This window comes from Plecotus auritus, assembly GCF_963455305.1.
Source record: "Plecotus auritus genome assembly, chromosome: 4".
In the NCBI taxonomy this organism is placed as follows: Eukaryota; Metazoa; Chordata; class Mammalia; order Chiroptera; family Vespertilionidae; genus Plecotus; species Plecotus auritus.
This window is the reverse complement of record NC_137775.1, coordinates 30,315,059-30,587,548: the sequence shown is the minus strand read 5'-3', so window position 1 is coordinate 30,587,548 and position 272,490 is coordinate 30,315,059. Positions and strand designations below refer to the sequence as shown.

General features: G+C 39.7%; 1 protein-coding gene across 2 annotated transcripts; it reads left to right on the top strand.

The window, feature by feature from the left end:
• The first annotated feature begins 32,529 nt into the window (after window positions 1–32,529).
• HIVEP2 (HIVEP zinc finger 2) lies at window positions 32,530–218,537 on the top strand. 2 transcript variants are annotated; one of them, XM_080666811.1, is made up of 11 exons: window positions 32,530–32,774; window positions 136,655–136,765; window positions 175,043–175,121; window positions 189,414–189,505; window positions 193,210–193,254; window positions 193,926–199,462; window positions 200,644–200,798; window positions 204,432–204,607; window positions 208,904–209,005; window positions 209,798–210,693; window positions 216,047–218,537. In XM_080666811.1, exons 6-11 carry the CDS (start codon window positions 194,312–194,314, stop codon window positions 216,869–216,871), a joined length of 7,305 nt encoding a protein of 2,434 aa, XP_080522937.1. In that variant the 5' UTR covers window positions 32,530–32,774; window positions 136,655–136,765; window positions 175,043–175,121; window positions 189,414–189,505; window positions 193,210–193,254; window positions 193,926–194,311; the 3' UTR covers window positions 216,872–218,537. The 2 variants fall into 2 exon arrangements, with proteins under 2 accessions (XP_080522937.1, XP_080522938.1); XM_080666812.1 differs by lacking the exons at window positions 32,530–32,774; window positions 136,655–136,765 and adding an exon at window positions 153,321–153,387.
• The last annotated feature ends 53,953 nt before the right edge of the window (window positions 218,538–272,490 follow it).

Sequence of the window (272,490 nt, the reverse complement as noted above, 5' to 3'; positions counted from 1 at the left end):
ACAAGATATGTCATATTTCCTTAATTACTTAAACTTAAATTAGACTCTGGTCTATCCTGATGTCATGGGAGAAGGGATTCAATTACAGCCCTAATTGAGGATCTCCCCCAAACCTATCCTTCCCTCCAACTCCCAAGGTCATATAAAGTCCCTGGGGATTCTTAAACAGTTCCAGTGCAGCTGAGAGCTCCCTCTAGCCTTCATCCACAGGGGTACCACAAAGATACTTGTTCTTCAAAGCCTTCAGTCCCTTGGTTGATGATTCTGCAGTTTCCGCATCATACTTGGGGACCTTTAAAAAGTTGTAAACCTGGCTCTGGTGTCCAGACTCCTCAGGGTGCTACCCCTAGTAGGGCTCATGTCCTGCTGCCCTGAGGATGCTTTGACCCTCTGCCTTCTTCCTTTTCTCTGTAAATCAGTCTCCTCCTCTGTCTCTGTTTCTATCTCTCTTTCCACCTTCTTCCCACCTCTCTATGAAGCAAGACACAGTCGCATCCGTAAGTTCAGTTGTAGACAAGTGACAGGAGAGCCAGGATTTTGCCTGCCAATTCTGGAAAAATCCATGAGATGAAAAATCAGAAAGGCTTGAGTGTGGATATAGCTTGCTTACAGGGAGAATAAATGCATATTAGTTGCTCTAATTATTCTGCTTCATTATATATATGTTCATCATTTTTATCTCTGTTAATCTGACACACAAAATTTATTTCTTCTTTACTCATTTTTCTATCAATGTCTTTTACATTGATAAGAAGTCTTTTTAATTTTTTTGAATCTAATTGGTATTAGATTATAAGTCATCTTGTTTTATTTCCTATGTATCTTATTTAGTGATATTGGTCAATTTTACCAATGTTTCTGCTCATTTATAATTTCCTTCTGCAAATTGCCTCTGTTTTCTTTGTCCATTTCCTAATGAGTGTTTGACTTTTTCTTATTGATGTGTATGCACTTTTTATAACAAAGATGTTCAACTCTTCAAATATATTACAAGTGTTTTCTCTTAGTCTGTCATTTGCTGGTCAAATTTCCTGTGGTTTTTAAGTTTCTAGTTTTATGTAATCAATTGTCAATATTTCCCTATGTAGATTTTGGACTTTTTACTGAGGGTCACAATGGACTTTTTCCAGACCAAGAAATAATGTCTTATATTTTGTTTTAGTGCTACCATATTTTACTGTTGATATTCTTCATTTGCATGTTTAACCACTTGGATTGTATGTGCATAGTACGAAGAAAGAATATAATTCTTTTTTTCATTTTGGCCATAAAAATTTCACAAAACTCTTTATTGATTAATCTGTCAGTTAGTCACTGATTTGAATTGATTTCTTTTCCCCCATTACATTTTCTAATTAGTTTTGCTATGCACATAATTAATTCTATGTATTTCCATTATTTCTAGCCATCTTACTGAACTTTAATATTAATAGCTCCATGAAAGAGAGATAGGTTTAGCCCTCATATAAACTTCAATGAAGTTGTACAGTTTTCTTCATATGGGTTTTATATATTTCTTGTTAAATTTAGTTCTTATTATTGTTGAGAATAGATTTGATATGTGAGTGTGGGTTTCTTTTTCTTATTGCGTAAGTAGGACATCTTGAACAATATTAAATAATAAAACATGGGTTTCTAGTGTTTCTGCTGAGCCCCTTCCCCCCTTTAAAAAATATTTGGCTTCTATGAAATGACCATTTAAAATACTTAAGGGACTTTTCAAGTTGTCCGCCTAAATTTTTTCCCAATTTATACTCCCATGAGAATATCTAAGACTGTCTATATCTTATGCCAATGTGGAAAAGGGACATAATGTGTCATACTTCATCTGAGTATGAACATGGTCTTTGAGAGAGTAAATCAGATAGCCCTCACAATAGTTTGTCATATTTCTCTTGAGGTCTTGCTTTCCCAGTGCCCCAACTGTGGGCTCAAATTCTTTGCTCTGCTGCTGGCACTTACTCCACTCAGCTCCCAGTCTCCTATCTCACCTTGATCTTGGCTCTAACCTACCCATTTCTCCCCCTTGTTTGATTTGTTAACTCACCCCTACTTGCACAAGATGGAGCCTGCCTGCTCAGTTAGATACTGATCAAGTGGAGCAAAATACATCAAAGAGTGGGTTACCCAGGGATTGGAGCTGGAACTGAGTCAAAGTCCATAGGTTGAAATGCAGAAGATACCCCGTACAAACAGCAGAGACTATATGCAAACACTGGATTTAAGCTTTAAAACTCAAACACAGCCAGCTCACTTTTGAGATTATCACCCCTTCTCCGACTTAGACCCAGAAACAAATCTTTATGCATCATAGCTGATTTCAAAGCTTAAATTTTAAAAAGTGCCAAGGAAAGACATTAACATAACTATTCATATATTGGTTAGGATTACATTTGGTTGTGAGTAATAGTAGTCTTGAGCCTGAATTTCTTCTTCTTCAGGAAAACCTCAGTTTTGCTCTTAAGCTTTACAATTGATTTGATGAGGCCCACACAGATTATCAAAGATAATCTTCTTTACTTAAAGTCAACTGATTCTAGATATTAACCAGATGTACAAATTATCTTCTCAGCAAAACCTAGATTAGTGTTTATTTAAATAGCTGAGTGCTATATTCTCAGGTAAGTTGACACATAAAACTAACCATAGCAGATGGTGACACTATCAACTGTGTAGGGCCTACAAAAGAAACAAATGTGGGGAGTAATGAGAAAAAAGAATATGTTTGGTTTGGGACATGTTGAGAGTGAGGAACCTATGGTACATCTATGGGGAACTGAAATACTGTTCAGTGTTGAAGAATGTATTCTGAATTAGAACTTTAGAGTGAGGTAGTTCAAACACAAGTAGGGATTATATTATACAGAGTGAGTATTTGCAAATGCTCATTCATGTAAATGAATTAAAGAGTTAGGTCAGGGATTTAAGGAAATAGGGAGTGGTAAGGACTTTAGCAACTGGAGAGCAGGTGTCCAGTCTCTATAAAGCAACATTAATTTAATCCCAACTAATTATTGGAATTATAAATATTGGTCTAGTGTTGTCAGATCTTTCCATAAGTGAAAAGTTCAAGTTTTAAATACTGTTTCTTAAATTAACCTGAAATACTGTTTAGCCAAAATTGTACATATCTGGGGACTGAATCTGCTCTGTACCCACCCACTTTAAGAACTTTGAAGAAAAGAGAGAATAAAAGACAATGGATGGAACTCTGGGAACCCTGGCATATAAGGGTCAATAAGAGACTATGTCAACTGAGTAAAATAAGAACTAAAATGAGGCCTTGAAATATGACCATTAGAAGTTGATTGATGAATCAGTCTATACTTTGCTTTAGTAGTATGGTAGAGGCAAAAGGTGGATTATGCATATTGAAGAAAATTGAGACTATTCTTTCAAGACTTGGTCTCATAAATATATCTTTTTTAATATAAGTAGTTTATTAACTTAGTTTTAACTCTTGAGGACACACTGTACATTTCTCGCTCACTTCATGGCTCTGTGCTTGAGTTGGGGGAATATGTTCTATGTTCCCAGAACACTTTGATCTTCCTGGTACCTGGGTCTTAAAGAGTGCAAACAAAATATAGCAAGTAAGCCACGAGTGCAGCTTATTTCTATACATAAGTTATGTGTGAATTTATAGAAAGCAATTACCAAAAATAAAACCTTGCAAAAATTTGTGAACACTGCCCTAAAAAGAGTCACTACAACTTCACATATTCAGCAAAAATAATAAGATTTATACAAAGAACTGGGTCTTCCCAAGAATCTCTGAGACTTCCAGAGAGTAAGTTAATCAAAGGTCAAGGCTCTTGAAGTCTATAGCATCTACACTTATCAATTGATAATTCAGGATTTAATCAGGCCCCAATCAAACCTGTATCTTTTTCTATGTTCTGAGACCTGAAAGATAAAAAAGTGTCCAATGTAATTGAATTGTGTTTACTCATAAATGAGGAAGAAGTGCTGCTTCATGTGTGGTGTGTGTGTGTGTGTGTGTGTTTGTGTGTGTGTTTGTGTGTGTGTGTGTGTGTGTGTGTGTGTACATGAATGAAACACTTTATTTCCTCATGGGTTTATGCTGGTCAGCAGGACCCTGCAAGCTGCTTTCAGGATCCAGGAACAGAGCTGCGTTATTGGTGTGAAGCGTGAGATAGCATCCAGAAGTGACTGCTAATCCCTAAGCAGTAACTCCTCTCAGGAAATACATGTGGAATCTTTAAAGACTGGCCCTAACCAACAGTGAAGGAAGCTTCATATGTGAATTGAAAGTTAGAGGAATGAAGGGAAGTCTGTTCCCATAGATAGCCCCATCCTATAACTTCAATCCTCTTTAAGTTTTAATTACAGATGAATATGGTCAACAGGCTTAAGATGCAAAATTTTACAAAGGAAAAGCAGTCATTCACATTTAAGGCTTGATTAGTTGGGTTTTCTGTTTACACATCTTCAAGATCAGCAGGTTTGAGACAATGTGAATTTGATGGAGAAAGAAACTGGAAAAAAAACAAGGTGGTGATCATTTTGGAACTGGAGAGCCTTCAGGGAGGAGTGGTCAATTGACCTGCCAGCATGAAGACATCAGACTCTTGGGGAGCAGGGTAGGAGGGTCTCTGAATAATGAGAGGGTTAAGAAGAAGAGGATAATGAGAACCAAGAAATTGAGGTAAAATGGTGGGTATCAAAGACAAATTTTATTTACATTCTATTGCCACTGTTGAGTCTCCCTGTTGTTAGCTGATGAAGTGCTTTTCCTGGTGGCAGTTTAGCTGTCAGCTTCTGAGGCTGGGGCTGGAGAGGGACGCTGAGAGTGGGAAAGGGGGAGGGTTGATTTTACCCAAAGATGCTGAGATGCTTGGCTGAAATAAAAATGAGGAAGAATCTAATTAAAATAGCTCTAATTAATTAAGAAACCATGGTAGTTGAGAGATGAATCATCAGAGCACCACCATAGAAATCACTTTGAACATCTTCATCTACTGGACAGAGATTCTTTTCAAATCTAATTTCTTCATTTGGCTAAACTTAAATTAAAACTGTGCATGGGTATGTGTGTGTATATATATATATATATATATATATATATATATATATATATATATTAGTAATAGTTAATACAATTTAATTGTATAATTACTCTTACTTGTCAGTCACTTGACTTTGTCACAGGTTATTTTTGTGTGTGTGACTGTAGTTGTGTTAGTTCTTGGGTTTTGAATATATTTTCCATAATTCAGATGTCAGGGGAGGAGTTAAAAAAAACTAGTGCTCAAGTATCTTCAATATCATATTTCACATAGAGATGTACAGTGCTTAAAAAAAACTAAACAATAAAGTTTAAAAGAACATTTTACCTTTCAGTCCTCATACATCCTCTAAGGAAGGCATTAGTATTTCTATTTAACAGCTAAGGAAACTGAGGCTCAGAGAGGTTAAGTAATTTGGTTGCCTAACCCCAACTACAGTGCTAACCTCTGAGCCAAAGATCTGGGCACTGCTGTCAGGACATTCTTCTGCTGTGCTTCTGGATCGTTCTCAACACGGCATGAAAGGGAGAACTACTTCCTTCTGTCCCCTGTTTGTGACTCTGTTTCAGCTATTTATTCACATGAAGTTTTGTTCAGAGGGCATCAGGAGTTGGCATACAGTTAGTAGATAATCTCATTAAGGTGAACACCATATAGAATGCTATAGAGTTTGATTAACATTATGACTATTGACTTTTAAAAGAGTAAAGTAGAACCTTAGATTCCTAACAACTTGGTTGTTCAAATGTTTTTTGTCATACCTAGGACTTAGTCCTACCTATCAAATCTTGTCTTCTGTTTGCTGTGAAAGGAGAAATCTTTATCAGTACCTTATTGGTCTCTGTTTTGTTCTCAAGATGAAGTAAAATTAAATGAAATAAATTGTGTCTAAATATAATAGATAAAAGTGGAAAATTATGTGTCAGACTGAAAACTCAAAAAGAACTAGAGTGGCTCAGTGATTGAGCATCAACCTATGTCTCAGGAAGTTGAAGTTCAATTCCCAGTCAGGTCACGGCCTGGATTTCAGGCTCAATCCCCAGTAGGAGCATGCAGGAGGCAGCCAATCAATGACTCTCTCTCATCATTGATGTTTCTGTCTCTCTCTCCCTCTCCCTTCTTCTCTGAAATCAATAAAAATATATTTAAAGAAAAGAACCTATAATATTCCTACATTGTTATTTCTCTAAAGTTTCCCGGTGTATGCTAAATTTTTGCAAAAAGTCAGGAGGTTTAGAAACCACACAAAAAAGCATTCCTTGGAAAGAGGAACTCTTCAATGGTCTAAGATTACAGATCCTTGTATTGGAATGGTATGCAGTTGAGTTTTCCACTCACGGTTCCAGGAAAAAATGGGATTTTTCCCCCATTAAGATACTGTTATTTAGTTATTTTGAAGTATACAGTACATACACGCTTTTTTCTAAAACCACTAGATTTCACAAGAGGTACACATTTGAGTATTTCAAACCTCTGTTGATTTTAGATCAGACCTGGAGGTCAATTGCAGAAAAAAAATTCATTTGAAGCACAGAACAGAACAGAAACAGAGGCATCCATCATATGGCTCATGAAAATGTTTAAATTTTCTATTTACTTCTTGAGAATGACTCAAAATTTATATTTATAATATTAACATGCTGAACTTTCTAGATAAAGTGCAATAATTACTCAATCCTGACAAAGTTTTCTTAAGTCTTGATAAAAATGAAAGAGAAAAGTGCTTTAAAACTTAAAAAGAATTTTAATTAAAGAAAACATAATTAAAACCTTGCCTTTTAAGTAAGTTTTCTTTTCTGTTTTGCCTATTAAGTGTGGACCAAGCTATAGCAAGTTGCTTAACCTCTCTAAACCTCAGTTTATTTTTCTATAAAGTTGGGAAAATGTTAACAGCCCAACCAAATCAGAGATACTCAACTCAAAATGGGGAAAGGAAAGAAAAATAATGTATTGACTCCTAGGTGAGAAGTCCAAAGGTAACTCTACATTAGTGCTGCTGGATCCTCATTCAAACACTGTCACAAGAACTCAGTCACAGCAATAGATTGAATGTTTGCTTCCCCCCAAATTCATATACTAAAACATAATCTCCAATGTGATGATATTTGGAGGTTGGGCCTTTAAGAGATGATTTGGTCATGAAGATGGAGCCTTCATTAATGGGATTAGTATTCAGGCTGGGTTTTTCTTTCTTTTTTTTTTTTTTGACCCAACTCTCAGACAGGTTCTCCTCATAGGGCAAGATGACCTCCAATAACTCCAGCTCATATCCAACTAGCTTTAGAGAGAAGGTCTACTTGTCAACTGTTACAACAGCTGTCCAATTATTAACTGGCAATGACTCCAATTAGCATGACTTAGATGTTGTGTTTATCTCTGAATCACTCTTTGTGATCAGGCAGATGTGAAGTTTACTCGGCTTGGTCTAGGCCATATGCCCACCCCATAACTGGAAATAGATTTAGTTCCACCCAAACAGTAGGAATTTGAGAGTATATGAGTAGTAGTAGTTTCCCATAGAAAATTTGGGTGCTGTTATGACAAATAAAGAGAATACTCTAAGGTAGTCATAATAATCAAGTAACATAATACATGAACATAAGACATTAAGCAAACGTAAGAGATTTTTTTATTTATTATGCCAAATGTTATTTAATTAGAGTATTTCTTAAAGACTATTTTTTCATTAATGACATTAGACTTTTTTTTTAACTTGAAGCTTCTGAGTTATATATCTCTTGGAGGTCTCTTTCAGTTTACCAAATTCTTCTTTGTAGTTATGGTGGCAAATTCTCACAGAGCTGACTGCAGGAGAAAAGAACCACTAAGTATTATCTTCAACATAAGGTTTTTAATTCCTCTAAAAGAACTAAGCAAACCTTTGGCATCCGAATAAAGAATTAAGTGTTTAAAATGAGTAGAAGAGAATAGTATGGTCCTATTTTGGAATTTCAAAATAAGTGATCATTCTTTGACCAGTACGTGTCATCTGCATGGGAGCACACATTTTGACTACTGGTATTGTATATTTGCTATTTGAGCATTTAACTGAAAACTAGCTCTTTGATTTTCAGCTATTGTACAGACAGGGCATCAATTTTAGTTCCTATTCCTGGGCACATGTGGGGTGTGTATGTACCAGTTTCACTGCATTGGGTTGAGACCATGTGACTCTGCCTGGTCAATGGAATGTGGGCAGAGGTGATTTAAGCTATTTCTAGGCCTAGCCCTTAAAATATTTTAGGTAATTCTTTAGTCCTATAATATGACACCCTCAGAAATCACATTTCTAAGATTTAGAAGGATGTATAATATTATAGGAACCTGAATCCCTGAGCTAGCTGAAAATTTTCCAAAGGGAAATTTGAAATGTTACAAAACCCACTTTGAAATGTTATAAAAATGAGTAAGTTTTTAGTATGCTAAGTCTCTGGTTTTGAATTGTTCATTATGACTTGCTGCATACAAAAAGCAAGTATAGAACAAAATAAAATTTTACTAATAATAGCATTCCTTCATTTCTAGACAAATCTACATAGAAGTCTATAAATTAATGAGAGCAGCAATTAATTCAGGCTTCCCTAGACCTTAGAGGAAGTTGTTTCTATCTTTTTCATTTCAGGATAAAAACAGTTGAAGAAATAACTAAGTAGTTTGAATATTTATTTGTGTATTTATTATACAATTGCTATATTCCAAGGTTGTGTAAAAAAGCTTACTATTTGCCTACAGGCTCTCAAGCACAACATATCCAAATTGCATCCATTATCTCTCCCTAGGTGGCTCCCAAACCTCCACCTCAGTTCCCTACCCCATTGAATGACATTGTCATCTACCCAAATGCCCAGGCCAAAAACTTGAACATTTTCCTTAATTCCTATTTCTCTTTAACTAGGCCCTATATTGCTCTTACATAATTCTTTATATATTTCTCTTCATCCTCATCACCACTGTTCTAGTAATTACTAAAATTACTTGTTCTTATCCTGATTTTTCCTTTATCCTAAATTTACTTTGAAGCTAGATTAATCGTTTTAAAAGGCCATTCTGATTGTATCAGCCTCATTATTAAAATCCTTCAGTATCTCCATATTACTCTAAGGAGAGTCCAAACCTCATAATATGGCTTACATGACTATTTATGATTGAGCCCTTGTTTCTCTTTGCAGTTTACCTCTTGATATTTTCGCCAACACTTGTAATACAAGTATTAATTACTATGAATTCTTACTGATTCTTCCAATATGGTATTTTTGTTAAGTTAAAGACATTAAAACATTAAAAGTAAGTTATACCTGTCTATCTGGTGCTTTTAATTCCACCTTCCTGCCTAGCTTATATTTGTAGGCCCCCATAAAAGGCTTATATACTTTACATCTAAATATCAAAAAGTTGTCAAACTCACAGGCTGTTAAATAAAAATATATTCTATCCTTCTATCTTATCAAATGTACTCATAATAACATGTATGGTCAGGTTTCAATTTTGAATTCTCAGGTTCTTCAGTGATACGGAAGTGTGACAGTAATGTGAGGAGAGATGGCTACAATCAATGGACCAGTATAGAGTCCAGAAATAAAACACAATCAAGAGAAATAAAAGCATATATCTCTTCAGAAACCTGTACATGAATGTTCATACATGTTTTATTTGTAATGATCAAAAACATGAATTTAAATGTTTATCAACAGATTGATAGATAAAAAATAGAATACAATCAGCATGACAAATGAACTATTTGATGCATGCAACAACACAAAACAATTCTTTACCTCTATGGAAGTGTTTTACAGCTGGCCAATATTCAACATTTCCTAAACTATGGTGTTATAGGACGAATGTTTGTATATCCCACAAAAGTAATATGTTGAAACCCTACTTCCCAAATGTGATGGTATTTGGAAGTGGGAGAACTTTGGGGGTAATTAAATCATGCAGCTGGAACCCTTATTGATGGAATTAGTGCCCTTATAAGAAGAGACACATTAGATATATGATCTTCCTTTCGGCTGTGTGATGATACAATAAGAAAGCAAACCAGTAAGAGGGTGAGCCAGAAACCAAATCAGGCAACACTTTGATCTTAGACTTCCCAGCATCCCAAACTGTGAGAATAGATTTCCTAGTATGTGGTGTTTTTGTTATAGCAGCCTGAACTGACTAAGATATATGGATAGAATCATCTCACCATATCATGACTGCCATTTTATAATACATATTTATAAAGTCTAGATAAGGTGTTGGCAAATTTTTTATGTAAAGAACTAGAGAGTAAATATTTTAAGTTCAGCAGGCCAGATGTCCTCTGTTACAACCAATCCTGACCTTGTAGCACAAAAGGAGCCATAGACAACACAGAAACAGGTGTGTGTGACAGTGTTCCAACAAAACTTTATTTACACAAGCAAACAGTAGGTGGATTTGATCCACAAGATGTAGTTTGTCGACCTCTGGTTTAGACTATTAGATCTGGTATGTGTCTTTCAACTCTCCTCCTATCTGATATGTTGGACCTGGATCCTATTGGTCATGTACTAACCCACTGATCCTGATTATCAGGGATCTCAGCCTGGACCCTTAGATTTATCTGGGGACCTTTTCAGGGTCAGTGAGCAGATTCTTTATCTCAGAAGATGCCAAAAGCCTATGAGAAGTGTGGTGGAGTAAATATGGCTGCAAATTTTTTGTCACTGCCACAGAGAAGTGGAGGTTACTTCTGTTCCCCTTGAATCTGGGCTGGCCCTGTCAGTCTAATAAATATGATCAAAGTGATGGTATACGTGTTCTGCACTTAAACCTTAAAAAGGCCTTAGAAGCTTCTGATTTTGTACTTTGGGAGCTCTGAGCTACTATGTAGGTTGCCTAACTAACCTATGAAGATACCACAAGGGGATATAACATAGTTAACTCATGTGAGGAGCTAGATGGAGAGAGAAGCCTAGCCATGCCAGCATCCAAAGCTAAGTTCAGCCTCTTAGCCATCTTTATCATCCTTAGCATCACAATGAGCTACCTTGGATGTTCCAGCCAAGTCAATGCCTCAGATAGCTGCAGACTCAGCTAACACCATGTGGGACAGAAGAATTGCCCAAGTTACTCCAGTCAACCAAAATAATAAGATTGTTTTAGGCTACTAAGTTTAGATAGCTGAACCAAGGAGATAACAACATTGAATGAGACCTCTGTATGAATTAAAGGATTAGAGTAGATTAGTAAATCTTAAAGTAGGTTCTATGAGATGCATATAGCTGTCCACAAAATAAGAGCTTAAGAGTTTCATATTCAAATAAGATTGGAAACTATTTTTTGAATTAAAAGTAAATAAGTTTATTTACTGCAGAACTTTTCAGAGGTTTTAACATGTTTTAATAATAAACATTATGAAACTTCAAGAGGGAAAGATAAAGTTTGCCTGTGACTTTTTTTAAGGTATACATATCCATATCCTAAGGAAGGATTCCCAGAAAATATGATGTCTAAGCTCTATCCTGACTGAGAAATAAAGTTCAGGAGATTCTGGACAAGATTGTCTCCAAGCTTATTTCCAGTTCCAAAATGTAATTATATAGAATCCATTATGGAATGGCCTCTCTTAGGTACCTAATACATGAAGTAGAGCAGGTACATGGAGTTCCTGGGGGATATCCAAACCTCTCATACAGCCTTCCCTCAGTTCTACTCATTATGGATAAAGACTTCTGCTTTGAGACATCTAAATACTTTTCATCTCTAATACTAATGGATGATTTAAATGAAAGTAATGTCATTGAGAATGGGGAGGGGCATATCTGATTTAATGGGGTGAGAACTCAGCAAAATCTTTATACAAACAAAACTTGTCTCATTTGTTATATTTCAAAATAATACCATCTCTTCATTGACTCTGGTCCCTCAATTTAAATATACGTATATAGACTTTTCTTTCTTAAACTAATAAAAATAAAACTGAAAACAACATATTGCCACCCAATCTCATTTACTTAAGATATTATCTTAATTGCCCTACTTGACATTCAGTACCAAACATCTTGAATTACTTGCCCATACAGTTGGCATTTCTCCTCTCTCTTCCCATTTTCTCCACAATCTACTGCAATTTGGCCCCTCCTCTCACTCGCAGTTACTTTAAAAAAAATGGCATCTTTTCTCAATAGTTCTTATCCAATCCCAAACTTTCAATGCTTACCTATGTACAATATGACTGAGAGTAAGGAGTGTTTTTATATTTATACTCCAGCCTGCCTCGTGCACATCCCAAGAGCCCAATACTCACATTCCAGACTTATACTGCCAACTGCTTGTTTCTACCTGAATATGTCCAACAACAATATCAAAACTGATCAAGTATTTACTCATTGATTGAGCACCTACACTGGGTCAAGAAGTTTGCTAAGCAGTATATTCTAACAATGATCAAGACTCCACCCTTGACAGTTTATGATTCAGTGGTAGAGACAGATAAATAACCAAACACTTATAGGGGAAAGCATGAGTTCCTATAAGAGCACCAAGGGGAAAACCTTCATTTATCCTTGATAGTGGTTATGGTAGAGTTGGAGGAGGGTGGTCTAAAGGACCCCAGAGATAAAAATAACTAAGTCAAGTCTTTAAGAACACATAGGGAAGATTAAGGGGAAGAGAAAAGCAGCCAGCCAGAGGAAGTGCCTTATAGGGAGACTCATAGGGAAGAGTCTGAATCACATACTCACGTGTTGGAAGCTGCCCATTGTCTTCACTAGCAGAGAGGTGTGGACAAGGAACCCAGAAGGCTGGTCAACCTTGAAGCTCTGAAAGGTCAGAGCCAACCACCCACTGTTTAGTTGAGACAATGGTAGCTAAAGCAACTTCCATCTTTTAGTTTTATGTAAATCCTTGCTGATTGGCTATTATTGGAATTGCCTGCCTAAAGGCTATGGGTGTATCCCATCTTCTTACCTAATAATAGAGAAACATGTAAATTGACCGTACCTCTGCTATGCCCACAGCCAATCAGAGTGAGTATGCAAATTAACCTGACAAAGATGGAGGTTGATTTGCATACATACCTGGGTCCTGGGAACCTCCTTGGCACCCAAGTTACTCTCAGCTGGCCATCAGAGGGGCCGAGCCTGCGATTGGAGGGGCAGGGTGGGGGGGTTGCTTCCCAAGCCTAAAGCCTGGGGCTTGGGAAGGGGCTGAGCCTGCAACCAAATGCAGACCATCCAGAAGTCAGCACTGAGTTGCCCAGCTGCAGCCTGGTGACCCAATACTGACTGCTCAGGTGGCTGAGACCCAGAAAGTGTGTCAGGGTCTGATCTGCAGCCTCAGTGGAAGCTGTTGATCAGTGTACTTACCTCTCTCTTTCTCTCCCTCTTTCTTTCTGATCTTCACCAGCAGCCAGGCTTTTCTTTCTCTCCTGCCTCTTGGTGGGGGGGGGGGGGGGGCTCCTGTTAAGCCCCACCTCTTTGATCAGGCCCAGAGATAGACCTGGAGATGCTGACTGGCATAGGAACCAACCAATGAGAATCAAAGGTGGGTGCTGTGGGGAGCCAATAGCTGCCTAGGAGGCAGAGCTTTTGACGCTTACTGGCATAGGAACCAACCAATGAGAACCAAAAGTGGGTGCTGTGGGGAACCAATGGCTGCCTAGGAAGCAGAGCTTCTGAGGCTGACTGGCATAGGAACCGACCAATCAGAACCAAATCTGGGTGCTGTGGGGAGCCAATGGCTGCCTAGGAGGTGGAGCTTTTGACACTGACTGGCATTGAAACTGATCAATGAGAACCAAATCTGGGTGCTGTGGGGAGCCAATGGCTGTCTAGGAGGCAGAGCTTTTGACACTGACTGGCATAAGAACCGAACAATGAGAACCAAATTGGCCAGCAGAGGAGGGCAGTAGGGGGCGACATCAGGCCTGCAGGAGAGGGCAGTTAGGGGTGATCAGGCTGGCAGGCAGAAGCAGTTAGGGGCAATTAGGCAGGCAGGCAGGTGAGCAGTTAGGAGCCAGTGGTCCCAGATTATGAGAGGGATGTCTGACTGCCGGTTTAAGCCCAATCCCTGGGATCAGGCCTAAATGGCAGTCTGACATCCCGCAAGGGGTCCCCAGTTGGAGAGGGAGCAGGCTGAGTTGAGGGAATCCCCCCTCCATGCACGAATTTCATGCACCGGGCCTATAGTAGTCTTTTTTTTTTTTTTTAATATATTTTATTGATATTTTACAGAGAGGAAGGGAGAGGGATAGAGAGCTAGAAACATCGATGAGAGAGAAACATCGATCAGCTGCCTCCTGCACACCTCCCACTGGGGATGTGCCCGCAACCAAGGTACATGCCCTTGACCGGAATCGAACCTGGGACCCTTCAGTCCGCAGGCCGACGCTGTATCCACTGAGCCAAACCGGTTTTGGCTATAGTAGTCTTAATAAAAGGGATTGCTAGGCCGGAGCAAAGTGGAGCCCTTCCCCTTGAGTTGGGCTCCCGCCTGGCCCCCAATATTTCCAAATTAGTATTTTCTAGTCTCTTTCATTTGCGTGCAGCCTACTCCAGAGCCCGAAACCTGAACCTGAACCCTGAACCCCACGTGGGTCATGGGGGGAACACTCGCACTCACAGAACAGCAAGTCATTCTGCATGGCTTGATCAGTGAATGATGGTGGACAAGAAGCCACAGGTGAGCAGAGCAGGTAGAGCAAGAGCTGCCTTTATAGAGCCTAAATTCAACAACCACTTTGAGATTGTGCGACACTTATGTTTTGTTTTTATGTTTTCCTTGTAGATGGAATATTTCAAATACATATGCCATGTTTCTAATAAAGTTAAACATGATTCTACCTTGTAATCCAGCAGTTTTATTCTCAGATATTTACCCAAGATAAAGGAAAACATATTATGTCCACACAAAGACTTGTTCAAGAATGTTCAAACTAACCTTATTCATAATAGCCCTAAACTGGAAAGAACCCAAATGTCCATCAATGGGAGGATGAATAAACAAATTACAGTATATTGTACAATGGAATGACACTCAGTAATAAAACAAAGCATGCCACCAAGACACCTCAAAATCATTCTGCTGAGCAAAATAAGACAAACACAGATCACACATACTGTTTTAATCCATTCATATGAAGTCCAAGAACAGGAAAAATTTATTGTGGTGACAGAAATCAGAAAATGGTTGCTCTGGGTGTCAGGATGGATGGGGAAGGGAGTATTGACAGAAAAGGAACACTTCCTGGGTGATGGAAATATTCTCTCTGTTGTTTTCAATGGTGGTTACATGGGTTTATTCAAAACACATTGAGTCAAACACTATATCTATTTGAAGGGTAATTATACTTCAATTTTTATTTTATTATTATTTTTTAAATATATATTTTATTGATTTTTTACAGAGAGGAAGGAAGAGGGATAGATAGCTAGAAACATCAATGAGAGAGAAACATTGATCAGCTGCCTCCTGCACACCCCCTACTGGGGATGTGCCTGCAACCAAGGTACATGCCCTTGACTGGAATCAAACCCGGGACCCTTCAGTCTGCAGGCTGACGCTCTATCCGCTGAGCCAATCCAGTCAGGGCTATACTTCAATTTTTAAAAATGCCAACAAGGTTATTTCTTTCAAGAATCTAAGGGTAGCAACATGATTTGCCCATACTAAAGCTGCTCAAGTCCTGTAACTGAATATATTTGTAATATAATGACTCTAAAGTACATTTTCAAAGGTGTGGATGAGAAACACAAACATAAATAAGATATGAAAGGTTATTTTAAAAAATGATAAAGCATGAATACTTTGTGCCAACTGCAATTTGGATAGAAGCTTTGGAACTTTGCAACTAAAAAAACCTGATAAATTAATAATGTCTGATTTGGACATGTATAAAGGGCATTTATTTTGTCAACCTATAAATTAATTTATTAATTTCTTCTCAGTAGTAGAAATTCAGATAAAATTAATGGAATATGAAAAAATTGAGTGATAAAGTCAATAGAAATTATTTAAATTATTTTGACATCAAGGAGTAAATTGACCACAACATTTCCTGATAATGCAAAGAGCAATAATTCAATAAGAGGAAGAGAAGTTTTAAGTTGAAGTATGGAATAGGTTCTTTATTCTTTGGTAATCTTTGATAAATTAATGAAGAGGAGTGAATTACATTGAAAACATATTTAAATTTCTTTCAAATGGATATAAAATACTGACATTAAAAAAGACAAAATAAAATTCACAATATACCATTACAACAAGAACACTACTGGCAAGCTGATTCGTGAGTACTGGCCACTGAAAGAGTACTTAAAATTATTCACATACAAGAAAATTGGAGATTCCCTGACATGTGACAGCTCTTACAGCTCATATGTGAAAGAAACTTAATTAAGGTTTTTCTGTACTTGACAACAATCCTGAAAATTTAGTTATAATTATGAATAAGTTATGAACCATAAGAATACAAATTTTGATCAAACATACCAGAGGAATGACTACATTATCATTCTATTCTTTTTATAAGAATTAATAAAACAAAATTCTTATCATGTGGCCAGCAATATGCAACCAAAATGTAGAGCAAATAGAATTATAATTGTGAAAAAGTAGTTAATTAATAACAAAATATAGTTTTTTCTTCTAGATTTTGTGATGCTTCTGGAATCTGTCAGACTTTTACAACTTGTAATTTGTTGTGATTTATTTTCTCTCTGCAATAAATATTTACTTCAATTCTCCATTTTGTATTTGTAACTTTGAATTCTTCTTAAAATGAAGCTTCAAAATTACATTAGTGTAAAGCCCCACTACATTAGATTCTCCTGCTTTGTTTTAGATTGTGTCTTCCTCAAGGTCCTTTTTTCTTTGTATTCCTGGATGGTACCTAATGAAAAATAGGAGCCTAGCAAATATATGTACAAAGAAATGGAGTGGGGCAAAGTCTGACAGTTTAGGATAAAGCAAAATGTCAGTGATGGAGGGAGCAATGCAGATACACCAAATCACAGCCTCAGTTTTCTCCAGGGCACAAATACCCTTTTACCTCTTGGGATATTGGTCTGGCAGACCCAAATAAAGTTTATCCAATCTAGCCCTCTTGTAACCTCAACCCCCCAGGATACAAGTATTATGTAGTTAAAAGTAAACATTGAATGTAGGATTCTGTCTATTGCCTCATTTATAACTTTCTTGTAAGGACATAAACTCAGTACCTTTCTGGTTTCATAATATTTGGATGAAATATTACAAATGGGTAAGTTAGGTTTGAACCTTTGCTGTAAATTCAACTAGATCCTGAATAATTTAGTTACCTATCACTGCATTGCAAAAACCAATGAAAATAGTTTTATGACAATTAAAATGATGTGCATTGTGCCCAGCCAGTATTGCTCAGTGGCTGAGCATTGACCCATGAACCAGGAGGTCACAGTTTCATTATCAGTCAGGGCACATGCTGGGTTTCAGGCTCAATCCCCAGTAAGGAGGGGGCAGGTGGTGCAGAAGGGAGCCAATCAATGATTCTCTCTCACCATCGATGTTTCTATCTCACTCTCCCTTCCCCCTCCTCTCTCTGAAATCAATAAAAATATATTTAAAAAACAATAAAATGATGGACATTGTAAGTCCCAGGTGAACTGAAGTTATTTGTCACTTTGCACAATCAGAAATAGCAATGGTAGGATTACCAGACTATAGGTTTGCTTTAGAAGCTGTCTACTCAGACAGTACGACTATTAACCCATCCCAACAGATGTGATCCTATTTTTAAAGACTTCTGGGAAAGGGAGATTCCCTAACCTCCCTTAGCAACCCGTTCCAGTGTTTAACAACACTTGCTGCCAGGGATGCTGGTCCTCTGAGCCTAGCTAGAGAATATTTATAGGTTTCTATGTGCTGGCGTTTTGTCTTGTTCCCATTTCCTCATTTAGCATTTATTTTATCCCCTCACTCATTGACTCCCCCCACCATTAATTTTGCTAATATACATCATTTTTCCCAGTAAAAATAACATTTTAAATTAAAAAAAATACAAGCACAATGGTAGAATATCAGTTTATCTGTTATGCATAGTGGGATGGAAATGCATTATAGCTTAAATTTTATACCAATGGTACACGGGCATTTGATATTCTGTCCCTATCTGCATCTAGCAGACATTTGTACCCTTGGGTGAGTTGAGGCTATATATCATTTTATTGAGACACATTACATTTTGGTAGGTTTAACCATTTAAAAATATTTATATATTTGTTTTACTTTCGTCTCTACTAAATGATCTCCAAATTTTCCTATTTTTTCCTTCAGTTGATGAGTTCTGAACTGTATATGAAAATCTAATAGTGGTCTGAGTAGTGCAGTGGTCTGAGTAGGCAGGACATCTTTCATTAACTTATAATGTTTGCCTATGAATCTATCAATTCACCTCCATAGCTGAGCAATAGACTTAAATGCCCAGGTGGCCAAGTCTCATAGGAGAGGTCTGATTTGAAGGTGCCAGGAAAATGGTGGTGTTTTGAAATAGTTCTTATCAGGTATCTCACTACTCGAAATTCCACTGTTAGTAACTCATTTCATTTCAAAATGGAAGAACTTTCTAAAATTATAAGACTTTAGTCAATTTTCGCCAAGAAATCAGCAAGTGGTTGGAAGCACTGGGTATCTGGTAGATAGAGGGCTGGGCATAGAGGGAGGGTGACCATACATTCCAATTGGCCCTGGACTATCTTGGTTCATACCAATTGCCCAGGCTTATTTGTTACTAGAGGCCTGATGCACGAAATTCGTACAAGAGTAGGCCTTCCTTCCCTCCGGCTGCCAGTAGGCACCCAGGACCCGGGTTTCCCTTGCAGCCCCAGCTTCATCCAGAAGGTCGTCAGGAAGGACATCCAATCTAATTAGCATATTATGCTTTTATTATTATAGATAGCTTCTCCTTTCACTCCAAAATGTACAGTCACCTTAGTAGAATCAACCAAAGAGGAAATGGTTACTAAGTGCAGTTGGAGGAGTCTGGGGCTTAACTTTAGGGCCCATAAATCTGGACTTGAATCTCTCTGCTCTTTCACTTGCTGGCTGGTGATAATGGGTGGATTATTTAATTTCTTGAACTCTCAGCTTCCTCATGGATAAACATGGACTTGATATCACCTATCTTTTGGCTTTATCTAATAATGATGCAATCATTATTATTAAAAACTAGAGGCCCAGTGCACAAAATTCATGCATGGGGGGGCAGGTCCCTCAGCCCGGGCTGCATGCTCTTGCAACCCAGAACCCCTCGGGGAATTTCTGACTGCCGGTTTAGGCCTGATCCCACAAGGTTGGACATCCCTCTTGCAATCCAGGACTGCTGGCTCCTAACTGCTAGCCTGTCTACCTGCCTGATTGCCCCTAACCACTCTGCCTGCCTGCCTGATCACACCTAACCATTTGCCTGCCTACTCATCACCCCTAACCACTCTGCCTGCCTGCCTGATCGCCCCTAACTGCTCACCTGCCTGCCTGATCACCCCTAGCCGCCTCTGCTTTGGCCCCTGCTGCTGTGGCTTCATCTGGAAGGTCATCCAGAAGGACGTCCGGAATGATGTCTGGAAGGTCGTTTGGCAGTCTGGTCTAATTAGCATATTACACTTTTATTATTATAGATTCCTGTTTTTCCCAGGCTTCTAAACTATTGAAATTTACTAACATACAGATACTTTTCTACTCTCGAGTCACTGTCTTGTTACTTGCATTTCATTTCTAATTATTTTCCTAAATTTTATCCTTTAACATTTTCTTTTATACACCAAAAAAATTGATTATACTGCCCAGCTGGCATGACTCAATGATTGAGTGTCAACCTATGAACCAGGCGGTCATGATTTGATTTCCAGTCAGGTCAGAACACATGCCCAGATTGCAGGCTCAATCCCCAAGGTGGGGCATGCAGGAGGCAGCCAATCAATGATTCTCTCTCTCCCTCTCCCTTCCTCTCTGAAATCAATAATATATATATATATATATATATATATATATATATATATATATATGTTATTATCTATGCTTCTGTTTGTGTTAACTTTGACCTTTCTATTATATTACAAGTTTCTTGAAAGGAATGATATCTTTTTTGTATACCAAAGGAACATGAATTTTATTTTTTTACTTTGCAATTACAGTTCACATTCAATATTATTTTATATTGGTTTCAAGTAGACATTCACGTAATTTATGAAGGGATTGCCCTGATAATTCCAGTATCCACCTAGCACCATACACAATTATTATAATACTATTACTATATTGCCTATGCTGTGCTTTACATCCCTTGGACTTTATAACTACTAATTTATACTTCTTAATCCCCTCTCCTTTTTACCCAGCCCTCCAGCCCCCACAATAAGACTCATTTTGACTTTCTCAGAACCTAGAATACCATGAAGAACAATAAAGAACTGTCAGATCGATGTGTTTCTCTGAGTTAAAATTCCAGGCAATAGAGCATTCTCAGCTTTATTCTCAAATTATTTTACCTGAGAATAAAAGGTGCTAAAATGTTCGTCTTTCTCTGAAGTGTGATAAATACCTTAAAAGACATCCAAACTTTCTTAAAAGTATAGGAATTGCATCCTTCGGGATTGATATCCAAAATAAAAACAACTTTGATTTTGTCACAATTTCTTGAAGCACAAACTAAGAAAATGAATCAGCCTTGAACTAGAAAAAAACTTCTACAGAGCTCAAGCTGTATCTTCATGGTTCAGTAGGTTCTTAGCCTTCTCACTGGGCCTGCCAATCAAGACACTTAGGAGAGTTCTTTTTTGGCAGACCAGCCCTGACTACTTGAAATGAGGCAGACATCACCAGAGCATTTCAGAGGCCAGACACCAGATGGTAATAATACATTTCGACTATTAGAAGTTTGGATCAGAAAGCTAAAGGTGAAGGTCTTATCTCATTTGTCAAAAGATGTAATTCATTATTAAATCAGGACAAACTAGTTAACATCTGAAGTATAGTTTTGGATGCTATTTATAACACACTCGCCAGTTCAATTGGCTTTACTGGCTGACTTAATTGTGTGTAGTGTTTCACAAAAAGCTTAGTGAGAGCTAGGAAATGACCTATGCAAATCACAGTTCTGGGTAAATCAAAACTTTCCTTCATGTGCCAATTAAACATTAGCATGCTTGAGTTACTTAAAGAAATTATGTATTATTTAAAATAATGTGAAGCCAGAAATTCACCAGTTTTGACACCATGTATGTGTTATCTATAATAATAAAAGTGTAATATGCTAATTAGACCGGACATCCTTCCAGACGAAGTCAGGCTGCGAGGGAAGCCCGGGTTCTGGGTGCCAGAGGGAAGTCAGTGCTGCCAGCCGGGGGAAGAAAGGCCTACTCTTACACAAATTTCGTGCATCCGGCCTCTAGCAAAATTTGTGCATTTGTGGGGGGGTGGGGTCCCTCAGCCTGACCTGTGCCCTCACAGTCCAGGAGCCCCGTGATCAATCACCCCAAAGAGGTAGGCCCTGCTCACCTGGCTGGGCTCCTCAATGGATCACCCCAAAGAGGTAGGCCCTGACCACCTGGCCAGGGCTCCATGATGGATCACCCCCGCAGAGGGAGGCCCCCACCCACCCACCCCAGTGCTGCCGCCAGTAGCCTGGGCCTCCTCTTTGGGGTGATCTGGAGCCCCCCAATAGATCGATCACCCCGCCGGCTGGTGGCCTGGGACTCCCTCTGCAGGGCGGTCATGGGGTGATGGCCGGGCCCACGACCAATCACCTTGGCTGGCCTGGCACCAGTGGGTGTCATAGCATGGTCATCTGGAAGGTTGTCCAGAAGGATGTCCAGAAGGACATCTGGAAGGTCGTTCGGCTGTCTGGTCTAATTAGCATATTATGCTTTTATTATTATGGATATGATATTTTTACATAATCACAAATTATTTCTAGTTACATGGTCATAAAACTATTGGTGCTCTGAGCTGCCTAAATATCACATTTTCTTTGTAAAAGGGAAAAATTGAAAACTTAGGTTTTCAAGAGCAAAATTTAGGAGTTGCTTCCTTAACATGGAGACATGACTGAACTTAAGTATCTGCTAATAAGAGAAAGGTACCCTTTATAGCTATCCAGAGGCTATTATTTTTACTCATCTATTCTGATAATACAAAGCGTGTTCCAAGACAAGCTGGGGGTGGTAACCAAGCCTTCATTTATCTGAAATTAGAAGTGCCCATAATGGGTAGGTAGGGCTGTGGGCAGCATTGTGTGTTTCCCAGTTCTAATTAGCCATAGAAAAATGTGAAGAATAGCACCCGCATATCCAAGTTCTCTTTAAGATTTGCTACCTTAAAAACTATTTTCCTTTTGTTATGTTTAATATGCATAATTATGCTTTCAGAAAGCTTTGAAATTCTTTCTTTGCTGACCCGCCACCCCGTTGTCAGGCGTATGTAGAAGCCACTACTAATTTACGGAAGGTTCTCTCTGGGAAGAGTTTTAGAAATTAATTAATAGAGTATGCCAAACATTTTTTTTTTTTTTTATCTCCAATGTCTACCCCCTTTTGGCAAATCCATTCCCCATAAAGAAATTTCCCTCTGGCTCCTGGTGGCTTCTCTTCCATTGTCTCTTATGACTTTCTTGCCCACGCTCCACCTTCCATGTCCAATCACACTGGCTTTTTAGTTCCTCATGGCTCTGAGCTTCTTGTCTCAGAGATTTTACACTTTCAGTTCAATCTTCCTGGGGCCACTCTTTCCCCTGGTCTTTATAAGCCAGTTCTCAGACCAAAGGTCAACTCTGCAGATACCCCCAACCCCTCTAATATTGCTCTACTTTACCTATTTACTGTGTATCAATGATCTTGTTTTATTTTTCATGATTTGAAATTGTCTTACTTGTTAATTTGATTACTATCAGTTCCTCAACAGAGCTTCACAGAGCCCAGAGGCTTCATCTGCTTTGTTTACCTCTGTATCTCTAGCTACCAAACAGTGCCAAGGATGTGGGCACTCCGTATATTATTATTTTGTTTTTTTTTGGAATAGATAGATAGATAGATAGATGGACAGGTAGACAGATAATAGATAGATGAGTAGATAGTTAAGTAGCTAGATAGCTTCACCCAATAACTAATCTATGAAGAGAGAAGTTAGAATACTGACTATCTCAGGGGTATATTCACTGGGTAGGGACACAAGGGATTATTCCAAGCTGTTAAAAATATTCTCCATCTGGATCAGAGTAATGGTTATACAAACACATGTAGATTTGTAAAAATTAATCTAGCTGTATACTTACGATTTGTTTATTTTGTGTTCCTAAATTTAAAAAAACACACAACATGTCAGTCCATCAAGGGCTGGTCTATATGCATGACATTTGGTAAGCTTGGTACCACTGGTGCTTAGGTCAGGCATCCCTAAATGCCCAGACAAAATCTTTGATTGTTGGAAAATAATATTTGTCTTAAAGGACAGATCTAAGTTCAACAATGGAACAGGTTGCCTCCTCAAAGCCACTTATTGTTCCTTTAACATGGATCTGTTTTAACTATGACCCTACCAATGTCATTGTGTAAGACTTGATTGAGCTAAGGGAGTCTCCTACTTTTTAGTGGCTGTGTCATGGTCTGTACACAGAGCCTAGGAAAAGATAAGAAGGCACGAGTAAAATACTAACTTTGAAACTCAGAGTATTTATTCACCACAATACATAGTTGACACAGTCTGTGCACATTGAGGATTCCACAGTCAAGAGAAATGATCATCCTATCTAATAAAAGAGTAATATGCAGATTGACCATCACTCCAACACACAAGATGGCTGCCCCCATGTGGTCAAAGATCCTGCCCCCATGTGGACACAAGATGGCCACCACAAGATGGCCGCAGGGGAGGGCAGTTGGAAGAGACCAGGCCTGCAAGGGAGGGCAGTTGGGGGCGATCAGGCCAGCAGAGGAGGGCAGTTGGGGGTGACCAGGCCTTCAGGGAAGGGCAGTTGGGGGGGACCCAGGCCTGCAGGGGAGAGCAGTTGGGGGGCACCAGGCCTGCAGGGGAGGGCAGTTAGGGGCAATCAGGCTGGCAGGGTAGTAGTTAGGGGGTGATCAGGCTGGCAGGCAGAAGCGGTTAGGGGCAATCAGGAAGGCAGGCAGGGGAGCAGTTGGGAGCCAGCAGTCCTGGATTGTGAGAGGGATGTCTGACTGCCCGTTTAGGCCCAGGTGGGATTGGGCCTAAACGGGCAGTCGGACATCCCTCAAGGGGTCCCAGATTGGAGAGGGTGCAGGCTGGGCTGAGGGACACCCTCCTGTGTACGAATTTCATGCACCGGCCTCTAGTAAAATAATAATAGATAAAATTGAGAGCATGAGGTATATCAGTTTGCCAGAACAGAAGTTTTGTGCATATCCATCTATATATACAAGAATGTCATGGGGAAATTATATACTGAAGACTTGGTTTCTTTATGAAAATCTTTTTCAAAAAGATATAAAACAAATAGTTAATTTTACTCTATATAACAAATATGACTGAAAAATCAATAAGAATAGTTTCATCTATATAAGGGGACATTTCAAGTAACCGAATCCTTAACCCTTCTGAGTACAAAATATTTTTTAAATGATGTTAATTTTCTCTTTGAAAATCTTTCTAAACAACTGTAGATTTCTTTTTCTCTTATACAAAATATATGGCTGTGACACACTCCTCTCTTCATGGTTTGGGTTCATCATGTATGTTGATGGTTGCATAAAACCACCTCAGCAGTTACTGTGTTGTGATCACAGTAACAGTGAGTGAACCTACTCGGCTGCACATCTATGCAATTTTAGTATCTCTTTCCCTGCTGGGCATTCTCCTTTGGGTCTGAGATAATATCCTCTATCAGCACATCTTCTCTTTGATGTAATGCTTTTAACTGGCTACCTTATTTTACATAAAATTTCTACCTAAGGGCTTGAATCACTGTACAAGCTTTGTGACAACTATTTGACTTTGTTTTGTTTTTATTTCTCCTCTTAACTCAAGGTTTAAAGCTATATAAAAGAGTCAAATCTACCGAGAGCTGACCAACAGATAGATTGTGAGTGGGTCAAGTCACTGTTCTCAGAAATCCTAAAAGTTCACAGTAGCGATAAAAGAATTCATTGGCTAAATTAAAGAAAACTACATTTTCCCCAAGAATGTTTTAAGGCTGATAATGATCTCTCCTTGTTTCTGATCATATAGCATGTCAAATTTATAAGGCACTCTATCACCTCATTCTTATCCATTATTTATCTACCCTCCCACATACATCAATTTCTTTAAAACTGGAAATTGATGCTTTGCCCTAAGAAACCACAAGAGCTTGGGAAGAAAGTGAGGGCCCTGATAAACTTTCTACCCCATTTTCCTCCCTTCTGCTCATCTCTTTTCTGACCTTACTTTTTTTCTGACTCTGCTAGATTGTAAGGAGTTTAGTTTTCAGAGTCTTTGGCTATCAGGAAACCCCACTGTAGTTTGGATGAGGGAGTCGAGGCCCAAAATGAAGAGGTAAGTCTTTTATTAGTTCAAGGTCAGAGCTGGGACCTGTATTGTGGGCTCACAGAGCCACCCATCTCGTATAATGATCTAAGAAGCCTAGATCATCATACACCTTCTCTACAGGCCCCAAGCAGAGGCATCCTCAGACCTTGCTTCTGCTTTGTCTGTCTCTCACTCCCTCCAAAGCTGCCTATCATCCTCATCCTGTACTGTCAAGATAAATCAGTTTGAGTCCTAAGCTAGTTGTCACTCTGAAAAGAAATCTAATAAATTAATCTCTCATAAGAAGCTAATGACTTATTAAGAGTTTAGGATATTAAGAGCTCACTGCTTGTATTTGGATTGCAATGGAAGATCTATTGAAATATAAATCAAAGGCTTAACCGCAAGCAGCGACTGTTACTAGTAAGTGGACGAATTTCTGCTAGTACCCATTTTGGAGTTAGGGGATGATGTTGGAAGAGAATAGGACGGTGGAGGGCTAATGTGATGCACTTATGTTGTAATGATGCTATTGTAAGCCCATGTTCCCCGATACCTAAAGGCAGTTCAGGCTTCAGTAATCTTGAACAGTCCTATTCGTACTACTGACTGTTTCCTAACCTGATTTTTGTTCTTTAAGAAGTTTTTCCATGAGACACCAGTGAATTAGTCTTCCTTAGGATAAAGACCTGCAGTGGGCATTTCTTGAGTGCTGTCTAGAATGTAAGAAGCTAGTTTCACTAGCAGCTTGGATTGCTGAAATGTACAGTTTCTTTCCATAAACTGTGGACATGGCTATTCCAGGAAATCTAAAAAGCTAAATCAGAAAATCATCAAAGTTTGTTTGCATCCTGTTCATCCCCACTCCCTCACCCTTCTGTCCCCTGTACATTCCTAATTGTGTGTGCCAGGATGCCTTTGTCCCCACTCCTGGTTCATAGGTTGATGCTCATCTACTGAATACCACCAGCTGGGCTGATTTTTAAATAAGCATTTCAAGAGACATTGCTATAGGCGAATGTTAGAATATACCTATAGAAGCTCTGGAGTAAGGGGTAGTATGTGGTTGGTTGGATGTCTTTGAGCTCCACCCACCTTATGGAAGCCAGGAGGATGAGTGCTTCATTCTTCAATTCTAACAGATGTCACCTTGATTGGCTGATTGGTCCTTACCACTCCTCCCGTGACTTCTCAATCAAAGGAGGTTACAATGGGATAAAGAACCTGGTCTACATTATAATGTTTGGCTTGTATCCTACTAATAATTTAATAGACAGGCAGATTTTCCTTCAAATTCTTTTCCTCAACTACTTTTTGGAGACCTAAGTATTCTTCACAAAATCATGACACTGCTTAATTTTCCTCTATATACCAATTAAAGCAGATGAATAGGAAGTGGGAGCTCCATCAGAAGGGCAGTTCTAAATTATCCCTCTTTATTAAGACCCAAGGCTATGTATTCCATTTATTCATCAGAACCCCTCAGCAGGTAACCCTTTTAATATTTTATATATAGTACTTTAAATTTATTTGTGGGTATGGCATGCCAGTTAATTTATTTAGCTCAGTTTTGTGAAGGGATTTATTACAGAGATTTATAAAGAGTTTACAGCCATAATGAATCAGGCACATCATTTTGACCAACTCCTTAATTTTAAAAATTGAGAAACCAAGGCCAAAACTTAAGGGATAGAGTGTACACCCCCTTCTACCTTCTGACAGCTCCTCTTCTTTTTTGGGGGGAACCCATGAGGCCCATCCTTCACTCCAGATCTATGTCTGACCAATCAGATCACCCCATCACCCAAGCCCCATGATTGGTTCATGTGCAAGGACAACACAAAGGCTGCTTGAGATACCTGGGAAAAAGACCACTTCCCATTGGAGTTGCTAAAAAAAAAAAAAAAAAAAAAAAAAAAAAAAAAAAAAAAAAAAAAGATAATCTAGGACTTCTGCCACCACCCTGAAGAAGAAAGGTTGTCTAAAGAACAAATGAAACAGAAAGATAAGAAGAGCTTAGAGAGGGAGGAAGACTGAATCAGGGTTACATCACTTGAGCCCAGGACCCAGCTGAGTTGATATTTAGCCCTTGACTTCTAGTTGTGTGAGTCAATGAAGTCCCTTTACAGTTAGTTTGAGATGAGGATTTAAATTTGCAACTGAAAGGGTGCTATTGGGAACACAGATGTGCCTGGTTCTAGCAGCTTTTGTACCATGTCTCCTGACACCCAGTTCTCCTGCCAGGAGTATCATGCATGCTCAGTGGCAGTAGATTTTGAGCTTTAGATTGCTTAAGAATCAACTGCAATATCTGTTAAAATGCAGATTCCTGGGCCCGCGAAGATTCAGATTCAGTGGAACTGGGTGGCAAAGGTCATAAACCTGCCCTTTATCAAGCTTTTTCCTGAGTGAGAGAAGTCCTCAGGGTGGCCTGGGTGGTTCTGCTCACTGGCTGTCACATTCTGTTCTAGCTGTACTGTGCCCCTGGAGGTCCACAAACATGCCAGGCCTGCTCTGGTCTTAGAGCTTTTCCTTGGCTGTTCCCTCTACCTGCAAAGCTCTTTACTCAGATTATCTCCACTGCTAAAGCATTCCCTTCAAGCCTTGGCAGAAATGTCACTTCCCAACAAGTCCTATTCTGACCTCTGTATTTGATACAGCAACACAACACCCCACCCCACAGACATCCTTTACCCTATTTTATGTCCCCCTCCCATAACTCTTTTTACTTTCCAAAGTTCTATACTGTTTATGTCTTATGTTTATTTCTTATCCTGTTCCTACTCTACCACCACACTCCCTCCCCCCACCCCCTCCAATGCAAGCCCCAGGAATCAAGGATTTGTTCACTGATGTAACCTTTAGCACATAGCAGGCACTCAATACATACTTTGTGAATGAAAGTGCTTTCAGTTTGAAGTGCTTTCTGACGGTGAAAATGCCATGTGGAAATTAATTATGTTACTCTCTTAATACCGCATAATCAAGATTATTAGATGTTTCTTTCCTCTGGAATGAGAAGTGGTAAGAAAGATGAGTAATATAAAGAAGTTGCTACATTGTTGTTGATGTACCCTACAGTTGCCCAGCTCCCTCCACCCCGCCTTGCTTTCCTTCCTTGGGCTCAGTGCAGGGTTTACCGCTGTTTTTGTCTTCTGAGGATTTCTGGGGAGAGGAGTTCTCTTGTTAATCTATTACACTTACAAGTAAGCGGTTGGACAGACATGTTGCAACATTAGGGGCAGGTGAGAGGAATGCATTTCCCTAAAGATAGTAATTCTTCCCAGCAGGGGAAATGTCACCTAGTTTATACATACTTACAAATATTTTTACTTCTGCTTCAAGTCACTTCAGTTATCTTCTTTAGAGCTTGATGATATTGGAACACGGTAAGGAGAATCCAACTTTCATTAAAGAACGTCTTTGGGGGGATGGTCCTCTTTGGGAGTAGGATCAGGTAATCAAAATTGATGTATATTTGCTTTTTGAAAAAAAATTTAGCTGTCCAATTAAATGATTATTCTAATATTCACACTGTGCCACTTTACCTAGTATTTTAAAGAGGCATTTAAGATTCCAGCTAACATTCATTTTAGTGTGGCAAAATGCTGCTTGCTATTTTCTTTGCTTAGTTTCTGGGAGCTTGGGCAGCTGCTGTTGCATGTGCTGAAGGGATATTGGGTTCTTAAAGAACCTGCTTAATCTTCTCTATTAACCAATTAAATAAAATGGACTCTGGGCGTACATAGCAGGTGGGTTTGGAAGTGAAAAAAACATGTTGAAAATTACGTTTTGCATTTAAATGGATGTTTAAAAATGCAAAGGCATACATTTAAGAGAATATGATGATTGGGGGGAGTTTTTATTAAGTGCATCAAGTTAAGAAGGGCTGAATAGTAAAGAACTTAATGAAAGAAAAGGCTGGTTAAGTGGAAATAGGCTCTGAATTTAAATGAGATCAACCTGAAAGGACACAGTGAAACTTACTTCAAATCATTCAGATGTTTCTCCTTTGGGAAAAAAAATCCATACAAATGGACCAACTGCTTTATTTTGCAGAGTCATCTTTCAGGGCAATGTCGCCTTTGGATAGGGTCCTCAGAAATACACCGATTATAGATCTAAATGAAAAACAAAAACTAAACTAGCAGTGCTAGTCTCGCAGTCATTAAAGAGGCTGCCTTCCCTTTTTAATGTATTCGTTTTTAATGAAAAAGGAAGGGACTATTTGATATGACTTGACATTTGGTTCCTTTCCGCGAAATCTGAAACTTGAGACGCGAAAAATTCCGGGGTTGGTGAAATACCTGCCCTAAGAGCAGAACCACAGTCAATGTCTTTGGCCCGGAATTCCAGAGACAACTTTCCACCCCTCCCACAGAGTCACCTGCTCAGGGGGAACCCCGGCCAGAAATCCGGGTCGCGCCAGGTCAAATCTTGCGTCTCTTGTTTACTCCGCCCCTGGCAGGGCGGCGGCGAGGCCTGGGGTGGGGAGGGCCGCCTGGGCCGCGGCGCCCGGGGGCACTGGGTTCCGCTCGCCTTGGCAAGCCGCTCGGACTCCCGGGAAGGGTGGTGGGCGGTTCCCGCCCGGCGGGAAGACCACCCGGAGGAGGCGCTCCTGGCGCCAGCCCTGCCTGGCTGCCACTCGCAGCTCTTTGGCCGCTGCGGCCTCCTGGGAACCTCCCCCGAGGGTTCACACGAGTCCACACAAGTCGGGTTAAACGGCTCGAGGGAGCCCCGGTGTCCCCCGGGTGTCGCCCGGCCGGGGAGGAAGCCCAGAGCTCCGGCCTCCACTCGCCTGGGATTCCCCCGCTCCTCGGCCCTGTTCTCCGGGCGCTGGGTGTGATCTCACTCGCTTCCCTCCCGAGGAGTGGAGCGCGCTGGCTGGAGGCGGCGGCTCGCCCGGGTCCGGCACGGCCCACCGGGAAACCCGCACCGGCTCCGGTCGCCACAGCCCCAAATGATTTGAATATCCCAGCGAGGTCGAGCGGCGGTTCCCGAGCTGGGTGCGCCCAGGGCGCCCTGGTGAGTGACCCCAGGGAAGGCAATTGGGGCATTTTGAGCGCGTGAAAAGTTCATGCTTCCGCAGGGGCACGGAAAGTGCCAAGCACTTTGCAAAGCTCCAGAAACGCAGCCAGGAGCTACATACAGTCTGATTTTGTTTATCTTGACTGATAACTGCATCGTGAGTAGAGGCGGGGGCGAGGGAGAGGCAAAGGATCAGAGGTACACGGACAAAATAATGACAATACTAATTATTATGTAATTCCGTTTGTTATCAAGACAGGGAATGATTATATGGGAAATGGGGAAGATGGGGGGTGGGGGGGGGGAGAGGAGGAGGTTTCCATAACCCTAAAGGAAATTCTCAGGCTCCTAGAGACACCCAAGTGTTTTTGCATGACAAGTAGAGACCCGCTCTCCAGGGAGTTCCCGGATCCCGGCAAGCGGGAGCGCAGCCGCGATCTTCCCGCCCCAGCGGCCGCGGCGGGGCCCGGCCCAGTGCTCCCGGCCGCCTCCCTCCCCCGTCTCCCGGCGCACAGCACATCCCTCTCTCTCCTGCTCGCTCCAGACTGGTTTTTCTGGTTCAGCCTCCCTCCCTGGGACGCGCAGGGGGATCCGATGACGTCGCTGGCTGAGTCTCTCCCTCTTCCTCCCTCCCTGCGTCCGCTTCTCCCCCCGCCCGCCCGCGCCGCGCACTCCTCCTAGTAACTTCTGTTCGGGGAGGCGCTGCCAGGAATAACCCGGTGCGTCCACAGACCGGGAGGGGAGGCGGCCACTGCGGCTCCCACGAGCAGACTGCTGCGGCCCGTCGTCGCGGCTCCCTCCGGAGCACGGCGGCCCCTGCCCCGGGCCCATCTCCGTACAGTGTCAGAAAAATAAATAAAGGAAAGAGGAGCCCGGGCAGGCGGTCGGGATCTCTTCCCCCCCTCCGCGCCCGCCCTCCCTCTGTCCTTAAGGAAATGCTACCAGACACCCCCTACCAGACACGCTCAGCCTCGGCGAGGAGCGGCCGCCGCGGCAGCGAGAACAAGGGCACCAGGGGGGTTTCCTCCCCCTCCTCCTCTCCCTCCTCTTCCTCCTTCTCTCCGACCTCCTCCTCCTTCTCCTACTCAGCGGTGACTTTCCAGGTGAGCGGCCGCCGCCGCCGCCGCTGCTGCTGCGAGGATCCCCCTCGACCGCTCGGGCTCGGGCCGCCGCGTCGCGCCCTCCTCCCGCCCCTGTCACCCGGCGGCAGCCGAGGTTTGACAGCCGTCCGAGGGGCTCGCGGCCCGGAGGCGGGCGGCCGGCGGGGGGCGGGCTGGAGGTGAGGGGGTGGAGAGCAGGCGAGCAGGAGCCGCGGAGCGCCGTCTCTCCCACTGGAGGAGGGTCTCCACCAAAACATCTCCGCTGACTGTGGCACAAGTCTTGGCCAAGTTGCGTCTTGGACGCTGAGGCTCCCAGGACCCCTGAGCAACTTGAAGGGTCTCCTGGCTCGTTGACAATATCCCTACGCATCTGGACTCTGGGGTGCTGGGTGCAGCTGGGGGCGCGTGGAGGGCAGCCTGAACCTTTGGGAGAACAGAGCGGCAGAAATGTAGGTTCCTCGGCTCGGTAAGTGGCCTGGGCGCTGTGTTTTTCCTGCCTCCGGTAGCGCTGGGGAGCTTGTTTCACTTTATACAGAAATAGCCTCCGCCGGACTCCATCGCCCCTCCCGGCGCGCCCGCGGTGCTTCCCGGTTTCCCGAGGGTGAGGGTCGGAAGGGGCAGGGATGGGGGAGACCTCGAGAGGGGGGTCCGGCGCGTTGGGAAATGCGGGGAATACCCTGGCCGCGGACCTATGCAGATGAGGGGAGGCTGCTTTGCGTAATGTCCTGGGGGGGAGGGGACCGCGCGCGAGCGCTGGAGGCAGGAATGTGCCTGGTTACTAATGAGGGACGTGCACCGGCGCGCACCGCCGGGCCACCGCTGCGGCTGCCGCGCCTCTGGCCCCGTCACCAGGTAGCGGGGGAGGGGGCCGCGACCGAGCCGCGCGGGGAGGGGGCGGGCGGCGCGAGGGCCGGCCGCCGGCCTGCGGCCGAGGGAGCGCAGCGAAGGCGCCGGCTATTGGCATTTCAGTGACTCCTTTCTCCAGCCCAGCGAGGAAGGAAGGAAGGAGCGAAGGAAGGAAGCGAGGAAGGAGGGGACTGTCTCGATGGAAGGTTCAGGCGGAGGCGCCCTCGCCTTGCGGGTGCACCGGCCGCGGAGCGGCTCCCGGCGGCGCGGGCTGACAGGGGACGCGTGGAGACCGGTGGGGGCGGTTTGCATGCGTGTTGGTCTGTGCGCCTGCTCGGGGACCGGGAAGGGACATGTGTGTTTGGGCTGTGCACTGTGGGGAGCTGGGTCTGCGCCTTTATGTCTGTTCCCTGAAGTGGGTGGAACGTTGGCCCGTTCCGGGAATGTTCCATGACGTGGTGCAGCCACAGGAAGGGGGTTAACGAGGGGCTCTGCCGCGGCGGCTCTGCCGGCTGCTATCAAAGCAGATGTGCTGCTGCTGCCTCTCCTCTTTCACCTCCCTTCACCCCTCCTCCCGCCTTTCCATTCTGTGCGTCTGGTACTGGAAGGGGTGAGACAGGAAAACATTGCCGTGGGGGTGGGGGTGTGTGTGGGAAGGGGTGATGGGTGTGTATGGTGCCTGTGGTATTTGGTGGGGGAGACTCCAGATCTGCCACTCCAGCTGTTATCACAGATCGGTGCGCTTTATACGCATGTGCCTCCGCGTCCTGTCCCTCTTACATAACACATCCAGTGCTGCAGAGGACAGTAGAAAATAAGACCCCAACCCTCCAAGCCCAAATTGGATGAGGGGATAGAAGGTCAGGAAGTGCCCCTTGGTGTTGTCCTTCGGGGATGTGGCTCCCAGTGGGGAAAGGCAGGGAAGGAGGGTTTTCTTCAAGTGGCTTCTCTCTCTGACTTGAAAGCATCCAACTAAAAAGGACTGCAGGAACTAGTCCTCTCTAATGAGAAAGCTTTTACCTGCTATGCCGAGGCCAGCTGGGTACTTTAACCCAGACGGTGCAGAGAAGTGAGCGGGTCCTTAATAAAGACAGTTGGAGGAGATGAGCAATAATATGTGCCGGGTGGAGGGCAGTAAGGGTAGCTTTCGGGGGACCAGAGGAATCCCCTGATAATAGGTTTCACCGGAGGCCTTTAGGACACCTGTAATGGCTTAGAATTCGCACAGGAAGCAGTGTGTGCAACTGACATTGTGAAAGCCTTATTCTCTGCCCAGTTACTTAGGCCTAAAATGAACATAAAAAGGCTTGTTTCCGGTACTTTCATTTAGAATGGAAAATCTGAACTGATTTTTCTCCTTCCTTTTTTTTTTTTTGCCATTTTAAAAATAACTCAGTTTACCTCCAAATAAATATCGGTTCTCTTCCCTACCGCCAAAGGCTAGACCTTGGTAATTCGCAAGAGAACTGTGTGTTTTTTTGTTTGTTTGTTTGTTTTTTAGCATACTCTGAGCTCTAGTCAAAGGCTATTGACTTTCCTCTTCAGTATAATTTTTCTTTGTAGTGCATAATCAAGCCCAGAAATTACTTGAAATATTAATAAGATCAATTTTAATTAAATTTACAATGATCTAGCCTCATAGAAAAGGACCATTTAACTTTATTAGAAACATTTCCTCCAGTGATATAGTAATGTTTGGTGATGTTTGTCCTTGAGCAAAGCAAATTATTTGAAATATTTGCATATATATTATATACATAGATAACAATAATTATACTTTACATATAATACATACATATTATAATTTAAATGTCTTGCACTTTTTCACTTTATAAGACTGCCAAAGCAAAATTTTAAGTAGATTGTGTAATGAGTAGATTTGGTTTGACTTTTAGGATATAGGCCAAATAATTTATCAAGACAGAAATGCTTTCCACATAAGAAATCGTTTTCATAATTAAGACAGAATTTCTGTGGGACACTAAGGAGTCATGATGAGAATGGTCCATTTTTATTTTGAGGTGAAAAGGATTTGCTAGCATCCACTTAATACTGGCAGTGTGCTTCAAGTGTCATAATCCTTTTTCACCACTAGGTTTGAAATAGTCAGTATATTTCTTATGTATAGAAAAATGTTATATTGCAATGGTGAACCTTTTGAAAATGGTCCGTGTTTCTTACTTTGAAAATAGGTCAGGTATAAAACAAAAATTGCTTATTGGCATAAATATTCCTGTTATGGTGATTTTATTTTATGTGATTGGCTTTATTAAAGACTACATATATTCATGTATTTATGATTAAGTTGATGTGAAATTGACTTGGGGACAATTTTAGGAATGTAAGTCTATTAATGATATTACAAATTTAAAATGTAACTGATTCTTAAATGGCTAGATCCTTATGGAGGCCTTTGGAAAAATACCATTAAAATAGATAAAATATTTCTATATTTCTATTAAACATGGAACTTACAGGGATTTACTATGTGTATATTATTACATAATAAAATCATGCTGTTTAACTACATTGAAAGATTAGCCAGTAGAATGTTTTGATTGATCAGGTTCCTTTTACCTGGGATGTGTTTACAAATGTTCTTGTTACTATGACAACAACACAGAGACAACATGTATGCAGGTGTTCCTTGTGGAATAATAGTACATGTGTCTGCTTGAGCCTTTGGCACTTTATCATGATTCAGAAAACCAGGTTGAAAATTTTATGCTTCTTCAATTTAAAATGAAAAATCTTTATTTAAGAAGTTGCCTATTTTTTTTAAAGTAGGGCTTATATTAATAGCAGCATTAACAAATAACAAGCACTCTATTTGTGTTGGTTTTAGATTTTTGAGTTATCAATTATTAGTTGAAGTTAACCGGAAAGCTTCAACATAGGAAAAGTAGTTTTAAAGACCTATTGAAAATGTTATTTGGCATCCGTGAAAGTGTTATCCATTAAGATGTGGAATAATTTAATACCTGATGTGGTAACTATTATAATAAGGGAAAAGTGGCTGAAATCTACTGGATGGATGATTGTCAATCAGACAGGCCATTAATCACCTAAGTCTGTTAAAAATAAACATTGTTTTCACATTTTGATTCATAGTCAGCATCAGCAGAACTCTCTGTTGGTGTGTGCAGTAGTCCTGTAGGTGGAGAAATAGTTCACAATTTAAATGATGTGTTTCCAGTTAATGGGTTTACATTCTTTAATGAATTCTTTGTGAATCCATCTTTTGGCTAATACTGGTATGTAAGTATTGCAACTTTTTAAGTGATATTTAAAAAGGACCAGAGGAAGTTTGCTAACTCAACTCAGTGGACTTCAGGTTTCAATAAATGTCCAACCATCCAGCATGTATGGATTTGCTGTAACCACGCAGGCAGAGCCTTAATTAATCTTGAGTAAAACTTTAGTGAATGTTCCAATGAGGCTCCTCAGTGTTTGAAGCTATGGATAAATACAGAGGATTGAGAGAAAATGGGAAAACTTTATGGAAATAAGGATGTATTTAAAGGAAATTGCATAAGTGATATAATTTTCTATTGGTTTCTGATACTTGATCACAATAAAAAATATTGCTTACTATGTGCTATTTAAGGTAATGCTAACAAAAAGGAAGTTATAAATCAGATTTTGTAGGTTGAGATGGCTCTAAGCAATTTGGGAAAATGTTTCAGCATTTTATCTATTATTATGACACAACTCCCAAGTCCTCCCGTGCAAGGGGATAACATAGCTTACTTGGCCGGTGGAGTCTTTGGTTTCTCTGAGATGGACCATGGAACTAACATAAAGATAGACATAGGACTATCCTGTCTTCATGACTGCATTTGGAATAGAATCTGAACTGCTTGATAAATGGTGTCACATATCATTTGAGTTACTATTATGTGATCTATTCTACAAGTGTTCATAACTTTAGATTTCCTATCAGTTTAAAACTTGAAGATTAACTAGTCAGTCATACTTAGGCCTATTTAGGCCTATTTGAAGAAAGTGCTTTGGAGAGATGAAAATGATGTTTGTGTGCCTAAAGAGGAATCTAGGTAGGAAGCAGGTGGGGTTTGTCCTACCACTTCTGAGTCACCAGGTGGTTGGATGTAAGGTCAAGAAGTACTCAGGGCCAGCCAGCATTTTTGACTTTTAACTCATGTATAATCTTAATCCAGTCTTCAGAGAACTATGACAGTGCCTTAGTCAGCATTGGTCAATACAGTTTTTTATTTATTCATTCCACTATGGCTCAGGCTTTGTGCTAGACACCAAGGATATAATGATCTAGACTAGAAAAGTAACTTCTAATCTAGTCGGGTTGACAAACATTAATATGGTGGACCAATATATGTAATGCCCATTTATTATGAGTGCTATGGAAGAAATATAAAGGAGTGTATAACAAGGGTTATATCCCCCCTGTCTTACGGCTGAACAAGCCACCTCTCTGAGGAGGTGATGTTTGAGATGAGACTGAAAGATAAGAGTCAGGTAGAAAAAGGTAGGTGTGAAGAGGGGAAGAGTATTGTATGGAGGGAATAATACAAATGCCCTCAGGTAGGGGGATGTACAGTGTTTTGAGGAGTTGATAGCAAGCCAGTGATGCTGGAGCACAGATAAGAGGAGAGGTGATGCAAGGTGAGGCCAGACCATGTGGACAGGTTGATCACTAAAATGATAACCTAACCTGGCATAAATGGGAGTGGGGGCTGTCCTTGGCATATCAGGATGTATGATGACTACTATTTGGCCATGTTAGGGGTTAGAAACTGATCATTGGGAGAGCGAATTTGGGAGGCAGGGACTAGAAGTTTGAGTAGGCTGATGTATGTAACATGTGTCTCATCTTTCTCATCAATGGTCCCCGGCCTGGTGGAAATTTGTTACGATTCAATTGCTGACTTCAGTTGGAGGGGTTGGCTAGCTATTATTATTTGCAGATAAGTTTTTAAAGAATAAATCATTTACATTAAAAAACTTATTTGGGGCTCCAGTTAATTGGCCAGCACCATTGATTTAATTACTGAATAATTAACAATTGAGAAGTCCTTACAAGTCATTGTGGGAAGTAATCGATTAATCTTTGGAGCCCTGCATGAGCTGGATCTATATGTTTCTAAACAGCTAGTAAAACATTCAATTCCTCAGATAATTTCTCTACAGGATTGCAAATATCAGGACCTTTGGAAAAGTTTAGATCTTATTTTTAACTCTCCATATGATTAGAGGAATGACAAAAGAATACGAAGAAAAAGAATAGAAAAAGAAGTTAGTGAAAATAACATTCCTTTATGTATTTTTGGATTCACGTTCCATTTTTTCAACTGTGTCATTTAATTAATTTGTTCCCTGTTTTAAAATTTATATAATGTATAAAACTCACTTTAGATGGCAAAAGGAATCAGCTTAGGTAGGAGTTCCAACCTTGGGCTCTGGAGTCAAACTCGGGCCTCAGAATGAGTAACTGAGAGGTAAAAGGATGGTGATCTCTGATTCTAACAATTTCACAATCTAGAGAAGACATGTGGCTACATTAAAACTTTACAAGTGAGAGTAGAGTATAAATGAGAGCATGTTTTCTTCCAACCAGAAAGACTAGAGGGTCTTTGTGGGAAGAAGTGATTTTTGACTGGGCGCCTTGAAGGTTGAGTAGAATTCCAACGAATTCTACTAAGAGGGAAGGGTAAGGCATAAAGTACCAGGAGAGAGAAGGAGTACCTGCAAAGGTACATTGGTTCCCGATCATGTGAGAAAGTTGGCGCCACTTAAAGTTTTTGAGCAGAGGAGTGGTGCAGTCGTGTGTGTATGTAGGAAGATTATAAGCATGTATGGGATGGGTATACTGGCAGCAAGGAGACAGTTACATTGCTATAATGCCCTAAAGAGAAATAATAAAGGTTGACATTATTGCATGACAATTTGAGTTCTTCTATCCTATGAACAGACATCTTAAAAATAAAAAACAAAAGTGATAAAAATGTTTTGCTAAACCTGGTCAAGTAAGTATGACAGATTGTCAATTTGCACTACATTTTAAGTACAGTTCTGAATCATTATTTTAACCTACTCTAAAACTTCTTACTCCAGACAATATTTATAAATATTAATAGTAAATTGACCATCCAACACCAGCTTATAAAGATGGTTATTTTTAAGGTTATAAGCTATTTGTATTTTTAGGTGTAAATATTTTAAGGAATCCATAGATGATTCATTTCATGCTTCATTAGAATACCACTTTTTAGCTGATGTCCATCTTTACCTAAATCACGACAATACTGGACAGATAGTGTAGTGCAATGTAATGAAAAGGAATGCTTTTTTTTTTTTTTAACTAAGATTTATTCGATTGTTTGATTTTCTCTGAAAAAGAAAGCAGTATATCAGGGAAGCTCTTATTATTTGCACTGTGGCAGATTCATATGATTTCAGAAGCCCGATGAAAAGGTGGGACTTTTGAAACCAGGCAGTAGGTAAATATAGACAGACCCTCATTTGTATTTTGTTAGTGATCTGTAGCATGCATATGTAGGTAGGCATGCACAACCGCATACTCACATATACTAAACTTAGAAAATCATATGTGTTCTGTGAGAAAGAACATTTTGATACTTAAAATATAGCCTGAATTCGCATCCTGATAGTGCAGAAAGTATTTATTTTAAAATTAGGTCTAACTCCATATAAAGAAGATTATAGGAAAGGTAATTTAAATTGTAAGTAGCTTTGCTCACTGAAATGCTAGATTCATTTGAAACAGTGTTTTATTTCTTTTGGAAGCCAGACAACTCATTTAATAGTGTACATATGAAACACTAATTTGGCTTGTTAATTGGATGCAATTAAACTGAGGTTATTTTATACTGCTTAATTGTCTGAAAATTACATGCATTGCCATGCCTGTGTAATGTGAGGCAAAAACTGGGTATAGAGTGGGAGTTGGGGTGGAGGGACATAAGGTCTAGTAGTGTATCTTTGCATTGAGCTTTCTGTAAAAACTTGGAAGCATGTCTTTTAAACACTCTGGACTTCATTTGGAAATGGAAAAGGTTGGAACAGATGTCCTCTAAAGCCTCTTCCAACTCATATTCTATCAGTTTATAAATTCTACTTTGTAGTTCTAGAGAATGCAGTGTCATTATATTCAGTAATTATGGTATTACAAGGATGAACTAAACACTTAAAAAAAATCAGCACAGTGCCAATTTAGCAAATCCGTTAGAGGGAAGGGAATTTAGGCTTAAGGAACACTTACTCTGTGCCAGGTTTCATAGCAGGAACTCTCAATAACAACCCCCAAGAATATTTGCTATTATTATTTTCATGTTTACACATAAGGGAATCAAGTCATAAAGGTTAAATGGTTTTTGCAGGGATACTCTGATAGTCTATAGTGAAGCAGAACTAGAACTCAGAACTATTTGGCTCCCAAACCATTTGGTCTTTCCACCATGCCATGCAGCTTAAGCAAATGTTAAACATCAAGATTATATTGTTAACCATTTTCACCACTTTGCACAATATTTTCCCCCAGTAGTTGATGCACATCTACTGGTGAAATATACAGGTAACCTAGGGGCTAAGAGCCTAGATTTGAAGTCAGACAGAACAGGGTGAATTCCAATTCTACCATCAGCTGGGGGAATTTAGGAAAGTCACTTCACCACTGGAGATTACAAAATGAGGATGATAATATCTGTTTAAGCATCACTGCATCATTTTTATGCAAATGTGTATACAAATCTTAATGAGCACATAGTATATGTATCATACCTGATAGCTGTGATTATTATTAAGAAGGGATTAGACCAAAAGAAAAACCCAAAAGAATTCAAATTGTTGTACACATTTTCAAATGGCCTATTAATCTATTGATTGAAATGATGTCAGAATGCACATTGTTTCAACAGTTAACAAATGGAAATATCTGTTAAAATTTGGGGTATTACTTATTGAGCTCAACCAGTGCTATAGTAGTTAAGTGAACTATATTCTCTGATTCTCTGGGAGTCATCCTTCTGGAGTTTTTGGTCTAAAAAATAGTCTTTGGGGCCTGAATTACCCAACTTGAACTACGTCAATTGGAAGAGCAGGATAACCAATGTCTCCTTGTGGGACCTTGGGTGTGCTTAGCAGACACAACTGGGGCATTCATGGGACTGCTGATTAAAAAAAAAATAAATTACTAACTGAACCAAGATTTATTAAGCACCTGCTATGGAAAGGTGCTATTCTAGACACTAAAGGCTTATCAGTGAACAAAATAGAAATACAAACACACACAAAAAAACTGGGCCCTCATGGCATTTACATTCTGTTGGACTAACTTTTTAGGCCAAATTCGGTCCTCGTACTACTTTCCAGTGTTTTTAGGAATCTGCTTTTATATTGGGTCTCTCAAGCCAAATAGCAGTTGAAGAAGCACTGCAAGACTTAATCACTGACGAAAATTTTTCGCTTATTATATCTATATATTTTCCTGGTAAGGTAGTTTTTAAAGAAGTACTGTCTTTATAGATCTCAATATCGTAGCATAGTTGTTTTTTTAAAAGTTTCCTTATGGTTCGGGATTATGGATTTTCATAACCTGTAGAATCAGGCCCTGATTATTGTTTTATAGGGGAGAAAAAATGCTTTACAAATGATGCAGTCTATTGCAAAACGAATTTATAAGCTTGTTAAGCCACCACTTATATTGGAGTATATATTTTTAATCTTATTGAAATGAATTTTTCATTTTTTTACTGATAATTTTTGTTCTAAAATTTCTAGTGGATTCACAAACATGTAGACAATGTGCATGGTATGCAGTAGGCATGCAATAGACATTTGGTGAATGTTTAAAGTCATAATTCTCTGGCAAGAAAAATTTGACTCACTGTAAGATGGGAGGGGTAGTCATCAGAACCTGGTGAGGGAAGAAGTCTTGGCTAGTCTTCACTCCTATAGCTATAGTCTACCAATCTGCTCACTCTTACGAGTTTCTTCCGCTTTTTAAGAAGTTGTCCAAGAAACAGCTACCCTACCTATCCACCCAGCAATCACAAACATCTGATAGTCATAGTCAAGGTCACCCTGGGCTCTGCACTTCCCCTTGAATTTTCTAACATGTGAACAGATGGGGCCATCTTGAGGTAATTTTTTCCTTTAGTTGGGTAGGGAAGTCTGTAGTTGAACTGGGATTCTTCCTTGTGGGTCAGTCTTCTCTGGCCATATTTTGTTCAGGGTGCTCTGAGAAGGAAAGGTATGTGAAGGGGGTCACTGTGGGGTTGAGGAAGAGTTGTTTCTTGGTGGGCCTGCTTGGATAAATTCGGCGGAAAAAGGGAATGTATTCCTTTCTTCCATTACTTATCCTTGTTTGTGAAAGCAAAGAAAAAAGGAGTGAAAGCTTGGGTGTGAATCTTTTTCTCTCAGTGAGGAAATCTGTCTTTGCAACTCAGCAGTGCCCTGTGGGACAATGCTGATGGCTGACCCAATACTTTGTGGACAGGTCATGGAAAGTTCAGCTTCTAATTATCCATTTCTTCTTCTCCTGGTGCTTACATTTTGAATTATCTTTATTTCTCTAGCAAGGGAAAAATCCAGGGTTATAAACATTCAATGTACTTTCTTGTCATTCAGTTTGTTTGGTATGTGTCAAAGTTTATGTTGGGAGAAATACAGACTTTTGGGAGAAAATGAGGATTTCAAATGTCTTTTCTGTCATTGGTGTGAGGATGTGCTCATTAGGGCCCACAGCAGGGCTGCAGAGGACACCAGACAGCTGACAGTAAACCTTGACCCCAGTAGTTATTGCTTGCCTCATTATTGATTTTCAGAAGGATTCAGGCAAAGTGGCTGTACGTCTGTTATATTTCATTATTTCTTCATCTGTAAAAATGCAGCATTGTTTATAGCACTGTCCTACCTCCTGGGAACAGAGCAGGGTAACACACAGGGGAATTGGAGTGGCTATTTTTAGGATATGAAGCAACACTAAGTTTTGAGAATAATTCAGGTGAAAATAAATGTGATACACAGCAATACATTTGTGACAAGGGTTAGTAGAGTGTTCTTGCGATAATTGACTGCTATTGATGCAACTTATTACAGGCATATGTAATTGTTTTCAGAAAGATAATGGTCAGCAGCTCCATGGCTTGTAATATCCTCTGATGCATTTACATTTTGTGTAGGTCACTAATGCACATGTGTAACAGTATTTCGAGATAGTTATACCTGTATTCAAGCAAAAGAAAAGGAATCCAAAAACATTTGTTTTTGAATTTGTCATGTTGACTTGTACAATGACCTCAGAATATTTGTGAAGGACTTGGTGCACAGATTTAATCAAATGTAGCTTTTTAAAATGGCTAAGTGGCTGAGAATATTCAAAATGACCTTTTAAAATAAATCACCTGGCAGTATGGAATATAGCAGATAATTGGATGCTAAGTGTGGAGATTAGATTTTCTAATGGACAAACTCCAAATTTGTTCAGTCATTGGTTGATTGTTGGCCATGTTTGGTACGAGTTTGCTAATGTTACATCTAATTATGTCTGAAAATAGTTATCATGGATAATACTAGCTGATCTGAAAAATTTAACATTTTAGCTAATAATCCCAACGATTTATATTGGAAGAAAAATGTCCTGATAATTAGTCTTTCTTTTTTTTATATTCTTATGGGTTATATAGGATGGGAGCAATGAGAATCAAACAGAAGACATTTTGAAATTAATAACAAATTTGCCCCGGTTTTGATGTCTGCTATGATTATATTAACCCTTCTGATGGCTGTAAAAGCAAACAATGCCTAATAGTATGCCCAACATTTGTGATCTACTTGAAGGCAATTGGTTTTGGTTTAAATTTCATAAGAAATTTTTACAATACACAGTTGTGTAAATCAAACTACTGTTCTTATGTCTGATGTGTAAGTATTTCTAAAAAAAGGAAGTAGGGAGAAGGGAAGGGTATAGAAGTGGGATTCTGAGGTCTATGTTGGGAGAAAATGAGGAATATGCAAATGGCCTGCTTCCTTAGTCAATGTAACCTTTCCCAAGTGCTTTTTTCCAGGTGGATCAGATCTTGGTTTTGAGCAGGCTGCATCTGCGCTATCAGTTTAGCATTTGGGAGAAGTTTTACTTGTTCCTGTCACTGTGATATAACTTGTAGTCGGCAGTGGTGACTTATTTAGGGCATCTCTTAAAGGGTCTAATTTAAATTATGCTGATTAACTTGCTTAGGTATAGAATCTGATGTGTTGATATGTCAAATGGTGACAGTACACTTTCACTGTGATGTCTTCCATAGAATTTCAGGGTTAGATAAAACCATTGGAGGCATCATTTAATCCCTAACTGAGCAAGGAGAAATAAATCACTCAGAACAAATCACCAAGGATTGCTGGCATTCAATCTCCATTAAAATACCTCTTCCTTTCTTAGGGAGGCCTGTTGCTCTCTTATACGCTTCATTTTATCAGCAGTTGACCCTCTGCAGCTATCCAGAACAAGTTTACTCATTGACTTGCATGACAATTCTACAGTTATTTAAAGCTCGCGATTGTGTTCACCCGAAGTACTCTTTTATCCAGACTAAATATTACTGGTTCCTTCAAAAAGACCTTTTATAATGTAGTTTTCATTTTTATTTTATTAATTTCTTCAGGGATCAGGCTGTTCATGTCTGAAAATGTACTCCAGGCTATGTTTGTTATGAGTCCCGAAAAATAAATTGCTTGTCTCCAGTTACTCTTCAGAATGTAGCCTCTTGCCAACTGGTTTAGAAACATTTTATGGAAAAGGCCTACTAGACATGCTTGCTAAGACTTTTACAGCTGGAACAGAGTTGGAATGTATACTCATGTAATGCAAATCTATTTTCATAAATGTAATTATTGAGGTTCTGGCATGTGTAAGGTACATGGGAATATAAAATACAGTAGAGATAGAAATAGAATGTAAGATACAAAGAAGAGTGTTTCACTGTTTTCATCATCAAAACTTTATAATCTATTATGTTATGGGAAATAACTTTGCTAAGGGAGCTATAATTAAAAGAAGCAGTTTAACTACTACACGAGAGGCATATATGAAGTGTTAAGGTATAAAATCACCCCTGGCCCATGAGATCCCCAGAGGTTTCATGGGAGAAAGGGATGCTTTAGATAGGCCTTGATTTTGATGGACACCAACGTGGGAAAGTATCAAGAGTGTTTTTAGAGGAGCATCTGACTTAAGGGCAGCATAAAATGCATATCAAGTGAATACTGGTAAAAAGTTAGAATGTTTGGAATATGTTGGGTAAAGGCTTGTATTCCAGCTTAAAGAGTTTGTACCTAAAATAAGAACCAACGGTGGGCACATGTACTGTAACACATTGAAAATTTGGTTCCCGATTTTGGCAGTTCCATAACTTTACAAACATAGTTAAATGAAATAAAATATATGTGAAAATTTCTATGCAGAAATTCTATTTTATTTATAAAGAGTATGAATTATGTGTGTTTTGCATTTAAGACATATTGGCTTTGAATTAGCTATTATTATTACTCTCTTTGTCCCAGAAGCCCAACAATTTCAAGGACACTTACTAATCATAAAGGTAAAGTAAATACATTGCTGATGGACATGTTGTTATATTCACACCTGTGTAAGTTATTAGTACCTTTTCTATTTTCTACTCTTTGGCCATATAAATGACATGCCATACTGACACCAAGGTTAGCTCAAATGGTTGCCATTTTAATATAAAATAAATTAACCTTTTCTTCAATTTATAGTAATTAAAAAGGGAGATACAGCCCTGGCTTGTGTGGCTTAGCTGGTTGAGCATCGTTCTGTGCACTGAAAGATAGCAGATTCGATTCCTGGTCAGGGCACATACATACCTGGTTGTGGGTTTGATCCTGGTTGGGGTATGTGTGGAAGGTAACCAATTGATGTTTCTCTCTCACATCAATATTTCTCTCTCTCTTTAAAATCAATAAAAACATATTTTTAAAAAATGGAGATATAAAATGTTGGGAAATACTTCTAAGTAGGTGTGTTACTTATAATATTGTCACCTATAAAGTACCTTACATATATAATGAGATTTATTGCATCTTAATAATAATTTTGAAAAATATTCTTACTTTGGGTTGACTATCTTTAGTAACTATGAAAAAACTCTCTTCTAATTTATCTACATAGATTGCTTATTAATCCACATAATGAATAGTAGAGATGGTGAATACCTAAATGGACAAATATTTCATAGTACAAGTGGATCTATATGCAGAAGCAGTCAATACATTAGACAATAGCAATATTAATTACTGTATGTTGCCAAAACAAAAGTGAGTACTTTGATTTTGGAACCTTTAACCACTGTGGAAAGTAACTTATTTTAGATTTAGTCATTCTTTTAGTCTCTGGAGAAGTACACAGAACTTTGTGAGGGACTAGGAGAGAATAGAAAATAGTTTATTGTAATAAAATAACATACAGTTCATTAATTTTTAATTATACTTTAATGCATGTGGGAACACTGATGTTTCATAACAGTTGATTATAGGCAATCTGAGCATTTACTATTATTTAGACTTTATTGAGGGTCTATTCTGAAATATTAAATATAGATGGAGGAAGTGTGTTCTGAAACACTTGAGTACTACATATATATTTCCATTTGAAGAACATACTGGCTTTTACCAAGAGCCTGAAAGGTATGAGGTAATGATACCTCTTCTTGTTATCATCTAGAGGAGGGAATGGACAGTGTTTGAACCTCCTGTAGGTCTGCGGACTGTCTTAGGGACAGGTGCTGTACTTTGTATAGTTACCCAGCTTTGAAGGGATCAAGACACTAGTAATTTGTGCTAAGGGCCCTTTAATAAAGAGAAGGTTGTCATTTTGGGGGCATTGTGTAAGAAAAAAAATTCATGGGGCTGAAGGGTCTTACTGAAACCCGAGATTGTGAAGCATGTAGGTAGGTGGGTTTTTCATAAAAGGTTTCTTCATTCATGTGTGTGCTTGTGTGTGTCTGTATAATGCACTTCTGTCTTCATTCCTGCATGTTCCTGTTCACTCAGAGAGCCATAATCTTCATCTGACTCTGCTGCATTCAGTTAACTTCGAGCTGGGCTCTGATTTCGGAGAGAACTGGCTTCACAGAAACACTGCGGTCCTACAATGTGTAATGGAAATAGACCTAGGCAAGAAGAGCATCCCATCCCGATGGTTTTGTCATTGCATTTCTTGGGAGCCAGTTTTCTGGAAAAACAACCGATGATTGGTGAATGCTCATTTGAGAAGAATACTCAATATTAGATATTATGAGAGAAGAATAAGAACTTAGTATGTCCTTCTGAATATTTTTAGCGATGTCAGCTTGTCAGAGCAGTTGGCCTCTCACAGACAAGTTATATCAAAGACTATTCAGCATCCAAGAACATGTGGAGGCTCTGTGGTAGAGAACCGGGATCTCAGAAACATGGAGACCAAAATCATTACTGCCGCAATCCACTACTCTCATGTCATAACTACACATGTAAAGGAAACCAATCCTGAATTAAATAATGAGTTTTTAAAGAATTAACTTGGGAAATGTCAAGTCTCAATCCTTTTCCATTGGATGAAATGAGTATATTTTCCTGGGTTGGAATTGTGCACTCTCATAATGTTCTTGAAAGCATAAAATTGGAACATTTTTTAAAAAAGGGTTTTTTGGGTTTTTTTTGGCAGTTTCTAAAGAGAAAGTGTAAAAAATATGTTACCTTGCAAAGCATCCTTTTATCCTCACAGTTTATTTGTTCTCTTTCATGATATAAAAGAGATGCATTTGAAAATAGCACCAGGAACATGAAGAGTTCATAGTTTATTATTATGGCTTATATTTTCAATTATGTATTTATTCACAAGTTGATTTATTTCATTGCTATTGTACTGGTGTTTATATCTCAGTCTGTACTAAATTTATGGTAATACTGATTTCATTTAGTTTGAAATTAGGATTATAAAATAGGATAATATTTAGTCATCCCTCTTTTGTCCTTTCCAAGTGCCATCACTAGCAATTAAGTATAAACCAGAGAACATGAACTTTGAATAAAACCTTCAGTGAGCTTAGACAGTATTTGGGCAGTCACTTGCAGTGTGTGGAGTGTTTGTTACATACCATTGACAGATGATGTAAAGGAGTAGGTGTAAGTATGTTCTAATAAAAAACTCAGTAATCACTGCAAAGATTTAATGGATAAATTGGTGATTGATATGAGGGGGAAAAAGACACTGAAAAATGTTGGTATGAGATTGCGCTGAAGACACAACCTCTGCAGTGTTTCCCAGGATTTGGACACATAGGTATCACTTTTACAATCAAGAATCCTTTGATAGCAGTTTGAGAAGCTCACGGAAGTTGTTTAACAATTGCTGTATTAAAACTAGGTAGGTAAAGCAGTTGGATGTGATTTTTTTTAGGCCCCTCCCAGCACTCACAGGCAGAGACTGACTACCAAGCCAGCCTAGAACATCCTAGGAAGTATAGAGGGCGTGGTTTTAGTTTGGAGTTTGTGGAGTATGGAAAGGGAAGGGTGTGGCATTCCTTTTTAACAAGATTTAAAGGAACCCTTCTAAGATCCATACATCTATGCTAGCCCTGTTTTCTGAGCCAATTTCTTGATAAAATGGGGACAGGAAAATATGTAAAACAAATGGTAAACAATAATAAGGTATGCAGGTTTAAGATATTGTGTGATAAAATACTCAACTATTTTATTCAGATGTTTAGAAAATAAGACAACAAAAAAAGTACTCGGGCTTTGGATCACTTTAAGTGGAAGTCAAGGTTACCTTTATATTGTCCTTAGGTAGTAAATGACTAGATAGGACAACTAACATATATTAAATTGTAACATCTTTTATGTACATTTAAAATATAATTTTTTCAATAATTTTTTTAAAAAGTAACTTCTTTATCAAGGAGGGATAGACCCAGATAATGAACATCATGAAAGCATCAAGATGATTCTTTTTTTAAAAAATATATTTTATTGATTTTTTTATAGAGAGGAAGGGAGAGGGATAGAGAGTTAGAAACATCAATGAGAGAGAAACATCGATCAGCTGCCTCCTGCACACCCCCTACTGGGAATGTGCCCGCAACCAAGGTACATGCCCTTGACTGGAATCGAACCCGGGACCCTTCAGTCCGCAGGCCGATGCTCTATCCACTGAGCCAAACCTGTTTTGGCAAGATGATTATTTCTTTATCAATTCTTAGGATTCATCATTTACTTGTAAATCTGTAGGTTATCATGCAGTACATATTGTAAATACCATGATACTTACAACACCCTAAACACTTATTTTTAAAATGGAATTTATTTTTTAGAGCAGTTTTAGGTTCACAGCAAAACTAAGTGAAACAGAGATTTTCCATGTCCTGCCCCCTCATTATCACCCAATTTCAAAATTTTGTACCAAAGTGATACATCTGTTACAACTGATGAACCTACATTGACCTATCATTACCACCCGAAGTCTGTGGTTTACATTTTGTGAAACTCTAAATATTTTAATTCCATGTAATGATGTGAAACATTGTTTAGTACAAATGTTAGAGATGTTGGCACAATATAACATCTGTAACATTGATTCACCTTGAGAAAAACAGAATCTATAATTTGTTTTTTAATTGACAGAATCATTTTCACATTATGTCTTTCAGTTTTTAATCTAGAAATGGTTATACAATACCGTATGGTCTTATTTTTAACCCTTCTGAACCTTAAACCACCACTTCTCTAGAGTTACATATGGTTATAATCTGGTTTATGGTTTGAAACTAAAGGGAAGGCTGGGAATTTAGGATAAAGGAAATTTTAACAATCACCATTATTTTTATAAGAGGGGGTAATTTCCATTTTAAAACATCCTGGCCAAAAGTTTTGTGTGCTATTAAAATGAGTAAGTACAAGATTGAAAGATTTTTAAGAGACTTTTTTTTTAATATTAGACATTTGAGATATGATAAATTAAGGACTTCATAAGTAAAAGGACATTCCTTATTGTGTAATGGGTGTTTGAATAATGCAAACGTGCTTTAGAGATGTGTAAGGGTGTCTTGCCTTTGACCTCAGGGAAGCTATGCAGTACAGATACCTTCTTTTTCCTCTTCATCTGACAGTTAAGAGGAATCCACAAGAGGAGACAGAAATCAAAGAGACATAATTGCAACAACACTGAAAAGATTTTCACTTTTGATTATTTAAAAACAATCCTGGTGGGAAAAGTCACCTACGTTAAAAATTAAGCGAAGAAACTTGCACAAGGAAAGTGCTTCCTCCAAACACCTTGAAACACACGCCTTCCCCCTGGGAAAAACACGGGAGGAGAGGCCAGCCCACAGCAGTGGCCCGGATCGGCTCATTCTGGGAGGAAAAGCGGCTCCCCCCGCGGCTGGCGCGGGGCTGCTCTGGTGGCTCAGCCGCATCGCGGCCCCGGGCTGTGCGGGCACCAGGCGCTGGGACTCGTTCCAGGAACCGGGAGCCCCGACCGCCCTGCCCTCACCCGCTGCGCTCGGCCCGCCCTGGAAGGGCCTGAACTTTGGCCCTTGGCCGCTGACACCCTAGGGAGTTTGAATGCAATGACGTCTCCGCTCGGTTCGGCTGCACAACAGGAAATGCTCTCCGCCTCCCCCTCCTGCTCGGAGAAAGTGGGGCTTGCAGCTCCTGGCGGCCGCCGTGGCGCTGGCCTAGACCTAGTTTCGGGGCCGCCGCTCGGGCTGCTCCCTCTGGGTCGGCGGGCCCGGCGCCCTGGGCGGGGACGCCGAGGAGGATGCGCTGCCTTTGCAATGGCTCACTTTCCCCAGCGTGCCAGGGGACGCCTCTGTGCTGAACAGACAGGAATGCCCGGCGATCACTGGCCTTGGGGAGACCACATCTCTTGCATAATAGAGAGAACACCCGGTCAGGTGGGCCAAAAGCATTGGCAGGCTCCCGAAATCGAGCGAATAGTGCTGAATAATGCTGACTACAGTGGGCCTGAGTAGACTTTTAGTCACCTTGATAGAATGTACAGTCTCTCTTTTCACAAAGCCCTGACGGGAAACCTCTTGTTTAACTCTCCTTCCAACTGTCACCTTTTACTTTGCTGTGGAAACACAGATGTGCATGTTCAGCGCCAAGCACAGGCATCGCGCTGTGATACACTTTGAGACAGTCATGACATGAACATTATCGCAGTATTTATGATTTAATCGTTATGATGTAGGTAGTGAATCTAGTTTTTGAAAATGCTCATGGTTTTGCAAATTTGAGAACAGTACCGTGGTCCTTGCCTTTGGATGTACTATCCTCCAATTATAGATGGATTTTTACTGTTTTTTTTTTTTTTTTGACATTTTAAGTTTTTAGCTAGAGAGAGGCTTAGGATATTGAAGCCAAACAAGTAAATCCAGCCTTTTGAATAGATAGGTGTTTTAATTTGCATTCGTGATCTTCCAAGTTACATTTTAGAATGTTTAGAACTAGTGACCTATAACTTAGTAACGTGGATCTTGTGTGTTTTATATACTCGCGAGGATGATCCGGGAGAGTAGCATCAGCTGGGCCGTCATCCCTGTGATAAAGTGTCCGGTTGACTCATGAATAGGCTTTGTAATGGTCGATTGTTCCTTTGGCCACACAGCCGAAATGCCAAAGTTCACTGGGAGGTCTGCTAAGGTTTCTTATATCAAAGACTTGACAGAGAGAGGATTTCATAGATGAAAATATTGTTCAGCCGTTCATAATAAACCTAGAAATTATTCTAAGTTGGAAATACACTGTTTACATGTTTAAATTCAACGGAGTCCTCAAGCTGATCACTGACCCATGCTTTTATAATTGTGGCCTAAATGTTTTCCTTTAAAATAAGTCCCCCCAGGATCATTAGATGTGTATATAGTACAATGCCATTTCCCTCGGGACACTTTCAGCTGATTTAGGCAATAAAGAAATTGAAGATTATTTGAGTACATTTAGAAGAAGAGCTATATATTTAAACATTATGTCTCTTTTAGATTTGCTTTTTCCTTTGACAGAATATAAAACAAAGATCCTTTCTTTTCACCATCTGGGCCTCACTCAGGTTGCTTTGGTACCTTCTTACTTGGTTATGAAGGGCACAGAAGTATTTGTATCTGTATTCTCAGTGGACCACTAAAGGAAATAAAGTTAGAAGTTAAGAACAGAGAGGAAGCTGTAGCTCTTTGGTGCTATGCCAAAGAGAGCAGACTCCATTAGAGTAGCCTCTGCAGTTTCATGGATTCAAGGGGCAAATGGGATGGTGCAAGTGAAAATGTTTTGTAAAACTGGAAAGCACTATGTTAATGCAGAGAAGTTTTCTATATGATTCTCTTGTTCCTTCTCTCCTCCTACAGTAAAATTAGATAGAATGTGCCGAGAATCAATTCTAGCATGTAATAATTACAAGAGTTCCATCAAAAGGTTGATGGGACTTGGTGGGCTCAACAAGAGTGAGCCACATATGTAGTTTACCTGTTGGAAATGGCTAAACGGCACTTCCCCCAAACCTGAATAGGATTATTGTTAACTGCCAGACAGCTCAGGGCATTTTATTGCCTCCTGTTGGCCAAACACCTGAACAGCTATAGGCTATTCCCCAAACTGATAATGCTTCTGTATTCTACCCTTTGATACCTTACCCTTTGAAGTGTATATTTCCACCTTGCCTTGGGACAAATTGTGTTAGAATAAAAGCAGGGTCCTGAGTGAAGGAGGAGAGTCTTCAGTTCCCTTTAGCTGAAGCTCCTCTGACCCCCAATGCCTTTCAAAACTATCTTTCGTCCATGGACTCCTTTTTAATCGTCTACACGCAGCCCCTTTCTCCAGAATGCTGAACCCTTTGTAAGGCTGGGAAAAGAACCCTGGCATTATGATGCTCTAACGAGGGACACCAATATTTATGGTGCCCTAATGAGGGACACCAACAATTATGGCGCCCAAACAGGAGACACCAACAAGAATGTATATCTGTAGCAACAAGGAAAACTCCCAAAGTGGATGTTAGTTTCATTCTTTGTGTCCACATTATAGCTGGGTCCCCTGCACCATGTTTATTTGCTCTATAATAAGACATGACCACTTTTAAACCCAGCTTGGCCATTTATAACCCTGGTATTATGAGAGTATTTATTTAGCAGCATTAATATAAGGATCAATTACTCTAGATCTGTATTAGCAGTAATCCTTAGTTTTTGTGCAGCATCTTGTTGGAGGTGGCTAAGTAGGATCTTTAGAAACATTAATTAAATCTCATAACAACCAGGAGATTAGCATGCTGTTCTATGAAAACCACTGTGTGGAGAGTTTTTATGGACTGTACTTAGAATTTAAAACTTTATAACATCAACCAAGACCCAACACCTCATTTGCAATTATGGTCCAAACATGTAATTTGATTAATATGTGAGTTACAGATCTATCTACTTTTGGGGATATATTCTATTTTGTGTGTGTGTATGTGTGTGTGTTGCAGAAGCATTTCATGCCTTTATAGTGACCAAAACTTCAGTTCTGATTAGGATGAATAGAAAAATATCTTTTACTTCTCAGCTAAGAAGTTTGTGCTTCTTGAAGGAAAATCCTAGAATAAATGCAATTCTCCATTGTATCTTGCAATCATAATTGGAAATACTTAAGAAAGTATTTTAAAGGAATTGGTTGTGTACTGTCTGTCTTTTCCAATGAATCTCACGAGCTGGGGCAGAATATATCTTGTCCTCACTGAATCCCCAGTGCCTAGAACAGTGCTCCACTTGGAGCAGAGGCGCAGGGCGCTGGTGCTGAATGGAGAAATTAAAAGGTGATGCCACTGTCTCTTATATTTCAGATGATATTTCTTATGCCTGGACTATTGCTTCAGAATCCTCTGAATGGTTTGAATTCAGCAAATATAAGACATTATTTGATTTTTTAAAATGAGATGTAGACATATAGTAGGTGCATAATAGGCACTTATTACATTGAAAAATATTCAAAGAAGCATGATATTAGTAATATTGCCATCCTGGGTGCTTTATTTACTATTATAATAATTTGCAACCTTTTTTTTTCATCTAAGGAGAGTCATTTTTTTTTTTTTTTTAAAAAAAGCTTATTGACCTATTGATTTATAAAAGAAGACATTTAGGGAAGCTAAAGAACAATGCAGTTGAATTTGAATCTTTTCTTTTCTAGCACTTAACCTTAAGATTCTGCATAGCAGTTTGAATCCAAAGGTTCTTTGAGCTCTTAAACACAATTTATATATATATATATATTTTTTTTAAAATATATTTTATTGATTTTTTACAGAGAGGAAGGGAGAGGGATAGAGAGTTAGAAACATCGATGAGAGAGAAACATCGATCAGCTGCCTCCTGCACACCCCCTACTGGGGATGTGCCTGCAACCAAGGTACATGCCCTTGACTGGAATCGAACCTGGGACCCTTCAGTCCACAGGCCGACGCTCTATCCACCGAGCCAAACCAGCCAGGGCACAATTTATATTTTATCATTGATTGCATTACAGAATCTTTGATGCTACATTTGTGCCTTTCTGGATATTGGGATTGTGGATTAAAAGACACCTCTGTATTTTCAGTGCCTAAGATGGTGTCCCAAGGAATTTAGAGGCTCAATAGGGTCAGCTTCCTGGGTGGGCAGTCATGTGATCTGTTCAGAAGCACCTCCAGCTTTGTTTAATGTCCTGCTGTCTTGAAATTCTTAATTTTTGACAAGGGGATTCTGTATTTTTGTTTTGCACTGGGCTCTGCAAATTTTGTAGCTGATCTTGCTGCTCAATAAATATTTGTGGCAAAATTAGTGACAACTATAGAACTTAGAAACTTAGATTTTATTTCTGAAAATATTGGTTTGATCATGGGCCTTAGTTTCTCTGTTTCTCTTAGGTATGACAAAATGAAATATAGACTGTTTGGGTTCAATCCAAGAAAACATCTCAACTAGAATATTATTTGGAACTGAGGATGAATGACCTTAAAAAAAAAAAAAAAGACTTATCCAAATCTCCAAAGTGCTCAGTATATTTTCTTAGTTGGGTTGGGCTTAATGGAGGTGCTATTAGAATGTGGAAGACTGATGCTAATATAATGGGAAATGTAGAGTTTAGGGCATGACAAGGAATTGGGTTTCAGAGCTGGGCGGCCTGAGTTCTGAGTTTGAATGTTGTCTCCCCCCAATCTCCGCCCCCCCCCGCCCCCGCCACTCACTTACTAGGTGTGTTAATAATTACGTTATCCCCATTCGTAAATCTGATTTTTTAAAAATTTTCTCCCTCTGGGTGGTAGGTTCCTTTTATTTTTCTAAGGGAAGTTTATTGTCTTATTATTTTAAGCAACAATCCAGCTTCTAAATTCTTGAAGCTTTAAGGTCTATTAGGGGATTTGTTTTTTGGTAGTTAAATGGGCTCACCTTGTGGTGTGGGTCCTGGGGTCTTAGCTTGTGGGGGAGTCTGTATGGTGCAGGAGTGGACTGCCACTGGGATGTCACTGGGAAAGCCTGACCAGTGGACCAAGGCCAGCTCTGAGTGCCCTGACCTTTGGGAGCCAGCACTTAGGAGATACCAAGATAACTAAGTGACAAATAAGTAGCAGAATATGTCAATAGGGACATTATTCTTATGTTTGTGACTTTCTTTTTAGCTGTAACTCTTTGACCTTCTGTAGCAGTTATGCAAAATGGGATTATCATCTTATCTTGGGAGAGGAAATGAATATGAAAGAAAATCTTTGCTGGGCTTATAGAAAGATTGAACTACTGTGTCTTTACAATGAACAGAATTACTTTTTATAATGAAACTCATGTTCTACCATAGAAATACTTTTAAAAACTTTATTTATGTCTAAGGACATAAAATGTATTTAAGCTCTGTGTTTTTACCTACAGTAAAGACTATGCAGAGTGTCTAACTTCTATAGTTACATCTGGTGAACAGATATTTCTTTGAGACATTCCTGCATCTGTTGAGGACCAAGATTCTTTGCTATTTAACATTAGTGACTAGTGGAGATGGCATATATTTATTTACAGTTTACTAATATTACCTGAGAATAGTCACACATCACACTAATGTGAAAGGAACAGAGTGAGAGCCAGGTCAGGGTATCCTTTTTATAAAAAACTAAATGTACTTATAATTATCAGTATTTAAAAATGCCATTTTATCATTCTTGCATAGATAATGTATACTGCATTTTATTTCCTAAAGCTTAATAGGTTTGAACATGGAATTTACTTGTAGAAGGCAAATAAGAAAATATTCATACAAGGAGGTCTTTGAGTGAATAATGATAAACTTCTCTACTCTGTGCTATGACATGTGTTTCCTTAAAAGCAATGCGATTCTGGACAGAAGGCCTCTATGTGAGAATAAGATTGCTGTGGACCTAGATATCTGTAGACAGTTCCTGATTTGAGCTGCAGCTGGTCAAGCACAGTCCTGACCTGAACAATGAGAATCTAGTAGAATTCATTTTTTTTTATTTTCAATGCATAATTATGAATCAATATAAAAATATAAAGCTCTGACACGCTAAAAAGCAAACAAACCATTGTTATCAGAAAGAGGGCAAAGGGTGTTTTACACAAAAGGCATTAAGTATTGTTTTCTAATTTCCCTTTTACTTACTTCATTAAGATCTTGTCTCATGAAAAAAAAAAAGAGAATTACTTCAAAGATCTTTGTAATTTTTGAGGGTTATTTTTGCTTGTGTTTTTATAGACCTAAAGTAAAAACACATTGACAACATCCTGGGATTAAAAAAGCCAGTGAGAGCGAATGAAAATGTCATTAAACTAGGTAGAGTTATGGGACAGATGGGTGACTAGGAACTAACAAAGACATTTAAATCAAGCAAAAGAATATGTTTTAAAAATAAAACAATCTAAATTGTGTTACTTAGAAGTAAAATAATATGTAGGGAATTATGTGCTATGAAGAAACACATGACTGTGTTAACTACAGATAATATATATTTTTAAAAATCATGGTGGGAATGATTTAATTTGAGACACTGAGCTCTCTCAGTTAGATTGTTTCTATGCCAGCATCATTTCCTAAATTATTGGAACCTGGTGTCAGAGCTTATTTTTACACTGCTTGGTCATGGGAAAATACATTTATATAAGTTAAGGCTCTTTCACTCATTTATTTCACCTTGTATTTATATAATTATATGACGGTTAGTTCTCTAAAATTCAAAGGACAGTATGTTCATTGGTAAACAAGAAGTCAGTATAGAGTGCTCTATTTTTACAGCTGTGCTTCAGGGTATCATGTTCCAAAGAGGTCAGCTGGGCATGACCTCATGGGCATGAATCTTGGGGAGACAATTCTGAAACTGCCACCGGCCTGCGGAGTTGAAAGCCAAGGCAGAACCTCCAAATGCTGTGTACAGGAGGGATCTAGTCTGTTAATGCTTTAGGACATCTTTCTTAGTAGCATCTAAACAGAACTGAATCCAAAGATAAGAGGACTGGGTGGGGTATAAGGCCCTGGAGGATGTAGTTAGTAGGAAGCAGCATTTGCATTCATGAACACTCTCTGGGTACTGTCACATTTTTAACACTGAGTTTGTTTAATAGAAAATATAAATAGGAAGTAAAGAGGAGGGTGTTGAAGGAAGAAGATATTGAAAAGGGTAGTAGAGAGACTATTACGGTACTTTCTTTCATTATGACACTATTCTTGGTAAAACTATAGAAAAATAGTATGGTTTTGAGCATGTGTGGGAAGCTAATAGAGAAATAGGACTTGTTTATCTGATGTACAGATATGATTATTTATGGGATACTGGTTAACATTACTGTCCTTCGTACAATCATGCCCAAGGTTTGTGGCAGCTGTTGGGTTCACATATCATTGGAAGTTGTTTATAAGATTCTTATTTAGTAAAATAAATTCAGAAATACCAACATTTCCCCATCATTTAGAAAAGATGTTACACTGTCTTTTATCATCACTGTTAATGAGAATGAGTTGTTAATCTGAAGATCACATGCACTCACCGTTGCTGCCATTTGCAGTGTGCGCAGTTGTACATGCAAGTCACATGTGAGGCTTCTGCTGGCTATTGCTGTTCCCTTCTCAACATCACACCATGATATACACTAGTAAAATTTTATAATAGGGCCAGGATAAGTGAATTTCTCATTTTGGTGATGTAGCATCAGTACTCTGTGCCTTTTTCTATTATTAGTGTGTGTTTTTTTCGTATCAAGTAGATTGGTAATCCTGAAAAAGAATGAATTGGTGCTAAAACCAACAGTACATCACATGTGAAACTGTTACTTGATTTTCACTTACTCATATGTGGACAATTATAATAAGAGTAGGAAAGAAATTAGCAGCTAATTGAGATTTGAAATTTTCAGTGACATAAGTTAATAATTATTTATGGCAGCATAACTCTTAAAAATACCATATCAGAAGAAATGTATTTAAAATCTAGTTAACTTAAACTAAATTATAATCTATAACATTTATTGTATGTCTGTTATGCTAGAGTAGAAATTAAAAATACTGTACATATCTATCCGAAAAAAAGAATTTGCATTGCAGTATAATAGACAAAACAAAACAGCTTCTTTCAACACATGTATGAAGCTTTCCTACTCTTCATTAAATTATTTAACAAATATTTATTGAGTGTTATGTGCCAGGCACTGTTCTAAGAGCTGAGGATAGAACAGGAACAAGATAGGCATGGTTTCAGTCCATGTGGGAGACACTCATCCACATTAATCCAATAATCATACAGATGTATATTACAAATTATGCTTAAGTGCTAGAGAGGAGAATAAGGCAGCTTTGTTTGGAAAACCAAAAATGTTAAAAAGTCTTTTCAAAGTCAGGGAAAGATTTTCTGAGGAAGGGGTTATGTGGAGCCCAGAGTGACTGATAAGAAAACATTAATTACATGAAGGGAGTTGGTGGGTTCTGCAGCTTGAGGGAGCAGCTTGCTCTAGGCCCTGTGATGTACGGGATCATGGTCCCATCAAAAGCATAAAGGAGCACTACTGTGGCTGAGCTCTAAGTGCAAGGGAGGGAACCTCACGGAGTTGGCAGGGCCATTGCATGCAGTCTTGTAAATCTGGTTTAGGATTTGGGTCTTTATCTTAAAATGAGTGCAATGGCCAAAACCGGTTTGGCTCAGTGGATAGAGCGTCGGCCTGCGGACTGAAGGGTCCTGGGTTCGATTCCGGTCAAGGGCATGTACCTTGGTTGCGGGCACATCCCCAGTGGGAGGTGTGCAAGAGGCAGCTGATCGATGTTTCTCTCTCATCGATGTTTCTAGCTCTCTATCCCTCTCCCTTCCTCTCTGTAAAATATCAATAAAATATATTTAAAAAAAAATGAGTGCAATGGAAGCCATATAAATTGTTTAAACATGGGGGTTCAGATTTGCATTTTGAATATCCCTCAGTCTGCTGGGAAACAAACTGGAGAGTGCCAAGAGTGGAACTAGAACTTGCCAAGAGATTATTGTGTCCATCCAGGGAGTAGATTACTGCACTGGATTAATCCACTACTGTGGGGTGGTGCAAGTGGGGAATGGAGAAAAGTGAGGAGATTTGAGAAATTTGAGAGATTTCTTGGAGGAGAAATATATAGGATTTTATGGGGATTTGGTATGGAGAGTGAAGAAGAGGAAATAGCCCAGAATGAATCCTGTGTGTGGCCTGTGCACCTGAATGGGCAGAAGTGTCATTCATTGGAATGTGATTCACTATAGAAGAGCTTGGTTTAAGGGAGTGGTGACTTTTGTTTTTTGACTTGTTGAGATTAAAGTGGTTTTGAACCTGAGTGGAGATGTCAAATAGTTGAACATGTGGTTCTAGAGGAGAGGACAGTCTGGAGACAGAAATTTTGGAGCCATCAGCATATAGGGTAGTAACTGAATTGGGGTAAATGAGAGGGTGAAAGGAGAATACATAGTGTGAAAAAAAAGAGATGGCTTGGGGCTGACCCTGGAGAAACTGACTATTAAAAGCCTGAAACAAGTGAGTGTGCCCACCAAGAAGATTAGGAAAGGCTAACTGGAGAAGGACAGTTATTGTCTCTATGACAATAAAGAGAGTCATAGCACCTAAGTGAGGGGAGATGTTCATTTCCTAGGGCTTCTGTGACTAAGTACCAGAAATTAGGTGGCTGTAAACAGTAGAGATTTGTTTTCTTACGATTCTGGATGTCAGAAGTCTGAAATCAAAGTATCAGCAGGGTTGGTTCTTTCTGCGGGTGTTGAGGAAGAATCCGCTCCATGCTTCTCTCCTAGCTTCTGGTGATGGTCTACCATCCTTGGCATTCTGTGGCTTGTAGATGCATCATTCCAATATTGGCCTCCATCTTCACATGGTGTTCTGTCTGTGTCTCTGTGCCTTCATGTGACAGTCTTCTCATAACAATACTGGTCATGTTGCACTCATCATAAGTATAACCTCATCTTAACTAATTATATATGTGAGGATGACTCTTATTTCCAAATAAGGTTACATTTTGAGGTACTGGGGTTAGGACTGCAACATATCTTTTGGACGGGGGCGGGGGGGGGAGGTGGTGACAGACACAATTCAATGTATAACAAAAGGATACAGGCTGATTGCCTCTTGTAAGGCCTTCCTAGGAGTCAGTGACAATCAAGACTGTTCCCATTCTTATATTTTAACACAAGGTAGTAATATTCTGTCCAATGAGGTGAAAATAAATTGTGTATGGTAGCTGAGATGAATATGAGGGTGGGGATAGAAAAAAGCCCAAAAGGGGCAGGATAAGATAGGAACAAAACTTAGAGGAAATGAAATTTGAATTGAGCCTTGACAGATGGGGTTCATGATTTAAATTTGTGGGCAGTTGAGGTTGTGAGCAGTTGAGGTAGAGGGAGCATAAAAGGAGAGAATCTGCATAAAGTCTCGATCTGGACAAATGTTCCTAGCCTTTAATAAGTTGGAATCTGTTGCCTGGCCAGAGTTGGCTCAGTAGTTGGACATCGACCTATGAACCAGGATGTCACAGTTTGATTCCCTGTCAGGGCCCATGCCCAGGTTTCGGGCTCAGTCCCCAGTGGGGAGTGTGCAGGAAGCGGCTGATCAGTGATTCTCTCTCCTTTTCCCTTTCTGTCTGAAATAAATAAAAATATATTTTAAAAAAGTAGGAATCTGTTATATGTAATTGAGGTTTAAAGAGCCATGTATTTACTGGTTTCTCTTTATATAAAAGAATAGTAAATGCTTTGTGTATTATGGGGAGCCATTTGGCATGAATTGGGCTGGGTCTCACATTCAATTGCTTTGGTCAACAGTTATTTATTAGAACTTATTATGTGTTGGGCACAGTGCCAAGGACTGGAGATAAATCAAATTTCGGTTACATATTTAACCATTCTCCCAACACTTCTGCATTAACCATCATTTTAACAAGAGTTCATGGGTAATAATAGGAGGATTTTATCTTATGACTGTGTGCATTTTCAGAGTCATGAATTTAATAATAGTAACTAATAATAATTAATCATCTTACTCAGGGCCAAGCACTGTTCTAAACACTTAAACTACATTAATGAGTTTAATCTTTATTAAAACCCTATGGAGTAGGTTCTACTATATTTCATGGATGGTAAATTGTCATCAAGTAGTGTTTGACTGCATTTGATGTATCTTTAAGAAAGAGCAATAAACCTTCCAAATAATTGAAAGAAGCTATTGATAGTAAGACATAGTCTGCTTTCAGAAATGTTGAAAAATGGAAAGTATGCATATCTTAATATTGGTGAACAACTTAAATTTGATGTGTACTATACCTGTATTGACAGATGAGGCAATGGAGGCAATGAGAAGGTAAATAGCTTGGCTGGGATTACAGACAGATGTGCAGTGAAGCCAAGATTCTAATCCAGGGGGTTGGTGCCAGAGCCTGAGCACTTAGTCATCCTGCGCCAGTGCCTGTACCAGGACTGAAGAATCTGTAAGCACATCCCCATTGCCCCAAGTTTGGAAAGGATTTGGTGGGGGAAAGGTGTGTGCAGGGGTGCAAATTACTGGTCGGCATCTGACTGATCCTGAACTTTTCAGTGTAGGTCTTTTGCTTGGCCACTTCTCAATCTAAAATGTAACAAAGTGAAGAAAGGCCATCATGGTGAAGGGCATGGGGGTGAAGGTGAGGATGGGGCAAGAGTGGGTGACTTTTCTTGTGGAAAATGATGTGTCTTCAGCTCTGTTTTAGGTTTCACTTCCTCTGCAGGCCACCCCAGCACCCCCTCCAATCCTTATCATGATCTCTCTGATTGTCATCAGTTGTGCTCTCACTGTTCTGCTTGGTTTCATTTCCTGTGAAGTTACCTTTCCTCTGATCTAAGGTGGCCCCATAGGTATCTCCAGCTTCCACAGCTTGTGGGAAAGTGTCCGGAAGCTGAGTGAAGGATAGAAAACTGCATTAAAGTTGGCTAAATAAAACACTAAGCAGTGAAGTACAAATGTGATAACTTCTTTACATTTTACCCCCATTTTCTTAGGCACATTCAGTGTGTCCTGATATATGGGTTCCCCCCCCCCCCCCACAATGTTTCTTTTTAAAAAAATCAGATTTTATTTATCTTTTAGATGATTTGAAACTATCCAAATGATAATACAAAGGAAATTTATCTTCTTTTTAGTGGCCTAGAAGAAGCTCTGAGATTGAAAGTAGAAGTTCCCATTTGGAACCCAAGGCTTGAGTTTTGGAAGATGTTGTAATTGCATGAGTAAGAATTGAGTTAATACACATTTTTTGAAAAGCTCCTTCTAAGCTGTGCAGTCCAGTTCCCTTAGGTCTCCGTGAGCACTGGGTTGCCACCCTGCACAGTGGTAGGGGCCCATCTCTCTGTGCTGACTGGTGACAGTGTCATTGGATACATAGCCAGAGCTCCTATGATTTATGCAGCTAAGTATTCTTTGGACCCACTTTTAAAATAATTCCATTTTTCTCCTTCTAAATATGCAGTACAGGCAATATTTCCATCGAAGCAGTTGCCTCTTAGGAATGACTTATGAAACCTTACCATGTTTCAGACTCTTCTTCTTTCTTTCTCTCTTTCATATCTACATTTTTATCCTTTGGATGGTCCCATTAGAAATATGTTCTACCTAGTAACCTTTTAATTAAGAGTATATTCTATATTAGTGGAACTCTTACTGTATTACCTTGTTAGAGTGTTGCACAAATGAATATGACTCCACTGGTCTTGAGGAGCTAACTGTGGGGGAGATGGGTGCACACATACTTCTCAACCCAGGATGTAGGCAGCCATGGAAAGAGAGTGGTGAACAGAAGGAGCCAAGGGATTTCTGAAGTGGAAGATAGGAATTTCTACTGGAGGGGCTTGGGAAGGCTTGGTGGAAGGGGCAACAGTTTGATCACTGTTGTTAGCTTATGTTTAAAACCAGTTGTAGCCCTAGCTGGTTTGGCTCAGTGGATAGAGCATCAGCTTGCAGACTGAAGGGTCCCAGGTTCAATTCCAGCCAAGGGCACGTGCCTGGGTTGCAGGCTTTATTCCCAGTAGGGGATGTGCAGGAGGCTGCCAATCAATGATTCTCTCTCATCATTGATGTTTCTATCTATTTCCCTCTCCCTTCCTCTGTGAAATCAATAAAAATGTGTTAAAAAACACCAGTTGTAAATGACAGTTGTGCATCCTGGGATCTGTAGTTGTATTTTCAGAGAGAATGATGCTCCAAGCAGTGCTGTCCAGTTGAACTTGGCAGCGATGGGAGTGCCCTCTATCTGCCCCTGTAGCCACTAACCACATGTGGTTTTAGAACACTTGCAATGTGGCTGGTGCACCTGAGTTGCTACATTTTAAATTTTATTTAATGCTGATTTTAAATTTAAATTTAAGCAGCCAGATGTGGCTATCATATTGGACAGTAGAGTCAGAGAAATCATATATCACTAACCCTGTATGGTGATTTCAGAGGATTATTTTGAACACACATGCAAGAGGCTTTAATTGATTTTTACTTTTCAACATAATTTGCCATAAATGCTAGCACTGGAACCTCCACAAGCATACAGAGATGCAATAACTCTTTATAAAGAAAAAATGAGTGGCTAGTTAAATTAGTCATTGACACTGCCTCCATACACACTCTTGTTAATACATATACACTCATGTGGACGTGTACTCGCATGCACACACATCCACACACAGTTTTTTTCCTGTCTTCTGTAAATGAAATAGGGAGAAATATGTTTTTGAATGGCCAGCTGTTTTGAAGGACGGGTAATGGATTAATGGTCCTTCTATGGGAAGTAGTGTCAGGTTGGGCAAAAAAGAGTCCCTGATGGATAAAAGGGACCAGCTTGGCCCTACAATAAGAACTCTGGCAAAGGGACCCAGATGATTCTTACTTTCCTCATCTATAAACTGGGCATAACAATGCCTCCTCTGCCTAGTAAGATTATATATATTTGTAAAATATTTTTTTTCAGGGCTATTTGTCCACACCAATATCTCAGTGTTTTTATTATCCTGCATTAGGACATTTCTCTTTCTCTCTGTGTTGACTGTGGTACCAAGAGGTATGATTACACATATTTTCCCCCTTTATCTGAAATATCCTCTGGGCAATCTCTGACCTCTTCAGAGATCCACACTTGAAAATCTCTTCTTTGAAAATTTGCCCCACACTTGTTTTGGAAGTTCTTTCTTTATGAGTTCCAACAAGACTCTGCTCAGTCCCTGCCTCTGTCCCGCTCAGAATTTATTTGTCCCCCCAGACCCTCCTACACAGGACTGCCACTGATCACCCATCTGCGCCCTTTAAGTGATTTGTGTATGTTTTAAAGACATATTTCATATGTCTGTGTTTTATCTTCCTGATTAGAAAGGAAGCTTCCTGCATTCAGAAGGGACCTTTAAACTTTATTTTTTAAACAATTTTATCCAGTGCTTTGTAGATGGTGGCACTTAGTAAATGTTGCAGACTGATAGTAAAACAGAGGACTTGGATCTTTAGGTTTCAGACTGGCATCTTTAATCAGCATTCTGGTTATTTAGGTCAGTGGTTTCAAGCTATATCATGCTCAACAGGCTCCCAAGGTGCTTCAATAAAATTCAAGTTTTTAAGTTATATAAATATTACTCACTAGGTCTGAGGTGGGCCATAGGAAAGCTGAGTTGTCACATCTGGTCATTCTGATGCAGGTGATTAGAGGACAACTCTGAGAACTGTGGGCTATATATGATGACACCACGTCTCAGCACTCTGCTTAAAGAAACTTTTCTGGCAGCAAGGATATTTCTTCTGAGCAGAAGTGTTGCATTTTTATGAATTTTTTAAAGGAGAGGATGGGAGAAGGGGTGGGACATTTTGTGGGTAAAACATTTGTTCAAATTGTCTTCTCAAATGTATGCTTCAGTCAGTGAAATAATTGAAATATCACATCAGAAAGAACTGGATAACTTCATCAAACTACCATGATATAAAGTGCTTATGAAGCCTTTACTCAGAGCTTGTTTGTCCCTATTTTAGGCTCAGTTTTAATAGGCTTGATGACCCAATCTTCTAAAGAAGGTTAGGAGCTGTATAGTAGATGGAAAGAGAGTAGTGTCATTGGTAAAGGGTGGCACATTGATTGCAAAAGTGATAGCTGACAGTCTGAAGGGGAAGAAGAAAATAGACAAACCATAAAAGTCAGAAATAAGACCTTTAAATGGTGGAACAAAATGTGAGCCAATGGGGAAGCTGAAGATTGAAGGGGTAAGTAAATGCATTCATTTCAGTAGCTATAGAAGGCATCACTGAATTACTCAGTTGACAGTATTTCCAGGGCTTAATGGACTGCTTGTCTTATAGGAGAGGCTCCATAAGTGTGTGTGTGTGTGTGTGTGTGTGTGTGTATTTATATATTTGGTATGGTAATCTATGTTCATGATAATGACCCTAGCATTTTGTAGCAAATCAATATAAATAAATCCTGTATAATAAAAGCCTAATATGCTAAGTATCTGGTCATCCAGTCAGTCATTCAACCAATCAAAGCATAATATGCTAATGATATGCTAAGGCTGCTCAACCCCTCACTGTGACATGCACTGACCACCAGGGGGCAGACATTTGACCGGTCGACCAGTCGCTATGACGTAAACTGACCACCAGGGGATAGATGCTCTGACTGGTAGGTTAGCTTGCTGGGGTCCAGCTGATGGGAACTGAGCGAGACGGGCCGGACACGCCCTGGAGCCCTCCCGTGATCCCTCTCTGGCTAGCCAACCTCCTGTGTCCCTCCCTGGCCCCAATTGTGCATTGGTGCAGTCCCTCGCCCTGGCCTGTGCCCTCTCACAATCTGGGCTGAGGGACACCCCCCCCCCCGAGTGCATGAATTTTGTGCACTAGGCCTCTAGTAAGTAAATAAATAAATTGGTTTACTGCAGTAATCTATGTTCATGATAATCACCCTGAAAATTTTCTGGCTAAGAAGAGAACCAAGTAATATTAAACTTTTACATAGGTATATAAAAAATTCACAAACTTTTGTTATATGAAAACTTATTCTACATGCTTAGTATGTAATTCATCCCCCATCTCTCTACTCTTTAGTATTGTTGCCCTTTCCCTTGCCTTGTTTATATTTAAATTCTTAAAGTGCACGTGATTTATTTTTCAGATTATAGATGCCCATATATGTAGATATAAAATAAAATATTTTGAATCATCAACCAATTTACACTATACCAATGCCACATGAAAACAGCACATTTTAATGTTTTTAAAAATATTCAAATATATTTATGTATATAGATAGAGACCTGTCTACATCAATTTGAAGAGGTCTCTTTTTATATAGCTAAGCTGAATCATATTTCATATGGTTAATTATTTTTTATAGATCATAATGGTTTCCTTAGAGCATGCTCCATCTATTAAAATAAGTATTTTAGCATGCATATTAATTATAAAATGCATATTAAGAAATGCCAAGAAGACACGTGGGCTCCATCTAGTAGAGAAAACCATATTTAGAATAGTGTACCTTCTCTCCAAGTGTCTCACATTTGTGTCCTTTAAACTTGCCCTTTAAGACATTTATTAACTGAAAAAGGAAAAACTATTTTTTGACGTTATATAAAAAAGGTTAAATAGTGTGTGGTTACTTTGTACTTTGTTTCAAAACTGTGTTTTTAATAGGCTGTGTAGACGTTGGAATTCATTTTCTCAGAGGGTTGAGTCCTTTTCCTGGAGGGAGGATGGGTTGAGGAGGAAGTTTTCTTTTTTCATGAGTACATGTTTGGTCTTAGGCAAATTGTGAAATAAGGACAAGTGTGTCTTTGACAGTGAAATAAGGACAAGCGTGTCTTTGACTGTGATATCACTCTCTCAAATTCAGTGGGCCAGTCATCAAAATTTACTAGTCCTACGTCTCCTATCACTATATTTCATTCTAGTCTAAAAACTATTCCCTCAAAGTTTTCTAGTTCCCCAATCCATCAAAAGTCCCAGCCAACAATACCTACTCTGATTTTCACAATGGACATGGAACTATGTATAAAGAAAAGTGATACCTATTCCATTCACATTCTTGTGGAGTATATGTACAATCTGGTGTTGGTAGAAAGACATGCATAACTAACTCATTATACTAGAAAAGAGAATATGCATTAAAAGAGGCATAAACCAAATGAGATGAAAGTTCAGAAAAAAGGAGTACAACCAATTATAGGAACCAGGGAAGGTTTTATTTGAAGACATGGTCCTTGAAGAATGGTTAGTATCTTTAGAAGCAGAGATGGGGTTGGGAGTTGGCATTCCACTGGAGAGAATGTTACAGATGAACGTAGGAGCATCCCATATGGCTGCCTTAGCGTTGAATATTACTAAACTTTTGAGGCACCGTCCACATAGACTCTGACATAAATGATGCCCCCTGTAGTTGTGCAGCATAGTGACCATGAGTGAAAGCCAGGAGGCAAGAAACCTGCAGGGATATGATCAGAGAATCTTAAGGAGTATAGCCTGGACCATACTGTGATGGATCTTGAATGAGAGAGTGAGGTTGTTTTACCCCTTTCATTGGGTTGTTGAAGTAAAAGGCTTTTAAACCCTCTCAAATGCCGAGATTGTGTTTTCTCTGATTCAGTTGGTAAGAGAAAAGGAGGAAGATCTTTGAGCATTGGAGTGGCTCAAAATTTCAGAAGACGATCATACATAGGGTGAAATGAATTGGGAAGTTAATAGACTTCTGATGTGTATAGCATGATTCTGCTTCTTAAAGGCCATCCAAATGGAGTTGAGTAATATCTTGAACGGGTGCTTTGAGGGGTCACAGGCTTGGCCCCAAACCAGGCCCAGCCCACTCTCACCTTCACATCTCCTACATCACACTAAGACTTCATTTCTTTGATCTCTCATGGAACATCTTTACTAATAAGCTTTGCTAGACTTTCAACTCTGACTTCTTTCACCATTCGAGTCTTGTCTTGTCTCTCTCTATATCACATACTGTCTGCCTGCACTTTGGGAAATGGACCTTTTTGGATGGGCCATGGGCTTGGACTTGTCCTGTGAATTGCCTGTTGATCACAGCTGTTTGTTTTGGGGTTTTGACTCCCTTCTTAGGTCCAGCTCTAGGAATCAGGAGCCCAAGAAGGAGGCCTGTTATCAGTCTGTTGGAACAGGATAGGGGCAGAGTAATCAGGCTCAAACTACAGGAGTGAACATTCATTCATTCATTAAATGTTTATTGAGTGCGCTCCAGGTTAAGCACCAACTTTGTGTGGTTTCCCTGCCTGGTCCTGCTTTCATTGTTTTGAGCCTTTCTCCTTTCAAATTCTCTAAAATTTTAAGATTTGTTCACAACAGCTGAGTCTCTCTGGGAGTATCAGCAAGACTTCTGGTAGTGTTAGAAGGCGACAACCCGGGGACAGCGGCAGCTGGTTTTATTTTTGGTTTCCGACAGTCAGGTGTTTGTAAGTTGAGAAGTGACTGTATTCAAACAACATGACTTGTAGTATGTCATGAACTCCCGCAGAAATAATGGATGTGGCACAGTTAAAAGGATTTCGATATTCTAATTTTAGTGGCCATATAAGTTGGATCTAAATGGTCACAGTTTTCCTAAAATTTCATTATGTCTACATATTCAGTTTTTCTCCCATTGGATTGTTTGTCAAAAGGATATGAAATTTTTTTTTATTATGCATGGTCTCTATTTTCAGATCAGTTTCCATTTTCATTACAATTGTGCCAAAGTAAAAAAAAAATGTGCCAAATTAAAAATCTTCACTGCATTGTTTTTTATTTTTATTTTTTATTGATTTCAGAGAGGAAAGGAAAGAGAGAGAGATAGAAACATCAATGATGAGAGAATCATTGATGGGTTGCCCCCTGCACACTGGGGATTGAGCCTGCAACCCAGGCATGTGCCCTGACCAGGAATCGAACTGTGACCTCCTGGTTTACAGGTGGATGCTCAACCACTGAGCCATGCTGGACAGGCCTGCATTGTTGTTTTGGTTTGCATTTCTTTAACAATTAGTGGGGTTTCTTTATTAATTATGTTTCCTTTTCTGAATTGACTTGTCATATTTTTTCTATTTCCTAGTATTTTTTAAAGTTTCTGTGAGCTCTTTATATATTAATAAATATTGTTATTTATACTTACTAGTAGTTCTAATATTTCTCAACGTGACTTTCATTTTTGTTTTGTTATTTCATGTTTAACCATTTTAGCTTAATCTCATCTGGTTTATCAATTTCTGATCAGTTTTTGAAGGTATCATTAATGTTGCTGCTTCTTGGTCTACTATTGAGTGGTCTGTGTGTGTATAAACATGTATATTCTAGAATCATGGAATGATCAAATTAGAGGGGAATTATCAGTTTTACTTTTAATATTTAGAGGATCTAGTAAATAATATTTACAGGTAAATGTACATTTATAGGTAAAGAGTTTAGAATGCAGATGGAAACTATATTCAAGACCTGAATACAGTGAATCTGGTTGGTAAATGTATTTAACTTTCAGTTTTAATATAAAAATTGTTATATCTTATAAAGCACTTTAAAAACACTCTACGTTTGGAAATAAAAATTTTCATGTGTTTTTGTACCCTTATGACACTGCCTTCCAGTGTCTAAATTTTAAAATTTAAATATAATTTCAGAACTGTGTTTTCAAATTATTATCCATTTGAAAAAATCATTTTAGCAGCCTCGTAATGATTCTCTAAATTTTGCCTTGTTGATTTTCTTCTTCTGATGCTCAGATTCTGTTATGTAACTGGGTATATACTTTTGGAATTTATAAAGCATTTCAACATTCTCTTTTTAGTGGTTTAATTGATCTTATAATCATTAAAAATAATCTAAGTTAGCTGATAAATATTTAGTTTATTGGTAGATAGTTGAGCACTGCTCAAACTATATTTCTCAAATCTATTTAGATACAGGAATTCAGTATATCTTCTAATATTTCATACAGGGGAGGAAAAAATTTAAAAGCTAATGAAAGATTGTTTTCGTTAAGTAATTTTAGAAGATAAATTGTTATATCAAAATATTATAAAATAAATGGGCAAGCAAAATAATCAAAACAGTTATTAAGAAAAGAGAATTAAGTTGGTTTTAATAAATCATAGAGGAGGAGGAGTCAAGCCAGTGTGTGCTTATGACATATCAGCCTGCTCTTATGCTAAGTGAAATAAGCCAGTCGGAGAAAGATAAATATCACATGATCTCACTCATATGTGGGATATAATGATCAACATAATTCGATGAACAAGAATAGATCGATCTAGAGACAAACGGTATAGGAGGGGGGAATAGAGAGCAACCAAAGGACTTGTATGCATGCATATTAGCATAACCAATGGACAGACACTGGGGCGGTGGAGGCTTGCTCAGGGTGGGAATGGCTGGGGAGGGGGTTGTCAATTGGGGAAAAAGGAAACGTATGTAAAACTTTAGACAATAAAAAAGTAAAAATTTTTTAAAAAAGATATGAAAACCACAGTTTGCTTATGGTTACCTAACGGATAAATAATGGTATGGGAGGCAAAATTGCACTGCTCCAATTCGAAAGGCTGAGAATGAAGTTTGGGGCAAGTTAGAATTGACAGATGAGAACAAATGAATAACAAACTATTTTTACAGAATGTTATGAATTTGACTTTACACTGAAAATGTCTCCGGTATTGCTAGAGAGTTCTTGTATGTATCTTTTTCTTTTGAGAGATAAGAAAGGGTATTTTCTCTACTTTGATCACATGATCAATTTCATTGAGTTGCCTTTTATAAAAAGAAGGTAGGTAACTAATATCTATAGTGAGTTACTATTTAAAACTAAATACACTATTAGGAAATGTATCTGTTTTGATGGGGTTTGGAATGAAATACGTCATTCATCTCTGATTATGCACCTACTGTATTTTCTCATAGTTTTTATTTTGTATTTCAAGTTTGGTGTCAGCTGAATAATAGATTTACAGAAACATACCAAATACAGTATTTAAGGAAAGTATATGGGACACTGTGATCTTTTTACTTTAGCATTTGCTTTCAAAATGTTAATTACCAAGTTTTCCAGGAAATTATTTTTAAACAGAAGTTCATAAAGGGGATTGACAAATCGTATTTGGGAATAATTAGTACATAACAGATGGAAAACAAAAGTAGAACATGTGCCTTCAAATTCATGTATATAATTTTCTGTTTCTTCATTTGGAGATACTTGTCAAATATACTAGTTGAAACTCAGGGCCAATCAAGCTTGTAAGTTTAAAAACTAGTAGAAGTCCAAGCTTTTTATTGATCTGAGCTTTTACATTTATATTTATTCTCAAGTGAAGGAGCTTGAACAGTGTTTTGCTCAGCTCTCGTCTCTGTCCTCATTCCCCAACACCGTGCTGTCACTCTGTCTCCTTGTAATATAGCAAAATGACTGATCAGTGTCAGGACATTTCAGTGGAACAGATAGTTAGAGATTCATTTAAAGTAGCAAAGTGTCACTGAGACATGCTTCGGTGTTAGCTCTTTTTCACTTTGTTTTGGTGGAATAATCAGTAATAAAGCAACAAAGAAGTGAAATAGATGAGAGAAATGGGTATTGTGGACTCAAAGAAGGTGTTACTGATAACACTTTCTTTAAAAACGAGTACCACCATAGCATCAATTTTACCTTTTGTTTTGTTCCCTTAATTAATTTCAGATATCAGAATCAGTATGTGAATGAGTGGGAATCACTGGAGTCAGTTGCCTTGAGCTGAGTATTGAGACTCCAGATAAGAGACGTTTCAGAGTCTTGGTACTCTGTATGCGAAGGACAATGTTTAATTTCAGAATTTCTTGAATTTACTTTTGACAAGAAAGCTCCCGAACCTGTGAATTATTGTGATTGTTGTTACTAATTGGCACAGATGAGAGGTTTAACCTCATAAGTAATTGTTTAAATTACATCGTCAGTCAAGAGCAAGGGCAGATCTGTTGAAAGTATCTTCTCTGGACTAAAAAAAAGGTGTATTTTCACATCATTGCTTGAACTGTCTCCAATGGATGATTACAGCATCCGTTGGGGGTATGGTGCTTATGGTTCGATAGCCCAATGTCTTAAATTCTGTGCCTGGGTGATGTTGTGCTGTGCAGTAGTAAAATTCTGCAAATTATTACAATCAAGAGGGAAACACTGGAGAAAAGAGCTGTTTCCTGCTCCCAGTTTTACAACAAGAGAATACTGTTAAAAGTTCCGAAGTAGCTTCAGTGGTTCAGTAGTTTAGATACTCCACTCCTTCTCCCTCCTCTCTAACATCCTGTTTCATCACAAATATTTATCATTTTACTCATCATTCTCTACCTGCCTGTGGGCTGTTGTGGTTGCTGTCACCCAGCCAAGAGGCTGGGGAATGCCTATTCACAAGCGGCATGGGGCAACTGCCCAGGGTGTTCACGAGGTACTGTAACCAGCTAACACTGAGCTGTCGACATTGTTGTGCCATGAAATAGATATAGAATAAGTCTATTTAAATAATTGCCAGAATCATCAATAACAGGAAAGTTGTGGCTAGTCATAGTGAAAATCTACATACTATTTGTGGTAAGAAAAAAAAGAGAAGTCTACAGCATTTGGAGATGTCATTCTGATGGGTTTGGAAGCTTCAAAATCAAAAGAAAAGAAACATGACTGTATAAACAAAATTGTTACCTACAAAGTCTGGTCTGTTTGAGTGCTTAATTAATGGTTTTAAAGGATCGTCTAGTTTTACTGAGATGTTCAGTTAATATTAATTGGCTGCTCACTTGAAAAATATTTAATGTAATATAACACAAAATACAGCATGATATATAATAATATAGCGTGCTGTGACATACTCCACTTACTTTCAGAAGGGATGGGCATTTTTGAAGAGTATTGGCCAGGAATTTTATAGACTGGAGTATGGGCTTTAGGAAAGAAGACCACAAAGATGAGATGCCCTTCTTATTGCCTTGTATTGTGGAATATGTTCTGTCAATATAATTGATCACTGGAGATATTAACTTGGGACACTTGGTTATTAAGGTAGAGTCTGCTTTTCTTACTGTGAAGTTACTACTTTTCTCTTCCCATATTCTGTACTTTGGAAGTCAGCTCACATTTAAAGGGAGAATAATAAAGCTTTACCTCTTGAGGGAGAGAGTATTTACCAAATTAATTATTTTTTTATATGGACACATGGGTATATATTTTATTCTTTGGGTTATCCTCCAGTGCCATCACTATTTATTTTGTCACTCAAACTAATTTTTTTGAGTTTTTTTTTTAATAAATCTTTATTGTTCAGATTATTACAGGTGTTCCTCTTCGCCCCCCGCCCCCCCCCCCCATAGCTCCCATCCACCTGATTCCTCACCCCACCCCATGCCCTTACCATCTGCCACTGTCTTCATCCATAGGTGTAAGATTTTTGTCCACTCTCTTCCTGTGCCCCTCACACCCCCTTCCCCCTGAGAATTGTCAGTCCACTCCCTTTCTATGTCCCTGATTCTATTATATTCATCAGTCCATTCTGTTCATCAGATTTTTTATTCACTTAATTTTTAGATTCACTTGTTGGTAGGTATGTATTTGCTGTCATCTTGTTGTTCGTAATTTTTATCTTTGCCTTTTTCTTCTTCTTCCTCTTCTTAAAGAATACCCTTCAGCATTTCATATAACCATGGTTTGGTGGTGATGAACTCCTTTAGCTTTTTCTTGTCTGTGAAACTCTTTATCTGACCTTCAATTCTGAATGATAGCTTTGCTGGGTAGAGTAATCTTGGTTGTAGGTTCTTGCTGTTCATCACTTTGAATATTTCTTGCCACTCCCTTCTGGCCTGCATAGTTTCTGTTGAGAAATCAGCTGACAGTCGTATGGGTACTCCCTTGTAGGTAACTGTTTTTCTTTTGTTGCTTTCAAGATTCTCTCTTTGTCTTTTGCCCTTGGCATTTTAATTATGATGTGTCTTGGTGTGGTCCTCTTTGGATTCCTCTTGTTTGGGGTTCTCTGTGCATCCTGGACTTGTAAGTCTATTTCTTTCACCAGGTAGGGAAAGTTTTCTGTCATTATTTCTTCTAATAGGTTTTCAATATTTTGCTCTCTCTCTTCTTCTGGCACCCCAATAATTCGGATGTTGGTATGCTTAAAGTTGTCCCAGAGGCTCCTTACACTATCTTCATATTTTTGGATTATTTTTTGTTTTTGTTTTTCTGGTTTGGTGTTTTTTGTTTCCTCATATTTCAGATCTTTGGTTTGATTCTTGGGGTTCTTTGATCTACTATTGAATTTCTGTATATTCTTTATTTCAGACAGTGTATGCTTAATTTCTGACTGGTCCTTTTCCATTTTTTTGGCATTCTCATTAAGATCCTTAAAGGTCTCACTAAGTTCCTCAGAGGTTTTTAGAAGATTCTTGAGTAACCTTATAAATGTAGTTTTGAACTGTATGTCCAGTAGTTTGTTTTCCTCCATTTCTTTTATTCGTGACATGTGTCTTTGTCTACGCATTTTGCTGCTTCCCTGTGTTGATGGAGTGGTTTTCTTTGGTAGGTGACCAGTGGTTCAGCCTATCACCTGAGGTGGACACTCTTGGTGCACCCCTTTGTGGGCTGAGTGCAAAGTCTTGGTGTAGTTAAGCCTTGATTGCTGTTGGTACACTGGGAGGAATTGACCTCCAGGCCAGTTGGCTGTGAGGACCCACTGTGTCTATAATGGAAGAACTGTTGTGCTGGAAACACGCTTATGGGGCAGGACTTGCTTCAGTGGGGCTTTGGTGCTCACTGAGTCTGCCTCTTGAATGTGCCACTTATGAATGTGAGGAGTTGAAATCTGGTGTCGTCTCACACTGACCACTAGATACACTAGCTTCTGGATCCCCAATGGGGTGCAGGTCAGCTACTGTCTGAGGCCACCCAGCAGGAGCTACAGCGAGACCTAGAGTTTTCTTCTCTTTGCTTGGGTTTTGGAGGTTTTGGAGCTGTCTGACCAGAGATGCAGTTTGTTAGGTTAAGCTGTGATAGGGCAGACCATTTATATGCAAAAGCTGCGTGGAGCTTGGGTGGGTTTGTAGATTGTGCGGGGCGGGGTCTCAGGGAGTCACTAGGCTAGGGCGTGGCAAACAGCGATGGCTGCCAGTCAGCCATCTCTGTCTCCGTGTTTCCAAGTCCCTGCATCCCACACCCCAGCACAGTAAACAATTATTCCTGCGCGCACCCCTGCAAGAAAGCCACCCTCAGTTTCTGACCGGATGGCAGACAGTCCAGCTTCTCCCCATAGGAGTTTGGGTCCCCAGCGTCTCCCCAGAGACTGGAGTTCAGAGTAATCAGGAGCTTGTCTCCCTTTGAGTTGAAAAAAGCAGCGCACCCAGTCGCCTGCCGCCAGCCCGATTCGCGGGCCTCCATACCTCAGCTTTTCAGCGCTTGTGCACATCTCAATGCTCTTTTCTCTTTCCTTCTAGTTGTAGAACTTCCACTCAACCAGCTTTCCCGTGGTTCTGGGTGATAGACATTTTGTCTTTTAGTTGTAGTTTGAAATTTTTGTGTGAGGCAGTAGTTTAGGTGTTTACCTATGCCACCATCTTGGTTCCTCCCCCACTCAAACTAATTTTTAATTTTTTAAATTATATCTTGCTTTTCTTTCTCATATTACATGGAGTTTGGTGCAGTGTGCATTACTCATCTTTTTGGCCTCTTCCTCCTCCATGTGTTTGCATTCTCATTCTTCAAATTATTAGATTCACTTTTGCTGTTCCGATGAGCACTTAAGGTCATTTTTAATGTGTGCACTGTGCAAGGAGAAGTCATAATACAAAACTTCTTGTTAGCAGATTGGTGAATTGGCCTGAAAAACTGAGACTCAAGATTATGAGAATGTGTGACTAGGAACAAAAACAGATTTCCAGGTAGGAAATCAAAATCTTTTTCTTTAACTCCTTTGCACTTGATTTTGTAGAAATACAATCACTATTTTCTTAGGAGTGGAAAATTCAAAAAGGAGGGTTGGCAACAAGATTGAGGTTGCCTTAGGAAATCACTTTGTGTTCCTTTTTAGATTCTTTACTTGATTTTAAACAATAAGATAATAGCTGAGCTTTGAAATAAAACCTCAGAGGAACTTGCAGAAGTATATCTATATTTCCAAAAGTATTGTAGATATGATTTTGATTGTTGAGGCCTCTTTGAAAAAGTATTCATCAGAGTATAAATACCATTAAGATTTATCATGCCAGAGAAAACAGCTACTGGTCATAGGATGTTTTATTTGTTTCACAAAATATTTACTAAGTATGGATTGATTTATATTTTGCATTTCTTATGAATTCCTCTAAGATGTGATAAGGTCACAAATTCTCTGTAAGCAGGGAGGGGCCCGGAGAGGAAGCTCACAGAGCACACATGTCATCAAGTTTCTGCATTCTGATTTTACAAAAACAAGAATCAGTTTTCCAGCAGCTTCCACTGTGGTAATCTTACAAAGAGTAAGTCTCAAAAAAAAAAAAAAGAGTTTATGTAAACACAGAGATAAGCAACTGAAAATCTGAAATATAGTGGAGTTAATATTATGCAGTGATTCTTACCTCTGCTGTTGGAAGTATAGAAGCAGTGTGATCCCTCCATCTAACCAACAGAGGTTTCAGCTCCATGGCAACATGAAGAACCTATTCTGTCAGAGGATGTGTATACACAAATGCATTCAAAGCACGGGGTTGGAAGTGAGTTGGATCGGGTGGGGTGGAGGGGCGTGGACCAACTCTCCAAGTCTTGCCCACACATTTTTATTTGTGGATTATAATAAGGCCTTTGTGCATGGAAGCCAGATAGAAGTTCATGTCAGCTGCCCTCTGGTCTTTTACATGATCTAGCTGCATCACCCACCTCCCTTCTCTCTCCAGAAAGGAAGTAAGAAAAGGCAATTAAAGAATGCTGGTATTAGGAAAATGCTGTTGCCCCTTTCTCTTTTTTGAAATGTCAACACAGTTATGGCTCTTCTGTGTGTCTCTAGGGGGATTTCATTGCTTCTTTACACAGTCTTTTTCTAGGGAAGGTCTTTTAATTGTAGCCTTCATGTAGTGTGGGGGCTCCTGAAAGCTGTAATCAGCTTCCTCCTCTGGGGGAAGGAGTGCCTTCTGTTGGTCATCTGGTATCCTGCCTTCTACTAAGGACCCAGGGTGGTTGGAGTGATTGGTGAATTAAATATTCCTGCCCGCAATGACTTGGCCTCTGACTCAACTCTGACAGTTAAGGTTCCTTGTCTCCCTTATGCTTCACAGCCATGCCCATCTCCATCAGTCCTACCTGTCCTTTGCTTAGTTTTACGACTTTGAAGAGATAACCTCATGGCTTGACTATTTATTATATGTCTGTATTCCTGTCCTGCATTTTAGGAATGATAGAACAATCGGAAAAAAAATGTTTATTTTTGCTGTGCTCCAATTAGGTTGATTCAGTGGATAAATCAAATGTTTTGTTTTATTCTGGTTACTTCTCAGAAGAATCTTTAATAAGTCTGAGACCATTTTTGTACCATCTAAAATTTGAGGTTGAATAAGAATGGTTAGCTACTACGGTACACTAGGTTCAGAGATTAGGGATCTAAGAAATGTCCTCTTTGATACAGTCTTTTTTACCCTTTGCTTTTACCCCTGAACATAATCCCTGCCCAGCAATCATAGATGGCTCCAGTGGGGGTAGGAGAAAATTATTGATGAGAGGCCCAAGGATTTTATGTTTCTGAGAACACCATTTACACAACAGCTAAGGGTTGTTTTCTGCTTATACTTTGGACTACATTCATCATTTCTTCACACAAAGAAATGATATATTTCTCCCTTTTTTTTTCTGCTTGAACACTCTTTGGATTTACCCTTAGAATTAAATGATCTGTGACTAAGATGATATATACCCACATACCATCAGTTTCATTGATTAATTAACTTGTTCAACTGTTTTTGACTTACTTTTGTGTGCTGGTCTGAACATGGGGGAAAAAAACGGGTGTGTGTCTACCTACCTCTGAAGAGCTACTGTTCTGGAAATTAAGTGCAGACAGCAAAACATGGCCATAGATTGTGAGGTGGGCTTGAGAGAAGGGCCCATAAAGCCTGGCTGTGACACAAAAGGGATGTAGTTAGCTCTGCTGAGGGGCTTTGAGTAGGCGTTTGCCTGGTACACAGCCCTAGGAATGGCTTTCTATGGCATAGAGCCCTGATATACAAAGGCCCAAAGGAAAACAGCAACGTGCTTTTGTGAGCAGTACATCTTTGTGTGGCTGGATTACAGGGTATACGGAGAGCAGGAGTGAAGGCTACAAGGGAAGGATCTGGAATACTTGGCAGGAACCAGGTCAAGGAGGGCATGCCAGTTTGGTATGTTGGAAATTTTTTTTGTAGGCAATGAGGAGAGACATGTTGAGGTTTGTATTTTACAAGGGATTCTCAGGCAGCATAATGAGAATGAATTAGAAGGACCCAAACCTGCCGTGGGAGACATGGTTTGCAGACAGTTATAGCAATCTTCAAAAGAAAAACATAGAGGCCTGAACTAATGCTGTGATATTCAGAATAGTGAGCACAGGATGGATGGTTAAGCTTAGGAAACAGAACTATGACTGAGTCCATAGAAGGCTGAAGGAAAAAAGGCAGTTCTCAGGACTTCAGTTAGATGACCAGGTGAATAGGGAAGACACTGTCCAAGATGAGAAACACAGGAAGATGAGCAGGCTTTAGAGAAAAGGAATGACTTATGTTTTAGATTTGTTGTATCTGCGGTCATATGTGGTCTGTGGAAAGGTCACTGGTTTTGGGTAAGAAAAACAGAGTTTCAATATTACTTCTTCACCTTACAACCTGTGTATTTTCAGGTACATTACTTAACCTCTGGGATCCTTAGTTTCCTGGTCTGTAAAATGGGGGTAATAATTATTAGCTTGCAGGCCACTGATGAGGGGTAAACGAAATAATCTGTGCAAAGCTCCAGACTCATAGCCTGTTATCAAATAAAGGGCAGATTGCTATCATTGCAATGTCCTGTGGGCAGATGTCCAGGCCTGGAACCCAGCAGAGAGGCTGAAAATGCAGACTCTAGAGTCAAAAGCATAGAAGAGTACAGAATGCATCAGTGGGGCTGAGGTGGCATGCACACTCACTTGCACTCATTTGTCCAGAATCATTGGTTGAAAGCCAGTGTGTGCAAAATTCTGTGCAAGAAATAGGGAAGAAGAATAAACTGACCATAGCCTTGGGAGGTAATAATGATAACCTTCAGATGGCTCAGCAGAAGTAGCTCTATCTTTGTAGCTGATCTTCCTCAGACACTTTGAGTAGGTGATAGAGGAACAGATAGGGCAGTGGTTTTTAGGATGGATAAACTGAAGGACAGCTGACAAATGATTTGGGATGCTGGCAAGGGGAAGGGTGAAGTGATTCATAGTGAGATCTAGACAAGATCGTGAAAGAAACCAGGAGGAGAAGGACGAGGGTGAACTATTGGAAGGGAGGGGTTGAGGAAATGTTGTCTCTTTGAGGCTGATAACAATAGAGTGTGAATGTGACAGGTTAGGTGATGTGACAAGATTGATTAAAGTAGCTGACTGGCCATATTGACCAAATTGATCTGATTTCCCTATAAGTTTTAATGGAAAATAATCAAATAATTTAGAAAATAACCTTTTAAAAGAGATTGCATTTTGAGTTTTAGCTTATCTCCTGCATTATTAGTCAATAACTATTTTTTTTATTAAATGAAGACTTCTGAATAAGTTTCATTTGAGCATTTTTATCTAATATCAGCCATTGGTTCTTAGTTGATCCAATAAGATTGATTTCAGATAATGAGGGTAAATATAGAGACCCAAAGGGTCAAGCTTGAAACAAAACTAAAATGATGAAGATAACAATCTGTTGCATCAGCCCCCTTAGCTGAAGCAGGTTGGACATGTCTCTTTATGGGCAATTACATTTGATGTCTTCATTTGATCTATTTGGAGTCCTCATTTGATCCAAAGCACATTTGTTGTGTTTTCTCATTTCTACACACTGAAATAAATAATAGAGTGTGTTAAAATTTCCTATTTAAACTTGGTTTAAATAGGAATTCTAAAGAGTGAAGTTTATGTTTTCATAAGATTGGCATATACATATTGCTAAGTAAAGAAGGCTTCATAGAACAAGTGTTTATAGGAATTGGCAGATTGAAAATGCTATGATTTATTCCAGTATGTATAGAATTCACCTGGGCAGCTTACTGAATACGTAGATTTTGGGATCCATCCCTGGAGGTGATGATGTAGGTTGACTATAGACTCAACTTTGAGAAACTTACAGTAGAGCTTCTAGCTACAGTACTGGGCACCAACCTAAGTCATTGTGACAAAGAAACAAGGAAGGGAAAATAGAAAAGAAAAAGCTAGAAGAAAATAAGATGGATGAAGGCAAGAAAAGAGACAAAAATTTAAGTCCTGAAGAAATCCCTACAAATTCCTATGTTTTAAAAGGCAAAACTTAAGGATGCTAGATAGAATCACAATAATTTTAGCATTACAAATGAAAAACAATGTGAAGTGTACAAGATAGCATAGGAAAAACATGAAGAATACATGAAGAGTTCTATTAAGACCTCTGGCTATGAATTCAAACTCTTATGCATTAACATTAAAATGTAGCTATAGGTTTTTTTCAACAACCTTTTAAATTGTAATGTGATGGGTGTACTACTTGTGATAAGTTTTGGTCATGGAACAGAACTATTATTATAAACAATTTAATTGGATTATTTTATTTTTCTTCTGAATATCAGGTCATGCCAGTGAATTATCAAGGCAACATTCAGTCTCCAACATGGTTTACTACTGCTGCCTACGGTTGTTGTGGAGATTAAATGAGGTCAGGATTCTGGATGCCAGAGCCCCTGGGTTCAAATTATTGCTCTTCTGCTAACTCTATACCCATGGGCAAAGTAATGTGACTCACATTCCTCAGCTGTGAAATAGGAAAAATAGTAGTGCTGACCCACAGAATTGTTTCCAGGAATAAGTAAATTAGAAAATGTGAAGCACTTGCAACAGTGCAAGGCACATTGTAAACATTCAATACATGTTATCCTGAAACATAACTTCTATTGTCAAGTTCTCTGTTAAAAGTAGAAGTATGTAAATTAAAAATATGATTATTCAAAGTAGGGACATACAAATATGTTTATAAAGTTACAGTGTATGGCTATTCAGTGGAATCATTGAACATCTACAAAGTGCAATAAGAACACCTGGTGATCTACAATCACATGTAAGATGCTCAACTTTGGACAGTTATCCTATTGACTTAGTTTTTTTGGGTAGATATTATGCTGTGTTGGGAAATAGCATGGAAGTTACTCAAAACTATACTTTCAGCACAAGTAAAAGTCAGTTCATGAAGGACAGAAGGGGATGCTAATACTAGATTATATCTTGCTATATTTTTAAGTATAGCAGGTCACTCAAGAAAAGATGGATGGAATGAAGATATGATATTAGAAAAGCTGTATATTCAAGAGCTGACTCTACTGTTTTCAAATTATGTGGCTATAGGCAATTGACTTAACCGATGTTTCAGTTTCTTTCTTGCTGAATAGGTTGATTAAATGAGCTAATGTTTATGAAGACGCTTTAAGAACTTAGACATTTGTATGTTTTTTTTATGATTTATATTATACTAACAGGCCCAGTGCATGTTTTTCATGTTGGGGGGGGGGGAGGGTAGTGGGGGAGGGGGGAGGGTCCCTCAGCCCAGCCTGCACTCTCTCCAATCCAGGATCCCTCTCATACTCCGGAACCACTGGCTCCTAACCGCTTACCTGCCTGCCTGCCTGATGACCCTAGCTGCTCCCCTGCCGGCCTGATGGCCCTAACTGCTCTCCCCAACTGGCCTGATCCCCCTAACTGCTCTCCCCTCCTGGCCTGATCCCCCTAACTGCCTATCTGCTCTCCCTTCCTCTCCACGCCCTTTGGACCCCCGGCACAGGTGTGCTGAGAGCTCTCCGCCACAGCCCTACCCCCATCCTGATTGGTCTTACATGATGGTGTCCTGGCCAATCTGCATATTCCTCTATTATTAGTATAGATAGGGCTTTTGGATTTCTGAAGATCTATGACTCCAAAACAAACACTTAGAATAATATAGTTTTAATAAGGTTACAGAAAACTATATTATTCTCTGTTGAATTACCTGTAGATCAATAATAGATGGGTAACTTGCTGCAGAGGCAGGACCAAAAAGAAAAGAATCATAGCTGGAAGGTCACAGAGGTCAGAGAGGTTACATGACTGATCTAGGGAAACAATTAATAGCTGTGGAATAGGAACTGGACCTCAGGGTTCTTCCCACTGCTTTCCATGCCACTCCCTATTTCTCAATTGAGTGGACGGAGTATAGGCTTTGAAGTCAGACCTGAGTTAAAATCCCAGCTCTATCACTTACTACTTGTAACTCAGACCAATTACTAAACCTCTGTGAGCCTCCCCCTCATCTGAGAAGGGAGTAGAATGACTTGCCTGGCGAACTTGTGAACACAGGAGATCATGTCTGTAAAGTACCTGCCCAGCAACTAGCTGGTACATTCTTTTTCTTGTGACTATACATTGCCCAATTGCAAGACTTGGATTACACGCTTGCTGAATAGGAATAGTAATACAACTAATAATGGCCATTGTTGAACTGAAGGGTTCTGTGTGCCAGGCCCTGTTCTTGATACAGTACATGTATGATTACCTTGTTTAATTTCCAAAACATCCTGATGAGGTAGGTATTACTGTAGTTGCCACCAAAGCTCTGGGAGTGTTACCAACTTGCCTAAGGTCACCCAGAGAGTGTGGTGGAGCAGGTTTATGAACCTGGGCACTTGTGACTCCAGATCCCACTTCCCTAGTTACTGGATTATTCCTGTTCCTCCCTGGCCAGTTTAGGGATGTGGGGCAAAGAATGAAAGGACTAGTTGTTTCAGGAGAGTTGTTTTGTGAATGGGGTGAGTGTTTGTTTTCAGAACCTTCCCCATTTGGGTAGACAATATTGGAAGGGGCCTGCAGTCACCCATCATGTAACCTCTGAGTGTGTCTCAAAGCCTCACAGAGCTCCACTTCCCTTTTGGAGTGCAATTGTTATACTTGTAAGGCTTGTAGCAAGTATTTAAGTGGGATAATAGCCATAGAGCACAGCCCTGGTAGCCATTGTCTTCTCAAATCTCTCCTCCTGCTCCCTTCTTAAGTAGCAGACTAGCACTGAGGACAGGGCCTTGGGGACGCCTGCTTTCCTTTTACATTTAAACCAACGGGGTTCTGTGTTATGCAGCAATCACATTTTTAAAAGCAGTGATGTTATTTCGTAGGATATGACCATTGATTGCATTCAAGTATTGCTCACATATCTGTTCATTGATCAAGTTTATACGTTGGATAGACTGCATTCAATGAAGATAGGTCCATCACATCAGTCTTGTCATCGATTTGCCTTCTGTGTCTGCCTATGTGCACTTAGCTCACAGTCCCTTTAAGAACCACTAGCCCTCAGCAAAAATAACCTAGAGCAGCTCAGGTTACTGCCAGGCTCCAAAGACTCTTCAGGGGGTCAGGTTGCTTATTTCTTTGGCAGCTACCTCAGCAGCGATGGAGGAAGAGCTTTACCTCTGCCAGCAGAGGGGGTCCCTGTGGATGTGTGCACCAGAGGCCACCCTTAGCAAGGCACCCGCAGCTCTGACTTCTTCTGGACTTGCCCACTTCTTCAGGGTGGAAAGGCTTTAGGTTGGGGCCACTTAAAATACTTTAAAGTAATTGTGACCCCGTCCCTGGGCCTGGATGATGGAGTCTGTCTTTCCTATCATCCTTGGGTTTTGTACTGTTTCTCTGAAAAATAAAAATGAAAAGGATATCAAAAGCCATCAAAACAAACATGTACCTCTCATCCCAAAAGTGAAAGTGTGGTGCGTGAGGGAAGGTCATGGGAGGACACACCCTTTTCTCCAGACCCCTTGTGCCTGCACATGTCTGTCTTGCTAGCCTTTCTTGGAGAGGAATGTTTTTACTGACTGTACCTGAGCCAAGGGAACAAACCAAAAACAGGGCCCAATGCTCTATAAAGATAAACAAACTATATACAAACGGCATGAATTGGGTCCAGTTTGTTCGGAAAACCACTGAGATAGCTTAAGAAGCAGTACAATGTGTGAGAGGGGACAAAGAACCAGCAAAACAGACCACCTGGGCCTTCTCCCAGCGATATTACTGAATTAGCCGAGTTGCAGAATAACAGAATTTTAACAGTGCAGTGGTATCTGTGAGTGACTCACATTCACTCAATTTCTATGGGAGGAAGGTGGGACCCAGAGAGATTGAGTGACTTACCTAAAGTTACTCAGCTGGTTGGTAGTAGATCTGCACCCACAGCCCAAGTATACACATCATTGCAGTCCACCATATTGCAAAGACAGGGTCCAGAGTCAGGGTCTTTCCAAGCCCCTATTTCCTTACCTATAAATGGGGGTTGTACTACCTGGCATACCTTCTTGGTAAGGAATTATAAGAATCTGCTAAGTGACTGTGAATAAAAACACTTAAAAGCTGTTAAATTATATATTAATATTAATTAACAATAAATTATATATACGTATGTATAAGATGAGATATATGTACAGTGTGACACCTGATATTTTGTTAGAATTGTCCTTGTGGGAACTCATTAGGAAAAATTTGGATTCTCTTTTGGAAATGTGAAACACCATGAAATTCCCAGGAGTGTAATGGCAAGAACTCTAGACTTAGCGTTATTAACCTGATCATTATATCTACTAACTCTTATTACATTACCTTTCTGAAAACTAGAAAAAAATAAAATTCTTGGCCTGCCTTGATTGTCCTGATGATTACCTTAAGAATATATGGGGAAGTACTTTTTGAAATGTGAAGCACGGAAGTGAACTATTATTGCCAAATATTGCTGAGGGCCACAGACACTGTCCATACAGCACATATGGTATAATTAAGGTAATACATTCAAAAGCAAATTCAACATTATCTGACCTTGGTGTCAGATAAAGACTGTATACTGCAGATGGTGATTTGAATGAATTAATGAATCCTTTTATTATAGTTTACAAATGGAAATGTAATTATCCTTATAATTATTAATCTTTCCCCATAATTATTAATCTTTCCCTTTACCCAAATTGTCAAGACATGTGCATAGGGTATCTCATATTTATAGGACTTAATTTACTATAATAATATAGAAGGTAGAGATTGAAATGTTATTTTTACAACTTTTCAGTGATGTCATTTGCACTAATATTTAATCTAGCTTATTTGATTATTACAAAATATAACAAAAGTTATAATGAATATTACCATTATTTGAAAGATGAGAGTTCAAAAGATTTTCCCAAGACCTCACAGAATGTGAATGGCAGGGCTCTTCTGGCCCCAAATCCTGTGCACTGGCTACTGTAATGTGCCTCTCTATGTTGTGTTGGGGGTTCCATCCTATAGACTGTATTCTTTATTAGTTTCTTTCATTGTTATAGTCATTCATTAAATCTGAATAGTGTATGTGGAACTCTGTCATATGATATGCTCAGATTCCCAGGACTAAATCTCTTTGGATAGAATGGGTTGTTGTATGTCTGATTTCTTTAAGAGACGAAGTATTGACACTCATACTTGAACCTTGCAAATTGGAGGGTAGGGAAGGAGTCAGGTGCTTAAAGGGGGAACCACTGATGTCAGAGTTGAAATAAATCTTCACTGTCCAGTAAGATAGCCTCCCTCACCCCATCTCACAGGGCTATTTACATTTAAATTAATTAAAATTTAAAAATCAGATCCTCACTCATACTAGCCACATTCCAAGTGTCAATGGCCATATATGGCTCCAGTGGCTACTGTATTGGGCAATACAGATATACCGGGTGGGGCAAAAGCAGGTTTACAGTTGTTTGTATGAAAATACTATAATAATTAATAAATAATAATATAAGAATAAACTATGTTTTATGTACTCAGGACTATAAACCTACTTTTGCCCCACCCTGTATAGATATGTATCTAGTTCCAACAGGGCTGAAATAGATAATTTTGCTGTCGTATATATGTACTAGAAGCCCAGTGCACGAAATTCATGCATGAGTAGGGTCCCTAGGCCTGGCCGGTGATCAGGGCCAATCTGTGGGGCAACTGGCGGGGCAATTGGGGGCCCCCATTGGCACCCACCTTGGCTGGCCTGGGGCCTTCAGGCTGGGGGAAGCTCCTGCGTTGAGATTCTGCCCCCTAGGTGGTCAGTGCGTGTCATAGCGACTGGCCGTTCCACTGGTTGTTCCACTGTTGGGTCGATTTGCATATTAGGCTTTTATTATATAGGATATATAATTGCATGTTGGAAATGAAATTAATTCTGTTATACATTTCCACCTAAGACATAATAATAAGTACCATTTATAGAGCACCTTCTCACTAAGTGCCAGCTATTGAGTAGGCACATAATGCATGTTACTCCATTTTATCCTAATACCATTTTGTAGATTGGGAACCTGAGGTTCAGAGAAGTTGTGTAACTGCATAAGGCATGATAGGGCTATGCATTGAACGATTTTCTTTGATTTAAAAGAGAATGCTCTTTTGCTCTACCATGCTGTCTTTCTAGTCTGGTTGGACAATATTGGGAGTTAAAATCGTCAGTGCATTGTTGTATCATTCAGTCCACTTTTGTTCAACAGATGAGCCAGGAAGTGACTCTGCTGAGAGCTGGAAATGCAGCAGTCAACACAGCACAGTCTCTGACCTCAAGGAGCTCTAAATCAAAGAGGGAGTTCAGACATATAATAAATAATTGTGGTAGTGTAGCCTTATCTCTGACCCAAGACTTTGTATGATGCATTCAGGATCCATGGAACGGTTGTATCTAGTGAATTCATAGTCAGATTTATGTTTTATAAAACTCCCTTTGGGTAATGAAGAGCATTGTTGGGAGGAGAAAGGGAATGTAGGATAACTTTTAGCTAGTTAAATGAGGAAATGTTGAAGGCTGAAACTGAGGTCATGGTTATGGAATTAGAGAGAAGATGGACAAGAGAGTTAACTTGGTAAGATTGTCAAGCTTTGAGGATTAGATCTCAGAGGAAGGAGCAGTTAAAGATGACTCCCATGTAATTACCTTGAGTTATTTGGTGAATGTTTGGCCTCATGATTGGGTATGAGGAAAAGGTTGTGCACGTGTGTGTGTGTGTGCTTGCACGCACGTGCACGTGTGTGTGCTCATGTAAGTGAATTGCATGGTGTAAAAGTGTGACGATAATGACCTCATTGATCACAAGCCATAAAATGTCCAGAAAGCAATCTTATTTGCTAGTGGAAAAGGCCATATTAAACAATGAGACATTTTAAGGAAGTAATTGGTGAAGGTCTGGGGGATAAGGGGATGGGTGCAGGGTGGAGGGGGTCATTGGGAAAAAAGGGGGACATCTGCAATACTTTCAATAATAAAGGTGAATTTTTAAAAAGAGGCAAAAAATTAAAAATAAAACAGAATCCTGACATAATACTGAGACTAAAGGGGAGAACTAAACTTAAAGTCTAAATATGAGGGATCTGCCCTAGGCTGGACATAGGATAGTGAACTGGGGAGGTATTTTTCCCCTTTTTACATAGTCACAACTAGTAAGAAGGTTTATTATCATGGTATTCTATTAATGGCATAGAGGATGAATTTAAAGATACCGTCTAGAAAGCCTAATGTGGATAAAGCAGATTTTTTGTTACATTTTCTTTGGTATGTGCTTCCCTCCCTCCCTCCCTCCCCCATTCTGTTCAGATAATTAAATAATTTGGTCTTAATTTAGTGACCAGATAATTTGTTTGAAATTTTAAAAAAAGTTAAAAAGTGTTTTCTAACATTTTTTTGGCATTTTTTAATTTTAAGCAGTGGTTTGTTTAATTGCATTAGAGCAGAAAATTGTCTCACAAATTTAAATAATTATAATGATATCGAAGGTTCTAATCTAGGGTAAGGAAGTTTTATTTTATTTTTTTTAAAAAAATCAGTTGATTTGCTGATAGTAAAGTTAACAGGCATGGAATGACTAAAACCAGGAGCACTCATGGAAATAATTTCTTATGGAAATCAATCTGTAATCTCTGCATTGAGAGTCAGATCTGTGCATTTTGAAATAGTGCCTGCTTTGGAGACTGACACTGTTTTACAATTACCTGAGGATTCTCAATTCAGACTTGACCTGCACAGACCACCATGGCAGAAGGCTGTCAGGTGTCTGATGCAGGGTGAAGCGTGATTATTTCTCGGTGCCTTGCCTAGTTTTGAGCTATTTAAAAACATGAGCTTCTGTAAAATTTGTGAAACATTTTTGGTTTCTGAACCAGTTAACTTTAAGTACATTCTTTCTTCAATAGCAAATATAAATGTCTCATTATCTTATATTTTTTCCTTTTTCTTGTTTCTTAAATTTTTCCCTTATTCATTTTCAAAAAGGAATAATGCAACCTTATGAAATAAGACAGACTGTAGATTGAATTTGCTTTATTATCTCACATTTGATGGCAGGAATTAATTGCTAAACTGTTGATGATTGGAAGCTTTGCAATATTGATGAGTGAAGTGATGTCAGTACACTAGTGTTTCTTCAAAGTTACGTGGCAGTGGCCAACTAGAGGGCACCAGCGAACATTTCCATTTTGATTCTTTAAAGTAGGCCACATACTGTTGACACATGCATAGGAGAGAAACGTGAGTGCTTTGCAAATCTTAGTACTAAAAATAAATTCCACCTATATTTATAGCAGTGTTCTCATACTTGAGGAAAGTGAGGTAGAGCTTATAAGTATAGGAAGAAAAATGTCTTTTTCCTGCTGCTGGAGAATTACCCTCTAGAATAAAGCTCTTCAGTTTGTTTAAAGTTTTGGCAAGGTTGCTAATAGGTCTTTGCTAATTGTGTGGGCAGCATAGTTAATATCATTAAGCACTGAGATAAATTCCATCACAGAGAAATGTCCTGTGGCTAATAATTAACCAGGTAACAATGAAAATCTATCCACTATTAAGATTGGTAATTAAGACTAACATATAGGGAATGCAAATAGGAAGCGTTCAAGTTCTTCTGCAGAATTTTGGGCTCTATCAGAGCCAGTTGCCTTTCTTTGTTTACAGTTGCTTAAAGGAAACTGGGAAGGGAACATTTTTTAGATATTCAAATATTAAAATGTGCAAAAACCCAGCATTTTCTAACATGAAAGCTGTGTGAAAAACCTTCCTCTGTAGGGTAGATGTTGCATATGTTTGAGTGGGAGGAAAAAGAGAGCAGATGACTTGAAAACTAATAAAATTGTTACACATGTAAAAAGTTACTTTCCTTCTCATAAAATAAATTAACCAGGAGTTCAGTCTTTATATCATCTTGGCACTTAATTAAATATTTGCACATAATATTTCATTGATTAATTGATTGACACATTAATTTTTGGGCATAAAATAATAAAGCTTCCTATGTGTGAGTACCATAGTAGGTATATCTAATTCATGTGATAATTCTTTGTATAAATGATCAAACGAATTCAGGAAAAATATAATTGCAAATACAGTAAGCAAAATGTCCCATTTCTTTGGTAAAACTTATAATTAAGCCTAACGCTACTTAATACAGAACTGCAATTTTTGCTCTTTTCCTAACATTTCTTTTGAAAGCAACTAATGCCATTTTTTTTTTTTCAGACTGATTAATAATGTTTGGGGAGCATGCTTTAAAAACAGAAGAATTATTCTATGGGAGAACATGAATAAAAGAAAAGATTATGTGGCATTTTATAAGATAGTTGGTGGTACTGTTTAATGCTTATAAAATTGTGTTAAAATTTACTAAACAGCTCATTATTGCAGGAGCTTATTTGAACCAGTTATTTGTGGTTATGTCTGTTGAGGAAGCTTAAACGTCAACTCTCTCCAGCCATTGAACTGCAGCACGTTGTCTTCAGGTCTCTTGTAAGAAAGTCTAAATGTAGGCTGTTGAATAATCCCTTTGAGGGCCCTGTAACTATTTTTATGCCTGGATATGCGTCATCAGTGGGTATTTTCTCTGGTGACTTGCTTACATCAGGTCTCCTACCATACGTTCTATCAGTGAGTGACATGATTGATGGGGACCACGGCTGTTGTTTAGCTTTATCTGTGACCTCAGCGAACCGACAACAGGAATTTCCAGGCTGTTAAATTCTCTGAATGCTTGAAGACCGGGACTCCCGGTGTTGACCCAGGCAGGTAGCTGAGTGATATTATTCACCAGCGGATGATGGGAGGAGGGACAAGAGAAGAAAGGGGAGGGGGAAGGAGGGGAAGGGAGGGGAAGGGAGGGGGAATTCCTTTTGTGAGCAGGGCAGTTCTGGCTCCACTGGTTCCTTAGCCCTGGGAGGCTGTGTGTGGGAAAGGGTGCATTTCCTGGACTTCAGAACTCCGGCAGTCAGAACCTTGCCCTGGAGGCACCCAGGCACTCTGTGGGGTCGCCGGGAAGGCACCGAGTTCTCTTTAATTAGCTAAGGTTTTGTTTCTGAAATCAGCTGGATTTATCCACGAGAGATAGGACTATTACGATCCTTTATAGAAATAAAGGCTTTGAATGGAAAGGTGTGCGGGCATTCCTAGAGATTTATAGGAATCTACTATTGTCTTTAATCTGGATGTGTTTGGAGGTGATTCTGAAAGTTACCTTGCACCTCACTTGGACATGCGTTGGGGACTAAAGCCGTGCATGGATGTATGCATGTGGAAATGAATGATAACTCACATGAATTGTGAATACGGTTCCTGAACTGTAGGGAGATTTGGTCACCAGTATTTTAGCAGATTACAGCTGTTTTCATAGAAGCGTGTCCATCTACTAAACTTTTTTCCTGTCTTTCTAACTTCTCACATTCCTCATCTCTTTTTTTAACCTCCTTTTTCTGTCTTTCCCTGATGTTACTTTGCAAAGGTAGTTCTTGACTTTTTGCTGTGCTGAAGAAGACCAGGTTGTATACAGATTCTGGTTTGCCCATGTTTGCTGGCTATCTTTTCAGAGATTATTTTTTTTTTTAAAATGACAATTAAATAAGATTAAAACACTCCTTTTAGTGTAATGCAATTCCATCTTTTAAGCATTTAGGCAAAATTGGTTTTCTAATCTTTTAAGACTATTTTCATTATGGAAACATAACATTTGTTGATTTTTTTTTAAGTATTACGAAGATATATCCCCTTAATGTAACAGATTCGTAAGTGTACTTGTCACTGTAACTGATTTTTAATGGCTTCTCTCCTAGAAACCAAATTCTGAGGTAAATATCAGAGCCTAGTCCCTTCAAACAGGTGCTATGTGGGGTAGAAAAGCCCTAGTAGAGAAATATTTTTATCTGTATTTACCTCTTATAATTCCAAGTGGGCAACAATATTCCCAATTATTTTTATAGCCTCGTTTCCAGTTAGCTATCCATATGCTAAAAATCTATCCAACTGTCCAGTCATATTGTTTTAATTTTAGACATTTAAAACCAGATGATTAAAGGAGAAAGAAAAATGAGTTCCACTATAAAGCTTAAAACTTTTCTGTAAAATAATTGCTTCTTGAATAAGCAATATGACTCATGACAAGGATTTTATAATTTGAAATTTGTGAAAGATTAAAATTCAGAGCTCCATGAGTTTTGAGTGATAAGTAGTTGAATGAATTAAGCCTTTGGAATGCATCTAATTAGGAAAAAAACCATTAAAATATTGTTGAGATCTATTGTTTATGTTTATTTCATTGTACTGCCCCCCCCCCCCCCCAGCCATTGTTAGCTATACTTACTTTCATAAGAGTAACATTAGGTGGAAAAGATACATTTGGGGGTTAGTTCAGATGCTAGCATTCTTTTTTCCCCCCTACATCGCACAGGAAGTTATTAGAAGCTATAAAATTCTCCCTCTCTTTAAAATGAATGTATGCTTTCATGTGGAGGAGTGTGAGAGCAGAACCAAACCATGTAGGAGGGTTATGTATTCTTCATTAAAAATATATTTCACAAAAGATTATAGTTTGTGTGGGAGGGAAATAGCTGCTTGTCTGTTGATTGCATTGTACTTATTCCGTATAAGCACTATTTGAGTTTAAGCAGGATAACCTCATTTTGATAATCTGATGACTGCTTCTGCTTGGAGAAGAGAATATAATTTCGAGGCTGCCTGCTGATGGGCAACAGTAATTATTCTCTTTCTGGCAGAGCTTTGCATGGAATCTGCTTTGGTATTTTTATAACTGCATATGCACATCTTTTTTTCTAAACCTATTTCCCCCCTTCTCTTCCTGTGCAGAGCTTTTTGTAATCTTTAAGACTGAAATTCCAAAGGTGTAATATCTAATGATCTCAGTGTAGGGTGATGTGTAATCCTAGTTAAAGCAAAATCTTGGCTTGAAGTGAGATCTTTTTGTTAAAGCAGATCCTTCACTGTGAGCAGATTCCACTGTATATTTGGTTTCTATGGAGACACTTTTATTACTTCTGGGTGATCAGGTTGCTCAAATGTAGTAGGAGTGATTGGGGTGTTGGCTTTGGTCAATGCAGCTGATGGGGTTTCCTGGCTAGTATGTGATTCTTTAACTAAGGTTCCTATTATGTTGCATGGGTTAGGAGGGTGATGCAAATGCCAAAACCATCTAAAACATTGAGGTGATGTGATTCTTAATTTTACCTTCTTGTATGTACATTGCTCCAGTATTACATAAGAAAAAAAATATTACCTACAATTAAGATGATACCTAAATGACAGTATCAGAACAATAGAATGACACACTTACAAAGCTCATTCTGGGAGGGGGTAAAAATATATCACTTGGTAAATGATTCTTCCACTTCTTACTATGTAATTAGTATTTTAACTGTGTTGAAGGAATTCCTTAGTTTTATAAATTCTTCTCAGTGATTATTCAAGTTTTAAGAAGCTTTATATTTCATGGTCCTCATTTTGCAGACGAGGAATATGAGGCCTCAGAAACTGATGGGCTTTAGACTCCGACTTACACCTTGCATTGATAGCAGCTAAGAGATAAGCCCCTTTGGAGCGTGTTTGCTTGGGACTTAGGAGATGGAAGCCTTGGACCTCATGTATGCAATGTCAGGAGAGAGCATGGTGACTCTGACCCAGTCCTCCTGCAGCACCCATGATAGTAACAAACCTCTCATTAGTTAGGGCAATGCTTGCAGCTTTCAATGTGTTGTCTTAATCTTCTTGTGACAGAGGTTGGCAGGCGTCCCTGAGTGACTGATGCGTGGATCCACTGTGAGGTACTCAGATTTCTGCAACATGATGTCATCATTTGAGTCAGCAGGGGAGAGTTCCTGTTGCATGGTGGCAAAGGGAAGGGCTTTCATGGAGGAGGAGCCTGGGAGCTCAGAGATAGACACAAATCACTGTATAGACGGCAGTGGACTGGAGATAAATGGATTTCTAGTGAAAATATTTTGCCCTACTCTTTTCACTTAGTGTGGAAGAAGATCTATTCTCTATAAAAGAAAGAACCTCAGATTCCATATTTTTTATACAAATGATGGCACTCAGGTCGAAGAATTTTCATCCAAGGCATTCTTTCATTGGCTGAAGTTGGATGATGCTACCTGATTACCTAAACTAAAGGATAGATGATATCCTCTAAGCCTAAGAACATGTGTAGGGGAATTCTTGCTATGTTTCAAACTGGTTGCTATAATTATCTGCGCTCATCTTCTCAATATACACTTGTTGTAGAATTTCATTTAAAAAATATCCCCCTTTTCAAACCTTTGGATATTTTACTGGACATTTAAAATTCTCGACATGGAGATTTACAGATGCTTAAATAACTAATTGCCCACAAGTGCCTCATTTTCTATAAAATCGCAGCCGGACTTCTGTGCGAACTAGTTAAGGCCATATTGAAAGTGGTTTCCTTCTGTTATTTGGGTTAGTTTTATATGAGTGGAGAGCTATTTATAACACCACATAGCATAGCCCAATAAAGAATTTATCTTCCTACTGAGGGAATACGTTTATGAAGGACCAGGAAAATATATATTACCAATCCTGAAAAGGGACCTATGCCTTTTAAGCTATAAAGCATTAGACAAAAACCTCTGCCCTCAAGAAACTTGAGGATAGTGTGGGGAGAAAAATGGTGTGTGCCCCATGCTTGATCCCAGCTGAGCACTAGAGGCACAAAGGATACCTGAGGTTTGAGCCCCAGTCGTCCAAGGAATGGCTGTCCCAAGAGCAGACAAAGGAAAGGCAAAACCACTGGGGAGAATACAAATGTGATTTTATATAACTGTTTTGTCCAGATAGGGGTTTGAGGACCCTGTGGTTATCATTGTGGCTCTGATTTGTGCTTGGGCATTGATGGGTAGCAGAAATCAAGACAGAGGCCAGGTGTAGGCCGAAGGGGCACTTTTGAGAAAGGGTCTCAGTGAAGTGGGTCAGTTTTCCCCATTTGTAAGGAAGCGCTGAAGCCAACCTTTCTCTTTTATGTGGAAGATTGTCTTAAAGGAAGGCCACCAAATACCTCTAAAGGTATAAAGCACTCAGGTCTCAGGGAACCTGGACTTTAAAGGCAAGTAATGGTCCCTGAGAAAAGAGGCTTCTTTGTCATTAATGTAGGACACCGTTGGTGACTGTGTCTAGTGGCAAAGGCTTGCCTGTCAGTCCCACTTGAGGCTCAGTTGTCCCCACTGGGAGGGTTTAATTCCTCTCTGACCTTCGTTCCTTCTCATTGAGGTGTTTTTTTTTCTCTCTCTCTTTTTTTTTTTTTTTTTTGGTGAGGCTTTACTTCCTGGAGCAGCGTTCAAGTTGTGGGAATCTTGGCAGAAGTATTAAATTTGTGATCTAGTGAGAATAACTGTCTGAAATATATCAACATTCTACTGTGCTTGTGGGTGGGAACCGATCTCTGTTGGAGAGAGAATAAAAGGGGACTATAAAAGAGCTCAGTTTAGAACAATGGGAAATATTCTTATTTTGTGGACAGAATGAAAAATAGAATCTAATAAAGAGGAGCAGTGAGGGAGTAGGTGGAAGCCAAGAAAAGTGCAGCAATAGGAGAGATGGATTATAGAACTTCCAAATACTACTAATTTTACTCATTCAATATATATTGAGGGTGTTCTATAAGCCAGGCCCTGTGTTAGCTTCTGTGGATTCAGTAGTGAATCAGGCATTGTCCTTATTCTCAAAAAATTCATTGGAAGGCAGAGATCAGGCCCAAGTGACACTATTGATTGGTTTTTGCTGGTGTTGTAGTGTAACCCAGGGAAACAACAGCCTGTTTGGAGAGGGGTATGGGAGGGACATATGGAAGGCTTTGAGGAGAGACAGTAGAAAGCTGGTGAGGGTGATACTGAAATGTCTGTGTGATCCATGGTTGCTAAAACAGAAGTCCGATGGCCTGGGAAGGGAGGAATTAAGGGACCAGAAGTCAACATGAGGATAAAGAGCCGCCTCAGCAGCTATGAGGAAGTGAAAACATATGGAGAAAGGAGTCTGATGTTAGCAAGTGGAGATCTGAGTTTGAGATGGAAGAGAAAGGAAAGGTCCAAGAGAGTATTAGGATTAAATTTGGGATGTTAGTGGAGGGCTTGAAAATATGGAGTGATTGAGTTGATTTTAATTCTTCCAAAAGGAAAACACTCTTATTTCAATTACCAATACCCTAGAAAGATTTTGCTATGTACACCTGGTCTACAATAGCTTTTGAGATAGTGTTTCTGACTCAAGTTACTCTACCTGTGATCAATTCCTCAGCAGACTGCAAGGTGCATCTTCTTAAAATACCATTTTTAACAGGTTACTGTGATCTAAAACCTTCACTGGCTACCTATTGCCTACAGTTTAAAGGATGTGCTTCACCCTAAAATGAGAAATCTTCATTTTCATAAGATTTCATGTTTACCAAGGGCTTCTATGTACATAGTATCAATGAGTTCTTGCAAAACCTGTATGGTGGACAGGACAGATGTTGCTCTCTTCACGAGTATATAAGTGACACCGAGGACCAGACAAGTTAAATGACATGCCCAGGGCCACACAATATATAAATAGCTGAGCCAGGAATAAAAATAAGGTCTTCTGAGTTTAAGATCAAGGTGCTTTGTACTACACCATGGCCTCACCTTACCTGTGGAACCCCATCTCCATTCTAACCCTATGATTTCTGTAATTAGGACTTTGAGGGGATGTGCCTTCAGTTCCAGCAGGATTGCAGAGGGGCCTTTCAGCATCCCTGCAAGTCACTATATTATCACCACTCAAAAGTTGTGATCTAGAGCTGTCAACCAAGACACATTTCCTGGCAGATTTTTCCTTAGATTGGGAAAGTCTGTCTCCTGCCAAGACATCTGGGGAGGCACAGAAAACATTCTGTACTTCCCTGATGTCATCCTCAGTGCCTGCTTGTCTCATATGGAACTTAGGGTTGTCCCTGACTTTGCATTGATTTATGGGATGGCTTTTGACAGCTGACAGGACCATCTCTTCCTCCTCCAAATGCTCTCTCTAATAAAGTGTACCTCTGAAACATGCTTTGAATATTCACCTAGAGCAGGGGTGGGGAACATTTTTCCTGCCAAGGGTGATTTAGATATTTATAACATCATTCACAGGCCATACAAAATTATTAACTTAAAAATTAGCCTACTATATTTAGTCAAACATTTAATTAACTCACCCCTAATGCATTGGCAGGGCCAGACCAAATGATTTCGAGGGCCTTATATGGCCTGTGGGCCGGACATTCCCCACCCCTGACCTAGAGGAATTAATGGTCTGAAAAGTTGTTTAAATGTGTATTCTCATTTGTTATCTTAATGAATGTATAGATTTACTACCATTTAGACATGAAGAGTTCGAGAAAATATTTTATACAGAAGGCTATAGAGCTGTGCTTTGAACTACATGTTAAAATCAGGAACATTTGTTAGCAATGCAATGATTAATGAGTTTGTGTTGACATGATTTTAGAGTACACTCTGTTTCCATCATTTTCTCATTGTACTGAAGCCAGTATGATTTCAATTTTGACAGAGTTTTTGGCTACAATTTACTGTATCAGAAGTTTAAGTGATATAAAAAGCATGCCTGACAATTGTCTAAATATCAAGAACTGCCTCTACTCCTATAAAAATTGATGAAGGAAATGTGTGCATGAAGGTTAGTTCAATAATGTATTGCAAGAGTGCTGCATTGCCTTGGGGTCTTCCACTTTAAGCCACACACACACACACACACACACACACACACACACACACACACAATCCCAGCATCTGTTTGGAAGTTGTGAACCCTGCATCCTTAAAGATGGGTTCCCATGATTAACAGGTGCATCTTTCTAAGGAGCAAAACCAAGAAAGTATAGTTGCAATACGTTTTTGTAAAACAAACAAAACAAAACAAAACAGTGTTTTATAAACCTGATTTTTTCCCATGCCTTTGCATTCCTTCTGGGGACAATAGTATAGTTTCTCAGGAAGCTGGGATACATAACTTGTAATTTTTCTAGTGCTTTTCATGTGTTGGAATTAAAAGGCCAGTAAATGTTTGGGATAGGAGTATGAAGGACTCAAGTACCGAACTCTGATTTTCTCCTTTAATTTCTCTAATTTTATCAAAAGTGTAATAATATATAATATATTGGAATGTAATGATATACAATATATTGGAATGAGATATGATTTGGACTTTGATAGTAATGCATTTTAGGGAGACATGATATGTAATTTCTAAATAACATTAAATGGAAATGTTTCTGAAATGGGATTGCACTTCCAAACTGTCAATATTATATTATTTATCTCCTAGGTAATTAAAAATATTTATTGGGGTACTCATTAGAAATATTGAATTTTATTGTGATCTTGTAGTCTTCATTGGGTCTTAGTAACAATTAGCTGGCCAGCTAATAAAAATTGAATAATTAAAGAGGACATTATTGAAAATAATTAGACATATATATAGTTCATGAGCTTGTTAGTACAATAAGTGGTTATATTTTATTCAAAGTATTAACAATAATGAACAAAGCCTGCATGTAGTATATGACAATAAAGAGAACAAAAATATGGAAAGTTGATATTTTTGTAGCCATCTTTATGCCACCTTAAAAAAATACAGATGTCATGTGACATAGTCTGTAGTAGAAATTCTCTAAAGTGCTTAGCCTTTTTGTATTTCGCAACATTGTTTTCTCCAACCTTGTTGAATGACTTTTAGTGTCAGTGGCACTCCGTTTAAAGTCATTCTAACTTGTTCTGGTGCTCTGTGTTCCCTAGCGCTTCCCCCATAGCCCAGTCACCTCCATTTCTGCCCCCACAAATGCAGGCTCCCATCACCCAGCCACTGTAGACCAGGGCCAGGGCATCTTCCACCTCGAATTGCTCTTGTACACTATGACCAGATTAACTTTACACTAACTCTCTTTCAGCACTCCTCTTTCCTGCTCAAAATTCATCATGGGGTCTTTATTGTCCATAGGATGTGAGGCAAATTAAAGCAAAAAACAAAACAAACAAACAAAAAAAAACGCACACCATAAGTGGATCCAGAGATCTTCTTGTAAATTGTTTGGCCTGGAAACTTCACTGTTTATCAAGACTCCTCAAATTTACATATCCCTACTAAGGGTCTCAAGTTCCTCACCTCCAGTAAATTATGCCAAAGCCAATGTTTGCTCTTTGCCTTTGTATTTTCAACTCTTAACAGAATTGAGAACACTGACCATCAGGACTTGCTTAGTGAAAGGCTTGATTTTTCCAGCTTCCTTAACACTACACTTGTAAGGCTTTTCTGCCACATTGCTTTCTCAGTCTTCTTTGTTGGCTAAATCCCTTTACCTTCTTTATCTAAAATACCTTTCTAGCAGTTAGGAATAATCTCATGGTTTCAAATATCATCTATATGCTGATAATTTTCAGTTTTATATGCATGGATGGATCTTCTCCTAAGTTCCCAACCTAAATACTTCCTCAATATATGCCCTTGGCTGTTGAGGGATATTACCAAAGTTAAGACTGTCAAAGGGGAATAAAGTATTGATGTTCTCCCGCTACAACTGTACGCCCCCCCCCCCCCCACCCGCCCCCGGCCCCACCATTTCAGTAAATAGAACCACCATGCTCCTTATTGCTCAGGCCAAAATTCCAGACTTCATCTCCTTCCCTCTGGCCTCACATTCAGTCCAGCAAGTCCTTTGGAGCGCTCTCCAAAACAAATGGGGAATGTGAGGTCTTCTTGCTGTCTCCTCTGCCATAGCCCCAGTACACGCCACCAGCATCTGGCCTAGTCTGTTGCAAAAGCTCTTAACTAGCCTTCCTGACTGCACAGTCCCTAGAGTAGCATTTTACGTATAAATCATACACTACTTTCCCTTGCTAGCATTTCTTTAATAGACTTCGTTACTCTTAGCATAAAATCTAAGCCATTCACCATGGCTTGCAGGGGTCTGCCTCTCTGAGCACATCTCCCTCCACACTCCCCACTCCCTGTCAGGCTCAACCCTACTGGCCTTCATTCTATTCCTTAAACTTGCTAAGCTATTCCTCTCTCGGTCTTTGCATTTATGCTTTTCCTGTTTGAAATGCTCTTAACCCATATCTGAGGTATGGCTTCTTTTCCTTATTCAAGTCTTAAAACAAATGTCACCTTATTGTCTTCATAGAACTTATCAGAACCTGAAATGAACAATGTAATTGTTTATGTGGTTTTTTTTGTTGTTGTTGTTTTGTTTTTGTCTCTTCTACTATGCACTTTCTGAGGTCAGTGGCATTTTGCATCTCACTTCTGCATCTCAGTGTTTAGAACTAGAGTAAATAGTATATAGTGGACACGTGGAAGTATTTGTTGCCTCATTCACCACCTTGAGCCTGGTTTCCTTATCTATAAAACAAAGTTTGTAGGACAGGTGACCTCTGAAGCTGCCCTACCTACATAGCTTTAATTCTTATCATGTCTCCAGCCTTCTGATGGAGTCCAATTGACCTCCTTAATGTCCCATAAGTGGGCCATGTTTGTTCAGGTCTTCAGGCCTCTGCTCACTCTCTTTCTGAGTGTCCTTCCTCTCTTCTGTTTCAGGATTTTTATTTTTCTCTTTTTGTCTATACCCTCAGAAATGTAATTTTTTTATGTAAATATGTCTTGCCTGTCCTACTATATGGTTAGCTCCTAAACATGGGGCTAACACTTTTGAATCCCCCTGGCAACTATTATGGTGCTAGCATATAGGGCACACCCAGCACATACCTTGTAATGCAAAATAAGGACATTGTGTCTTCTAAAAACACTGATTTCAGAGCAATAAGAATATTTGGACTGTTATACTAATTTACGTAGGACAAAATAGATTTGTAAAAAGCAACCAACTAAGTGTACCTTCATTAAGGGTGAAATAGAGGGGGGAAATATGAAAAAATGGAAATTTAGACTTAGGATGACATGGTATTTTGCAAACAGTTGTAAGCAATCTGACCAAAAAGTTTTCTACAAAAATATACTCATAGATAGTTGAAAAGATAAATAAATGGGCATTGTTTTTTATTATTAATTTAGGTTAAAGCTTGAGTTGGGTTTTTAATTTGGATCAGTTTGTTCGGGTATTTGGAATTCAGAGAGCTTGATGAAAATATCCCACCTACACATTTTCAATATCCTCTTCCTGCTTATCTCCAGAACAGCTTGGTTCTTTTAATAGCAAATGGTTGAGTGGAGGGGAACCATTTGTAGTGGGTAAATTTAAGTACAGTATGTCCTTCCCATTCCAAGCAGAAGTCATGCTAACTGCTCAGGGATTGGTGCAAATTTGTTTTCTTCCTCTTCCTTTTTTTTTTTTGCTGTTGGTCAGATCCTTGATAATTCAGGAGGATGTTACTCATTTCCTATACAAGTAGAGGAATTACTGGTCAACTTTAAAAAAAAATTAGAAGCTAAGGAACACCTCACCTATTTGTTTAATAATCATGTTATAAAGAATCATGGGTTTATTTTTTTTACTTAATTTGTGAATCAGTGCTATGTATGATCATGCTTAATTCAGTATACATGAATGCTAAATTCCTCTTAATCCAGAGTGGCGGGAAATGTGTGCTCAAAATGAAGAGTAAGCATATATTTCATTTATGGATTAACTGTTTTCAAAGGGTTCAGTCAAATACACTTGTAGTATTTTTTTAAATATTTAATAATAGTAAGGCACTCAGTGACTTGTGGTAGTCATTGTGTACACCAATTACTTGCAAATAGTATCGTCATTCTAAATAATGCCAGTGATTGGATTAATTCTCTGTCTATCTCAGAATTTGCTGTTTTGCTTAAACAGCTTATTTTCAAGGCATCTATTTTTTTTGGAAAAGTAGAGATGAGAAAAAAGTCTGCTCCTATAAATATGTGGTTAAGGGTAAATAGCCATTTATTTTCTCTAGTGAATAGATTCAAAGGCTTTTCCAAAAAGTTACTATAGTTTTGCATGGGAGAGCTCAGAGAGCACTTGTTGGCTGTACTGCTGGGTGTTGAAGGCAGATGAATCTTGTTCTGTGTTCCTGTGCAGAAGCCTCTCACCTCGGTCTAAGCTGTGTGATGCCTGTGAAAAAGGTTTGCTATGTAATGCATTAGGATTGACACTGCAAATTCTTTCTGTTAGGGGAACACTGCCGATATGGGTAGTCGAGAAGTTGTATCCTGTGGCTGTTGGTGACCTTGTTAGATCCCTTGGAGAATTAATACCTATAGAGGTTGAGGGGACTGAGAATGTAGAGAAGCAGTGGATTCAGGGTGTTTCAATTAAAAAGGGTAGGGACCATTGGAATAATACAATATCCATGTTAAATTGGAAATTTATGAACTCTTAGAAACCCAATACTGCATGAAACCTTACTTTAGCCCTCAAAAATGGCCATACAAGCACTACCTTCAATTGTAGGAGAAGAATAAATATTTAATTCAAATTTTTGTATTTCCTTAGATTTGGTTTGGTAGGATGACAGAGTTTTTCCTTTTGTTTTCAGGTAAGGATGTGAATGCTGTTTAAATGAGGACTGTCTCTGTGATATTCTATGGTTTTTCTTCCTGGTGAGCTCACTGGCTTGTCAGCCCCAGACTCATAGGCAGCTGGTATTTCACTGAGTAGTGTTGTGGTTGTCACCAGCCATTAGAAAAAGATGGCATTGGTTTATATTTTAAAATAAAATGAGTCTGAAAAGTTTTATGAAATCACTGTTCATTTTGATGAGTTTTTGCTGGCAACTGCCTGCACTTTGGCTTTGTTCTCGCTTGGTCATAACTGTTTAGGAAAGATTGCTGCCTTTCGGAAGTGGTTCCAAAGACTCATTGTTCCCGACATCGGACATCCTTATGCTATTCAAGTCCTACAGTACTTGGTCTAAAACAGATTAATTACTAAACTCTCAGTGAATAATTAACCATTTGACTTGTTCCCAAGTTATATACTCACTGGATTAGAAATGATTTCCCAAACTTCTGAAGATAAGGGAAGGCTACTCCTGGTTTCACAGCGTTCCCATTGTTACAGACTTGTGTGTATGTGTGAGAGGCATCAGCTGACACCTGCGCACTGGTCCAACTACTCAAACCACTTCCTGGGGTTTTCTCGGGTAATGGCAGCGATTCAGAAGATACCACTGGGGCTGGAGGAACACACCCTGTGTGTTGTTACTCTGGGCCTGAAGGACTGGGAGCTGTCAAACTAAAAAGGAGTTGTTCTGTTGCAGTGCCTTGAAACCTGCAATTCACTTTTGCTTATAGTTGCATTTCAGCTGAGTTTAGGGTTACTTGTCTGTGCTTTTAACAATATATATATATATATATATATATATATATATATACACACACACACACACACACACACACACACACACACACACACACGCACAAGAGGCCTGGTGCATGAAATTTGTGCACGGGGCAGGGGGGTTTCCCTCAGCCCAGCCTGCACCCTCTCCAATCTGGGAACCCTTCAGGGATGTCCAACCTCCCGTTTAGGCCCAATCCAGGATGGCTAGCTCTCAACCAGCTCTCAACCGCTCACCTGCCTCTGCCTGATTGCCCCTAACCGCTCTGCCTGCCAGACTGATCACCCCCTAACCACTCCCCTGCCAGGCTGATCGACGCCTAACTGCTCCCTGGCTGGCCCGATTGCCCCTAACTGCCCTCCCCTGCCAACCTGGTACCTCTAACTGCCCTCCCCTGCCAGTCTGGTCACCCCCAACTGTCCTCCCCTGCAGGCCTGGTCGCCCCCAACTGCCCTCCCCTGCTGGACTGGTCACCATTAACTGCCTCCCCTGCTGGCCTGGTCACCCCTAACAGCCTTCCCCTGCAGGCCTGGTCTCCCCCAACTGCCCTCCTCTGCTGGCCCGGTCACCGCTAACTGCCCTCACTGATGGCCTGGTTCCCCCCAACTGCCCTCCCCTGCAGGCCTGGGTCCCCTGCAACTGTCCCCTGCAGGCCTGGTGCCCCCCAACTGACCTCCCCTGCAGGCCTGATCCTCCCCAACTGCCCTCCTCTGCTGGCCTGGTCACCCCTAACTGCACTCCCAGCTGGCCTGATTGCCCACAACTGCCCTCCCCTATAGGCCTGGGTTCCCCCCCCCCCCCCCCCCGCCAACTGCCCTCTTCTGCAGGCCTGGTCCCCCCCCCCCCAAGTGCCTTCCCTTGCAGGCCTGGTCCCCCCAACTGCCCTCCCCTATTGCCCTGGTCTCCCCGAACTGCCCTCCTCTGCTGGCCCGGTCACCCCTAACTGCCCTCCCTGCTGGCCTGATCGCCAATATCTGCCCTGCTCTGCAAGACTGGTTCCCTGCAACTGCCATACCCTGCAGGCCTGGTCCCCCTCAACTGCCCTCCCCTCCAGGCCTGGTGCCCCCCAACTTCTCTCCCCTACTGCCCTGGTCTCCCCCAACTGCCCTCCTCTGTGGGCCGGTCACCCCTAACTGCCCTCCCTGCTGGCCTGTTTGCCAACAACTGCCCTCCCCTGCAGGCCTGGGTTTCCCCAACTGTCCACCACTGCAGGCCTGGTCCCCCCCCAAACTTTCCTCCCCTGCAGGCCTGGTCCCCCCCAACTGCCCTCCCCTGCAGGCCTGCCCCCCCAACTGTCCTCCCCTGAAGGCCTGGTCTCCCCCAACTGCCCTCCCCTGCAGGCCTGGTCCTCCCCAACTGCCCTCCCCTGCAGGCCTGGTCCCCCCCAACTGTCCTCCCCTCTGGCCTGGTCACCCCTAACTGCCCTCCCTGCTGGCCTGGTCCTCCCCAACTGCCCTCCTTTGACGGCCTGGTCACCCCTAACTGCCCACAATGGCCCCCCCCTGCAGGCCATCTTGTGGTGGCCATCTTGTGTCCACATGGGGGCAGCCATCTTTGACCACATGGGGGTGGCCATCTTGTGTCTTAGAGTGATGGTCAATTTTCATATTACTCTTTTATTAGATAGGATATATTTAAGACCATTGATTTTATAGTGGTGGACTAACAACCTAATTTCCAACAATTAACCAACCCATGCCCCACAATGTACAAAGTCCTATGGCAGGCTGGGGGGAGTGGGGGTGGGAAGACAGGCAAAGGTAAATCACTTGTAGATGCCTTTGAGGGGTAGTAGTAAGTGCGGAGCTGAGAGATAAAAATGGATGGGCGGCAAATAGGGTGCTAATGCAAAAATATTCTATTGTCCTTTTATAAATACAGATGTCTGTGATTTTAGTTTTTGAATCTATTTGCATAGTGTGTTCAAAAGGTAAATTTTGCATTTTTAGGATTTCATTTATAATATAAAAATGCAGATGGGATTATGTTTATAGTTTTTGATTTGTTTTATTATCTTCCTTAAGAAGAAAATAAGAATTTTCAAAATTATTTTGGAATCACAAGATGTATATTCTTTTCCAGCCCTTTAGGAACTCCAAAATTGCATTTTTGGCCATAAACAAGAACCTTGGGAATTTAGGACACTAGTTTTTTGTTTTGTTTTGTTTTTATTTTTTTTATTTATTTATTTATTTTTTTTTGTGGTTATTCTGACACTTGGCTTGCCTTTTCCTTCCGATACTGCTTGCAAGTCTCCTCTCTTCATGGCTAGATGATCCAAACCTAATGCAATATGTATATGGAAACATTCTATAAGCAGGAGGGTCTTGAAGAGCATGTATTATTATTATCATTGTTATTGTTTTCATGTATTCACTGCTTTGCATTATTCCATCAAAGATACTGGTAAGTACTTCTGAGGTATCAGAGATGACTGTGGCTATTTCAATGGAGAAGCTACTTTCCTTTTAGGAGTATGAAAATTTGGCTCACTGATGACACCCTGTCTTAAGCAAAATGTTGATTTCACCAGTCCTGCTATCAATGTCCCCATAGAGATTTAAGAGGATGAGGAGGAGATTTATAAATGAGAAACATTTAATATATTTATATATTGGGTGTAATTGTGCATTGTTTGTCTATCTGCATGGTATAAGGCTCACTTTACAAAAACTGATATTTGGTTTTACAAATACCATTACTTTTAAAATGAGAGGCTGTTCTTGGTAGTGGTTAAGAATGTAGACTCTGGACTTAAATCATCATACTTCTTGTCCTAATTCCTTCACTTCTGACTGGGTGGAAATTGGACAAATGTTTAATCTCATTGTACCTCAGTTTTCTACTGTAAAATTGGGGCAATTTCATTATGTGATAGGGTTGTCGTGAAGCTCAAAGGGAATAATGTATCTAAAGCAGTTCATACTCAATGTAGATTAAAAGAAGAAATAAACTTTCATGCAGACGTGACAGAATGCACCACTTCCTATGCTGTTGTAGGCTCTGTTTGATGGAATTTGGTGGAGTTTGATGATATGTCCCTTGAGAGGAAGAGAAAAGGGAGGGGTTCTAGAGAGAGCAGAAGGATGCGTGGGAAAGAGAGAGAAGGTGCAGTGCTGTGGTGGCCCATCATGGAAACACTCACCTGCTTCACGGTGCTTGGCAGGTTACAGAGTTCTTTTACATATAGTTTAGATTTGGGAATTGTACCTCCGAGGCACTCAATGCCTATCTCACGGACAGTAGCCCATGAGTGGCACAGTGAGGTCAGAGAAGAAGGTATCTGAACTTGAGTGGTTATTTCCTTTCTGGTTCTTCTCTGCTCTATAATCATGTTTACCTATATATTAACCCTGGCGCTGAATTCTAAAGGAGCAGAGAGGGTCATGAGGTGTCACAAACCCGGAGGGGTGGTGTTAGTGGGGATCCCGGGGACCTCCTTCTGGGACGCTGAGTGTGTGTGCTAACCCGCAGCTGTTCAGGGCTGCCCTTGACGCTGCTGTGCAGAGGTTTCCCCGTCCCTCTCTCCTGACCTCTGAGTGAAGATTGTCTTTCCTCTCTCCGAAGGGCCATTTGGGATCAGGGTTCCGGGGGAGAAATTTTCAGTCTTTCCTTCGTGCCAGGAAGGACGGTAATGAACACCCATCCAGTGGTTGCATACATACCATACAAATTAGTAGCATGAATACACTTTTAACCCAAGCCATTTTTGGGTCACTGTGTTGAAATTATTAAGCAAAATTACTAAGGAATATAATCTAAACCTTAGTTTAATTAAGTCTTCTGATTGTGGTTCAATTGCACATTTTAAAATGCTGGTTGTTATGTAAGATGGTTTTGTTTGTTTGTTTTGTTCTAAGGTTAAACACAGCTTGAAAGTTTGACTTTCTCCTTATCATGGTGGTCCTGTTTGGCATATTAAAGATCAAATCATCAAATAAAATTCAGTGTCCTGCTTCAGAATTTTAAAAATACTGAGAACAAATTTTAAAATTGGAAGAATTATTTCATACCTGTTAATGATTAAAGAATTGCTTTTTATATTACATTGGAGTGCATGATTTTTATGAAAGCATTTTTTACTCTGAATGAAACATTTGTATATAGTTGGTACAATATATTTTTGTCAAATAAATAAATTTATTTATTTTATTAAATTTTTGATTGGCCATAATACAAAAAAATTTTGTTGTTGTGTATATGAACTTTGTTTTTCAGAGAAAATGTAGGTAACGGTGACTTATTTTAGGTCAGGCTTTCTTAGTCTTGGTACTGTTGACATTTGGGTCTGGACAATTATTTGCTGTCTTGTGCATTGTAGTATGTTTAGCAGCATCCCTGGCTTCTATCCAGTCGATATCAGTAGAATTCCCTGTTCTCACTCTTGACAATAAAAATGTCACCAGACATCGCCAGTGTGTCTCTGAGGGAGCAAAATATCCTGGGTTTTGAACCATTGATCTAGGATTTTCAATTATGGTATAGTCAAATCTTCTACCCTGCCTAAATCTATGTTTCTCTGTAATTTTGAGTAGATGTTCAGAATCGCAACAAGAAGGAGAAAATATTCTAGAGGCAATAAATCGTACACATGAATAATGAAGAAATAAGATTTTGCAACAATATGGTTTGAAATGTTTTCTGATTAACAGTTACAATTACAAAGCCAGTTAACCAGAATTTCCAACATTTGGATGAATATTGTATCTCATTTTCTTTCAAACTGGATATGTCCCTTTGATTCTGAATTAATTTATCACATTGAGTTGATAGTGTTTTTTTTAAACTTCAAATAAGTGGAAATAATTATATGATTTGCCACATATTAAATGCTCTCTGATTAGTACATTCGTGTTCCTCATGTATATACTGAAAGGTTTTAATTCCTTCACAGATGGGTGTGTGCCTCCTGAAACAGTTGTGTAAAAGATGCTGAAGTTGGTTTTCAGAAGTCCTTTTATGGGCTTTTTAGTGGATGTTTTAACATGAAGAGGCAGAGAGCTATACCTGGTTATTAACAACCATAGGCTGCAGACATTTCACTTGGCCCAGAAATTATTCTTGTGAATCATGGCTGAAGCTTTAGCCAATCAGAGGAAGGAATTCACTGTACAGTAAAAGGAAGTATTTGTTCCGTTATTATAGTACATGGCTTCTTGCCATTGTCGATCAAGGATTGAAGTGTCATACACCAAAGTCTGCTATCCTCTTGACCCTTCATCAGTCATCAGCCGGACTGTGAGGTTACATGAACTGTAGCTTGGTAGGGGAACTATTGTTTGAGCATTGTGTTACTCTTGAAAACGGAAATAACTGACACAGCAGTCTTGCAATGTGATGTCTTTCTATTTTTAAGATTATAGACATATGTTTCCTTTCTGTTCCTAATCTGTGCGAGATTAGAGGTATGAAATGATAATATGTGAGACTTGAAGTTCGGTTATTCAGATGAGTGACCCTGAGACTGTTGGAAATTTCTTTTTATTTTTAAAAGGAAGAACATATACAAAAATAAACTTATACTAGCACACAATTTCAAGAATTTCACATGGGGATCCTGTTGGAATTCTTATTGTCTTAAGAACCCCAGGGTGCCTTCCAACTCTTGCATGCTGCTCCCCTACTCTTCATGTATTAATTACCAAAAGCACACCCTTGTCCCTGTGTTTTCTAAGTAACTGATGGCACATGCAAATTCTTCAATCACATATCTTATTTATTTTTCTGACTAGCTCAGGAAAACTTTATAAGAGCTATGTCCAGCATTCACAGCTTTATGTCACCCAATCTCTCTATTTATGCCATGCTCTTAAACAAGTAGAGTAATATATCAGCTGCAGCTGTTACTGACCAAAGCTGTCACAGGAGTGGGTGGAGAAGAGTCAGAGATGGTGTGTTCAGATTCTGTGTATCAAAAGCATACCTGTTGCAATCAATCTGTGATGATAACAACTGGTTTGTAGAAGGCAGGGCAAGCCAGATATTTGTTTCATCTTTGACAGATATGTAGCAGATCGACTGCTATAGTCATAGATGCCACTGATAGTGAATGAAAATTTGTGGAGGGTGTAGGATCGCCTGAATTGTACAGTAAAGAAGTATTCATTAGTGAGCAGTGTTCTTTAGATTTGGCTGCAGCCATTCTGTAAGGTCATTAACATAAATCTTGATGCTTAGTAGGGTTGCAAAGTGTTTAAAAAGGCAAGTGAAAATACATATTAGTAAAAGAGTAAAATGTTTGTAAAAAGGGTAAAAAGCAGGCAGTGGTGCTTTCTAATTAAGTGTATGTATTTTGATTAAAATAAATATTGATACCAAGGTACATATCTAGTTGCTGATTAGAGGAATACTAACACCACACTCACCAGCACTGGTTAGTAAAACTGGAGTCAGTATACCCGTGACTAAGATTTCTCCTAACCCACAGATCTCACCATTCGCTATCTTCCCCCTTTCCTCATTGTCCAGTTTACCATGGACCATGGGGGCAGAGAAGAGAAACAAAAATCTCCACCAAAAAATTATAGCTCAATTTTTATCTACTTTTTCACTGTTTTATAAAGACAGTTCAAGAGAAAGGGCAGTTGTTGTTTAGCAGTTAGACAGGGCTAATTAGTTATATTGGGCTGGGTCTCCTTACATTTAAACCCTATTGGGGTAAAATGAAATCCTGATTCGGCCAAATAAACTAAGGTAGAGACTTATCTTATTTTAAGAGACTTATCTTAAGACTTATCTTAAAAAGAAAGCACTTTACACAGCTTTACATATTAGTCCTCCCAATAATTATCCTTATCATTAACTTCAAAATACATGTGGCTTTTGAGATTGTCCACCGATTTTCTGACTGAGGACACATACAAGCTCATCAGGCACAGGTGCCTTATGAAGAGAACCTCCCAGACTAAATACCTGTGTTCTAGAAAGTTAAAGATAGGCACTTCAATATGGATTTACATACAGAGGACAGGAGATAATGGAGGCATTCATTCTTAACATAAAACTTCACAGCAGAGATGGAATTTCAGGCACTGTTTATTGTTGGAAATGCCTGTGTGGATGGAGGTTGGGGAAAAGGACGTGTGTGCCCATGATTATGCTCAGTGATTTATCCACAGCCAACACTTACTGAGTACTGTGTGGCAAGCAGGACCGCTTAATATGTTAACTTACTTAGTTCTCCATCAAAACTTCTGAGGCAATGGCTGTGATTATCTCCATTTTCTATATGAGGAAACTAAGGCACAAGGAGAATAAACAGCTTGGCTGAGGTTCCAGAGAAAGTAAGAGGCGGAATATGTGCCAGACTGTCTATCTAATTTAATTTCCATCACAGCCCTGCAAGGTAGGCATTTTCTTTACTTTACAAATGAAGAAATTAAAGTCCAGAGAGGTTAACTTTGTCAAGGTCCCAGGTGGCCAACGGTAGAGGGAGGATCTGAACCAAGGGTCTAACTCTCAAAAGTCTGTGCTTTTTTGCTGCAAGAGAAGACTTTCTTGGGAAGGCTCAGAGGCACAGCTGACATAGAAAGACATGGGAAGTCCAGCTCCTTCCTTATAAAGACAGTTAAGGCTCTAAAGAAGCACATGCAGGTTGTTGGCAGTTCGCCGTGATGCAGTAAAGCGGTGGTTTACTGAAGCATGGAACCCCCTTCTGCTGCAGCACTATCTTGTAGAAATTGCCCTCTGTGCCCTTGTTCTGGGCCGTGCTCGCTTCATTTGGTGTGCCTCTTTTCAACTTGCTGGGCTGTTCCATTCCTGTTTATAAATCTCTTAAGTGTGCACATTAAAGAAGTAATTAAATTGTCATTATAATTTATAGCATGCCTGAAGTCAATCACCTAATTAAGTTGCAAGAGGAGAGAGGTGGTACGTTTATTTGCATTTATTAAGTATTTGTGTATTAATTATACAAGGATTTTGAAGCAAATAAAAGAGAAAAATAATGGTAACACTAGCCTTTAAAAGTTTTTCCATTTCTTTTCTTCTTAGTATAATAATTTGAGACCCTCACTAGTTAGTAACATAACTCCAATGTCATATTTTGGTTAATTTTTATGTTTTCTACTCAGTATTTTCTTATAATGCTCCCGACAACATTAATGCACATCATCCCACATCCTAACTAAATAAGCAATTAGAAATATGATAGAAAACAAAATGTGAATCCATGGGTTATAGATAGCAATCTACATTCTATCTTGAATTATAGAAACGACAGCATGTTAGATACCTGGAATCATTCAGAGGAGGTCTGGTTTCCTGGAGCAATTGTGTCTGTCAAGACACTTATTTTCTTATTAGAGAATAAGAAACTACAACAACAGAAACTAAAACCACAGAGGCTGTAATAAAACTCTGGCTGGAGGGAACCATTTTTGAAGAGTCTCTTTTTCAATTCTGAACTCAGGCACATTTATAGGGTGTCCCCCAAAATGTATATACACATTATAAAAGTAGTGCTTATTAAAATACATTTCATTTTCCAAATTGAGCTATCAGCTGTTAAAGTGTATATACATATTTTGGGGGACACCCTGTATATGTATGTTTATTATGTGATATGAGAACTGATAGCTTGGTTAGGTGTTTCAGCCCTTTGGGAGGTAATTGCAGTTTGTAACGCAGTCAGCTGAATCTGTTCTATTGGGGTTCAGAGAAAGGAAAATATTGAGGGGCATGATCAAGTGTCATCCATGTGAATGACAGATTTTGTTCAGTGAATTTTTCCCCTCCTTTTTTTTTGAATTTGGGGAGGGGGGAGATGTAGATTGAACTGAAGGCTGCAATTCCAAAGGAGGCAATCCTTAAAAAAAAAAAAAAGGCAAAGGAGAGCTGAATAAAGGCATTTAACTGAGGTAGAATTTACTAGGTGACAAAAAATATTGGATGAACAAATGTCATGTGAAGGTTCTAGTCTCTTTACTCCTGTGTGTGCATATAAAATATCCTCAACTTATAAACAGTTTTCTTGGGTAATACTTATGTTTCTTTGCTAAGGCACAAAAGTTGAGTTGACCTGTAATTTACTTGAAGCATTAGTGATAGTTAAGGAGCTATAAACCTGGTGTCAGTTTCTCTGGAAAAATTCGTTCTGAATGATAAGCCGAGGTGTTGTGTTTCTTCTATTGTGGAAACAGCCTTTTCCCACTCTAGACTTCTTAGGCCACTCCTTGAGTTCTTGGTTGGAGGATGTGGGGAGGCTCCTGCTCGGGCTCCTGTAGGCTGGAGAATGGGGGAGAGAGCCAGTGAAGGTAGGTTCCAGTACAGACTGCAGGACCAAGGGGGAGAGGGAGACAAGAGAGTGATCCTCAGTGTAGGTAGCAGAGAGGGAGCAAAGGGTCCCCGACCGCCCTTTTGCTGGTCTGACTGCTTACTTACTGGGTGGTCTTTCCAGTGGAAGAAGGAAAGGTAAATTGTGCACGTGAATTTGAAAATTGCTAACACACACACACACACACACACACACACATCCTTTTAATACAGTCTTTGTTTATAGCAGTATAAACATTTCTTCATATTGGAACAAAAGCCAGATCAAATAATAAGGATGAGATTTAAATACAGATTTTGCTTATAAATGTGTTTTAGGGACCTGTGGACGACAAATCTTCCTTGACTGTGAGCTTCTCCATAGAAAAAACATACATCTTATTCCTCATAAGGTTCCAGCACCTGTCCCAGGTTTGATACAGAGCAGGCTCTGAAAATGTGTAATATGTAAAGTCTTGGTTAGGTGAAGGTAGAAGCGAGGTACTATGAAAAGCCTTGATTTGACATTTTTCATTTATTTTAAATCTGGCATGACATTTACTATTGAATATGACTTCTTTGGGGAAAGACTTTCTAAACTTACTGTATTTCCTCTTTACTCCCAAGAACTCAATTAAGTCTTTAGGAGGATCCATAGCTTGGCATTTGCCATATACTGCCTTTACAGATCTTGCCATTGTATCTTATATGCTTTCTGATTCTTCAGAAAGCAATATTTTAGAAAGTTATTTTATGCATAGTAACTATTAACTGCCATTGACAATCTAAAGAAGTTAATTCATCATTTCAAAAAGGATTTGAGGTTATAAAATAAAAACACTGTTATGTGTTAATGTCCAGAACATTGATAAGGCTTAGAAAAGATTTGGCTTGTATTCAGGATTTATATGAAAGAAACCCAAACTACTATATTCCAAAGTTTATTTATACATATAGTTCTGCTATCTGAGGTCTCATGTGAAGTATTGTAGTGTAATATGTATGGAGCTATGACAGAATTTTTAAGAGAAATGCCACCAAATCTATTTTTACCATTTTATATATATCACTAGTAGCCCTGTGCACGAATCCGTGTGCCAGTAGCTCTCTGCGGGGCCTGGCCACTCCGCACCCACTGCCCAGAGGCTCTCCGTGGCCCAGAGGCCCATCCATGGCCGGGCGCGGAATGCTTGCCTTGTCGCTGTGGTGATCAAGTAAGCATTCCGCCAGGCTGCTCACACTGCCCACTCTCAGCAGCCGACCCCCCGGGACTGGGGGACTCTGGCGGGGCTGAGAGGACTGGGCACTGCCATCTTGTGACTATGGGCGCCGCCATCTTTGTGATGGAGTGATGGTTAATTTGCATATTACCCTTTTATTAGATAGGATTTTTACTGTATCAAATCAATTAATCAATGTTTTTGACTGTTGAAAGTAGTAAAAATTATTTTTAATTGTAAATTAGTAAATAAAAATTAATAAAATTTTAATAATAATGGAAAGTAGTAAAAATTGTTTGAGGAAGAAGTAACCCTTGTCTTTCACATCTGGAATCTAGTACAATAACTTCATTCTTTTTGCAATTATGTTAGTCATTTCAATTATTAGCATTTCTTCTCTATTATGGAGATTTATGTAGTGATGGCAGAAAGATTCAGGTATAAAACATTGACAGCAGAGTCTTACAGAGTTTGCCAGGCTGATCTTTAAAGACCTAAAGTTTCCTGAAAAAAATTTTCAAGTAACATCACAAAAATCTAAATGCTATTTCGTTGTTGTTGCTGCTTTTCATCATTAGAGAAATCAATGGTTCCCCAGCTGTTTTCCCCAGCTTGCTGCAGCTGTCCTGAGCTAGCATCTGCTCCTACAGGTGGACCAAATGCTCAGCTCCAGGAAGGCAGCCATGCTGTCTGGTCTGCTTACCACTGCTTTCTTAGGAGTCCACTTTGAAAGGGGATCCTTTCTAAAATAGAAGTTCCATACACTGAATTTTATCTATTTATAATTTGAGTGTGTGGGCCTGACAACTTAGGACCTAAGGCGACCTTAAATTGTTTAGAGGAAGAGGGCTAATTTCAAGGGCATTTATGGATGATTTGGAAAGAAAGCCAATACAGAACTTCTATTTTTTTAATATTAAATTTTTAGCATCAGACTGACTGCAATATGTGTATTTGTGTGCCTTTTATAAATTCTTATTATTTGTATAGTGCTATTCTACTTTACCTAAGGACACCTGCAAAAACAGAATTATTTCTTTGGGCTGGACATGTCACTTACAGATCTTTGGTTTACATGAGACATAGAATTCCATTTCATTTTTTTTCATATATAGAAACTGTGGTTTGCTCATGTCAAATCTGTAGTACATATGTTAGAGCTGGTCCTATTACTGAATTGCTTCTTAAGGCTCCATCATGTAAGTATTAGCACTGGGGAAGGCTATTTTAATTGATCTGTCAATGAATAGGGAAAGACTTCGCTGCTTAGTAATAAAATATAACTGTTCTGTTTACTTCCACACACACAGAAGCAAAGACGCTTTGTTACTCTGACCAGCATTTTCCTTTGTGACTGCACTTCAGCAGTTCAGCATTTTAATAAGCTATTTTATTGCCTACATGTGTCACTCATTGGTATGAGGCTCTCTGGCGGTGTGTTGTAGTCATTCGATGCACGCACGTAGTCTTTAAGTAAAATTTTAACTTTCTTGATAATCGATTTAAGTCTTCTATGAAATGATAGTTGACTTAACTTCTGTGTCTTCTTTATTTTTTCCATATTTAAAGGAAGCATGTAGGAATGAAAGAAGATTTACCTAATTTTCAAGAGTCTATTTCTTACTTTAGACAAGTTGCAAAATTTGTTAGGGAAGAAGACCTACTACCAGGATTAGAAGTGACAGTAATGCATAATGACTATTAATAGCCACTGACAGTTTATACAACTTTATAACTTTATAATACACCTAAGTAACTTTTAAAAATCTTGAGACATAATACAGTAAGTTTATAACCCTCCCATCAGGAGCCCATTTAAGTGTTACCCTGGGTTCTTTGTAACATTAGTGGGACTCATGTGGAGTCCCATGCCCCTTTAAGTATTACTGTGGCTTAGAGTTTTTCTTGTTCCGTTTACAGTGTAGAAAGCCTTAGAAGGTGTGAGGGGACCGAAGCCTTTGTTGAATTTCTGCCTTTCTCTTAAAAGGAGGAGTTATGGGGTGAAAAAAAGAAATGTTTACACTTTCCTTATTGTGAAGTTTAAACAAAACAAAAGTTTTTATTTTGGTTAGAATCCTTCCTTTTCAGTGACTTTCAAAGGATATTACCTCAATTCTTGCTTAGCAGAACAGCAATAAACATTTTATTTTCAACTTCCTCTTAAAAATTCTTTCTCTGGTCCTTGTTTTGACAAGTGTACGTGAATTAAGTCTTACTGCCTTGCCTTTGAGCGGATGCTGTTGGCTTAGGAAATGCCTCAAACTTTTCTTGTAGTGTCCAAAACGTATAGTACTGGCAAAAGAAAAAAATTATAGACAGAAATCTATTTTTTACTCCTTTTTATATTTCTACAGTGTCTACATAGTCCGTGGCCCCAAAGTAGGCCATCACAGTGATTCATTTAATAATATTCAGCAGATGTTTATTGAGCACCTGTTATGTGCTAGGCCCTGAGCAGTGTGCAAAGAGCAGTTCTCACCTCCAGGAGCTCTGGGTTTATAAGGAAGGTCCATGTAAACAAATTGCTGTACAGTCGATGAGGGTTTTCACAGAGGTAGGCACAGAGGGTAGGAGGTGTGCTAAAGGCGGTCATGAAAGCAATGGAGTGGGAGGGGAATTTGTTCTGAACAGTCACTTACAGTCAGCTGCTATTTTCCAGGCACTATTTAAGGTGCAGGGGGTCTATAGATGTGAACAAAACAGTACTGCCTCCCCTGAGAAGCTTCCATCCTACTTTGGGAGACAAATTCATATATCATTGTTCCCAGGACATATGCTGTGTGTTTCTATTAATTGGGGGCGGGGGGGGGGAGGAGGAGGTGACATTAGGACAGGGACCTGATGGGTCAGGCAGAAGGAACAGCTGCCTTTATGATAGTGGGTGTTGCAGACATATACTTAGAACTCCCCTTGAAAGAAAGGAATTAGCATTTCAAAGCAAGGAAGAGAAATAGCTTAGAATAAGGGAGATATGTCAGGCTGGGCACTTGATGCCTTTAGCCACATTTAAGACCACCAGACTCCATCTCTGGGGTTCAGCCAGCCTGGAGGTGCCATTGACCTGCTCCTGTGCAGGGTGTGGAGCAGCAGGGTGTTGCCCACACCCAGGCTCAGATCACTTTCCAGGGGAACAGCCCCTCTTCTTCCCAAGGCCCCACCTGGCAGCTCCCAGTTCTCCCTCCTACGTGCAAGTCTTGGCGCAAGAGGGGCCCTCACTTGGAAAAGACAAATCTGACCTAAAATTAAACCCACAGCTATAATATAAAAAATACCCATGATTAGGTGTTTACAGCACCGAATCTTCAACAATTAAAGAGAAAAGGAGTGGGTGGAGTAAAAAATAGCAATACCCACACTCTGAAGTTTTTGAGAAAAACAGGAAACTAGTCTTTTTTAACCAGTGATGCCCAGAACTGGTTATTGCAAAGAGGGTTGTTTTTTTAATGCCTTGTGGTCAGAGCAGCTGTGCTAGAGTCGATTTCTGCTCCTTATGACAGCCGTCTGTGGATTTCTTTAGCTGACAGACCTATAGACAGGCAAACATAATTATCACTAGGAACCTGGTCATTATGGCCGGATGGTGCTTGGGAAACAATTTGCACAAGTCCTGAAAGCCTGTGAGAACATACGAAATAAGAGTTTTTGGGGAACAGGTAGGTCTTTCCGGGAGTTGTGAATGACCCAGACCTGTGAACCATACAATAGCTTATTGTAGGAGGACTGTTTGAATTCTCTTTTTACTTTGGATTTTTTTTTTAAGTTGACAAGGCAACCTTTGCTGACAAGTGACATAATATTTTTTTTCTCAGTAACTCAAGCTCCACTTTTAAACAACATTTTATGTCTTTTTTTTTTTTTTTGCTTGATGATTGGTGGCGATGAAATGATTTAAAAGTAAAATTGAGGTCACTGAGATGTTGTCTCTTGTTCTCAGAATCTCAGAAATCTACCCTCATCACTGCATTTGTGACCAACGAAGGGAAAAGGATCACAGAAGGGATTGTCTGAACAATTATTGATTAGAGTTGTCTTCTTCTGAGTAATGTAAACTGCTCTAGAACCGGATTGAAATAGAGTGACTCCCTTTGCACTGTATTCGTGTACGGAAGACCAGGTTAGAAGACACTAGTCACAGAGGTTTCCCTCCACTTCCTGTGTGGGTTCAGCGGATCCGGGGAGCCCCTCTACCCCAGAACACTCCCTTGCAGGCCGTTTCTTTGTGCACCTGGAGATGTCACCCATTTAAGGACAAAAAGGAGCCTTAGACTTTGGTAATTGAGCAGTATAACCTAGATTGCATTGCTTACTGCACGTTCTGGTTGCCAAGCCCAGCATCTGGCCTGTGTGTAAGGATTTTCGCGTCTCTGTTTTTCTGGGACCTTACGGTGATCTCTTTAATAAGTAAATTACTCACGCTTCTGTGTTGTGAAGCTTGTTTGCAGTGCTTGACCCGGCAGGGCTCCCGGGCTTAGCAGTGGCCCCCTCCAGCTGACTGCCCACGCCCATCCCAAAAAGGCAGTCATTACTGCTACTGGTTTTCCTAGCTCATTGGTCTTGTTAAAGTTATCAAACTGAGAGGCAAGTCAACTCCTTGCATCTTTTTGTTTTACCACAAATGTGCTGTGTATCGAGTCTTCAGTCTCTAGATCAGGGGTGGGCAAACTTTTTGACTCGAGGGCCACAATGGGTTCTTAAACTGGACCTGAGGGCCGGAACAAAAGCATGGATGGAGTGTTTGTGTGAACTAATATAAATTCAAAGTAAAGGAGTGGAGGGGAGAGCAAGAGAACCGGATAGAACAGCCGGATCCGGCCTGCGGGCTGTAGTTTGCCCAAGGCTGCTCTAGATGGTGGTAACATGAGTCAAAGAAGATTCTTTTCACTCCTTTCTCAGGGGATGGTTTGGGGAGAATCCTGGAGATTACAGAGGAACAGTAGGTAGAACTGGGGGTGCATGAAGGTCTCCTGTTTTTAACCCCTGGCTTTGACAAAAAGTAAGGAGACAAGCTGTCAAATACCCTCAAATGACAGGTGTTTTAAGAAGAACCTGCTTTGTTGAAACAAAACAAAACAACAAACTCAGCAAACATGTCTCATCAGAAGGCTTCATATTTCAAACACATATTAAAATCCTAGCCTTTCAGCTGGGAAAACATAGTCCTGGAAAGTTGTGATAAAGGTTGAAATGGCAAAAAAAAAAAAAAAAAAGGATTTCTATTATTTTTTCACTTCTTGTATATGCCCCGACCATGGTGTGTTTTAATTTATTTCCCTATTTTAAAATCTTGAGGTCAGGAAATATAATCTTTTACTTCTCATACTTGGTAGAGCCTGAGTATATCTTTGACACTGTTACTTTTAAATGGCCACGCTAAGCATGTGAACAGAACCACAGTACAGACATCTCAGGGGGAGACTCGAGAAAGCAATGCCCATTCTCATGGTAGAACAATGAATGAAAACTCTCCCTGTAGGCCACGCAGTGTTGCTGCGTGGTTCCCTAGAACTAATTTGGGTCTCTACTAAATGGTTACAAATATGTAAAGTATTTTTGACAGCTATAGGCTCCTCAAATTTGTGTTGTTGTTGCCCTCCCATTTTGTTTTCATTTGTGATTTTTATTACAAAGACACAGTTAAAAACACACTGTACTGTTCCTCTGTCCCTCCTAATGAGAAGATGGTGCTTGGGAGGTGGTGACTTGCTGCGCAGGAGCCTATGGCTGACAGAGAAGGCCAGTATATATTGGTTAGTCCTTTCCTGTTGTGCACACATGGAGAGGGTTCCTTAATCTCTTACCTTCATCATTTCTAATGCAGCCTGGGGCTAAACAGGGACCTGCTCTGTCACATGAGGGGCCATTTTTACTTTTGTTCAAACAGGTCCCTCTTTGTGGAGCTGCTTAGGGTCTGGGTAGCTTATCTCTGTGTTCGCAGAGCCCTCACTGTAGAGGGTTTCAGAAGGTCGCTGATACCTACTTCCTTTGGAGCAGCCCTCCTTCTCAATATCATCTGGGAAGAAAACTATCATGGTAGTGAGAATTGAAAGGGAGGTTGGAGATGACTCAGTCCAATTCTTTCTCTTTTTAGTTGAAGAAAGAGAGGGCCAGAAAGAGGTTGTGTTCCCTGCCCGGGTCATGGAACTATTTGCGGACTGTTTAGTAGCCCTGCTTGCATTCCTTTGCATGTATACAGCCCCGTTAGGCTTATTAAAGGGAGGCTTAAACAACACAGCTGCTGTTTATGGAAATGCTTAAGAAGCAGGATGTGGCATTGGTGGCAGGGTTTACATTCACATTAAGAGCTTGCACTACGATCCAGGTGATACCACGTCCATGCCATACTCTTGGCACCAGCCTTCCAAAGTTTAGCTCTCATGATTTAATTACTTTAATTAAAAAATAAATGTCAGACTTTCTCATTCTGAAGAATAGCCTTGGTTGTTTGTGGAAAGTCTAGTTGAGCGTGATCTTCACAATGGAGTTTGAGTGATGCAGTAGTCTGCGGGATCTGTGTTACACGCACTCGCTTAAACCCATCATGAGTACAGTAACATGAAACAAAATGTTGCCTCAGCACAGTTACAGTGTTGGAGCATTTCTCAACTTGGTGATATTGGCATTTGAGGCTGAGTAATTCTGACCTAGCTTCTGATTCACTTATTTTCTCTGCTCTTTTTTCCCATATTTCTGCTATTGCTACCAGTGACTGGGCCACCACTGCTGCCTTTGCAGAAGCCTAGGGCCACTGAGATTCTTTTTGCTGATGCCCATGCCCAGCACTCTGGCCCAGGATCATGTGTCTTGCTGTCCTTAATTATTCACGTCTTAGAGTTCTGCCTAGGCTTTTATGTTGGGGTAAAGGGGGCACTGTCCTGTGCATTGTGGGATATTTACTGGCATCCATGTCTCTACCCAGTAGAAGAAAATGCCATCTTCTCCCCCACTCCCTACTCCTGACAACTAGAAATAACACCAGATGTTGCCCAGTATCTATTGGAAGAACAAAATCACCCTGGTCAAGAACCTGAAGCCAGATTTTCATTAATAATACAAAACTTGACTTTAAGAAGCCAGAGTAAGAAAGTAGGATTGGGAGGGTTCAATTACGAAATAATGAACATTTCTGGTCAGTGACAGGGTGGACACCGACCCAAACCAGGGGATTTCCCCTGCTGGCTTGTGGCAGGAATTCCCTTTCTCTTCCTCTTGCCCTCAACATCAGGACACTCCCTTTTCATGACTGACCTAGCTTCTGATTCACTTATTTTCTCTGCTCTTTTCCCCCCATATTTCTGCTATTGCTACCAGTGACTGGTCCACCACTGCTGAAGCCTAGGGCCACTGAGATTCTTTTTGCCGATGCCCGTGCCCAGCACTCTGGCCCAGGATCATGTGTCTTGCTGTCCTTAATTATTCACGTCTTAGAGTTCTGCCTAGGCTTTTATGGCCCCTGCAGGAAAAGGTGAGGGACCGTTTCATATCCTTCTGACTCAAGTCCTGACTATTTTTCCTAATGGAAGCTATGCCACGTAAAGCGACTAGGCTCTGTAGTACTTGTTACTTTGCCTTTGACTAACCTGGCATGACACTCACTGTTTGTGACTCTGGTTCTAGAGGGACGTGTTCCAAATTTCAAATAGTAGACTTAGCAACATGACTTAAATTTTAAGGAGGAACCTCTTTGGCTAGCTGGAGGATGAGCTGTAATAGTCCAGCTTGTACCTGTTCCAGGTGAGTTCTTTACCAAAACCACAAGGAGACCCTCAGGTGGCAGCTTAGACCCCTCTTTCCATTGGACTGCACCCACCCACCCTAAGTCCCAGACCTGGAGGGCAGACAGGCCCGACCAGCTATGGGAAAAATAGGGCTCCGGCAGTCTCCTTGGATTCCATTTAGATGAGCTCTTCTGTGTATCGTTGCCAAATGTACTAAGTCTGCAAAAAGGAAAACAAGAATACCTTCACCTGTAGATTGAGATACCAATGAGGGAAATCAATAAGAAAACAACTGCCAGCTTAGCATGTTCTAGAAAGAGGAAGAGAAAAGATATATGTTGTAAGAGGATGCAGTTAAACTAAGGGGAGTTTAAGTTAAAGAAAAGATAACAAAAATACCATACTCTTTGTTTCTACATTAGATAATAAACATTTACATCAAATTTGTCACAGATAGGAATGTTCTTCATATTAGACTAGAAATATACAATGGAAAGACTGCTCCTCCAAGGTGTGAAAGGGTCTTCCAATTCTGATAATTCTGTTTTTTCATCTTTCCCTCTAAATTTATCAGGTTGCACAAATTGACATGTGAGACTGACAGATAAATCTGTGCAAGCTAGAATATGCGAATGATGACCAGTGACTTCTTTTGGGAAGTTTCTAGGACATTCATACCGATGATTTTCAAATTGGATTCAGGGTGCCCTGGAACATCTAGCAGTTTTGAAAGAAAGTAAAATTGTGGTGGAGTTAACATGCGTCTCTTTAAATGACCTCTAAATTTGAGGCTTTAGATCAGTGGTTCTCAACCTTTCTAATGTCGCGACCCTTTAATACAGTTCCTCATGTTGTGGTGACCCCCAACCATAAAGTTATTTTTGTTGCTACTTCATAACTGTAATTTTGCTACTGTTATGAATCGTAATGTAAATATCTGTGTTTTCCGATGGTCTTAGGCGACCCTGCTAGCGGTTCTCAACCTGTGGGTCACAACCCACAGGTTGAGAACCGCTGCTGTAGAGCGGTTTAATGAAGTTAAAACAAAATTTAGAGAAATATCATGTTGTGATTTTTTGTGAAATGTATGACTTTTATTTAAGGACAAAGAAATATTGTATTTTCTACAGAAGGAAAGCATGGCATGCCCTCCAAAATTAATCTAGTGGAACATGGAAATATAAAGTCCTCCAAACCCATCAATTTTAGTCTTACTTTATTGTAGTAAACACTTTTCAGTGCCAAAGTAAATTAGGACAGTGATCTGTGTAAAAGCATATTCTCGAGCTATTTGAGAAAGATTTTGATTTGGCTGCCAGAGTTAGAGCAATGACCCTCATTTCTAAGTGGGAAAGCATTCCATCACTGTTATATACAGACCTGGTTGACCCACCTGCAACTCTGTCACCATGTGGTTCAGCCATACCAGCATAGACAGTGAGTCATCAGGAATGGGTCAATATATTAAACTTTCTTTGGTTTGGCACTGGTGGTCCATTTGCCAGATTGAAATCATGAGTGGAACTGAAAATTGAGTGCATGCAACTACCAGGTTCTTAGACTTCTTTAACCCAAGGATCTTTTTATGTTGCTGCTATGTATATGTTTTCAAGAGCATTGGTTTAGAGCAGTGGTTCTCAACCTTTCTAATGCCGCGACCCTTTAATACAGTTCCTCACGTTGTGGTGACCTCCAACCATAAAATTATTTTTGTTGCTACTGCATAACTGTAATTTTGCTACTGTTAATGAATCGTAATGTAAATATCTGTGTTTTCCGATGGTCTTAGGCTCTACAGCAGCGATTCTCAACCTGTGTGTTGCGACCCACAGGTTGAGAACCGCTAGCAGGGTCGCCTAAGACCATCGGAAAATACAGATATTTACATTACGATTAATAACAGTAGCAAAATTACAGTTATGAAGTAGCAACGAAAATAATTTCATGGTTGGGGGTCACCACAACGTGAGGAACTGTATTAAAGGGTCGCGGCATTAGAAAGGTTGAGAACCACTGGTTTAGAGTCAAACTCACTGGATTAAAAAAACAACAACAACACACATTTTCAGCCCTAATTGTCAGGCCATGGTCATGTTCATTCCTTAAACTCTTGGGGCTTCAAGTCCTCTATAAGGGTGGTAATAATAGTACCTGCCTCACAAAACATTTAATGAGAAAATACACATAAAACACTTAGCACGTTGCTGGAACTCAAGGACTCAGTCAATGTTGATTATATTTATAATTTTCTTGATGATTGTTCCAAACTCCACTAATATTTCCAGATCTTGCATTTTCTTTCTTGTTTTCAGTGATAGACCCAAACTTTTAAGCTTCTTTTTTATGGAAATCAGAGTAGTCAAAACAAAGTCTATGCTGCCAAAACTATCTGCTATGTCTCATAATGAAAGTAGATAATGCTTGGTGTATATGTTTGTGTGTACATATGAAAGAGCCACAACCCTAAGTCTTGCCAGACTTAGGGCAGGTGGACACCCTCTTGGCTAGGAGCCAAATCCTATCACCAGGACTTATTTATTTCAGGCCTGATAAAGATGCTTCCACTTGCTGATTCCCCCCACCCCCCACCCCCATCTCTTATTTAAAACATAAAGACCAAAAGGAATTGGAAAACTATAAATTTATAAAAGAAGTAAGAAAGTGCTTCTATTATTTTTTATATTTCTCAGAAACTGAGTTCCTAAGTAATTTTCTAACTTCTAAAGAAGCATTTTTTCCCCTGATTTTTCATCACATAAAATGGGGTTTTCAGTTATAATCATACTAGAGGCCCGGTGCACGAAATTCATGCACGGGGGTGGGGGTGTATCCCTCAGCCCAGCCTGCACCCTCTCCAATCTGGGACCCCTCGAGGGATGTCCGACTGCCCATTTAGGCCCAATCCTAATCCTAAACGGGCAGTCGGACATCCCTCTCACAATCCAGGACTGCTGGCTCCCAACTGCTTGCCTGCCTGCCTTCCTGATTGCCCCTAACCGCTTCTGCCTGCCAGCCTGATCACCCCCTAACCACTCTTCTGCCAGCCTGATTGATGCCTAACTGCTTCCCTGTCAGCCTGTTTGCCCCTAACTGCTTCCCCTGCAGGCCTGGTCAACCCTAACTGCTCTCCCCTGCAGGCCTGGGTCCCCCCCAACTGCCCTTCCCTGCAGGCCCAGTCGCCCCCAACTTCCCTCCTCTGCCGGCCTGGTCACCCCTAACTGCCCTCCCCTGCAGGCTTGATCGCCCCCAACTGCCCTCCCTTGCAGGCCTGGTCCCTCCCAACTGCCCTCCCCTGCTGGCCTGATCGCCCACAACTGCCCTCCCTTCCAGGCCTGGTTCCTCCCAACTGCCCTCCCCTGTTGGCCATCTTGTGGTGACCATCTTGTGTCCACATGGGGGCAGCCATCTTGTGTCTTGGAGTGATGGTCAATTTGCATATTACTCTTTTATTAGATAGGTTGATACAAATTGTCACACTGTAAAACGAATGTTTTTCACTTGGTCTAATTTCATGTTTACTCTTCTCAATTCAAGTATTTCCTTGTTGTGTTGTCACGTTCAGGGAGAGAACCACTGCTGGGCATGACCCCAGCCCGAGCAGGATGAATCAGTCATTATGGGCTGAGAGTGTGAGAAGTCAGCGGATTCTTTTAGGGTGCCTCTTCAGAAGATCTCCTGGTGTACATACTCACTTGTAATGTGTTTGCCAGGTCCAGGCTGAATAAAATGTTTTCAAGTTTCTGGAACTGGGTGGTTTGTTCAGCCTCTTTGTCACAAACACTGTCATCGTATAGACTTTAAACTTGGTTTTGATATTTCCCAATGGAAGCTCTTATTATTGCATTGATTTAAGATCTTTTTTAAAATAAGGGTTTAAATGGATGAACTGGAAAGCTTGGTTCACCTTGAAAATTCTCTGACCAAAGTTTACCTTTGCCTTTTAGGGTTTTACTTTTTAAGATTTTTTTCCAGTTTTGTGTAATTGCTTTCTGATTCCTTTTAGATTTCCCAATATTAGTGATTGTTGAGAATTTGAAATTACAGGGTGGGTCAAAAGTAGGTTTACAGTTGTGAGTACTTGAAAAGTTTATTTTTGTATTATTACTTATTAATTATTGCATTATTTTCTATAGGCACAACTATAAACTTTCCTTTGCCTCACCCTGCATTCTTTAAAACAGTCAAGTGAAATATTAACACGGCCAAATAATTATGCCTCTTTGTGTGGCCAAAATTTAATTCAGTAAAGTCTTGTTCCGTCATTTCTTTTCAGGGCGCTGGCTATTAAATATCTATCAGCTTGGAAAATTAAACATGCTCAAATATCTTCCATTTTGAAAGTAAACAAACAAACTCAAACTAATAATCCTAGTAGCTGTTCCAGCTCCTGCATTACCTATCTTGGCTGCATCACAGTTTTGACCACCTGCTTAAGAAAAGAAGAGCGGTAGACTTTATGATGCTGAGGCCTGGTACCCCACCTCTCATCTCAGCCCCTTGTAATACTCCTCTGGCTTTGTTGTTTTCTCCAAAGTGCAGTCCTAAGTTAGGCCTTTTCTTCCTGTAACGTCCCAAACTGTTTACACAGACCCATTGCTTTAAGTATCACTGTAGATGCTGATGACGATAATGGATTTTTAGCTCACATATTCCTGGATGGTTCTATAGCTATATGCCAGCTGTCTGCATGGACATTTCTACTTAAATGTTTCTAAGGTACCGTAAACCTAGTTCATTCTAAAACCGAACATACTATATTTCCTTTCAAAGTCGGTTTTCTCTTTGTCTGTCTGACAAGCTTCTGCAGATTATTCCAGACCCATTTCAAGTGTCTCCACTCTCAGCCCTTCTGTCATACCAACCCCTCGCTCTCCTACGGGGCCTACTGTAATGAGTACTATAGCACTTTCCATCCAACCTGCAAGCCAGGTATTCACTGAGACCAGAATCACATATGTGTCTTTCTGATGCAGCCAAGTGCCTGGTGTGCGATAGGTACTTAGTTAGTGATTGTTGGAGAAAGGAAGCAGCATTTTTATTTCACCAGGCAGAAAAGTTTGTAAGTGGTGAGATATTAAAAGGATCTATTTTATAGTTTTATAAAAAATAAAACCATCGGCCTTATTGATTAGATGTGGCCCCTAGGATGTCAGAAGGGAAGAGAAACCTCTGTGACCTTCCTAGATGCATAGTTGCCCTGGTGCTTGCAGTGGTTTGAGTGGAGACCCATTCATGGAATCGTGGCAGCAGGTGCACTTTATTGAATGACTTTTCCAGCCTTTTCAATACGTATCCTATGGACAGAAGACTGCTGAACTATCTGCTTGGGAGAATATTTAGGTGCAATTATTTCTTAGATACACTTTCCCCCCATTTAGTCTACATTCCCAAATGAGGCTATGAGGGTCAGGATAAGAGGATAATATGTATGCGTCCATTAACGTAGGCAGAAAGTAGTGGGAAAAAAATAATGATTTCATTTCTAGAGGTGATTACCCCGCTCTACCCTTCTCCCCACCCAGGTAGGATTGCATGCCTGGTGTGCTAGTCATACCCATTTAGCATTATCTCTAAATTAGTAATATTAAGTTCATCCTTGGGTGCCATTACTTCATCACATTTCATTGCGGAACATTACAAAAAGTTTGTTATTGGAATCCTTATGTTGCTGAGGTGAATTTTTAGCAGGTATGGAGTTACCATGGGCTAATCCATGTTAATTTTTTAATAAGAAGTCTTAGCAAGGAAGATTCATCTTCGACCCTCCCTTATTGAAGATTAAGTTTCCAGCACTATGACGCTGGACTATCACAGATTATATTATGTAACTATTTCCCTTTGGCATCCCTGAAAACAGGAAACATGTTTCCAGAGATCAGCTCACATGGAAGAAAATTTTAAATATGTGAATAAAAATTTAATTTTGCTTTTTCAATATTAGCCAACTTCATGTAGATTTGTTGTTTTGATCTATTTTGTAGTCTTATACTGGTTTGGTTGACTGTATGAGGAACCACATACAAGCATCCTGTTTTCATAATATCCAGCACAAATCACAGTGCAATCATTTCAGAAGTAGCTAAGTTTCTTCCTATAGAGCAGGTTTTTTTAAATTTCCATTATTTAATGTTTCTTCTCAAATTTTTAGAATTATGACTAAAACAAAATTGATTTGTATCCTCAGGCCTAATATCCTGCTAAGTGTTAATTGTGCAGGATTTTTATAAAGAGTTTAAAGATAACTGAAGAAAACATAGGGTCTGACCCTCCACCTTTGAAATGGTGTCCGTTTTAAATGGAAAATATTTGTAAATCTCTTTTAGTATTATTTTTTTTTTTGCTTCCATTTCATGGTTTCATCTTTTTGAAACTGCAGGATTCTTTTAACTTTTGGCTTAGGTTAAAATAAGTGAAGTTGAATAGAAAGGAGATTTTTACAGGGTTGTAATATGCCTTTAGGACTGGTAAAAGAGCCAGCGGGATGATTCAGAGGCTGAAAATAGCTCTCCATTTTATGCAATCAAGTAAAGCTCTGTACCTTGGCCTTCCCCACACAGGATTAGCTGAGAGTTGGAAGTCATTCCACCCCCGGCATGCCACCACGGATGACACGCTGGGCTTAGGACAAACCGGTGCCTAAATGGAGCACGTGTTGCTAGAAGGATAACCCTGATGCACAGGGTGGATTAGAGTTGAGTGACCTCAACTCATATTCATTTCCTCTAAAAGGAAAACTCAACAAGGCTCTCCCTGTTCCACTGAGCTAGCGTTTACGTAGCCTGGGTTCTCACAATGGCACCCAGTCACCTCCAGTGGCCCAAGTGCCCCGTTTCCCTTTGATGCTTGCTTCCCTGAAAGGCCTTGGGGACACTGGCAGTATTTATCCTGGGCCTTAGGTATCTCATTTTAAGACTGGAAGGGAGAGTGATTGATTTTTCTTTTACTCTCTTACAGATTTCTTTCCCTTACTTTGTTTTCTGTATGTTTTTATGCAAAATGCTGTAAATTAAATGAGGAGGCTAGAAGATGATTCCTGAACTACCTCCATTTCTGTTGAGCAAGTGGGGAAGCTTTTCTGAGTAGAACCTCTTAGGGAGGTCTGAGAGCTGAGTCATCAGGGTGAGTGAGAGTTTGATGCCTCTCTTAAATTCTTGTTCCCTGAAATGTGACTGTGTACTATGCGCTGTCAAATAAATAAAACTGTCAGGTTATAATTAATGGGCGATGCTTCTCCAATTAAACAGAATTGATGAGAGATATCTGGGAGGATATTAGCAATGGAAAGGCGATGTTTGCATTTAAATGATCTTAATTACCCCTTCGACTTAATGCCCTATTAAGATGGACGGGAGAATATCACGAATATCACGTCTGGCTTAGCTCTATTGTCTTAGACAGTGGGGGTGAGCTGAAAGGGCGAGAGGGCGTTCATGTGCATTGTGGTGTCTGCCTTTACAGACAGAGGCTTGGGAATGTATATTCTTTTTTTTCCCCCTTTTTTCTTTTTTCTTTTTTTTCCCCCCCCTTCAAAGGAAATTAAATCAGAGCCCTGACAGGAGAGGGTAAAATCTCTAGCAGACCTCCCCAGTGCTTGGAATTTACAGACTCTTCCTTGTCCCAGTTTGCTATTGTCCTGAGGCAACACACTCCCTGCTGCTCTTTGCGTCTTTGGCAGTTCGCCAGCCTCCCAGGGCCTCCGGCTTTGATGTGAGGAGCAGGCTGTCCTCGGGCAGGCTGTTGTTGCCCTGGCCCAGGCTTTACTCTCCAGAATGCCAGGAGGGATGTCCTGTCTCGCACTCTGCATTTCGAGGGCCCCAGTCACCCTCAGAGGTTTCTAACGCTCCTCTGTGGCAGAGGCAGCCTGCCTTGGTGTCAGCCACAAGTGGCTGCCCCCAGCTGCTCAGCCTGCTTTGCTGGCTTTCCGGGCCTGTCCTCCTAGGGGAGGTCCTCCCCCCCTGCGGGGAGACAGCAGCCCTGCCAGGTCAGCTGTCAGTCTGAAGCGCCTCCTTGGCTGGGCTCAGGGGAACCGACCCAGCGGGTTAAACAGCTTCCTCTGGGGACATTGCATCGACCTTCATTTGATCTGAGCCTGGCAGTCTGGTTAGTGAGGAGAATAGTTCTGGCTTGGGGAATCTTTCTTAACTGAACCTATTTCCACCATGGTTCCAGGCTTGCAGTTAGATGTCTGTGCCTTTGCAAATCTAACTCTTACAACTTCTGGTAATTTATCTTGGCAATTCTAAAAGCAGGTGGACACGAACACAGGGGATTGTAATGAGAGATACTGGGGAAGAAAGAAATGGGACTGTGCTTTATAACAAACCAAAAGTGAGACCATGCCAGAGGGGTGGGGGCGGGAGAGAGTTTCTTGTGATGAGCTGTCTTCAGAAGGGCCAATTTGATTCAGATTGCCTGGGCAGACTGAAAGCAGACGATATCTTGTTTTGTTTAGAGTCATAGTACCTTGCACTGTATCTTAATAGGCTTAATAATAACATATCCCACAGAGGAGGAGTTTATTATAGCAAAATCCAATCACCAACCATTCTTCATTTATTTAATTAAGTTTTATAATGTCCAAAGTTGTTTTGTTTGTTTGTTAGATTCTGTAAGTAAAGTTTCTCATGAGAACATGTTACCCTTTTTGGCAGCTAGCATGAAAAAGACTATTAGCTCTTTTTTTGCAGTAGATTGGAGAGGGCAGCCTGCAGGATCCCGTGACCTCCTTAGGGGAGGACTCCTGAAAGGCTTCAGAATAGAAAGGGGAAGAGATTTGTAGAAGACAAATTTGAGGGTCTTTTTAGGGCATGCCTATTTGCATTCTGTTTAGTGCTTTGCAGCCATTCATGGGTAACACTTTAGCATCCTCATATTAGTATCTTTTTCTTGTCATTAATGAGTCGTTGCTATGTGTTGTGTGTGTATTATATTGATGGTAGATAACTTCATTGGTCCATCCTGAATCTAGGGCCTTATTTAGCACAGCTTTTTAGTGATGCAGGTATCTTATAATGCCCAAGTTTAGATGCTTTGAAATTGCAGCGATTTGCCATAATCCATTGCTTAAATTCTGTCTTCCAGCAAACACTGGGGATTTCTGTAGGATAGGAGCATGGAAGGGACAGTAGCTGATAGTCCTGGCACTTAGCATTCACAGGAAAGTTAATATTTGCAAGAATTGCACCCATCATTTCTTACTGCTTACACTAGGGGGTGAAGTTGGTAGTTTTGATGATGAAACTGGAACTCAGGGAGATTGTCCACCTGACCTAAGAATGATAAAATGTGCCATTTCTTTTCCAAATGTGACCCTCCCCTCCTGCAGCTTATAGGTTCCCTCAGCTCCCAAAATTTTCTTCAGTAAAAGAAGTTTGGAGATTGCATTTTCATATTTATATTGACCTTTGCAATCTTCTGTTTCATGTCTGTTGAATCCATTGGGCAATATATTGTGGATTGACAGGAAAAACAAAGAGATTTAAAAAAATCTAAGGCATCATTCATTAATAATTTCATTCTGTTTCTGGGTGTGGTTTTCTTTCTGTTGTCAGCCAGTGTGGGAGGAAAGGGAAGAATAATGTTGGAGCCCACGGTGTTGTGTGGGTATGTGCAATCCAAAAAGTATCTTATAGGAGAAAAAAAATGTTCTTATTATAAAATTAAAATACTAAATAACAGAAGATTATTAATTCTATTGTAGTGAAAATTTGTAGTCCAATGCTATTAAAATTGTTAATCATTAAAGACATATATTAATCAAAGGCATACATATGTACAAATATATATACAAAAGTGGTAATTCTCTGCTATCAGGCTAACACCTAAAATGTCATTAAGAAGGCTATTGTTGTCTGGTGGGCGTGGCTCAGTGGTTGAGCGTTGACCTATGAATCAGGAGGTCATGGTTCAATTCCCTGTCAGGGCACATGCCAGGGTTTCAAGTTCAATCCCCAGTGTGGGGCATGCAGGAGGCAGCCAATTAATGATTCTCTCTCATCATTGATGTTTCTCTCTCTCTCTTCCTCTCCCTTCCTCTCTAAAATCAATAAAAATACATTTTTTAAAAAAGAAGGCTGTAGTTGTTGCCAATGGAGAGAATTTGCATAAGTCTAAGGCAACAGCATTATAATTCCCAAACCCCTACACATTTTAAACTCGGTCGGAAGTTTCCTTCACCTGGTTAAAAGTGAATTCTGGTTAAATTTTTCGAATGATATTATCTACAACCACAGAGCAAGTGCACTGTAGTTTTTGCCCATTGGAACTCTAGGCACTCCCTTCTAGAATTCCTTTTTTGGTCTGCTGCTCTTTTTCTGTCCACATCCCCCACAGCCTGGGGCCTGATGAGTTTGACCTGCCTATGAAGTCATTTGCCACTATTCTAGCCCCTACTGAGCTCTTCCTGTTCTCAATTTCCATTTTACTTAGAATCATTACCAAACAGCTTAGCATTTGGCACTTACGTTTTTAAAGTAATTTTTATGTGTTGGCTCAGGGCTTATGTTATTATGCATTTTATTATCTCCATAGCAACTAGCACTGTGTTAGGTACCTTGCAAAAGCCGTCATTGGTTGATTGTTGTGTCTGTTGACTGGCTGTTAGTAAACCATTGTTACAGACTAGAGCCGTGCTTCTCAAGATGTGGACTCCAGACCCATGCCTCAGCATCACCTGGAAGCTCTAGCAGCCTGGCCCCCATCCAGACATGCGGAATCACAATCATCATGTTAACGAGCTCCTAGGGTGACTCACCTGCAAAGTTTTCATAGCCCTGTTGAGGAAGGTCTCTTTTCCTGGGCAGGGTGGAGACCCCGTGAACCTTCAGCTTCCCTTTTGTGCCAGTGTGGTACTGTAGTGATGTAAGGATCTGGTTGTAACATACTGAACCTGCCACTTTCACTGTGACAGTGAGGTTGTAAATTTAGTCCTAACATAAAAAAAGTAAGAAAAGGTTTAAAAGTGGCCAGAGGGCCCCGTTAAATCATCAGGACGGTATTTGTATTCTGATTCAAAACAACCTCCAGATCCAAATCATTAAAATCATCCCTCTAAATGGCCTCTTTTAAAATTCTCAAACTGAGAAGCAAAAAGTATGATTTCCTTTTCCTTAGTTACCTTTTTTTTTTTTTTTTTTTTCACTTGAAATGTTTACACCCACTCAACTTGCTATTTTGAACTCTGGGAAAGAAAATTTGTGGGCATCTTGCAGTTTTTCAGGAAACGAGGCTTAGACTCAGTACTTGCCACATTTTCTCCGTGTTTCTTTCTTCGGGAAGGTGGAGAAGCACATCACTCATGCTTTCACTCTGCTTGGCACACAGTGTGACTTTCAAAGTGTGGATGGAAAACAGTTTCTGTCCTTATTTGCCCAACTTCACACAGATATTCCTGCTTTTTTTCCCTCCATTTCTCCTATTTGTCCTTTCCTTCCCTTTCACCGGAGTGTCTAGAATTCTTCAGGTCAGCATAGGTTTTGTAAAATATAAGATTCCTTGAGAGTACTTAGGTTTGTTAAATCAAGGGAGATCGTGGATGCAATTAGCATGTGCAACAATATGTAGACTATTCTCAGTCAATTTTTAGCTTACATTTTAAGTCATTTATATTTCTCTGTTAGTATTTCTGTTTCTTTGAATCCAGACCTATTTCGCAGGTAACAGAAATAAGAGACACTGGTTGGGCTGGAAGGACAGGGGAAGGATATTAGGTAACCTCAGCCATTCAGCTATGTTATAAATGAACTCAGGGCTTTGTCGTGTAAATATACTAAGAAAATATATCAGTTACATGGAATATTATTTCGTGGCTGTGTCATTTACATGCAGTTTCAGCTTACTTTGTTGAGGCAATTAAGATGTTTTATTTTAGATAGGACTTGTCTTCTGGTTCATAGGTATTCCCCCACACATTACAATAACACCTGGGGCTGAAGTGCTCCCAGAGAATCCTGGTCAACTCAGGAAGCATGGCCCCTGTATACTGCATGGGGAGTACCACTCAGCTAGGGAAAGTTACTCCACTCTGTCACTGTAGGTACTCCTGATTTATTATACACAAATAACTGAAATAGACCGATTGGTGACCACACAATCAAATATTACCTAATGATAAAGTACTCCATTGTTTACACCATGTAACTGACTGAAATACAAAGTTCACATGTGTTTAGATTTTCTGATGGAACTCAGATACCACTGACTGAGGTGGAGTTTGTTTTGTTTTGTTTTCGTAGTGTGGTGAGACAGGCAATAAAAAATAAATCAAAGGTAAGGAGGTTTAGACTCAGCTGCTTTCATCAGGTTATAAAATTATTTTAGGTGTTGCACTGCAGTGTCGTGTAGAAATTGAAGAGAACCCATGATCATATCTCAGGAGTCCTGTTCGCTCCTGAAGAAATGGGCATTTCTGAAGAATGTTGCATTGTGGTTTATACACATGAGGCTTACCTGTTCAACAGGCCACAGATCTATATCTTCCGTGCTAATTAGCAGCAGTCATGTAAGGGAATCCTCCAAACAGGTGACTAATATATTTTATGCTTACAGCTTTTGAAGTGGGATATGAGGCGCCACATCAACACTGACAAATTCCTAGATAATTTGAAATCACTGACCACTCAGATAACCATAGTTAGATTAAAACAAGCATATTTGTTGTATTACAGGTGAGCAGCATTTTAAAATACTGGCTTAATGACTGGCCATGCTCAAGTAACTTAAGTCTTCATTTGAGACAAGAACTATATAGTTTAAGAAAATAGTTCTTAAAGAAATTAAAAAGGACAGAATGGTAGATCTAGACTGTTGTACAAGTCAATTTCATATTATACATTGAAAAATTAGTGAGAAAGGAATCTTTTTAAAAAAATTATTTTTCATTATAGTTGACATGCAATATTTTATTAGTTTCAAGCGTACAACATAGTGATTATACATTTGTATACCTTACAGAGTCTAGTACTCATCGGGCACTGTACATAGTTATTACAATGCTAGAGGCCCAGTGTATAAAGTTTGTGCACTCGGGGCGGGGCGGGGGGGGGGGTCCCTTATCCTGGCCTGTGCCCTCTTGCAGTCTGGGAGCCCTCAGGGGATGTCCAACTGCTGGCTTAGGCCATGGGGAGCGGGCCTAAGCCAGTAGTCAGACATCCTTAGCACTGCCTCAGAGGCGGGAGAGGCTCCCACCACTGCCGCTGTGCTCACCAGCTGTGAGCCTGGCTTTTGGCTGAGTGGCGCTCCCTCTGTGGGAGCGCACTGACCACCAGGGGGCAGCTCCTGCATTGAGCATCTGCCCCTGGTGGTCAGTGCGTGTCATAGTGACCGGTCGTTCCGCTGTTGGGTCGATTTGCATATTAGCCTTTTATTATATAAGATTATTGAGTATGTTCCCTGTGCTATACTTGTTATCGCTATGACTACTTTTATAACTGGAAGTTTGTACTTCTTAATCCCTTTCACCTTTTTTGCCCATCCTCCTATCTACCCTCCCATCTGGCAACCATCAGTTCATTCTCTTTATCTATGAATTTGTTTCTGTTTTGTTTGCTCATTTATTTTGTTTTTTAGATTCCACATATAAGTGAAATCATGCAGTATTTGTCTTTTTTTTGTCTGACTTATTTCACTTAGCATAATACCCTCAAGTTTCATCCATTTGCAAATGGCAAGATTTCATTCTTCTGTATGGCTGAGTAATATTCCATTATGTGTATAGCTCATCTTCTTTGTCCATTTATCTATCAGTGGACACCTAGTTTGCTTTCATGTCTTGGCTATTTTAAATTATGCTGCAGTGCACATTGGCATGCATATATATCTTTTCAAATTAAAGTTTTAGATTTCTTCAGATAAATACCCAGAAGTGGAATTTCAGGGTCATATGGTAGTTCTCTTTTTAATTTTTGAAGAACCTCCATATTGTTTTCCATAATGGCTATACCAAGTTACAGTCCCCCAACAATGCACAAGGGTTTACTTTAGTGAGAAAGGATTCTTAAGAATCTTCAAGTTCATTCCATACCATTAGAGGAAGCACCATTACTTTTTCTTGGAAAGAGACTTTGACCAAGATAAGTTGTTAAACAGATGTACTAACACAAAACTATCATGGCAAGAATCCAGCAATGATATTATGAAAATAAATACCAAATATTATTTGAAGGAGGCTTGCTAATTCTTTCATGAAAGGGCTGGAAAAATAAATTATTTTCACAGCTCTAGATGTTCAAATGTGAAAAATGAGTGTATCATTTTGTATTATATTGCAACTCATTGTTTAGGTGCCTAGATCTGTTGAGACAGTGTAGTTTAAAATAACCAAGTCATTTGACATTTGTCTTGTCATATTTATGGCAAGAATCCTAGAATAATAATTAAGACTATTTATCTCTGGAATAAATACATCTTTTGAGACCATATCCAAATGAGTTTCTTAGATAACTACTTCTTGAATAGCAATAAGACAGAAGTCCAGACATAGGTTGCCTAGGCAGTGGAAACCTAGTTCCCGTGACTACTCTGCATTCGGGCTTAGTATGTATAATTATTGCTGTTTGTCTTCATTGTCAGAACATTTTTGTTTTGTATTTTTTTTTATCATGTACCTTCCAACAGTAGATAGGAAATCTATTTTAACCTTTTTTTTTTTTTTTAAATGAGATAACTATCAATTAATTTTTCTAGCATGTGTAGAGGGATTTGGGGAGTGACTGTATGTGGCTAATTCCAAATTGTATAGTAAAACAATCATGTATTTATGGCATTGGAGTAGGTTTTTGAACTTTCACTTTAATATAGTTGTATTTGATGTTCTGGGACTTTAAAACATACTAAGTCTGCCCTGGGGAAACCTGATTCAGGAGAGGCTGGAAGCTGTCCAGTTTTCTATTTCAATCTTCTGGTCAACCCTCCAGCATCCCATTTATTTTAGGCTCTCACCAGTTGAGCTACAGCTTGCTTTCTCTCAGACTTTCTTATGGAGCTGAGATGATAATTTAATATTTGGGCTTCTGAAAAAGGTGTACTTACTAGTAAAACGAATAGAATTCACTGATATTATTTATAAACCACAAATAAGCTGCTTATGGATCTTTAATAAACTTTCTGTAAGAGACAGGTGTAACATTTTAAGAATGATTTGGAAATTCATGTTAGTGAGTTCTCTGCAAATGATCTGAGTATTGGTTTATATACCTTAAACAGCTTTAAGGAACTGCAACCTACACATTTTCATTGCATTAGCAAATTAATAAGATTCAATGAGTCGAATTCCAAAGCAGTCAGCTGCATCTTTCCCTCGTGTCTAATTTTACATATCCTAACTGACAGTATATAGTCATCATTTCCGTGTGCCAATCAGTCCTGAAAATAAACTCTTCTGCTCTCACACTCTGTTGTGCTATCTTATTGTTTTCTCTATGCTTGAATATTCATTTTTATCCCAACCTGGAAAATTTAATTTAGTTGGCAGATGCTTTTGTTGTTTTATAGCTTTAAGTAGCATGGTAACTTAGGAGAAACTACAACAATTATCTTGGTTTGATTTCTGTGTTATTAATGTGTGGATCATATAATGTTGCTCTGATTTAAACACTATTGTTTGTTGTTCTTTTCTCATTAGGTGGAGTCCTTGAATTTTTAAAAAGACGATAGTAATCAGATCTACTTGAAAAATTAAGTGAATTGACTTGGCTGGAACAATCTTTCCAATTCTTTAACATCCAACAGCAGGGTAAGTTGAGTTAAGTGTTTTCTTTGTGGTTTGATTTAAAAATTATTGGAAAGATCGCTCAAGCAAAATACTAAACTTTATGTAAAATTTTGTCAGTAATGATTTGAGGCCCTCAAACCCTGTAAAAGATGTCTGCCATGCTATCTAAATAAACATGTTTGTAAGTTTTTCTGTATTTCTGGAAATATCCTGATTCAAAGGATGAGAAGATTAGAAAATGTTGTTATTTATAGTTTGGAACCAGATTTTTAAATTTACTTTATCAATGATTATTTGCTTGTAATCTTGAGGTAATGTGAGAATGTAAGATTTTTTCTTTTAGTGAGATATTTATGTGTAATTATGCTGTATTATATCAGAGTTAAACCTAAGGTAAAATGAATAAATTAGTCGCTCTTTTTCTTTTAAGTCATTATCATTTTACAGAAATCTTGGTTTCTGTGATAAGAGTAAATACCTTAAGAACTTAATTCAACTTCCTGGTTGCACAGTTTCTGCAGAAAATTCACGAGGTAGAAACTCTAAGCCAGGAGGAGTTTAGGCTTTTAGCAAATTATTGGTGTTGCCAAGACAGAATTCAGTGGGAACAGGACTTTGGCTACTGTTGAAATGTCAGTATAGTAAAACCTGCTCTCTCAAACAGATTTTTGGCATCAGGAGTCTAAATGATACTGATTTTAAGGTTGGTAAATGTTTTTTTAAGCCCAGGCAAACTCATGTTTCAATTAACCCTTTACAGAGTAATAGGAAATTTGGGGAAAAAATGTATTTTTAAGAAAGTCTAAAGTCACAAGATTTGAGCTTCTGAAATACTAAATTTTATTCATATTTCTAAACTGTGCAGCTTGTTACTCAATTTTCCTCTGAATAAACTAGAGCTATTCTAAAACCTGATGAGATAAAATGAATCAGAGAGGCAAGTGTCTAATCATGTGGGGAGCAGACTTTGCAACCAAACTAATAATGTCTACTTTACCTGTGGACATATTAAGACATTTGAGGACAGGTGGTTTTTCAGGGAGAGGGTTGCATTGTTTGTACAATGCCAACAACTGCCTTTGCGTTGTCTAAAATAATATCCCCTGAAGCTATTGCTCCGGAAATTGATTTATTAGTGTAGCTTCTGAGCATTCAGTGAGTGTAGAAATATCAAGTGTGGAAATCCCGGGTAACTTTTCATTTTGCCTGTAAGGTTCATGACCCAAGATTCATTTGTGACCAATTATTTCCATTGTTATGGCAAATGGTGCCATTCAGAAACATTTTTGGATAATTAAAGGGGTATAAGTCAGTTAGATGAAAAACCCATCAGGAAGAGAAATGTTAAAAAGAGTTTCAAAAGCAAAGGCTTAATTTCTTCAATAGCTATAATAGATGTTCAAAGATGAAAATTAATACTCTGAGCCACTAACTCCAATGTCTTTGTCTGCCACATCTAATTTTCTACCTACTCACAAGGATGGCTTTTACAATTATTCCCCAGAACCCTACAGTGGTACAGTTAAACTTTAGTTGGCAGGACCTAATGTAAGTTGTGTTTAGGAGACTGTGCTATTCATGCCTCCTGAGGATGGACATGGCCTGGACATTGAGTCCAGCTGGCCTTCTCTTTGCTTATTGCACTGTGAGTGGAAGCCTTTGGTTAAGTCAGTTCCCTGAGGTCGCTGTGTTCTAAAATCATTATTTCTTTGAATTAAAGAAGGATGCTACTGAATTCATAAGTCTATGTGAGGATTAAACTCCTGGAAAGCAGTCGACACTCAGTAACTGGTAGTGATTATGATGATAGTGATTAATAGTGGTAATGGTCACACTCAAAACAGTACTTATGTTTTATGAATCATGTGACTGTTTCTTTAGCCTATCATCATGGGCATAACCCATAGAGATGAGTATATTTTCTCAAACCAAGCACTTACTTTGGTAAGGAAACATTTTATGAAATTGGTAAGCTTTTTTTTATGATGTGTATGCCTTGCACAGTCAGCAACCCCTCAGGGACTTTATCTGTTTACCTGGCCTTGACTATTAGCCCAAATGATGATTTACTTTTTTAAATAATAAATTTTAAAAATTTGTCCAACTTTCTCCATTCCAAATTGGGACTAAATAGAAAACTGTTTGCAAGACGGAAAACCCTCACCATTAGAACGCTTTTCCTTTTGTGGTCCTTTTTTTTAAAGATTGCAAATACAAATTATTTTATTTATAAAGTAATGTGTCTTTTCATATCCTGCTATTTCCCTTCAAGTAGCCAGTACTTTGGACTTGCCTTGACCTTATTCACTTTAAGGTCATATTAGTTGAACTGTGAACCTTTAACTACTAGTACATGCACAGATTTATATGCTCTCAGTGCATTGGAGGTGACTGTTCAAGAATTATGTAAGTGTATTTTTTCTTTAAGCTGAGGAAAGGTAAGAAGGAAGGTGAAAACTGTTAACACTCACTGGGCATGTTCCACGGAGTCAGGTTCTTTGCTGTAGCTGCTTAATTGTTTAAAAGTAAGAATTATTCATTTGAGGAAATCAGGTTTCAAAGCAGTAATTACTTTGCTGAGAATTACATAATTATGACAGTAATTTTTTGAGTCAGAGTTATTGAAATCTTACTTTAAATTAGGATATCTGAAATATGTCATTCTACTTTCTGTGAAAATTATTGTATTTTGTGATTTCCCAGACTCATTGTTCATCCATCTGTCTGTCTTTTGTTATGCCTTTATATGTTTTTGTTTTTTGGTGGGGGGAGTAATTACTTACACCAATATGGAAGATAATATAATCCTTTCTACTTGGACACATTTTAGCAGGTTTCATAAAGAATTGATAAGGTTGCAAGTAAGATCTGCTGTTTGCTCTCTATGGTGTGATGGAACTTTTCCGCTATTACATATAATTCAGAGTAAATCTAGTAAGCTTTAAGGTAGTTGTGACCTTCAAAATATTTCATTTTATATAGGATCATTTTTACAGCTTTCCAGATGCATACATTCTTCTGTTCAGTTATTCTATGTTTTAAGGTAACTTAAGAGTGTTTCAGTATTTCTGATTATTACTAAACTGATGTGGAACATAAGTACTCTTAGGGCCTACTTACAAGGACATCTGCATATTTCTCTGTTACAACCTGAGTGAGTGGAGCCCGTACTGTTAGCCACATGGTTTCATCTTTCCAAAAATTTTTTCTTACACTCTTCTGTAAAACTTGACTCTTCCTGCTGTGTTTTTCAAGAATATCACTTGGCTATACTTTGATTTATTCCTACATTCAATACTTTACCCATTTATGTATTAATCATTCAGCCAGCAGGCATTAATGAAACCAGTGGTACAAGCAAAGCACATTATGTTGCTTGGGCATTCTGTAGCCACCTGAAAAACTGACTGTGGGCTGTTTTCATATCATTTCATAGTATTACCTTCTGCCTGTTCTTCTTCCTGTCTCCTTACTTTAGCTTACAGTGTAGGATGGCTGTGTGAAGGAACCTCTCTTCCTTTTCTCACCACACAAGTGCAACTGAGTGATTGTATGCCTTACATGACACTGTCTCACTAAAAGCAATAGGCAGCATGTAGATATCACTCACTTTTGCTTTGTTTAAGAAGAAATGGAGGTTCACGGGGTTACAATTTAATGAATTGCTCAAAGCCATAGTATTAGTGAGTCATAGAACCAGAATTCTGTTTTTCTAATTTCAGACGGTATGCCATTCACTGCCAGATCACTGGCCTAGTTGACTGGCAGTGTTCAAATATTAGAGCTTTATTGACATGGCCACTATATTATATTTAGTACCAATCATATAAGGAAATAGAAGCCATGTTGGAATTTGGAGAAAGAATCACAGCTCATAATTGTAAGGAATTTTGGAGGCAGCACACCTTTACCTTCCTTGATGATATTAAGTTCACCCAATCACTCCCCTGCTCTGAGAATCTCAGTCTCCAAGCAAATCTTTATAGATCAAGAATGGCCTTCAGAATTCTTATTGCCTTGACAATTATAGGTTTCATCATAAATTACTAAATTGGATATTGAACAAAAGCACCCACTTAGAAATCTTCATATTTTATTATTTTTTTTAATCTCTGAATCATGCTGGAGGCTAAGTCTAGTGGGTCATAATAAATGCGAAAAGTCCTCAAAAGGTTGAATGGACTCTTTCAGCAGGGCTGAAAATCTACATGTTATTACCTGCTGCTGGAACAGCCGGAAGGCAAGTCCACCAACCTGACCTTTGATATGTATATCTGCTTTGCTAAAGGGCAAAAGGTGTGAATAAAAAGCCCTGGGCCCGGAGATTCTGGGAGCTTGCCACTAGAGTGAAGCCTCCCCTGGCTTCCCCCATGCCTTCCAAATTTATATTTCATGTCTAGTTTATCCATTTACGCGCAGCCCCTTTTCCAGATTCCTTGAACCCTTGCAGATGCTGAGAAAGACCCCGGCAGAATCATTTTGACACTTTACGTTTCTCCCATGTTATTTCTTATCCGTATATTTATGGTAAAGTGGCTTTTGTGAGGTCTATACCTCACATGCTCATGCTACACTGTAAGCTTCTTGAAGGCAAAGACTATGTCTTCATTTTATTGGTGTCCTCATCAATCTTGAAAATGATGATTGAAAAAAAAAAGTAGCTATTCAATAAATAATTGTTAAATTTAGAAGAAATATTTGGCTGTGTGTTTCCTTTTATAATTTATTTGGGCACTGCAAATTGATACCTGGACACAGATTTAATTTTAATCCTATTAGTGAGCTGAATCATCAAGTATGATATGTATTAAACATCCAGAGCAGAGCCATAAGGACATTTATGTGCTTTTTAATGTTATCTTGAATGCAAAAAATCCTCCTGAAAGTAAAATAGCAACAATCCCTTCCCCCTTAAATAAAACAGAGCAAAACTCCCTACATTCTACTTACAAGAATGTTTTATTGTCTTTGTCTTGACCATGGGAACAAAAACCATTAACCTCTGAAAAGATTTAAGAGAAAAAGTAAGACTTTCTGGATATAAGGCTTCCTGGGAGATCCAGGTGGCACTTTAAGGCAGGTGTGGAGCACAGCTCTCTGACTTCAGGATTAAGGCTATACAGTACATTTAATTTGGCCTGTAGTGGTGGGAAGCCCCTGAAATTGTTTGAGCTGCAGAGTGATGTAATCAGAGCTGCACTTTAGAAACATAGATCCTGCTGGATTGTGTTGGATGGCATGGGGTAGAGGTGATGGTGGTGTGAGTGGGCACAGAAGCCATTTAGGAGGCACTTACATGAATACATACAAGAGCCGTCACCTCATGTTGCGCCCTTATCTCTTCTCCCACACTGACATCACAGATGAAAAGCACTGTTTGGAAAACTTTGGTGAACATTTGAGTCCCAGGTTTAGGAAATTCTTTCTGACTTAACTTTCTGCAATCTCTTCCTTAGTTACTCACATCTCAGGTTTTGCATCATAGAGCCCAAATTGTTTGGTGTGTTTTTTTCAGCTCAAATTGTTTTTCTTAAGACTCTCCTGATATTTCCATGGGTCGCTGCCTCTGATAATTGTTCCTGGATTTCCGAGGGTACAGTGCTTAGACTTGTCCTTGGAAAGTTTGCCGCTTGGATCCAGAGAACCTTCTGCTCTCCTGACTTTGTGCTGGGAGATCAAGTGGGTGTTGAGGGCCTGAGTTGGAGTGGAGGGGTAACGATTGATAGGACACAGACAATAGGAGGGAGAGTGTGCAGGAAGCCAATGTAGGATTATCTGATTGGAAACTGGAGGGGTGTGTATGTGTGTGCGCGTGCGTGTGCACACGTGTGTTCTTCTGGGAATGCTGTCAATGATGTCACCAGGTTTTGAGCCTAGAAGTTTGAATATAACTTTATAGGAAACAGAGATAAAGAGAGTAGCTGGTTTGGGTAGTAGGATGATGACTGTGAGTTTTGAGTTGGACATAAAAGTAGATATAAAACATATACTTTATTTTTATTTTTAAGTGGGTTTATCTTTGGAAACAGGAACTCACTGGAAGACATTAGTCTTCTTCCTCTTTTTGCTATTCTTCCAGCTCCTTGCATTTTTCTCAAGAGCTGAGAATGGCTTTCGGTTCTATCAACTTTTCCCCTGCCAAAATCCCCCACAAACTCACCTCCTCAGGAACATGTGTACTTGTCAGAGTATTCACAGCAGCCAGAAGTGTGCCTTTCAGCCTCCTCAAATAAAAACATATGAGCAGAACAGCTCTCTTTTCCTTTTGAGGGGCATGGTCATTGTCATCTCATGACTTGCAGATATAGCACAACACAGGAACATTTTTTGGCAGGCTGGGAAATCTAGGGAATTCGCAAACACATGCACTTCTCATTTGCTATGTTTCCGATTGAGGCAGTCTAGTTCAGGGCAGCAGGGCAATTTTTATTTGAGCGTTAAAATTAAAAAAAAAGTATGTCATTAAACTCTAAAGTTATCTTCTCAATCGATGGTGTTTCTAACAACAGGATCTTTAGGCTCTTAAATTTGGGGGTAGCAGTGAATTGGCTGGTCCCAGTGGGACCACCACCCCTTTCCCCATCCACTGAGCAGTTTTGAACTGTAGAAGAGATACTGTTAATTAAATCAGTTTAAGAGCATGTAATGGTCCTGTAATGATCATGTCATTACCTTGTGTATTAATGATTAAAGCAAACATTTAATAGCTATAGGGCAGTAAATATATTTCAGTTCTTAAACCATAAAAAGATTTCCATTAACAGAATGTTTTGTGCACAAATAAATTATTCATTGACTGTAGCAGAGCTTGATTCTGTCATCAGCCTTAAGTGGAAATTTTGAGAACACCAATCATCACAGATGCCAACAGTCAGTTGGCTTGAGCCCTCATCCCTCTTACATGGAACCTGAACTTTTTTGGCTATTTGTAAAAGCTTTCGTTCGGTTAAATTCAATGAATATTTATGGCATTTCTGACATACGAATTTTAGTGTCCTGGTGGTTGGAGAAATACAATGATCAGCAAGTCTGCATTTTAGCCTTCAAGTTGCTTATAATCCTAAAAGAGAGATAATACTACACCAAATAATAATAATACACCAAACTTGGATGCAGGGAGCCTAAGTAGCACCCTCAGAAATGTGTTAAGTACAATGTGTTGCAAATTCAGAGGAGAAAGACATCATTCACTTTCTTGTGGTATAAGGTGGGGGAAAGGACATGGGGATCAGGAAGTGTTTCCTGAGGAAGCCTTTAAATATGGGCAAGGTTTTGACAGGTGGAGAGAATTACAACCACATAAGCAAAGAAATGGGATGGATAATAGGGGTATTATCATGGAATTAAAAGTAACAGGATGGGAACAGCTTTGGAAGTGAAGATAAGACATTTAAGAAGAGGAAAGAAACATACAAAGAGATCTACAAAGGATAGAGGACTTTGAATGTGTAACACATCAGTTAGACATTTGAGAGCTTTAACCCATTTTTGAGCTCAGAAGTAACATGATTGGATTATATTTTTGAAATATATCTCACCTCACCTCACCAATAAGAAGTAAAAATCTTGGAGGCAGACAAGTTAGGAAGTTATTGGGACAGCCATAGTCACCATGATAGGTAATAAGGTTCTGAACTAGGTTGGCTGTAATGGGGTTACCAAGGAGGGGACAGGTGGGAGAGACACTGTCATTAATTGTCTACAGGTTGTGGCATGTGATTGGCTACATGAGAGGTGGGAAACAGGAGGAGTTTAAAATTCCAGTCAACCATCTTAGTAAACTTTTGAATCCAATCAACGTTTATGGAAAACCAGCCATGTGCAAGGCACTGTGCTTGGTGCTAGAGAAAAATGAGAATGGCCTATTCCCAAGTAATTGAAAATGTAGTTGGGGATATAAAACATGTACTCAACTAACATTTATTTATTTTTATTTTTTTAAATATATATTTTATTGATTTTTTACAGAGAGGAAGGGAGAGGGATAGAGAGTTAGAAACATCGATGAGAGAGAAACATCGATCAGCTGCCTCCTGCACACTCCCTACTGGGTATGTGCCCGCAACCAAGGTACATGCCCTTGACCAGAATCGAACCTGGGACCCTTGAGTCTGTAGGCCTACGCTCTATCCACTGAGCCAAACTGGTTAGGGCTCAACTAACATTTAAAGCAGATTATGATCAATGAAATAACAGGGGCATAGCAAAGCGTTATGAACACAAGGAGAGAGGCCTTAATTCTGACTCTGGAAAAGTGGGGTAGCCTATGGATGCGATGACCCTTCAACCTTGAAAATTAGGTAGAGAACTCCAAAGTAGGTTAGCTCTCAGATTTCCCTGAAAAATCAAGAGGGGCAAGTACCAGTGCTGAGAGGAGAGGAACTTTATGGAGAGAAGAGCTCTTACTTACTGTCTACTAGGTGTCAGATCCTGAGTGGGGCACCCTGTAGTTAAAGAATGTAACTTCAACAGTGTCAAGTGCTACAAAGTCGTCACCAATGTTTTGACCTAAGAAAGGGCCACTGTATTTCACAAGGAAAGGATTATAGGATGGCTTTTGAAGGGGTTTCAGTAGGTGAGGGGTGGAAACATTCTGAAACTTATTACTTATCTTGACGATATGATTAAACTATATCAGCCAGAGAAAAGGCAGAACTTTCCTCAGGGATTTCTCCTCCATGGGTCAAGTTTATATACACCTCCGTGGGTCTTACTGCTTTGCCTGGCTGTAGAGGTATTACTTGGGACTGCGTTTGTTAGTCCTGAGAAGTCTCCGCAAACTTCTAAACTATTTCAAAATTTTTAGGTTCCTAGATTATTTTCTTGCAAGTAAAAGATTTCAACACTTATTCCAACTTCCCTCTTCCTTCCTGCTTCCTCTTTCCTTCTTCCCAGGCCTTTTCTTTAAAGCACCCAGCTGTTTAGGGTGCATGCATTTGCCACACCCTTGGCTCAGAGTCAGGGAAGTCCTCAGGCTCTCCTTGGCTCTTTTCCCATGTGGAGGGAGATTTCCATGGAGAACAATCCAAGGAAGTGCATGTACACATAGACACACAGTTACACACACACACACACACACACACACACACACACACACACACACACACCAGTTCTTTTCCTGTCCTCAAGGATATTTATATGCCAATAACCAGACATACAGTCATACATAGGCACATCATGTCACATGCACTCTGAGGAAACAGGGCATGGATGCAGTCATCTAACAGGAAGCTGTAGGGATATTATTAACAATTTAACATTTGGGAAAAATAGAAAAAATTTTAAATTGCTTTGTTAAGATGAATAACATATTATTATAGAATGTAAAGGGATGAGATTTATATCATGGTTATGTTGAGTTGATTTTTGTTGTGTTTTTTTAAATATCAGTTATTACAGCAAACTGGGCAAATAAAGAAACTTTTGCAGAGGCACCCATACTATTACGGAGCAATTTAAAATTAAAACAGACCACACTATAATTTAAAAGGAATAAAGGGAGAGCAATTAAAAAGAGTAGTGGGATGGAGGAAGAAGCAATTGCTCCTTAACCCCACAAATGCCTGATAGTACATGAACATGGTATGTGTGAGTGTGCTATAATCTATCCATCCATCCATCCATCCATCCATCCATCCATCCATTCACTCACTTGATCACTCAATCAATAAACATTTACTGATTTCCTATTGTATTCTAGGCTGGAGGCTGGGAAATATAGCTAGGTAGAGAAAAGATATACGACATTTTAAATAAAATACATTCTTCTTATAGGAAACTGACCAATATAAATAAGTTCGCCTGTTTTATAGGTAGATTAGTTGATGAAAGTACATTTACTACTGCTTTTACCTCTCAAAGCTATTCCCTACCATTGTGAACCCTAGAACGTGTTCAACCTGCTAGAATATAGGAATCCAGTTATTTGATTAATGATAGTGGGACTCCTCAGAGCTTCTAAAGAAATTGCCATATATTCTTGTTAGATTTTCCCTACTACAGAATTGGTATTCTTTTTCCTTAAGAATCAAATTGGCAAGATGTTTCATCAGGCTGCTTTTTTCCTGTCTTATCGGAAGCCTAGGGATCAATAGGGCAAGTATGTTTATTTGTGTGCACAGTTAAATATTCTCAATATTCTCAGGGAATTCCCCAAATGTAGGGATATCTTCTACCTTTGGAAAACATTGTTGTGATCTTTTCAACCAGCAATCAAGCTCAGAAGTGGGAAGGACCATTGAGACAGATAAGGCAGAGTAAATCTGAGAATGTAGCAATATGTCACCCAGATAGATGATACTTTCGATTTTTATTCTTTGTAAAATTATCTCTCCTTACTTCATTTTAATAATTCAGTTTTTCTCACAACTGGGAAATGTGGCCAGTAGGTTGGTGTCTATTTTAATTTAAACTTGGTTATGCTTATGAACAAGCAAGGCCTTCATTTTTTTTCTACTTATTTGCTTTGCAGCCCACACTCATAAATAGTAGGGTCAGATGTAACATGCCACCATGTTTACCTCTATTTTAAATAGTCAAAAATTCATATTGAACTGATAAACCTCTGGGACCTTTGCCATAGAATTAATCTTGAGTTCTTTTGTTTCCAAAGCAAATTAAAAATATATATGTACGATATATGCATAAAGGCAATAATTTTTATTATGTCAAAATATAAATTGTGAGTTTTTGGAATTGATGAACATATTAACATATTTTGTAGAGTTACTAAAATATTCAAATTAAACTATATGTTAATTTGGAAGTTTGTAATGCAGATTTTAAGAATGCCTTAACCCAAATTTGGAAATTTTATTTGACAAAGATAAAATGTTCATGTGGATTTAAAACAAAAATTTTAGAGAGAAAAAAGTTAGCTACCCTAGTGAGGATAGTTAATTCTGATGGGGAGGGAACAGTGATTAACTGGAAAGGTCATTGGTTGAAATGCCAGGGAACCACAGAGGTCCTTGCCCTGGATGCCACAGAATATACAGACCTTGGGCAACTCTCTCAACCCTTGATTTTGAGGACACATATATAGACTTCTGTATATATCTGCAAAACCCCTAAAATTCTTTCTCTGTTTAAAACATGAAAATCAAGACTTCATGCACATCCTGTATAATAAAAGCCTAATATGCTGTCTCCGATCATCCAATCAGCCATTCAGCCAATCAAAGCATAATATACTAAAGATATGCTAAGGCCGCTCAACCGCTTGCTATGATTTGCAGTGACCACAAGGGGGCAGATGCTCCGACCCGTAGGTTAGCTTGCTGCTGGGGTCCAGCCAAATGTAACTGAGCAAGACGGGCTGGACACACCCTGGAGCCCTCCCGCGGTAACCTCCCCGGCTGGCCAACCTCCCATGTCCCTCTGTGGCCCTGATCATGCACCGGTGGGGTCCCTCAGCCTGGCCTGCACCTTCTCACAATCCGGAACCCCTTGGGGGATGTCGGAGAGCGGGTTTTGGCCCAATCCCGCAGGCCAGGCTGAGGGACCTCACTGGTGCACTAATTCCTGCACCGGGCCTCTAGTCTTTAAATAAAAATTGATATGGATTATTGCAAGAGTCAGTCCCTTAATCCAGATGTATAGGAAATAACATTCTTCTAAACTTCCAAGTAAAAAGGGACAACTCTATTAAAAACACTCATAGTGCTCATGTAAATTGTTGAAAAAAAAATTGCTCCAAGCTTTACCTTTCTAGTTTAAGACCTGGATAAATGAGCAAAAATGTGAAAGGGGGCTATGAGAGGCCTGCTCATTCTCTTTGGCCTTCTCTGCCATGTTTTCTCCTACTAGACCTTAGTTTTAATTAGTCTGATAGGGACATGAACATGTGGTGTGGAGATGGTGGAGCTCATGGCGGCCCAAAGAGCCTTGGAGGCAGGGAGAAGAAGAATAAAGAGGAAAGAGGGATAAACCCAGTACATGGCTCTGTCCATAAATGTATGGAAACTCTTGGGTTCAAACTGCAGAACTCCTCTCTCACTTCTAGTATGTGTTATCACCCCAGCTCTGGTGGTGCATCTGACTGAAGTGGGGCAGAGGATTCCCAAGATGGGCAATGAAGGGCATAACTGTTGTCTTTCCAGCTCCTTAGACTGGACCTGAGTCATCATGTAACATAGTGACAAGGTCTTTGCAATAAGCTTTGTGAGATTAAGAAGAGTGGAGGCCAAAACTTGGTGGAACTGCTTTCAAGACAGTCTTGAAGGAGAATTGGTTGGAAGCCAAGCCTGGTTGGACTTTAAGAATACACAACTGGGGGATTTAGCTATTGCTGCCAATGCTTGTGGGGCCTCCAAGGCAAGAGTTCAAATGGAGGCCTACATACATTCTTCTTAATTTGATCAGTTATAAGTTTTTTTATTTGTAAAGAACATGCAGTTGCAGGGATTTCTGGATGAGGATAATTTTCTGGCTCATTTTTATTGTTTGGAATGGTAATTAAATCTTCATTAAGTAAAGAATTTGTAATGTCCTAATAGTGAATTTTATATGGGTCATGCTTGACAAAAGTCTGCTTACTTTCATTGTTTCCAGCTTTAAAAATTAAGCAGACTGACTGATTTTAGATTTTTTATTGCCCCTCCCTCCCTTGGCTTTTTAAGTTTCTGAACTACAAAAAAGAAGCTACATATTCCAGGATCTCTTTTTGTATTTATTCTGGGTGACCTGAAGGAGTTAAAAATAAAATGTAATTGTATTCAAAGTATACAAAATATCAATATATCTTCAACAATAATCTAAATTAGAATAAGTAAAAATACTAAAGTATTTTTGAAAAAGTATTTTAATTAAATATTCAAAATTACATGTTAAAATTAAAAGGCAAACCTATGTTATAATGATTGTATAAAGCATTTTAAGTCCACAATTATTCAACAAAGCTGAAGCTTATAAATGTATTTTTTGGAAATTTTATTTTCTTAGATATTTTAATAGAAGCAAATCCATATCTGGGTTTAGTGTTCAGTGTTCATTTAATTGCTAATGTAAAGAATTAGCATCATGCTTCATGCAGTTTACATATTCACAAATATAAGAATAAGAATTGTTTCATTGCAAAATGTTCCTCACATGCCACGTGTGGTTCTTCCACATTCAACACTAATTCATTAATTATTCTAGAACAGTGATCAGAGCATGAGAAAAGCAAGAAAAGGGATGATTGGCACTATTATACCTTGTGCCACTAGTGTGTGTGGCATTGGTGCCATCTGAGAGAATACCTAGGTAACTGTCTTTTCTTTAACCATAAGCATGAATGGTGCCTACATCTTTTCTGCTTTTGAAATGGTGTCTAACTCCATGATCTGCAATACCATACTCACAAACCTTCGGGGCATCTGAACTCAGTCACTTTTTGATTGGAGCAAAGAGGTTGGTCAGGGGATATTGAGAAACATTTCCCTGAGGCCTAAACAGCTGTAGTGAGGAGCTGGGACATTAGGGCTACGGGACATCTGGATGCCAGTGACAAAGGTGCCCATTTATTCTTTTGTGTGTGCTTGTGGTACTGGGGCCTTCTAAATCATGGGGCCCAAGGCAAGAGCCCCTCTTGCCTCGATGTATAGGCCCCACTAGCTGTGAGAGCATGTGGGCATTAGCATTCTCACGGGGGGCACCATCTCTAGGGGGAACTGGCACAGGAAGGAAGAAATGGCAGATGGTGTTGTGACTGGATGTCGGAATGCCTGTGGGCTCTTACATATCTCCCTTGCTGGCATCCTAGAAATACTTGGTGGGGACTTTTCAAGGGGACTGGAGGTCCTGTGTTGAGCAGGTGGAGCTGGAACTGGAGCGGTGGGTAACTGGTGTTGATGCCCTTCATCTGTAATGCCTGTAGGCTGGGTGTGTCTGGATAACTCATTTCCAAGTCAATAAGTGCTCCTTCTTCACTTGAGTATTGATGGGGAAAGACACTTCCATCTTGTAAATCTGTTTTTCTCCACATGCTTTCAAAGGAGAGGATAATTCCATTTTCCTTTGTGAATGTTTTCTATGGAGGGAGCCAGGGACACAATGTCATCACTGATCCTAGATCACTGGAATTAGAAAGGAATTTTTTATTTATTTAGATTGGGGATCTGAACCACAAAGGGATAGAATTCAGAGGGAGGGTCTAAATTTCAACTATCTTTTCACTAACCTGTAACTGAACTTCAGCACCTCCTTTATAATTAATATAGGCAATAATGACAGTGGTTTCAGTCCTATTTGTGTCGTTGCCACCAGTAGAAATCACAGATATTTTTATATCACATTACTGTTGTGGCTAATATCTCATTTTAATAAAGAGATAATTTTATCTAGCTAATTTTCTAATTTTAATAAAGAATCACATATTTACTGTCAACAAGTTTGTTTAAAAATTTTTTTTAGATAACTTTTTCATTATCACTGGTGTCCTTTATAATCATACACATTTTATTTTACATAGTTTAAAACATATTAAGAAGGGACCCGCTGGCTTCATCAGACTGCCAGAGGGCCTCATGGCAGCAAGAAGGTTGAGAAGCTCCGATGTAGATGAAAAACCATCTTTTACTGCAGACCATTAAGGCCTTGGAGAGTGTAACATTCCTTAAGGTCACGTGGTGCAACAGGGATTAAAAGGTGTGCCCTTCCGGCACTGCGTGGCCTCCTGGTGCCTCAACCCTGATCTCAGTGGCAGGGAAATGAGCGCTTTGTCTTGTTCAGCAAGCCCTGTGATCATGATGAAGGCCCAGGCAGCGTCCCTCTTTGTTCACACTTCCCTGGCCTGTGGTGGCCTTCCTCCCTCCTCTGCTTGCCACGCCTGCTGCTGCTGCTGCTGCGGGTGAGGTGTGGTCAGCTCCAGCGGTGCTTGCCCTTGGGCCCCACAGCATCACAAAGCATGTTGTCCTAAGACACCTGAATGGGTCAACAGGAAGAATAGAAAATTTAACCCTGATGGCTTGATCCAGTGTTAATGGTACTTCAGGTGATTGGTCCCTGTACGCACAGGGGGACTCTTTCATCCAACTCAGTGGGCTTTCTTAAATTCATTTAGGAACTCTTGTCCCATTGTTCCCTCCTCATTTTGGACTAACGTATGCCTCAAAAATCAATAGAAAATATAGAATTAATAACTAGCATTCATATTTCACTTATTAGTACCATTTCTAAGCACTATATAATTTTTTAAAACAATTCTAAGAACATTATTATTATCCTCATTTTACAGATGGGAAAACTAAGGCACAGAAAGGTTAGGTGACTTGACTGATGTATATGTTTACTTCCAGTAAGTGTCAGAGATAGGATTTGAAAGAGATGTTCTGGCTCCAGAGTCCACCATGATCTGGGCCATTATGTCACATGTCCAGTTATTACATAAGTGACTTTCAGCACCAATGTCCAGATGCTGTTTTCCTTTGGTTTGGAGTTTGACTAGGAACCTACATATCCAGGGTGAACAGCACCTTGGGATATTTTGATGCAGTTCTAGGAGGAACTCTTTCCAGTGTCTCAGAGCTGTCTCTGAAAGCTACTTCATCATGTGATTCAGTCTGTTCAGCTTTCACCCCTTGCTTGCAAGTATTCAAGGCAATATGGAGAAGGAAATATGTTCATACCCCAAAAGGTTAGTAGTGCTGCAAAATGGTACATTTGGATTGACTTTGTCTCCATTTCAAGGACGTTGACAGTGCCTTGATCTTTGCTTTTGAAGCCTTCTCGTCAGTAACATTGGCAAGTACACCTTTGAAAATTTCTGTCTGAATTTTTGTGTTTTTGAAAAAAAAAATGTTTGTTAGTGTTTCTCTTCTTGAACACTAGTTGATATTTTGCCAACTAGTTAAAAGTCTGCAAATCTGAGTTCTGGCTGGGAAGTTGGCTATAACCAGTTATCCCCAGATGGCCAGATTTTGTTGTGTACCACTTTTATAGATGCTCACTGGCTGTGTACTTGGGGCTATGAGGTGTACTGTTCCACTTGTTTTTGCCAGCCATGCACAGTACATTATTTGAAAGGTTGAGACAGATGGTATAGCTCAAACTAAAATGATGAGGGAGAAAAGAAAGTGAAAAAAATAGGAAGGGGCACTTGATTTTCATTTCGGAAGTGAATTTTAGTTTCTGTGATTGACTAATAAATGCAGCGTTGCTATAAGACTTGAATTCATTAACATCTTTTCAAACAGATATAACTGAGTAATCGGCAGGAAGCAATCTTTTCCTTCATGGACGCTGTCCCAAACTTCATGGGACCTCCTCCAGATTTGAAAATGTTTGGGCCATTGGAAGTTGTCAAAAATAGATATGGGTCTCTCAGAATAAGATAGACCACCGCCAGTACCAATCAAAACAGAAAAATCCCAAATTTTATTTTTAAACTGAAAAAAACATATATGCTAGTATAGCCTGGTGAAGTAGCGGTGATAACGACAATTAATCAGTTTCATGCAGCTGCTTCCTGACATTTCTGCAAATTGTTGTGGAAAAATTAATGAAGGTTAGATCAGTAATGGTTTCAAGCTTGGCCAGTGGAAACTATGACAGTGTTTCCATCAGCAATTAAGCTGGCTGCTTTCTTTTTTCTATAGGGGAAGTGGTATGATGTGTGTTCTCCACAGGAAGTGGAAAACGACAGCTGAACTGTGTGAGCACAGGTATGGAGGAGCACCCCAGGAGCGCGCCACCAGGCTGTCTGTGATTTGCACTACAGATCTGCGTTTTCTGCAGAAAGCATTTTGCTGTACAACACTGAGGAATCATTCCTTAAAAAGAGAGGAAGAATTTGGGGATTTTATTGAGCTGCCATTTCAGAAACACAGCTGCGCTATGAATTTAAACCTCGGGAACCAGAAAGTGGAATGTATGACGAATAGAAAGTGAAACTCACCTATCTAATTTTATTTTCCAAGCCAAAGGTAGTTCAGCACAGGCCCAGTTCACATCCTGTGTAACCCTATGGGATTTTCCCCAGTATTACTTGAAAATTTTCCCATAGGGTCACACAGGATGTGAATTAAAGTAAACACTTCACAAACATGATGAAAAGGAAATTAGCTTTCTAAATGATCCTTTCACTGTTAACATCCTGAGTAGTTATTAGAAATATGGGAAAGGGTTACCTCAGTGACTCATTATCAAGTCGTTACATTATTAATAGAATATATTAACAATCTTCCTATTACATATGAAGTGAGTTTCCTTATATATAAAACTAAATTTTACACATATATTTTTTTTTCCTTTTTTGAAATTATTAAAAAGCTTACCAAAATTCTCTATAGATCAGTGGTTCTTAGCCTTTTGGGGGAGGGGTTCATAGTCCTGTTTAAGACTCAGTTAAAAGGCCCTGACCCCTTCCCCCAGAAAAATGCATATATACCACATTTTGCATACATGTAAAAAAGTTTCATAAACCATTTAAGTGACCTTGGACCCCAGGCATTTTTCATAGAACTAGGTTTTTAAAGCATGGACAGATAGAAAATTAGTTACAGCCATAAAATGTTAGCTCATTATGAGTAAAGATTTTATAAGAGGCACTTCCTAAACTTTAACTGTAGCAATAATAATTATTTCCCTTTTTTGCTTGAAAAATGCTTGCACGTTGAATAGAACATACAAAAGCTGGGTTTGAAGCTGGCTGTATGATATCTTAGCAAGTGGCTTTAGGTGTCCTGCCTCAGTTTCACCATCTCTAAAATGGTGGCAACAAAGGTAATGTGTCACTTTTGTCTGGCAAATAATCCATGCTCAATATATATATATCATCTCTTGTCTTTTTTCCTTCTTCCTTTGAGATCTAGCTTAAATGTCACTTTCTTGCACATCTTTTTGAGACTCCTCAAGGCAGATCCCGCCCCAGTGTTCCTCTGTTTTTTTTTGTAAATTTCTTTACTCTTAGGTTTGTGTTATGTCTCCTTGGTTACATCTCAAAGTGTGAGTTTTGAGAATCTTATATCTTATTAATTATGTTTTATGTATCTCTATGCATGCTCTGTCCAGCAAAGTGCTTAAGACACATAGGCATTTTCTGTTTGTTAAATTGCTTGCAATATTGTAATGATTATTAGAAATTGAATGATTTGGATTTGGGCTTCTAATTATCTCTGGATTGTGTTTATGTGACTCCTACTCATCTCAGAAGAGGGGTCAAATGATCAGTGTACAGCCAAAGTCGGATCTAGTGAAAGAAAAGAGCCAGGAACTGCAAGTATGTCTTTCCTAGGTTTGACTACAACCAGAAGGCATCCTAAACTAAAGCCATAGAATTTTGGCTAAAGTTTCCAGTCAGGTCAATTACCAAGTGATTTAAAAAGGTACTATTAAATTTCTAAAATGTATAGACCTATATGTTATCAGAGTCTCAGAAGAAAATTTGGACCCTCAAAGTCTTAATTCATTCTTTATTTTTTAGGATCTGCAGTCAAATGATAGATTGAAGGACATACTTATCTTCCTCTCTTTGGATTAAGTCCTCACATGCTTTTGCTAATTAAGTTAGACTCAAGTTATATGCAAATTGACCAAATGGTGGAATGACCGGTCACTATGACATGCACTGACCACCCGGGGGCAGACACTCAATGCAGGAGCTGTCCCCTGGTGGTCAGTGCACTCCCATGGGGCTGACGGCTGGTGCCAGCGGCGGTGGCAGGAGTCTCTCCTGCCTCTGCAGCAGCATGAAGGATGTCCAACTGTGGCTTAGGTCTACTCTCCATGGACGCAGGCTGGGCTGAGGGGACCCCCCTCCTAGTGCACAAATGTCATGCACCAGGCCTATATTATAGAGAGAGATAGATATAGATATAGATATAGATATAGATATAGATATAGATATAGACATAGATATTTACAGCTGTGAGTACATGAAACAGTTTATTCTTGTATCATTATTATTGCATTATTTTCCATATGCACAACTGTAAACCTATTTTTGCCCCACCCTGTGTGTATATACATATGGCCTGCAGCTCTTACAAATGTTTTATAAGCAACTTCAATAAAAAATGTACATGAAACCAGATTGTCTTCATACTTGAACAACTCAGTGGCAGTCAGCTCTGTTCTTTCTGTACATGATTAATGATTTCCAACCCATAAGTTATGATTTGGAGCCTTGAGCATAAAGAGTGACTTTGAGCCAACAGAGGCTTAGAAGAGGGCAATGGATAGTTGTGCTGCCGGAGGCATTAGAGCAAATTAGTGTGGGAAAAACAGCAGTGCGTTAGAAAGGAGAAAGCGAGGAGAGTGAGGAGGGAAAATAAAAATGTGGGACATAGAGGATGATGTCTGGTGGTCTGTGGAAGGTTTTGACACATAGAGAGAAGCTGTTAGTCCCAGTATACAGAGCACAAGGAAATCATGAGTACAATACTGGCTGAGGTGGATATGCAAACCAGGTCCATGGGAGGGGCTTCAACAGTATAACTGAGGACCCATTGAGGTGCTAATGAGGTGGGGGGTTGTCATAGTTGAAACACAATATGAACAATTTCTGTGTGTGGTTATGAAATATAGTTAAAGAGATACATTTAGGAGATATAGGGATGGAAAAAATACACATTGGAAATGGGCTGAATTGGGGACAAAGAACAGTAGGGTTGAAGATTTTGTTCAATAAATTGTTGGCGGTGAATTCTTGGCTCTCATGAGTTGCACAGCCATTCATTTGCTCAGGCATTTCCACCTCCTGGAAAGCCTTGTCTATGCCTGTCAGAATGTTCAAGCCCTTATTTAACTTTAACCAGCTGCATAAATATTTCTTGCACAACACTAGTTCATAGCAATCTCCCCTTTACTGAGCTCATACAGTGCTATTATAAATGTAGTGGTACTTAAAGTTACAATTTAAATTTTCACCTGCATGGCTTATCTCTTCAATGAGCTTCCAAACTTTTGTAGAATTCGATGTAAAAAAAAAAAAATTCTATCATCTAATACAAAGTATTGCATGTAGCAATCACTCAGTACATTTTCTAAGAACTTAAAGAATATTAGGTTTTTACTACATCCCTTAAACTGGATGGGACAAAAGAAAGGAAGCATAATACAGTGCTTATTCCTATAGTATAAATGATCAAGCTGGATGTTTTGTTTAGAAGTTTAGCAATTTAATGGAAATTTGGCATTAAAGAAAGACTATTTTGGAGTCATCTAAATTTTCTAGAATTAAACAAGATAATCTGTGTAAAATGCTTAGTCCAGTATCTGACAGTATTCCATAATCATTTTTTGGAATCATAGTTATTATTAATATTAATATAATCTATTGACTGAACCTTCCATAACTGAAATTCTTAAAGGTTCATCTCTATTAACAATGTCAGGTTCTTTACCTCCTATCTAATAGGAATCTGGCTTTAACACCTCAACTTGACTGCAATTATTCATGTTAAAGGCTCCAGTGATCTTGTAATTGGCAGCTCTAGTGGACATTTCTTATTTATTACTTAATATGACTTGCCTTTTGCATTTGAACTCCTCCTTGACATAGTCTTCTCCATTGGTTTTCTTGACACTACTGACTCCTGTGTTCTCCACTGCCTCTCTGATTATTCCTTCTCTATATCTCCATAATTGGTTCTGTCTCTCCACCAGCCCAATTATTGCAGTGGAGAGTTCTGTCATAGGATTTCTCACTTCCTTTTTACTCTTCATGCTTACAGGATTGAATGTTCTTATCTTTTTTTATTTCTTTAATTACTAATTTGTAGTAGAAGCTCTAGTTTCCTACTCCGTGCTTCCAACTATAGAGGGTGGGGCAAAAGTGACTTTGCAGTTGTTCATATGAAGAATAATACAATAATACTATTTAATAAAGAGCTAATATGCTAATTAGACCAAACAGCAGAACGACTGTCTGGACAATCTTCTGGACGAAGCCAGGGCTGCGAGGGCCGGCCGAGGCTGTGAGGGGCTGCGAGGGCTGGCTGAGGCTGTGAGGGCTGGCCGAGGCAGCCAGGGCTTTGAGGGCCAAGCCCCTTGCATGAATTTCGTGCATTGGGCCTCTAGTCTATAATAATAAAAGTGTAATATGCTAATTAGACCAGACAGCCGAATGACCTTCCAGACGAAGCTGCAGGGGTAGGGACTGAGGCAGAGGCGGTTAGGGGTGATCAGGCAGGCAGGTGAGCAGTTAGGGGCAATCAGGCAGGCAGGAGAGCAGTTAGGGGTGATCAGGCAGGCAGGTGAGCAGTTAGGGGCAATCAGGCAGGCAGGAGAGCAGTTAGGGGTGATCAGGCAGGCAGGAGAGCAGTTAGGGGTGATCAGGCAGGCAGGAGAGCAGTTAGGGGCGATTAGGCAGGCAGGTGAGTGGTAGGAGCAATCAGGCAGGCTGCAGAGTGGTTAGGGGTGATCAGGCAGGCAGGCGAGTGGTTAGGGGCGATTAGGCAGGCAGGTGAGCAGTAGGAGCAATCAGGCAGGCAGGCAGAGTGGTTTGGGATGATCAGGCAGGCAGGCAGGTGAGCAGTTAGGGGCGATTAAGCAGGCAGGCAGGCCAGTGGTTAGGAGCCAGTGGTCCTGGATTGCAAGAGGGTGCAGGCCAGGCTGAGGGACCCCACCCCCACGCACGAATTTTGTGCACCGGACCTCTAGTTAATAAATAATAGTACATGAATAAACTGTGTTTGCACACTCACACCTGTAAGCCAACTTTTGCTCCATCCTATATACTGGAGATCTCTGCTTAAGTAGCCCAAATAAACTTCCATTTCAACATGCCCAGAATTGTATTTCTTCCTCAAGATTTGATCCTAGCTCTCTCTATTCATTAGAAGCCAACCATCCCTGTAGTCATTTCAAGCTCAAACCCTGGAGTTACCCCTCATTCCTTCCTCACCTTTGTGTCACACAGACACACACAACCAGTCCCCATATTCTGTTCATTCTTCTTCCTAAGGGTCTCTTTAATCAGTGCCTTCTACCTCTGTCCCCTTCAGTTTTTCAATGTAGGTCCTTGAACTATTGCAATAGACTCTTGACTGATGTCCTTGCCTTAAGCTCCACCCACCTCCACATTGATCTCTCCACACTGCTTCCAAAGCTATATTACTAAAAAGGAAATCTTCCTTCTGCTTTCAGATAAAGTTCAAAATCCTCACCATATTACACTGGGTACTTTATTGTCTCAACCTACTTTTTAATTCCTACATCATTTCTCTCATCTTATTATTATTCCTCACATAACTTATCTTCAGCAATACCCAAATTTATTTATTCCCAGAATATATCTTGCTTCTTCATGCTTCTGTGCATTTGCAGTTGCTGTTTACTCAGTTTCTAAAATAATTTCCAATTTCTCCATTACATGAACTTCCACAGATACTTCAAGACATAAAGGTTACCTCCACTGTGAAGTTTTTCTTACTCCTCCTTTCCCTCATCCCTCACCACAGCAGTTACTCACCTTTTCACTTCTGTTCCCATAGACCTTTGTCCATACTTGACCACATATATGGTGTAAATTTCTTTTCACTTTGAGGGTTGGGTCTCATTCATTATTATATTTCCAGTGACTAGTATGGACCAGTTAGGCATTCAATAAAATTATAAAGGACAGATTGTGAAAAGAAGCTGAATATATGTTCTGTTATAAAACACAAGAGGCCCAGTGCACAGATTCATGCACATTGAAAGGAAATTAATTAGAAGGTGGCCGGTGGGGTGGGACTGGGCGAGATGGGCTAAACACACCCTGGAGCCAACCTCCTGCGGTTCCTCCTCGGCTGGTCGCACCTGGGGTGGGGCCAGGGCTCGAAGGGCATCTGTGGAGTGAGCAGGGTCCCTCCAGCAGGTGGGGTCCCTCATCCTGGCCGGCGGGGATCAGGCCGACACCCACAGTCCGATATCCCCTGAGGGGTCCCAGAGTGTGAGAAGGCACTCTGCAAAGTTGCTATCCCTCAGCAGCTCCTGCGTTGAGCTTCTACCCCCTGATGGTTAGTGCGCGTCATACCTAGCAGTCGGTTGGCTGGTCACTTAGCCTTTTATATATATATATAGATTGGAATTGATGATGAAGCATCTAGATTTAACTGCCTTGTGGTTTGTAAATGATTGAATTTAAATAATATAACAATATGCTATTTCTTACTACACTAAAGAAAATTATTAAATATGTGTGTCCATCCATATATATAGGGTCGTGCAATCTTGAGTATGAATGGTATTTTCAGAGTCCAGAAGATCAACAACAGAAACTAGGAGATGTAGATGAATCAAAAGATGGTTTAATTAGAAACTAGATCACCATAACAAAGAACATTAATCCTTCAAGTGAAATAAACTCTTCTAACAAGTTTGATTGCATTAATAGGATTATCTACAATTATTGAAAACTAATGGCCTAATGGATTTTTATTATTGTATAACATTAACATATATAACTGATAAAGTCAAACTAGTTTTTTAAAACTGTGAAGTTATTTATATAAGTTTTGTTGGTCCTCATTTAAGGCTCTATAGCAGTGACAGTTCTTAGAAATAGTGTGTAGAACTATTATGAGAAAGATTTAAAAGTGAGACAAGTCTATAAAGTCATGCACTTTTATTAATAGAAAAAATAAACATTTTTTTTCATTGTGTTAAATGGATCTTAAACTACATTGTGAATTTTGTCTCAGCCTCAGGGCAACTGGCCTCATTTCACTTTTGAAATTGTAGACTGAATATGGCCAAGTATTTTGTCTGTCTGTCTGTTTCATTTTGCATAATTTCTATTGCTGTCTTCAAGTTCAGCAGTCTTTTTTTCTGTAAAGTCTAATCTGCCATCTAGTGTATTTTTTCTCTCAGATTTTGATGTTGTCCCTCTGGAAGTTCAATGTGGGCCTTTTATGTCTTCCACATTTATTATTTTTCTAAAATATATTTTTATTGATTTCAGAGAGGAAGGGAGAGGGAGAGAGAGATCAATAATGAGAAACATCAATGATGAGAAAAAAATCATACATCAGCTGACTCTTGCATGACCCCTACTGGGGATCAAGTCCACAACCTAGGCATGTGCCCTTGACCAGAATCGAACCTGGGACGGTTCAGTCTGCAGGCCAACGCTCTATCCACTGAGCCAAACCAGCTAGGGCAGCATATTTATTCTTTATTCTAGTTTCTTAAACATATGGAATACAGATAAAACAACTTTTAATGGCTTTTCTACCAATTCTGTTACCTGTGTCACGTTTGGATGTTTTGCTCCATTAATTTTTCTCTTCTTTATGGGCGAGATTTTTCTGTTTCTTGGCATGCGTGGTAATATTTTATTGGAAACTAGAATTTTACCTTGTTGGGTAACAGAGAGTTTTGTATTCCTATAAATATTATTGAGCTTTGTTATTGGGCACAGTTGATACACTTGGAAATAGTCTGATCCTTTCAGATCTTGCTTTTAGGCTTTGTCAGGCAGGACCAGGGTAGCATTTATTCAGGTTAACTTTCCCCGCTATGCAAGCAATACCTTTCTTGATATTCTGACCTGTGCCCCATAAATTATAAGGCTATCCAGTCTGGCTGTTGGGAACAGGCACTCTTCTTGGCCCCATATGAATACTGGGCATTGTTCTCACCGGGTTTCAGTGGTGTTTCTCCTGACTGTGGGTAGTTTCCTCCTACGTACTGGTCAATAGTTTTTCTGCAGATCTTCAGAGTTCTCCGTGTGGTGCTGTCCTCACCATACTCTGTGGCCTCCAGCCACTCTTGGTTCCCTCTGTTTCTATATTCAGATCTTCAACTCCAGGAGACCACTTGTCTCTTTCTGACTTTCTCCTTTATAACCATGGTGGAAAATTTTCTCCAGGTAGCAGTCTGGAGCAGTTTTAGGTCTCAGCTCATTTGTTTTCCTTCTCTCAGGGATCACTGCCCTTTGCTGCCTGCTTTCCACTATCATGAGAGCCATTATTTCATATTTGCTATCTACCTTTATAGTGCTTTCCAGGCAGGAGAATCCGTCTGCTACTTCATGCTGATCTAAGGCTGAGTTAAGGCCTATTTTAATGTTCATTACCTCATTTATATAATATATTTTAGCCTGAAGAATTTAGGATGCTATGAGATAATTGCTAAATAAAGGATTTAACTTAATGTACGCACCTAACATAGGGAGTTAGGTCTGTGAAATCTGTGTTGAGAGAATGTGCTAGGAAGTGTTTTCATAGCATAATGAAAAGTAGTATCGTTTGCACTTTGTTTCTGAAACCTTCCATCCATTTTAAAATACTGAACTAAAAGTTGGGTGTGGTTTAAATCTAGTTGTGAATTTATAAGATTTCAAAATAATGGGTCTTTCTTTGCCTTATTTCCAATCTGACACCCTAAAAGCAGCCACATTGTGTGGCAGCGGAGGAGGGGAAAGACTTGTGACATGCATGAAATTTTAGCCATTGCACCAAATGATAGGGTTTAGAAGATGTAAATAGCGTGGTTTGGACAAATCCACCTACTTACTCCTATTTGTAAGAAGCCAGGTTTCTTAAATTGATCTTAAGTGATCATTTTGCTTTCACTAACCACTCTGCATCTACAATGGAAGACAGTTTGCATGTGTTGCATTTTTAATGATTTGTCTTAGAGTGATCTGAGGTTATTCTATAGTGGAATGTTGTCAGATTCTCATTCTCTCTCTCTTTCTCTCTCTCTCTCTCTCTCACACACACACACACATACACACACACACACACACACACACACACACACAGACATCGTCCAGAGAATTTCCTGATGTACTGTTCTTTGAATGTGATGACATTTGTTTACACAGGAAGCTAGACACTAGATTCTTTTCTTTGGAGACTGTGTCAGAAACACATTTCCCACGTTGGTTTTTCTCAATATGGCATACATATGTACCACTTACATATTTAATGTTTGGGAGGCATGGAGACTGATGAAGAATTCTGATATGAAGTGCTCTTATTGATCTACTTTAAATATTTAATGCTTAGAAAACATCCTCTTTCCTCTCCACTAATTTTCTTTTAATTCTCCTTGACAAACCGTAGAGCAGAAATCAGATTGAAGGCAGACCCTATAACCTTACCTCTTGTGCCATGTTTTTGTTTGTTTGTTTGTTTTTGCACGTTTTGCACGTTTTTCTGTCAACTCAATATGGCCCCTGTATATATATTTTTTGGATCAAGATTTTTATTGGAAGCATGAAAAATATTTTATAGCCCCAAATGATGTTGGTTATGTCTGTATGGGTTTTCAAATTAACTTTTTAACGTTGACTTTTTAAAAACATGAAAAATTTATATAAATGTATTAATTATAAAATTATATATGTATCAACATTTATTTTGCCTGTCCCCTTATTGTAGTACTTATAATTGCTATCATTATTGAGCTCTAACCAAATGCCAGGGGTACTATTAGGTATCTTATTTACTTACCTAATCTCTAGTCCTTACAAGAGCTGCAGGGAAGGTGCTGTTATCCCCATGGGATTCAAGAGGAAATTGGCTCAGAGGTGTAAGTGATTTGTCACAAATCATATCACCAGTAAGAAGAAGAGCTGATGCCAGGCTAAGTTCCACTACCCTAGATTCAGTAACATATCCCATATTTGTTAACAGTGCTAAGTGTACTTGGTAGATAAAAAAATTAGAATGTTAACCAAATACTTCTAAAATAATATATAAAGAAAACTTTATTGAGAGCCCAGTATGTACCAGATCCTGTTCTAGGGGTGACGGCTAATAGAGATGAGCAAAACCGACACTTCTGCCCTGTGGAGGGAGCAGGAGTTACACAGCGGTGTGCCAGCTTTGTTTCGGAAGGGTGAATGCACATGATGCCTCCGGTGCACAGAGAGGGGACCTGAAATCCTTGGGGGAGTGCAGTGGGGAAATTGGAGTCTTGAAGGAGGAGTAGGAGGTGATGACCTTGACTATCTCTGGCAAAAGTTAACTGGAGAGCTAACCTTTATGTGATGTAGTTAAGGCTAAGCTAGGATCATTTACTGATCCAGGTACTCATTTGTACCAGGTTTTATACCTTACTTGGATTAAACTTGCTATTATGCACATTTGCCATCTGCTGCCAAGTGTGCCATATTGCTTTATTTCTTATATCTTGAACACACATTCTATGAAAGACCTTGTACTGGAAGTTGTGTGGGACACAAAGATGAATGTAGTTCAAACTTCAAGAGATCGTTCCATTTAATCATTGAGATAAGAATGGTATTCAGATGTTTATGAAAAAAGGGAACATGCAGAGAGCTTTATAAAAGGAACAGAAGTGTGCTATGGTACACTGACAAGGGAATGATCTCTGCCAGGTAATGGATTCATGATGAGATCTACCCATCCATACATTCATTTATCCATTCATTCGTCCATCCATCCATCCATCCATCCATCCTCCATCCATCCATCCATCCCCATCCATCCATCCATTCATTCATCCAATAGACATACAAGCATTTATTATGTACTAAGCTTTGTGGAAAAGTTAACACATGAGCTGGATGTTATGTCTAGGTAGGTTATGATAGATCACAATGGGGATAATAAGGAAAGTCTTCAGGCAGAGCGTATGACCCGAGCAAAGACATAAAGATAAAAAATGTTGGTCCTGCTTAAGAATAATGACACAACCATCTTTTCTACAACCCAGGTTATTGGAGTAGATGTATTAGATTATGCTGGGTAGACAGATAAGGACCAGATTCTGGAGGGTCATAAATGGCAATCCAGGGAATTGGAACTTGGTAGGAGATGAGGAATCACTGAAAGTCTTTGGGCAGAAGAACATAAAGATTAGAGATACTGCTGCAGGAAGCTTTGTGGGGCAGCCATGACATGTGGGTTAAGTTGGTGGGGGAGGTATCTGAAGATAGGGAGACCCCCCTAGAGCTGAGCTTGATTACCCCAGTCAGTTTGCTCAAGACTGGGCTCCACAGGTTTTGAACTTCTGGTCACTCCTGTTCTTGATGACAACTTCCCTCAAGCTGATAGGCTTTGTGGCCTTGTGCATAATCTCTCTCCTGGGAGTCACTTTGGACCCAAGTCCCACAGTTCCTCCAAGACCTTCAAAGGCTTTGCCTCTAGGGATAGATTCAGTGCATTTACATTATGACTGTGTCAGCACTCTTAATTTATTTTTTATTTATATTTATTTTTTAAAATATATTTTTATTGATTTTGGAGAGAAAGGGAGAGGGAGAGAGAGATAGAAGCATTAATGATGAGAGCGAATCATTCATCGGCTGCCTCCTGCATGCCCCACACTGGGGATTGAGCCCACAGCCCAGGCATATGCCCTGACTGGGAATTGAACCATGATCTCCTGGTTCATAGGTTGGAGCTCAACCACTAAGCCAGGCTGGCTGGGCAACCACCACTCTTAATTTATATGTACATACTGAAGGTATTATTCTTTAACAAATACAAGTTATGGGACTGTTACAATATTTGGGGTGCTTTTATTGCAACATTGATATGAAATGTCATTCTTACTATAACACTAGAGGCCCAGTGCACGAAATTCGTGCACGAGGTGGGGGTGTCCCTCAGCCCAGCCTGCACCCTCTCCAATATGGGACCCCTCGAGGGATGTCCCTAAACGGGCAGCCGGACATCCCTATTACAATCCAGGACTGCTGGCTCCCAACTGCTCGCCTGCTTGCCTTCCTGATTGCCCCTAACCACTTCTGCCTGCCAGCCTGATCACCCCCTAACCACTCCCCTGCCAGCCTGATTGATGCCTAACTGCTCCCCTGCCAGCCTGTTTGCCCCTAACTGCCTTCCCCTGTAGGCCTGGTCACACCTAACTGCCCTCCCCTGCAGGCCTGGTCACTCCTAACTGCCCTCCCCTGCAGGCCTGGTCTCCCCCAACTGCTCTCCCTTGCAAGCCTGGTCCCTCCCAACTGCCCTCCCTTGCTGGCCATCTTGTGGTGGCCATCTTGTGTCCACATGGGGGCAGGATCTTTGACCACATGGGGCAGCCATCTTGTGTGTTGGAGTGATGGTCAATCTACATATTACTCTGTTATTAGATAGGATAGAGGCCTGGTGCATGGGTGGGGGCCAGCTGGTTTGCCCTGAAGGGTGTCCTGGATCAGGGTGGGGGTTCCCTTGGGGTGTGGGGCAGCCTGGGCAAGGGGCCTGTGGTGGTTTGCAGGCTGGCCACGGCCCCCGGTGACCCAAGCAGAGGCCCTGGTATCTGGGATTTATTTATCTTCTACAATTGAAACTTTGTAGCCTGGAGTGGAGCCAAGCCTTCTGCTCGCTCCATGGTGGCAGCCATTTCTGTTGGGATTTACGTATTTTCTATAATTGAAACTTCGTAGCCTTAAGCGGAGGCCAAAGCAGGCCAGGGCTGCAGAAGCTTGGCTTCCTCCATCGCCGTGGGCAACCCTAGCCTCCTGCTCTCTCCAGCTCCGTGGCTGCCGCTATTTCTGTTGGGCTTTATTTATCTTCTATCATTGAAACTTTGTAGCATTGAGTGGAGGCCTGAGCCAGCAAGGGCAGGCGGAAAGCTTGGCTTCCTCCATTGCCAGGGAAACCCAAGCCTCCCTCTTGCTCTCTGTGGCTGCAGCCATCTAAGTTGGGTTTATTTGCATATTCCCTCCTGATTGGCTGGTGGGCGTGGCTTGTGGATGTAGTGGAGGTATGGTCAATTTGCATATTACTGTTTATTAGATAGGATTGTTTCTATGGAAAAACAGATTTGATTTACATTATTTTAACCAACAGGGATTTCCCAGGACTTTGTCCAGCCCCAAGTTAGCATCCTTGCTACCTTTGGATAACACACATGTCTGCTTGTCTTCCTTTTAGCTGCTTCCTTTCATTTCAGCTTTATGAGGCACTGTACTTATATCTTTATCTGACCTCCATGCAAATTAAACATATAGTGTACTCAGGGCATGCAAACTGAGTTTCATATTTGCTTAAATTAAACATGAAGGCAGCTTTGGCCTCAGCTGACCTTTAAGCCTTACAGTTCTCAATTCATCAATGCAAAACTATGAACTCCTAAACCAGAGGACTTCTCCCTGCTCACTTACCCTTTCCCATCTCTAGGCTGCTGGTTCACTGTTCCAGCAGCCTGAGTTGCCTTTCCCTCTAACCCCTGCCTTCAAAATCCTTCTAACTCTTCCAGGTCCAAGTGTAATATCATTCTCCTTCATTCAGCCATCCATGATTACTTCAACCACAAATACATTTTGATCTTCTCTGGATTATTCTTGTAGTACTTGTCACAGACTGAGAGTTGGGGCATTGCTGTGGGATGTACCTGGTTTCCAAGCCAGCTGCTTACTTACAGCCTGTGTGACCCTGGACAAGTTATTAACCAACACTAAACCTCACATAAAATGGAAGTAAAACCACTCACCTAATAGGATTATTATGTTGATTAAATGAGATAATGTACACAAAAAGCTTAGCAAAGGGTTGTCACATGGGATGTGTTCAGAACATATTAGCAATTTTTATGTCTTCCTTCTCTGGGAATAAGTTGTGAAGTCAAGTAACATATCTTATTTATCTTCTTCTCAAAGCCTCTAAAAAACCTATCATAGCTCATCAAATATAACAAAAATTCCATAAATATTTAGAACTAAATATGATTTTTAAATTCCAAAATTCAACCCCTAAAAAGGGATTTATGAAAAGGTAATCTTAGGTTCTGGTTTACCAGGCCAAGTCCCCATATTAAGTTTTGCCAGTGCTCCCTTTTTCTCTGAAAAGTGCAATGGTTTGGATGATAAATTTTATAGGCACCCTATTTATGGAATATTTACACTTTCAAATTATCTGTGCTACTTTTCCAATTATATTGTTATTTACATTTCATGTAGATGTGCTGTCTCTTAAAGGAGATTGTAAGCTACATGAGAACATAAACCATTTCATATCTTATTTCTTCAAAATCTACTGAGTGTATTGGGAGTACTGACAATGCAATGAGATCAGGCATATGTATAGGGCAGTGACCCAGTAGGTGCTAAGGATGTTTTGATATTGACCATGATTTAAATGCTGCTTTTTAAATGAAAGCATTAGTGTACAAATGTATTAAGTGATGTGTATGTAAATGGAGAATAGTCATTCTAACCCTTGATGGGAGGGATGTCCACTAGACAGAATTACTCTAGGGCAGAGAGCAAGTTTATTTGCTTCCCCACGATAGCCAAGCACTGCACCTAAAACATAGTATGTGCTCAATAAATATTTGCTGAACGAACGAATGAATGGTGAGGTTCTTGGCGCCCCACAGATTGGTATTTCATGAGTTTCTCTTAAATTCCTCTTGGGTCCTTTTACTGAAATTGAGTGGTGCTGGCCAAGCCACAACCATGTGTAGTCTTCCCTTATAATTATTTCCAAGTCCGTTGAGCTCTTTATCACTAAGGTGTGATTGTTTAAGCTTTGAGCAAATTCTTCCAATTAGAATTTATACATCTTAGTTAAAAATAAACCACTATTTGCTTCCATGTGCAATTAAAGTTTGAGCTGGAGTTCGTTGCACTGTATCACTGGAAACTTTCAAGTGTCATAAAAATAATTAAAGGAAATTGTGAAGACAGGTAGAAATAGCTTCGGATATTCATACTTAAGAGCTCCTAGAACTTAAAAGTTGAGCCTGGCTGGTGAGGCTCAGTGGTTGAGCATTGACCCATGAACCAAAAGGTCACCAATTCGATTCCTGGTCAGGACATGTGCCTGGGTTAGAGGCTCCTAGGAGGAGGCGTGCAGGAGGCAGCCAATTGATGTTTCTATCTCTCTATCCCTCTCCCTTTCTCTGTCTCTGAAAATCAATCAAAATATATTTTTTTTAAGTTGAAACCTTTATGAGTTCAACAAAGGTTTATATGAAAATGAGAGAATTTGGTTCCTTTCCCAGTACCAAATTCTCTGGGAAATAACTTATAGCCTGTGTGACCCTGGACAAGTTATTAACCAACACTAAACCTCACATAAAATGGAAGTAAAACCACTCACCTAATAGGATTGGTGAGTGGTTTTACTTCCATTTCTGAGGACTCGGGTACATGACGGAACAGCATTTTTACACACACATCTTCTCTGTGACTTGGGCTAGTGCACTGGTACTGTGGCCCTTGATGATAGGCAAAGAAGAATTTCATGGTTCCTCTTCTGTTTTTGCTCTGTACTGATATTTGCTGCACACCTATGAGGGGAAAGTAACTACTGAGTTTATTTTCAGTGTAAGCAGCTATGCTCTCTTGAATTTAGGAAGGGTAGCTTCTCTCTGTATTATGTGTGTCCACGTGTGTGTGTAGTTCTGTTTTTTTCCTCAGTGTTGGTTACAGCTCTGCAAGATACAGACAGCAGTGGTTTCACGGTTAATCCTAACTCTGTGCCCACGTAGTGTAGGTGAAGTCTTTTTTTACCCCTTTCTTCAGCTAATTATATGCCTCGCCTATGCAGCTGTAATTATTTCACCAGCATCTGCAGAACCCACGTTATTTCTCTTTTAAAATATAGTCAGAAAAATAGCAGAAATAAACCTATTTTGAGAGCTTGGGTGTTGAAGTAACTTCCACTGAAGTAGAGATCCTCTGGGTTGGTGCATTACCCGTAGCATTTCATCACCTAAAATTTCTGGTGGTGATGAAATATTGGCATATGCACATAGTTTCCTAATGGAGGTTAAACTTATACTTGATAGATTTCTTCTCATAAGGATTAAATATAATGGCAATCTTGACTTAGTCAAATGTAGATTTGTCAAAATACTTTGTAAACTACGAAGTTTTATATGATGTCTTTAAAAGACCATGTATTCATTCTTGTTGTTTTTAATGACTTTACTTCAAACAAAAATTTTGCATCTTTTTCATCCTTTCATTTGATACACTTTTAATCTCAACTGATTTTAAAGCTACTTAGATATTAAAGCATCAATATCAGAGTTTTATAATGTAAAGTCTAGTTTATTTGCACAAACACAACAGGGCTTTACCTCTTAGTATTAGAAAAATGTGAAATTGTAACATAAATTGCAAAAGTAGACTGTGTTATTCTCTCACCTTTTCTTTATATATTGCTAGGAAACTGTCCGTGTTCATGATTCTCCTCTCTCTGTAATATTGACTTATTATGAGGTCATTCTTCCTTTGAAACTTTGGGCTTTGCTTTATGATACTTATCTTTTTTTGTCTTGGTAATATAGTTTTTCATCCTTAATACTGAGCTGTGGTATATTAGAAAAAAGAAGGCAAGCAGTGAATCAGTGAATTTTAAGTGAATTAGATCTAAATCCTATATGCTTTACATATAGTATATTTTCCGTTTATTACTGTGTGGCCAACACTTGGGTGGAGTGGTCCATCCATCCATAGATCAGCAAGCATCTCTACAGTTTCTAATACGAGTGTGGCAGAGACTGGCTGCCTGTTCACCAAACCTGTGTCCTGTCCTTCGAGGACTCACAGAACGCATTTCCCAGCCTCTCCTGCAGTTAGATGAGCCATGTGGCTAAGTTCTAGTGAATGTAATGTGGGTGGGAGTGCTATCTGCAACTCTAGTGCCTAATAAAACCTTCCCTTAGGTGACCCTCCATCTTTTCATCCCTTTTGCCAGCTAGAGGCAGATAATCATGGTGGCCTTGGATCCTCATTGGAGTTGATGAAGCCAGAATGTTAATTGAGAAGGGCCCTGGGTTTAACATTCATATTTTCCAATGATGTAGAGATTTTTATTTTAATATATCGTATTACATATGTACTAATTACACATATCTATATATAAAAGGCTAATATGCAAAGTCTTCCAAATTTTCCCATTGGCTTCATTTATCATCCCTCAGAATATTAAAAGGAAGTGATTTATAAGATATTATCATCTGACTTAAAACAGTTAATCTGTTAAGTCAGATGATAAAAGGGGGTGAGAGTTCAACTGGGAGACTGGAAGTTTGATCGCTCGCTATGACGTGGGCTGACCACCAGGGGGCGGCATGGAATGAAGGACGGCCCCCACTGGCAGGGAAGGCCCCAATAGGCCCTGATCGCTGGCCAGGCCTAGGGACCCTACCCATGCATGAATTTCGTGCACCGGGCCTCTAGTAAGTATATGTATACTTACTAGATACATATACACACATACAAAAGCAGGAGGGCTGAATTTTTGTGCTGATTGAGAAGTGCCATAGATCAGTGGAAATATTGGGGTTTCTAGGTAAAAAGTTAGCATAGAATCCTGTCCATGGCATTTACTATCATTGTAACTTTTGGTCTTATCTAACCTTCTCAAGTGTAAAAATGTTGTTTCAGTGTTTTCATGAGAATTCAATGAAATAAAGTATTTTAAAGTGTACTGGCATTTGCTTGAATCTGGCAGTCTTTTCATGTTGCCATAGTACCTCTTACCTATAGCTGTGCCTCTCTGGACCCCTTGTTCCCAAGGGTGTTTCTTTTTTTTATATTGGCCACTGGCTTAACCTCCTACATGGTGAGGCTGGGGGAAGTCTCTCCCTCCCAATCTGCAGGCAGCATCAGAACCTGAGCCACTGTGGCCATTCGCCCCTCTACAGACTCAGTGCTTGATGTTCTCCATGCTAGAGAGTGAGGGTTCTGCATAGTGACCATTATGGAGTTGGGCTTGGTCAAGAAATGTCATTATATGCACCTTAACATCAAGAAGCCGCGAAGGATCAACTTATGATGCCTCTAAAGCTGTTGTCTGGTACAGGTCACAATTCCTGGGCCATTTGAAGTGTCTATAGTAAGTCCAGCAAGAAACAATATCAAAACAATGTTCACAGCTTTGGGAAAGATAGCCTGTTCTTTAAATTGTTTCCACAGACATTAATACTTTCCCTGCATTTGCGGGGATTCCTCCTTCTAAATCTTCCAAATTTTCCCATTGGCTTTGCTTATCATCCCTCAGAATATTAAAAGGAAGTGATTTATAAGATTCTATCATCTGGCTTAAACAGTTAATCTCAACAGATTTAAATCTTTTCTCATCTAATAGATACTTACCCTCTAAGTAGAAAATGTGTTCCTTAATCAATTTTCATACGTAAATTTATTTATTATGCTCTTTCTTGTCTCTAAGCATACTGGGCTTTTATAAAAATGAAGGACAAATACTTAAAAACTTGAGGTGATTCACTTGGAAAGGAGTCAACCATCTAATAGGGAAACATAAATCACGTGAAGATGCCACCTGGCAGTTTGAGTCCCACCTTATTAAGCCTGAATTCTGCGCTTCGCACAGCAGAGGCAGAGGTGTTAATAAGTGTCAATAGTGACTAATATTATATCATGGATGCTAATTGAATGTTGATGAGTATCTAAAAATTGCAGTAATAGAGACATGGATGTTAATTGAATGTTGATGAGTATCTAAAAATTGCAGTAATAGAGTCACACTTCAGCAGCTGAATGTGGTGATGCTCTGTGTCCTGGGTTTAATGCCTCAGATCTTAAGCCACTTAGAGTTTTTAATGCCACCCAGCTGTGCTGTAGCCCAGACACTCATCTGAACTAATGGGAAAATATTTGCTTCTTAATCCAATTTCTGGGAAACTTCTTGGGCAACAATAAGGTTTTTAACATTCTACAGGGTGGGGATAAAAACGAGAGGTGATAGACTTTAGTAATTTGACCTGCATTTGAAGAGAATCTGTTATTCATTGGCATTAAGTGATGTCTGGATTTTCGTGAACAAGGGAGTAAGGTGAAGTTCAAGCTAGTCCATGGTGCTGGGAAAGGAGTTGGTATTGATGGTTAGCTCCTTGCTAGCTTGCAAAAGGACTGTTTTCTCCCACTAACTAGATCTCAGCCCAGAGGCTTCTTTGCTTTCTGATGTCACTGGTTTGCTACTTTACCACCTTGAACTTTAATTACAGTTTGGGGATGTATTATAGCAATTAGTTGACAGAACTCTGATGTTTGGAACTTTTATAATGTTTAGAGGTGGGGAACACTTTTAGAAAATGTTAATATTCCAAATAACTTGTTCATCTTGAAGCTACCAACTAAGGACAGAAATTCACTAATATTTAGTCACTCTTCTATAGGATCAGAAGAAGCAAATTATAGCATGAATATCCAACTTTCCCACAATGATGCCTGATGTTCCCTCTCCCCCCTTTCTTAGTATCATAGTACCTCACAGAGGAGTGGCTCTCTGAAGTTGGCAAGATTCATATTCTCATCTGTCTTTCAGGGACACTGGGCTGCACTGGAGGTCTGAATGGCTTTCCTGCTGACAAGCTGAGAAAGGATTTACATTTCATGACTTGTCATTCTGTCATTGTGTGTGTGTGTGTGTGTGTGTATGCGTGCGCATAATGCATATGTTACATATATAGTATCTATGATATGTGAAATAATTATAATATTTGTATTCCATTTAATAATTTTTACTTTATGAAATACAATTAAAAACAGTTTGCCTTTTTAATATTTTCGTGCTTAGGTGATACCTGCACTGAGACAAAATCTACAGACATACACACACATATTCACATGTCCTAGAATACATGCAAAATCAAACAACCATTTTCAGCTAATTTGATATGCCTGCTATTCTTATAGCTCAAATAATAAAAGTCAAGTACCTACCTACTTTTATAAACATAATGTTTCCCTTTATTTACAGCTGCTGGAAATTTAACTCTGCTAGTATTTAAAAAAGAATGCTAATACTTCGTATTTATTTGATCCAGATATTATTCTGAACGATTTACATGTGGCATCTCATTTAATACAACAACTTTGAACATTTTGTGGTCAGTAAACAGATGTTAAAAGTGTCAGTAATTGGATCAAGGCTCTGAGAATTGAGACCCAGTTCAAGCTTAAGTTCAGAGTGCATGCACTTCCCCTGTCTTCCTGGGGTCATCCTTGACCCTGAGCACTCAGGAGCAGAATTACTTCTTGTTTGGACAGAGTGATTTAAGTGTAAAATCGCCACCCAGGTGAAAGACTGTTCAACCTTCCTGTTTCTTGACTGCCTGCTTCTTCATGGCCATCTCAGTAGATCTCATAAGTGAGAAATACCAACCAATGTCACTTAACCATAGCATTTGTATGATGTCTCTGATGGGGGAACAGAGAACCTGACTCAACTCTCTAAAGCAAAAGCAAACATGATTGGCTCATGCTCCTCGCAGTCCAGAGGTAGTGTGCTTTCAGGCTCGGCTTGATCCAGAGACTGTGAAGCCTTCAGGATCTGTTGGTTTTTTTGTTTGTTGGTTTTTGTGGGGATTCTTTTGGCTCTGTCCCTTCTGTGTATCAGATTTGTAACTAAGTGGGCTCCTTTCATGGTAGTAGCAGTGACAAAAGATCCCTGTCTTCCTCTCCTCACCACACAAAGCAAAGGAAGAGAGAGTTTTGTTGTGGCTGCTCCGGAGGAAGACACTCTTCCTTCATGGTTGACAGACATTACCTATTGTTACCAAGAAGCCCATTGCAATTATTCATAACTAGAGGCCTAGTGCATGAAATTGTGTGCTCGTGGGGTGGGGGGGGGGTGTCCCTAAGCCTGGTCTGCACCCTCTTGCAGTCCGGGACCCTGTGGGGGATGTCTGACTGACGGCTTAGGCCTGCTCCCCATGCGCTGCGCTTGCCAGCCATGAGCCCAGCTTCTGGCTAAACAGCGCTCCCCCTGTGGGAGTGCACTGACCACCAGGGGGCAGCTCCTGCATTGAGCATCTGCCCCCTGATGGTCAGTGCGCATCATAGCGACTGGTTGTTCCGCTATTCAGTCAATTTGCATATTAGCCTTTTATTATATAGGATACTCTTTTTTACATAAAATCACTACATTAGAAGCAAAGGGAAGAATTTTCCAGATATATGTGTACATATTGTTTGGGCACCTCAAGCACTTATGTACAAATGGGAAAACTGTAATTCAAAAACAACCTTTGTTTACAATTTAGAATGACATCATCTCCATTTACTTTCTGAATGATTTATGCCTATTTTACCTTAAAATCCTAATTACTGATTCTTTGAAAAAAGTATTTTATTTACTTACTATTAATAAGTATTTTCCTTGTTCCATGTAGGTTGTGAAACAACTTAGAATTAAACATTTTAATTCAATTTGGATATATTTGTGCAGATCATTTAATTAATCCCTAAACATAAAAAAATAAAAAAATTACAACTCAGAACTTTTAAGTGTTACTATTTTACACTCTTTTTATCTCACAGAAATGAAACCAAATAGCAACATAGTCACTTAACATTTTCTTTGAGATGTTTCTCTCAGAGAAAATTAGCTGACAATATGAAAACCCTTCATTGATAGTATCCTTGTGATGTGCTTATATTTTTTGGTTCTGAGGACCACATCTAAATTGTTTCCTTTCTCTTGCCTTTGTAAGGACCTCCAGCCTCTGTTCCACTTTCTCCCCAAGGAGAAAAGAAAGGAAGGTCTGTTTTATGAACAAGTCATGGTAGCAGGTAAGGAAGTAAGGTTTCCACAGGCTCATATATTATACTGTTTCTTTCCTCCTATGCACTTATCTCCAGTTTCTGAAATATGGATTTTAATGTTAATTGTGAAGAAAAGGGACTGTAATTGTCCAAAGGGCTGTCGTTAAAATGTAGAAAAACATTAAGAGTGAATGTGCCATGTGTCTTCAATGTCAGAGTGCTTTTGTTTTTATGGACTGGGTATCACCAGGCAAGTGTGAATGTTTAAGGTTTTTAAGGGCATTAATGATTCCTCTACCCCCAAATTAAGAAAACTATCTTGGTGATTTTTTTCCCCCATGCCTCCACTCTCATTAACCTAAACTAAAGGTTAATGTCTAATGTACATTGTGCCAGGCCCAGCTGAAATAATGCCTTTATCAGCCTCTGGGTTGGAGATGCTGGAAAGCCCACACTAGAGGAAGAGTAAACCTTTTCCCAAATGCTGGTACGTCTGTCCACTGTGGCTCTATGAGACTCCCGTGTCTAGAGTTCTTCCCGGCCTTCAAGGATCCTTTGTCAAAGGAAACTCACTTTGGGGTTGATGCTAAAGTATTTCTATGTAACGAGTAAAATGAATGAAAGTTGCAGCTGTTCTGTGTGTGCAGAAGGTTTAGGCTGACCTTGATTTACCATAAAGTAGTCCCATGACTATTATGTAAAAGCTTTCTGACTGGTCACCGTGTTAACTGAACTTTGTGGGGGTCTTCAGTGAAGTAGGAAGTGGGGACTTAAACCTATGTCTCCTGCCCACTCATCCCACACATGTCCTCTTAACTGGTTCATAGAATCCATGTGGTCTACGCCATGGAAATTTCCTTGTGGTAGGAGACAGGGGCTGATTGTGTAATCTTTGACAGATTTACCTTGGTAGTTGCTTCACCTTTCTGAGCCTCAGTTTCCTCATGTTCATCTTACATTAGAAGGAGGCTGAAATAAGCTTTGAAAATAAAATAATGCACCTATGCCAGACATTATTAAACATTTTCTTCTCTGTATTGTATTGCTAGTTATCGATTAAATGAAATATTATAATTTGCTTGTTCAAATGATTTATACCCGTATTAAAAGCAGAGAGCAGATGCCACAATAAAATTAGTGCTGGTACCTTATCTAAGACCCTTAATGAAATCAGGGCAAGCCTAGTAAGTTAGACAATATGATACAATATTTAATTTTGTAATCTTCTCTGCGTTTTTATTTACTTAAGTGCTTTTGCTTATTTTCCCCTACTTTTGTTGTTTTAATGAGAATATGTGCTAAGGAAGAATTCTTAACAAGATTTTTAAATTAAATTCTTTTCCCATCAATATGTCAGAGAGAATGAAAGTGAGATTCCAAATAACATCAGTAAATGTGAAATCAATGAATATTGTGTTTATATATATATATATATATATATATATATATATATACACACACACACACACACACACACACACATACATACATACATACTTGTGCAAGGCCGTTTTAAAGCCATGGACCCCATGGATCCTATAAACCAGTTAAGTAAATATGTATATTTACTTATAATTCTTTTCAAGATGAGTTATTTCTGGTCACATTGTTTAAACGTGTTCTTCAAGTTATTTATATGGGTGTGAAGAACACAGGAATTAAGCCAATATGCCTATATTGGATATAGGTCAATGTTGACAAATCCAAAATTATGAATCCTGTACACACATTCTCTAGCATTTGGGTTTATTTGAAAACAAAGATCAAATTAAATCACATGCACCTGATTCATTGATATGGCACTGAAAATGATTTTTAGACTAATTTGTTTAAAATTTTAGTAATATTTAGGACATTTGATGCTTATATCTTAAAAGTAGAGGTTGGTTTGCCCTAACTGGTTTGGCTCAGTGGATAGAGCATTGGCCTGCGGACTGAAGGGTCCTGGGTTCGATTCCGGTCAAGGGCATGTACCTTGGTTGCAGGCACACCCCAGTAGGGAGTGTGCAGGAGGCAGCTGATCAATGTTTCTCTCTCATTGATGTTTCTAACTCTCTATCCCTCTCCCTTCCTCTCTGTAAAAAAAATCAATAAAATATATTTTAAAAAAAGTAGAGGTTGGTTTGAGACTTGACATGCTTTCTGAGCAAATGGATTCTAAACTTGTTAAAGTACATGTGTCCAAATCTGATTTTATGCCCTATGGATGCTCAACAAATAAAAAAGTATTCATCCAACCCCTTCAGTATACTGTACTGGATTTGTGTGTAGGATCTGCCAGTATAAGTTATCTGTGTCCAAGAATATGTCAGGTGTATTTACCATGTGTGCTGCTGAGCTTTGACAGTAACTGAAAATTCGACCATGTCTCAAAGATAATATAATCTGACCATATTATTTCCATATTATTCATATGCAATTCCTTAGAGAAGGAAAATAATTAGTTTCTCTTGAGTTGTGTTATATGTACCTTTTCTGTTATATTTATGAAATCCCCCCTTCCCTTGGAATCAATACAGTTGAAGACTGAAAGAAAAGACAAATATTTGGGGGTTTTCATATTCCTTTTATATACCGGAACCAATTAGTTTTTACAGTTGTGCTGCCCAACCACTATTGAAATGTACATATGTTAAATCTTCTAAACAGTTTCCAGCTACATTTATTGTTTTTTTTGTAACAGTCCCAATTCTTGAAGTATATATGTATACATATTAGTAAATGGGAACCAAAAGTAGGAATAGTACTTGAAACTAGAAATGATGTTAGTGATCAAAATATGTGCCAAGAAGGCCTAGGTACTTCCTAGAAGAAGGTTCCAAATAAAGACCTTAGCTTACCAGCAGCCAACCTAAATGGGGACAGTTAATAGGCTTAAAATATAGGATCTGCAAAGCCAGTTTTCAGTAAGAATAAAATTATTCCTCTTTTTAATATATTTTTATTGATTTCAGAGAGGTGGAGAAAGATAGAAACATCAGTGATGAGAGAAAATCATTCTGCCTTCTGCACACCCCACACTGGGGATCGAGCCCACAACTCGGGCATGTGCTCTTGATCAGAATCGAACGTGGGACCCTTCAGTCTGCAGGTCGACACTCTGTATCCACTGAGCCAAACCAGCTAGGGCTAGAATAAAATTATTCTTGATATAGACACACCAGATAAATTTCTCCCGTGGGGATTAATTTTAAATAGACAATTAAAAATTGTATGCCACACGGCTCCTTTTTAATGCTAAATAAACTAGAATTGATATATTACCTTGTCCATAGTAGCAATCAATGCATATTTTGATAACCATTGAATTGGGGGGGGGGGGTGAACGTGGTATAGAATAATTTTCCTTTGATAAATTATTCACTAAAACACTGAAAAAAAGTCACCTTGCTCACTAATGACACCATAAAAAGTGAATATTCAGGCCATCAATAAATATTTAAGTGTTGATAGAATTTAGCACAACATGACTATTACAATGTCTTCCTTTACGTAGTAATATAGAATTATGAGATAAAATATCTTTAATTATTGTATTCTCTTCCCCCCAGGAGTCCCCCTTCATTCCATTATCTTTAAAAAAAGAACAAACGGGTTATTGAGTACCTACTATGACAGGCATCCTGGTTACAACAACCATGATTGGGAGAAATTACTGTTTTGATTTTTGAGTGAAGAAAAAAGGGTAAAAAAGATTAAATAAATTGTCCAAGATTATACAGCTACAAGGTATTAGAACCAGTACAGGAGTATGGATTTCCTGACTCAAAATCCAATATTCTTTTCTTTGTACCTTTTCTCCCTCATTCCAACAATTTTATGTACTTTGCAAAATTGTGTTAAATCATTATATTAGTCTTCTCAGCCTACCATTTAAAAAAAGCCACAGACTTGGTGGTTTAACAGAAAAGTATTTCTTATAGTCCCATTCTGGAACCTAACTTGGCTTTTCTGCAGCCACCACCTTACTGTGTGCTCACACAGCCTCTTCCTCGTGTGCACGTAGAGGGAGAAAGTGAGCAAGAGCTCTCTGAGGTCTCTACTTATAAAGATACTAAACCTGTGCGATCAGGACACCACCCTTATGACTTTATTAAACCTTAGTTACTTCCTTAGAAGCCCCATCCAAATATAGCCATATTGGGGGCTAGGGCATTATATCTGAATTTTGGGAGAACACAAACCTTCAACCCATATCAACTATGAGAAAATTTCATGTAGAGAAATGCACCCAGGCACTCCTTCCTCATTCTGGTGCCTGGAGTATACATGAGACTCTCAACCTAGATACAAGGGCTTAGGTTTGTTCTAAGCCAGGCTTGAGTGAGCTATTGTCATCCTATACAGTTGCCTCAAACTCTAAGTTGGCTCTATATCCTGGTATTATCTGGAATTGTAGTGACCAAGGCCCAGGCTAAGTCTCTGAGGGCAGTAATAACTCATAATAATAACCACAATAATACTTGAACAATTGCCATGTACCAGTTACTTTTGGCTAAGTGTTTTGGGTTCTTTGAATATAATGTGTTTTACTGAAGTCTCACAATTGAATGAGATTGGTAGGTGATATTTGATTTTGTTACTTCCTTTATACTAAGAGTTCATGGTCGCGTAGCTGGTAAATGCTTGATTCCTGATTTATTTGAATGTAGGTGCTTTAAATACTACCCCATTCTGCCCTTCAAGTTAGCAAGTAGGCCAAGATCTTGATAGTCAGTGAGGTAAATGTGCTCTAAGACTGCAAAAGGTAGGAATATTCATGAGCAAACCCAAGGGATGGCTTTTTATATCTTGTGAGCCATTGATGTCACCATTGTCCTACTTGTCTTCACCATCACTGAGAGCAGAGGCAGAAGTTTGTGGCTGAAGCATTGCCCTGATGCTTCAAGTTCTAATCCAGGAATCATCTTTCATTTCCCCTGGTTTTCCATTATCTTCACATTTCTATGTTTGGAATAAGTAAAGCACATAGACTCAGTATCACACGTCACTGGTCTTTAGCAATTTAAATGACCACTCCAATCAATAAGGAGACAGGATAGAAAGCATGAGAAATTGGAGAGTCCAAGTTAAATTAATAGTTTATTGTTCACATTTTGGGTTAAGAGATGTAAGCCTAACTCTTAATCACTTAACTTAATTACTGTGTTGAATTGAGATCCTTAATGAAGGGTAAAGTGGTTGGATGTTTAAACTTATTATTTGGTTACAAAAAATACACACTTCTGGGTTTTTCTCCCTACATAAATGTATAGCATTAAAAAAGTATAAAAAGTTTCCTTTTGTGTTTGGTAGCTGAAAATGTTCCAGAAATTCTAAAATGAATCCTTTTTGAGATTGGGTTTTCTCAAGTTTTCCGAAGTCCACTTACATGAGTCACTTGCACCCAGTGGGTTTCAGTGCCCTTGATTGTTGGATATGGTGTTGGACTTGACTAGATCCCTTCCAAGTACCATGTCCGAAGATATATAATGCTCTTTTTCAGTCATTAAGCCAAAAGGGTGTTTTCCCAGGTGCTGGACATATACACATGGTATATTCACATTCATTCATGAGTTCATCGATTCATTTATTCACATTTATGTTATTCATTCAGTCACTCAGCTGACAAATATCTGTTGACTTTCTACTCTGCCAGCCATTGTCTTATGTCCTATAGGACATTCAGTTGGCTTTTTAACTTTCAATATCATCAATATGTGATGAATATAAGTAGTTAATTCAATAAGGTAAGGATTCCGTATTTCAGATATTAACTAAGAATTTGATCTTCTAAGACTCAGTAACATTTCTAAAATTAGTGTAGATCACTGTTTAAATTTACAGTAAAAAGGAAACCTCTGTAGCTGTGCTTTCAAATAATCTTTATACAGGATATAAAGATCTTTCAAATTGTCTTCAATGTACTGTTTATAGTGGTTTATAGTTCATTATCTTCAGAGTTTTATTTAAAAACAACAGAGGTAAATTTACATATTTTATTATGTTGCAGAATTTATCAGGTGACCGGAAAACATACAACAGATACTCAGAAGATTTAGGAAAAACCCTTTATTTGCAGATGTACTAATACGGTGACTCAGGGGAGCTGGTTTCCAAAGCCTGAGTACCAAATGCAAAGGGTCTCTCCCATTTATCCCCTTGGTTTCTTTGTCTCCCCAAATATGGACCAGGCTTCTGGACTTTTCTTGGGCTTTGCAATCCCTCTGTGGGTTGGGATGCGGGAAGTGAGATTACACCCAAAGGCCTGGCTTGAGTGGTGCCAGTGACCTCCCCTCTGGCTAAGCTGTTAAATTCTTGGTTTATGGCCCTTGCAAACTGGGAGTATTTAGGAAAACAGATTATAGCATAAGGAAGGGACAGTGACTTAATTATAGGCTAACAAGAATGTTCATTAGGATACTGGTTACTGGCACAGATTCAGATTGCTAACCCCCAATTGTCTTATATTCCCCTTCAATTGTATTATTTGATATGATAATATCTTATTTGCATATATTTATCAACTTAGGTAAAATTTGAAAATATTCTTTTTTTTACTTTTTTATTTTTTCAATATGTTTTTATTGATTTTTAGGGAGAGAAGAAGAGAGAGGGAAAGAGAAACATCAATGATGAGAGAATCATTGATCAACTGCCTCCTGCACTCTCCATACTGGGGGTCAAGACCCCAACCCAGGCCTGTACCCTGACCTGAATCAAACCAATGACCTCTTAGTTCCTGGGTCAATGCTCAACCATTCAGCCACACCTGACTGGGCAACAAATATTCTTTTTAAATAGCACAATAAGAAATAGTGTTCTACCTAAGTCTGTTAAATGCATTAATCACTCAGGGCAATGACTGTTTAAACTCATCAAGCCCCTCAATTATTTCTAGCTCCTTTACTCCCATCAGATAACCAGCCTTCCACTCTTCTGAGCAGATTAAGAACATCTTAAGGGAACTTCTCAGTTTATTTTCTATCAAAAATATTATATTGCTTTATTATTTTTCTTCCTTCCAGTCTAAAACAGAAAATTTTTCATTCTTTCTTCTGAAACTGATCCTTGAATCTATATTTTTGAGTTCTCTTTTCTTTCTCACTTTTCCAAGAGTTTTTTACTACTAATTATCACTTGTATCTATTCCCTCTTAGCTTCAAGCTTTATTTTTCTTAAAACAAATGTCCTCTCAATTTGATTCTTTTTCAGGCTACACATTGGCAGAAGCTGGCCCAAAAAGGGAATGGAAAGAGATGAGATATAAGCATAAACTTTCTAATGTGTCTCTATGGTTGTGGCTTAGAACTTCTTGCTTAGAACTTCTGGTGGCTCTGATTTTGAACCAAATGAAGCCACCTCTTTCTTCCTCAGCCCTAACTCACGTTGCCTGGCTACTATGCTGAATATTTTAATCACACTGACTGTTTCTTCAACATTCCCTGCTGCTCTTTATTGCAGGATATGTTCACATTAAATGCTTTTCCTCTTCATTTCTACTTGCCAATCCTAGCCTTCTTTCAAGACCTAAAATAGTGTTTCTTAAATGAAGCATTCCCAAGCAACCTCTTGTTTCACTTGTTTTTGAACTCCCCATTTATGCCTCCATTGCTTTTACAGCTTATTGTTTCTTTGTTTTTTTTCACCCATTAACAGGCATGAATTTTATCTTATTTATATTTCAGTTTCATGTGTGTGCATTATTCTCAGGTCTAGTTGGTGTCATTGAAATTGATTTAAATCGCATATATTTATATTTAATTACATATAAACTTATACAAATGTATACATTTGGTAAATGAGACAATAATATCTGGATTCAAACTCAAATAAAAGTGAAATTTGCATATCAATAATATTTTACTTGATTTTGTTGGTATATAAGCTTTGGAAAAGATGTGATTTGAATGAGTGAATGGTCCAATAGATGGAATTCTGAATTGTCTGACAGAATTTGTCCAGTGGGACCTTATAAACACCTACTTGAAATGAATATTTTTCTAGCCTTAAACTTCATATATTCCAAGATGAGTCTGAAAATATGAATGCCATTCAGAGTTTATCAGTATGCCAGGGGAGTCCCTGAATAACCAGGAAGCACAATTATACAGCTTTTCTGGTTATTTCATTTAGGTAAAGTATGGCTTCCATTTGAACTACCTATTGAGCCTTTCCTGGTTGTTCAAGCCCTGTTTGATCATATGCTTTCTAGAACTCTGACAATAACTAATGTTCATGTTATTTGCTGTGTGCTAACTTTATGTCCATTTTTAAAGTCTGGAGGGATAGTACCCTGTCATTTATTTGGCTGCACCTGTCCTGGGCCAGTGTTGAATCAAGATTTTCTCTTTGATTTACTGAGGTTGTATGCCTCTTCACTGGCAGACATACTGGTCAGTTTCCTGACTCTGTCAAAATTTTTAAGAGAGGAGATAGAATTGATGATTTCAGAAGCTCAGTTATTACAGGTGGTTATGCCTATCTGGTTAGATGATATGTCATAGGCCTCACCTTGATTTCTTTTTGAAGGACGTTTATTGTGTGTAGGCCCACTGTAGGAAGACTGAGGACAGTTCTTTTTCACCACATCTGAGAATCACTTGTAGCATGAAATATGGAATGTAGTCCAAGTTTTCAGCTGTGCTTTTATTGCTTTTTGTATTATTTACATTGATGTGGGAGGCTGCTCTTTTCTAAGAGATGGATTTTTCTTCAGACAAGGTCAGCTTGTTTTGTGTATCTTATGAATATAATACATATTTGATTATTTGATTTCTCTATTTTCTTTGTTTACATAATCCAAAGTTAACTTTGGCCTTTCTTTATGCTAATTTGGCATATCCAGGCATAAAAGAAAAATTGGAGAAAGAATCATGACCTTGTTTACATACACCTGGAGCAACCAAAATAGTAAACATGTAAACACAAGCACTTAAAAGATAAAACAATACTTTTTAGTTAGGACTTAGTTATGGCGTATTTCTCATTAGAGTAGTAGTCAAATATTGCTCCTTTGGTCTTCTCCAAATATTTAGTTAACAAGTAAATATTTAGGATAGCTTGGCAAGAAGTAGTTATTTACCTGCCATAATAACATTAAGGGATAAAGTAGAGGGAATTGAAAGGAAGGGAAAGAAAAATAAAAATGGGAATGTAAAAATAAAGATATGTTACAAATGAGAAAACAAAACAGATTTTTAATTATTTGAAACATCTAATTGGCCTTGACTTTTTCCAAAAACAAGACAGCTTACATCATTCTGCAGAACTAGTGCCTGTGGAGATGGGGTGACCAGGTGTTCACCTCCGTGGTGAATTCTGGATATTATGATCCAAAGTGTTCGCCTGTATTGACTGTCAATGAAAGAACTGCCCTTGCTTTGGACATGATCTCATGACTTGACTTAAAATATGTACTTTAAAAAGTTTCTAATTATTTGAACATAAAAAAGCTTGATAATGAAAAATAGCTTATCCTAAAAAATGGTTGAGAATGAATTAGTTTTGTTTTGGATACTAAATAATTTATTGCTTGTAGAAATTGATTACTTTGACAGTTAATTTTGCTACCATGTACTCATTTTGGAAAAATTAAAAATTTAATTTTATTAAAATTTTCATTTTATTTTCTATAAAAATGGATAAACAGTTCAATGGAGAACAGGTTTTAGCTACTGTTATTCTCTTTGATTATCTTTAAAGTATAGATGATAAATGCCTTGCTTATCTTAAGTTCAATATCATTTATTATTCATTTTTTTAAAATATATTTTTATTGATTTTTTACAGAGTGGAAGGGAGAGGGATAGAGAGTTAGAAACATCAATGAGAGAGAAACATTGATCAGCTGCCTCTTGCACACCCCTTACTGGGGATGTGCCCGCCACCAAGGTACATGCCCTTGACTGGAATCGAACCTGGGACCATTCAGTCTGCAGGGCGATACTCTATCCACCGAGCCAAACCTGTTAGGGCTTATTATTCATTTTTCAATCCTTTACTCAATCAGTGCCTACAATAAGGCCAGGTTAATAATCTTTAAATAAAAGGAAGTAGGCCCTGCGGATGTGGCTCAGGGGTTGAGCCACCTACCAAGTGTCTCTTACCTTACCATTCCAGACACTGCAAAGTGGATCAATGGGCCAGTTTAGAACCTTTTTTCTTTTTCTTTTTCTGGTGGAATTGATAAAGTGTATCTTGTGCATTGATTTATTTTTCAGTACCCATCTTTACCTACTACTTTTAAATACCTTTTACTATATTCTAAAAATAGCTCTTCTCTAATGTATGAAGAGTAGCATTCATTCCTTTATATGTAATACTTAAACACTCCTTTTAACCAAGAAACATATTGGTCACATCTTGTTTCCAGGTCCTGTGCCATTTTTTCATAGAGTTATGCAAAATAATAATTATTTTTAATTGTGACAACTCTCATCTAAAGTGTAACTGGCTTATCTTATCAGCTCTTCTATTAAAATTATGATCTAGTGTGTATTTGTTTAACTTCAGAAAAAAAACAAGAATGACGGAAGGTACTTATATTTGCATGAGAAGTTTGCTAATGAGACTTCAATATCTTGCAAGATTAATCAAAAAGTCATATTAAATTATTAAACCATAACTTGTCTTAAAATAATTTGAAATAATAAAGACTTAAAATAATAAAGCATCCTGCTAACAATGGATAGTTTAAAAATCCCTCTCTCTCCCTGCCTATCATCTATCCATCTATCTAATCATAGCTCAATAAGGGCCTCTGACCCTTGCTTAGCTTAGTGATTTAGTGATAATAACCTTTAAGCATCCAAGAATAAATATCTAATGCCAAGAATTTTTTTCTAAAGTAGAAAGGCTGAGAGGCCACTGAGAGAGAAACAATAATACTCAAACTTTTCAAGTGTTTGTTATAAATAGGAGATAGAGGGTTGGAAAATATTTTTAAAGGAACCCTTCCACAAACCTACAGGTAACAGAAGACTCAGTCTGTATGTTGTTATTAAATTGAAAGGTAATTTTCGCCTCACACTGAGGAATGGAATTTAAATGACTGGGGATATTTAACAAGATCTGTTAACACTATTTCCTGAAAACTTGTTAGTTTTATAGAATGTTAAATTTTCATTGCATGGTGATTATTTTTAATCTAATAAGCTAAAAGTAAAGTTAGAGAAGTGAAAATCTCTTCTTTTTCTTTGGTTCCATTGTTTAACAGTGTGCTGTGTGAACTGTTGATTTCCTTGGAACAGAAGCATGAGTTGTCATGCCACATTCTCAGGAGCTGTTGGGGGAAATAGTTTTCTTTTATTTTGCTGAAGAAACTAAGGCACAAAAACTCATCTAAAACGGATGCATAAATACTTTTCTGAGATGGTTATCACCATGTCTGTATTGTAATAGTACCAGTAATTATCCCCCTTGGGGAGGCCATTACTGATTCCAATTTGCAACAAAATGATTTGTGCAAAATCTCAGAAATTGGTGTCATATCTCTCATGTTAATATTGTCTAAATCTTTGCTTTATAATCACACTAATTACCTGGAAGTTTCTGTGAGGTAAAATATAAGTGCATCATTATCACTGATTTTTAAGTTCATTAAGGGCAAATCAGACATTGACAAGTCATGAGTTATAAGTCATATGACAGAAACAAATTCTGGATCCTCTTTTGAGTGAAAAGGATTTTTTGTAATATAAAATTCTAGAAATAGTCCTTGCCAGTGTTTCTCAGTGGTTAGAGCATTGGCCAGCACACTGAAGGGTCGAGGGTTTGATTCCCCTCAAGGGCAAGTACTTGGGTTGTGGACTTGTTCCCCGCCCCCAGTCAGGCTGCTTTCCAGAAGCGACCACTTGATGTGTCTCTCTCACATCTACATTTCTCTCTCTTTCCTCCACCCTTTTCTTCTCCCTTTCACATTCTCTAAAAACAAAAATCAATAGAAAAAATCCTCTGGTGAGGATAAAAAAATATAAAAAATAAATAAAATAAAATTCCAGATACATATGCATGTCGTGAAACAAGTGTTTTCTGTTGCCAGTAACCAGAGCCCTGGAAAGTAGGGGTAGAAAAGCAGTCAGAACTGAAAACATCGTGCTGTCACCACTTGTCTGGGGGGGTTCTCAGCTGCTCTCCTTTGCCTGTGGAGGTTGTTAGTAGGAATGATGATTTCTGGGTTAGGGAATGGTTGGGAGCCTGTCTATAGTTGCTCCACAGTTAGAAGTTGTGGTCTAGCATCCTGTGAATTATGTTCTCCTTTTCCCTTCTTACCTCTTAGTTCAGTGACTATAGAATTGCCAATCATAGGTAGTGACTCAATAGTGCAAGTTATGGTTCCCTATATAGAGCAATATTTATAGAACCTTGGCCCATTTTTGTCTTGGTGAATTTTGCTCAGAATGTAAAGTAGCTCGGTGATTTATTTGTTTTCTGAAGGATGCCATGCTTTACTTTAGCTTAGAGTCATATTGCCAAGGTGTAATTGTGGTGTGTGTTTTTTAAGTTTTAAAACTTGATTTTTTTTTTTCAAAAAAGAGGTGCTACTTGGTTTGTTAAAAATATTCCTATAGTTAATTATTTATTATCTTATAGAACATATATGTCCTTTCTTTCTTTTTTAGGACACTGCCACTATTCCCTTGGTGTTTAATCAAACATGCTCTTTAGTTCGATGAAGCTTTCAGTTTTGAAAATAGTAGAGCTTGTCAAGTGTCATTTTAAGTGCCAGCAAATGGTTGATTTGAGGCAAGAAGAACAAAGTGTAAGAAAGAAAATAAATCTAGCATTCGTTTAATAATTTGCCCTTTGCAGCAACACAATCTTATCTGACCACCCACATTCATCTGGTTGCTGATGTGGTTCTTGCTTCAATTGCAGAAGCTATTTTTGCACCTTTTGTGTCTTTTGAGGAACTGAGTGGGCCTGCTTGCTTATAATGATTCATGTCTCAATGTGCACAGGGTGTCTCAAAGTGCTACTGCAGTGATGAGCAGAGTGGAGGGGGACAATTAAGGAAGCTTCTTCCTTTAAGCACTTTGAATGTTCTCATGTACTGGTACTAGATTAAGGCTCATTTTAGTTGTCATGTATTGATGCTTTAGTCCTTCCTATGAGACAATCGCTTTTCTGGTAGAAAGAGCAATGTTTTTTTTTTTTTTTTTTTTTTTTTTTTTTAATATATTTTATTGATTTTTTACAGAGCGGAAGGGAGAGGAGGGATAGAGAGTTAGAAACATCGATGAGAGAGAAACATCGATCAGCTGCCTCCTGCACGTCCCCCACTGGGGATGTGCCCGCAACCAAGGCACATGCCCTTGACCGGAATCGAACCTGGGACCCTTGAGTCCGCAGGCCGACGCTCTATCCACTGAGCCAAACCGGTTTTGGCGAAAGAGCAATGTTTTAAAAATATGAGAAAAGCCCAGCCAGCATGGCTCAGTGGTTGAGCATTGGCCTATGAACCAGGAGGTCACCGTTTGAACATTCCTGGTTGGGGCATATGCCCAGGTTGCGGGCTCGATCCCCAGTGTGGCTGTGTAGGAGGCAGACATCAATGATTCTCTCTCATCATTGATGTTTCTATCTCTCTCTCCCTCTCCCTTCCTCTCTGAAATCAATAAAAATATATATTTTTTAAATGAGCAAATATACAATAACCATCTAGGGGAGTTTAAAACATTTTATATGGGCCTTTTATACTTGGTGCTAAACCATCTTAAGAGGCTTAACTGATTAATCTGTTTGGATTAAATGGTATGAGTGACCGTCCATGCCTCTCTTTGGATCAGACTTGGATAAATATTAATTCTAAGTATGAGAAAGTACCTTTCTTTGCTACTTACCAGGGTTTGTTAAGTATCAGGATTTTACTTTGGTTGGTTTTGGCTTCCTATTTTAGAAATTAATTTTAGCACGGAACATAACATTGCTGATGTAAACTATAGAAAAGAATTTGCTACGAGGACCTGAGACTTCATCCTGAGGAGTTTAGTTTTGAGAGAATCTCAGCTATAGTGCAGAATTGTATCCTGGACTCCGGTGGCATAATTTCTATGTTAACTTTTAACTCTAGCCTTATTTTCTTAACGGCCTCCACTTTTGCTGTTACTGCAACTTTTCTTTTAATATAAGTACTAATTCCAAAGATTTAAACTATAGTAAAAGACAGGGATTTTTTTTTCTTTAAGGAAAAAAAATAAATCTTCTTGAGAGATTCAGTTCAATTCCCTCCCCCGCCCCCTTCTTCAGGGAAGGCTGTTTCTGTGAGTAAAGAATAAGCATGCCTATAAGTTCACTACAAGTGTCATCATTGTTTAATCCTTCTTGTTCATCTTTTAGATTCCCAGAAGTGGTGCATGAGTTGCTGTGGGAGAGTTGGCACCGTGGAAGGCAGACAGTTGTGGAGCAGTTTGGTGATATGAGGACAACAGGTTAATAACTAAAATTTATTCTTTTATTCTATTGTTTTTACATTTAACTTGAAAAGCAGTTTGGCTATGATGCACCCATATATAAACCTACTTTGTCATCAAATCTGGGGGAGCAATGTATATGCTATTTAGGTAGAAAAGTGTTATGAAGATTTGGTTTGACTTTGTTTTTCATGAGAGACTAGGTTTAATTATAATTTTTGAATGAGATAACCTCATGTAGGAGAATTCCTTTCTGGCAAAGTTTATTTTCATGTCAAATTCAACTTAGTAGTAACTCCTAATTACTTTTGCTTTATAATGGGAAAACATTCCACTAGAAAAACAAAATCGCAGATATAAAAATATTGCAAAAAAAATGTATGACAAAATATGAAAATTCGCGAGCCACAGTCAAATCATAATATTTTTTCTTTTCTCCAAAAGTTATTTGAATTGCTTGGCAGGCTTTTACAAAATATACAGTATCTTCCTCATATTGGTAACTTGCTCATTTTAGGGAGAACTGGGGTTGTTATGAGAATTTTTGCTAATAAAAGAAGCATTTGTAATGACTTTGGCTCTCAGGAAGGTGCCTTTTTTAATCCTTCTGTGGAAATAAGTCTGTATTCAGCTGGACTTTGGCACTGGTCACAGTTTTTAGTAGATCCTTTTTCCTCTCATGTGCGGCATGGTGCTCTGAGATAACTCATCTATTTCTTAAAATATTTTGTGATTGATTTCTGGTATTTGAAAAACAAATGTACAGCAATGGCCTCTAAAATTTTATTCACTAATTATCATAAGACCTATGTTTGTTTACACAAGTGAAATGGTAACACTAAATTCTCAAAAAAAAAAAAATAAATAAAAAGACCAAATAACCGTTTTAATTTTTTTAAATGTTTCAGTATTAAAATATTGGAAGTGGAGAAGTGGCATCTGTGGCCACTCACTTTAACCCATTATTATTTAGGATGTTATTATTTAATGCTCACTTGACTTTTGCCACCACTCAAGTAATGATTAATTTCCTGAGGTAAAGTTTTTTTCTAAGATAGTGTTTTTCTAAGCAAAAGATCCCAGATTGACAACCCTGGACACTGTGGGCCTTTATTCATCTGCAGAGCGAGCCTGTCTCCCTGCCAATCCCACCCAGCCGCTATCCTGAAGAGACCTCTGTCAGGGTCTATGCGGGAGGCTGTTCTGTGCCTTCCTTTCAGGCCTGTCTGAGGAAATCATTTAACTGCTTGCCAAATTTGTTTGAGTGGGACTGTGAAGAGGGGCCAAAGGACAGAGCACACTTTTAGGAAAATGGCAACCCTTCCATGAAGTATATCATTTTCTTTTCATTTTTAAAAAATATACTTTTATTGATTTCAAAGAAGAAGGGAGAGGGAGAAAGAGAGATAGAAACAATGATGAGAGAGAATCATTAATTGGCTGCCTCCTACATAACCCCCTTTGGGGATCAAGCCTGCAACCCAGGCATGTGCCCTGACCAGGAACTGAACCATGACCTCCTGGTTCATAGGTCAATGCTCAACCACTGGGCCATGCCAGCTGGGCTCATTTTCTTTTTTGTTTTGCTCAGTTCCTTTAGTTCCATTACCACTGAAGTAGCCATGCAGAGGGTAGTATCTTTTCATCACTACCCCTCTCTGAAAAATGTGCTGAGCCTGCTAGATACCACCTGTCTTCCCTGACTGGTGGACTCATATGGGCTGGAGCACCTTCCACAGAAAACCCAAAAGTCGTATCCTCCGGCAAAACATCTTACTCCTCCCGTAGCACTCAAAGACGTGAGGGAAAATGTTAAATGGGAATGTGAAACCATGTTTGGAATACCTCTTCTTTGTTGGCAATGAGTGCCAAAAATGACTTCGCATGGGGTTGGTTACCATAAAAAGAAATCGCAGAGAATGAAATGATAGCTGGCTGTTTTCATGTGAGGATTGCTCTCACACTGCTTTTCTTTTAAACATATCAGATGAGTGGGGAAACTGGAAATTTACTTTTAACATGCAATTAGAGATGAAAAGTGAAATGAATCTATGTAGCTATAGCTAACCACATTATTGTAGATCTTTACAGCACTAGGGAGATCCATATTGAGAAATTAAACTAAAACTGCAGGTGTATACAATGGTACATTTGATGGTTTGTGATAATATTAATAAGGTCCAAAGAAATGGTTTCCCAGTCTAAAAGCATCTTCAGACATTTAAGTAATAAAATACAAGCTTGGGAATTTATACCATTGTTGGTAGAGGTAGATTACTAAGTAAAAGTTTCACCTCACAAAAAAATGACAAATGTCATTATCAAATCTTGGATTAAACTTTGAAAGTTTTGAGGTTGAATTTTCTTTCCTAAATATAAGTGGAGGAAAGCAGTAACGAGACTTTTGAACACTCCCAGCTCCTGCTTGGTGAAGAGACAGTCATGCCATGCCCTGTAATACATCTGTGAACACAACGTACATGGCAGAAGGTTATTTTTTTTTTTTCAGTTTCCAAGAGAAAGCAATGGTAGACAAGAGATTAATGAAAAACATCCCCATTTTTCATGGTGAATGAATATGATCAGTAAATTCCCCATAGGACTCATCACTCATTTTCTCTCCTACTTAACCTTTTTCTATATGTGTCAGCAACTCCAAGAAGGAAACTGATTTTATAGATTACAGTTTGTTGGTGTTGGAGAGAATATCCTCAAATATGTTTAAAATCTAATATAAAAAGTTTCTGTGAAATAGGAATAATTTCTATTTCCTGAGTAATATTCTTAAGCCTTTTACTGAAGTGCAAATTTAGACACTGCAGCTCAGATGAATGGAGATCAGAGGGACCCCCAGAGCTGCTGGGACCTCCAGCTCAGACACACACAGCTTTTCCTGAACGTCCAGGAGAAGGGAGCATGGCTGGGGGATCATCTGATTTTATGATAAAATGGAAGGACATATTAGGTAGGAATCTTAGAAATTCAAAAGGAAGAGATTTTTCTGATAGAAGCTATTTGCATAATTGAGTCAATGTGGTTTTTACTGGGATCAAAGTTTTGAATTAAAAAAATGTTCTGGATAATAAATTCTATTGGATACACAGTAAACAACAGCATGTTTTCTTACTTTGATAAGCACTGCCACAGTGCCCACCCCAAAAATCTCTCAGCTTTCATCATAACTGATACAATTGAGCATTGAGGTTCTCAGAATCCTCTGGATACTACATTGACCATTTGCTTATCAAAGTTGAATATCACTTAAAATCTAATGGTTTCTAAGTTGTCAAGACCTCACAGTTATCTGGAGGACTCCTTTACTTGCTTGTGATGCAAATTTCCTAAAAAGGAAATGTATTCTTTTAAATGTTCAAACCTCTAGGTTCATAAAAACCCCTACTATTCTCAGCTTTTTATTATCTAAGGGATTGGAACCAGGCTAATTGTGTCAAAAAACTAAAATTTGTTTTCATATAATCTTATATCCTAGAAAAGGTGACTCTGAAGTTTTTGTAACTTCTCTTTGAAATATTTTTGGACACCATGTTAATATAAGGTTTACTGCTTTAATGCACTGTATTCTAAGAAGTTACTTGCTTTTATTCTTTAGGCACATAGCAGTGTGAGTTCTATAGATAATGAACTTTAAATTGACATTTGTATGCAGCAGTGTTGTGGTTTAATGGGACAATCTTTCCTAACTGAATTTATTTTCTACCCAGGAAGCATCAAGACAATCATGCCCATGAGAACTCCAAACCATTCAGGTAATCATTACCTTTTTAAACAGTTCCCAAAATATGTTTTGTCTCCCACATTATGAATATTTTATAATTATTTATTTGTCTTGACTTACCTGCTTTTTCTAAAGTTCTGTGACAATCTTTGATTCTTATAGACTTCATCTAGCTCTACTAATTCACTGTTTTTAAGCTATAACTATATCTATAGTATATATTATATATTATGTTATATATTTATATATGGATAGCATTATATTAAATATTTATAAATATACATTTTATATTAATCTATAAAATACATCTACATAGAGAAATATGTACACCAGCATACAAGTCATAGAACTTGGTTAGAAATAGCTCTAAATTTATATCAATGAAGGCTTTAAACATTTTTATGATTTCATAAATAATATTTATCAAAATTTTTCTTTAAATTCTTTTCTAACCAAAATTAAGGTATATTTAAAAGAAAGACCACAATTCAAGCATTGAAGAGATTTATACTTATGACTTAATGCTAAGTTTGCTATTAATATCCTTTAATTGTGGAAATTATGTAGCAGCCGTAAAAAGAATTTATTAGAGTGAAAGTCATTTTTAATTTATCCAATTTCAGCCTGGTTATTTAGGAATGGTTTTGGTTTTTTTACTTGATAACTTTTTTGACAATCTCTTTGTATTTCTTATTCCCACAGATCATTTTATCTCAGTGAAACTGACAATTGAACTTTGCTCTAGTTGATGGGCAGAATTTCTCCTAGACTATTCACCATCCCAATTTCATCCTAGTTGAAAATATTCAAATGCCATAAGAAATTTTTAGAGATTTACATTAGCTTTTGGATGGACTTTGCTACAATGGAGAGAACTGTGTTATAGCCCTGGTCTAAGGACATTACCATTTATTGCCCATAGACTGCGGGGTGAGTGTGAAAGTCTCCAAAGAGAAGGAGCATTTGGCAAGTTTGCAGACACCCTGGAACATGGAAGCAAGCAAGCTTTGAAACGCACAGCTTTGGAGACACTCCATGAATCTGCAGGGCTTTCACGCGAATTAGCACTTAAGATCTTGTGTAACAAAATGGACACTGGGGACACAGCTCTAGGACAAAAAGCTACCTCAAGGTCTGGAGAAACTGATAAAGCGTCAGGTAGATGGAGACAGGAACAATCAGCTGTTATTAAGATGAGCACTTTTGGCAGTCAAGACGGACAGCGGCAACCACAAATAGATCCGGAGCAAATCGGAAACACAGCATCAGCACAATTCTTCGGATCTGGGAAACTGGCCTCCCCTAGCGAGGTGGCCCAGCACGTCACAGAGAAGCAATACCCACTGCACCGTCCGAGTCCTTACTCATGCCAACATTCACTCTCCTTCCCTCAGCACTCAGTGCCACAAGGCGTCATGCACAGCAACAAGCCACATCAGAGCCTCGAAGGCCCTCCGTGGCTTTTCCCTGGCCCTTTGCCATCTGTTGCCTCTGAGGACTTATTTCCTTTTCCGATCCATGGCCACAGTGGTGGTTATCCGAGAAAAAAGATTTCAAGTTTGAACCCTGCTTTTAGCCAATACTCCCAGAAAAGTATCGACCAGTCAGAAGATGCTCACAAGAAAGAGCACAAACCCAAGAAGCCGGGCAAGTACATTTGCCCTTACTGCAGCAGGGCATGTGCCAAACCAAGCGTGCTGAAAAAGCACATCAGGTCCCATACTGGGGAGCGGCCATATCCATGTATACCTTGTGGTTTCTCTTTCAAGACAAAGAGCAATTTGTACAAGCACAGGAAGTCGCATGCCCATGCAATTAAGGCAGGCTTGGTCCCTTTCACAGAGTCAGCTGTCTCTAAATTGGACCTCGAGGCTGGTTTTATTGATGTAGAAGCAGAAATACATTCAGATGGTGAACAGAGTACAGACACAGATGAGGAGAGTTCTTTATTCGTTGAGGCTTCTGACAAAATGAGTCCTGGCCCACCCCTCCCTTTGGACATTGCCAGCAGAGGGGGCTTCCACGGGTCATTGGAAGAATCACTGGGAGGTCCCATGAAGGTGCCGATTCTGATTATTCCTAAAAGCGGGCTTCCTTTGCCTAATGAAAGCTCTCAGTATATTGGCTCTGATATGCTGCCCAATCTGTCTTTAAATACTAAGGCTGATGACTCTCACACGGTGAAACAGAAACTTGCACTAAGGCTGTCCGAGAAGAAAGGACAAGATTCTGAGCCATCTCTAAACCTTCTGAGCCCGCACAGTAAAGGAAGCACTGACTCCGGTTATTTTTCTCGCTCAGAAAGTGCAGAGCAGCAGATCAGCCCCCCCAACACAAATGCAAAGTCTTATGAAGAAATCATCTTTGGAAAATACTGTCGGCTTAGTCCCAGAAACACACTCAGTGTTACAACCACAAGTCAGGAGCGTGCCACGATGGGGAGGAAGGGGATGATGGAGCCATTACCTCACGTCAACACCAGGTTAGACGTCAAGATGTTTGAAGATCCTGCTTCACACCTGATCCCAAGCAAAGGCGAGCTGGATCCCAGTCAGACAAGCATGCTGAAATCCACTAAATTCAACAATGAGTCCAGGCAATCCCAGACTATCCCATCATCCATCAGGAATGAAGGAAAACTTTATCCTGCAAATTTCCAAGGCAGCAGCCCGGTTCTCTTAGAGGCTCCTGTGGACTCTTCACCCCTTACTCGAAGCAACTCGATGCCAACTTCTTCAGCAACGAATCTAAGTGTCCCTCCTTCTTTAAGAGGAAGCCACTCATTTGATGAGAGGATGACTGGTTCCGATGACGTGTTCTACCCGGGGACTGTGGGAATCCCCCCTCAGCGCATGCTCAGAAGACAAGCTGCGTTTGAGCTGCCTTCAGTGCAGGAGGGGCACGTGGAGGCGGAACACCACGGCAGGCTGTTAAAGAGCATCTCAGGTTCATCCTCGAAGGAAAAGAAATTGGTTCCTGGGGACAGGGGTGGCTATGACTACGACGTCTGCCGGAAACCTTACAAGAAGTGGGACGACTCTGAAACACCAAAGCAAAGCTACAGGGACATTTCCTGCGTAGGCTCGTTCAAGCACGGCGGAGAGTATTTCGTGGACCCCTCGGTGCCCTCGCAGGGGGTGCCAACCCTGTTTGGAACCACGTGTGAAAACAGGAAGCGCCGGAAAGAGAAGAGTGTCGGGGACGAGGAGGACACCCCCATGATCTGCAGCAGCGTTGTCGGCGCTCCCGTGGGCATCATGACCTCAGAGTATGACCCCAAGTTGCAGATGCAGGAAGGCGTGAGAAGCGGGTTCGCCGCGGCTGGGCATGAGAGCGCTTCCCAGGGCCACGCGGAGCGCTTTGACCCGGGTCGACCCCACCTGCCAGCGGGAAGCCCATCTCTCGGGTCAGAGGAGTTACCTTCAGCCACTGATTCAGAGAAGATGTCAGACCTCGGGGGCAGGAAACCTCCAGGGAATGTGATTTCTGTGATTCAACACACAAACTCTCTGAGCCGACCCAATTCATTTGAGAGGTCTGAGTCATCAGAGCTGGTGGCGAGCGCCCAGGAGAAAGCCTCTTCTCCTTCGGAGACGGGTGACAGCGAGGTTTCAGAGGCCCCGGTGAGTCCAGAGTGGGCTCCCCCGGGGGACAGTGCAGAAAGTGGGGGGAAGCCGTCCCCTGGTCAGCAGGCTCCGCAGCAGGCGTACCACGCACAGCCCAGGCTGGTCCGCCAGCACAACATCCAGGTTCCAGAGATCCGCGTGACGGAGGAGCCTGATAAGCCAGACAAGGAGAAGGAAGCCCAGAGCAAGGAGCCGGAGAAGCCCGTGGAGGAGTTCCAGTGGCCCCAGAGGAGCGAGACCCTGTCCCAGCTCCCCGCCGAGAAGCTGCCGCCCAAGAAGAAGCGGCTGCGCCTGGCGGACATGGAGCACTCCTCCGGGGAATCCAGCTTCGAGTCCACAGGCACCGGCCTCTCCCGCAGCCCCAGCCAGGAAAGCAACCTGTCCCACAGCTCCAGCTTCTCCATGTCTTTCGAGAGAGAAGAAACCGTGAAGCTTGCCGCACCGGGTAAGCAAGATGAGTTTGGGAAGCATTCGGAGTTTTTGACGGTCCCCGCTGGTTCCTACTCGCTGTCTGTCCCGGGTCACCACCACCAGAAAGAGATGCGGCGCTGCTCCTCTGAGCAGATGCCTTGCCCGCACCCAACGGAAGTCCCAGAAATTCGGAGCAAATCATTTGATTATGGGAATCTGTCCCACGCTCCGGTGGCAGGGGCGCCGGCCTCCACGGTCTCCCCATCCCGGGAGAGGAAGAAATGCTTCCTGGTACGGCAGGCTTCCTTCAGCGGCTCTCCTGAGATCGCCCAGGGCGAGGCGGGGACGGACCTGGGCGTAAAGCAGGAGCAGATGGAGCACCTGCACGCCGGCCTGAGATCCACGTGGCACCACGCCCCTCTCCAGACAGAGGACCCAGGGAAGCAGCTGGTGGGTCCTTGTGCCCAGCTGAGCTCAGGACCACTGCACCTGGCCCAACCACAGATCATGCACATGGACAGCCAAGAAGCTCTGAGGAATCCCTTGCTACAACCAACGTCCTATCTGACAAGCAAGCACTTGTCTGAACAGCCACACTTATTTCCACACCAAGAGGCGATTCCCTTTTCTCCCATCCAGAATGCCTTGTTTCAGTTTCAGTATCCAACTGTCTGCATGGTCCACTTACCCACTCAGCAGCCTCCTTGGTGGCAGGCCCATTTCCCACCTCCCCTTGCGCCACACCCTCAGAAGAGCTATGGCAAGCCTCCTTTCCAGGCAGAAATCCATCCTAGCTATCCCCTCGAGTACGCTGCAGAGCACACTGGAAAGAAAGCCGCTGATTATGCGCACACAAAAGAGCAAGCTTACCCGTGTTATTCAGGAACATCAGGTTTACACTCAAAGAACCTTCTTCCAAAGTTTCCGTCGGACCAGAGCACCAAGTCAATGGATACTCCCTCCGAGCAGCTTCTTCCAGAAGATTTCACCTCGGCAACCGCTGGGCCTTTGCAGTCCTTACCGGGAACAGTGGTTCCTGTTAGGATCCAGACCCACGTTCCATCCTATGGAAGTGTCATGTACACAAGCATCTCTCAGATACTTGGGCAGAACAGTCCTGCAATTGTCATATGCAAAGTTGACGAGAATATGACCCAAAGAACACTGGTAACCAATGCGGCCATGCAAGGGATAGGGTTTAACATTGCCCAGGTGTTGGGGCAGCACGCAGGCTTGGAAAAATACCCCATCTGGAAAGTACCTCAAACCTTACCCCTCGGCTTAGAATCCTCAATTCCCTTATGCTTACCTTCCACCTCGGACAGTGCCGCCTCCCTGGGAGGTAGTAAGCGGATGCTCTCTCCAGCCAGCAGCTTAGAACTCTTCATGGAAACGAAGCAACAGAAAAGGGTCAAGGAAGAAAAGATGTACGGACAGATTGTGGAGGAGCTCAGTGCTGTGGAGCTAACCAACTCAGATATCAAAAAGGATCTCTCCCGCCCGCAGAAACCCCAGCTGGTTCGACAAGGCTGTGCTTCTGAGCCAAAGGACGGCTTGCAGTCGGGGTCATCTTCCTTCTCCTCACTGTCCCCCTCCTCATCTCAAGACCATCCCTCTGCCAGCACGCTCCTGAGGGAGCCATTCCCTCCCAGCTCCAGGGCACCCTCTCTCTCGCAGAAGTCCAGTGGGCCTTCCGAGAGCAAAGAGTCCTCAGATGAATTAGATATTGATGAGACAGCCTCCGATATGAGCTTGAGCCCACAGGGTTCCTCATTGCCGCCGGGAGACAGTCAGCTCGAAGAGCAGGGAAGGGGCCAGAAGCTGCCCATTGGCATGCTGGTCCACATGGCCTCCGGGCCAAGCAGGAAAGTAGCAAACTCGACACTTCTTTTCACTGATGTGGCAGATTTCCAGCAGATTCTTCAGTTCCCCAGTCTGCGGACAACAACTACTGTGAGTTGGTGCTTCTTGAATTATACAAAACCCAATTATGTGCAACAGGCCACCTTCAAATCCTCGGTTTATGCTTCATGGTGCATTAGTTCCTGTAACCCAAACCCATCAGGATTGAACACCAAGACCACTCTGGCTCTTCTGAGGTCCAAGCAAAAAATCACCGCAGAAATTTATACTCTGGCTGCTATGCACAGGCCCGGAACCGGCAAGCTTACGTCATCGAGTGCTTGGAAGCAGTTTGCTCAGGTAATGGATGTTCTGAAAGCATTCTGCATTGTGGATTTGATTGCTGAGCAGAATACATAGTGAAGGGCATTCTAAAAATTGCAAATAAAATGAAGGTTTGTGTTGGGGGAGTCCTGTGCAGCATTAGGCTTGCCCCTGGGTAAGAGAAGCCATTGGTGTGAGCTCAGTTATAAGCGTCCCAGGAAAAGTCCAAACCGCAAGTATCCCCTCCACCCAAGTACCAGGAAATTCTACCTCTGAGAATGATTCCTTTGGGTTCTTCTTCCTCCTGACCTGTGTTAATGACCTAGCAGGGTGACTTTCCTTTTCATGCGAGGAATTCAGGAAATTGTGAAATGGGGACATAGAGCAGGGAGTGGAAGGAACGATCAAGCAGCAGATGGACAGGGTGTCAGAATTGAACTTGGCAAATTTCAGAGCGCTGGTTCCCACTGACAATATTTTTTACTAAAATTTCTTTTCTGTGTATTTCTCTCAAATCTCATTTTCCCAGGTGACTAGCTGGTTTGTTCAAAAAATGAACAATGAATGCCTTACATGTGAAATTATAAAAAAAAAATTAACAAGAGACATTTGGGAATTTAATGCTAAGTTATTAAAGAAGTACATGAGGGGTTTAAAATATTTTACTTATTTCAGTTACCATTTTCCTTCATTAAGTTTTGAAAATATTTCCTTAATTAATAAAGATAGCTTTAATTGCTACTTCAGAATATAAAACTTGTTTTTAAAGCTTTTCTTAGTGTACCAAAGGAGTGTTTTTTAAAAATATATTTTTATTGATTTCAGAGAGGAAGAAGAGAAAGAGATAGAAACATCAATGATGAGACAGAATCATTGATCCAGTGCCTCCTGCACACCCCCTACTAGGGATTGAGCCACAACCTAGGCATGAGCCCTGACCAGGAATTGAACCATGACCTCCTGGTTCATAGGTCAATGTTCAACCATTGAGCCACACTGGCCAGGCGAGGAGTATTTTTTTTTAATAAAATGTTAAATTTATTCAGTAGACAGTGTCATTCTTTTCTGATTTTATCCCTTATTTTATGTAACCAGCCCGTGGCCTTTTAGTGTGGAATTGAGGCTAATTTTTAGAGATTAAAGAAGAGCAGAGAATGTGGGCTTCCCCTTTGTCTTAGAGAAAGCATATGAAATGATTCTCTCTTCTTGTCCTACAGATGAAGCCTGATTCGTCCTTTTTATTTGGCAGCAAACTAGAAAGGAAACTAGTGGGAAATATCTTAAAGGAAAGAGGGAAAGGAGATATTCATGGAGAGAAAGATATTGGATCCAAACAAGCTGAGCCAATCCGAATTAAAATCTTTGAAGGAGGGTAAGGAAACATAAGTGCAAAAGGAAAAGATTCAGTTTTAAGTCAGAGGAAATGGTCCTGAGTGCCTGCATGGGAAAAGTGGTATCTACTCGGGTTGGAAGGGTAAAGCGAATTCCTTTTCTATTGACATTTCTGAAGCCTGGCTGGTAGTAGATAATGAGTTCATGTCCTTGCTTTCATGACTTGCTTTTGATGAACATGTCCCTGTTGTATATGGTTTGAACCTCTGCTTTAAATCTTTATGCCTCCAATTTAGTATGAAATTGACTAAGTTGGTGGAATCTTCAAAGTTTTATTCTTCTATATTATTTTTTATGGGCATTTGTTGTGCTATTAGAGGACATATTTTTATTCTATGCTTACAGAAATGCAATCATGCACACTCACGTATAATCATAGGCACCGGTTAATTTACTTGTTTGTTTTATTGCTTTTATTACCTATACTCTAAACTTCATTAGGATTTCACCAGTTCCACAATGTCCTCTTCCTGCTCCAGACAGGGGACCACATTGCATTTAGTTGTCATGCTACCCCAAACTCCTCTGGTCTGTGACAGTTCTCTGTCTTTAGGAATTTATTTTTAAATGTTAAATTCCGAGTAGTAGAAACATGAGTTATAAGGCCCAATGACTTTGTTATCTGTATAGTTAAGAAAAATTACACATATGTGTAACGTCTAGTTTTAGATTTTGATGGAAATGTATCTTTGATCCTGTCAATGGGAGAAAAACCCAGATTTTTGCTTTTAAAATTTTAAAAATATTAAAAGCACATTAACCACATTTAGGAGATTATGATGTAACCAGCCTTATCTGTACAACAGATCTATAACTTACATATTTCCATGTGCATCAATTTATTCCAATAATATTTACAGGACAAAATAATGTTATCTGTTTGACTATAAAATGTTGAATGTTTAGTGAAATGAAATATTGATTTCTCACATAGATTACCAGTTTGGAGATGGATGATTAAAATTGATTCCCTCTTAGGTTTGGCCTTCTTTTGATGGATGTCGAGTATTTTCACTAAAACCGTAGTTGCATATATAGTCATGAAGCTTGTCTCGCTATTTTTTGACATCCCTCATCTTTTGATACAAACGAGAGAAATATAGATTTTATCTTTCCTCAGAGACTGAGAGGTCCCTGTGACTGAATCAACCCTCTTACATTCAGCAGTCTTCATAGCAGTGCACTTGTACTAGATTAGAGAGACCTTCACAGTTACTGTGTGCTTTGGGGAGCCCATCTCCACTAACGAAGGACACGAATGAAAAAGCGTATGTGAACATTTTATTGCTGTGTTTTGATGACCCAAAAAGATTGTGCCCGTATTTCATTTCTTCCTCCTTTCATTGCCCCATTTTATAGGCTATGTCCCAATCATTCCTTAATCTGTGGTCCAATTTCTGCCTGGTGGTGACCAGGTTCATTTCAAGCAGTGTAGTACCAACTCTTATTTTGGTGATTACAAACTGATAACTTTTTAAAAAAGTATTACTGACCAGTTGTTTAAGGGTATGTGTTTTTTTTTTATCTAATTTATAGGTTTAGAATTTAATTAAACATATCCTTTAATTATTTTTTCAAAAATCTATTAATTCTCACATCAAGTAGATTCATGGGTGTGCAGAATGGTATGTTGGTAAATATTTTATTTGTATAGATTTTTCTAATATAGAATTATAGTTTATACAGAACTTTACTATATTTCCATTCTGGAATCAATTTAATCAGTTAGGACATTAAAAATAAAATTATATTATTTGAAGGAAAAATGTATTCCAATAAACTATGATGATGGGCTACAATAAGTTTAAAGTATCCTTCTCCAAAGAAAATTAGCTTTCTATGAAATTCTTTTATTCTATATTCCTTAGATAATTTCATCTAGTTAGTGGGAGAGAATAGTGAAATTAATAGGTGAAAGATATTTTGCATCTATAGGTTCTTTTCTACTTTATGACAAAACACAATGTGAGATAAAAGATAAAGCCTAAAACAGTTTTTTTATATATATATATATTTTATTGATTTTCACAGAGAGGAAGGGAGAGGGATAGAGAGTTAGAAACATCGATGAGAGAGAAACATCGATCAGCTGCCTCCTGCACACCTCCTACTGGGGATGTGCCCGCAACCAAGGTACATGCCCTTGACCGGAATCGAACCTGGGACCTTTCAGTCCGCAGGCCGACGCTCTATCCACTGAGCCAAACCGGTTTCGGCAAGCCTAAAACAGTTTTGAAGAACAAGTTGATACTGGAATTTTTTTGTAAAAGAGGACAGATTTAAAGGAGCTGAAATCATGCAAAATTAACTATTCATTTTTTAAATCTCACCTGGATTGGCACTAACCAAAAAGTAGATCATGTTAAGATTAAATAGTATCTATGGCAGATCTGGTATTTAAATACATGTGTGGATTTTTCTCTCTTAAAAATTCTTCAGTGCATTGGATGAGTGAAGTTGAATTTGCTTTTATTCCTGATGATGGATTAGCTGGTACAAACAGAGAAGTTTACAGTGCTATGAGAATGTAGAAAATTAGAAATCTAGTGCCTTTAAGTCAATCCCCAGTGAATAAGGACATTTTGTATATCAATTTACCTTTTGAAGTTATAAATAATACACTTCAAAAGGAATATCTTTCCAAGAATGACATTTAGACCCATAATTCTAGCCTTGCTGTGATTTATGAGAGAATAAGGAGATAATAATATTCACTGATTTATTCAATAGAATGTCACCCTACTCCATGGCAGATTATGTTTCTTTGTATTATGTTTGAGCACTGGGTAGGTTTCTTCTGTAGATTATCACAGTGAATACCTAAGACTTTATTCATCTAACTAATTTCATTAGACATCCTTTCAAACCTCTCAACTAAATCCTCCTGGTCACCAATGCAAATTTGATTGAAAAAATGAATTTCTAGTTTTCATTATGTAACAGTATCTCCCAGAGGCCACTTGAAATTTAGACTCCATTTGTATACAGATTCTCAGTCCTTGGGAAGAGCAGATAAAATCTGTAGACAACAGTTGGTGAGCTCAGCTCAGCCTGTGTAAGCTAGAAATTTCCAAGGCACTCTCGTGCCAGGATTGTAAAAATAGAGTAGAAACTTGCAAAGAAGAATTCTATTATCAGTTACATTAATTTTAGCAAATTTGGAGGGGTATGTGTGTTGTGCATGCACATCTTAGATGATGTAATATTACTAAATGATATATGATGATTTGAATATGTTGGGAGAACTTTTTCGATGATTCTTGTTTGGAAGTTTTACTAGAATCCAAAAGTAGTAAGGCACAGCTCTTTGAGGCTTCTATAAGCCCATTTAATAGTCTGTAGCAAGTCCATATATTATACTTAATAGAAAAGAGCAAATTCCATGTTGAACTAAATGTAGAAGAAAGTCCATTTTGTTTACAATACCAAATCTATTATCTAGCTCTTTCAGGCATTTACTGCACAAATTTCATAGGTTTCATAGCAGTAAGGTTGAATAATTGTAAAAGCTCCTCATAAAAATTTGCCATGCAAATGATTAGCTTTGGGTTTGATTATATATATCACGTGCTAAAGAATTTGAAAACACACTGGATTCCCCTTTTTTAAACAGGTATAAGTCAAATGAAGATTATGTATATGTCAGAGGACGTGGACGTGGGAAGTATATTTGTGAAGAATGTGGGATTCGCTGCAAGAAGCCAAGCATGCTCAAAAAGCATATTCGCACTCATACTGATGTCCGGCCTTATGTATGCAAGTTATGTAACTTCGCCTTCAAGACGAAAGGTATGGGTCTGATCTTTTTTTTTTTTTTTTTTTTTTTAGAGGAAAATCACTATTTTATGGCTACCTTGGATTCCCAATCCCATTTTATAACTAAATTTCATCAACAATAAGATAGGTTTTGTTTGTGAAAATAGGACCCCATGAAATGTGTTTCCTCCTTCATGCAAGTGATCAAAGGATGTATATGAGACAGTGAGGCTCCTTTTACGACTTAAGAGCTATATAGAGTTGGGCCCAGGCCAGTTGTCTCTGAAGGAAGTGGCTCAGAATTGCCTGGATAGATATTACTTCATGTTGGAAATGTTATGTGATCTAGATAATCTTTGCACCAGTATTGAAATACTGCAGGGAGACAATCCATGCAGTAGCATTAGGAAAACAAAGCAGCAGCTGGGGGAAAAAACATGTGCCCATGGTCAGTTTCAAGATTATAAATAATGTAGAAATCCACAGATTCCCAGGTGGGCCCCTCCATCCACAGTAGCATTAATTATGCATAGAAATTTGATAGATTGGGATCTGTGTATTTATCATCACAGAGACAATTGCTTACTCTCAGGCCATAACTAGGACTTGCCTTGGAATGATATTCTGTGTGTTTTCTAAATCTGTTTTTAACAGGTAGTTTCATATGAAAGTATTTTACAGGAGAAGTTTGCTTTGATTGTGTTTCTACTAGGGGCCTGGTGCACGAAATTCGTGCACTGGGGAGGGGTCCCTCAGCCCAGCCTGCCCCCTCTCACATACAGGGAGCCCTCAGGGGATGTCCTACTGATGGCTTAGACCTGCTCATCATTGGGAGCGGACCTAAGCTGCAGTCTGGCCTCCCTTTGCGGGAGGCAACCTTGCTGATCAGTGGAAGGTGCCAGCCCCATCACCCCGCTGCTGCAGCCACTGTCAGTCACCGCAGCCGCCATGGTATTTTCATCAACACAGACTCCAGTCCCTTCACCATGAAAAAATGACAACTTTCTTTAAGGATTTTCAAGATGTGTCTTTTATAGGATATGACATTTCTTTCTTTCTTTTTCTTTTTATCCTCACCTGAGGATATGTTTCCATTGATTTTATCCCCTTCCCTCCGGTCACAGGCTCGGCCCCTTCCTAAGCCTAAACCCTCCGCCCGATGGCCGGCTGGGAGTGACCTGGGTGCCGAGGAGGTTCCGGGGACCCAGGTATGTATGCAAATTAACCGCCATCTTTGTTGGGTTAATTTGCATACTCACTCTGATTGGCTGTGGGTGTAGCGGAGGTATGGTCAATTTACATGTTTCTCTATTATTAGGTAAGATTATTTTATAGAATCATGAAAGTGTTCATAAGCCCAGTGTCCTCAGAATACAAACAATAGTGATTAGAGGTGGTTTGGCTTTTGTAGAAGCACATTTTACTGTTTTTTTGTAGAAGTACTAATGGATCCTATAGACACCTCTCACCCTTCTGAAGCCTCACATCATTTTCCAAAGTTTTAACTTTAAATTTGCATTCCACTCCATTCCATATCAAGAAAAGTAAATATCAGAGAAAATACAGTCTTTGCTAGAGAAATGTGTACTTATTTTCTTTTATAGTCAAAATCCTGAATTGTTTCAGTGGTTTGTCAGAAGTATAAATGTGTAACCTCTCAATATAACTGTTTTTTCTTTATTAACAAGCCAGAAAAGGGGGAAGAGAATGTTCATTTGCTTTTCAAAAGAAATACACATAATGTCCTTTAAATATCATTCACCTTTGCATCAAGACTTTCATATTGAATTTCACTAAGAGACTTCCTGGGAGATAAGAAAATATAAACTTTAGTTTTAAAATATACTGCAAATCTGCCAGTCATTACAATGGATATATCTTCACTGGACATATGATTTGTCTGCAGGTAGAGCTGTGTGAAACACTGTGGGAAGAAACATTTTAAAGATTTTTTTGAAATCAAATTAAATTTGGCTTTGAACCATTGTCTTGGAGTTTAGAAGGAAATAACTTATTCTTGGTCATTATTTTAGTTTACTCTGCCCATTTGGAAATGTGAAAATTTCTCAGAATCTTAAAATGAGCAAAACATTCTGGGAATCCCCTCCAGTTTTCACCTCCGGCTGAGATCCTGTTATCCAAACCCCAGACACCTGAGCTCAGACCAGGAGCACACTCACAGGACCAGTACTTCCTTCAGGCCCGGGCCACTCCTTCAGTGCCCTCCCCCTGCCACTCAGCTCCCCTCTTCTTACTCTAAGTCCTTCAGAAGTTCAAGAGTCCAATAAACCAAAGCCAGGGTGGGGTTGTTTCAGAGCCAGATTTCTAACAACACACCTTCCCTAAAGATGAAAGCTCGAAGCCTGACCACCTCCTTGAAATGGGTGGAAAGAAAATACAGAAGAAACACATATTAAGATCTAAATAAATTATCTTGACTCACTTAACATCCACACCCATCCACATACACAATTCCTAGCTCCCTTGCAGAAGTAGTTTCTATTAATTTATACTTATATTTAATTAATTTTCAGATTTTAGAGTTCTCTATGATTTGTTTACAAAAATGTTTGAGCTTTTTAAAAAAAATTGTAATAATATAAGTGAAATAATAAACAACAGTGTCCTAGTTTAGAATTGTGACTCATATATTACATTAATAGCAAACTAAACACCCTTACAAGGGGAACAAACTATCTCAGCAGGCTGAGGGTTTTTGCCTAGATTCAATGAGCCTTTCCTTTAAATTAAGGTGCTTGCTGGTACACTGCTAAAGCAGCATCAAAGGGCTTAGACAATATTATGGCCTTTACAACAATTAACTTCTGGATCTCTTTTGATAAGCTATATATGACATGGATCAGTATATATATATATTTTTTTCATAGATCCTAAGTCAAAAGTGATTAGATCAGTGTTTTCATAATTTCTCACATTACATATAGCAATTATATAAATCTACAGAAACTTACATACACATTTGTGTCTATATATATATATATATATATATATATATATACACACACACATAATTATATATCTCTGTGTCATCATCATACATACTGTATGTGACATAAAATTTTTTCTTTTTTGATAGAATAATGGGAGTTTCAAGATAAGTAAAAAGGCATTATTGCTGCCCCAGAAGAAACTGCTGTCATAAAGTATGCCAACATATGTCAGACAGATAGATGCTCAATACTGAGAATACGATTCCCTATAAGCAGTTAGCTAAATATTCCTATTATTCTTTGAATTCATTACAGGGTTGTCCCTAACATTAGTTTGGATTCGTTTTTTCTTCTGACTAGTTAGGATCCTGTGAGTCTAATCTATATCAGATCAGTGCCAGGAGGTGGCTGTGTTGATAATATTTCATTGCAAAGTTACTCTGAGATTGTGACACAGTTTGGCTTTTTATGGAATACTAGTGGCCCGGTGCATGAAATTTGTGCACATTAAAAGGGAATTAATTAGAAGAAATATTTTAATATTGCTATTTGCCCTTTCTCTATAATAGAAGTGTTAAGAGATGAAAGAAAATTAGTAAAATGTATATGAAAATCTCCTTCCTGTCAGAGTCTGGGGCATGCTGCGAGACCCAGAGTCAAGTCCCCGCCCACCCGCGTGCGCCTTAAAATTGCAGAAGACCCAGACCTGGCTGGCCCCACCCCCATCAAGTTCCGCTGGGCAGGGGGTGCAGCCTGGGACCGGGTGTGGGGCGCAGCCTCAGGTCCCCCATCAAGCTCCACCAGGTTGGGGGGGGCAGCCTCAGGTCCCGCGGACTGGCGCCTGTGGGGGGGGGGGGGCGGGGAGCGTGGCCTGAGGTGCCCCATCAAGCCCCACCAGGCAGAGGGCATGGCCTGAGGTCCTCGTCAAGCCCTGCTGGGTGGGGGTCATGGCCTGAGGTCCGCTGGCCTGGCCAGGCACCACACAGCCTCAGGTCCCTGCTGATCAGTCGTTACAGCATAATGGGGTGATGACCATTTGCATATTAGCTCTTTATTATATAGAATTAGGAGGCTGACCCATTTGGGCCAAAGATATTGGATCCCTTCTCAGCCAGGAAAGCTTGGGATTCCCTGTCCTGCTTGGAGTCTATCCTTGAAAAGATGTGACCCTAGGTGTCAACACGTCCTCTAGAATGAAGAAAACCTGAGATTGGGCCACAGCCCTCAGGGCTTAATATCTTCACAAACCAGATTGTCCCTCTTCTGTTTGAAGGAAGGGATCGTGGGTAGAAACAAATCCCTGTCATCTCAAGTGACTTTTGGAGCAATCATCACATTTTGGTAACAGATTAATTATTTTATCGTGTGTGTTTTCTAGGAAACCTGACGAAGCATATGAAATCTAAAGCGCATATGAAAAAATGCCTGGAGTTGGGCGTCTCAATGACTTCAGTGGATGATACAGAAACCGAGGAAGCAGGTATTTATCATTTAGCTGGTGGACTGTTTCACTATGTATGCTTCAGCTTTGTGGCCGGTGGTAAAATAAGTTTAGATGTGTTTTTTAAAAAAAGATCACATTTTATTTTATTAAATACTAAATATAGAAAAGAAGTCTGACATATTGAATTGCTTGAAACCTACTGAGAAGAAGCAAATGCATTTCAGTTCATAAGTGGGAAGCGAGAAAGGTCTTACCAAGAATATATTTCTATCTAGAACCATAAAGGAAATCCAACTTTTGTTGTGTTAGGGATGTACATTTTATAAAACTTTCTGGGAAATTTGAAAAGCATCTTAATGTCTTATTTTTCCTATTAAGAGGAAATACAATAGAGGAAAAAAAAACATCATTAACCTCAATAGAAAACCTGAGGCTCGCCAAACCTCCTGAGATACTCCCCTTACACATAAGCTCATACCTGTAGAGAGAGGTTGTTGCTTTTATTTACTTTTTCTAACATTATCATTTACAACATTACATACATATTTGTTGAGGGTTTTCTATAGGTGGTGTGATATCTGAGTTATAAGGTCCTACTCTGGAGTTTTTATTGTAAGGTGGGATGAAATAGGACAGGTACATAAAAGATAAGAACCAATGCAGGCTTATGGAGGGATATGTCCAGTGAGTGTCAGGAGTTCAGAGATGGAACTATCTGCAGGTGCTGGAGGGTTGAGGAAAGCTTTTGGAAAGAGACTGGGCCTAAATTAGCTCCTAATCTTGATGTTTGGATCTGGAACTCCAATATCTTCTGTTCAATTGTTTCAGAAACGATTGAAGATTTACACAAAACAGCTGAAAAGCATAGCATGTCCAGCATTTCAACTGATCATCAATTCTCAGATGCCGAAGAATCGGATGGTGAGGATGCAGATGATAATGATGATGATGACGAAGATGATGATGACTTTGATGACCAGGGAGATTTGACACCAAAAACCAGATCAAGAAGCACCAGTCCTCAGCCTCCTAGATTCTCCTCCTTGCCTGTGAATGTTGGCGCCGTACCCCATGGGGTTCCCTCGGATAGTTCCCTGGGACATTCTTCATTGATCAGCTATTTGGTTACTTTGCCAAGTATTCAGGTTACTCAGCTTATGACACCGAGTGACTCATGTGAAGATACCCAGATGACAGAATACCAGAGGTTATTCCAGAGCAAAAGTACAGACTCGGAACCAGACAAAGACAGGTTAGACATACCCAGTTGTATGGATGAAGAGTGCATGCTGTCTTCAGAGCCCAGCTCCTCTCCAAGGGACTTCTCTCCCTCAAGCCACCATTCCTCACCGGGATATGATTCTTCACCCTGTCGAGATAATTCACCAAAGAGGTATCTGATACCCAAAGGAGACTTATCACCCAGAAGACACTTATCACCTAGGAGAGATCTATCACCCATGAGACATCTTTCACCAAGAAAGGAAGCTGCGTTGAGAAGAGAGATGTCACAAAGAGATGTTTCACCAAGAAGGCATCTGTCCCCAAGGAGGCCATTGTCACCTGGGAAAGATATCGCGGCAAGAAGAGACCTCTCTCCCAGAAGAGAGAGAAGATACATGACCTCCATAAGAGCACCATCTCCCAGAAGGGCTTTATACCACAACCCACCATTATCCATGGGGCAGTATTTGCAAGCAGAGCCAATTGTATTGGGGCCTCCTGTGAGTATGAGTAGCTTTTTCTTTTTAATATGTAAGTCATGGTGCATGAGAACCTCTTGATAACACACTAGTGTGGAATTTATAACATGAGTCTCTCTCCTGGGGAGGCGTGAACTCGGTTACTGAAAATAGCAGGAAGACATTTTTATCACAAGCTATTGTCAGTAACATGGCTGTGGCATTACCCCAAGTGTAGTAGTATTGCATCAGAGCAGTGGTGCATTCCAGCTGGTAACAGGTGAGGCCTTCCTGAATGCTTTCTAAGCTTAACTAATTATAAACATGAGCTGAAACTTAGACATGAATAGAAAAGATAAAGTCTTTGGACTGTCATGAATGCTTAGACAGACACTCTCGGGGGTATTTAGTTGTCATAGTTATATAACTCTTTGCTAGGTAAGGATTCTGATTCAGGTATTAGTCTTGACTTTCAATAACTTTTTGAAAAATAAACTCATTACCTTGAGCATGACCTTGCTCACAATGAGTGAACATGTGACACTAATAAGGGACTGGGAGAAGAGAGAATGATCCCCGCTGTATGTTTATAAATCAAAAGCATCAACATATATGTGTGCGTTTTACCATTACTTCCATCTCCTGCTAACCAAGGGCACTTGCTTAGTGAGATGGGGGCCCGAAGAGAGTGGGAATTTGGGAGAGCAATAAGAGAAAGTATCAGAGGAGATTTCTATGATATGCCCTCGGTGTAAATTAAAACAATAGTACAAACATGAATTAAATTTAGGCAGGGGATTTAATGCAAATGCATTGAAAAGCACACGCCCTGCCTCATTCCATAGCAGGGAAGACCTTGATGTTGCTTTCAGTTTGTGTAGGATTTTAAAAATGAATGAAGCAGCTACTTAGCATCAACAGAGGAATGCTACCTCTTGAATTTATTTGCTTTAAATGTGTTTTGTTGTTGTTGTTTTGTGGTCTCTATTCTTTGCTGTTCTCTCTTTGCTCTGAATTTCTGTCATGTGGCTCATCCCTGCCCTTCACAGCCAAAGGAAGCCCTGCTAGCTCCCAGCTCTGTCTTCTCACTGCCCTGGTGGCCAGCTGCCTCCCTCTTACTACCTTTTCACCAACCTGAATCATAAGCTTAGGTTTTGAATTTTTCAGCTTTAGGAAAGCTCCCTGGTGTTGCTTTTTAGTCCCCTGCCACCAGCATCCTCTTTTCACAAGCCTGCCATCAACTTAGTTTTCAAGCTGTAACTATTGCAGAAACATGTATAGCAAACAGGATGGGATTTATTTGCCAAGCTAATAAACTACGTAGCTAAGAAAAAAAGAGGTACATTGCCACTGTCTTGGTGGTGTTAAGTAGAAAGGAGAAATCTGAAGTTAATGCTATTGCAGCATAAATAAAGAGTGATAAAGCCCTCAGGTGCCAGGACACTGCATCTGGGTGTAAAATGCTTTCTCTTGTTTAGACCCAGTGATGCTGGTGGTATGTGTGAGATGTGACTCTCCTGTTCTGAACTGGTCAGGTGGACTGAGACTGTGGTATTAGTAAGATGTTGGAGTATATTCAGTCAATTGTAGTCACACAAAAAATAAGCCTTGCTCATGCCGGTTTAGCTCAGTGAATAAAGCCCTCGGACTGAAGGGTCTCAGGTTCGATTCCGGTCAATGGCGCATACCTCAATTGTAGGCTCGATCCCCAGCCATGATTGAGGCACAACCAATAGATGTGTCTCTCTCACATCGATGTTTCTCTCTCTGTATGTGTCTCTCCCCCTCCCTTCCACTCTCTCTCAATATAAAAATATCCTCAAATGAGGATTAACAACAACAACAAAAAATAAACCATTAGTGCCAACACAGTATTGTTATTAAAAAATAATAGCACTCACAATCAACTCGGGCAAAGGAATTGGAGAAGTAGGCTAAGGGAGTTCATCTAACTTTTGCATCTATGCCCAATTCACCTGGATATTTAATAGAATTATTAGACTTTGCCATTTATGAAGCCCAAGTGCTGAGCCTTTGGTCTATTACCCAGTGTAATTATCTTGAGAGAATTAATAGCCCGCTTCTTTGGTCACATGATATGATGGAACAAATCTGGGAATCCTCCCTAAAGCAGAAGCATTTGATCCCAAACAGTTTTATGCTTTATCATACAGTTTTTGAGGGGCAAAGGAGGATTTGCATCTTTCTGTGATGTATACATGAGCTTCTTGTTGCCAGACAAAATAAAACTGGCAATGCTATGAGAAGTATTTCTCCTGATTGCTGTACTTGATGAGTACTTCACCCTTCTGAATAATGTTTGAAAATATTAAATTGGGTTACCGCTGAAATAGTTTTTGTTTTTTTTGTTTTTGTTTTTATGGAAATGCTATTAGCAATACCTTGTCTGGTTGCTTAACCTTGACCAAGGGCTCACAAGACAGTGACTGTGGTGTGAAAGGACTTTGTAGCCCAGCATGTTACACCCATTATTAGTCTGAGTGGTAGACCCCAGGGAGCAGGTTTGGAGGAGATGATATGCAATCACTGGGTCCCTATTACCCTGCTGTTTCTGCCCTAATGCCCCCTGGTTAGTTTCAATTTTAGAATGAATGGATGACTAGATAGATAGGTAGATAGATACATAGATATATAGAATAAGAAGGTAAGTCTTTTTTTTTCAGTTAGTAAATATTTCTTAAAAGTCTACTATATGAGGTTCAAGGATAAGGGTGAAATTTTTAAGGTTTCTGTCCTCATCTTTTCCATTTTTAAAGATTTGGTAGATCAATAGCAAGGAGACAAAAGAGTGTCTTGGTCCTCAGTACATACTGTAGATGAACACTGTGTCCAGTGAAAGAGTCCACATTCAGTTCTTTCCTTTGCTATCTCTGTGATCTTGGGCAAGTCACTTAACCTCTTGGTCATAGTTTCCTAATTTGTGGCAGCTAGAGAGGTGATCCAAGCAGATTTTGGTCCTGGAAAGAACTTGACATTCAGCTGTAAGGAATGTAGTCAGCTGAAAACTTCCTGCTGTTAGCTCCTTCAGGGTACACCTCAGTTTTTAAGCCAAGACCATGCTTTGTTCTGCAACCCCCAGCCAATGCCTGAGCCCAGATGGGTCGCAGCTAAGCTGAGCACTTGCTTCCTTTCCCCGTTACCTTCCCATCATTAGCTCCTCTGCTCCTGCCCCCACCTCCACACACACCAACCAGTGAAACCTCTTGCAATCCTTCCTTCTTAGCATTTGCTTCCAGAGGGCCTACTGACACTGTTGAAAAGATGAGTGGGATAATATATCTGGTACATGGGAGATATATATAACACAACCCACATATGAATTCATTATTTGCATTTCCACATCAAGATTTTTCTTACTGAGATTTAAATAAGTTGTGAGTTTGTTCACATATCACAACAACAAAGCATAAATTACAGAACACAATAGGGTTGCAAATGGAGTAAAAACTGAAGTAGAAACACCTTATTGAGAATTTATTAGGAGGATGAAGAAAGGGTGAATAGGCAGAGAGAAGATGTGTGGTTACCTGATAGGAATTCTGCTTGTGTACTAACTTCTGTGGTTGTAATCATTGATTTTCTGATCAGTAAAGGTCTAAATGTGACACTTTTATTCTTAACACAAATACAGTTTTGTTGGAATTTGAACATAATGAATAAATTTTAGTTTTACAATTTCATCATTCCTTTCGAGAGCCTTGAGTGAGAGATCTCACGCAATGGGAGTTCTCTCTCTCAGGCTCCCTCCCAGACCCCATTCTGGTTAGGGGTATGCAATGGCCATCATGGAATAGCAACCCAAAGCAAAATGGAAAAATAAGCAAACCACATTTCATCTTAAACTTTGAGTCTGTAACAACTGTGACTTAAAGAAGATGTCATTAGATTATTTTCAAGGATTATTGTAGGCATTACAGTTCTTCTACCTTAATTGGTGTTTGATAAAGGAAATGTGCCTTTTTCGGAACTAAAGCAAATACAAGTAGGATTTTTTTGGTAGCATATAATGACTCTTTCATACCATAAAACTCTCTTCTTATCTAACTTATTAGGCCCTTGTGATTACAGGGTTGATGATTACATGATTTCTCCTGCACTTCCAGGACAAATCATTTGTTTCTAGCTTGAATAAGTTGGAGCCAGGAGCGGGGTTAAGGCCAAGTATGGCACAGAGTAGCAGAGATGATGCATAATTTATCATTCCTGAGCCGGTCTCACAATCTAAATAGAACTGGATGAATCATTAATGGTATAAAGCATACCTTGAGTTTTAGAACTGAAGCATTCATGAAATGAATGAGAACATTTTTTTTGTCTGTCTCCTGGATTACTACCATACTTGACATGTTTATCTCCATTTGAATTTAAGTTCTCAAAAAATAACAATAAACTGATGATAATCCATTAAAAGAATGAATCTCAGTCATTAAAACCACATAATCTCATTAAAACCTGATAATCTCACAGTCTAAATTGTGTTTTGCTACAGAAACATTTATAGAAAATAAGTTTTCCATTTTCTGGGCTGGAAACCATGAAACCTGGAATTCTGGCCAAAAATTTTAAGTATCTTTAATTCATTAATTTATGAGAAGATATGTAAATGGGAGTAGTAATATAAACAGAGGATTTAAGACATAGTCGTCTTTGGTTCCCACCTGTATAGTTGAGTAAGAGCTGTAACTACCCAAAGTATTTAGTGTTAACTGCTTATCTGATGGATGGATAGTTTCCTTATAAAACCCACCCTTGATTTGGTGAAGACTCTGGTCATCTACCTGGGGTGTCTCTTGTGCAGGAATTCATTTTATTAGACTAATAACTTGCACTTCGGAGCAACCAGTTTGTGTATCACCACCATTTTGTCATCTACTCGGTAAACGTTTTTTTTTAATACAAATTTTCAGGCTTGTTACTTTGATTATACTTATTAACACTTCAGAAAAATATTAAAATTCTACATAGTATATAAATGGATGGTGATATTTTAAATTTCTTTTGAATTTAAAAATCTATTGTTGGGGCTTTTTTGCTTGGAAAACTTTTTCTAGTAATTTTCCATTATTTCCTTTTCATTCTTTCTTATGAAAAAAGCAGAGTTAAAATGTCTCTGTACCTAGTATAAAACACATGCATGTTTTATCACATTGCTGTTTATAAAGTAAAGTAACTTTTCAAAGAAGGGCAGCTTCATTCAAGGATTTTAAAAGATAACAGATATCTCTTTTGTATTGAAAATGAAAAATTAATCAAAGGATCAGGTAGTTTTAAAGTGTTCTGAATGAACCAGTGAAAGCGTGAATGAATGAAAAAGTTTGACGTAAGCATGAAGAACAGTGGGTCCTAACTGTTGTGCTCTCTGTTTCCAATGCAGAATCTAAGAAGAGGAATACCTCAGGTTCCTTACTTCAGTCTCTATGGAGACCAAGAAGGTGCTTATGAACATCCGGGCTCCAGCCTCTTCCCTGAGGGACCTAATGACTATGTCTTCAGTCATCTTCCACTCCACTCTCAGCAACAAGTACGAGCTCCTATCCCCATGGTGCCCGTTGGTGGGATCCAAATGGTTCACTCCCTGCCGCCGACCCTCTCTGGTTTACATCCTCCACCCACATTGCCTCTGCCAATGGAGGGCTCTGAGGAGAAGAAAGGAGCTTCCGGGGAATCCTTCGCTAAGGATCCCTACATTATTTCTAAGCAGCACGAGAAGCCATCTCCTCACCTTTTGCAGTCATCTGGTCCACCCAGCATGCCCTCCTCTCCTCGGCTATTGATGAAACAGAGCACTTCGGAAGACAGCTTAAATGCAACAGAGAGGGAACAGGAGGAGAATATACAGACTTGTACAAAAGCCATTGCCTCTCTCCGGATTGCCACAGAAGAGGCCGCTCTGCTTGGGGCAGACCAGCCAGCGCGGGTGCAGGAGCCCCACCAGAAACCCTTGGAAAGTGCACATGTTAGCATTAGACACTTTAGTGGAGCTGAGCCAGGCCAGCCCTGTTCCTCAGCTGCCCACACTGACTTGCATGATGGTGAAAAGGACAACTTCGGTACATCACAGACTGCATTAGCTCACTCCACGTTTTACAGCAAGAGTTGTAGGGATGACCAACCGTCGGGCTTTCACGGCAGCAAAGAATTACCTTCAAGCACAGAGGAAGGCAAAGAACCTTCGTCGGAAAAGAGTCAGCTACATTGATCTCAGATGCATGGAGACTTTCATTTCCACATTTTCTTACTTTGTTTTGTTTTTCTAGAAATAGAGGTAATCAAGTTTATAGCATGCCTGTCCTGAGTTACAGTAGTTTGCTATTATATATACTTTTGTTATAGCAAAAGAATAGGTAAATTAACGAGTCATCATGAGCCTGACCAAAACAAAATTTGAAATTAACCTATTGGGTCTGGTACTTTTAAAACTGTACAGATGTTTGTGCCTTTTCTTTACTTTGCTTATATTCTTATAAGCATTTTTTAGCAGTAATTTGTACATATTTTAGAATTTGTGTATCTGCTTTGTAATAAATGTAATTTCTTTCCTTTTTTGGACACTTGGATCTAAATGATGTAAAGCAAAACAGCATCAATATATATGTGAGGTTGCACTAAAACATATTTTTATATGATTAAAACTGAACAGCTTTTATGTACAGCTCTGATTCTGTAATACTAATATTTATTTACCTTGTTTCATAAATTGTACATTTTTTCTTAATGTTGTGGATTGCTTTTCTATGTGAAGCATGGGATTTACTGTTGCATAACTAGAACAAAAATGTATATTGTAAACAAGATATTTAAACTAGAGTATCTTATTCTGCACTTATGCATTAGTTACAAAAAAGATAAAGGATGTATCAGTCAGTTCTTAACTCTTGTAAATTTTTTTGTCTCTTGTTTGCTGGATTGACTATAACTTAAGTGCTGATTGTGATTTTAAACTGATAGTACCTTAAAGCATTAAAGTAAACAATGTGCTATTGTGAGTTTTTTCAAAGCTTTATAAATCAGTTATAAATAATATTAAAAGTATTTGGTCTTATGTGAACATGTTGATCTATATACTCATCTAAAAATATGGGAAAACATTCCGCCCCATGTAAATATGTACAAGTGCATCACTGGTACAATTTTATGTAACTCAGTTGGACACTAGGTTGCCACAGACTTATGCTAGGGTGTCTTTAAAAACTAAAGTGACAAAGCACATGGGACTGTGTAGAGCTTGGTTATCGGCCGGCCCGGTGGCTTGGCAGGCAGTGCTGGGCGCTGCCCATGGAGAAGACCTGGGCTTAGAAATCTCCTTGGTTCTTGCTGCACGCGATGGTGACTGAACTAAGGCTACTACAAAGGGGTTGCTCTTGGACTCTGAGGAGTGGGTGTGGAAGCGGGGAAGAGGCATGGAGACCTACCTGCTCACAGCCCTTCCTGTCAGCCAGTCCACATGGTGACAGGGTTGGCATCAGCTTTAGGAGAAGCCACTTTGCCCTTTGGAAGAGGGGAAGAGTGTCACACTTCTGGCTATCTCAGGGGGAATGGGAGGAAGAAGCTTTCCAGGGGAAAGAACTTGTGGGAGCAGGATGTTTTTTGTATATGACATTCAAAGTGGGCTTTGGTTAGTGTCACAGGTGGGCAGAGCCTTTGTAGGTCCAGAGGAATGGCAGAAAGGGAGGGTACCACATGTGCACACACACCCCCGTGTGTGCACTCACACACACACACACACACACACACACACACACACACACAACCTGGGTTATCTTTGTGCTATATAGTGGATTATAATTCTGTGAAACCAAGTTTGTATATTGAATTACATTAAGGAGTGTTCTTTAAAAAGAGAAATAAATATACAATTACATGCATGAGGTGTCTAGTTTTTATGTGTTGTTTTACATTTTAAGTTTGCCCATTTTTGTTTCTAAAGAAATTTTGATGCTACCAACATACCATCTGTGCCTTTAATTGCCAGGCTCAGCCCATCTTGCGGTATGCTAATATGAATGCTTTTTACAAGTGAGAAGACAGCCATTGGCTTCCATATGTTTTCCATTTAAGACAGATAGTGGTCACTACAGTGTGTGCTCTGGAAATGGACTCATTGGAATGTAAGCATGGGCATTGGCAGAATACGTTGTATCTGAAAAGAGTCATGGGTAAAGCAAATTATCATTTCCCCTTATGCCTCCTCTCAGTATGCTTACATGTCTGAAATTTCACTGGGGAAACCTCTTTTTAAAAATTTTGTCAGTGACTCAAGGCAAAAAACTAACCAAAATAAGTATATCATAAAATATCCACATATCACAGTTCTTTTATTACAAAAGAGTAGAACCTTTTAAATAATGAAAGTAGAAGTTTTATTAAAGGTCAAAATCTATCAGTATTGCCATTATAAAAATCTCAAATTGGTGGATTTACAACTCAACTGTTTTCTTTTATGAGCTAGACTGTCTTTTTAAACTATGTTTTACAAAGGTGAATTAAAGGTCAACAAAGCCAGCCAGCCTAATATCTGTCTGTCATGGAGAAGAATCCTTGAAACATTCAATTACTTAGAGTAATGTGTGTCTTACTCTAAACCAAGATCTCCCTGTCCAGATTTGCTTAAAGAACAGTTTCTGATTATGTATGCTGTTCTCATTTAGACCATAATACAATAATGACAATTTACAGTAAAAATGCTAGGGTTGAATGATCTCAAATTAATAGAAAGCCCACCAAGGTTATTATTCATTCAGAATATGTTACAAAGTATGTTTGCATCTACTTTGTCATAGTATACTGCCCCCCACCCCCCGCCAAGCTGTTTGACATCAGAGCTTGAAAATGTTCCCCTTGATTCTTGAGTGTAGAGAAACCTCTGCGTACCCATACTCCAGATTCAGCAATAAGCCATGTTTGACCATGCAGTAGATGTACTGAAGAACAGGGAAACTGTCAGAAAATACTTTATTTGGCATTTAAAAGTGCCAAGGAATAACACAATGTATCGATCTTCAATATTCCAGAACACTCTATGGATCATTTTATATGTGCATATCTATTGCTTAGCAACAACTAGGATCACATTCAGAAATATATGTTGGTCATCAAAATGAGCCAAACCATCAGATGCTCTCTCTCTGTTTGCTAAATACCTAAAATGTATTTCAAATCCGGCTACAGATCACTGGCATGTTTTATACTTCAAGTAGATGCCAAGCTTTATCTTCTTAAAGTATACATTTAACAATTATGGTTTGATGTGAACAAAATTTACTTTTAGCCAAAAAGATATAATGCTTAATATATTTTAATAATTCATTGAACATTATGTTAATGAATAAAATATTATAAAATAACTTTCCTATTAAAAAATTCCTAAGGAGTCTTATATGATATCAGTGATCAAGCCATATCCCCAAAGCAAAGTGCAAAGTTCAAGCAGTTCTGTGGATAATGAAAAGAGAAAAATTAAAAAGGTGCAACAGGACTTCTCCAAGGGGAGCAAGGTGTGGGATTACCTCAGTCACTGCGGTGGCTGCTGAAGTAGATCAAACAAAGTGTGGCAGCAGCAGGGGGCTGGGGCGCTTCACTCTGAGCACGTGGCCTGCCTGTCGAAGCCCCTGGACATCTAAATGCTCACAGGCATTGCACTTTACAGCCAGGTTCCCAGTGTGAAGGAGGGCAAAGACCATATGAATCCTTTAGTCTTGAGCATCTCTATCCTTAGCAATAATTTGTCTTGAGGTGCAGGTCTGATTATAAGACAACCCTCAATTGTATGAATACCCCTTGTCATGATTTAAGGGGGGGATGGTGGCTTTAGACTTTGCAGACTCAAAATTGTTATCCTTGTCAGTCTCGTCTTATTATTATACCCCACAGGAAAAACTACACACACACACACACACACACACACACACACACTGTATTTTGTCTAGGGACCCAGTTCCTTGAATTGGGACAGCATTCCAATATGAAAGCATTTTTAGCTAACAATTAAGAACTATACACTAGCCCTGTTTTCAGTGCTTTAGCCTATTTGCTCATTCAATGATCACAAAACTGAAAGAATTAATTGCTTGTGTTTATACAGCTAGTAAGTAGAAGAGAGCAGGCAGTTGAGTTCTAGAGCACGCTATCCAATAGAATGTCCTGCAATGATAGAAATGTCCTGTACCTGCCTTTTCCAATGCAATCCTCTCTAGCTACCTGTGGCTACTGAGCACCTGAGATGTTCAAGTGTAATTGAGAGACAGGAGTTTTGAATTTTATTTAATCGTACGTAATTTAGTAGCCATATGGAGCCACTGGTTTCTAAATTGGACTGCATAGCTTGACAGGTTGTACACTTACTTTTGACACAAGCTGTACCACATATCTCCACATGCGTTCAGTCATTTGACAAATACTGAGCTCCTATCATGTGCCAGGGTCCCTTCTTGGTACTGGGTATATGCTAGTAGGAATGAACAACAAAAAACAAAACAAAACATCTGCCATGATAAAACTTGTGTTCAGTGCTTACCATTAAACATCCAGTTAAGGATTTTGGTAATGCAGTCCTACTGATTGCTCCTCTTTCTGTTGAGTTTCAGACTTTGGAACTCACCCAAAGAATAACAACAACCGAAGCGTGATTTTATGAAGAGGTAAACAAGTCTCTGATGCAACTCCTCCTCCCCTGCTGGAAGTCTCTCATACAAGCTAGGGTGAAGGCTACCGTCGTCATATTCTCAGGACGGATGTGGGTCCCCACTTCCTGCCTTGGTATAAATGCACACGCTCCAATAGGTCTGTGAAGAGAGAGGGAGGACTGGGCTCCAGGAAGGGCCTGACAGCCTACAGCTCCTACACAGGAAGCAGAGGTCTGTGGGAGAGAGCTGTCTGCCCTCTGCTCCTGGAAGTCCTGCCTTGCATTTCTGAATAGCACACTTAGTAAACCGGAGGGAAGCAGAAGAAAAGAGTCAGCTGGGGGGTTTGTCTTGAACTCGTAGGACAGCTCTCCTTCCGCAATAACAAAAGGGGTGGGGATTGGGAAGAAATGGAGAGTGCTCCTTCCTCTTAAGTGAGGAACCTGGAGGTAAAGGCTTCTCTTTCAAACATTTTCCATCGGTTTACTAGCCACTCATGGACAGCCATACTGGGAATCTTCCACCTTTTGGAGAAAACCTGCCGTCACCACAGACCCATTGCTCCCCCTAAAACACATTCTGTGACTCCCTGTTATCCTCTTGAAATCAGTGAGATTATAAATCAAGTATTATTAAACTGAAACAAACTGGACAAAGAAATAAAATAACTGCAACTTAGGTAAATAATTGGACATTGCAGCCATTTCTGGAAAGAATTAAGTTCATCAGAAGACGATTCAACTATTTTCTCAAATCTCCTAAGGAGAGTACATAACTAGTACCATCCTCACAGTGGATGTCTTAGAGCATTATGGCTGACTAGTCATATTCTTATGGAACCCTATTGGTGAAGTGATACACCATAGTATACTTCCCAGCTCAACTCAAGCCCAGCCACATTGTCACATCTGGTTTACCAGATATTATGCATTTAGTATCACAGGTCAGCATAAAATTCTTTCAAATTATACTTTAAATGCTACTTCAAGTTTATATGTGCTATAAATGCAAAGGATATGCCAGATTTTGAAGACATAGCACAAGGAGAATGCCAACTATCTCATTAGTAATTTTCATACTGAAAACATGTTGAAATGATTACATTTTGGATATACTGGTAGTAGGTTACATAAAATGTTATTATAATTGATTTCCCATGTTTTCTCTTATAAATATTGGTACAGAAAATTGACTGTTGCTTATGTGGCTCACACCACATTTCTATTGGATGACTTTTAAAGTGAGAAACATTTTTTTGAACTGAGAAAACTGCACTTAGCTGAACACGTGTGTAGGAATATACAGGTGCACACACTAACACCTACCAGCAACCTCATTTCTCTATCTGCGTTATGAGCCACGTTCACATACATGGTGCATGGTGCCCTGACTTTCTGGCCCATTTCAGAGAACCCTCCTGCCACTGCTTCCCAATTACTCATTAATTGCTGCTCTCTGTCACCCACTTCCACTAGCAAACTTTAGGTCTTTTTCACATTGATTGCTCTATTTATTGTGGTACTTGTGTATTTCTTAACCATTCAACACTGTGCTACTACTGTTACTAGGGTCCTATCTTTATGTGTCACCATGAAATTTCTGAGTATTATGTCCCAACCCTGTTTTTCTCATAAGCCCTGTAGTTTTTCTTGCATGATTTTGATAGCACAGAGATTTTTAGGAAAACACATGTCTTCTTATAGCAGAAATTACTTAGTAAAATTCTATACCTCCCCCCACCCCCGCCATCAAAAATTTATCTTTATAATAAAACAGAGTTCGGTTCTAGGTTCATTTAAATCTAAATAGATTTTTCACTTTCATGGATGTCATGTTTGAAGGGTCATTAGAAAGTTGGACTAAACTGTCCCACACATTTCTGGGACTCCAGTACCAGAACCCCATCCAATAAATGTCAGTGGCATCCTACAATCATAGCATCAATCACAGAACCTTTATAAATTTCTAAAATGCCCTGGAAATATACTGCCCCAGATGAGAACCACTGGTCTGTTTGAAGCTGGGGGAAGTAGAAAATGATGAATAGAAATTCATCAGACAAAAAAGTATTTACCTTAAAAAGTTCATCCTATCTAATAAAAGAGTAATATGCAAATTGACCATCACTCCAACACACAAGATGGCTGACCCCATGTGGTCAAAGATGGCTGCCCCCATGTGGACACAAGATGGCCACCACAAGATGGCCAGCAGGGGAGGGCAGTTGGGAGGGACCAGGCCTGCAAGGGAGGGCAGTTAGGGGTGACCTGGCTGGCAGAGGAGGGAAGTTGGGGGTGACTGGGTCTGCAGGGAAGGGCAGTTGGTGGGGACCCAGGCCTGCAGGGGAGGGCAGTTGGGGGGGACCAGGCCTGCAGGGGAGCAGTTAGGCATCAATCAGGCTGGCAGGGGAGTGGTTAGGGGGTGATCAGGCTGGCAGGCAGAAGCGGTTAGGGGCAATCAGGAAGGCGGGCAGGCAAGCAGTTGGGAGCCAGCAGTCCTGGATTGTGAGAGGGATGTCCGACTGCCCGTTTAGGCCCAATCCTGGTAGGGCAGTCGGACATCCCTCGAGGGGTCCCAGATTGGAGAGGGTGCAGGCTGGGCTGAGGGACACACACCCCTGTGCATGAATTTCGTGCACCGAGCCTCTCGTCCTTAATATTATAAAATCAAACATTTTGGGTTTTATGTCTGAGAAAATATTTCAAAGCCTTTGACAGTTTCTGGAAGTTTATTCTGAATAGAGTAGTTGAAACATAAGTAAACCCATAGTGTGTTAAAAAGACTACTGCTATTTTAAGTGAATTTAAAAATAGTGATGGTAATAACTGCTTTTTTGCTACTGAGTTGCCATTATTACTAAGATGATCAAGTTCAAATCCAAGTAAGTCAGACACCAAGATCATTACTGTTTGTATTACACTGTTATAGTTCATTAGTCTCATTATTACCATCTTTATTAAATTACAATACCAGAAGATTTGTAAAACCTATGAACATGCAAACATCACTTTACATACACATTCAAAGATCTTCAAATTGACCTCTACTAATAGATTCATAAGAGTAACTGCATTTCTTCCTCTCTTTACAAACCGAGCTGAATGCGCAAAGCCACTCTCCATACATATGTGCATTTTTGCTGTCACCAGTTGAATTATATGCAGTTGACTTTAATGCCAAATTTTGTGTCTAAGCTACATAATTTAAATATCCTGTAAATCTATGAAGTATGAGTGCTAAAAGAGGGAGTGTTTATATCTATGACTACTAAGTTAAATGCTTTAGAAAGACTTAATAAATGAGTCATTAAAATTGGCCATTGAATTATGTGTGGGTGATACAACTGTAGAAGATTCAAAAATAAAATAAATGACTCTGCCCTGTAATTGATTTTTCAATGTCTTTAAATTCTCACTCCTCTTTAATAAAGTGAAATTGGAATTTAGTTGGTTTTATTTAAGCTACTTGACTAAATCTCTAATCACAAACTCATGATTAAAAAAAAGATTGTGTGCTACACTACACAAAATGATGATAAATTTACGGGCATTTTAAACTTTTATGTTATAAGAAAATAATTAAAGTTGAATGTATTAAGTTTTTATGATATTTGGCTTCTTAAAATTAACCAATCAACTACTAGTTCTGGTTGCATTGGGTAAGAGAACGTACACTATGTATTGAACTTCTAGAATTTAGCATGATAGAACCAAACCACCACAACTAATAATGGATTATTCACAAATAGGGAAAAGTATATAAATATAGATCCTCATTTGTTTGTCTTTGTAACCTTGGGTTCAGGATAAATAAAAATAACTGCTCTCTTCTACCTTCACGAACTAAAACAAAAACAGAGTCTAAGGAAAATTCCAAAATGAGTAGTTATGAACTGTTTTCTCTTCTAACAACCTTTGTTTTCATATTAATCATCCTCTTTTTCCTGAGATGGGTGGTAGAGATTAATTAACTGCACCCTTAATTTAAAAATTCAAACATCACCACAGAAACCTTCTTTTCACATTCTTTATCCATGAGTGAGATCTCAGAATTAAAATATCTATTTTGAGGCCAACCCGTAACTAAAAACACCAGTATAAACAAATCCTGCCTGATGGGGAAAGATGGCAAGAATGAGCAGGAGAGGTTTTTTGTTGGTTTTTTTTAGGCCAATTTATTTCTTTTCAAATTTAAGAACTGCTTGTTCTTTAGGTACTCTATATATCATCCAGCATTTGAGATGTGGACATGGTCAGGAGATTTCCCTCCTTTCATTTGTACTTTCCGTAAAGTTCCAGAAACAAATACATTGTTTGTTTCCTTAGTCATTTTAAATAAGGTGTCACACATCTCTAAGGGATGTAGACTTTGGGAAGTATGGAATGATCCCAGATCCAGTCCTTACATATTTCTCCACGCCACTGCTTCCAGCAGAAGGCCATTATGCTTCCAGACTCTGAGAAGGTGCCAGGTAGAATTGGAGCTGGAAGAAATGGCACTTACAGGTTATTATAAAATGCAAAGTATTACTTCTACTCTTTGAAGGCCATTGTTCTTGAATTATTAAATGAGTTCCCCTTGATCAAAATTGGGTATCCAGTGGGTTTTCAAGACCCATTTATTTAAAGTAGAATTATTACTGCTTGCCTTTGTGCATCTTCTTCTAACTCAAGACTTAGGATGGTAAATGCATGAGCCTCCTCAGCCTCTTCACACCCCTCAGCACATGTCAATAATCAAACTTGTCCTCTTTCTCAAAGTCAGCATTGTCAGTGAGCAGAGCCTTGACAACCAGACTACATGGTCAGCTTCATCACTTCTCCCCTGTTTGACCTTGAATGAGATTTTTTACCTAAGATTCACTTTCCCCTCTCATAGCATAGGGATATCAATAGGAATATTCTCCTAGGCATTTTGTTATGATTAAATAGGAAAATGCACATGTAACATTTAATAATTTCTAAGACTTAAATGTTATATATAATTATTCCTATTAAGTCTCATAATTCTTTGTCACCCAGAACTCTTGGCAGCTACTAACAATTAGTCAGGATTCAAACTGAGACTATTGTCACATCTCTGATTAGAAGAATGGTGTGTTAATAATTATCTGTCATTTCAGAAGGTCAATGTAAGCTAATTAATAATTTACATTGTGCTATGGAAATGACATTTGCTCACCCTGTTCACCAAAAAAGGTTATTTTACTTACCTACCATGATATATAACATCATCCTTTTTTATTAACTAAGAGTTCTACATATTGGTAACATAATAAAGAGAACACTGTTAAAAATAAGATATGATAGAGGCAAATGTAAGGGTATCATTATTAAATTGCCTTTTCCTTGCAGATGAAATTTCATTTTAACCCCTAATTTCTACTAAAGCCTTTCTATTCTTAGGGTAAAATAGTAAGGTATGATGAACATGTTCATATACAAAGATTGTATTTATCAGTGGTTGCTAAGAGTTGGTAGTGGAGAGGTTTAACTACCAAGGGCCATGAGGGAATTTTGGAAGGTGATAGACGTGTTCTAAATCTTGATTGTAGGGGTGGTTATATAACTGCATGCATTTGTCAAAACTCAGGGAGTTGTACTGGTAGCGTCATAACTAGCTAGTTATTAATATTAAAAATAGGAAGAAAGCAAAGGGAGACTAGACATTGTAAGCATGGTCATCTGGGCACCTTCACTGGGAAGCTGCCAATTTACATTCCCCAGGGAACCAGGGGTCTATTCCCTGCAAATCACTGGGGAAAGGGGATTAAACCAAAGGGAAGATGGGCACATGCACAGTGAGGTCAGGGTGACAGAGGGAAGGTACTTGTCTGTCAGTCCAGCTGGGGGCGACATGGATAGGCTGGGAGTGGGGGAGCCACTGCAAGGGTGTGAAATCGGGAAAGGGTAAAATCCCCCAGGCAAAGAATTCTCTTGCTCACTTGCTTGCTCTTGTGCTCAGTTTCTCCCTGGCTCTGTGTGACCACACTCGCCCGTGTCATGTGGCCCTATAAGCTGCATGGCTCATGGCCATGCAGACTCCACATGCAATGGACTGCAACTGGGAACACAAGCTGAGCTAGCCAGATGCTGGACTGGGTGGTGCTTTAATATGGAGCGAAGAGTCTGGGCAGTAGCTTTAACCCTAGGCCAGACGGAGGGAGATGGGACCTTGGAGGGGAACTCCCTTAATGTGACATCATCAATAAAGCTTTCCACAATAACTCATCCTCCTGTGGGTGCCCCAGGAAATTCTTGTTCCCACAGCACCCCAAAAAGCCCAATTCCACCAGTGACAGGTGGGGACACGGAAGACATCACATCAATAATAGTACATTAAAAAGGTGGTTTTTACCCTATGCAAATTGCACTTCAATTTCAGGGGGAAAATATTGGGTTGATAATTCTGTTTTCTCTTAAGATTAGGAAATGTTAATAATGACATTGGTTTTCCATTACTGAAGAGGTCAGAGTAATACATTTGTACATTTTCAAGACCACAATCTAAAACTCTATCAACTTTTAAAACTAATTACAAAACAGCTCAGTTGTTCTTAAGTAAATGTCCTTGCCTCAGAGGCAGTGTACCGAATGTTGGAAAGTGGGGAACAGGGGAGGTGAAAGTGCAAGGCACAGCATCTAAAGAGGAACCCCTGAGAGACTGTAGTTTTACCTAAATGCATAGAATTTGGAAAGTCCTAGATTGTTTTTAAAACAATGAGAGCACATTTACATGGTGACTTTGGGATGGAGTGTGGAGGTGTAAAACATGCCATCACTACAGAGTTCATGCTTTCAATGCTAAAAAGACTTATGGTCTGCTAATTAAATCTTGCTGCAGATGGAATTTCATTCTTAGTTTTGATGGATAAAAAGGGGATTTATGATATTTGCTTGGCTCTCATCCCTACTGAATGCAGAGAGTGAATACTTTGTGCAGAAACATATGGCTTCTTGGGAAGTATGAGTCATCAATTGAACCAGATGTGCCAAAATAACAAAACAAAACAAAAATGTGAGGAAGGTGCTAACCACCCTGAGGCAGATGCTGTGACTGTTATTTCTAATGTTGTTTCTATTTCATTGGGGAAACCTTACATCTTATTATCACGAACTATTTTTCTAGCTAAAAACGATATTTGTTTTAATGTTTGTTAAAGGTGCAAACTAGCCATCTGTCTCTTTTTACTTTCCTTGGATCGACCTGCTTATGAACTATTGATAGGCCATTTCTTGCATTTGTTAAACATTTATGAATGGGTATAGTTCCTCTATTATTTCCCGGGTATTGTGCTAGACATTTGGAATTCAAATCTGCTACCAAAGATTTTCTTATTACTACTATGTCTGTGAGATTTTTTACATTATGTCCACCAACTTCAATTTTTAGATAATCAGAATTACTTTTAAAATATTTCTATTCATCCACTTATACTTACCTATACACTCTCTATAATAACACTTTATATCTGATACTCACTTGCAACATCATAATATTAATCATTAAATTCTTGTCATAAACTAGAAAAGCCTATATATAAATTAAAGACAAATAGCTAATAGATTTAAGTATTTTAATTGCAAAGGTTTTCCACATTATAGGCACTTAAATATTTATTTATTGATTCAAAAATATTTCCTTAGAAGTTACCATACGTCAAGTAATGTTTTAGGTATCAAAGATATAGGAGCAGACAGGATGGATGAGAAGACTGCCCTTCTGAAAAACATACCACTGTGAGCATAATAGACAAGTGAAGGAGGAAGTAAAGATGATAAATTCAGAGAGTAAAGTGAGATACGGCAATACCATTGAAGATGGCTCCTTCAGGCAGAGGCCCCTCTGAGGAAGTGACAGCTGACAAAACATCTGAGCAATGAGAAGGAGTGGCCATGTGAAGCCTGAGGAAGAGCTTTCAGGGGAGAGAACACAAGTGCCAAAGTTCTACGGAGATAATGAACTTGGCCTATTCCATGAGTGGAAAGCATGCCGGGTGACTGGGGGTCTATACTAGGTGAACAGGACTAGCTGAGGTGAGAAGTGGGCAGACCCTGGGCCTTGTGCAGCCCAGAAGGCCAAGTGAGGACAGTTGGATTCACTTTTCATGCATGGGAAACTGCAGGAGTACTTTAGCAGAACATTGGGAGGCTTTTAAGAAAACTTTCAAAATAATTTCAAATTTACAGAAAATGTAGGTTAAAGAGTACAAAAAATATTTCTATACCCTTTACTCAGATTCACTTACTGTTAACGTTTGGTTCAAGTCCCTTCATCATTTACTATCTCTTTGTCTCTCAAAAACTTTTGTATCTGAGCCATTTGAGAGTAAATTGTATACATCATGGTTCTTACACTCTAAACACTCCAATGTGTTTTTCCTGATTAAAAGGTTATTCATTTGTATAAAGGTTAATTGTGTGTGTTAGTTTGACTGGATCATTGGAGTGCCCAGATATTTGGTCAAATATTACTCTGAGCCTTGCCATGAGGGTGTTTTGGATGAGATTAACATTTAAATTAATATACTGAGTAAAGCAGATCATCCTCTGTAATGTGGGTGGGCCTCGTCCAATCAGCTGAAGGCAGGTATAAAACAAAAAGGCTGATTTTCTCCTGCCTGAATAAGAGAAAATTATTTGCTTGATGGCCTTAGAACTGGAACATTTATTCTTTCCTGCTTTCAGATTCAAACTGAAACACTGGCTCTTCCTGGGTCTTATTAACCTTGCTGGCCTTTAGCCTACAACTACATCATCAGATCTCCTAGGTCTTAGCTTGATGACTTATCCTGAAGATCTTGGGACTTGCCAACTTCCACAGCTGTGTGTTCCAATTTCTTATTCTATCTATCTATCTATCTATCTATCTATCTATCTATCTATCTATTATCTATCTATCTATCTATCTATCTATCTATCTATCTATCTATCTATCTCTCATCTACTCGTACTGGTTCTGTTTCTCTGAAGAACACTGACTAATATTCCTTATACAACCAGAGAATATTTATCAACTTAAGTGGAATTTATCATTAATATAGTTCTTCTATCCAAACTACCATCTGTATTCCAATTGTGTCAGTTGAATCAATAATGCCCTTTATAGCAATTTTTTTTCCTCTTTTAGAACAAGATTCAGTGTAGGATGACATATTGAATTTAGTTTTTATGTCTTTTTCATTCCTTTAAACTGGAGCAGTTCCTCAGCCTTATTTTTTCTTTTATGACTATGGACAGTTTTGAAGCATGCTGTTTCCCTCTCACTATCCCTGCTCCTACCACCTCTTTTTTATAGTTCAATCACCATTTTGAGTTTGTCTAACATTTCTTCATGATCAGGTTATGCATTCTTGGCAAGAACAACATAGAACTGATGTTTGTCCTTAGAATATCCCATCAGGAGGCACACAATGTCCATCTGTTCATTATAGTAATTTTAATCACGCAGTCAAGGTGTTATTCAGTTTCTCCTTAGTACTAATAAGCAATTGGGCAGATAGCCCGTCCTTACCAAAATTACTCCCCAATTTAACATGTCTTTCTGATCTTTGCCTGAATTCCTCTTTACTGTGATTGTGGCAAAACAATGCTTTTCCAAATTCAATGTTCACCCCATTTTTTATTTCATTACTTATTATTAGTACTCACGTGTGACTTTTTAAAAATGGTTTGTGATTAATTACTGCTCTTAATTACTTTATTTCGCAAATTGTTCCAGTGGGAGCTCCTTCAAGCTGTTCATTTTGTCCTTGTGACAAGTCCCCATCATGTTTGGGGCACATATCCTTAATCTTTTTTCCCTTTTATTATTTTTAATTTAAAAAATTAATTACAGTTGGCATTAAATATTATTTTATATTAGTTTCAGATGTACAGCATAGTGGATAGACATTTATTTAATTTATGAAGTGATCCCCCCGATATTTCAAATACCCTCTGGCACCATACATAGTTATTACAATATAACTGATTATATTTCCTATGCTGTACTTTACATCCCATGACTATTTTGTAACTACCAATTTGTACTTTTTAATCCCTTCATCTTTTCTTTAAAATATATTTTATTGATTTTTTTACAGAGAGGAAGGGAGAGGGATAGAGAGTTAGAAACATCGTGAGAGAGAAACATCGATCAGCTGCCTCCTGCACACCCCCACTGGGTATGTGCCCGCAACCAAGGTACATGCCCTTGACCGGAATCAAACCTGGGACCCTTGAGTCCGCAGGCCGACGCTCTATCCACTGAGCCAAACCAGTTAGGACAATCCCTTCATCTTTTTCACTCAGGTCTCCATCTCCCCTCCCATCTGGCAACCATCAGTTTGTTCTCTGTATCTATAAGTCTGTTTCTGTCACTTAAAGAAATTTTTCATTACCATTTTCATTACCATGTTGCACTTACTGTAACCCAGCCTGGAAAACAATCATTTCTCTGAGAATCCCTTTTAGTGGAGATGGTGTAGAAGTCAAGATCTAAATGCTAGATCATTTTGTTACTGGGAGTATCAATTGTTCCAAGGTTTGCTCAACAGATAGACCTAAGTAATGTATGTGTGTATGTATTTGTATGTATACATACATATGGCTACTTATATATACTCAAGAACACATTTTAGAAATTATAAATCCATATCAATACCCTTTATTCCAATCCATTCTCTCAAAGTTTTCTCTTGCCTTTAACAGAGTAGTGATGGGATACTGAATGATCTTTCTTGCTATTCTAAAGACAATGTACTCTAGGTGGGCAATTGTGGCAGCAGGGAGACCAACTTGGAACCACTGTAACAGTTGAGGGAAGAAATGATGGTGACTGGGACTGGGGGATAATGGTGGAAGTCATGAGGAATGGTCCTACTTGTATTTTTAAGGTATAGATAATACTGTAAGGGCACGATATGCTGTGGGAGAAAAGGAGAGACCTCATATATTACTCCTGGGGTTTTAATCTTAGCCATGAGTATGATTCAATTGGCAAAATTTTTAGTGTAATTGATTAGATACTATTAATGACCAGAAAAATGGTGTTTTGCAGTCGATCCCTATAGGATATGGAAGAGAGCACATGTTTGAAATAGCCAGTGAAGTCCCCACAGACCCAGACTCTATCATTAGAAAAATATTTTAAAAGTCCAACATTTAAATACTTCCTTTACTTTAGGGAAATATTTGGGATACAGAAATTCTAGAGGGGAGGCCCTATGGCCAAGGGAAATATGTCAATAGGAACAAGTTCTGGGAGCAAAGTAAGAAACAGCCTGCTTTCTAGGTATTCCTTAATTTTACCTTAATTTTTAAAAATATAGAGAGAGATAGCCCTGCCGGTGTGACTCAGTGTTTGAGCGACAACCTATGAACTAGGAGGTCACAGTTCGATTCCTGGTCAGAGCACATGCCTGGGTTGTGGGCTCAATCCCCAGCAGGGGGTGTGCAGAAGGCAGCTGATCAATGATTCTCTCTCATCATTGATGTTTCTTTCTCTCTCTCTCTTCCTCTCTGAAATCAATAAAAAATATTTAAATATATCCTATATAATAAAGAGCTAATATGCTAACTAGACTGAACAGCTGAATGACCTTCCGGAAGACCTTCTGGACGAAGCCAGGGCTGCGAGGGCCAAGCCCCTTGCATGAATTTCGTGCATTGGGCCTCTAGTATATATATATATTATTGTGGTAAGACTTAACATGAGGTCTATCCTCTCAACAAATTTAAGTGTACAATATGGTATTGTTGCCTATAGGAACAACATTATACAGCAGCTCTCTAAATGATTCACTAATATCAGAACACATTCAATGTACATACCAAAAAAATGCAAAAACAATATAGAACCAGCAATTACATTGTCCACTGTTACAACCGTTGTGTGCCATATGTAAGACAATCGTTGGGGAACAAAAGACCGACTCACTGGCCATCAAGAATATAAATGCTTTCATTTCTTTATGTTTTCCATCAGCTATGTTAATATATATAATTGCTGCACTGAAGTACTGAAGTCACCATTGCATGCTTTATGACATGTTTCACTTTTGTTTACTGATCTTATTTCATTGAAGATTATAAGAGAAGCATTTTAATGTCTGTGACTATCCCCTGTTTGAGATTATTCATGTCATGTCCTCATAACATATTCACTATTATATCCCTATTCCCACTCCCCCCGCTCCTCCATAACCCTCTAAATAAATAAAGCTCCTAGAATGCAGACATCAGAGCTTTCATTATCATGCTTTACCTCATGGCTTCTATCCTACTTTGCTTCAGGGCAGGAATGTGTTTCAAGTTCCATAAAAAAATGATTAATAATTTATTGACTGGTTCATTTGATCCTTTAACCAGACTCTGGGCTGTCAAATCTAAACCTGCTTTCTTATACAAATCTACCAAGCACAGTTGATCTCCTTCTTTTATTCTGGACATTGTTACCATGAATGAAACCAAATTCCATAGCGATGGCTGGCTAGGCACTTAGATATAAGTTTATCTGTACATATACACCATAGCCTGTAGCAAGCCCAGCCAGGAATTGCAGCTATCCACATTTCCCAGCACCTAATACAGTTCCAGTGGGTGATGACACCTTAAGAACAGTTTCCTGTCTGTTAGGTACAGGACTGCAAACTCGATATCTCCTACAAAATTCCAATGGGCTATCTAAAAACTCTGAATGGTGCAGAACCTTTCTTATCTCTGAAAGCACAAGGGCCTGTGGAACCAGCACTTCCTGCATTACAGGAATAGGAAACACAGAAAATATGATTTATATAAGCTGTTTCATGCTATACCTCATGCATTGCCAAAGCCCCAGACAGTCTGCCTGGCTGTTTAGGGAGAAGCATTAAGACCTATGATGTGCTCACCAAGAAAATGTAAAGCAAGATTCTTTAGGTGTGGGGTAGGTATGTTGACCTTTGATCCCTTGAGTAATCTGATAGGGGTTTACTGAAATGAGGAGGAAGTTGAGGCAAGGGAAACAGCACAGAATTTAAACCCAATTGTGTTTAAACTGCAAAGCCTCTGGGAATGTGATTTCATACTTACTTTCCCATTACAGCTTTGCTTCCTGCATACTCCCCGTATTGCCCCTCCCCAGGAGATGATATGTTTAAAACTTTATGAGGCAAGAGATTTTAACCTTTAGTCTAAAGGGATGCTGGTAAGCAAATCAAAATTTGAACCTCTGAATTCAAAGGTTCACACACATTTGGAAATCAAAATAAAATTCTGGCACTGCAGAAAGGGGGCTCCCACTTAGAAGCAATAGCCACTTTTTCTTGGCATTTCACTAGCAATTTCCTGGTAGCAGCTCTCAGAGAGGTGCTACCTGGAATCCTGCCAAATCAGTCTTATTCGATTTGTTACAATGACTGTAGGTCACAATCTTTCCCTGTTGGCAGGTGTTCTGGGCTTGACCTCATTTGAGGAACCCTAGTTAATCCAGCTTGGTACAAATCTTTTCTGTTTAGTTCTTAAAGATTCTTTATATACTACTCTCTGAACTAGAAAAATGAGCTAGCATGAGTTCACACACTCAAATCCCCATAGTGCTTAGAATGTTGATTTCCAAGGGTTTTGGGAATCTTGTGAGAGCTTGTCACTTAGTTCTATCTATTCTTAAAAAGAATTTTCAGTGGGTCTGTGAATATAAAAAGTATGTATTAGATACCAACTTATTGACAAGAGTTAAACAACCTGCTCCCATAACTGTATGTATTAGTCTGCTTGGGTTACAATAACAAAATATCATAGACTGGGTAGTTTAAATTCTTACACTACTGGAGGCTGGGAAGTCCAAGATCAAGTTGCTGGTTCATTCTGTCTGTTCCAGGTGAGAGCCCTGTTCCAGGCTTTCAGAAGGCTGCCTTCTCATTGTGTCTTTACAGGGGGGGGGGGGGGGGGGGGGGAGGAGAGAGAGAGAGAGAGAGAGAGAACCACTTCTTTTTATAAAGCCACTTAATCCAATCATGAGAACCTTACCCCCATGACCTCAATAAACCAAATTATCTCCCAAAGGCCCCACCTATAAATGCCATTAAATTGAGGGATTAGTGCTTCAATGCATAGACTTTGAGGAAACACAAACATTCAACCAGTGACGCTGTACAATTAGACAGTGTAAATCCTGGAAGAAACCTTGTTGAGAGTTGGATAAATAACTTGACAAGAGAATATGTGTCATCTCAGAAAGTAACCACCCTAAGCAGTTATGGTTTCAAGAAGTTTAAGATCAATAGCATGTGTTGTTGCTCTTGGCTGAGAAGGTATTGGGTTTTCCTGATATTCAGGGTAGTCATTCAAAGCCCAAGGGCACAAGATAGTTTCTGCTGCCCCAGCTGTGTTTGTGACTCAAACACTGGGGGCAGCTCAGCCCAGGAGGTGCCTTTGGGAGTTGTGTCTGCCCAGTTTTCAGGTGAGGAGAACCAGGAGAAAGAGAGTTTTATCTTAGTCATCTGAGGCTTCTGGCTCTCACTTCTGCTCAACTCTCTCTAGCCCAGTGACTATGTGTTCTCAGATTCTCTCAGATACTCACCCTTTGGGATGGTCTCTGCCTTCCTGGCTACAATGTTGCCTCTCACTCCAGGGCTGCCTCTTTGCTCCTAAGAGGATGCCCCTCAAAGCTCGACTGGCCTCATGGTCACCACCCAGACTGTGATTGGAGATTAAGAACAGCAAAAACTACCACAAAAAGATAACCACTTCTCCAGTTCCCAATATTCTAAAGGTGGTTGTATGGTGATACCCTAGTTGCTTTAGATTTTCAGTACAACTGAATCCAGCTCTGGTTTTCCTCAGTTACCACATAAACATTGAGTGGGCACCTTCACTGCCATCTAGTCTTATCACTCTCCCACACTAATACTATGACAAGGGATAGGTTTTCTGTTCTGTTGTGCTTGTTCATCTTTGATGATTAACTTCTATCTTAAGCAAGTACTAACCTTTCTGTATAGGGCTTTACCTTATGCATCACCCCTATACAGTTACAGAGTCATGTATTGGGGAGCAATAAAGTTATATTACATCTCTTTTTAAAATATTTTTATTTTTACTAATATCTAGATAATGTAAGCTTACTTATGTCTTTCTGTTTAAAAGACATTGTCAAATTCAAGTGACAATACATAAAAGAGTGGTAGTAGCCAGTCTCATAAAAACATGTGAGGACCTGAAATAACCCAGAAATGTTCAGAAATCTTTCCTTAGTCTAATGTAAATGGCACAGCAGAGTTGATTACTCAAGGTTCATTTTAGTATTGCAGTCCAACCAGAGTTTCTGAAATTTTCACACGTGGAAATGTATTTCTCACATTAAAAAAAACAACATCAATTTTATAATCAGGGAAATGTTGACTGAAAAAAACATTACAATACTGAAAGATAAATTCAAACATTTTAAGATATATTTGGATTTTATCAGTGGTAAAAATCAGTGTACATTTGAAAAGTAGTAGCACATTTGTGTGATAAATTTATTCAGTTGATAGGCCAGGCTTGAGACATAGCAGGCACTTAATACTTGCTAAGGAGATTATTTTCATTACTCTATCAATACCTGTCATATTCAGACAAATTTTTTTACCATTAATTTGAAAAACAATAAAGTTCATAAACATTTGTAAGTCATACAAAACATACTGAGGTTTCTGTCCCCTTTGATCTTCAGATCTATTTGAACATTTATCTGTAGTATAATTATATGGCCTCAATGGCCCTGTGATATTTAACAAATAACTTCATAATTGGGGGAACTTTCCAGTTTGCTTCCTAGAAACTGTTCAGTGATGGAAACAGCAAGGTCTAAGAAAGTGGTTCCTAAACATTCCTTCAGCCATGGGGACCGTACTTCAAAGCCAGTCTTAGCCAGAAGCCCTGTATATAAACCATATCACCTTGGGGTACTCACTGGGGAAATGTCTAGGAACCTCCCTGCTTTCTTCTCCCCTGAAGAACATCAGAAAAGCTCAATTTGAAAAAATTGACCATGGGACCAAAACTCTGGCCTTTCCAAGTCTGCTAACCCTGGCTAGTGATCTTTAGCAAATCAGTTCTCTAGTTTTTAATTTCCTTATCTGTCACGTGAGAAATCAGAACTAGATCAGTTAAGAACATTTCTGTTCTAAGTTATAAACTCTCTCACTTGTGGCCTAGTACTCTTACTTTCTTTCCGTTTTCTAAGAGGTTGAGCTTCTCTTCCGAACAGGGCCTGTGTCTGCGTGTTCCCGTGAGATGCACCCGGGAAGCTATGAGAGCAGCGCTGCTCTGTGGCTGCCACCAGAAGTGACTGAGAAGAAGCCAGGCTGGGTCCTGGGAGAAAGAAAGACACCACTTCAGAGGGGCACTTCAAGGTCATGCCTGAGGAGCCCCTGGTGGAGAGCTTGAGTCTTTGATTCCTCAAACCCTTTCCCCTAATTCCTCTTCTATTCAAGTCTTCCCCTACCTGAGGAGGAAATTGGAGGGCACCTGTGAACAACTAATCTATTACAAGGATATAAAGATCTATCTTTCAGAGGTGCTGCCTAGTAGCTGACTTCTTATTTGTAAGTAGATGCCCGATGCATGAAGATTTGTGCAGAATGGGCCTTCCTTACCCTGGCTGCTGGCACAGCCTTTGTTCCGGCCCAGAGCTGCCTTTCTGCCTTCTCACCTGTATGCAAATTAACCTTCCATCTTTGTTGGATTAATTTGCATACTCACTCTTGATTGGCTGGTGGGCATCACAAAGGTACGGTCAATTTGCATCTTTCTCTTTTATTAGTATAGATGGTTATTAATAACAATAGTAATTATAATGTGTTCCATGTGCCCACCACTACTTGTAGGCTCTTCGCATGTATGAGCTCTTTAAAGTTAACTGTAAGTCTTTGCTGTAGTGGTTCAAGGGATATAGAAACTGAGGCACGCATAGGCTAAGTAGCTCCCTAGTCACAATGTTAGTAAGTGGCAGGGCTCTAATTCAAACCCAGACCAGTCTCTTATTTGTAATCTTTTCTCATCTCTCACCAAGGAAGCTGCCATTATTTCTTTCCCCCATATCTGCTCATGGACTTCTTGTTTCTGTTCTTAGACTCCAGTCGGTTATAAATCCTTCCTATTCTGTACCCTTAATATACACTGTTGGAGGCAATAAACTTTAGTGGTTAAAAATGTGAACTCTGAAGCCATCCTTCCTGAGTTTAAATCCTGGCTCCTCCACATATTAACTGTGAAATTTTGGAAAGTTATTTAATCACTCACTGGCTTAATTTTCTCATTAGTAGAATGAAGTTAAGATTAAGACTTACCTCAAAGGATGATCTGATGGTAAAAATGAGTGAGACAAAACATGGGAGTCTGTTATAAAGTGCCTGAGTGTGTCATATGCATTCAATAAATGTTAGGTATTATTACTTTCTGTTTATAAGAAACATACACTGCTCTATAGCCAGTGAGCCATATTTCTAGGCTCTATACCTGTGGTTATCTGTACCACTTATCACATTGTCATGTGAAACCAGATATTTATCAAAATGCTTGTCTCAGTCTGTTCAGGATGCTATAACAACAATGCCATATAGAGTGAGTGGCTTAAGCAACACTTATTTCTCACAGTATGGGACACTGGTTCACAGATGGCCACTACATGCTGTGTGCTAACATAGCAGAAAAGACAAGGGAGCTCTCTGGGGTCCCCTCTGTAATTGTACTAATCCCATTCATGAAGGCTTCGCCCTAATGACCTAGCCACCTCCCAAAGCCCCACCTCCTTATACCATCATGTTGAGGGTTAGCTTTCAACATATGATGGTAGATGCAAACATTTAGTCTAGAGCTATGATGATGGTGATGACAATACATTGTTTTGGAAATTCAAGTCTGAGTTTGTCCCTCTGAGGCCATATGCCCTGTACAATACAGAAGAGGTCAGAGGTGGTAATGGAATTGGACTCTTTGTGACACAACTAGTCTTCATTGGTCTCCATATGAATAAAAAAAGACTCCTGGAAACTCTGGGTTACAACAACCCAACCTGCACTCCTTGGAAAAACAGAACTGTTTGGGTCTTCAACAGATTCCCTTCTCGTTAAGAAAAAACAAAAACAAAAAATAACTAGTCTTCCTGCTAAGCTTGAGTTTGGAGGTCCTTTTTCTGCCATTTTAGAAGCCAAATATGTTCAATCCCAGAAGCTACAAACAATGTACTTTGAACCCAGTGGTAGAATAACTTTCTACAGCAAAACCCATTTCAGCCTTTAGTTTCTCTTCACTTCCAGACACACACACACACACACACACACACACACACACACACCACAAAACAACTTTTAAATAGACATATTATTATTGCTTTTGTTGGTAATAGAAATAATAAGGAAACCACAAGACAAGCAAAATATTTTTCACATTCATTTTATTAATATCCGTTACAACTCTATGAGGAAAGTAAAAATATAAACTATCATAAAACTCACTATTTTCTCAGTATCTCCATGGTATTAAACCTTCATTTTAGGTTCTTTCTAAATGTGCATTGTGGGGCCACCAATGATATTTTGCTAAATCTTCCTGATTTTTGAACATTTGACCTTTGAAATCTCTGTCCTCCCCTCTCCCATTGAAATTGCCTTAATTAAAGCTGTCTTCTGTCTTGTGTCTTACAACAGCCTCCAATAGGCCTCTTTAGCTGAAGGCAAAACCAATTGCCACTCATTGCTGTCAAAATCTTAGCCTTCAAAAACTGGGATTCAATCATATGTCCTCTAAGAAGTTATCAAATTCCACCGTTAGAATTAATGTCCCTATCACTGAATGAATCTTCATTACCTTTTACTAACGCTTTTTCTTATGATAATATAAGGAACATGCTACTTTAATAATAGCTCTGAATGGACTTGATTCCTTAACTGTCAGCAAGCTCTTTGAGTGCAAAAGCTCTGATTTATTTTGTTGTGCAACTGCTCAGCCCCTAGCCTAGACCTTCCACTATTGACAGAGTAAAAAGGTCATGGCACTAAGTGCTTTAAGGTGATCTGTTACATTTTTTAAGCTACTCTTACTCTGCCATGCGAACAATATTTTTTTCAACGTTAGTTCTTCAGCAAATAAAGTTTTTGTTCTTTTGTTTGTTTTGTACTAAGATTACTTTAATTGATCAAATGACAGAGACTTTTCCTTGCCCTCAATTTTAGGTTAGCTCCTATGGAAATTTGCTTGTAGAGTAAATGCAGAATTTAAAATGTCCCTGGCCTTTAGAGATGTTTAGAAGGAAACAAGGAAGTTGAATATGAATTGAAACAATTTTATTCACTGGCTTCCTCACATTAAGCAAGCTATGGTTAACTTGAAAAGTTCTCAAAGATTATACTTAGAGAGAATTGTGTTTTGAAAAATGGGGTCAATGGTAAGAAAATAACGTCACTACAATTTGTCAGGATGAAGAGACTTCTGTCTTTTAAAATTATGCTTTACAGAGCGTGGGTAATTGTTTTAAAGTGTGCACAGGAAATTTCAAAAGGACTTGATTTTAACAAAACCAGAATGAAGTATTACTTGATAATTGGCAGAGTAAGTATTACTTGGTAATTGGTAGAGAAACATAAGAAGAAATCTTAAGGTTCTAATCTCTTCTCTGAACTCTATATGCCCAACTTATCTATTTGATGTCTGCAACTGAATGCCTAGGAGACAACTTATGTACAGCATCACCACTGTTAAGTGCACAAAAAAGAGCATATATAGTGGTTTTTAATTTTTATATAAAAAGGAAAGAGTAAGTGAAATTAAAATATATATGTGTATATACATTCTCTTGTATTATGCATATAAAAAGAAACATATAAAAAATAAACCAGTAATTAAAATAGTTAACTCTAAGAATTGATGAAAATGAAGTAGAGGTAAATGAGGTAGGAGTGAGATCTCTCTGCTAGCATTGATTTTTCATGTGAATCTTACACATTATCAAAAAATAAAATAAAATTAAAATTGGTAAAATAAGAGCAAACCCTAAAATTTAATAAAACAAAAAATAAACTTAACTATATATCAAATGAATAATAAAATAACATACAAAAATTTAATCCAAATAGTTTTGAACAATACTCTGGCTGTACATCTTATGTGGGGAATTTTTTAAAGACAAGAATAAATGCAAGAAATCCTAAACTTTACTTATTAGGTTTGTTACGGTAGTGACATTTATGGAATAATTATGAAATTAGTGTTTGTGCATACTGAGCAAATCTGTAAACATAGTGATGTTTTGGGAAATTGGGTTCTCAAAATGGTAAAAGAGAGATAGATATATGACTAAGAGAATGTTGTTGAATTTGAGTTCACGATATCAGTATGAGATAATAATTCAAAAAGTTACAGATCAAATGATACCACAGCAGAAATGAGCAAATCTAGCTCCCATATCTTGTTTTCTAAATACTATTGCCCACTAAAGGATTTAGATCTCTTTGCAGGAATGGCTGATTCTGAGTATGGGACTGGAAAATCCAAGAGACCCTAAAATATCTGGTTGTGTTAGCAAAAAGATAATTTAATACTGATAAGAACTGAACAAAAAGACAATGAGAACTTTTCTTTTCATCAATCATAGAGTAACAGGCACCTAACTTACCTTCCTGTCTTAAATAACTAGAAAACTTGGAGATATATAAATCTCCAATATATATATATATATATATATATATATATATATATATATATATATATATATATATATATAATAGTGTTTAGACATGAATAATAGCTATCACAGGATTATGATTTCTGATAAAGGAAAGAAATAGCCCTCCAGTTGACCCAGCTCACTGCTTAGAGGCAATTTCTAGACTGAAGTATACAAAGAAGAAACTCAACAGAGCTCATTGAATTGAGGATAAAAAGATTAGAATTCAAAGCTACCAGAATTGTCATGTCAGTCTATTGAAGAGGATGGAGCTGCACAGAGAGAGTGCCAGGCATTTGCAGAGGGTCACCACAAGGCTTTAGCAGAATGCTGTTTCATGCATGCCTGAGAAGAAAATATTCAAGGCCAAAGAAAGAACTACTGGAAAGCAGGAGGCTGAAGAATTCCTAGAACTCACACAAGGCTGAGAATAGTTTGTTTCCATCAGCTGGGGGTAAAGACCTCATAACACATAGGGCATTGGATAGAGTTCTCAGAAGGATATCATCTTTGCAGTGGGGATAAATTCGCCCTAGACTAAAAGCTGCTCTTGATCCACCCCAAAAAATCTTATTTCAAATAACATAATGAACAAAACTGATTCCAAATATCTCAACTGCATACCAGAACAAGCTCCAATAATAGTTAAAAGAATATGACAAAATGCAACAACAACAACCTAAAAATCACAATGGCCAGAATCCAATAAAAATGACTAGTCATACGAATAAGTAACACAATATAACCCATGTCTAAGAAAAAATTCAATCAATAAAATTTTACCCCAAAATGACTGACATGCTAGAATTGGCACACAAAGACATTAAAATTGCAAGTGGTAAGGAAAACATGAGCATAATAAATATGGGAGTTCTCTAATAAAGGAGATTAAAGAGAAATGACCCTGAAATATAATATAGGAACCTTGATTGGGAAACTGAGGTTCTCCAAGTATATGTCCTTCCGACCCTATGTCACAAGGACCAGAGAGGCAGGAACAGGAGACTAGCTGGTTGTTTTCATCTCAAAAGCCTGACACTCAATTTTTTTGTCAGTATTCATGGGTTTCCACAAGACCCCACATTTAGCTTTTTAAAAGTTAGAGGAGAATTTAAACATTGCTTTTCCAGAAGTGCCATTTTCATAATTCACCCTTCATCTCATCAGTTGACTATAAAACAACAGGTATCCCAAATTTCGAGGAGCAGTTTATCTTAGACCACATAAATGGCAGGTGACTTACTCCATCCTAATGGGATATTACAGATAAATAGAGGCACTCTTTAGACCTAAAGATAGATCCAGAATATGGAGTCTAGGTCTTGACCTCCAGGGCTCTAATAATAGGCACCTACTTTTTAGTGGCAAAGAAGGAAGGGAGTTAATGTGAAGTAGAGAAGGCAATAACACAATAAGTAGAACATTTAATGGGAACAAAATGTGTTTGCAACCTCTGTCTCCTTATTAAGCCCAGTTACCATGCATCATTTGCAAAAAAAAAAGAAGAAGAAGAAGAAGAAGAGAACAAAACAAAAAAAGGAAAGCCTCATGTTTGTGTTGAAAGGAGAAAAATGTAGTGGCATCCGAGGTAGCAAGGCTTGGAAGTGGGAGGCAGTGAGGAGCTATATATTATACCTGGAATTCAGGCATACTGCTGCCAGCTTCAAAAATGGATTTGAGAATAAGAGCGAGCTAAAATTTTAACAGAATCTGGAGCCTTTGGAAGTGTGAATGAATGGGATGAGATGTGTGAACATGCACAGACCCGTCCTTCTGTTCATCCTGGGAAGCGCCCAGCCTGCAGTTCCCCAGGTCTCTGGAGAGGAAAAGACCTTCTGGATGAGGACACATTGGGTTTCCCTGTCAGAACAGAGTGGGGCACTCGGGGTGAGTGTCAGCCTACTCTCTGGCCAGTTTTTTATCTCTCAAGTGATGGGGCTTCCTTGGGTCCACGATGGAGCAGCCTGAGCTGTCAGGGACATCTTCAGACATTTACTGGCACATTCACAGCGTGGATGTATCTGTGAAACACGTTTGGCTCTTTGTCTCCTCTTAATGGTTGCCTGCCATTCTCGGAGATCTGAAAGGCGAGAGCTGGCATTGGCATCCTATAAGCTTTTACTGTGGGGTCTTCATTTGGATGAAATCTCCCTTTAGAAGTTTATTTCCCAGGGGATCCAAATTGCAAACCAAATTATTAGATGCAAAATCATCCCAGTTCTCCGAGATTTAGGCTTTCTGAATACTGCTGATGAGAGGCGGTGGCGTGGAGCGTGGATACAGCATAGGGAGGACAAAGGCTCTGCATGTTGAGGAAATGAGGACAGTTGATTCTTACATGTGCAATGAGTGATCCAAATATTCAGAATGTGTTTCTTTGGTGCCCTTAATTCTTGTTTCATATACCACTCCTGTCATATAATTTATTCCTTTATTCATTAAGCATTGAAGATAGTACTTCTAAATTTTGTATATGTTGCCCTGGGACATTTCTCAAATAATTTTCTTCATGCTCCAGTTGCTTTTGTATTCAGACTTCTAGCTGCAAAAATGTCAAATCCCCCTCCGCCCCCCAATTCCAAGTGTGCTTTCCCTAGGGCTCATTTTTTTTAGGAATGTGGAAATGGATCCTTGCCCTTAGTCCCATGTATGCTAGTGATGAAGCTGGGACCAGACTTCAAAATTCCTGACTCCTGGAATCGTTATCATTTCATTGCCCCACCTGCCTCAGGAGGGCTTCAATTTTCCCCACACCCTCACACACACACACACACACACACCACACCACACCCTCACTCACACACACATTCAAACACACATAGCCTCACATGCAAACACACACACACACATACATACACACACACACACACACCACACCCTCACTCACACACACACTCAAACACACATAGCCTCACATGCATACACACACACACACACATACACACACATGCACGTACACATGCACAGCACAGAGCACAGAGTAAGCCTTCAGTAAGTTCTTACTAAATGAAAATTTAAGTATGAAGGATGCAATAATATTCATGGGAGGTTGGATCCATTTCTTGTTCTTCTCTCTCAGAACTCCAGCTTCCCTCCCAGAAGCAGAATCATCGGCTGTCAGGGCACCTCTTTTGGGAAGTGGGGTATGGGAGGTCTATCAGAAGCCCGAGCAGTCCCAACCAGAACCAAGCTGCCAGAACAAAAAATATTCTGTTCCAGTATTGTTTTTACAGTGCTGGGCTCTGCACAGAGTTTAAGCAGCAAGGGGACTGTTGCCCTGCTTGATGAAAGGGTGGGCGATTTGGAGGTTGTGAGCAGATCTGAGTAGGGACCTCTAGCAGAGAAGGGGCAGCAGCAGCTGAACATGGACCAGAGAAAACAAAGATGGTTGGAGATTCTTTGGCTATTGTAGCTGCTCTAAGCAGCCATAGCTTTGAAAAATACAAGGATTAAAAATGGATTCAGTTAAGAAGGACAATCCATTACCAGAAGGCTCTCCTTTCCCTGTATTGGTGCACAGAGGCTGTGAGAAGAAGCTGGAAGGATTTAGTTAGGGCCTCATAAAAATTACAGCAATATCTCGGAATTTTCTCTTGTTCACTGATGGTGGGGAAATAGACAAATATACTCAGTAAGAAGTTTGATTGTTCCTGGTAGATGGGAGATAAAGGTAGCACTTCTAGAAGTGGAGGCAGGAGTCATTATTGAGAATTGGGTGGTTATACTTTAGGCAGAGTTCCAGAGGAAATTTCATCCTGAGAGAGATGCACTGAGATAGGGAGACGTCCAGGGTAGTGACAAGGCAGTCATATACTCCTTGGGGTTCTGAACATGATAAAGGTCACTCAGCACTGAGGAGTTTGCTTAGACAGTGAGGCAAACTCCCCAGTGCTGGTTGGAACTTTCTCGTGCTGAAAGTGGACACCAATGGTCCGGGCTAACTGTCACTACTTTGAGCCATTAAGCAGAGACAGGGTTGAATCATATATGAGCGTTTATTCCAATAATGCTGGCAGTATGAGAGAGCAGTAGGTCATCCACGAAAATCTGTTCTGCACGCCCCCTCCACAATAAGTCAGCTGATTATATGGGGTACAAGGACAAAGATTGCATAGGGAAGTGGGCAAAAGGAATAAGAATGAGTATAATGGTTACAGATTACAGGCAATGTGGGCAATGTGGGCTGGGAGTTTGCAAAGGGAAGGGGGCTCCATTGCTTCTTTTCCTCAACAAGGTTGTTAATCTTTCCATGATAATAGGCAACTCCCAGATTAGGAAGATGGGCCACATTTCCAGGTGAGCTCTCAGATCTTACAATGCCCAGCCAGGTTAGAACATGCTTTCTTTAATTAGAACAAAATAATCATGATTATCAGAGCTTGAGTAATATTCCTTATTAATATTTCTTATATAACTAATAGCTAGTCCCCAATATTCTAGTTCTGCCCCTAACAATTCTTCTACCTTTGAGTTCTTCTGAACCCTCTGATTCAGTGGTTCTTGACCTTGGTGGTATAGTGAAATCATTTGAAACATGTCCAAGACTTACCCTAGACATTCTTACTTAATTCTTCTGGGGTTGAGCCTGCACATCAGTATGCTTAAGGCTCCTCAGGTGATTCTAATATGACATTCATGATTGTACACAAAATAAAGATTTAAGTCAGGAGAAGCCTACACAGTCTGATTCTGCAGGGCCACGTGTACATACGCATATAAAAGATTCTGGTCCAAAAGACCATTCCAATTGTTTTCAGCAGCTTTCATCACCAGTTTTCTTGATAAGAGACAGTTGTTCTTCTGTTGATAAACCTTTCCACAACTGTAGGAGCACTCCTAACAAATAACAAATATGAAAGAGATGCAGAATTCTGCTACTCTATGAGGTACATTTCCACCATGATATTCCTGATGGAAAACCTTATAAGGGCTATTTCTGATTCATGGTGCTCCTTTATGCTGTGAAAATGTAGGCCATGAGTCACCAAACATACCTAGAAAGATTTTCTGTAGCCCAAGATTTCAACCCTTTGCTTAGTGTCTGATTTTCCTGAGATTTCTTGGAACACATTATAGAATGGGACATTCCACTCCCACACTTTTGCTTGCCATTAAACCCTAGATTATCATCAAGACATATCCTAATTATTAGCACATGCAACAAGCACACAGTATTGTTCTTTTTCTTTCTCCCTGCTGCATGGTGCACAGAAGACACACAGTTGGAGACTCAACGTCAGTTCTAGTTCCAGCTCAAGTGAAATAGCTATAAGACTATGGGACAACCTTCATTTCTTCTTTATTTACTCATTTGTAAAACAAAGGGGTTGAACTAAATATCTGAACTTCAATACACACATGCACACACCCATATACACACACCCTTAAATCAGGCATCTTAACTAAGAAAAAGTATTTAGGGATCTTAGACATTAGTCTGATATTTCTGGGGTCCTCTTAAACTCAAGTGAAGTGCTCTAATCTCCCTTCTTTTATCAAAGAAAGGAGAAGGTTTGACATTCATGCTATGCTCTTAAAATCAAGCACCTCAAGACTGGTTTCTTCAGAACTTTCATATTAATCATGCTTTATAGTCTGTAGATGATCTATGCTATTCACCTAATGAAACCACTGATAATTGGTATCATTTAAATAAGTGAGATATTAGTCATCGGTGTACAACACAGTGCCTGACACCCATAAAAACAACAATGAAACAAACCAACAGGCTTCAAGCAAACAACAATAGTCTTGGAGGCTTGTTAGGACCTGAATGACTGAGTCTGAGTCAGGAAAAGGCTAGTCCATCAGGAAGCAACTAGGTGGTCATTGGCATATTAATCTGAAAGGTTCTGACCTTCCCACAGCAATGCCTTGTTTGTGTGCTATGCCCAGGGCCTCGAGTGTCTGCACCCTGACAGTTGAGTGGCGCTGCTGCCTGGCAGTGGCAGGGAGCACACCATTATTTTGATACACTCTGTCTGGATAGTTATAAAGGTAGGAGTTTAATTCATGACTTCCTACTGGGATATTGATAGCAAGAGACTTCCATCAGACACAATGGAGTATTGAATGGGTTGGTGTGAGTCAGGTGGATGGAGTGGATGAGAGTGATGAAAAAGATACAGGGGAGTGTTCGACAGGGCAGACATCAAACTTGGAATGACTCCATGCTCATTCATAGTAGGTAGTCAGAATGGGGGCAGATCACTTTGATTCAATTAGCCACTAAACTGACTGTAGGCTAGGTTGAAGTTTTAAAAGTCACATCTACTTCTGATTTGCTCCTCATAGGTGGAGTAGCTCCCAGGAGTCCAACTGAAAGCCTGGAGTGGTGACTGGGGTTTCTCCATCTTGTCAGACTCTGAACTCCCATGTCTGTCTCTTCAGCTTTGGGAGGCCAAAACTTGATTTGATTTTTGGTGAAATCCTGCTTAGCACCTTGACCTGTGTGGCTTAAGAATTTGGCATATGCCTGTAGGAGAAAATGAGTTATCTAACTTACTTCTCTGTGCTTCCCTTCTCTCCAGGATTCTGCTCCTTCAAATCTTGGATGCTTTGGCCAACCTCCCTCCCCTTCTCTCCATATATATGGATCTGCAGCCTTGTGAAATGTCTATACATTCTATTTGTTCCTCTGCTTACCAGCCAAGCTTTCTAGGTGGAGTTTTAGCCTTGGATTCCAAGCCCAAAACTAGTAATTGCCCTGAAGGGAAAAAAATGCTTGCAGAAGAATATCAGCTCAGCTCCCTGTCATTCCCATTTCTCTTCACACCTGGATTTTGGCCCCTCAATCCTGGTTGCCTCTGTCGTTTTCCAATGCCTTCAATCAGAGGGCTGTTATTGTTTCTTCTCTTCGTGTTGTCGCTGACTTTTCATTTGTTCCTGTCAGAATAATTGCTCTGGTGCAAGCTATTTCATTTCAACTAGAAGCAAAAGTCTAACATGTGATTTTTAAAATAGCTCTCAACATGTGTTTAGCTGAAGAAAATATTAACATCTTGCCTTAAACTTCCCATGCTATAGTCCATTCAAGTAAATTTGTAACATATTTGATAAACTTTAGAAATGAGAGAAAACCTTTACCTTGAGATAAGCATTAGAAACATTGAGATTTGGGAAAAATAATAACCCAAATAAGATTCTATATCTTATTAGTGCAAGTATCAGTTGTTCTTATAATATGTAATGTTTGTTCTACTCTTATTCTTATTTTAATATACTAAGCTTTTCTCAGCTTCCCTTGGGGAAATACTTTGCATTGAGACATTTAATATGAATCTGGATGTGTTTGAGGTCTGATTGCACTTAAACCTGCACCTGCAAATTCTGTAATTTCCCTTTCATGACTCTTATTGTAATGCCTACATTTCACTTCAGTCATTATTAAGGCAAATCATAGGTAGCTATATTCCTGATGTTTTATTGGCATCACACTTTTTTTTGCTTTATTTTGTTTGCTGGTATCATTTTTTCCTTGAACTTCCCTCTGTGTTAGTCTATAGATCATCCCAACTTTGTCCAATATTTTAGAAAGAAGTTTGTTTCTTCTTGCTTACAATCCCTTGTCTGTTTCATTAGTTGGATCCCAGAGGAACTCTGGGAGAGTAAAGACCGAGTACAGGAATAGAATGCAGGTTTTCTTACTTTAGGCCTGGACTCTAAATCAGAAAACCGAAAGGCCCGATCCCAAGTGGCTTGCTTTCTCTTTTATTTCTAGCGTTAGGACAACCTCCACAAGAAGTGACCTACTTTCTCACAAGCGGTCACACTTATTTTGACCCATCTATGGGTACATTGCCCACCATCTCTGTGATTCTTTTGAGCCTATAAATATGACCTCCTCAAACACCCCCTTTTCCCCCATCACCTCTAGTGTTACTTTTATGTACTACCACAACATATGAAGAAAAGTAGTATTATATTATTTATATACTTGTATAAGTGGGAAAATGTCCTAGGTATTTATCACTACACAAACAAACTAAAGTTGGCTCTTTGGTGAATGGAAACATAAAGAAACTAATTCACTTTATTATTGGGCATTCTATTTTTAATTCTTTGCTTTGAGTACTCCACCCACCTGAAAGAAGCTCCAGGCATTGTAATATGATTCACAGGATATCAGAGCATCATGGACACCACACAGCTAGTTGGGGAAATTGGTCTTTGAAATCTCAAGAAGGAGAAGAAGTAGGGCAGCTAAAGGAAAGCAAAGAAAGGAGAGCAGTTTGGGCATCATTCTCCAGCAGTTATTGCTGTAGAAAACATCCATGAAATGACTGTTTGGATGGAAAGAGTGGAGAGTGAATAGTGAATTGAAGGAGAGGGAATACTTGAGGGTTAACTACCTTGATAGAGCAGATAGACCAGTTCACATGGCACCAGGATACTAAATATTTGTTTGAAGAAAAGCTTTGGGGGAGAGGGGACGGAGACAGCAATAAATTTAAAACAACAGAGTAAAAAAATGGAGGATGCTGGCTTAGTTACCCAAAAACATTGTTTTCTTACCTGACAGAAATGGTGAGTTAATTGTAACCTTCTATTGTGACATGTGCCTTCAGGACATGTAGGTACCTTTTCTGGGCTCTCAGGGGCCACATCAGAAAAGGAATTTAATGACTGATGGATGGAAGCCATCCTAAAACATGAGGGAGAGGTTCATTAGTTCCTTATTTGTCCGTCCCACAGAGGGAGGCCAGTAGGCCTCTCTGTATTCTGCTAGGGGAAATCGAGACCTGGGATGGGCAAATGTACTCAGGATCTAACACTGGAACCACCAGTTACTGGTCCAGTTGATTCTTGCTGTTGTTTTTGAACATATTTCATACTCAAGAAACGCAGAGAATAGTGAGCAAAACCAAAGGACCCCTGACTAAGGAGGGCAGTTGCTCTGGCTTTTGGCATACCTCACCTTCTGTGAGTGTGGGCAAGTTATCTGAACTTTCTGAGCCTTGGTTTTATCCTCTAATAAACAGAAATAATGATCCTTAATTAAGGGATTCAATGAGAAAGTGAATAGAGGTGCCTGGCACATAGAAGTTGCTTAGTGAATGGTAGGAATTTTTATTAACTCATTTTTTCACAATTTTATAAACAAAAGTAATAAAAGGGAATATGAAACTATTTTTCAAGACTATATTCAAGTGTAGCAGGGGGAAAGAAAGGTAATTCACTTTTTTTAATATTTGAAAAGGGATATGAAATGAAATGCTAATGATAAGAAAAAGCATCAGTTACTTTGACACTAAATTTGAATGCTTTAACCAAATTTGGTGAAGCTTCGTTTCATACTAGACTAGCACTGAGCCAAGCTCTCTTTCCTTGAAGGGTCTGGTAATTAGACCTTGCACAGCTGCCAAATGCCATGTTTTGAGTGCTCGGGGGTCTATGGGCAAGTGTTTCAGGCTCAATAGTGAGTTGAGATTATCCAAGATGCCCTGACTCCAAATGACCTCAAAGCTTCTTCGGTACTCCTTTATGTCTTTCTGACTCCAGCAAATGAAATGCATAACTGTAGTGTACTCTTGCTTTGTAGTAAAAAAGAACATTCATGTTAAAGGTTAACAGTTGGCCCTGAACATTGTCTCAGGAGTTAATGCATACCAGTCCATGTCCTTCCCCATAGATAGCAATATATATTCCCAGGTAGACTGGAAAATGTTGCCCTTTTACATTTTTTTTTATTTCTTTCTCAAATTTTCTCTTGTCTAATTTGCAGACACAGTGACCTGGTCTTTTTCATAGTTATAAGAGTTTCTCATTCAGAAGGAGTCATTTGATAAAGTCTATTTTAATGGGATTCTGAGAAAACAAGGGCTTTAAAAGCTCTGTTTTTTCTTTTTCACCTGTATTAATTTTCTATGGCTGCTATGACAAATGACCACAAACTTAGTAGCCTAAAACAACACAGATTTGTTATGTTATAGTACCAAAGGTCAGAAGTCCAACACTGGAGGTAAAATCGGTGTCTGCAGGGCTGGGTTCTGTCTCGACGCTCTGCGACAGAAACTGTTTTCTTGACTTTGCCAGCTGGTGGGGGCTATCTGTATCCCTTAGCTGGTGGCCCCTTTCTCCAGCCTCAAAGCCAGCAATGTATCATCTCTATTCCCCTGCCTACCTTAAAAGAAACAATGAATTATAACTTTAACAAAAATTGTATAGGGAACTTCTAAGCCTTGTCTGCAGCTCACTCCCAGGTGGATTAGTTTTCCACTAGGGGAGAGCTTACAGGTGGCTTGTGAGAGAGAACATGACAGTAGTTACTTCACTGAATGCTGCGTGCAGAGAGCGCAACCTTCCTGTGTCATGCCCTTCTCTTACCTGACAGGAAGTGGGTTCTCCCTCACACTCAAGATATTCCTAAGGATACTAAGTTGCCCCCAGGATCCTGGAGAAAGTGAGAGAAAATATCTGGAAAAGATCTGGAGAGTGGAGTCTTACCTGAGAAAGTCCTTAGACAATCTGGGCAGGTAAGGAAGGTTAGACAGCCTTGAGAGATGGTCTCTATGGAGACAGCCAATACAAATAAATATCTTATGTCTGGCAATCTGAGCATGATGTTAACAGAAAGCAGGACAATGTAGCTCTAATTGGATTAAAGAATTGTGGGAAGCTCTAGAAGCTCCAGAGACAGAAACACACACAGAGGCAGGGTGGCCATGTGTGGTGGTGCCAGGGTGGCTGGGGTCTGTCTCAGGGAGGCTGACATAATAGACCCTTCTCCTCAGAGCCAGAGAGGCCAACCGTGAGCTTCTGGGCCCAGAGATGACAATTTTCTTCACAAAAAATAAAATGTTGAGTGATACCCAGGATTTGTTGTGTGCTCATTTCCTGGCACACCTTCATGTGCTGCTAATGAGGAAGCTAAAGGCAGAGAGAGCTGGGAGTGAGCAAAGGGGAAGCTGCAAGGGTGATGGGTTTTCTGGTGTGGTTTAGGGCAAGTTCATGGCCCTGCTCTCCCCAGCCACTTCCTGTAACAGAGAACACTTCTAGGAGCCAGAAGAGTTGGAACAGAGTCTCAAGGGAGGAAGCAGCACAATAATGGCAATGATGAAGATGATATTACTGAAAACTCAGGGCGGAGTGAAGCAGAAATTGCAAATCCTCATTTCGGAAAAATGGAGACAGTTTCACTATCAAAGGGGGTCTCTACTGGCCATTTTTATATGTTTACTGAAATGACTGGGGCTAACTAATGCATGGAGTATGAGGAAGCTGCTGCTAAGGTGTAATACAAAGCATTGTGACTTTGTTCAGTGAACATTTGTTAAGAAGAACTCCAGAGTGCCACAGGGTCCATGAAAGACCACAAGGGAATTGAAATGGAGAAGTTTAAACCACAGGTCCTGAAGGAGGTCCCTGGTATGCCTCCAGGGGCCGCAAGGTACAATCAGAGAGGAGAACAAGTCAGGACCTGCACCATGTGCCTTTATTAGGGTCTGTGGGTGAAGTGCTTTGGAGCTCCCAAGCTAAATCCAGATTGGTCAATTCATCTAAAAAAGAGTGAAGTTTTGATAAGCTTCTGGGGTTCTTATCAGGGGCATACAAGAGGAAGGCCCTGGGAGGTGGGGGTGACTCATTAACACAGGGTGGTTGGGGGAGTCATATCAGGGGCTTGCCTTTACTTGTGACTTTGCAGGCTATTGTCTAGGGCATTGGTCGGCAAACCACGAGCCACATGCGGCTCTTTGGCCCCTTGAGTGTGGCTCTTCCACAAAATACCACTTGTGGGCATGCATGTACAGTGCGATTGAAACTTCATGGCCCATGCGCAGAAGTCGGTTTTTGGCTCTCAAAAGAAATTTCATTCGTTGTACTGTTGATATTTGGCTCTGTTGACTAATGAGTTTGTCGACCACTGGTCTAGGGCATGCTCGAAGGAGCCCAGATCAAAATCCTTACGGGCCACTTGGCCATACAAAATGCATGCCTGTGCAGCACTATTATGGAGTAGTTTAGTTAAACTCTCAACATGAAGACTACTGAATGGGGATTGAGTCAGAAAGATCATAACTGGTGCCTTTGTGGAAACACATTATAGGAGATGCACAAGTATTGTTTTTGTTGCTTGTTGCAGTCACAGTTCCTAGAGTAGCTGCTTCATTCCAGGCACCCTGGTGAAGTTCATAGGCTTTGAATTCAAATAGCTTTACTGCCACATATTAATAGTATGGCATTGAGCAACTACTCCACGCCTCACTTTCCTCCTATGAGAAATGGGAATAATATGATATCTATCATGTAGATTTGTCATGATTAAATAAGATGATGTACTTAAAATGGTGCAATGTCTGGCTCATAATATTAAAAAATGTTAGCCTCTATTTTTAAGTGTAATTTAGTAGGTAAATATTTTATAAATTTACTATCAATAGGATGTTATATATGAATATCAGACCAATTCTCACCTGCTAGAGCTCTAATAACAGAAAACATGATGGGGACATTTGGTGATGGGTAAGAGAATGGAGTGACTTATCCCATGTACAGGGCACTAATTAAGAGTGTCCTATGATAAGCCCTGGGATCCTCAGAGCTGTACTGAGGCATTGAATATTTTGGGGTGCAGAACACAGTCAATTTTGCTCTTTTGCCTTGTCTAAGTATACTATCATATAACAGAAACTGCTGCTCATAACTTATCAATATAACACCATCCTTGTTTCCACAGTGTTGAATTTAATTGTGTTTGCTTCTGGAATAAAAAAGAATCCCAGTTAAGGACTTCCATTGAATGGCTTTACAACCTCTGTCTCTTTGTCTCTAAAATGAAAGCAGAGGGAAAAAAGATTTCTAATCTCCCTTTTGTGTCTAACATCCCATGTGTCTAAAATATTGCGAAGGCCGATAATATGCATTTTTTATAGGAATTCTCTTTGCCTGGGAGAGCAAGGCCATGTGCCAGACACGTTGTATAAGTCAGGTTGATTCACAGGGATTGTGCCTTCAGCCTTGGGTTTGCTTCAGCAAATCCTTAGAGCCAGCTGTTGATTTATAGCTCTGCAGAGGACCAAACCAACTCTACATCTGACGAAGGCGTGGAGAAGCAAAACATAGCTCAGATGCATCCCTAAATCATGCATTTTTCTCATTGACATCCATGCCATCACACAGTGCAGCTGCGTGTCATAGACAATTTAGGGCCTGATTATAAACAACCTCAGGCAGACTCCCCTGGGAGAAGGGTGAGAAAGCTATCCCTGTGACACAGCTGTGCTTCTTCACAGAACTGAGGCTACAGGTTCCAAGGACAACTATCAGCACCAGTCCTGGCACCTAGAGAAGAACTGCTTAGGAATGGGTTGAAAATCAGGAGTCCTCATCATCAATCCTCTCATATTTGGCTTTAGCAAATTTCTTACTGGCAGGCCTTAAGATTCCTCATTTCTACATGTCAAGAAATGCTGAGACTTGGGGCTAGAGCTTCAAGCATCTTTATATTCTGTTTATTTGGATGCTTGATATCAAACTGTCCCCCAACCTGGTGATCCAATACTCAGACTCTGGAACCTTAAAATTGGCTCCACTGTCATTGGTTTGATTTCTACCAGGGTCCTTTAATTCAATCGCCTATCTCCCACTACCCACTCTAAGTTTCAATTGTAAAGTTCTTTATAACCCCAGGACTAGGATAAGTACTTCTCTTCGGTGGACCTGTGGTTTCACCTTTTGAAATACTCAGGTTTGTAAATGTCTCTCTTTATAGAATGAACCCCTTGAAGTGGAAACTGAAGCTGATTCTAATTGTATCCCCAGCACTTAATACAGCGTTCAGCCCATAGTAGGGGCAAGATATATTTGTGGAATGATTGAGAGATCATATTTCATCTCAGACTAAAACATTAAAACACATGGAGATGTTCAAGCAAATGTTGGCCCATAGTGACTCATCCCCTTGTCCACCTTTTTGGTCTTTTGGACAATAGAACCATCACCCTGAATAGTCATGAAAGAAACTGTGGAGTGATCATGATTCATTGCTCTGCTTTGTATACATACTTCATGCAGCTGTATTTTTCCTCCTCAACTTTTTGAATATTTTGTGAAGACAAACACTTGTATTTTTAGAAAGTCTGTCACATTCATTTTGACCCTTTCCTCAAGTGAGAACGTGGGACTAAATGTTTAAACTCCAATTAGTCCTCTGTACAAAGACATTTACCTATTTAATGGGTGATTAATTGCTGGTCCTTTAGATTAGGGTAACCATATGATTTATATTCCAAACTGCAACTGCTTTGGGAATGAACAAGGGCACTATTAATAATGACACAGGTCGACAGGGGTAAACTTGGACTCTATGGGACATATGGTCACCCTATTTATAGATGAAGATGCTGCTGAACTAGCACCGACAAAGCATGCCCCTGGGACAGCGCTTCCCTAGTTGTGACGTGTATGCAGTACATCTCCTACCAGCACATCCTTGCAGCTGACAGGATAGATGTGGGCAAGGTTGATTTGTGCCTGGGTCTTAAGTTATAAAGGTGACTGAGTGGTGACACAGAGAGGCTAACACTATTGAAATAACATTTTTATTACTTAGCTTCTGAGAGTGGGCATGCAATTAGGGTAACCATATGATTTATATTCCAAACTGCCCACAAGGGGCAGCCCAGGTTTGCTCAGGGGACATGCAGAATCCATAAGAAAGCATGGCCCAGAGTCTTCATTGTGCTTTCCGTGGGACTGGCAAGATAGGGCAGGGTGGGGAAAATGGCTTAGGATTGGCTAGCCTGTATGATGTTTGAAGGGTCTGAGTATAGGAGTGATCTCTAAGTTTCCTGGTACCTAGCTCTGGGTAACTTAGGGGAGGGGAAATATTGGGTTAGTGTGTGAGAGTCAGTTAAAGGAGGTGATTAGGTGTATGGACTTGGAATTGGTTGGAGGGTTTGTAATATGATTTTTGTGCCCTTGCAACAGCTAGGTCACTGGGGAGATGTAAACAACTCTGGCTGTTAGTTTGGCTTGGTGATTAATAGGTGCCAAGTAGACAAATACAGAACCAAGAAAACACAGCTAGAACACAGGAAGTTGTTTGAAGGGAGGGTGCATTTCTGGAAATGGAATAAAGATTGTCTCTGAGAAACTCACTGTCTCAGTGGAGGTCAGAACTCCAAAATTCCTATCATTAGTTTGATGTTCTAATCCATACTGTTAGCTGATCCATTCTCAGTCTAGGGATGAAGGCCCCAGACAAAAAGAATAGCATTGAGGGTAGGTTGAAAACACATCTTTGAGATCAGTGGTTTGAAAAAGAGTCCTCTCTAGGTTTTGCATGAAGATGTAAAAACTAAACACATTTTAGTGCATTTCAAGGAACACTGTGGCAGACAGACGGGCTTTGTGTTAGGGATCCCGTGCATGTGAAGTTCTCTTAGCTGCACGTCAGGGAGGTGCTTAGAGTTGGGAACAGAAGGGCCAACAGCAGGGCTGTCCAGTGGTGTGGGAAGGAAATGGGGAGTCCACTAGGGGATGCCATGAAGCCTCAGCTACAGGAGCTCCACATGACCCCAAGCAAAAGGCCATGGGGATCTTCACATGTTTATTTTTATAACGAAGGAGACTGAGAGGAGTTAAGGAAGTGTCCCACGTGCTGCAGCTTTTTAGAGGCAGAACAGATAATAGAATGCAGTTTTGTCTAACTTCCCCAGACTCCACTGGGAGCTCCCTCCCATGCAAGGGGAGAGCAGAGATCCTTTCTGCACAAGCCTGCTCTGTCCTGCTTTCAACCAGGGTTTCAAACTTGTGAAAGTTTCCTAGAAATGGGTGGCCCTTCCTTCTCTTGTTGCCTCAGGCAGCAGGCTTTTGCATATCTCCCAGCATGTTGCCATTTATGGATTTGGGCAAAATAACAGAATTGCAAAGCTTCAGACTCGCAGACTTCTTTTTTTTTTTTTCTTCCACACTGAGCTTCCTGTTTCTATGGCAATGAATAGGATGTTTTGCACTAAGAAACACTTTAAATGCCACTGGGGGAAGGTAAGAAACCACACATAGCTCTCTACAGAGCAGAAAAGTGAAATGAGATGCTGAGGGAAGAGAAAGGAAGAAGAGAAAGGAAGCAGAGAAGCTGGAAGAGAGGTGGGTAAAGGGAGTGGGGAGATAAAGAAGCATCTGTGGAAGGAAAGATAAAACAGCAACATGGCAGGCAAGCACTGGGGCCCTCAGAGTGTCAGCCATAGGGAGATACAGGAGCATCCATGAGCACTCGGAAAGAACATGCGCACTTCATGAGAAGCACAGGGGTGGGAGCATCAGGTAGTCTTCACCTGGAAGCAGGGGGCGGGAATCAGGGAGGCATCTCTAGACTCTCACTACACAGTGCCCACTGGAAAGTGGCTTCTGGTGTAACCTGTAAGGTACGGGGGCTCACATATTAAATCTGCAAATGCTCGCTGTGCACACATAGTCTGCCTCAAGGCCACTGGAAGTCAGCTCTCCACCTGTGAAGTTAGAGCCAGGATTTCCACCCTGGCTTGTTTGGCTCAGTAGATAGAGCATCAGCCTGTGGACTGAAGGGTCCTGGGTTCAATTCTGGTCAAGGGCACATGCCCAGGTTGTGGGCTCAATCCCAGTGGAGGGCATGCAGAAGGCAGCCAATCAATGATTCTCTCTCATCATTGATGCTTCTATCTTTCCCTCTCCTTTCCTCTCTGAAATCAATGAAAATATATTTAAAAAAAAAAGAGCCAGGATTTCCCATCAATGGCTGATGCCTGGGAAGGAACTCTGGAAGGTTCCACTGCCTTCCTCTCCTTTACTGCCTTTTCTCATTAATGGGGCAGGATTGTCCGCACATGTTCCCAAGAAGGCAGATGTTTATAATAACATACAATCCAAGGGATACAAAAGAGAACCTGGAAAATTAAAACAGCAAAGGGAAAATATTATTTCCCTATTTCCCCTGTTCACCTTTCCTCAATCAATACAGAAAAGTAGATGACCAGATTGGCATTTAGAAAAGAAATACAGTAGCCCTCCTCATCTGCCATTTTGCTTTTATGGTTTCAGTTATTCACAGTCAAGTATGGTATGAAAATGTTAAATGAAAAATTCCAGAAATAAATAATTCATGAGTTTTAAATTGTGTGCCATTCTGAGGAGCTTGACAAAAATCTCATGCTACCCTACTTTTTCTCACCTGGGATGTGAATCATCCCTTTGTCCAGTGTATCCACACCATAGATGAACCCCACCCATTAGTCTCTAGTAGCCGTCTTGGTTACTGTCAGCTATCACAGTGTGGTGTTCAGATAACCCTTATTTTATTCAATAACTAGAGGCCTGATGCACAAAATCCATGCAAGGGGCTTGGCCCTCGCAGCCCTGGCTTCATCTGGAAGGTCTTCAGGAAGGACGTCCGGAAGGTCTTTCGGCTGTCCGGTCTAATTAGCATATTATGCTTTTATTATTATAGATGGCCTCAAAGCCATTCACTTAGCTTCCATCACAGTATAAATATTGTTATAATTGTTCTATTTTATTATGAGTTATTGTTTTATAAATTAAATTTTATCATAGGTATATATGGGAAAATCGTAACATATATAGGGGTCAGTACTATCTGTGGTTCCAGTCATCTACTGGGGGTTCTTGGGACGTATTCTTGGTGGATAAGGGAGGACAAATGTACGTTAGAACAATTTAAAATCTAAGCTGGTAGAGCTCTGCAAGTGGCATACCCAGTAGCTCTCACTTTTAGTTTTACTAATTCCTCCACTAGAGCCAAGCCAAGTTAAATTAAACTCCATCTAGCTTAAAGTTCCTGTTACATAAGGTTTTATGAACTATAAGCTAGCATTAAAGGCACAGTGACAGGAAGAGCCAATCAGAGGGCAGCCTCAAAATAGCCTGGTGCCCCTGGAAGGCCACAGCAGATGTATTTGTCCAGCTGCTTGATGGAGAAGGCCCGGGGCCTCTCCCTCACTTGCCAGGGGCCTGTAAAAGGCTCACCTGCAGCTGCTTGTGAAATTGGTTCCTTGTAAATGAAAGTTGACCAGGCGTCATCTGAGCCAATGGCAGCTACACAGAGAAGACCGGGGTGCCAAACAGGGCAGGAAATGGCCAGGGGCCAGGGTAAACACTGGGGCAGAGCGGAGGTGAGTATCTGTCCCAGGATAGCTCAGCGAGGTGCTGCTTTCCAAGGGTTTGGCCAGGGCAACCTAGTTTATTTTCAGTTAATCTGGGCATGCTCTAATTTACTATGGAAGCCTTACATTTGCATGCCTACTTTAAGAGACCCCAACAAGTACACATAATAAAATGTTAATTTATGCCTTCTGCTAGGGTTGGAATTGAGTGTGGCTTGGTGCAACAGCAAAACAGAACAAATCTGGAAATTCTGGCAGGCCGGAGAGGAGGGCGGAGGGAGCACGTGCTCCTTGGACTTGTGAAGGGAGGCTGAGAGGAGGCTGGAAACTTCCTGGCATCAAACACCCTCAGAACCCCAGCAGGGACTTTCTACAACAGCTGGACCCAATTGAGGGAGGGCCTCTGTGTCTCAATAGCCCCAAACCGCAGACTAAAACAGTGACCGACACTGGGCACAGAGTAGGGCCTTAGTAAATATTTGGGGAATTGATTAATAATCCTGGGGATTTTCTGAGTACAAACTCTCCCTCCCATGTTTTGGGTATTGTCAGGTCTTGCTTAGCTCTTTAAGAAGTCCACACCCATCTCCACATTAAACGAGAAAGCCAGCACACATACACTATTTGGAGTTATTCTAAATCTCCATGCCCCATGGGTCTCTGAATTACCTGGTTCCCAATTGTCATGTCAGCATGATGACGACCCCTTTTATAGCTCTCAGCGCACTCCCTACACTGTCCCGCCCACCCATCCAAAATGATTTATCTCTGCCACTACAATGTGCAACTTTGCTCAGGTGTGATCATTTTCCTTACATTTCTCGGAATCCACTCCTAGGGTTTCCTTCAATTTCCTCTGGGATTGCTCCCTAGCCTTAGAATGGTTTCCCTCTTATGTGGCCATACATGTCCATCTAAATTGAACACTAGATGTATTTTTGTATAAATGGAATGGTTTCTACCTGCTGGCTTCTGTTAAGGAAACAAATTATCAGGATGAAAAAAAATTGCCCATCGGTGGGCCCAGTACCTATAGACACGTGGCTTTCATGTGCCTGACACAGAATGTGGGCCCTGCTAATATTTGTATTGATGGTATTGAGGGAATTACCCAATTGAAAAATATATCTGAACTCCTGAGGAAATGAGTGGGCTAAAGGAGTGGTGGGTGGCCCATGTCCTTGGCTCATCCAGCAGCCAGATTCTCCTTCACTAGAGGGAGACTTGAGGGGTGTCCAGTCCAGGGGAAGGTAACGGGCAATGGCAGTGTTCTCCCAGGTGAAAAGGGTAAGATACAGAGGCTATCTAACTTTTTTCTTTAATTGATGTCAATAAACTACATCATGAAATGAAAGCCCACGTGATGGGGGAAAAGGCCAATAAATGGCTGCTTAACCACCTGATGAAATTATAACCAGGGAGATGCTAGAGTTGGTATGCCCTCTTGCTCAGGAGCCCAGTAGGTAAGGGGAAATGTTACATTCACAGAACAGAACTGAGGATTGAGAGTTTTAGGACCATGGGTCTGTGCCATACATCTGTGCTGCTTAAGGTCTCTCGTGATACACGTGATATGTATGATAAGCCTGAGAAAGCTAGTTCTGAATTTCTAAATTTATGCAGAAGCATGCTGTGTGACACAGCCATGTTTAAGTCAACACTGGGATCCCCCTGAATGTACTGAGTGTCAGCTCGGTATACTGTCTAACCCTAGGTGTTATTTTCATGTTCCTTGCAGTTGCTTCATCATATTCTCTTCCTTTTATAAGAAACACTATTTGGTAATATCTATAACAATAGTAAAAAGATTATTTTTATTGTGAGATAGAGTTGTATCCTGCATATGCAACATAAGGAATTGCTATAATTTTTTTTAATGGCCATACATATGGAAAAGGTCTCTCACTACTTTACACTCTCCACTGGATTTCTCTTCTGCTCCTTCTGGCTTCCTGGTGTTCCCTGCCAAAAAAATGTTCTTCTGTCATTCTTTGAAACCATTTTAAGTTTGCTTTGGAGTGGGCTCCGACTTGTTTAAGTGTGGGGTTGATACACATTTTAAAGTCTGAAATAGAGCCATATTGGGAATATAGTGAATATAGTTAAATAATTGTTTAAAGGATCCCACCAGGACAAAAAAAAAATTGTAGGAGATGGAAAACCTCTATAACACTAAAAATTTATAGTAATTTCCAAAATGCCTCTGAGAGATGCTTGCTGCCAAAATTTGGAGGGCACTGTGTCTAAGCAATGAGAACCATTGTGGACTCAGTACTCGCACTACTAGATCCTCCCAAACACAGAGCACTCTGGGTCCCACTGGAGAAGAGGAAAGGCTTCTTAAAGAAATGAAAATTTAAATTTCTAGTTATGTTCCAGGCTACAGGCTGAGAAGTGACTTAGCAGGGAATCCAGAGTTATTTCTGGATCCTATGTTCTTTCACCACTTAGCCATTCTGTGTCTGGAGGTCTGTTAACCTCTTTACATAAAAGAACAAAATAGGAGTTTTTAAATATTAGGTTATAAAAGACTGTGGCCTCTTGGAAAATTTAAAACCTGGCAATCTGAAGAGAGGAGGGGATGTGTCCAAGACTCTCATGGCTGCATAAATGATCAAATAAGGAACATATTACCAAAAAAAGGGGGCAATATGGACCGAAAGGCTTCTTGTTTACACTTGTGTTTAAAGCAATGCTTCTCCTTCCTTCTCTGGGTCCCTATTTCTGGGCAGGATGCCCCAGAGGTGGTCCTCCCTGTGGGGAGATGGCACATGGGCTGATGGGGGAGAGTGGAGAAAGTGGCCACGGCTGAGGAAAAGCAGAGGAAGTGGCCATTTCCATAAGGAAATGCCTGGCTTGCGAGTGTAGAGAAAGCTTCTAGTAGCTCCCTTTGTTGTCCTAAGTAATGATATTGGGAAACCAATTCTGGAGAAAAGGGGAAGTAGCTGATAAAAATCACTGTGGAGGTGGCCTAGAAGGTTCTGAATCTCAGTCCTCATGCACCCCCTAGTGTAGGCCTTAAGGTAGTTCCTTGGCTACTGACTTGAAACTGAAAATACATCAGCCACTTTTAATCCCCCCCTTTGAAGAATAGAAAGTGTTGAGGGGAAATAAAATGGAAATAGTTTAAAGTTAAGTAATGACTTAAATTTCCCACTGCAGCAATTTCAGGCTACAAATTAGAAATTATTGAAAAAATAACTAGCAGCTTTGATATACTTAGAACTCGAGTGTGAAAAAAGTGGGCAGAGTCTCCATTGTTTAGACTAGAGCTTCTCAAACTTTAAAATGCATGTTGATCATCCAAGGATCCTGTGAAAATACAGATTTTTTATTCTATTGTCCTGGGTGGGGCCCTTGATTCTGCATCTCTGACAAGCTCCCGAGTGGTGTAGAGAATGCTGATCCACAGACCACACCTTGCTCACCTAAGGCAGCTTGCCAAGGACTTATTCCCTGCCCCTGGGCTGTCTGCTTTGCAGTCTTCTGAAGTTCTGCTATAGTTGCCCTCTCACCAGCCCTCCCACTATACGATGATTCCCTCATTCACTTGCCAGCACTGTGAATTTGTCAGCTTAGAGAGAATTCTCTTTTATTTCCTGACCTTAAGTAGTATTTACTAATAGCATTCACTGCTTGAAATGCTGGATTGTTAATTAATACGTATTACCTTGTGATTTGATGATCCATGAGTTTTTGTTTGTTTGTTTTGTTGTTATCCCAACGAAGTTGTCTGTTCATAGGACTAGGGACTGTCTTAGGTCACTTGTTTCTTCCTTGAGGTCTTGCACAGTGCAAAGCATATAACTCACAATAACTATACAAAATAAGTTGATTGTAGGCTTTGAAAAAATTCAGATCTCTTTCTTAAGAGTGAATTTTGATTCTGAGGGCAGAGAGAGGAAGGCTGAAGAAGTCACTGGGTCCCTCTGAAGGAAGTGAGGAGGGAATGCTTGGGAGAATATGAACATGTAGGACTCAAGATAAATATATCCTGGACTTCAACCTTTTACTTCAACCTAACTTAGAGTTAGGTGTCTTGTTTTGAATTGTACTTAAATTTTGTCCTTAAATCACTCTATATAAAAATGTTCAGAAATCCTGAGCAGAGAGAACAACAAAAAGTAGATTTGATTACACAAGACATGATTAAGAAAAACGTATGTGCTTTGAAGAAATATGAGATTTTCAAGACAAAGAAAAGATGTGATAAAAGTACTCTTCTTTGTTTTCACTGTGAAAGAGAGGGATTACCATGCCACAGGCTTTAGGACAGGTCATCCTCTCATGCCTGAGTCATGAACAGAGCAAGTTGTTTCATGTGCCATTGGGCTGGGTGTTTGTAAGACAGGCATGTCTCCCACCTGCCACAGTAGACCATGCTCAGAAGGCCAACAGGAGATCATGCACGTTCCTGGCCATAAGCAATCATCTACCTGCATTTGTTGGCCAATAATTCTATTTGAATTGGCTAGAACAGATAACTTCTGAGTTCCTTGACAAATCTGGGTATCTATAACTTTTATTAATGATTAATAATTATTATTAATGGCCATTTGTGTCTATTATTAACAATTAAAATAGTTATTCAGAATTAATATTTCGTGCATTAGACTCAGAATCTAAAGGCACCATAGAAGCTGATAGAGGCAGTAAAAACCTCCTTTTTATAATAGGGTCTCCCTTTGACATCCCTGAGAGTTCCTTTTCACTGCTCACAACCCTCCAGGGAAAAGGAACTCCCCATGTCCCAAGACAACCATTTTCATTGCATAGTATTTTTCTGTCAGAACAATAATTTGTCTTCACTATAATAATTTTAGAAAATAAAAGTGAAAAGCACAAAATAAAAAATATCTATAATGCTATCACACAGAAATAACCACCATTAACATTTGTTTTCTTTCTTTTCTCTTTTTTTCCTTCTTTTAAAAAAAATTTTTTTTATTGATTTCAGAGCAGAAGGGAGAGGGAGAGAGATAGAAAGATCAATGAAGAGAGAGAATCATTCATTGGCTGCCTCCTGCATGTAGCCTGCAACCCGGGCATGTGCCCTGACCGGGAATCAAACCTGTGACCTCCTTCATAGGTTGATGCTCAACCACTGAGCAACACTGGCTGGGCATTAACATTTTGATGTATATGCCCAGGTATGTGTGTGTGTGTGTGTGTGTGTGTTTATTTTGAATAATAATACAATCTATATTTTATAATCAGCTTTTATAATCCTTTGTCATTACCTATTTTTCTATAACATCACTTTCAAAGGCTGAATAAGCACATTTCATTTTTTAAAATAGCTATAAGATTTTTTTTTCCTTCTATTAAGCCAAAACTTTCCTTTTTAGAATTTATATGTATTGGTCCTTTTTCTGACTTCCAAAACTACATGCAATAAAAAGGATAATCTCTGTTTTTTTTTTCTTCCAGGACAACACTCTGAATATGTGAAGACTGCTTTCAGGTCTCCCTAAGTCCTACTTTTTGGGTTTAATGGAACCCGGGTTTTCAGGCATCCTTCATGGTTCTCAGGTCCCACTCTCCTGAAAGCTCACCTCTGGATTAAAATCAGGTTTTTCATTTTCCTCAGAATTGCATACAATATTTCAGGGAAGATTAGAAGAGAACTATCACCTCCTTTTACAGTGGAATTTCCAACTTATTGATGTATAGGTATTATATTCACTTTTTGAAGTCTTTACTCATTGTTGATATATTGGGTCTTCCATGTCTTGTTCTTACACCACCAACCTGCATCAGTTTCTAATGATGCACTCCCCCTGAATGCATGACTTTGTGTATTTTCTTGTATTAATTCAACACATTCATTGAGCACTATTATGTTTCAGGCACTGGGGATGCAACGGTGAATGAGATAGATGTGTTCTCTGCCCCTCAACAAATTTAGCATCTGCAGTAAACAGAGAGACAGATTGAGAAACACATAGGAGGCCGTAGGAGGCCTAAGGCTTGAGTAAGACCTTGCTGAAGAAGTACGATTTAGGTGAAGACCTGAAGGAGGAGTGAGGTTCATTCTTGTGAGATTCAGCCCATTATCCCAGCCCATGGAGATAATTCCAGATATCAATTCAATGACTGTTTTTTTCTTTATTTTCCCTCATGAATGAAAGAAATGGCATCTACATTATCATGTGAACTGTCGAGAAATGGTGAACACAACATAACCCAGGACAGATCTTTAGGACACTTTAGACCTTCCCCCAAACTTTTCCAGATATACCTAATTGTGTTATGTTTTAATGAACTTTTCTCTAGGAATACATTTGCAGCAGATAAAGAACATATTTAGTAATAAATTTGCTTAACTTTTTTTTGTTGTGAATCCTTGCTTAAGCCACTTATACTATACTTAAAGCCTCCAAAGGCTTGTTCTAGACTGAGTGTAGGCACATTTCATACCACCACTTAACTCTCTGGAAGTGGCTCCAGATCACGAACTCTGGCTTATGAACCAATATCTGCCATGAAGACGTCTTGGCTCTTTGGGCGGTGTTCTAGAAACTTATCTCAGCTGCTGAACAAGCATGTTAAATTGTGTTTCTTCCACATACTGCACCGCCCACTCCCAGCGTTCCTCCATTATTCTTGTCTACATTTTTATGTTCTTTTTTGCCCTTTTAAATAATTGTGTGGTCACCATTCCTCCAAGTCCCACTCTGGTTCTGCAATGTTCACAGGGACTAATTCTGTTCCCAAACAGCCATGTGTTTGCTAACATCACAAATGCAAACAAGTGGGAGACTCAATGAATCATTCACTTTTCACCCTATTCTGACATTGTGGAGACATGTATTGATCTTTCCTTGTTCTCACCAATCTTGAGCCACTACCTGGATGGAGAAAAAGATAAAGCAACGTTTTCTAATAACATCATTTTCTTTTCTTGCTTTCTGGCCTCCTTGTGTCATGTTGATGTGCTTTTAAGAAAGATTGGGTGGCTTGTTTTGAGTGTCCTGGTACCATGGGCAACCCAGGGCCTGATGTTAATGACCATACCAATCCCAGCGATGAGCCCAGAGATAGAATTAATCTCTGTCCTGGGTGCAGAGTAACCACTGTTGAAAATTATATGACTGATACATTTTTTTGTGGAATGATAATTCTTTTGGAAATTACTTCCAAACTTGGTTTAAATAGTCTTGCCAAGAAAGCCAGACTGTCCTTCCCCCCTCATAACTCTATGACTTCATTCGGTTAAAGAAAGCATTTTTCAGGGACTCTCTCCTCTGTTTTCCTGCTGCTATTTGATATTATAGAATATTCTTCCATGAACTTACTGGAAGACTAGACCTTTTTCTTTTCAGATTTATGTTGTAATGTCATCATTTATACAAATTCATTGCAGGCCTGATTTGAGTTTCTTTATTTTTAATTTTAGCAATAACATGTTGCTGAATTTCTGGGCGGAGAATACTTTTTTTTTTTTTTTCTGTCTGGCAGTGAGTCACGTTTTTAATATCTTGAACGGCTTGCCACTGGGTCCTTTCTCACATGTGGGTTGCACTTTGAGATAACAGTGGGTTGAACTGAATGTGATTTTAGGTTAGCTTGTTTGCAAAGAGCTTAGAGAGCACAGGCAGAGGGTATTTTGTTGGAGGTCTCAGGTAGGTGAAGTTGCACTTCGATGCTTACTGTCACCTTTGATGACACAAAGAAAGTGTTCCTCCCAAATACCAGACATGAGGCAGACCCCCAGCAGGAGACGGGCAGACTGTCAGGCTTTCACATTTAGCAGGATTTTTTTTAAAGGATGCTTTGATGTCTTTCTTGGGGCTATCAAACACATAGGAATCACTCTTTGAACATTTCTGCACTTCTCTAAGCGTGTTATGTATAAAGTAGCAGCTACTTTCAGGTCACATTTTCCAGCATGGAGTGCTACATTTTATTTGCATCTTTGCAATGACTGAGTTCCTCTTGCACATTATTGGATGTTTTTGTCATTTGGGAAAATCTGACCAGGGAAAATAACGTTGGCCAGTCAAAAACATAAGACCCATTGAACTGCTATCACATAGTATTTATTGATTCTCTAATATTAAATAAGTGCTCTGTTAAGACATTGCATTAAAGTACCACAAGCATTAACAAAATTCTCAACAAAATGTATTTATTCATCCATTATTCATTCATTGTAGAACAAACACGTATTTAAAAGTGTTCAGCACTGGACATGAAAGATATAAAGATGAACAAGACACTGGTTGGCCTTCAATGAGTTCACAATCCAGTGAAACATCCAGGAATGTCAGAAGGAAAATTACGATTATTCTACAGGAGATAGAGGGGGCCATATGGAGGGTTCATTCTATTCTGTATAAGGGGAGGAGGTAGAGGACCAGGGAAGACTTCAAGAGCCAGCTACACATACACCACCTTCAAGGAGATGCTAATGGAATTGACAAGACAAGCACACTCCACACAAGCAACAGGCATTGCTTTGCCACAGGATCTGATTCAGTGCTAACGATGGAACATAGAACCTCAGTACTATGGGACTGCAGCGGGGACGGTGGTCCCTGAAGGCGGGAGTCATCTTGGAGGCCTCCACACAGGGGCTCGTGCTGAGCATGAAGGATGGTTAGTGCTTTGGTAGGCTCTTCATTTGTACATCTCAAGTGAGGTAATCCAACACAGGAATACTACCTATTGTAGGGGATGGAGACCATGGAATACATTTTTTGGAGATTTGTTGAGCATGATACAAAAATGACTTCTTCCTGAGTGATAAGGCCCTGGTAAGGTTAGAGAGTAAATAACTCCTCAGTTTGAAATTGAACAGATGATTATACTAAAAGTAACAGAAATGCTAACATAACTGTCACCTATTTTGAAGTGAGTGATTCTGGGGATATATTGTAAGGAAATGCTGAGAAAAGAATCGCAGTTTCTCACTGGAAACAAGCCAAGGCTTTCACCATTTTTGCATTCATTTATATATTTTTGTTGATGGCATGAGAAGCACAGAATGAAATTTAGGAATACTGAGATGATATGTAACTTTCTGAGAAGGGGAAATGAAGGGTCATTGATGCACTGAAGGGGCCAAGGGATGTGGGAAGGGAAAGATGGAACATACGCTCCAATATGCTCACAAACACATGAGTCTGCACTGCAGGTAACAAACAGATGAGATGCATTAAAGTCATCTGTTTCTACTACTCATTTCAACCCACTTGCGTCATGCTAGGCCAGCTTTTGAAAGGAGGCCCCTCCAAGCTTCCTCTTCTGTAATTCACGATAAACGGTGAATCACTGGATGCTTACAGAGAAGTGCGAGCTCTGAAGACACAGCTAAAGAAGACAAATCCCTGACAACCAAGAGAGCATCATGTGCAATACGTGGAGGTAAAGCCATTAAGCAAGAAAATCCCTATAAGCAGAAAATTCACTTACAGCTGCTATCTGTCTGGGGCCATTGGCTAGAAAGACTCAGGAAGAACCTCAGGATAATGGCTTCCGCGTAGTGGGGAAGAATTCTTTAGGCAGCACTCAGCTCAGATGTCCTTTTCTCTTCCAAAGTCAGGGTGGTCTGTAAAAACCCTTCCATGGCTGTGGGATGGAGCAAGGAAGGTATTTTGTAGCAGGCGAGTGGCAGTGATCCCTCCCAAGTTGTAGAGTGGGCCCTGGAGACCGGCCATGCTTTCCATTGTTCATGCATTTGCATGAGTCTATATCTTCACAAGTAAGACTAGAAATAGCTGCAGTTACATAAAGACCACGGATGAAAACTCTGAACTATAGTTGTATGTGTATGTTGGTTGTTTATTGTAATCCTGGATTTTTAAGTATAATATTAATAAACTAAGTATCCTATATTTCACAGCATCCAGTCAGGTGCTATTTTTTTTTTTCTTTAACAAAAAACCTAGATCCAAAATAATACTATCTGAACTTGGTACAAAAAGCTATCTGAACTGGTAAGTCCAACTGATATTGGCAGAGACAGTAAGCCACAGACTTCACTTAAATGATGCCCGAACCAGGCAAATTCCTCTTTGGGTGTGCCAGGTGAACACCCGCAAGTTTGTGCTTGTTAAATAGAACCATGGAATGCTTGAGAGCTGGAACAGGTACTAAGCCCAACGCCCTTCATTTTATAGGCAAGGATGCTGCAGGCCAAGGGGACTTCCTGAGGAACAGCATTTCACCCTCAGGACTTGAACCCCAGTCATCAGCTCCCAGCTGGGTGTTTTGACAAGTACACCAAACAGTCTTGGAAAAAGAAAGGGAAATCAGTGTTGGTTTCCAGTAGGAACCTCTTGTGTCATGTAAACATTTTTATCTACTTCCAAAGGAACTACATTTCCTAATTTGAGAGACATACTCTGGTTATTCAACAACTATGGCAAAGAAGCCAGCAGAAAACTTAGTGAGAAGTTCTCTCGCTTCTTTCTTACACTCTGGCTGTCAGAGAGAAGTTATCTTTTCAGTTACTCCTCTTTTCTTTCCTTAGCATGGCTAGCAAACTATGGCTTGAGAGTGCTGACTGTGAGAGTGTGGTGGAACCAGACAGTTCTGCCAACTGTTTGATGGCAGTTTATCTGTTTCATTGTCCACCTGGGTACATCTGTGGGCTGACCAGTCAATTAGTTCCCAGGAGGAAGCAAAGGTCTCCCTTCCTTCTTGCCTTTCTAGCAGAAGCAAATCCTTCTAGAGTATATACTCTCATTATAAACAGAGAGAGCCCAGTGGTTGAGTATCGACCTATGAACCAGGAGGTCATAGTTTGATTCCCAGTCAGGACATATGCCCGGGTTGTGGGTTCAGTCCCTACTAGCAGGTGTGCAGCTGGTCAATGTTTCTCTTTCATCATTGATGTTTCTATTTTTCTCTCCCTCTTTCCCTTTCTCCCTGAAATCAATTAAAAAAAAATCCTATCTAAAAAAAGAGTAATATGCAAATTAGCCATCACTCTGCTATACCCACAAGCCACACCCACCAGCCAATCAGGAGCAAGTATGCAAATTATCCCAACGAAGATGGCTGCGGCCATGAAGAGAGCAGGAGGGAGACTTGGGTTTCCCTGGCGATGGAGGAAGCCAAGCTTTCCGCACACCCTGGCTGGCCCAGGCCTGCATTCTAGGCTACAAAGTTTCAATTATAGAAGATAAATAAATCCCAACAAAAATGGCAGCAGCCATGGAGCTGGAGAGAGCAGGAGGCTAGGGTTACCCACAGCGATGGAGGAAGCCAAGCTTCTGCAGCCCTGGCCTGCTTTGGCCTCTGCTTAAGGCTACAAAGTTTTAATTATAGAAGATACATGAATCCCAACAGAAATGGCTGCAGCCATGGAGCGAGCAGAAGGCTTGGCTCTGCTCCAGGCTACAAAGTTTCAATTATAGAAGATAAATAAATCCCAGATTCTAGGGCCTCTGCTTGGGTCGCCGGGGGGCATGGCCGGCCTGCAAACCACCACAAGCCCCTCGCCCAGGCTGCCCCACACCCCAAGGGAACCCCCACCCTGATCCGGGACACCCTTCAGGGCAAACCAGCTGGCCCCCACCCATGCACCAGGCCTCTATCCTATCTAATAAAAGATTAATATGCATATTGACCATCACTCCAACACACAAGATTGCTGCCCCCATGTGGTCAAAGATGGCTGCCCCCATGTGGACACAAGATGGCTACCACAAGATGGCCAGCAGGGAAGGGCAGTTGGGAGGGACCAGGCCTGCAAGGGAGGGCAGTTGTGGGCGATCAGACCAGCAGGGGAGGGCAGTTGGGAGGGATCAGGCTTACAAGGGAGGGCAGTTGGGGGTGATCAAGCCTGCAGGGGAGGGCAGTTAGGGGTGACCAGGTCAGCAGAGGAGGGAAGTTGGGGGTGACTGGGCCTGCAGGGAAGGGCAGTTGGGGGGGACCCAGGCCTGCAGGGGAGAGCAGTTGGGTGGTACCAGGCCTGCAGGGGAGGGGTTAGGGGGTGATCAGGCTGGCAGGCAGAAGCGGTTAGGGGCAATCAGGAAGGCAGGCAGGCGAGCAGTTGGGAGCCAGCAGTCCCAGATAGTGAGAGGGATGTCCGACTGCCGGTTTAGGCCTGATCCCGGGCCTAAACCGGCAGTCAGACATCCCCCAAGGGGTCCCAGATTGGAGAGGGTGCAGGCTGGGCTGAGGAACACCCCGCCCCCGTGCATGAATTTTGTGTACCAGACCTCTAATCCTATCTAAGAGGTAATATGCTAATTGACTATCACACCCTCCCAAAGATGGTGGCACCCACAGCCAATAAAGAGGGAATAAGCTAATTGGCTGCCATGCCCTCAAAGATGGCGGTGCCCAGTCTCCTCAGCCCAACCGGGGCAGCAGGCGTGCGGCATGGCCAGGCCCGCCCCCAGGCAGGTCCGGCCGCTCCGCGCGGGCCTGCCTCCGGAGTCCTCCAGTCCCCTCAGCTCCCCAGCCTCCCAGGGCTGGCC

Coding starts and splice junctions, on each gene's coding strand:
- HIVEP2 (XM_080666811.1), top strand. CDS start 194,312: ATGGACACTGGGGACACAGCTCTAGGACAAAAAGCTACCTCAAGGTCT. Junction 199,463..200,643: donor CTTGGAAGCAGTTTGCTCAG/GTAATGGATGTT, acceptor CTTGTCCTACAG/ATGAAGCCTGATTCGTCCTT. Junction 204,608..208,903: donor CTTCGCCTTCAAGACGAAAG/GTATGGGTCTGA, acceptor TGTGTTTTCTAG/GAAACCTGACGAAGCATATG.